General features: G+C 40.9%; 9 protein-coding genes across 14 annotated transcripts; 6 read left to right on the top strand and 3 right to left on the bottom strand.

Annotated features, from left to right (window-relative positions):
- The first annotated feature begins 354 nt into the window (after window positions 1-354).
- LOC139471712 (uncharacterized) lies at window positions 355-8,175 on the top strand. The gene is made up of 4 exons (XM_071254182.1): window positions 355-437; window positions 2,304-2,533; window positions 6,108-6,305; window positions 7,919-8,175. Exons 1-4 carry the CDS (start codon window positions 355-357, stop codon window positions 8,173-8,175), a joined length of 768 nt encoding a protein of 255 aa, XP_071110283.1.
- A 2,246-nt stretch (window positions 8,176-10,421) lies between these two features.
- On the top strand, window positions 10,422-20,800 carry LOC139471767 (dol-P-Man:Man(5)GlcNAc(2)-PP-Dol alpha-1,3-mannosyltransferase-like). Its single transcript, XM_071254255.1, has 9 exons — window positions 10,422-10,575; window positions 11,354-11,453; window positions 13,066-13,213; window positions 14,338-14,498; window positions 14,869-14,989; window positions 15,520-15,725; window positions 16,386-16,450; window positions 17,066-17,201; window positions 18,452-20,800. The coding sequence occupies exons 1-9, from the start codon at window positions 10,422-10,424 to the stop codon at window positions 18,591-18,593; spliced, it is 1,233 nt and encodes a 410-aa protein (XP_071110356.1). The 3' UTR covers window positions 18,594-20,800.
- Window positions 20,801-21,737: 937 nt separating this feature from the next.
- LOC139471630 (uncharacterized) lies at window positions 21,738-96,879 on the top strand. 6 transcript variants are annotated; one of them, XM_071254023.1, is made up of 27 exons: window positions 21,738-21,910; window positions 43,946-44,065; window positions 50,843-51,032; window positions 52,276-52,625; window positions 53,488-53,647; window positions 54,357-54,511; window positions 55,315-55,434; window positions 56,192-56,737; window positions 57,146-57,229; window positions 57,530-57,567; window positions 58,600-59,071; window positions 59,707-59,799; window positions 61,261-61,446; window positions 62,151-62,585; window positions 64,647-64,716; window positions 67,303-67,448; window positions 67,740-67,892; window positions 68,474-68,611; window positions 70,304-70,387; window positions 71,352-71,459; window positions 79,023-79,058; window positions 83,284-83,441; window positions 84,103-84,268; window positions 84,986-85,161; window positions 85,985-86,149; window positions 90,462-90,642; window positions 93,514-96,879. In XM_071254023.1, exons 1-27 carry the CDS (start codon window positions 21,881-21,883, stop codon window positions 93,763-93,765), a joined length of 4,812 nt encoding a protein of 1,603 aa, XP_071110124.1. In that variant the 5' UTR covers window positions 21,738-21,880; the 3' UTR covers window positions 93,766-96,879. The 6 variants fall into 6 exon arrangements, with proteins under 6 accessions (XP_071110124.1, XP_071110123.1, XP_071110127.1 ...); XM_071254022.1 differs by having other exon boundaries at window positions 57,146-57,259; window positions 93,514-96,878; XM_071254026.1 differs by having other exon boundaries at window positions 57,146-57,259; window positions 90,443-90,642; window positions 93,514-93,603.
- Window positions 96,880-101,930: 5,051 nt separating this feature from the next.
- LOC139471622 (inactive C-alpha-formylglycine-generating enzyme 2-like) lies at window positions 101,931-110,847 on the bottom strand. Its single transcript, XM_071254012.1, has 8 exons — window positions 110,684-110,847; window positions 108,877-109,042; window positions 107,313-107,469; window positions 106,910-107,060; window positions 106,239-106,300; window positions 104,824-104,908; window positions 103,367-103,529; window positions 101,931-103,107 (listed from the first exon to the last, which is right to left on the bottom strand). Exons 1-8 carry the CDS (start codon window positions 110,796-110,798, stop codon window positions 102,951-102,953), a joined length of 1,056 nt encoding a protein of 351 aa, XP_071110113.1. The 5' UTR covers window positions 110,799-110,847; the 3' UTR covers window positions 101,931-102,950.
- Window positions 110,848-112,862: 2,015 nt separating this feature from the next.
- On the top strand, window positions 112,863-115,817 carry LOC139471770 (PCNA-associated factor-like). The gene is made up of 4 exons (XM_071254259.1): window positions 112,863-112,987; window positions 113,403-113,480; window positions 114,313-114,487; window positions 115,318-115,817. Exons 1-4 carry the CDS (start codon window positions 112,942-112,944, stop codon window positions 115,337-115,339), a joined length of 321 nt encoding a protein of 106 aa, XP_071110360.1. The 5' UTR covers window positions 112,863-112,941; the 3' UTR covers window positions 115,340-115,817.
- Window positions 115,818-119,563: 3,746 nt separating this feature from the next.
- On the top strand, window positions 119,564-136,855 carry LOC139471579 (uncharacterized transporter slc-17.2-like). Its single transcript, XM_071253957.1, has 11 exons — window positions 119,564-119,594; window positions 123,156-123,448; window positions 125,221-125,460; window positions 126,405-126,492; window positions 131,552-131,647; window positions 132,157-132,287; window positions 133,150-133,299; window positions 134,277-134,403; window positions 135,269-135,419; window positions 136,425-136,515; window positions 136,625-136,855. The coding sequence occupies exons 1-11, from the start codon at window positions 119,564-119,566 to the stop codon at window positions 136,853-136,855; spliced, it is 1,629 nt and encodes a 542-aa protein (XP_071110058.1).
- A 36,686-nt stretch (window positions 136,856-173,541) lies between these two features.
- LOC139471865 (ependymin-related protein 1-like) lies at window positions 173,542-179,958 on the top strand. The gene is made up of 5 exons (XM_071254367.1): window positions 173,542-173,670; window positions 176,349-176,456; window positions 177,620-177,713; window positions 178,356-178,529; window positions 179,864-179,958. The coding sequence occupies exons 1-5, from the start codon at window positions 173,542-173,544 to the stop codon at window positions 179,956-179,958; spliced, it is 600 nt and encodes a 199-aa protein (XP_071110468.1).
- An 8,715-nt stretch (window positions 179,959-188,673) lies between these two features.
- On the bottom strand, window positions 188,674-196,018 carry LOC139471866 (ependymin-related protein 1-like). The gene is made up of 5 exons (XM_071254368.1): window positions 195,893-196,018; window positions 193,552-193,659; window positions 192,821-192,914; window positions 189,561-189,734; window positions 188,674-188,768 (listed from the first exon to the last, which is right to left on the bottom strand). Exons 1-5 carry the CDS (start codon window positions 196,016-196,018, stop codon window positions 188,674-188,676), a joined length of 597 nt encoding a protein of 198 aa, XP_071110469.1.
- Window positions 196,019-202,076: 6,058 nt separating this feature from the next.
- Window positions 202,077-209,463, bottom strand: LOC139471863 (ependymin-related protein 1-like). The gene is made up of 5 exons (XM_071254365.1): window positions 209,338-209,463; window positions 207,316-207,423; window positions 206,704-206,797; window positions 202,831-203,004; window positions 202,077-202,171 (listed from the first exon to the last, which is right to left on the bottom strand). Exons 1-5 carry the CDS (start codon window positions 209,461-209,463, stop codon window positions 202,077-202,079), a joined length of 597 nt encoding a protein of 198 aa, XP_071110466.1.
- Window positions 209,464-224,291: the final 14,828 nt, after the last annotated feature.

The following is a 224,291-nucleotide window of genomic DNA, read 5'->3' as shown; positions in this document are numbered from 1 at the left end:
AATGCAGAAAATCGATATTCCCTACAGCTAATTGTCGCTCTCCTGCTCGTCTTTTGAAGCATATTTGAAGAATTGTTTTTGGATGAGCAACCATCTCCCTTTGAACAACGCTTCTGTTCACCTTTGATATTCTACTATTCGAATACTTGAAGCCGGATATTGAATAGAGGGATATGTTCATCTGTTATGCACAGACAACACAGTACGACTCATTTCAACTTAATACATCTTGTCTTATACTGCTAAACGTACAGACAACCTACTTAACTTTCGATATCGACTTTAACTGTGAAGAAGTCCTTCAGTTCGGCAACTACACACGGTTCCACATTTCCTTGACATTCAGCAGACACCATGGTGAAGCATACAGCAGCGTTATGCAAGAACTTCGCACTGGCAGTTTCGGCTTTCGGCATTATCTCGCTTTTTGTGATGAGGTGAGTTGAGTAAATGCGATGTGTATATCACTATACGTTGTTGGGTTTGACGCCGCTCTGAACAGTATTACAGGTCGGTAAGGACCAGTTCAGAAGTTCGATGTCGGATAAAAAAAACTTAATTCATAACGTTTTATGACATAAGTTGAGTTTAGTGGCCTCTTTTGTCAAACATTCTTGTGTTTAGTCCAACTTTTTCAGAACGTTTATAGACTGGAGTTTGTTTTCTTGGTGTTGAAAATCATTTCTTGGGTTTACATAGATCTAAGCTGCAATTCTATATTCCCACACTATTACAACAAGGACTTACCACTTGTGCCTTCGACGCCAAAACCCTACCTCGTGGAAAGACCGAATTTATTAAATGACAACAGCATTTAAAATGAAATAGTTTTTGCTTAGTTTAGTTTCCATATTATGGAAGCGTATTAGTGACACAGTCTGAAAAGAATTATCACCTACTTAGATACTTCTTTAATTAAATGTTTGGGTGCGTGTTGGCTGTTGATTGTTTATTTTCAACGTTTCAAGTGTGAGTGAGTGAGTTGGGTTTAACGCTGCTTTAAACAGTATTCCAGTTATATCGCGGCGTGTCAGCTTAATGTGGGAGGAAAGCCCGAAGTGATGCAGGACATTTACCACTTCGGTGAAATCCACGAGCACGGGTATGGTGCTGACAAACGTAGAAACGTAATCGGGGTGAACCGGGATTCGAACCCACAATCATAGGTTTCTGGTGTGCCCAAGAGACGCAACTCTGCACAGTGAATCACGGCGCCTTGAACGACTAAGCCGTCCGTGCCCCACATTCAGCGCTAAAATAAACACACACTGCAGAATTGTACCTTCAGTGCTTTATAGGGTGATAATGAGTATTAGTTTGATATAGGTTTATAGTTTGAATGATTCTCACCCCTTCATATTCTTAAACCTAATTTCCGTAATGTTTGTTTGTTTGTTGTTTAACGCCGCACTCAGCAATATTCCAGCAAAATGACGGCGGTCTGTAAATAATCGAGTCTGCACCATACAATCCAGTGATTGACAAGATGAGCATCGATCCATGCAGTTGGGATCGATGACATGCATCAACCAAGTCAGCGAGCCTGACCACCCGATCCCGTTAGTCGCCTTTTACGACAAGCATAGTCGCCTTTTACGGTAAGCATGGGTTGCTGAAGGCCTATTCTATCCCGAATCTTCACGGGCCTTCCGTAATGGAGAAATCATGAGGATAAACATATTCCTCCGGCTTTAACCATATTATAATGTCGCTAAAATTTTGAATAGTGACCTAAAGGTGTTTATTTGTTTGTAGTTTGGAGAACATCTTGTGCTCTCCTCTCTTTATTACGGTTGTAAGAGAATATGGCGTGTGTCAATTTCTGGTAACTTCGACATATTGGAATGAAGATTTACTTTATGCAGTGTTTAGATAGTACCTCATTAAAGACATGTCATGGTAGAAAGTCAAACGAATCGGTCATTATTAATTAAGCCAGTGGTTATATATAACTGACCCGGAACTAGTGTCGATTACTCGAGACAATATAGATACCTTGATGAAAGCATCTTCTACGCAGATATGAGCAGTATCATCTCCGTAGATGAAAGTATCTATTATAATCCGGGTACCCCAGGCAATGTTCCAGGGTAAAATAAGCCATAAACCCCAATGATTTTGAAGAGACGACTAAAATGGGGGTCGAGTCGTCACCACGCATGATCTTGCTGATCGTATATGTTCCCATGGCGCGGATCGCTGGTTTTAATAACGAAGACTCGAGTATGTTTATGCTGCCGTGCTAATGCTGGAATATATCGACGTTTAGCATTCACTCAGATACAACCTGCTGTTTGTTTTAGATCACATGGCTACGACCTACTGCGGCCTGTCACCCCACCTCAAAACACGACCAGTTACGAGATCGCCACAGTCGTCGCCCTGTCATTGTTGAAGTGCAGCATGGCTTGCTTTAGACTGACAGAATGTCGCTCCTTCTTTTACGACGTCGCCGACGGCGGCTGTCAGCTCCACCGCACAGTTCAGGTGTCGTCAGCTAACAACATGAAGTGGACGGTGTTCTATGTTAGAGGTGAGTAGGAAGACATCCTGGGATACAAAAACGTTAACCGGGTTGTGCTGATAACTGGTCAAAGGTTCCTGGACATGTTCAATCGGGTCACCTTCTGGCCTTGTGTCAACATTCTGGGTAACCATCTTGCTGACGGCTGGCTAATGCGGAGTGCGTCAGGTTAGATGGACTGTATTCACCTAAAATTTACCTCATGTCAGTCATGCAACCACCGAACAGTCAACCTCACTTCAGCTCCAGACGTGGCATCTTTAGAACGAGCTACAAACCTATGAATGTGGCTTCGAATCCCGGTTCTCCCCGGTTATGTTTCTAAATTTGTCAGCTCCATACCCATGCTCGTTGGTTTCATCAAAAAGGTCAATGCCTGAAGCCAAAATCAGTCCGGGCTTTCCTCCCACATAATCTGACAGGCAGTAAAACTGTATTTTTTTTAAACAGCCTTAAATCCGACTTACACACTTACCGAGGAAGGTAAAAGTAACACTTATGAACAAGTACAAAAAATACAGCATGAGAAAATCATACGATATGCTTATAATATTTAGAGTATTAAATATGTTTCCAAAAAATGTTGACAAATCAGGTGAAATATGTGATTCGAACGCACGACCATAGGATCATGGCTGCACATAGGGAGACAAATGTGCACAGTTCTGTCTGTGCGTTTCTTTCTCTCCTTTACTCCCTGGTAACGAAAACAATATACACGGAAGTCATTATTTTGACGTGATGAGGTCGATTAATCTCTTTTTATATCCATCTCAAGAAAACAGAGTTAAGATATAAGTCAAATATTTCTATCTTACCAAACATAGCGACAAATCCTCAAGCGTGTACACTTGTCTACATGAATGTCAAGTTGTGATAACCAGGCTTTGATTCGGGCTCGGGGACATTGCGCGGTATCAACCATGGTCACTCGAACTTGTGCGTTAGCCATATTGACCTCAGATAAACTTACTTACTTACTTACTTACTTTGGAGATTTAACGTGCGCTTTCCGACTGATGCGTATTTCGCACACGGGCCCGGCCAGGCCATTTATTGTGTTTCCGAAAGGGGCGAGGGTGGTCTGTGCAACCCAAGAGGGGGCTTTAGGGGTTGCTTATATAGAATTTGGGAATTTTGAGATTTGGAATAGATGCCGATGGGGTTGGGGAGGAGAACTAAGGGAGCTGGGTATGGTGGATGATTGTTTGTTTATGTGATTTTGATTTGGTAGGTTATTATGGTTTTAGATGCGTTTTATTAGTTCCGTTTTTATTAAGAATACGCCTAAGGCCTTGAAGTTTTCTAGTTTATTTTGTGGGTTTAGTATTGCTTCTAGAGTGAGAGCCTTGTTTAGATTGAGGGTGGTTTGTAATGCGGTTCGATGTGTTAGGTAGTGTGTGCAGTGGATGAGTGCGTGTTCTGGGGTTTCTGGTTGTTTGCAGTGTGGGCAGTTACCTGTAGTGTGTTTTTTAATTTTTTTTAGGTGGTTATTTAGGTTGGTGTGTCCTGTTTGGAGTTTAGTGATTATTCTGTCGATTTTTTTTGATGGATGGAGAATTTTTGGTTTGGTTAGTGGTTTGCTGAGCACTCTTTTGATTTGGCTATTTGAGTTTAGATATAGGTTATGCCATTTTTTTGTGATTTTTTGTTTGTTTACACTTTTAATTTCTGATTTTGAGATGGGTAAGTTTAAGCTTATTTCTGGGATTTTGAGGGATAGTTTAGCTGCTTTATCGGCGTTTTCATTACCGTATATTCCTACGTGGGCGGGTATCCACAAGAAGGTTATTTGTTTGCCTGCTTTTGTTAGGTCGTTGGAGCTTTTAAGTATTTGATTTATTAATTTAGGTCGGTTTTTGGTATTTTTGTTTTGGAGGGCTTGTAGTCCACTTAGGGAGTCAGTAAGTATTAGGATTTTTTGGTTGTTTTTTGATTCTTGATTGTGGAGGGCTGAGGCCATGCCCATTAGTTCGGCCGTGAATATTGATTGGTTATTTGGGAGTCGGAAGGATTGTGTGGTTTTAGTTGGTTGTGTGGTATGGATTCCGAAACCCGTGTGTTTGGAGGTCGGATCTGAGGATCCGTCCGTGTAAATGTGACACCAATTTGGCCAATTTTTGTGTATGTATGCTAGTGTGGTAGTCTTAGCTATGTTTGGGTCGGTTTGTTTATTTATTTGGCTAGCTAGTGTTGTGTCTATTTTGGGTATTTTAAGTTTAGGGGTGAAGATATTTGATTGTTTGCAGTTTTGTTTAAGATTTTTAATTTGGTGTTCATTTAGGTAGTTTGTTATTCTTTGGGATATTGGGGTAAGTAAGGGGTGTTTACGAGCTAGGGCTTGGTTTTTAGGGCTGATGTTTTGGTTTATTAAGTTTTGGATGAGAGGGTTTGATTGGGACGCGGCCCAGAAATTTAAGCTTAGCTGTTCCCTGCGTAGACTTAGTGGCATTTCTCCTGTTAAGGCCTGAAGTGAGGTGTAGGAGGTGCCATGTTGGGTGCGTGTAATGAGTTTGAGAGCCTGATATTGTATTGAGTCAAGTTTTTTAGATAGAGAGTTGTTTAGGGTGTTGTATATGTTGTATATGGCGCAGCCGTAGTCTAGTTTTGATCTAATTAGGGATATGTAGAGAGAGAGGAGAGTATCTTTGGAGGCTCCCCAGTTAGAGCCAGTTAGGCATCTTAGGGTGTTTAGGTCTTTAGATAAATAAGTTGCACTCTTTTTATATACCATCAAATACAACGACTCTCCTCTAAACTCATCGGTATCATAACCCATATCAACTAAGTGAAACTAATTGTTTGTTCAATTAAGATACTGATCATCTCTTCTCCTGTGTTTAAACAGAGACCATATAATAATATCTATTGTATGGTCTCTGGTTTAAACATCCAAATGTATTATTTTTTACGAAACGACTCTAGTAAATCTCCTCTCCTCTGTTTGAACAGCACGGGCGCTAATCTAAACTACGGTAATCCGGTGTTTTTATAGCAATTACTCATTTCTCGCTTTCGTAGGACAAATACCCCAACTTGGGTTTTCGCTTTACTGATACTAGGGAAAATTGGAGTTTCGCTAGCCAGGCACGACACCCTTCACCCAGTATATGAGATATACACAGTAAGCCGACACGCCGTGATACAAGTGTAATACTATATTCAAAGCGGTGTTAACCCGACTCACTCCCCCATTGATAAACTTCCATAGACTAGTGACACTTCCTCGTACGAAAGTCTTCTATTTGCATCATCATAGACAGGCTTGATGTTCAGGTCAACGAGGCGACATAGGGTTTAACGTCGTTTTCAAGATTAGTGCACGTCAAAATGTGTTGTCCTTAAATACTTCTGAGGTTAGTTTTGCGGTCATGCGACAGACTTCTCATCCAATGGAATAGCCGTATGTCGTGTAAACTTCACGTTAAAATTTATTCTTAGTTAGATTTAACCCCAAGCAAGTTATGATTGCCGTACGAGGCATCTTAATGGATCGGGTGGTCAGTCTCGCGGTAATTTGGTTCCTGATTTGTGACGTCATCAACCTATAACATTATTTTGAAAGTAAGAATTCCCGTTTCAGTTACTCCCTACTGGTGTCCTAGGGACTTTATTCTCAGTCAAGGGATGTGCCTGAAGTATCATACAGGCGTGAAAACCTGGCTCGAGGCTAATGCCACCTGTACTCTCTACCCCGGATACTCTAGGCTGGTTGTCATGGATACGGAACGGAAGACCAACCTTGTCAAAGCGACTGGGATTGCGTCGAATCTTGTTTTCAGTACGTTGAACATTTAAAATATACATATACTGATCCATGCACGAATCTCCATGAAACATGAATAATTTGTCTCTCTTTTACAAGTCCTTTAAAAAAAAAAAAATGTCTTGGGAAAATGGAATATGTAGTGTTGATCTTCATTGTTGGTTTGTGAGTGACCGAGCGAGTTAATCGTGGTTTACGCTATATACTCTCAGCAATATTTCAGCCAGGCATCACAGAGGGAGAGCGCCAGAAATGGGCTTCACACATTGTGCCGAAGTGTGGAATCGAACTCGGGCATTCGGCGTGACGAACCAAAACTTTAACCACATGACTATCCCACCGCCTCCTTGTCGCGGTTTCATGACACGATATCTGCAACTTGCAGTTAGTGACCCTCTGTCCATGCTAGTCTGTGCACCTATACGGCGCAGTTAGTGAGTGTAGTCTTATGCCACTTTTAGCAATATTCCAGCAATGTCACGGCGGGGGACACCAGAAATGGGTTTCACACATTGTACCCATGTCGGGAATCGAACCCGGGTCTTCGGCGTGACAAGGGAACGCTTTAACCACTAGGCTACCCGACTGCCCCTAAACGGCGCAGAGTCCCATTTAATAGCTTGTTCTTTAGGCCTGGGCGTTTATGTATGGATGACGATCCGATTGACCGGTCAGCTTGTGAAGACTAGAACCTGACGGACCATGCAGTCAGACTTACCCGACAAGTCGGCTCGTGATGACGACGATTCGACGGACAAGTCAACTATGGCGACAACGTTGACCTGACGGAGGAGTCATCTTGTGATGGAGACCTGAGCTACGAGTCGGCTAGTTACGACGATGATCTGACTGAATTGTGAGCTAGTTACGACGATGATCTGACTGAATTGTGAGCTAGTTACGACGATGATCTGACTGAATTGTGAACTAGTTACGACGATGATCTGACTGAATTGTGAGCTAGTTACGACGATGATCTGACTGAATTGTGAGCTAGTTACGACGATGATCTGACTGAATTTTGAGCTAGTTACGACGATGATCTGACTGAATTTTGAGCTAGTTACGACGATGATTTGACTGAATTGTGAGCTTGTTATGGCGATGACTCGGTGGACTTGTCAGCTCGTGAAAACGGTGACCTGGCGGACTGTAGTCAGCTTGTTACGACGATGATCTGACTGAATAGTGAGCTTATTATGGCGATGACTCGATTGACTAGTCAACTCGTGAAAACGATGACCTGACTGAATAGTGAGTTGGTGACGACGATGACCTGATGGACTTATTAACTTATGACGATGATGACCTGACGGACTATTCAACTTTTGACGACGATGACCTGATGGACTGGTCAACTTATGACGATGATGACCTGATGCACTAGTCAACTTATGACGACGATGACCTGATGGACTAGTCAACTTATGACGACGTTGACCTGATGGACTAGTCATCTTATGACGATGATGACCTGACGGACCAGTCAGTTTTTGAAGACGATGACCCGATGGACTGTTACATTTATGGCGACGATGACACAGCTGGCACAACGCAGTAAAACAGAGCGACGGTTGTGACGTGACGGAAAAGTTTGAATCTTTTCTTATATGTTCTTCTCCTTTCAGCTAAAGGTCTATGGGTCGGGCTCTCTGACCACTCCTCATCACGAAGGGAGCTACTCTGGGTCGACCATCAACCATTTAATGCTGTCATCGAGTATAATGATCGAGTCCCAGACGACGAAAACCTTTGTGTTAGAATAGTTCGGGTTTTGGATTGGGCGTTGGTTGTGTCCGCCTGTAGAAGACGTATACATTACATTTGTGAAATTGTTCCAAGCAGCGAGAACATGGCTCTGGAACGACTTCTGCAGATTCTATAACAGAATATTCCTCGGACAATATGCGACTGAAATCAGCTCCGCATCAAATTGTAAAACAGTTTCGTCCTCGATATTTCAGTGTTTTGTTTCTCCACATTATGATTTATACCCTGGGCCCACGCACCATTTTCGTTCCGTGAGTGACGTCTCCGTGTCACCAACAACCAACTTTTACAAGAACACATAGTCCTGGTAAATGGGAAGATGTTTTTTCAGAAGCTTTGTGAAAATAAGAAATTTGGAACATGTTTAATGGCCAATAGATACACACAAAGTATAAATATGAAGTTGATCCAGTTCAAAATCATTCATAATATTTAAACAAACATCACGCCACCGAGCCAGAACATCCGATCCATTTGGACGCCTCTAACCACCAGAATAGGTTGCAGGAGAGCTTTTCTTACCTGGAATCCCTACACTATATTCAGCAGAGAGGATGTACAATACAGGTTAATTGTCCCCCCGCCACAGAAACCGTTTAATATTTCATTACGAAACTTTGCATGTGTATCAAAAACACATTGAGCTGGTGTCTTTTGATTTTTGTTGGTATTTCTGAATAAATTGTGTGTGTTTCCTTGGTAACAAGCCGGACTTAGACTCAAATGCGTGTAGCATCGTTTCCGGAGCATAACTCGGAAACCGTTTCATATTATATCATGAGTGAGTGAGTGAGTATGGTTTTACGCCCCTTTTAGCAATATTCCAGCAATATCATGGCGGGGGACACCAGAAATGGGCTTCACACATTGTACCCATATCGGGAATCGAACCCCGGTCTTCGGCGTGACGAGCGAACGCTTTAACCATTAGACTACCCGACCGCCCCATATATTACATCATGAAACATTGCATATGTATCAATCAGTGTATTGTATTGCAATGACACATGTACCAATGTAACTCTCTAGAAGAATGAAATCCTAATATGGTGCGTCTTCTGTGCTACCTTGAAAGCAGCGATTGAGGGGACTGTCCAGATGAGTGAGTGAGTTGGGTTTTACGTCGTCTTGAACAGTGTTCCAGTTATGTTACGGCGGCGTGTCAGCCCTGCTGTGGAAGGAAGCCCGATATATATTCCACTTTGGAGAAACCCACAACCACGGGTATGATGAAACCTAGAAACATAATTGGGGCGAATCGAGAATCGAACTCACGATCATCGAGTTCGCGCGAACCCAAGGGACGCAACTCTACCCGGAGAAATGCGGCGCCTGAGACGACTGGGCCACTCATGCCGCCTTGTCCAGGGAAGAAGGCGGGGAATTGTTCCACAGAGTTGCAGCAGTGAATGCTATGTGTCTGCCATTGTGGTTGTTGGTCAGACGAAATGAGTCCATTGATTGAAGTGAGCGAGTTGGAACATGTAGACTCAGATATTCTGACAATGTATCATCAAATATACAGTTGTGTGCCTGAAGTAGTATTTTTTTAGTCAATTCTGTGACTACATGAGCTAGTTAATACACATTCAGTGCCTTATAAGGCAGATTATTAACAAAGCATGTAGAAACATCAACATCAACCGCCTCACCCGGCAAGAGCACATTCAAAACAGCAACCACGAGCCTTGATCTACACAGAAACGTCGCCTTTACAGCAAATAAAGAAGTTGTTGTCCATAACTTGTGTCTTCCTTGTCATCCGCCGCCAACTTCTCTAAGTAATGCCTATCAAACATCATATAGTGAGTGAGTGAGTATGGTTTTACGCCGCTTTTAGCAATATTCCAGCAATATCACGGCGGGGGACACCAGAAATGGGCTTCACACAATGTACCCATGTCGGGAATCGAATCCCGGTCTTCGGCGTGACGAGGGAACGCTTTAACCACTAGGCTACCCGACCGCCCCTAAACATCATATAGAAGAGTGTGCGTGTGTATGCGCTAGTACGCCCTAATGCCGGTGTTATTGAGCTGCCCCATTCAGCAGTTTAACTTAAATACCCAACTCCGATACAATATGTTCTGACTCGGAGCCGACCAGTCCTCGTTTTATGCCGAGAGCCAGCCTGAGAAACATGTACCATCTTGTAACGTATTTTATAAGAATATAGATCTAACTCGGTCGCCTGGATGAAATTACTAAAAAAAATATGTATTATTTCTTTCTTCTCATAATTACTAATATTATATGTTGAGGAGAGCTGGAGCTCTGCAAGACCGAATTGCATCCGCGGAACCACGTGTTTTCGGAACACTAAACGAACAGATCACGCGAATGCGTTTACACGTGACAAAAATGGCAGCCTCCATGGCGAAGAGGGAAGGTAGTATGTTTTCAATCAGGCTTTTGAAGCGATTCCTCTTTGATCCGGATTCGTCGTGGATGATTATGATTCTCTTACTTCTGGCCGAGGTTGCTGTCAATGTTGTTGTCATCAACAAAATCAAATGTAAGTACAAACAATAGAACTGTCATTTAGAAGCCGTCAGTTCAGTTTTCGATCATCCATTGAGCATTTTGAGCGGCTGTTGTTTTTCGCCTCAATATTAAATCATTTGCAAATGAAGGACGCCGAACTGTAATTAAACGATTCAGTACTGGATTAACCAAAGCTTGATTGTATAATAAACGATACAAGACGTCTGTTTACGATGATACACACTCAAACAAGTTAAATAAACATGATCCAGGATACATTCAATCTTGTATTAGCTGTTTACTCCGATAACGATCTGTCGGAGGATAGGATAGGATATTTCCAAATGACGACATCCGATGAGCTCCGTCGTTCTTTTTGTCTGTTTGTTTAGGCTGAAGAAATTAATTAACATGCACCCTTTGTCGAAATCCTTATAGATCACAGTTAACCAAAAAGTGTTTATGCAAAAATGCGTAAAACAAATATTGCCTCCAGCCTCCAAGTTTATTTAGCTCTCCTTGCAGACGGTAGCCCAGTCTCTGGTCACGCTCAGTTGCGTTGCGTATCATCCGGGTACTCACGGGGAAAAAACAATAACAAAGGCAACAACCAGTCCGGGGAATTGCGTTAGATCAGTGCCCCTTTAAATTCAGTGAAAAGGCGAGCACTTGCATCATGCTATTGTTATAGGGAAGTGTTTTCATATAGCTCACATGATAGGCATGATTGACAGAAAAGTTAGGGACTCTTTTCAATTTCTTTTTTACAATATCATGCGCTATCATCACTCTTGATATTTATGTTCCAGACACAGAAATAGACTGGATTGCATATATGCAGGAAGTTGGCGGGGTACTGAACGGCACATACGACTACATGAAGCTGAAAGGGGACACTGGACCTCTTGTGTAACTACACTGCTTCTTCTATGTTTGTCCTGGGGACTCTTAGTGATGAGTTGGGGAATCCTAGGCTTGAAAATGGGGGTGCAGGGGGAACTACTTTACCAACAACAAACAACATGTGAAGTATTTGTGAGACCTTAATCTAATTGTAGAATGTTTGACGAAACCTATTGACTGAATGAAAATATAACATGGAGAGTAACATTTAATGTGCATGCTGCTTTACAGGACCAAGATTGATTGTCGTTCATGATATCTTTGCATCCCATGGGACTTGCTGTGCAAATTGTCTGTGTCCACTCTTAAACTTTATGAAATTATGGGACACAATATTTTGCTCCTGACAAAACCCTAGAATACATTATTATACTCCAGTATTATAACATTCATGTTTCACAAAATTTCTTAATCATGTTTAGAACCATGAAAGATATAATGCACGGTGCATTAAGGAAACATTTCCCAATCTTCCCGAGGCAAGAGAGTTAACTGACTATAAAAGTCCAGTTTCCACCCTTGCCTAACTAGGCTGGGATTATGGAGTTACATTTTGGCTGGTCTAACAGGTCTATGCATAGTCCAATCAAAATCGCGCACCGAAATCGAAATCCGGTTCGTAAACTGTCACGCAGAGTTCGGTGGATTGCAGGATTTGCAAAGCATGTGCATCGCCAACTCGTTGTCAACAGATATTTTACAAATCTTTTCATGTTTTTAATCAAGGTGCTCAAGTGATTTGATGTACTTCGCGAAGTAAGAACTGTTTTATATCAAAATAGATCTTGATGGTCGTCCAGATCGTCTTGACTGGGCGTCACCATTTTGTTTGAAGCAAATGCGTGTGATACGAGAGGTGGAATCTGATTGGTCCATATGGGAGAGGCATAGAATGGACATAACTCGTAATAGCCATTGCCGGTGCTACGAACGAACCCAGCAATTCCAGCCTAGTTCGGCAAGGGTCGAAACTGGACTTTTAAAGACAGTTTACTCTCCTGCCTCGGGAAGATGCATTTCCGCCGGAACCGTTTCAAATCTGCTTGACTAAAGTAAGTTTGACCTGCATTTATAGTGAAACCATTTTGGACTTGAAAAACCACCTTGTTGACAATTTCTTTTGGGGATGTATACATACATACAAATGGATTTTAATCTGTACCATGATTATATACAGATCATTCCACACGCTGGTTTTCCATATTTAAAGAAGTTTTACGGATCCACTGACCCTCAATTCATGATATGGAGAAAATGCATCCCTTTTAAAGCGTTTTCATTATTGCAAGGCCTAATAATCACACTTGCATGGAAACATAATCAATTGAATCTGTCCGTGAAAAGTGATACATGAATGTTTGTCAAAGATGGCAAGTACTATTAATCGCTTCATCTATACTCGCTCTTCCCATGCAAATACTATTACATTAATGACGCACTGTCACATTTAATGAAAGGAAAAATAGAGAATGCCTTCCCACTCTATATTTATACATTTTTAAAATCAATTTGTAGTGTCAAAGTTTGATATATGTTTTTACTTCAACAAAACATTTTGAAAGAGAAAAATCAATTAATGAAGGTCTGAATATTATTTTCATGAACTACGGCGTTGCAGGTACCCAGCAGGATTTGTGTACATCTACAGCTTCTTTTACTACGTGACAGAGAAGGGCACAGATCTCAAGACTGGACAGTACATCTTCGCAGCCTTATACCTGCTGACGCTGCTTGTCGTCTTTGATATTTACAGACACACCAGGAAGGTAGTTATACTGTGTCCTATTAATCACCCCTCTCCATTGAGCCGAAGGCTCGCATTGTAGTTTTTTTTATGATATTTACAATACAGAAACAATCAGCTAATACTCTCTATTGATTTACTTTCTAAAGGGGAAAGTAATTTTGGGCCAGCAAGAGATGGCATAACAAGGTCCATGATTCAATACATTGATTTCCAACTCTCGGCCGCTCATAAACTTACATAAAGTTACATTACTGTAAAACACATGAATGATATCAGAAACTGCTCATCAACAACAAAGTACATGATCTAGACGACAAGTTGTCAGACTTTCATTTTTATGGAAGCCTCAGTGGCTGGGTGGGTTAGATTGCTGACTTTGTGTGTGGGACACTGGGCGATTAGATACTTCACTCTGGCAGTGTGGGTTCGAATCCCGAATGGGACTTCCCAAAAAAGTACCAGAATCTGTACTTTACAAAGGAAGTGTTATTCCATTTATGACATTTGGTACATTTGACCACTTTCTGAATGGCATTGTGTGTTCATGCTCTTCAACCAGCTTAAGCAGATTCTCTAGTACTTCCTGGTTGGCGGGGGCACGGGTGGCCCAGTCGTCTAAGGCGCAGCGATTCGCTGTGCAGAGTTGCGTCCCTTGGGCACGCCAGAAACCTGTGATTGTGGGTTTGAATCCCGGTTCACCCCGATTATGTTTCTAGGTTTGTCAGCACCATACCCGTGCTTGTGGGTTTCACCGAAGTGGTAAATGTCTGAGACCTGCATCACTTCAGGCTTTCCTCCCACATTAAGCTGACACGCCGCGATGTAACTGGAATACTGTTAAAAGCGGCGTTAAACTTACTCACTCACTCACTCCTGGTTGGCTGTTAAAAGCATGACATGCAGTGCAGTGGCTGTTTCTGTCATACAGTATCCCTTCTTTGATCTCTGAAATTTTAAAACAAATACTTCAGGGTTGTTATTCACCTGAAAAAAAGAAAGAATAGCAATGTATGAAATAAAAGTACTGTATCGAGATACAAATCATATTGTATCCATAGTATCTTGATACGTATCTTATCGCGACCCCACTGTATCATTACACCTGTATAAGACACAGTATTGTTATTGATGTCTGTCTTTCAGGTCCCTCCGTACATGTATGTGTTCATGTGCTGCACATCATATAGGATACATTCCATCTTCATCCTGCGACTCTTCAATGATCCAGTTGCCATGTTGTTGTTGTACCTGTCCGTGGCCCTCTTCCTGCGAGACCACTGGATGGTTGGCTGCCTCTTCTACAGGTGAGGACCAGATACTTTCATCTACGCTACCGTTGATGCTAATGTTTTCCACAATATCCTTTGTGGTGTGATAGTTTTCAAATCCCAAATATCATATTACCAAGTTTGTTGAAGGACAAAATCACATATTAAACATGTTAATAATTCAAAGATTTATTTAAAATGTTTTGTCACTGTTTGAGTTTTAACAAGTAGAAGTAGAGTACTGTAGATGTAGCTGGAGAAATGTTTAATGTGACTTAGTAGTTTCAGTACAAAGTTTTACTGGCCAGTGGACCAAGGGCATACATCAAAATAGAATGGAGATATGTTACCATGGTTACACTGGATAGTTGAGGATGTTGTTCTGGTTCAAATCCCGTGTTTCCAGCCTGGGTGTGTCTGTGAAGATGAACCTGTTGCTGTTTGCGCCTGCGGTCTTCCTGCTGTTAATGATCCGACACGGCACGCTGGGCACAATTCTCCGCCTGGCTATATGTGCTGTCACTCAGGTATGTCAACACCTGGCTTGTATACAGTATTAGCAGCTGGTTTGTATACAGTATTAACAGCTGGTTTGTATAGAGTATTAACACCTGGTTTCTATACAGTATTAACAGCCGGTTTGTATACAGTATTAACACCTGGTTTGTATACACTCCACAGCTGGTTTGTATACAGTATTAACTGCTGGTTTGTATACAGTATTAACAGCTGGTTTGTATACAGTGTTAACAGCTGGTTTGTATACAGTGTTAACAGCTGGTTTGTATACAGTGTTAACAGCTGTTTTTTTAACACCGTTAACAACTGCTCTGCCTGTTATGTTAGCTGCTAGATTGTATACAACGTTAACTGGATTTCTTTGCCAAATCAACCATACAAATGCATGTGGAGATGTTTTTCACTGCATATTTAGAGCTTTATCGCCCTATTTTTGAAACAGCAAACCTGTCACCTGCGGATTGAGTGGCACCAAACAAACATGGTGGACAGGTGTCAGTAAAATGCATCTACACCAAGCTTTAAATATATCTTTCAGCTGTCGCTGGGCTTCCCATTTCTGATGGAGAACCCGGTGGGGTATATCAGCAGAGCGTTTGATCTGGGCAGGCAGTTTTTCTTCAAATGGACAGTAAACTGGAGGTTTCTCCCAGAAGAAATATTTCTTAACCGAAATTTTCATGTGGCGCTGTTAGCGGGACATGTGTTGCTGTTGGTGGTGTTCTTCATCATCAAGTGGAGAAAGTGAGTTTAATAATAACAGCAGATGCAGATGCCTTCCACAGGGTGATGTTAGTGCTATGTAACACTAATTTGTTAATTTTGACTTGTCCCGGTGATTGATTTGTGGAATGGAATGGGGTGGAGTAGGTCTGTGGTATCCATGATTGTTATTACTACTGGCTGAATGTGGGGCACCCTCAAAATCTCAAACCTACACTAACCGAAACGAGAGCCCTGGACGATATGGAGGTCCTGTTTGATTGGTCCGGTAAGATTGGTCCTGTAAAATCATGATCAGGAATGGTTTGTTGGCGTCATGGTTAAAGTGTTGGTTCATCATGCTGTCGTTCTGGGTTTGATTCTCCAATGTGTGAAACTCATTTCTGATGCTCCCAAAGCTGTCATGATATTCCAATTGCAGTTTTAGTCTCTCCTCTCACTCAGTCACTTTGAGAGTATGTGATTGATATCTGCAACTGAATATTTTAATAGTACCGGTACATAACATTTGAAAGAAATATCATTTTGTTTTAAGACTTATTATCCATTCTTTTTAGTTTGAGAAATAATACTGGTACAATAGATAATACTACTGAACCATGCTTTTTTAGGAGTTCCTTAAATATCAACAAATAAGTACATTCAGAAGTAATAATTGTTTTGTTTTGTTCTTTATTTCAGGCTATTCCCAAGTACATTATTTGGCTTCTTCATGAAAAATAGAACAAGGAATTTTTCTCCAGATCATATCCTTTTGTCCTGTTGATGTCCAGTCTTACATTGTGGGCGGCATGGGATTGAGTGAGAGAGTGAGTGAGTTGGGTTTAACGCCGCTTTTAACAGTATTTAAGTTATATCGCGGCGTGTTAGCTTAATGTGGGAGGAAAGCCCGAAGTAATGCAGGTCTCAGACGTTTACCACTTCGGTGAAACCCACGAGCATGGATATGGTGCTGACAAACCTAGAAACATAATCGGGGCGAACCGGGATTTAAACCCACAATTATAGGTTTCTGGCGTGCCCAAGGGATGCAACTCTGCACAGCAAATCGCGGCAGGGGTGGCACAGTGGTCAGTGAATTCGCTGTGCTGAGTTACACCCTTCAGGCATGCCAAAAACATATGATTGTGGGTTTGAATCCCGAATTTGGCCTGATTATGTTTCTAGGTTTGTCAGCACCACATGGGTGCTCATGGGTTTCATCTAAGTGTTAAAGACCTGCATCACGTCAGACTTTCTTCCAACATCAAGATCACATGTTCAGCGTGGCATTTAACCAAACTCACTGACATCATATGGTGGGAGATATGTTGGTAGTTTTCATATGAAGAATGTTTTGTTTCTGCCTTAACCGTCTCTACAGATTATATTGCCTCTTTTTACTGCCAACTTCATTGGAGTGAGTTTTAGTCGCTCTCTCCACTACCAGTTTTATGTGTGGTACTTCCACACTCTACACTACCTCCTGTGTTCCACGTCATTACCAGGGGTCTTACGGTAAGTCATGACCACTTCCACACTCTACACTACCTCCTGTGTTCCACGTCTTTACCAGGGGTCTTATGGTAAGTCACAACCACTTCCACACTCTACACTACCTCCTGTGTTCCACGTCATTACCAGGGGTCTTACGGTAAGTCACAACCACTTCCACACTCTACACTACCTCCTGTGTTCCACGTCATTACCAGGGGTCTTACGGTAAGTCACAACCACTTCCACACTCTACACTACCTCCTGTGTTCCACGTCATTACCAGGGGTCTTACGGTAAGTCACGACCACTTCCACACTCTACACTACCTCCTGTGTTCCACGTCATTACCAGGGGTCTTACGGTAAGTCACAACCACTTCCACACTCTACACTACCTCCTGTGTTCCACGTCATTACCAGGGGTCTTACGGTAAGTCATGACCACTTCCACACTCTACACTACCTCCTGTGTTCCACGTCATTACCAGGGGTCTTACGGTAAGTCACAACCACTTCCACACTCTACACTACCTCCTGTGTTCCACGTCATTACCAGGGGTCTTACGGTAAGTCATGACCACTTCCGCACTCTACACTACCTCCTGTGTTCCACGTCATTACCAGGGGTCTTATGGTAAGTCATGACCCCTTCCACACTCTACACTACCTCCTGTGTTCCACGTCATTACCAGGGGTCTTATGGTAAGTCATGACCACTTCCGCACTCTACACTACCTCCTGTGTTCCACGTCATTACCAGGGGTCTTACGGTAAGTCATGACCACTTCCGCACTCTACACTACCTCCTGTGTTCCACGTCATTACCAGGGGTCTTATGGTAAGTCATGACCCCTTCCACACTCTACACTACCTCCTGTGTTCCACGTCATTACCAGGGGTCTTACGGTAAGTCACAACCACTTCCGCACTCTACACTACCTCCTGTGTTCCACGTCATTACCAGGGGTCTTACGGTAAGTCACGACCACTTCCACACTCTACACTACCTCCTGTGTTCCACTTCATTACCGGGGGTCTTACGGTAAGTCATGACCAGTTCCACACTCTACACTGCTGCCTGTGTTCCATTTCCATTTGAACCGGCTCTGAAATATTTAGATAAGAAGTTTCCACCCAATGTGATGTATGTATATCGCGATACACATCTTATTGTGACCTATGTATCATGACCTTGCTGTGTCATTTCACCCCAAGCTATATCCACGACAGGATTTAACACTCACTCACTCTTTTTCTCACTTGTACCTGCAGGATTCTGGTGCTTGGTCTGATTGAGTTGTGTTGGAACACCTACCCATCCACAGCACTGAGCAGCGCCACCTTGCACTGCTGCCACGCCGTGGTCATCGGCGGACTTCTGTTAAACTTCCGCTCGGACAAGAAAACAGAATAAAGTGTTAACAGACTATTCATCTAAATAATACATCCAAAGATTTGAGGAGAGAGTTGATAGAATGGTGACATTAAAATGTTACATCAATGAGCAGTTGTCTTCCTTGTTGCTGATGGTGAAGGAAGTTTTGTCGACGTCAGATTGTGTGTCAGACACCCAGAGTGCCTTGTAACCCTTGTAACCTTATGTCTTGTTTGTGTTGTGTGTAGGGCAGTTGCTGCAGAAATATAATATTGCCATTGACACAGAATTTATGAGACCTCAGTGATGTTTGATAAGGTTATGCCTACTTTCATGTCAGTCTTTTGCATTGGATATTAACGATAAGCTGTATTGTTTTCATACCTCTCAACAATATGGATGCCAGTCCTAGGGACTCACAGCATCCATCCTCTATAACTCCAGGGCTCGCATTTCAGTAAACCTGAACTAACTCCTGGATCCATTCCCATGGGGCTCTCGATCTCAAATTACCCGTCTCTTGACGGCATGAAGAACCAGTTAGCAGAATTACAGTCTTTCAAGGTCTTATAAGCTAATTCAGAGTTTTGCATGTTTATGCAATGTACAAATCCCCTGTGTTTTTCTATAGGCTTCCAGATGTCCATGCTTGTGGTAAGAGTCAACTGAAGGAGGACAGGCCATACAATCTGTTGCTCTTTCCTTGTTATTACTGTAGTCATTGTTAATACTGCATGTTTATCATGATTTGGAGGGGGTAGAAGTGGCCCTGTTGTCCGAGGCGCTGGAATTACCTGTGAGCAATTGCATCCCTCAGGTGTGCCAGCAACCTTGGATCGTGGCCTGTAATCCTGGTTTGTCCTGATTATTTCTCCAGGTTCATCAGCACCATACCATGCATGGTTGTGGCTTTCACTTCCTGCACCACTTAGGCCTCACATCAATAAGACAAACTGTGAAGTAGAATACCGGTACTGGACTAAGCAGAGTTAAATCTAACTGACTGACTCATTCACTATGGTTGTTTGGTTGGTTAGATATGTGTTGTTTTGTTTGATGAATTCCAATGAGTCTTGAGAGTGTGTGGTGAGTGTGGTAGGATCTTTTGAACTGAAATGTTATTAAAACACAATGCCAATTACAAAACATTTTATGGATTTTGTTTTAGTCTTCTTTCATTTTCAAACGTGTGAGGATTCCGGGTAAGAATATATGTCCCCAGCAACATATGTTTGTTGTTAGGGAGCATCCATTTGATTTTTAAATGAATAGTTTGTTAAAAAATATTACATCTTCCCGAGGCAAGAGAGTTAACTGACTATAAAAGTCCAGTTTCGACCCTTGCCAAACTAGGCTGGAATTCCTGGGCTCGATCGTAGCGCCTCCAGTGCTTATTATGAGTTATGTCCCTTCTGAGCCTCTCCTATGGACCAATCCGATTCCCTCACTTGCATTTGTTTCAAACAAAATGGCAGCACCCAATCAAGACGATCTGATCGATAATAAAGATCTATACTGTGATAAAACGGGTCTTACATTGCGAAGTGCATCAAATCACGCGAGCACCTTGATTACAAACATGAAAAGGTTTGGAAAATATCTGTTGACGAGTTGGCAGTGCACATTCTTTGCAAATCTTGCAATCAACCGAAATCTGCACGACAGTTTACAAACCGGATTTCGATTTCCTTGCGCGATTGTGATTGGACTATGCATAGACTTGTTAGTCCAGCCAAAATGTAACTCCATAATACCAGCCCAAGGGTGGCAAGGGTGGAAATTGGACTTTTAAAGTCAGTTAACTCTTTTGTCTTGTGAAGATGAAATATGATTGTTTGATGGTACTCAGTAAATAAATAGTTTGTTGGATATAGCTGGGGGAAAAATAGATTGTTCTCCTAAACCTTTCCCACCCTCCCACACAAATCAAATGGATGCTTCCTAAGAGGTGACTAAATGGATCGATTGGTGATTCGGTTGATAGCAGGTCATCTATCACATTTGTGTGGGTCAATGCTCATGATGTCAGTCACTGGATTGTCTGGTCCAGACTCAGTTTTTACAGACCTGCCATATAGCTGAAATACAAAAAAATCGTTTAATTTTCAGATCACCTGACAGAAAGTAAAGTGTACTTATATTGTGTACAAGTGAGTTTTTGTTGTGTGCGTCACTTTATGGCTGAAGTATTGCTGATGTGACATTAAATTTTAACTCACTTATGTTGTGTGGTGTCTGTCTGTGGTTTTAGGACAAGTTAATACATCATTACATAAGTTTTCCTGTCTTTGTTATTTTTTTCTGTAATGGAAAATGGTTATTTTGTGAAAAGATTAACCATTGATCAATAACAGCCAAAGACGAACTACATATACAAAATAAATACAATATTTTGAACCACATTGAATAAATACAAATTTTTGTTTTCATTGCCTGTTATTTAAACATGCTTATGTTCAGTACACAACACCACCAGGACAGATCATCTCTCCACAGTGATTTGGCATAGTTTTATCCCCTTGACATTTCAGGATTTACTGCTTGTGGATAGAACACCTTGAAAGATCATCTCTCCACAGTGATCTGGCATAGTTGTATTCCTTTGATGCGCCAGGATGTGCTGTACGTGGGTTTGAATCCATCCAAGATACAATTGCATCAGAAAAATGAATCTTTAAAGATTTTTTACAGGACACCAATATACAGCTGGAATGTAGCTGGAGTCCCCAAACACAAATAGATCAAATACAATGTTATTGAAGGAAATTATGAAAATATTGTTTTCATTTCAGTGTACATTCTTCATGTTGAATGTTTATACCAATCGAAATACTGAACGATAAAACGTAAAAAACCCCGATTCAAACAAAACATTCACTTTCGAATTAATTCTCATTTGGACTTGAACCCAAACAGAATATTTGGCAAGTTTCCAACACGCACCTGCTAACGCCCAGAGTAGCCTCCCTTCTCATTTAATCTGAAAAGTTTTGCATATTGCTATAAAATGGTTAAATCGATCGAACCTCTCCTACACTTGAAAATATTACACACTATGCCATTTTTTAAAAAAAAGATCGCTATTTATCAGGATCAAAATAACTATCGAAGCGACATGGAAAGTTAATGGATGGAGAGGGCGCTGAGCTCTGTGACGTCATACAACAACAAGGGTTTGTTTGAAAATGGCTGCCTCCATGGCCTAAGGAACCCTCCTGCACTTACGTTTTCGATAAAAATGGCTCACAATCAGGAGGGATATTTTTCGTGATGGTTTTCTGTGATGAAATAACATGACTGGATGTAGAAGATAGTGCGCTATCGCCATGGCAGGTGTTGGGAACCAGAGAACATCGGTAAGTCGCCTTTCAATCAGGCGTGACTGTCAAATGCTTGTCTGATCATGACTTGAAAGTGAAGACCGACTGGACGCATTTCATTGTCATGATTCGTCTCGACGAAGCGTATCTATTTTGTGCCAATATGCTTCAACGAACAGCTTAAAAGCGTGTAGAAATTCTGATGGAAATGCTTATAAACGAAATTCTGGAGGAAAAATAGCCAATTATCAATGAACAGAGACCTCGTTTATCAAATCAATATTCTTGAACTCGATGTTTTGGATTTTTAGATAACGCACACAAAACTTGAAAAGAAAAGTGTGAACACATTTTTTTTTCAAAATAGTACAATGCAATAGTCATCATAGCCATACACAAAAGTAGGTGCCTAATGCTTAATGATGCTAATGGTTCAACATCATCATACAATATATAGGTCTATAGATTCTAATATGTCATTTTCATCTTGTATTTTACATGAATCACAATTCCATTGCTGTGAAGTCAACATCATGTACATTGTATATTTGATGTAACATTCATACCTGTGAATGTTATCTTGTATTGATTTGAATTTCTGTCTTTATACTCGACAGTCATAATTCTCTTCCAGCTTATATCTTGTATACTAGATATTGTGAAATAATAACAACATGACCAGCTGATAAAAAAACCCGCTAAAAGCATGAAAACAAAATAGTGTGTTGTCAGATGTATGTGATCTGAACACCAATTATTTATGGAGGGATTTATCTAGGATTTCAAATTACGTGCCCCCTGTCAGATTTATTTTGCTCAACCTTGGTGATTTTTCTCTTCTTTCTTTTTTAAAAAATTCAGTGGTATTTTTTTAACATTGTATTTGTTGCTAAATCTAAGCAATACGATCTCTTCCTTTTTCATGGTCATTTGTCTCAACAAGGCCAGAACATAGTTATGATGATATTATCATGAATTGGGAAGGTAGTTAATCATGTTATTCAAATTTGGGAATTATTATTTACATTTGCTGCAGGCTTGTCAAATATCATCTCAGGACAAGCATAGATAAATCCCTGTTGTAAAAACACATTTACCTGAATATGTAAGAACAAAAAAAACCCAAAGCATATATCAGTTGTTACACATAAATGTAAATGCACATGTGCCTCAAAACTGACAAACCAATTATTATTGAAAACTAATAAGACATAATCATGCACAATCAGATTCTTCTCATGTTTAACTTGTTCAGATGATTGTTTGGTTACCCTGTACACATGCATTTGACCATAAATTATGGAGTAGAAAGCTGCATACAATATGATCAAAATTTTATTTAAATGGATCAATAATTCCTATGATCTGAAAACAGTTTCTCATAACATACATACGCTGATTTCACATCAATGTTCCACTGATCAACAATTTTCATTTTGTTGAATAAGAAATTGCAAATTCAGGTCCTTTGATCATGTTGACATATAATTTCAGGATACACACAAAAAAGAGCAAATACATTTTTTTTTACCAACATCCAACACAAAATGTCCAGAGTGATTATGAAGGCACAAAAACATTTTTCCCTCCTCAAATTAAACATGGATATCTTGAGTGCCAATATGAGACGTTATAGTCATGCGATACATGAATTCATACATGATATTTAGTGATGTGCATGTTATAGAGTTAACAAGTTCATCATATCCCTTATAATGTCCCTGCGATGCAAATGTGTCAAAGATTATCATTACTATTTCAGAAATCAATATCTTAAACATGTTCAGGAGGGACCAAGATCCATTGTTCAGAGCCCATTTCTGGTTTTGTTCTGGACATTGCAATTAACATGGTTAGCAGTGATTAGTGCCATGCAAGAAACTGGCATGTTTTTATATTTAAGGTAATCATTAACTGCTTGATTTTCTACATTTTATAGTGTGTGTTAGTAGACATTTTGTTTTAATCAACTTGCTGGGATTGCCAATTTGAATGAGCTTTGTCCTCCTTTCTAAAAATAATAATATAAATAATAAGTGCATTTGTTAAGTGCTGTTTTCCATCCACTATGTGCATGATGTGGTTGCTCAAAGCACACTTAATTATTACCCGGTCAATGGATCAGTGTGCACTCAAGAATAATTCTCAGCTCCCTGTGGAATGTACAACCCAAGCTGCCTGTGAGGTGCTAGAAGGTAAACAGCCACATTGCTAACTCATCCTACCGGGTACCCATCCACTGATGTGTGAACAGAGGCAAACTACAAGTTATGCATAGACAGTTTTACCATATTCACTGTTGAACATGTTCAGTTCTAAACAGTGCTAAACAAACTTAATTTTTACTGTCCTGATTATAAGACAATGATGACATGTTGAAAGTTTTAGATTTGACATGGTATGACTGAAAAAATATTAATCATCATATCTATAAAATCATATTTCTTACACGTATAAAAGGACGGAGACTTTTCAAGTCACTCACAGAACTGACGAATAATTTTGATGTTGAATGTTAAATTTTGTATGCGTTCCTTGGCAGTGATTTTGACACAGAAAAACTGTAAAAAGATCAATGACTTGGACCCAAGAAATAAAATAAGTCAATGGCAAAAGTCAAAAAGTCAAATCAACAGAAATGGTGGACAAACCATGACAACAAATCAGTGCAATACTGTTTGTTTAAAATTGTTATTGGATGAATATATACCATCTGGCAAATAAAACATTGCTATAAGAAAAACGCTTGGCAAAGTCACTGCAGCCACTGACAAGTTTCCCTATGATACAGAAAGTATGATGCAAAGACATGCACTGCTCAGAATTTCAGTTACAAATTTTGATGGCTGTGCATTGTTTTATTAAATTGATACTGGATGTCCGATGGATCCTTACTGTTAACTGTTTAATTGAGAAATTATGAAAGGTGTGGAGCTTTGCTTAACATTTCTGTCGGTCAAAAGTCCAACTACCTGGGTGCTTAAATAAATCATGTGTCAAATTGGAATCTTATCGGTCTGTGACCAGTGACCGATGGCCATCTTAACTCAACTTGGGATGCAGTTTATTTGTGGTCGTACTTTTATGTTCCTGTAAAATGAGTTGAAGGTACTTAGGATTTTTAAACTACTTAGTTCAAACAGTATATGTCATCTATTCCAGTCTTAAAAGATCTAAACCGACTTTTTAATGTCTCACATTGCTCATATTAACATGATTAATGTGAACCTCTCCAGTGCACAACAATGATCCTAGTGTACACCTAGTGATAAATTACTCTTAATCCAATCAACAAAATGCTATCATTCAGAATCTTCTCTCCGAGGGGTCGGTTTGTGGAACTGACACTCTACAACTGTAACCTGACACTGTTCCCATGTCTCTTCTATTGTGTCTGTTCTAAGAGCTGACCATGCTAACATGGAAGCGGGTTGTTTATGCTTAAATGGTCTTAGGGATCGGTCTGTTATTGATATTATAATAAAAAAATGGATGTTCTCTTACCAGTTTAGTGTGATTCATTTATCATGTTTATGTTTGTATTTTATCAAAAGGTCAAGTATCAATGCAAAACTAACTCTACGTGATCACAGTCATGGGAACATGTAAAATGATATTAATATTAATTGTAAAACACTATTTTTTGTCTTTTTATGTACAAAATGTTTCAAGCCACTGTTAATTAACCAGTTATATATGTTTTATGTGGGCTGTTATTAAGTTATTTTGACCGTCATTGACAACAGAAATGCTTAACATATTAAGTGCTGCATTTTCATGTATCATACCAAAATGTTACAATCCAGATGTGTATAGAATTTGCAATGCAAAAAAAGTAAATTGTAACCATGGTAACAAGGTAGTTAAACTCACAGGACTCAGACTGGCCCTGATGATAGCGTCACTTTGCCCATCATGTTTTTTTTTCATATTTTGAGCTTTTACCTTCATGTAACCTTTTTTTCTTATAAGTGTTCTTGCATTTTCAACATTTCCTCTATTTCTTCTTCATGGATGCTTGACGACATCCATCTTAAAAAAAATGTCATTTTAGGTATGCAGAATAACATATAACATGTTTTTGAGCATATTGTGTTTTTTTATATAAATCTCTGACCTTTGAGCATGTTGACCTTCAAATGCCTAGTATCTCTGACTCTTGATGAGGCACCTGCCCCGATTATGTTTCTAGGTTTGTCAGCACCATACCCGTGCTAGTGGGTTTCATCGAAGTGGTAAACCTCTGAGACCTGCATCACTTTGGGCTTTCCTCCCACATGAAGCTGACACGCCGTGACAAAACTGGAATAGTGTTTAAAGCCGCATTAAACCCAACTCACTCACTCCTACACTTGATAGGATCAATCATCTCAGCTTTGTTGTCTTTTAAAATGCTCACAGAATTCCCACCCAGTTTTAGACATTATCTCTTGGTAACCCTGGTGAGGTTCAGAGCCTTGCATTGCTCCGTGCTGTGGTACGTGGCCAGTACCTGATGACCCTTCCCATTGTCAGGATAATAGGCTGTACATTTTTTATGAATCTCTCCACAAATTGTTTTTTTACAACACTCTTCTTAAGCTGGGAATGGTTTCTCTTTGAGCACTTCCCTTGCTTACTTCCATCAATAAACGTGGCGGTCGGGTAGCCTAGTGGTTAAAGCGTTCACTCGTCATGCCGAAGACCGGGTTCAATTCCCGACATGGGTACAATGTGTGAAGCCCATTTCTGGTGTCCCCCGCCGTGATATTGCTGGAATATTGCTCAAAGTGGTGTAAAACCATACTCACTCACTCACTGACTCCATCAATAAACATGTTTCACAATTTATCTGTTGATCAGTGTTCATGGTTTTGATAACAAATTTTTACCAGTTTCATGTCTTATCACATGATCACAATGTCTGCCTCATATAAAAGTATTGAAAGAGGGGAACCATAAAATAAATTGAGCGAACCATTGTTTAATCGTGTTAATTAAGCGTTCTGGATGTCAGGATACTTGGCTGATAAGTGATGAAGAACTTGGGACCAAATTGAGGTATCTCCATACCCCTTTTTTCTAACGTGTCTTGGGGGCAGTGGTAGCATTAAGGGCTGGGACAACACACCAACGATACGTTGTTCACGATCCGATACGTATCACAATATTTACCTGTGCTCTTATCAGTGGTGCGTAAGTCGTCCTTTTTATAGACAGGAATGCCAAATACCTGCCACACTAACGATTTACAGTTGGCAGTGTCAAGTATGGTGCATTTGATAGTATTACTACTCATTTTCAATAGTAATTTGTGTTTGGTGTAACATTTATGAAAGAATACATTTAAGCACAGACTTATATAGGTCCCTGATTTAAGGTAAGAATCAATAGGTTTTTCTTTATACATGTTGTATGCAATTGTGATCAATACTTGAATCGAAAAAAACAAAAAAAACATCATGATTCACTGATGCATCAGTGAATCGTCCTACTACAAGATAGCACAGTGGTTACAATGTTTGCTCTTCATGATGAGGACCTGGGACGGATGAGGCCCCACACATGTGATGTTTGAAGCCCATTTCTTGTGTTCTACCCACCCCACTGTGATATGACTGGAATATCCCTAAAACCATTACAAAACGCTAGTTGTAACAAATGCTGAAGTCTTCTCGTCCAAACCTACCTTTCATATAGACCTTTTCATGTTTTTCGCATTTGTTTTCAGTTTAGTTTTCTCCTTAACCAACATAACACATGGGCTGATAACTCTGGATCCAAAGACACGTACTAATGGGTTTGACAATAAGCATGAAAATTTTCTGAGGTTTTAGCATTGTTTAGATTATTTTATCAACAGTCTGAAATTTCTGTTACTTTGGACGGCACATTACACCATGTACACAGTAAATACTTTTTGATGAACTTTATTTCTCAACAGGTGGCAGAAATAAAAATGCCAATAACTGACAAGAATGTGAGTGTAAGACATGTGAGAGTGCACCATTGATTTTCTACACTGATTGGCCCATCCCTTGACAGTGCTTGAGGGTAATCAATGTTAATGTTATTGCCACTGGCATATCTTAGACATCATTGATCAGTGTAATATCTCCACTGAGTCATGCACCTGCACAGATTACGTTATCAGGAGAAGCATGACAATGGGAATTCCAGTGCATATCATCTCATGGTTACCCAGTAGAGCACACTCACTCTGATCAAGGGTGGTGTGATAGCCAAGGCCCCCAACATGGTGTTTCCTATCTGAACCCATTCAACAATGTTTAATAATCGAGTAGGTGGGTCATATTTTTTTTCTAAAATATTTTTCCACTTTGAAAAATAGTATTTTGCAGTATTTCAAAGCCCTGCTTTCAAATACGTATTTAATAAAATGGTTTATTATAGTGAGTGTGAGTGAGTGAGTTTTGATTTTACGCTGCTTTTAGCAATATTCCAGCAATATCACAGCGGGGCAAACGAGAAATGGGCTTCACACATTATACCCATGTGGGGAATCGAACTCGGGTCTTCGGCGTGACGAGCGAACGCTTTAACCACTAGGCTACCCGACCGCCCCTCTATTATAGTGAAGTTCAATCTGTGTTCGACCATAACTCTCAACATCATTTTCAGAAGATTCTTCGGACTCTCCTCCAACAGTTAGCTCAGAAACGTGATACAGCTGGAATACTGTTAAAAGCAGCATTAAACTCCACTAACTCACTCCTCATTGCAGTAAGCTGAACCTTGTCATTAGTGCCTTGTTTGAAACTGAGACCATTTCCCCGGGATGTGAGTAACGCAATAATGAACTGCTCCATATAAGGCCGTTTGGGTTAGCAGATCAGGTGGTGTTCGAAACATGTGAATATTGCTGGGACTGCTGTTTTCCCTGAGCCCTGGTGATTGACAAAGGGGGCTGCTTATAAAAAATGTCCACAGCGAGTTCAGTTTGCTGTAAGAGATCGAGAGGAAGTGAACAACCTTTGTTCAAACGCTGCCATCTGTAACATACCTAAAATACAGACTGTCATGTAAATTTTCAGTTTCTGTTCATGTGTTAGGGGTGCTTATAAACATGATAAAGATTACTTACAAACTGTCTGGAAGTTGGTCAAGGGCACTTGATATGGTAAATACAGTATTTCAAATAACTCAATGTGGGTCAGGAGAACAAATATTTCTGACAGACTTTGATAAGTCTCGGCACCGTAGGCCGTGTTTTGCCATGGTACTGCCTGATTGTTTTTAATCGACACTGCTTTAAAATTTACACCATTTGGAAATCCCTCCAAATTTGTTCATATACATTTTTTCTCTCCATATATAAGGTTCTGTGAAAAAGTAATAAAAGTCATTTTATTTATCATGTTTATCTGATGACACATGTCCTTATCAGACATACATAGAACAGTTTTCATGTGAAGGATAACAATGGCTAAGCATTTTATCTTTATCATGTTTGTTGGCTTAGCCTCACAGTAAAATATATTATTACACTGACCCACAACACCCCCCTAAGTCTGTGTCAGTGTTCATGTCCTCTACACTGCAGATGGTAATACCCATGGTATAAATATTCGTAATGCCTTCCCGATCTAGCAAGCTCATATTTTACCCTGTGCTGACAGTAGAAACCAATGTAGGTTGGGGGAATTGAATTGTTTTGACAACCAACTTGCTGTGGAATGTGTACCAGTGAATGATACTGCCTGATATTGTATGTCCAGTGAGCTGTTTGAATAACTTTTCCCAGAATAAGATTAACTTTCTATCAGTGGGTTCTACAGAACGGGGATCATAAGGGCTTGGCCTGCGAATAAATGGTTTTGTTATGACTTAGTGCTGGGCATGTTATCCCGGCTTTATGTTGGATATACAGAGTTCCAGGCATGTCTACAGTTATAGGCATTCTGATCACATTGGCATGTACATACTTGTTTACCAGATGTTTGGCTAACTAAGCAGTCGCTTTGGTCATCATGTTCATGATATTTGGGTTGACTGTTCGCTGGACAGAAATAAGAATGTTAAGATGTCAGGCTGAATAGTGATATATATTCATTAGGGGTGACTCTTGAGGCTATTTGCAAGATTGCAATTGTATTACGATAGTACAGCGTTAAAAATTGGCACTAGTCCTATAGTCCTTGCCAAACTGCCCAATGGTAAAAGTATCCTAAGGACCAGTAGAAATTTGCCCTTTTTATTGGTTTTGCTATATGTTATCATTATAAGGACAAGTGGACAAAAACTGTTAGTTTCTAACCCTGTAGTACCCCACACTATTATGCTTATAATAGCGGCAATGATCTCGATAGTTGTCAACAATTGCAATACTCTTGCGAAAATATTAAACCAACTTTTACAGTTTAAGGCTTGATAATTATATCATGTATTTTAATTAGTGTAATTGTAATGAATAAAAGATTTATTTCTTGATTTTTTCTCGACACAAATATTGGAACAACAACTTGAACATGTTGAACAACAACAAACAGTCATTTAGCTCTCCAGCTCACCAGAACAACAACAAACAGTCATTTAGCTCTCCAGCTCTCCAGAACAGCAACAAACAGTCATTTAGCTCTCCAGCTCACCAGAACAACAACAAACAGTCATTTAGCTCTCCAGCTCACCAGAACAACAACAAACAGTCATTTAGCTCTCCAGCTCACCAGAACAACAACAAACAGTCATTTAGCTCTCCAGCTCACCAGAACAACAACAAACAGTCATTTAGCTCTCCAGCTCACCAGAACAGCAACAAACAGTCATTTAGCTCTCCAGCTCACCAGAACAGCAACAAACAGTCATTTAGCTCTCCAGCTCTCCAGAACAACAACAAACAGTCATTTAGCTCTCCAGCTCACCAGAACAGCAACAAACAGTCATTTAGCTCTCCAGCTCACCAGAACAGCAACAAACAGTCATTTAGCTCTCCAGCTCACCAGAACAACAACAAACAGTCATTTAGCTCTCCAGCTCACCAGAACAACAACAAACAGTCATTTAGCTCTCCAGCTCAACATTGCTCCAGTTTCAAGGCTGAACACTCAGCTTTTGAAACAATCGATTGTCAGGTATACTATTGACAATATCGTACAATCAAAGGCAAACAATTGCGATACATGGAGAAATTGATATATTAAAATATTCATCATGTTCATGATGTTGTTTACATACTTGGAGAATACTTGACATTTTTGTGTCAAGTAGTACGTGTTGCCTCATTTCATATCAGTTCAGTTTCTAGGACATTGATTGATTTAACTTGGTACTGTTACAGAGGAATGTCTTGTCAGCAGTTGATGCAGTCATCATTGTCATGTTCTAATGCCATTTGTCCCCGTTAAATCACTGATGTATTTTAAAAAAATCACACTGGTAAAAAAAGGTATTAAATAATGAAAAAATGGCAAAATAATTCAACTTGCTTCAAGTTTTTAGAAATATCTACAACATTAATCATGTTCAATGCTCAAATTGACATTCATGTTTCACCAAATTGATCAGTCATATCTGATTCTTGTGCATTATCATGGTTAACATTTATACTAAGTTATCTTATAATAATTAGATCTACATCAAGTGCTTTTATGAGTTATCATGGTGTAATATTTATTCATCATTTCATATAATTATAGTTTAGCAAGTAATAATTATCATTAGGTAAAATGCATATATAAAATATCAGTAGCTTCAGTTATAGCTTTTTAGATGGTTGCTAGCCTAAGGTAATGGGAGCGCATCTTCTAGAGTTACGTCTACATAGTTTAATTGATTTGAAGCTTTTAGATAAATGCTAGCCTAAGGTATCAAGATTCCATCTCCCAGACAAAGGATATTTATTTAAGTATATCTGTCATCACCTACCGGGCTATATTAGAATAACATTACTTCAATTAAGACTCATTAAGGATTAGCCCCCATACAAGCTCATCTATAGTGCATTAAGGATTAGCCCCCATACAAGCTCGTCTATAGGGCATTAAGGATTAGCCCCCACACAAGCTCATCTATAGTGACACCCTAATCTCTTTCAAAGCATCCAGTAAATATGTCAACAAGATTAGTGCCAGTCCAACAGGATAAACAGGATTTAGTATTCCCCTCTGTCTAGCCATCCATTTAGCATAGGACACAACCAATCGTGTATCAACCAATCAAATTCCTTTCTATTGTTCAAACTTTCATTAAATACATACTGTAGCCAAGTTCTAGCAGAGAAGGGGTTTGACTCTCTTACCAAGCAGACCTCTCTCCCACAGCCCAGAGTGTGTACCGACTCTCTGTGGCACCCTCAGTTATTTCTAAGTATATTGTAAATTGTTAATTGTTCTTGTAAATAAAATTGTGATTAGTCTCCTGTGACTCTGGCTCTTTGCTGACTAATTCCCCAAGAAAACCAGCACGTCATTTGGAAGGTATTGTTCACCTAGAACAGTTCCATGATAATTTGGCGGAGAATCATCGTTTTCGGAACCACGGAGTCCAGGAACTAACTACAACCAACTACAAGAACCCATTGGAGGACATGTCCAACCGTGATCATCTGATGGAATAACAAGCAAGCTGCATCTACCTCTGACCTCAACACTGGATTAAAGACAACCAACTCCTCCAAAGACACCAACAAAGGAAGAAAAAGTCTTCAAATATTGTAAGTACTACATTGTTGATTACTTGTCTTCCTTTAATTTAGTACGGTACATACTAATAGGTGTCATGGCAAATATGGAGTCTGGTATGGAAAGTAACTTCGAGAGTGAAATTCCAACAGTGTCTTTAGTTACGCCCCTTGCCCAAAGTGTAATTCAGGCAAAATTTGGCACAAAAACAACAAATTGTTTAGTAGATACAGGGGCATCCATTTCTTGTATTTCGTCTGCTTTTCTGAGCACAGCTTTTGAAAACCTTACTCTTGGAAACTCACCCTTTCCACAGGTTAAAGGTGTTGGCGGCGAATTGCATAAAGTGTTAGGTTCAGTTGTGTTAGATTTTGTCATTGAGGATCAGGAATTTTCTCAAAGATTCTATGTTCTGCCTACACTACCAGAAGCAGTGATACTAGGCGAGAACTTCCTTGATGACAATGATGCAGTCTTAGATTATAGCTGTCATTCCTTGATACTTAACAACAGCACCTCAGATAGGCAATATATCAATTTCATAGCCAATTCAATGCAAGAGATTAGTGGATTAGCAAAAACAATAGATCAGATTTACATCCCCCCTCAGAGTGAAATTCATTTCAAGGTCAGACTGTCAGAGACCAAAGAGGATTCCCTCATCCTCATTGAACCCATTGCTTCCCTCACTGCTCATACTGAAGTAGCAGGTGGTAGAACTCTTTCCAAAGTGAAAAGCAAAACTGCTACATTTAGGCTTATGAATCCCTCCCAAGAAGAAAAAGTTCTTGACAAGGGAACAGTTGTAGGCAAATTTAATTACATTGACCAAGACTCTGTTTATGCAATCGACAGTGACCAACCATTCATCACGACCGTTAACACTGACAATGAGAAGAGAGACAATGACACCAGGGATTATGTTAAAATTGCACAAGAATTAGGATTTGATTTGACCAATACACAACTGACTCCAGACCAACGACACAGACTACTTAGATTCTTGGGACAAAATAGAGACATGTTTTCAACAAGTCTTGCAGATTTAGGAAAGACTGACATGCACCAACATATCATTGACACTGGCGACCACCCACCCGTTAAGAGTAGACCATATCGCCAATCTCCTCATCTCCAAAAAGTCACTGAAGAACTTATAGATGATTTTCTGAAGTATGATTTAATCGAGGAGTCTACTTCTATGTATTCAGCTCCCATTATCCTAGTCAAGAAACGCGATGGCTCATATAGATTTGTTTGTGACTACAGAAAGTTGAATTCTGTCACTTTACCAATGTCATGGCCTCTTCCTGTTTTTGATGATGTTGTTGATAACATCGCCAATGCACAAGCTAAGATCTTCTCTACTTTAGACCTTGCTAATGGCTTCTTCCAAGTGCCATTACATGAAGATTCAAAGCATAAAACTGCTTTCGTCACCCATCAAGGCCTTTATCAGTTCAAACGTTTACCCCAAGGTTTGACAAATTCTCCACTTTGTTTTCAACAGCTCATGAGCAAGGTGCTAAGAAAATTGCTTTTTAAGGTTGCGCTGATTTACATTGATGATTTGATAATTTACAGCAAAAACTTTGAAGAGCATCTCCAACATTTGGAGCAAGTATTTTACTATCTGAAACAGGCAAAATTGACACTAAAGCCATCCAAATGCAATTTTGCAACGGACAAAGTTTCTTTTCTGGGTCATGTTTTATCATGTGGAGGTGTTCAAGTTGATGACAAAAAGATTGAAGCAATTAGAACCTTTCCAGTGCCCAAATCACAAAAGCAGATCCGCTCCTTCTTAGGTCTCACGAACTTCTACAGGAAGTATGTGAAAAATTACGCTCACATAGCGCTTCCACTGAATGCCTTGCTAAAGAAGCATTCAGAGGCAGAAGTGGGAAAGAAACCAAAGTTCCAATGGTCACTTGAGTGTGATCAGGCATTCAACACCCTCAAACATGCTATGAGTAATACACCTGTTCTGGCGTATCCACATTTTGACAAAGAATTTCTTCTTGCAACTGATGCCAGTGATATGAGCATAGGTTTTGTTTTGAGTCAAAAAGACGAGAAAAATAATGAACATCCAATAGCTTTTGGTGGTAGAGCTCTTCATGGCAGCGAAAAGAACTGGAGCATTACAGAAAAGGAAGGCTTAGCTCTAGTTGAAGCCATTAGATCCTTTCGTCCATACCTTGCAAATTCCAAATTCACAGTCTACACTGATCATATAGCATTGAAATGGCTGAAATCCATCAAGGATGCCACAGGTAGGTTAGGGCGATGGTCTTTGGAACTTTCTACCTACACTTTTGACATTGTTCATCGCAGCGGCAAAGCCAATGGGAATGCCGATGCTCTCTCACGTAGGGAATATGAGGAAAATATTAACTGTAATGATCAGACAGAAGAAGATGCTGAGAAAACAGTCTTCTCAGTAACTTCAACTCAGCAAAGCAAATCAACTAGCAATACCACAATCTTGCCAAACACCCATTCATCCACACGGGTCACACAAACAACTCAGACTGAGGATATTTGCACACCTATTGTCAATCACTTAGAATCAGACACACAGACAACACATTGGTCAGTCACCTTTGAATATGAAGAGGATTATCAGTCAGTGCCAGTTAATGTTGTCGCAGCATTACATGCTACAAATGCTGATGTTACCCAAGACACATTGGTTGAAGTAAGTATAAAAGAACATCCAAATTTACGTCACCTACAAAGGATTTGTCCAGATTTCATCCAAATCTTTGACTACAAAGAGGATGATGTCCTTCCACAAAATGAAAAGGATCGTCAAAAGATTCTTATTGAAGCCAATACTTTTGAAATTGATGAAGGCATCCTATACAGATTTGTTCCACAAAGACAGAAAGGCCATGCAGACAAGTTCATTAAACAGCTGGCAGTCCCAAGAACCCTCAGAAATCAAGTCCTGCAATCCTATCATGACTCAGAGTTTGGCGGTTGCCACCATGGGAAAGAAAGGATGCACAACACCATGAGACCTAAGTACTACTGGCCCAAAATGTACAGCGATATTGCCACTTATGTCCAGACATGTGAGGTATGTCAACAGACCAAGAGGCACTACCATGGCAAGAAGGCACCACTTCGTCCACTACCTGTAGAAGAGGTCTTCACCCGATGGCACGTTGACATTCTCGGTCCCCTGCCAACAACACCAGATAAGTACAAGTACATTTTGGTCATCACAGATGCATCATCTAGATGGTGTGAAGCTTTTCCACTTCGGACCCAAGAAGCCAAAGAAGTAGCAGATGTTCTCGTTAGAGAAATATTTTGTCGGTATGGTGCACCAAGGACCTTAATTTCAGACAGAGGTCAGAACTTCATGTCCAAACTCATCAAAGCAATTTGTGAACTTTTGGCAATTAAATTTACCCATACCAGCCCATACCATCCTCAAACAAACAGCTGTGTAGAAAGGCTCAATTCATATATCAATCAGTCACTAAGAGCCTATTGTAACAAGTCTCAAAATGATTGGCCCCGTTTTATTCCTGGCATCATGATGGCCTATCGGATGGCTCCAAATTCATCAACTCAAAAATCCCCATATGTTATGCTTTTCGGCCGAGAAATGAGAGCTCCACAAGATGTAGCATTAATTCCAAAAGAAAATTTAGGCCACAATAACAAAAGTTATCTTTCAAATTTGCTTGAGGAGCTGGAAATCACTAGAACAATTGCAGCTGAAAACAATGCTCGGGCTAAGGAGGTGTATTCAGAACAATATAATAGAAAGGCTAAAGAACCAGAATTCGCCCCAGGTCAAAGAGTTTGGCTTTACTGTCAAAAAGTTGAAAAAGGCCTTTCCAACAAATTAACCAAAAAGTGGTATGGTAGCTATTATATCGTCCATACAGGTCCAAATTATACCTACAAACTACGTCGAAGTTCTGACGACAAAATACACAAACCACTGGTCCATGCCAACCGTCTGAAGCCATATTTTGATCCTGCTGATCGTCCACAGTATCCTCCAGAACCATACCTCAATGACAACAGTAACATAGATTCAGGAGTCATGGATGACAATGAGGAACCAGTCAGTGATTCACAGCCTGACAGCAACAATTCCCCATCAACAAGTTCAACTTACCAGGCTACTGATCAGTCACCTCCACAACAGAAAGGTAAGAAGGTCAATTCCAAAACAAAGGCAGGTACTTCCAGCAACAAGAGTCCGAAGCCAAAGACCCCAACAAAGAAGAAAAACCCTGCTTCAAGTACAACAGAAAAACCTACCAATCCCACGGCAACAATGAAGGAAAATCATGCCACACCAGGTCCTAGTGCTCCAACCAAGGTAAATGAAACGATAAACAAAGGGAAAAGAGGAGTGAATAGTAAGCATCACCAGCCCAAATCCAGAAAACAACCCGACGACAGCCAGGTTCAACCTCCAAGTCCAACATCAGGTAATCAAACCAAGGATATCCCTCAGGTTTTCAATCCAGAGGACATCCACTCAATTGTTAGTTCTAAGAGAGCAAATGGCAAAATCTACTACAGAGTGAAATGGAAGGATCAGGAAAGAGGAAACACATGGGAGTATGGCAGCAGCATTCCAGACTCCATTCGGAGAGAATTTCACCTCAAAAGAAGTATGTCAGGAAAACGTCGAAAACGTCCACTGAAGAATCATAAGTTTTTCGACCAAAAGGAATCAGCACAAGACAATAAATCAGTCAATGTTCTGTCAGGTAATTCAATGTCAGAGAATGTCCAGCAAGAGAAAACCAAACCATGCATAGAATTAGACGTCAAACCATATCCGCTTTTTCCAAAACACCAACGAAAAGTAGATAATGGAATAACGAAAGTTATGGGCATTGAAATTATTCAAGGAGATTGCTATGTCAAGACCTTACATATCAACAACAAAACTAATCATTACCTTACACACTATTTTGAAAATGTTCCTCCCCACCTCATACAGAGCTACCTTGATGATAGCTGGAAGGATCTTTCTGATTGGCCCGTTAATGTAGATAGTTGTCCATATGATCCAGCTCAACTACCAATCTATAAATCCAAAAGGGTTATTTTTCCACATGAAGACTTGGAAGACATCGACAGGTTTTACTACCGTGCTACAAACATACACTATAGACGCGATCAACCATTTCAGGATCAACTATGTATATATGTCTGTGAATGCCAGTTGAAAATATTCTTGTGCAAAATACAAAATCTCCTAAATAAACGGTGCAAATCACTAAACAGCTATTAGCTGTATCTTGTTATGTTTACTTGTGTCCAGTCTTTTCACTATGGGTCGCCAGTTGAGAACAAATGGCATCAGCCTGATCATCTGAGTTATTTGTATCACAACAAACTTTGAGCATTGACCTGATCAACCAATCTCAAAAGCGAAGTGAAACGAACCAAACCAAAGAAAACCTTATCGCGAATCAAAATGAAAACTAAAAGCGAATCAAACCGAATTGAAACGAACCATATCGGGAATCGAAATGAAGTGAACCAAACCAAACCATATCGTGAATCGAAACGAAACCGAACCTTATCGCGAATCGAAATGAAAACTAAAATTGAATCGAACCGAAATGAAACCGAACCGTATCGCGAATTGAAATGAAATGAACCAAACCAAAGCAACCTATACTGCGAATCGTACCGAAGCAAATCAAACTATATTGCAAACCGAATGAAACCGAACCGTATCGCATTGAACCGAATTGAACCAAACGGAAATCGAAGCGAAACGAAGCGAAGTGAAACAAACCAAATTGAAATAAACCCAACCTAACAACTGAGATGAACCAAAACAAAGAAAAAGCAAACCAACAAAACTAACAAATAATTCTAAAAAGGATATACAAAGGTTCTAACACCTTTTGTATACCTTATTAGAGTAATAAATCAATGCACTTGTTATATGCACATGCACATATATGTATAAAGCATCTAATGATAGTATCCGAAAATAGGATATTTTTTCCATGATACACTTTTTTCTGCCACCAATACATTCGTCCTGGTCATGACACCATTTAGTAATACTGATGTACTGATCTTTTACATCGTAATTATCAAATTTGTTTTATTTTCTAGTTATTACAGACAAACGGAGGAAGTATTTATATATGACATATTTTTTTTAACATGCTAACTCTCTTTTCTTTGTTTCCATGTAAAACCTCTAATGGACACAGCCAACTATCCTCAAACCCCAATCCAGGATGTGGAACTCAAGGCCTCATACATCACCGATAAAACCACAAGTACAGAGTGCCAAGACAAGCCAGCTCCACATCCTGATTCCCTGATGACAGCAGAAAGATCATTTACATCATGTTTCATTATACCAAAGAGACTCTATAATAATTATCATTCACTACTACCAGTTTAACTTTATACATTGTCCATCTAAGCCTTAATCATTTTTATTTTACACGTTTGGGGTCCAAACTTTTTCAGACGGAGGGGAAGTTATCATGGTTAACATTTATACTAAGTTATCTTATAATAATTAGATCTACATCAAGTGCTTTTATGAGTTATCATGGTGTAATATTTATTCATCATTTCATATAATTATAGTTTAGCAAGTAATAATTATCATTAGGTAAAATGCATATATAAAATATCAGTAGCTTCAGTTATAGCTTTTTAGATGGTTGCTAGCCTAAGGTAATGGGAGCGCATCTTCTAGAGTTACGTCTACATAGTTTAATTGATTTGAAGCTTTTAGATAAATGCTAGCCTAAGGTATCAAGATTCCATCTCCCAGACAAAGGATATTTATTTAAGTATATCTGTCATCACCTACCGGGCTATATTAGAATAACATTACTTCAATTAAGACTCATTAAGGATTAGCCCCCATACAAGCTCATCTATAGTGCATTAAGGATTAGCCCCCATACAAGCTCGTCTATAGGGCATTAAGGATTAGCCCCCACACAAGCTCATCTATAGTGACACCCTAATCTCTTTCAAAGCATCCAGTAAATATGTCAACAAGATTAGTGCCAGTCCAACAGGATAAACAGGATTTAGTATTCCCCTCTGTCTAGCCATCCATTTAGCATAGGACACAACCAATCGTGTATCAACCAATCAAATTCCTTTCTATTGTTCAAACTTTCATTAAATACATACTGTAGCCAAGTTCTAGCAGAGAAGGGGTTTGACTCTCTTACCAAGCAGACCTCTCTCCCACAGCCCAGAGTGTGTACCGACTCTCTGTGGCACCCTCAGTTATTTCTAAGTATATTGTAAATTGTTAATTGTTCTTGTAAATAAAATTGTGATTAGTCTCCTGTGACTCTGGCTCTTTGCTGACTAATTCCCCAAGAAAACCAGCACGTCATTTGGAAGGTATTGTTCACCTAGAACAGTTCCATGATAGCATAATAAATACAGAGATCAGTCCCTTGTCCCAACATTTTGTACACTGAAGAATTTGACAATGTCAAGGTGCCCAGATCATGTAGGTTGAAGGTAATGTCATCATTTTATTTACCCACTTCTCAAACATGTCAATAAACTTGATTAATCTGTGTTCCACATTAAAACCAAATAACGACCTGACCATGGTTACCATGGTTACTGTATAGCTAACAGCGTCATGGGTATATTGCAGGTGCTTGTTCCCCTGCACACGTGTTGAACCCACTGACACTGTTCCTCCATAGTCTGAGTAAATATATGTTCTGTGGTCCGTCCTGTGTCCGTGACATCTGACAGGCCATTAACGTCTTGCTTCTAATTTGCAGTCCTAGCAAGTTTGATTCAAGTCTTTCCAACACCTCCTTACTAGTCTGTTCAACACATTTAATTATGTTGGGCCTGGACACCTCATACAACATCTAGGCCTGGACACCTCATACAACATCTAGGCCTGGACACCTCATACAACATCTAGGCCTGGACACCTCATACAACATCTAGGCCTGGACACTGAATACAACATCTGGGCCTGGACACTGATTACAACATCTAGGCCTAGACACTGAATACAACATCTAGGCCTGGACACTGAATACAACACATTTGGGCCTGGACACTGAATACAACATCTAGGCCTGGACACTGAATACAACATCTAGGCCTGGACACTGAATACAACATCTAGGCCTGGACACCTCATACAACATCTAGGCCTGGACACTGAATACAACATCTAGGCCTTGTCACTGAACGCAACATCTAGGCCTGGACACTGAATACAACATCTAGGCCTGGACACCAAATACAACATCTAGGCCTGTACACCGAATACAACATCTAGGCCTGGACACCAAATACAACATCTAGGCCTTGGCACTGAATACAACATCTGGGCCTGTACACCAAATACAACATCTAGGCCTGGACACTAAATACAACATCTAGGCCTGGACACTGAATACAACATCTAGGCCTGGACACTGAATACAACATCTAGGCCTGGACACCAAATACAACATCTAGGCCTGTACACTGAATACAACATCTAGGCCTGGACACCAAATACAACATCTAGGCCTTGGCACTGAATACAACATCTGGGCCTGGACACTGAATACAACATCTAGGCCTGGACACTGAATACAACATCTGGGCCTGTACACCAAATACAACATCTGGGCCTGTACACCAAATACAACATCTGGGCCTGTACACCAAATACAACATCTGGGCCTGGACACTGAATACAACATCTGGGCCTGGACACCAAATACAACATCTGGGCCTTGGCACTGAATACAACATCTGGGCCTGGACACTGAATACAACATCTTGGCCTGGACACTGAATACAACATCTGGGCCTGTACACCAAATACAACATCTGGGCCTGTACACCAAATACAACATTTGGGCCTGGACACCAAATACAACATCTAGGCCTGGACACTGAATACAACATCTAGGCCTGGACACTGAATATACATCTAGGCCTGGACACTGAATACAACATCTAGGCCTGGACACCAAATACAACATCTAGGCCTTGGCACTGAATACAACATCTAGGCCTGGACACTGAATACAACATCTAGGCCTGGACACTGAATACAACATCTGGGCCTGGGACAAGTAGGGGGAACTGGGGACTGATTCTACAAAGAAGCCCCACAGAAAAAAATCACGGACCACAGGGGACCTATTCAATCTGGCCCCCACAGGGCTTCTGAGGATGTTAACTATTAAGCTGACACTTATCCCTCAGTCACCTGGACACTGTCTTCTGTATGCACAGGTGAGCATGTGGGTCCCTATGCTGTTTAGTGCATCCAGGCCTGTGATATCTTGTTTACAGTAATTACTGAACTATAAACAAGCCTCTCAGGGGGTACTCGCAGGGTGACAAAAGCCTAATGGAGGCAGCCACACAATGTGTGTTTGTGTGTGAAGGAGCCTAATATAATCTCCTGTGGTCATGTCAAGTATATATAATTAATAAATACTGCCAGAGATCAGTGGACATTAGTTGTCTTCTTTGTGGGAACTTTCTTTTAACTTTCACCATGTTCACAACTGTATTCATGACATGTTGATCGTCCTGATAATGCTCTGTAGGGTATAGTATTGAGATAATATCGGCAGTTGTAGTGGACATGGGTGTTAATTGCTTGTTTTGAGATCTAGTACAGAGCTATGACTAGAACATGAGTGGAAAGGGGACATTTCTGGACATTTGGGGTGCAAGAAGTGACGTGTGATGATGTTGAGACAAAGCACAAAAGATCTGTTTTCTTGAAAATTTGTATTTTGTGTTTACTTGGTTATCTTGACTGTGCTCTGTTGTTGTGGCACTTGAAATAATAAGGGTCAAACCTTCGTTATTTTGATTGTTTTTTGGGGTGGTCAGCTCCTAAAATTACAGCTCATATTAAATAGTAAATTACATTTATAATGAACACGCTTCTTTCCAACTGATGGATATAGTGATCCAGTTGTAACTTGAATTTCAAAAGCGGGGAGGGTTTATTTGGGATTCAATCCTCATGACCCCCTTTAATATGCTGTGAAGATCCGGGGTAGAATAGGTCTTCAGCAACCCATGCTTGCTGTAAGAGGCGACTATGCTTGTCGTAAAAGGCGACTAACGGAATTGGGTGGTCAGGCTCACTGACTTGGTTGATGCATGTCATCGATCCCAATTGCGTGGATCGATGCTCATATTAATAACTGGATTGTCTGGTCCAGACTCGATTATTTACAGACCGCTGTCATATAGCTGGAATATTGCTGAGTGCGGCGTAAAACAACAAACCAACCTACCAACCAAAGCTACAAATGTGGAAAAGAAACCACCTTTATGATAAAGCCAGATACCTTGGTGATTAAGACTCCGGTTCACAATCCATCCTTCAGTCTTCACCTGGTTCACAGGTCAATACATGGTTCACTTGTGTGCCTCAGCTGCTAAAACAGAACTGAAGATTAGTGATAAGACAATCCCTAGTTAGCATAGTTATTGAGGTCAGGAGAAGATTTGTGTCACTCCAATCTTCAAGCATGTTCCTGACTCACAAATCCCCCAAATCCACACAGGATGAAGTTATTCAGATCCCTCACAGCTGGTTAATCACAAATCTTGATCAGATTATGTTCAAATGGTGAGCCTTGTCAGCACATTGTCTCACCTGGCTCGGCCACTTGTGTGAATTGTTTATGATATATCAGCTGGGACTGGTAATATCCTCTATTAAAGTATTACAGATCAAGATTAGGATTGGTAAATTGAGCAATTGCTCAGGGTTGATAGTGTCAACTGGTGCCATTCCTGATCTTTATCAGAGCTTTATTAGTAAATTGTCAAAATAGGGTTGAAATGATTCACCAGGGTCAACCACTAGTCTGGGCCCCTTTCCACAACCTGATCTTGGCTCTATGATAGTTGTATGTCCATGTTAAAGAATAGAAGTTACAAACGTCTTGTAACGTCACTAAGATCAGGAGAATAGGAAACACAACTGAGAATCTGGAAGGAGAAATTGAATTTTCCTAAATCTGGTTGCATTACATAAAACACTCGTCTGCTGTGGACTAGCAAGTTAAATTTAACCATCTTTATCTCATCATTGAATAGTTCGGCGGTATTGTGAAACCCAGGAGCATGGGTAGTGTGTTGACAGACCAAGGATCGTAATCAGAAATTCAAACTCAAGTGAACGTGTGCTGGAGCTGATAAAGCGGTGGTCGGGTAGCCTTGTGGTTAAAGCGTTCGCTTGTCATGCCAAAGACCCGGGTTTGATTCCCGACATGGGTACAAAGTATGAAGCCCATTTCTGGTGTCCCTCACCGTGATATTGCTGGAATATTGCTAAAAGCGGCGTAAAATCACACTCACTCACTCACTGGAGCTGATAATCAAAGAATTAGAAATGTTTCGGTGATTTGGCTTATGTTACAAAAAGACATTTTCCATCATATTAATGTTTGTGTTGCAGGAGAGTCCGACAGACGTCCAGTCCCAGATTACTGACTTCTTGTCTAAAGACGGACTGAACCCACAATGTGCAGACACAGAGAAACTCTTGTATCTATGGCGACTCTACCAGAATTCACAGGTGAGGAATGGTTCTGTGTTCATGTCTTTGAGAGGCATTTAGAAGTGATACACATAAGGAAAAGAATATATGGATGTCAACTTCTATTTTATATCTAACATGTCTAAGGAACACAATGTTTCGGAGTGTACGCTTACTCCTTCATAGGTGGAGTATACGGTTTGTTTGTTGCTCTGCATGATGAGTTTTTTCATGTTTAAAGTATCATCCATCCATCCATCCATCCATCCATCCATCCACCCCACCCCACCCCACCCCACCCCACCCACCCATCCATCCATCCATCCATCCATCCACCCCACCCCACCCCACCCCACCCCACCCCACCCACCCATCCATCCATCCATCCATCCATCCATCCATCCATGCATGCATCCATCCATCCACTCCATCCACTCCATCTATCCATCCATCCACCCACTCCATCCACCCATCCATCCATCCATCCATCCATCCATCCACACACACACACAAACACATACACACATACAGAAACATTGTCCAAGTTTCACACGCCACCAATTATTATGTCCACACACCAACAGTTGTTATGAGCATCAGACTATAGAGCACAGTACAGTCCCCTTTAGTGGGAGACAATCCATCCATCCATCCATACATCCATACATCCATACATACATACATACATACATACATACATACATACATACATACATAATACATACATTGTCCCGGTTTCACACGCCACCAATTATAATGTCCACGCACCAACAGTTGTTATGAGCATCAGACTATAGAGCACAGTACAGTCCCCTTTAGTGGGAGACAAGCAGATTTGATCAGATCACATTGGATGTCAATCTATCAGTTAATGATTACCCTAATTACATACACACAGTCAAAGTTAGACACATGTCTCAAGCAGAACTATCACTGAGAAAGTCACCAGATCATAATACATAGACTATTTTTTGTTTATGGAGGTTATAATGTAAAAACTGATGTGCACACACTGTGTAAATCGGCAGTGTGCACATCGGTTTTACGTATGTAACTCCATGACCACTAGAATTTATTGAAGTCAAGTCTTACAAATAAAAGTATCAACAAAAATAACTTCACAGATTCATGTTTAATTATAAACATACAAAATACTAAAGAAGATACAAAATCAGTGACACCTGCTCACTCTGTCGTCAGCCAATAAGAAAACAATAATCTGCAAGAGGGCGTGGCCTTATTTTTTTTTCACTTGATCATGTTTATGGGAGCATAGATATAAAAATAATTGCTTGGGGACAAGGAATCACTTGAAGTTTGGAGCAGAGTCCCCCTTTAAGTGGTGTACCCTTCCCACACATAAACACTATGTTACATCAATGAGTATACACATAATCATGATAATCATCACAGAACCATCCTTGTCTTAACAAGATTTACCTGCTCCAAGCATCACTGTACACCTGTTTTACCTGTGCAGGTGCATGAACGACCTGTTCCTATGGCAACTGCATAATTGGACACTGGTGTACTATTTGAAATTAGGTCACTCCTCACCTGAGCGTACATATGTTTTGTTGTTCTATTTCCGTGCTATTCCCGGAACCCTTGTGTTGAAGTGCACTGTTGACGTTGATTAGACGGGTTGGGGGATCTGTATTGACAGTGATGGGGGCACCTGTCCTGCTTGTTGGATGCGGACAGACATGGCCGTCCTGTATTTTGACACCAGCGTCTCCCCAGGTGTATCAAGATAAATGCTGATATTATGGTAATGCATGTTTACACTAATAAAAGCTTATCATGTGACTGATATATGTCACCTGTTTATGGGCTGACCTGGATGGGTTGACATGTGCTTGAAGTGATTTAAATAATTTCTATATTTGTAGCTGGTTTTGAAATATTTTTTATTGAATGTCTCAAAACTGCTGATGTGCAGAAAATAAGTTTGTGATATTTTGCCGTTCTCTGTTTCTCAAGCACAACAAGGTTTAGATATCTTTGTTTAAACAGCAGGAAATAAGTTTTATGATGTCAAATCTATCTGGTCTCAAAATTGAATGTTTGGAATGTTCAAAAGTGAAAGTAAAAACATTTCATCATTTCTATAATCATGATAATTGTTTGACCCTTGTCATGATTTCTGGAGGTTCTTCCATGCAGAGTCAGTAAACGGACAGTGCTTTTGCTGAGGGTTGACTTCAACTGTATTGTGACCATTAACAACTTGGAAGTATTGCCCTGAAATGTTAATGAGAGGGACCAGTTCAAAGTGAAATGTGGCCAAATGACAATTTATACATGGTGTATATACATAAGTAGAAACTTATTTGGTGTCTTGCCACTTAAACTTGGGATTGGATGATGTCTTCCTCTCTAAACTGGTGTCTACCTCTGTAAACTGGGAACTGGATGGTCTCCACCTCTGTAAACTGGGGATTGGGTGGTGTCTACCTCTGTAAACTGGGGATGGGGTGGTGTCTACCTCTGTAAACTGGGGATCGGGCAGTGTCTACCTCTGTAAACTGGGGATCGGGCAGTGTCTACCTCTGTAAACTGGGGATTGGGTGGTGTCTACATCTGTAAACTGGGGATTGGACAGTGTCTACCTCTGTAAACTGGGGATCGGGTGGTGTCAACCTCTGTAAACTGGGGATCGGGTGGTGTCTACCTCTGTAAACTGGGGATCGGGTGGTGTCTACCTCTGTAAACTGGGGATCGGGTGGTGTCAACCTCTATAAACTGGGGTTTGGGCAGTGTCTACCTCTGTAAACTGGGGATCGGGCAGTGTCTGCCTCTGTAAACTGGGGATCGGGTGGTGTCTACATCTGTAAACTGGGGATTGGACAGTGTCTACCTCTGTAAACTGGGGATCGGGTGGTGTCAACCTCTGTAAACTGGGGATCGGGTGGTGTCTACCTCTGTAAACTGGGGATTGGGCAGTGTCTACCTCTGTAAACTGGGGATCGGGTGGTGTCTTCCTCTGTAAATTGGGGATTGGGCAGTGTCTACCTCTGTAAACTGGGGATTGGGCAGTGTCTACCTCTGTAAACTGGGGATTGGGCAGTGTCTACCTCTGTAAACTGGGGATTGGGCAGTGTCTGCCTCTGTAAACTGGGGATCGGGTGGTGTCTACCTCTATAAACTGGGGATCGGGTGGTGTCTACCTCTGTAAACTGGGGATCGGGTGGTGTCTACCTCTGTAAACTGTGGATTGGACAGTGTTTACCTCTGTAAACTGGGGATCGGGTGGTGTCTACCTCTGTAAACTGGGGATCGGGTGGTGTCTACCTCTGTAAACTGGGGATTGGGTGGTGTCTACCTCTGTAAACTGGGGATCGGGTGGTGTCTGCCTCTGTAAACTGGGGATTGGGCAGTGTCTACCTCTGTAAACTGGGGATTGGGCAGTGTCTGCCTCTGTAAACTGGGGATCGGGTGGTGTCTACCTCTATAAACTGGGGATCGGGCAGTGTCTGCCTCTGTAAACTGGGGATTGGGCAGTGTCTACCTCTGTAAACTGGGGATTGGGCAGTGTCTACCTCTGTAAACTGGGGAACTGTGTTGTTCAGATGTATGTGTTGTTCAGACAGATGTGTTGTTCAGAGGGATGTGTTGTTCAGAGGGATGTGTTGTTCAGAGGGATGTGTTGTTCAGAAGGATGTGTTGTTCAGACGGATGTGTTGTTCAGATGGATGTGTTGTGACTAATGACTGCTGTGTTGTTCAGAGGGATGTGTTGTTCAGAGGGATGTGTTGTTCAGAGGGATGTGTTGTTCAGAGGGATGTGTTGTTCAGACAGATGTGTTGTTCAGAGGGATGTGTTGTTCAGAGGGATGTGTTGTTCAGAGGGATGTGTTGTTCAGACAGATGTGTTGTTCAGAGGGATGTGTTGTTCAGATGGATGTGTTGTTCAGAGGGATGTGTTGTTCAGAGGGATGTGTTGTTCAGACAGATGTGTTGTTCAGAGGAATGTGTTGTTCAGACAGATGTGTTGTTCAGATAGATGTGTTGTTCAGAGGGATGTGTTGTTCAGACGGATGTGTTGTGACTAATGACTGCTGTGTTGTTCAGAGGGATGTGTTGTTCAGACGGATGTGTTGTTCAGAGGGGTGTGTTGTTCAGATGGATGTGTTGTGACTAATGACTGCTGTGTTGTTCAGAGGGATGTGTTGTTCAGACGGATGTGTTGTTCAGAGGGATGTGTTGTTCAGAGGGATGTGTTGTGACTAATGACTGCTGTGTTGTTCAGAGGGATGTGTTGTTCAGACAGATGTGTTGTTCAGACGGATGTGTTGTTCAGAGGGATGTGTTGTTCAGAGGGATGTGTTGTGACTAATGACTGCTGTGTTGTTCAGAGGGATGTGTTGTTCAGAGGGATGTGTTGTTCAGAGGGATGTGTTGTTCAGACAGATGTGCTGTTCAGACGGATGTGTTGTTCAGAGGGATGTGTTGTTCAGACGGATGTGTTGTTCAGAGGGATGTGTTGTTCAGAGGGATGTGTTGTTCAGACGGATGTGTTGTTCAGAGGGATGTGTTGTTCAGAGGGATGTGTTGTTCAGACAGATGTGTTGTTCAGAGGGATGTGTTGTTCAGATAGATGTGTTGTTCAGAGGGATGTGTTGTTCAGAGGGATGTGTTGTTCAGATAGATGTGTTGTTCAGACGGATGTGTTGTTCAGAGGGATGTGTTGTTCAGAGGGATGTGTTGTTCAGAGGGATGTGTTGTTCAGAGGGATGTGTTGTTCAGATAGATGTGTTGTTCAGACAGATGTGTTGTTCAGAGGGATGTGTTGTTCAGATAGATGTGTTGTTCAGACAGATGTGTTGTGACTAATGACTGCTGTGTTGTTCAGATGGATGTGTTGTTCAGATGGATGTGTTGTGACTAATGACTGCTGTGTTGTTCAGATGTATGTGTTGTTCAGATAGATGTGTTGTTCAGACAGATGTGTTGTTCAGAGGGATGTGTTGTGACTAATGACTGCTGTGTTGTTCAGATGGATGTGTTGTTCAGACGGATGTGTTGTGACTAATGACTGCTGTGTTGTTCAGATGTATGTGTTGTTCAGATAGATGTGTTGTTCAGACAGATGTGTTGTTCAGAGGGATGTGTTGTGACTAATGACTGCTGTGTTGTTCAGATGGATGTGTTGTTCAGACGGATGTGTTGTGACTAATGACTGCTGTGTTGTCAGATGTATGTGTTGTTCAGATAGATGTGTTGTTCAGACAGATGTGTTGTTCAGAGGGATGTGTTGTGACTAATGACTGCTGTGTTGTTCAGATGGATGTGTTGTTCAGACGGATGTGTTGTGACTAATGACTGCTGTGTTGTTCAGATGTATGTGTTGTTCAGATAGATGTGTTGTTCAGACGGATGTGTTGTTCAGAGGGATGTGTTGTTCAGACGGATGTGTTGTTCAGACAGATGTGTTGTTCAGAGGGATGTGTTGTTCAGATAGATGTGTTGTTCAGATGGATGTGTTGTTCAGATAGATGTGTTGTTCAGACGGATGTGTTGTTCAGAGGGATGTGTTGTTCAGAGGGATGTGTTGTGACTAATGACTGCTGTGTTGTTCAGATGTATGTGTTGTTCAGATAGATGTGTTGTTCAGACAGATGTGTTGTTCAGAGGGATGTGTTGTGACTAATGACTGCTGTGTTGTTCAGATGTATGTGTTGTTCAGATAGATGTGTTGTTCAGACAGATGTGTTGTTCAGAGGGATGTGTTGTTCAGAGGGATGTGTTGTGACTAATGACTGCTGTGTTGTTCAGATGGATGTGTTGTTCAGACGGATGTGTTGTGACTAATGACTGCTGTGTTGTTCAGAGGGATGTGTTGTTCAGATAGATGTGTTGTTCAGACAGATGTGTTGTTCAGAGGGATGTGTTGTTCAGAGGGATGTGTTGTTCAGACGGATGTGTTGTGACTAATGACTGCTGTGTTGTTCAGATGTATGTGTTGTTCAGATAGATGTGTTGTTCAGACAGATGTGTTGTTCAGAGGGATGTGTTGTGACTAATGACTGCTGTGTTGTTCAGAGGGATGTGTTGTTCAGACGGATGTGTTGTGACTAATGACTGCTGTGTTGTTCAGAGGGATGTGTTGTTCAGACAGATGTGTTGTTCAGACAGATGTGTTGTTCAGACAGATGTGTTGTTCAGAGGGATGTGTTGTTCAGACAGATGTGTTGTTCAGAGGGATGTGTTGTTCAGACAGATGTGTTGTTCAGAGGGATGTGTTGTTCAGACAGATGTGTTGTTCAGAGGGATGTGTTGTTCAGACAGATGTGTTGTTCAGATGGATGTGTTGTTCAGATAGATGTGTTGTTCAGATAGATGTGTTGTTCAGATGGATGTGTTGTTCAGACGGATGTGTTGTGACTAATGACTGCCGTGTTGTTCAGATAGATGTATTGTTCAGACGGATGTGTTGTTCAGACAGATGTGTTGTTCAGATGGATGTGTTGTTCAGATAGATGTGTTGTTCAGATAGATGTGTTGTTCAGATGGATGTGTTGTTCAGACGGATGTGTTGTGACTAATGACTGCCGTGTTGTTCAGATGGATGTATTGTTCAGATAGATGTGTTGTTCAGAGGGATGTGTTGTTCAGATGAATGTGTTGTTCAGATGAATGTGTTGTTCAGATGGATGTGTTGTGACTAATGACTGCTTTGTTGTTCAGATGGATGTGTTGTTCAGACGGATGTGTTGTGACTAATGACTGCCGTGTTGTTCAGATAGATGTGTTGTTCAGAGGGATGTGTTGTTCAGATGAATGTGTTGTGACTAATGACTGCTGTGTTGTTCAGACGGACCTGAAGCTGGCGCGGGAGTTGGAAGAGAAGCTGCGACAGTCCCAGTCGGAGGAGATGAAGGAGGTGGAGAACTATGTGGAACACATCCGCCACCTGTCAGACGAGAGAGAGGCTCTCATACAGGAACTGGAGGGCGAGAACGAGGCTCTCAAGTCGGAGGTCGAACAATTCAAGGCCAATGAGAGTGAGTTGGAATCTTCGAGTATTCATTTGGCATATTAGTTTTTGGCAGGTGTCATTCCCTTTTACCGATAAATGTGGAAAGTATGAGTGTAATAACTTTCCAATATTTGCACATGTGATTTTTAGTGAATGTCACTGCTGATTGACCAATATGACGTGACATTGCTTTAATGTTGAGAATATGATGTGATCCATTGTTGTTTACGCCACAACTTGATCACATTATACCATTTGAAAAAGAATTTAACTTCAGCTTAGTTTCTCTGAAGAGTCAACATTTCAAGAATGTCACAGAGTAATATACTGTTAGTCATGAAATTTTAATACATACATTGTTGACCGCTGGCCTAAAATGCGCCATGAAGTTATGTGTCTAGCCCTGCCTTTGAACTATAAAATCTAATCAGCAAATGGTAACAGCAAGACTTGGAATTCCATGATATGGTATGGTGTGATCGTAGTTTGAGAATGGATGATATGAAAATCAAAGCAGTTAATTCTTGTGAATACCATACCTATATTACATCATTGCCATTATCCTGTCTTTGGTTGTAATCACACTCCATTAAATCTTCAGATATTCAACTGAATCCTCTTCACTGTCAACTATACATGAGTAGTTGTCCCCGTAATAGCACAAAGCATGTGCAGTGAACCTGACATGACAATATATATGTCCAGATAAAAATGTCTCACTTTATTAACGCGAGCAAGGGACACCCTTTTTTCGAATAATTTCATGCTCGCATTATTCAAGTTCCTTTTGTGGACTGTCTGACATTTTATCTCGATATAATATTGACATTTATTATTAGTATCTGTCTGTCTTGAATCATCATCAGAATAACTTTTAGATGGATATTAATATTTAGCCTAATTCTTGTTAACCACCTCTGTGGTCTAGTGGACATAGTGAGAGCGAAAGGTCAGTGGTTTGATCCCTTGGAGCGTTAAACCAAAAGACTGAAAGATGGAACTTGTTGTTACCCTGCCTAGCAATCGACGTCAAGGTCATAAACAGGGACTGGTTGGCCTTGTTGCCTATGTACTGTGTCTGAGTGGGCTATCCATGTTAAACTTCAGCATGATATCTCAGTGGGCTACCTCTTTGATACCAGCATTTGTTCGGTCAAGTACAAGCAGCCACACACACACATGCATGCATTGCTGTAATAATAAGTGCAATAATCTTGAACGCTGCCTAAAACCCCATATCACCCCATCTCTAATTCTTGTTTCATCAGGTGATGAAATCCGTAAAGAAACGTCAGAGATGCTTTCACAGCAGGGTCTGGATGAGATTGCCAAGGCCACAAGTAGTGAACAGATTGCCTTTCTTCTGGTGGAACGCGCAAGGCTATTGGATGAGCTGGAGGCGGAGCAGAATAACAGCCAATCAGGTGACAAGGATTCAGAGGAGTTGAAGAAGATCCTGGAACGAGAACGTGACGACTTTGAAGAGGAGATGCAGCAACTACGACAGCAGGAGAACCGGGCGCGGAGTTCACTGAAGCACGAACACGAGGAGGAGATTGGAGCACTCATGGATGAGAACGCCAAGCTGGAGGACGACCTCAATTCTTCCAAACAAAAGGTAGGAAACGTATTTGCAGCAATATTGCTGAAAGATTAGTTTGTTACAATTTCAGTTTTTTAATTTTCTTGAGTATAGTGCACACCCATGTATAATGAGCACCCCCCTCTAGCGGATTCAGTATTTTGGAAAAAAGAATTTGAATGTCAATATTTGAGCTACATGACAGCGGTCTGTAAATAATCAAGTCTTGACTCATGAGCATCGACCTATACAGTTGGGATATGATGACATGTATCAACCAAGTCAGCAAGCCTGACAAACCGATCCTGGTAGTTGCCTCTTGAGTACAAGCATGGGATGCTGAAGACCAATTCTAACATGGCTCTTCACAGGAAGATTGAAACAAGTGATGATATCATTGGGATTTGAGTAATAATTGAGAGTAAGGTATTTAAGGTATCCAAAAGACAAACATGTTTTGTTTATGGATTTTCTGGCCCCAAAAGTCATTTTGTTTAGTCAGAAAAAAAAAATGAAAAAAAAAAATTCAAATGTTTTATTTAATTTCCTCAAAGTTTTTAGTGGCATTGAGGAAAAAAAAGGTACCTCCTTTCCACTGTAGACAGGGATCTGTCATCATATCGTCATGATTTGTCATAAATTGTTGTGTTTTAAAGTTTTAAGATAATTTTTCAATAGGTTTTAATTATAATATTTTAGATAATATATTTATATTAATAGCAACAGTAAGTGAAGTTTCTTTTAGACATTTTACTTACGTCTGGTCAGTGGAGTAAAAAAAACGACAGCTCTTAATGTTTTTGATAAAGCCTAGCCTAAGTAATAGAAGCAGGTGCACATACATTGTAGAAGTTCCCTTGTTGTACAGTCAAATATTCTGAAACTGTCTTTAAATCAGTTGAAGGAACTTGAAGCTGAGATAAACCGACTCACTGATGACCTTGAGAATGAGCACAACCTGCGTCAGAACGAACGAGAAGAACGGGATGAGGAGAGAAGGAAGGAGAAAGAGGATAGAGAGAAGGAAAGACAAAAGGACAAGGAATCCCTCATGGAAAGTAAGTTCAAAAGAGCCAATGGTTCTTTCCGCCTTTGAAGGTGACAGAGGTCTAAATTCTTTGGCCTTTTCGTAATAGTGGTCAAATGTTATTCTAAAAATGTACTGTGTAAGGGCAAGGCCTAGATTTTTGTGTGAGACTCAATGTTTTTTTCAGTCAGCTCTCAATGACTATTTTTCTCTAAATGGAGGAGCAAAACAATTGTTTCTGGACCCACAGGACATTTTATTTTTGGAACAACCATACAGGTCCCAATGCTGAGGGAAAAGTATTATGAAGAACAATTTTATTTGTTGAAAATGCCTCTGTAGGCTGAAATACATGATATGAAGCCACAGTAATGTGCTGCTAACAGTAGTCACTATATACATGTACTTCAGAGTTGCTGAAATTGCTGAAATTGCTGAAATCTTTGACAGGCTGGGAAAAGATTTCTCCTAATTTTGACCTTATTCAACATTCAACAATTTTGTTGAATGCTGAGAGTTGAATGCTGCTAAAAACCATTTTGACCTTATTCAACATTCAACAATTTTGTTGAATGCTGAGAGTTGAATGCTGCGAAAGGCCAATTGAAATGTGATGACCTGTAGCCCTGACTGGTTATTTAATACCATACAAAAAAAGAATATATGACAGTAACCATGATAACAGATTAAAGTTATTCCACGGGAGATTACAATTCACATTTGTTCTGTTTTTCTTCCAGGTCCGCGACCCCAAAGAGCCGGACTGACGCGCTCGGCCAGTGATGTGTCTCTCAGGAGGATCATAGAGGAGAAAACTAAAATAGAAGGAGAAATAATTCCCCTTCGCAGCAAGATCCGAAGCATGGAGACGGAGATTGGCAAGAAAGAGGATGAAGTAAGACCAAGATCAGATCTTTGCCCCGTTACACATCCATACAGTACTACCCTCTGTCACCTATTAGTGACATATTAGCTGTATGTGGGAGGAAAGCCTGAAGTGATGCAGGTCTCAGACATTTACCACTTTGGTAAAACCATGAGTCTGAGAAAATGCTGACAAACCGGGAGACATAACTACGGAGAACGGGGATTCGAACCCACAATTTCTGGAGTGCCCAAGGGATGCAACTCTGCACGCTTTAGAGGATCGAGTCACCCGTGATCGAGTCACCTATGAAGTGATGGAGTTCATTTCAGTACTTCTCAGAGCCTACGTCTGACTCAGAGAACTCTAAGCAAGCTTTGTCTGCCCAATCAAAATATAGGATGTATTGCTGTTGAGCCAACCAGATATCAGCTTTCTGAAACATTATGGTTTCATTGTCATGATTGCCATGGACAACACTTTATGATGTTTTTGCTGAGATTTTGTGAAGGGGAAAAGAATCCACAGTTATTAGAAATTGTTATGTTGTCTTTTGAAAGATAAGATTGTATAGCGCAGACATTATGATGTGGAAGCCTTGTCAAGCTAGTCTGAGCCAAGGCCAGGGTTTGATTCCCATGGGTACAACATCTGAGATCCATTTGTTGTGTCCATCTTCGTGGTATTGCTGGAATATTGCTGAAAGGGGCATACTCCCTCACACTTGTGATAAATGATAAAGTTAAAAGCTGTTAACAAGACCACGGAAGTAGCAGGCAATAAGATGTTGATGTAAAATGTCCAGTGTGGGTATAGATCTTCTCGTTGTTCAGTTGAAAAAGATGAAGAATGAAATGGAGAAGGGGCTGATGCAGCAGCAGCAACTCCAGCTTAAGAACAAGAACCTGCGAGCTGAGGCAGAGGAGCTGGAACAACAGCTGGATGAGGCAGAGGTAAGACAGGGAGGGTGAAGTAACAGCTGGATGAGGCAGAAGTAAGACAGGGAGGGTGATGTAACAGCTGGATGAAGCGGAGGTAAGACAGGGAGGGTGAAGTAACAGCTGGATGAGGCAGAATAAGATAGGGTGTGTAAAGTAACAGTTGGATGAGGTGGATGTAAGACAGGGAGGGTGAAGTAACAGCTGGATGAGGCGGATGTGAGACAGGGAGGGTGAAGTAACAGCTGGATGAAGCAGAGGTAAGACAAGGAGGGTGAAGTACCAGCTGGATGAGGCGGAGGTAAGATAGGGTGGGTGAAGTAACAACTGGATGAGGCAGATGTAAGACAGGGAGGGTGAAGAACCAGCTGGATGAGGCAGAGTAAGATAGGGTGGGTGAAGTAACAGCTGGATGAAGCAGAGGTAAGACGGGGAGGGTAAAGTAACAGTTGGTTGAGGCGGATGTAAGACAAGGAGGGTGAAGTAACAGCTGGATGAGGTGGAGGTAAGACAGGGAGGGTGAAGTAACAACTGGATGAGGCAGAGGTAAGACAGGGAGGTTGAAGTAACAGCTGGATGAGGCAGATGTAAGACAGGGAGGGTGAAGTAACAGCTGGATGAGGCAGAGGCATGATAAGGAGGGAGGGTGAAGTAACAGCTTTTCTGGGCTTGTTGATTCTACTTTTGAAATCAACAGATTCTCATGATTTCTTCATTTCCCATTACATTGTTTTCCCATGTTTTGTTTTGATGTCTTTCTGTTTATTCCCAGTCAAGTGTTGAGAAGTTGTCGACTACCAATGATGAACTGTCCACAAAGCTTTCCACTTTACAAGAGGAGGTGAAGGTGCTCAGGTCAGATTCTCAGAAGGCCTCCACACTCCAGGATGTTGTTGACATTCTGAAGAATGACAAACAGAACCTCACGGACAAGATGGCAACCTTAGAGAATGACCTTGCTGAAGCTCAGGCTGAAAGGGAGGAATTAACCAATCAAAATACATTGCTAACAAAGAAAGAAGATGAACTGACCAATCATATAGACTCTCTTAAACAGGCGATTGAATTAGCCAATGAGGAGAGAGAAAAGATGTGTAGGGACAAGGATGACCTTTTGGCCTCCCGGGAGGAACAGGCGGGTCAGTTGAGGTCACTTCATGGAGAGTTGGAAACACTCAAGGCTGATAAGACGTCTCTGAGTGAAAACACAGAGTCTATGAGTAAAGACAATAAGGAGCTAACCAATCAGATCGCTCAGCTTCAGGAGGAGATGCAGAAGAACCAGTTATCACACAGTCAAGAACTTGCCAAACTAGAGGTGCGTTGCTCTTGGTGTGATAGGTTTTTCTCCTTTTTAAAATGTATCATGAAATGGATTCAATTTAACATGTATAGAATGAGTTGAGGTGAAATGAGGTTTAACATTGTGTTCAAGATAATTGCATGCGTGCGTGCGTGTTTTATAATGCTAGCCTATTGAAACAAAATGCTGCAGTTAAACAGGGATACCCAAGAGTCCAAGGCGCGCAGTGAATAGTGGCGCCAAAGATGACTTGGCCACCTGTGCCCCTTCATGCAATAAATGCTTTTAATAAAACGTTTCTGACAACCTTTTCAGTGACAACATCTCATGGCAGCTTCTTGCCCTTTCAGTCACCTAATGTTCATGATCTACCATCTTTAAAATGCCACAAAAACTTCATTGCTACGTTTGAATATTTGTCAGATTATTTCATCTCACATGAGAGAACAGAACCAGAAGCTGACGGTTCAAATGTCCGACATCCAGGCAGAACTCAATGACACACGAGTCAGTGAGAACACCCTTCTACAAACACAGGTTGGTTGTTGTTGTCATGCGGGATTCAAAGTTCACACCAGTTTGATCTCAGGCGCCACTTTTGGGTTCACAAACCATAATATTTTCACCTGTGGCAAAATAATAAAATGTGTGCATTGAAGGACAATTTTTAGAAAATATTGAACCGATTTTCATAATTATAATCGAGGATTGATTGGAAGAAACTGATAATGAATTATCGATGACAAAATCTGAACGAATTTCCAACACTGGTCTTTGCTGATCTTTGTTTGTCTGTGTTTCTTTCAGAAGTCACTTATGACCTCAAATGATGACTTGGAAAAGAAGTAAGTGGACACTTCTTTCTGATATTTATACACTGGAATGAGTAACCATGGTAACCAGTTGGTTGTGCCACTGAGGGGACCTGAGCAGTCCCCAGTACGAAATACTTCTTGAACATTAATTGATACATGGGTGTATGTTCATGTGTGATCAGGTGGGTATTCGCAATGCTTCATGACACCCATAACAGTGAGTTCTGTACCTCGAGACCACCCGTACCTCGCAGCCACCTGTACCTCGCGGCCACCTGTACCTCGAGGCCACCTGTACCTCGAGGACACCTGTACCTCGTGGTCACCTGTACCTTGCGGCCACCTGTACCTCGCGGCCACCTGTACCTCGCGGCCACCTGTACCTCGAGGCCACCTGTACCTCGCGGCCACCCGTAGCTCGAGGCCACCTGTACCTCGTGGCCACCTGTACCTCCCGGACACCTGTACCTCGAGGACACCTGTACCTCGAGGACACCTGTACCTCGAGGACACCTGTACCTCATGGCCACCTGTACCTCGCGGCCACCTGTACCCCGCGGCCACCCGTACCTCGTGGCCACCCGTACCTCGCGGCCACCCGTACCTCGTGGCCACCCGTACCTCGCGGCCACCCGTACCTCGTGGCCCCCCGTACCTCGAGTCCACCTGTACCTCGCGGCCACCTGTACCTCGAGTCCACCTGTACCTCGCGGCCACCTGTACCTCGCGGCCACCTGTACCTCGCGGCCACCTGTACCTCGTGGCCACCTGTACCTCAAGGCCACCCGTACCTCAAGGCCACCCGTACCTCGAGGCCACCTGTACATCGTGGCCACCTGTACCTCGCGGCCACCTGTACCTCGTGGCCACCAAGCTCTCAGTGTGTCCCTTTGAGGAGCAGTGGAGTAGCCAAGTGATTGGCTGGTCATGCTGAAGGCCAGGTTTCAATTCCCGACATGGGTACATTGTGCGAATTTCACTGCTTGTGTCCCCTGCCATGATCTTGTACGATATGTTGCTTATCGTGGTGTAAAACAATATTCACTCTTTTCCCTGTTTCAGATATAAGCTTGAGATGGATGATATCACGACCAAGCTGCAGATGACGCTGTCAGAATTGACCAAGACACGAACCACCCTTGAACATGAACAGTTAGAGAAAACATCTCTCTCTGACAAATTGTCATTTTCCGAGACCCAGATCCATGAACTGATCCAGCTGAGGGCATCACTTGAACAGGAACGAAAATCAAAATCAGATTTAGAGTCGAAAATTCATGAAACTGAGATGAAGTTAGCGGAAAGGACAATGGTAGCGGATGGGTTCGAGGGTGAGCGTAAACAGAGGATGGAGTTAGAGAGGAAAGTGTTTGATTATGGCAATGTGGAGGATGACCTGACAACAGCCAGAGATAGACTGGATCAGGAGCGGCGGATGCGGAACGACCTTGAGGCCAAGGTCCTGGACTTGGAGCAGATTCTGGAAGACCTGCGGATGGACAATGAGAACCTGCAGCACACCATGGGCAACAAGGTGGGTACCCGGTAGTATTGTCATACCTGCAGCACACCATGGGCAACAAGGTGGGTACCCGGTAGTATTGTCTACCTGCAGCACACCATGGGCAACAAGGTGGGTACCCGGTAGTATGTTCATACCTGCAGCACACCATGGGCAACAAGGTGGGTACCCGGTAGTATTGTCTACCTGCAGCACACCATGGGCAACAAGGTGGGTACCCGGTAGTATTGTCTACCTGCAGCACACCATGGGCAACAAGGTGGGTACCTGGAAGTATGTTCATACCTGCAGCACACCATGGGCAACAAGGTGGGTACCCGGAAGTATGTTCATACCTGCAGCACACCATCTGGTATCTGAGATTGGAATATTGCCTCACTGATCATCAGTTATGGTGAAGTTGAATAACAAAACAATGAGTATCACCAAACCAGGATAATAGCCCATGGTACTATAATATATAATAATACTGTAATATTTTGAGGCCCTCTGGAAATGTCAAGTGTTATAGTTGTTGAATTTAAGTTTTGGACAGGATCAAATTCATCATAAATTATGCATGTGGTCTTGTGGTCCTTAATGGGCCATAATCATACCTTGTCCTTTAAAATCGTTACTAAAAAAACCATCTTTGTCACAAATCCTAGGTGAAGTCTCTGGAGGCCCGAGTCCGAGCGCTGCAGGACGACCTCTTCACAGCGCAGGACGAGCTGCAGATAGCACAGGAGAAGTATGAACAGGTAGGAGGCCAGAAACTCTGGTAGCCATGGAAACATACCAGCTTAATGATTCCACAACTGAAAAACAAAGAAGAAATAAATAATGCTAATGTTGCACAAGCAGAGGCTGACATATATTGAATAAATTTGTGTAACCAAAGGCAATTCAGCTGTGTTTGAATGTCAGATAATAATCCAAGTAAATAACGTGAAGCATGTCCATGATATGGCTTAAAAAAGGATGACTTGTTCAGCATGATTTACTGAATTACCGTATTTGATGTAATAAGCGCCCACAGCGATATTTGCTAATATTATGGCCTGTCAACAATCCTGATTAGCACCCCTTCCGATTGCTCAATGTGCACAAGACTTATTTATTCGTGTATAATATGCACTCGTGTGTTATATGCACCCTTATTTATGGGCTTAAATTCTGGAAAACATTCTACATAAACATTTCTGGCTGTCAGCATTAACCATGAAATTTATCATTCAACTAAGAAGAGCCCCCTATTTCTAATTTTGAGAGCACCCTGGGCGCTTGTCACGTTGAATACGGTAATGTGTCAGTGAGATATCAACTGACATCGAGTGGAGCATCAGTTGCTTGGGTTGTCCTCTTTCATGTTGTAATATCCCCCACATAGTGCAACCCCCAACAACTAAAAATTTGTTGCAAAACTGACAATTTGGACTGTTGTCCCGATCTACCAAGTCATTGCATTATTTCAGGATTTATCCCGACCTGCTCAGAGGCTGATAATTTAACCCTAAATCTGCAGCAAATGTCAGTCAAAATTTCCAAATTGTATTTAAAACCATTTCCCAATTCATGCTGTTATAATTAAGGTGCATGAAAGGTACATGACTTTAATTTCACTGAAAACATGACCAAAATAGATTACGAGGCTTAATGCTTTGTATAACATTATTGCATTGAATGGAATGGTGAAATTCAATGTTTAAATACCTCGGAATTTAAGAAAAAAATAACTATCCGATAAAAATCCGAATTTCGAACAAGATAACAATATTTCCCAATTTGCCTATCAAGGGCACCTAATTAACCCAAAACAGTGTGTAATGCACACAAGAAATTAGTCACAGTGCAGCAATTATCTTTTTTTATCCTGAAAAGTTTAATTCTGATAATTCTTCTCTCCTGTATTTAGGAATTTTGGGGGTATAAATCTGACATCGAGTGGAGCATCAGTTGCTTGGGTTGTCCTCTGTCATGTTGTAATATCCCCCACATAGTGCAACCCCCAACAACCCAGCAACCTATGCTGGTTGTAAGATGTGACCAATGGATTGGGTGGTCAGGCTCTGTGGCTTTGTTGATGCATTTCAGTGTAACCAGTGGGTAGTTGCTCATATCACTCACTGGATTGACTGGTCCAGACCTGCCTAAATACAGGTGCCTGACACAGCTGGAATACTGCTGAATGTGGAGTTAAACAACAAACAAACATGTTTCAGGCTGCAGCAGAGTTGGAGGCGTTGAAGGTGGAGTCAAGGATTCAGCAGGAGACCCTGTCCCAGCTGCAGATGATGCCACCGGCGCCGCCGCCAGTCCAGGTCAACACCAATGGTCATAACGTGCACAAGTCACAGGACATGATCGACGGGGACAACCGTACCAATGATAGTTCCAAAGATGTTTCTGTAAGTGTATGCAGTTTTTTATATGAAATAATGAGGCTGAAAAGAATAGCCACCACACCCAGACCAAATTCTTGAAGGGTGGAGAGTTATATGTGAGCTCCTGCATTCTAACTTTATAAAATGTTCATGCGAATTATACATGTCTTTTCAGGGTTCATTTTTAGTGGCCAAATGCCATCCTTTTGTTTCAAGTGCCGGGGTGCATGGGAGAGTCAAATAAGAACAACTGTTGATGTAAAGGAAGAGATAGGATGAAAGCCGTTTTGGCCCATTGAAAAATGAGCATTTCTGATTAAATGCAAAGTTTTTATACTTACCTGACGCAACACAGTGCTTTAGCTTTTGTTTTTGAGTTGAGGAAAACTTTAAATATTGGTGTGAGCCTTTGTTTCTTCTTAAACTTGCAAGTTTTGGACTTCTGACATGATCAAATACGTAAGTATGGCTATAATGAGTTGAACAAATCTATCTTGCTTCAACCGATTGAAGAAAATGATTATTCAAAAAGTGTTGAACCCAACTCGCTTGCTCGCTCACTCACTCACTCACTCACTCACTCACTCACACACTCACTCACTCACTCACTCACTCACTTTCTCTCTCACTCACTCACTCACTCACTCTCTCACTCTCACTCTCTCTCTCTCTCTCTCACTCCACTCACTCACTCACTCACTCACTCACTCACTCACTCTTCTTGACAGGAGCTTGAGACCAGCCTGGAGCTCTCCAATGCCAAGCTGCAGGAGACATTCGGTGCCCTGCAGACCTCCTCCAACAAGGTGAGTCAGCTGCAGCAGGATCTCCGGTCATCCAATCAGAAGCTGGAGCAGCTGGAGCGGGACTTCCAGCATGCTGAAAAGTCCCTCGAAAAGACTGAAACCCAACTTGCCGAGACAAAGAAAGAACTCGCTCAAGTGGTGAGTTCTCGCGACAAGGAAGAGTCTCGGATGCTGGAGTTGAGACAGGAGGTTGAGGCTGTGACTCGTGAACGAGATGGGTGTAAACGGGAGACAGAGCTTGTAAAGACAGCCAATCAGTATGGCTCGGAGGAGAGACAGAAGCATCTAGACAGGATCAAGACTGTGGAAGAAGTCTCGCGACAACTGGAGCTGGATAATAGAGAAATGGCCAAAAAGGTAGGACAGTTTGGGGGGCAAGATGGTCACTACAACATCAAGGCCCCATTCCTCAAAGCGATCTTAACACTACGATGATCGTGAGCCTATGTTAAAGTATGGGACTTACACTCACCTTAGCGCTAAGATCGCTTTGAAGAACGGGGCTCTGGTTTTTACTCCAATACGATATCTGTCTGTGTGAAGAGCTGACAGACTCTCCAAAGGTGGTCATGTCAGGTGGACTTTCTAATCACTTGATCATTGTCAAGTTTTGATTCTCAGTACAAACCATGGAAGTATTCACAGCAGCATATCTCATTTCTCATCTCAAAAACGAACATAAATGGTCAGTTATAAATGAAAAATAGTAATTGGAGTGCAAAGATATTGTTATGGATATTGTATACACCCTTTGCTTCTGTGTGCCAGGGGTTTGTATTAGAAGATCTTTTGTTATGATTATAATTTACAAATAGAGGTGGTACAGATAAACCAGAATGGTAGAAATCTGATGTCTGATTGACCCAAGAACCTATACATGCTTCAGTCAGAAAGGGCTGTCAGGGTTAGCTCAGGCTTTTTCAGTGTGACATCCCATGAAGAGTCTGTCAGATTTTCACAGAGAGGTATCATATTGGATAACAGATGTTTTTTTAAAGAGATTATAGGCAAGATTATCAGTGGATGTGGGCGGTGAGATACCCTAACGGTTACAACTTTGACTCGTCATGCTGAAGGTGCAGGTTGATTCCCCACAAGAGTCAAATTTGTGGATTCCCTCTGTGATACTGCTGGAATATTGTGAAAAAGGGCATAAACCCCAACTCACTCACTCACTCATCACTGTCTTTTATCTCACTCAGTATGCAGCATGAGGTTGCAGCATGCCTTCTCAGCGTGTTGAAAAACACCTTCAAGACAATATGTTGCTCTCTCTCTACTTCAGTTGAAACAAGAACAAGTCACTTGTCCTTGGATTTTTGTTTTAAATTGTATTTTTGTTTAGCCCATGAGTATCTGATGTTTTTCTTTTCTTAATTAGAGAATTTATTTGAAAGAAATTGTCAACCATTAGGGGGGGGGAAACGTTATATCTGTATCAAAATATTACCTATAAGATTTTGGTGGTCACAAAATACAAAAAATGATGTACTCTTGGCCTTCAAAGATTTTATAGGTTTTGAACCAAGGAATTCAAGTCAGCAGAATTTCAAGGTCTTGCAATTTATTCAATGTTTTTACCATGGATACAGCATGTTACATATCTTATATAGCATGGCAAGAACTTTAAGAATGATCATTGGGCCAGACCAATTTAACTGTGTATTTTATGGGTCCTCCTGTCCCAAGTTATTAGTTTAAGTAACAAATAGGCCACAGAGGTCTGTAATGGGAAACAAGAGTGTTTAGTAACCTTGTATCTCAAAATTTGTTGCAACACTGACAATTTGGACTGTTGTCCCGATCAACCATGTTATTGCATTATTTCAGGATTTATCCTGACCTGCTCAGAGGCTGATATTTAACCCTAAATCTGCAGCAAATGTCAGTCAAAATTTCCAAATTGTATTTAAAAACATGAAAGGTACATGACTTTTATTTCACTGAAAACATGACCAAAATAGATTACGAGGCTGAAATGCTTTGTATAACATTATTGCATTGGGTGCAATGGTGAAATTCAATGTTTAAATACCTCAGAATTTAAGAAAAAATAACTTTAATAAAAATCCAAATTTTGAACATGTAACAATATTTCCCAATTTGCCCATCAAGGGCACCCAATTAATCCAAAATAGTCAGTGTGTATTGTACACAAGAAATTAGTAACAATGCGGCAATTGTTTTCTTTTATCCTGAAAAGTTGAACTCTGTTTTCTTCTCTCCTGTATTTAGGAATTTTTGGGGTATAAATCTGTAAAACAGGAATTAAATTAGTCTGGCCTTACTCACATTTTAAATGAAATGTCACCCTGATTTGTGTTCACTCAACTATTTTGACATTTATATTACAAGAAGACTATGCATGTTGTATTGGTCACTGAGTTGTTCACTGCAAGCTGCCTGTGTTATGTTCAGTTGTCTGAGACCATGGCACAATGTGACACCTTGAAGGATGAGCTCCACACAGAGAGACAGAGAGGTACAGGTGTGTGGCGAGTTTATACTAACCATCTGATTGAACGCAACAAGCATTTTGTCAATCGGCTTTCATAGAATCATCAGTCATGATCAGAAAAAATAATCGAAATCTCATCTGAATTTCAAATCCCTCATCCATGGGAATCATCCATGTGATAACTGTTTTCTGTTTATGTCATAAAAAAATGACAGGAAATTAATTTCTGCTGGAATTCATTGTGATGTACATTCCTTATAAATCTTCTTGAAGTTAAAACAAGTTCGTAATTTGCATTTTACTGATGTTTCACATTTGTGAAATTTTGGCTTTACAGTCATCATGGTCATATGTATTACCTTAAAAATATACAATGTGGAACATAATTACACATGCTTTTTGGTTCAATGCAGATTTTGCACAATATTTGTTTATTGAATGAGTTGATTGTTTGTGCATGACCTTCACATTTACCTGTTTACTGTTTGGAATGTTTGTTCAAACACTGAATTTTGTACTGATCTGTGTGGCCAGAAACAACGTCTTCCTTTAACAAGAAAAACTGTTCTTCAATTGGTTTGTCAAAAGGCCAGGGGTGCATGGTTTCATTATCGATTGTCCAGTGTCTAGCTTTGTCTCTCCATCTTCCAACCAGTTGTAGAATTTATCTCAAACATGAATAGAATTTGACTGGATGGCATTCTTTGGCATTGTGCCATGAAACCTGAGTTCTGGTAATGAACTGGACCAGGGTCCCCTTGCTCAAATCAACCTCAGCACTGCCACTATTAGGAACCGATGATAGGCACAGGAAACGATGATAGGCACAGGAAACGATGATAGGCACAGGAACCGATGATAGGCACAGGAACCGATGATAGGCACAGGAACCGATGATAGGCACAGGAAACGATAATAGGCACAGGAAACGATAATAGGCACAGGAACCGATGATAGGCACAGGAACCGATGATAGGCACAGGAAACGATAATAGGCACAGGAACCGATGATAGGCACAGGAACCTGTGATAGGCACAGGAGTATAACTGTCCCAGCACTACAAGTGCTTTGTGCAAGTGGTCAATAGGTGTTTACCATCATCGAATGGAGATGTAATACCCTGGACAATCGAAGATGGGATGATTTGGAAGCTACCAAAATCTACGTGGGAGGTTAAAATAATCTGATAACACATAGGCACAATAGTGTGACTGTTTTGGTGATTTAACGACAAGGTTATTACTGAAACATCTTTTGTCACCAAATCAAACTTAGCAGTATTTCTGAAAAAAAAACTTAATCCAGAAGAAAGAGACTGCGTCAGTTCTTTGTGGCCACACACATCAGTAGATTGACTTATGTCTTGGAGTTAATTTATATGGAATGTTTAACTTTGCTACTTGTTTGGTGTTCGTTGTATTGGTTTGTGTTCCTGTATGTCAACTGTTCAGGTTTAATGGACCCTGGGGATTCCCAGTTAGAATATGTTATAAACACACTCTGCTCAATGTAAGAGGTGGCCAAATGGATCAGGTGGTCAGGCTTGGTGTCTTGGTTGATTACATGTCATGGTACCCCGATGGTGTGGATCGTTGCTCATAATATCGATCTCTGGATTGTCCAGGTTTGATTATTTACAGACTGCCTTCATAGAGCTGGAATATTGCTGAGTGTGGCATTAAACAACAAAATGATCAAATTAACGGAAGTTTATTGACTTAGCCTGGTAATGTAGAGGTGGAACGATTCACTGATACATTGAGGTATCGTAGGTTCATCAAATGCTACATGGTTAATATTTTGATACTGACTGTGGCTGAGTAGTCATTTCAGCACATTACTCTATTGTTTCCTGAATGTCCACCCTGAAAGATGGGTTATGACCATCAGTTGTGTCATTCTTACTGCAGCACGATCTGCCATGCATCAGGACTTCAATATTGTGAATCATCCCAGCTCTAATGCAACCATCCCATGGAAATCAAAGTACACACATAAGGTGGATTGGTAAAAGCATGGAAGGTGTAAATGTCTTCATTCCAGAGTGCAATCTTTAAATGAAGAAGTGTCCACAATGTGTTACCTGGTTGGTTGTGTATCATTGTACCCTACAAGCATTGATTGTTGTTCATGCTATCAACCACTGGTTTGTCTGACCCAGATGCAATTAGTTACAGGCTGCAGCTGGAACATTACAGACTATGGTGTTCAACACTGTTCTTTTCTCATAATTTCAAAATTAACATGATTAACGCATAAAAGATAAAAATGTGCATGTCTATGGTCATCACAAGATCACTGTTGAACCAATCATACTAAACAGGTAAGATATACTGCAGATAAAATGTCCTATCCTGATGAGGATGTGACATCACATGTCCGGGAGAAATATGGGGCCAGGATGGCCCAGTCGTCTAAGATACAGAGTTGTGTCCCTTGGGCATGTCAGAAACGTATGATCCTGATTACGAATCCATGTTTGCCGTGATTGTGTTTCGAACTTTGTCAGTATATTACACATACTTGTGGTTTTATGAAATTGCATTACTTAAGTCATGCTATAGCTGAAAGACTGTACAAGTTTGTGTTTAACCCAAGTCACTTCCTCCCTCCAGAGAAGCACAGCCAGAATGTGCGCTACATCCAGCAGCTGGAGGCGGACCTGGACGTGGCCCGCGAGCAGAACAGGCAGCTGCGGGAGGAGCTCCACACGCATCAGACAAGGGTGTTCAAGCTGGAGGCCAATGGGGTCGGACAGTCTGTGAGTGGGGAGGGAAGGCAGTACTCCTCAAATGTGGGAAGTGTCTCTCATGATGATGTTGATGATAATACAAATTATGGTATCAAAATTGCGATTCTGACTATGATTTGCTGATGGTGATGATGATAGTGTAATGAAACTGATACATTTTTATGAATATGACAGCGATAATTATTTCATGGTGACCTTGGTGAAAACGACTTGTCAGTGATGGAGATTGCAGTAATGGCAATGACAGTGATGACTGTAGTGATGAGGATGGGGATGACAATGATGTTGATGATGTTGCAGGCGAAGTATGAGAGCACCATCACACGTAGGGAGATGGAGTTGAAGGAGGTGAAGCTGTACCACAAGAAGGAGCTGGAGTCGTTGACGGAGAAGTTGGATGCTGCTGCCGCTGAGGCCAGGGACATGAGGAGCCAGCTAAGGGAACGAGAACAGGTTGGTCCCCACTATGTTGTGTATAGCTGGGGGAACAGGTTGGTCCCCACTTTGTTGTGTATAGCTGGGGGCACAGGTTATTCCCCACTTTGTTGCGTATATCTGGGAGAACAGGTTGGTCCCCACATTGTTGTGTGTTGCTGGGGGAACAGGTTGGTCCCCATTTTGTTGTGAATATCTTGGGGAACAGGTCGGTTCCCACTTTGTTGTGTATATCTTCGGGAACAGGTCGGTCCCCACTTTGTTGTGTATAGCTGGGGGAACAGGTTGGTCCCCACTTTGTTGTGTATATCTTGGGGAACAGGTTGGTCCCCAGTTTGCTTTGTACAGCTGTATACAGTTGTATTCTTTTTGTAACATTTATTCACAAGAAATTAACCTCAAATCAACCCTGGTCACATTGGCTAAAAATCTCTTTTTGCCTTCTGAATATTGACATATTGACCCAAACAATCTATAAAACAAAACTGATCCTGATCAGAAACTGCTCTTTTGTCATGAAATATGCATGATGCGTAAAATATAAAGTGTGTATAAGTTTGTCCCATGACATGTGTGAAATGGTGCCTCCTTCCCTGCAGGAACTCCTGAAGCAGCAGAGCGACACTTCCAGGAGCAGGTCCACCGTTGACCGCCTCGAGGCCCAACTCAACACCGAGGTCAAACTCAGGACGGAGTATGAGAACAGAAACCAGGCCCTTGACCAGGAGATGACCAAGGTAGGCTGTGCTTGTTGGGGCCGAGGTCTGGTCAGATGAAGGTGACCAAGGTAGGCTGTGCTTGTTAGGGCCGAGTTCTGGTCAGGTGAAGGTGACCAAGGTAGGCTGTGCTTGTTGGGGCCGAGGTCTGGTCAGGTGAAGGTGACCTAGGTAGGCTGTGCTTGTTGGGGCCGAGGTCTAGTCAGGTGAAGGTGACCAAGGTAGGCTGTGCTTGTTGGGGCCGAGGTCTGGTCAGGTGAAGGTGACCAAGGTAGGCTGTGCTTGTTGGGGCCGAGGTCTGGTCAGGTGAAAGTGACCAAGGTAGGCTGTGCTTGTTGGGGCTGAGGTCTGGTCAGGTGAAGGTGACCAAGGTAGGCTGTGCTTGTTGGGGCCGAGGTCTGGTCAGGTGAAGGTGACCAAGGTAGGCTGTGCTTGTTGGGGCCGAGGTCTAGTCAGGTGAAGGTGACCAAGGTAGGCTGTGCTTGTTTGGGGCCGAGGTCTGGTCAGGTGAAGGTGACCAAGGTAGGCTGTGCTTGTTTTGGCCGAGGTCTGGTCAGGTGAAGGTGACCAAGGTAGGCTGTGCTTGTTTTGGCCGAGGTCTGGTCAGGTGAAGGTGACCAAGGTAGGCTGTGCTTGTTGGGGCCGAGGTCTGGTCAGGTGAAGGTGACCAAGGTAGGCTGTGCTTGTTGGGGCCGAGGTCTGGTCAGGTGAAAGTGACCAAGGTAGGCTGTGCTTGTTGGGGCTGAGGTCTGGTCAGGTGAAGGTGACCAAGGTAGGCTGTGCTTGTTGGGGCTGAGGTCTGGTCAGGTGAAGGTGACCAAGGTAGGCTGTGCTTGTTGGGGCTGAGGTCTGGTCAGGTGAAGGTGACCAAGGTAGGCTGTGCTTGTTGGGGCCGAGGTCTGGTCAGGTGAAGGTGACCAAGGTAGGCTGTGCTTGTTGGGGCCGAGGTCTGGTCAGGTGAAGGTGACCAAGGTAGGCTGTGCTTGTTGGGGCCGAGGTCTGGTCAGGTGAAGGTGACCAAGGTAGGCTGTGCTTGTTGGGGCCGAGGTCTGGTCAGGTGAAAGTGACCAAGGTAGGCTGTGCTTGTTGGGGCTGAGGTCTGGTCAGAAGGTGAAGGTGACCAAGCTATGTCTGTTTCTCACTCTGGTTATTGTTTTCTGCTGCTGTGAAATTGTTTCAAATTGGCTGACAGCAGCATCAACTTACCAGGGCTGGGAGGAGTCCAGATTTACTACCGGGGCACCTGTCCCCCAATTACCCGACCTGCTGTAGGTCACAGAGTTGGGTGGAATATGTCCAATTTTGAATTGTTTTACCAGAGCCCTGGCAAAACCTATTTAGATTCATGTGTAAAGCGATCTGATCATACATTCACTGAAGTTGACTGAAGCTTCATCTTTACTCAAATAAGTCAGAAGGATTGGGTGCATAGTCAGAAAGAAATGCAAACATTAGCGACTTGTAGTGTAATCATGCAGTTTTATTGTTATTGTCATGAAATGATATATCATGTGACTAACAATGGGTCCGGGTAGTCCTCTGGGTACTGATCCTCTGGGCCCCACCCGATCGGAGGTATCCAATTTCCCGAAAGCCTGCACATACATTTTGGCTTTGATACTACATGATGGCAAGAAGTTGATTTTCAATGACCACCCAAGTCAGATGTGTGACCCTGACCCCTGCCCTGACATGTTTTCCATGTTTGTCAAGGTTTGGAGCCAGGTCCGGACGCTGATGGAGAAGAACGCCAACCTGGAGAACACAAAGAGGAGTCTGGAGGATGAACTGGATAGGGTGAGGAAGAGCTTAATGTGTTCTAGATGAAATTCAACAGATGTTAAAGCAGATGAAACAATGGTCCTCTGTGCATAAAATTCAAAATGGAAGCAAATATTCACTGCTGGATTCTTCTCTGATCAGAAATGCAATCTAATTTCTCCCATGATCTATAATAAGCGTAAGGCATCACCCCCTTTTGGTATGTGGGATTCAGGGTCTATTTTGAGGGTACTTGAGTTGCAGTGCAAAGTTTAATTTTTATATGTTTATTTTCATGTTTTAAACTTAGAATTTTTTAACTTAAACATTTATGCGACTTGAAACTGTACTTTATGGATTCTTTTCCAATTCGGAGTACAATTTCTATACCAATTGGAGCAGGGCAGTGCAAAGTTTAATTTCGATAAGTGGATTTTATGAGAAAATAATTGCTCTTTTAATGTTTTGAACTTAGGAATATGTTGGAGTCGAAGTCAGGGATACGAGTGAGCCCTACTAATTTTTTTGCCTTATTTAGATAATTCTTTAACTTCAAATTACATCATCTCCTTAATTCAGGGTGAGCGATGAGAGTGAAAAACAATATGGTATTCAGAATTTATGGAATGGAAGGGGTGGGGGTGGGGTTGGGGCACCCTCTTGAGTGTCCAGGATCTCTAAACCTTATGAGTGAGTGAGTATGCTTTTACGTCGCTTTTAGCAATATTCCAGCAATATCACGGCGGGGGACACCAGAAATGGGCTTCACACATTGTACCCATGTCAGGAATCTAACCCGGGTCTGCGGCATGACGAGCGAACGCTTTAACCACCAGGCTACCCGTCCGCCCCTCAAAACCTTATGAGAGTTCCAAGTACCGTGTAAGATGTGATCTAGCAGGAGCATTGCTTACTATGGCATTGTTAAAAGTGGTGTTAAACCCAACTCACTCACTCATTACTGTGGCATTAAACAACATTCACTCACTCCTTCTGACAGAGAAGTAGCAGCTCAAGGCAGGCGGAGAACGTGTACGCCCAGACCTCCGCCAGTCAGGAGGCCACCATGAAATCACTGTACAATAGGACGGAAGCTGCAGAACTGAAGGTAACCAATCAGATAGCTTGTTACATGCAGCTATGGCTTTTTGGCTCCAGTGGTAATAGCATTTGAGTGATGTGATCAATAACACTTGAATAATCAATATTATCAATAAAGTTTTTATATTTGTTAAATAAATTTTCCAAAATAGACTTTGCAACATTTTTTTTTTTTCTGTGAGATATTTGTTCTAGAGAGTCTTCTTGATGTGGCTGATATCCATATGTTGTTCTTTATTTTCTATTCATTGTTTATGAGTGTGTTCTTTTGCATGGCTCATTGTATACCTCTCCAGCTCTTAGATTTTGTGACAGAAATAGAAAATAATATTGGTCAATGGAACTGACAGAAGTTTATCTGAATTAAACCATCTTATTTTAATTGCATTTTTGAATCAGTTTTTCACTGTGTAGACATTTCTGATGTCCTTGGTGAAATAGAAAGAAGTATATTTGATGAACATTATTCCATATTCGTTTGAAATAACATTTATTGCCTACGCATGTGATGAAATCTAAGGCAGTCTAGCGGTTACAGTGTTTACTTGCTCATTCGTCATGGTAAAAACACCAGTTTGAATCCTCACACGGCCACCAGGTGGCTCTTGGTGTCCTGTGACTTCAAATTACTAAACTGGCTGAAAATGTCACTGATTCTCGATATATATGTTCTTTCGTTAGTCACAGATAATGGCATCATCGTCAGACAAACCAGTAAGAGTCGTAATTAACATTTACGTTACATTTTACATTTTAACATTTAAATCAAATCAATTATACCTTCTGTGATATGATCAGTCCACATGTACCAGGTTTATTTAGATTACAAAGCTGCTATAAAAAAGTGTGATCATACATTGTCTTTGTGATTAGTTTTTTTTAGTTTCCGGGCGTTATTGTCTCTTATCCCCATTGTAATCCCTTCCACATCCCTTTGCTGTGCAGACTTGCATCCCTTACAACCTGGAGAGTCGGTTTGAATCCCACATTTCACGCTGATTATTTTTCTGTCTCTGTCAGCCCTAGGGCCGGCCAAAAAGATTGATAATTGGAATTATCCTCAATGGGAAGAAATATAAAAGATTATTGATATGAAAATTGTGTCATCGATAATATCTTACATAAACTATTTTGATGAACTACAGTTTAGATTAACCGAAACCGACTTGTTATTGTCAATGTAGTCAATTGCTGAAGATGGAAAGTAACTGTTTTTGTTCTATATCAAATGTCCACAAAGTAATCCCTGCATAGATGTGCCACCACTCACCAGTCCAGCGAAATATGTTGATTTCTTTTGGACTCTTTTTTGTGTATTTGCTCAGAGTTACTTCCCCAATATTTATTGATTATTGATCGATATTTAGTAAACAATTATCTATCTCCATGATCTGTCTCGATAGCCAGCCCTTGTCAGCACTAATGTCCCTACCTCTGCTTGTGGATTTTACGTAAGTTGCAAACATTGAAGGCTATACTCCCACAAGCTGACACAACGTTATATATCTAACATGCTGTTCACAATGGCGTTGAACCCAAGTCACCTGAAATTGCTTTGACCGATGCTCATGATGTCAATCACTGGATTGTCTGGTCTAGACTCGAGGATTGACAGACCGCCATCATATAGCTAGAATATTGCTGAGTGAGATGTCAAACAACAACCAACCAACTCAGTATAATGAGATGGGACTTTTGTTCGAGTTGTTTATGGATTCCACAGGTCTACAAAATAAAAATTGAAAAGTACAATTTGAAAAGCGCCCTATTTGTTATGACTTCAAAAGTAAACATACATGTAGGCAACAACTAATTTATTCCTTGTGGAATCAGTCGTAGCTTTGTGGTGAATAAGCCTGGTACTGAGGAAGAACTGAAATGTTTCTTGTAGAATTATCTCAAACCTAATTCAAAATCATACTTTCCTCTCTAAACAGAGAGGCATGTTCTAACTGATATGACAATATTGACATAGAGTATGACATTTAAACATTGACTTAGCTGTTTATATACTAACTAGACATGTACATCAGATTAGCTGAAAACATAAATCCTATTTTGTGACAACTATGTCCTTTCATCTTTTGTTAACATTTATGTAAATGGTAGAATGTGACAAAGAAGACACAATTTATGGATAACAACTTCTTTAATACTGTAAAGGCGACGTTTCGGTATAGATCCTTATACCGTTGTCAAGCAAGACTGCATGAGGAACATTGTACAGAATATATATAGTAGGTGGAGGATTAACATTAGAGTATTAACATTAACAACAATTGCATATATGAGTACATACATGGTAGAATGTAGCTCTCTGTTAGCATGGGGGGCTGAGCAGGTAATCTCATTCATGTGAATCGTTTTTTCGTACAGAAATTGCTGGCGATCCTTAACCTGTTTTTTTATTTTGTCTGGTTTTACATTCACCTACCAGTTTTAAGTAAAGCTGTGATGTAATACTAGCGATTATACCGTCTTTTGATGATAGGTTTTCCAAATTAATTTTGATGTAAACTTCTTCCAGTGGCTGAAACATTGCCGATGTGGCTTTAAATTTCAACTTACTCACTTACTGTTGTAGGAAGGCTTGACATTGATTGGCCGATGAGAAATTTCAGTTGAAGCTACCTCCTGTGGAGGGGCTGTCAGATCTTCATGCAGAAATACTGTATCGGAGTGAAAGATCTGATTTTACTGAGATCGGCCAAGTGGTGAAGGGTGCCACATTCTTTTTTAGTTACTGTACAATTATAGTCCTTGGTCAGCAATATTCCACGGCTCTCCATTTTGGTAAACATCTATGGAGTCATTTTGACCTGTCCTCCAGCATTATGCTGGCATGTTGTGATTTTACTGAAGTACTGTAGTGTTCAACCACACCTCGACCACACCTCACTCACACCTCGACCACACCTCACTCACACCTCACTCACACCTCGACCACACCTCACTCACACCTCACTCACACCTCACTCACACCTCGACCACACCTCGACCACACCTCACTCACACCTCACTCACACCTCGACCACACCTCGACCACACCTCGACCACACCTCACTCACACCTCACTCACACCTCACTCACACCTCGACCACACCTCGACCACACCTCACTCACACCTCGACCACACCTCGACCACACCTCACTCACACCTCACTCACACCTCGACCACACCTCGACCACACCTCACTCACACCTCACTCACACCTCACTCACACCTCACTCACACCTCGACCACACCTCACTCACACCTCGACCACACCTCGACCACACCTCACTCACACCTCACTCACACCTCGACCACACCTCACTCACACCTCGACCACACCTCGACCACACCTCACTCACACCTCACTCACACCTCAGTCACACCTCGACCACACCTCGACCACACCTCACTCACACCTCACTCACACCTTGACCACACCTCGACCACACCTCGACCACACCTCACTCACACCTCACTCACACCTCACTCACACCTCGACCACACCTCACTCACACCTCACTCACACCTCAACCACACCTCACTCACACCTCGACCACACCTCGACCACACCTCACTCACACCTCGACCACACCTCGACCACACCTCACTCACACCTCGACCACACCTCACTCACACCTCACTCACACCTCACTCACACCTCAACCACACCTCACTCACACCTCACTCACACCTCACTCACACCTCGACCACACCTCACTCACACCTCACTCACACCTCACTCACACCTCACTCACACCTCGACCACACCTCGACCACACCTCACTCACACCTCGACCACACCTCACTCACACCTCAACCACACCTCGACCACACCTCGACCACACCTCGACCACACCTCACTCACACCTCGACCACACCTCGACCACACCTCACTCACACCTCACTCACACCTCAGTCACACCTCGACCACACCTCGACCACACCTCACTCACACCTCACTCACACCTTGACCACACCTCGACCACACCTCGACCACACCTCACTCACACCTCACTCACACCTCACTCACACCTCGACCACACCTCACTCACACCTCACTCACACCTCAACCACACCTCACTCACACCTCGACCACACCTCGACCACACCTCACTCACACCTCGACCACACCTCGACCACACCTCACTCACACCTCGACCACACCTCGACCACACCTCACTCACACCTCGACCACACCTCGACCACACCTCACTCACACCTCGACCACACCTCACTCACACCTCACTCACACCTCACTCACACCTCACTCACACCTCGACCACACCTCAACCACACCTCGACCACACCTCACTCACACCTCACTCACACCTCACTCACACCTCACTCACACCTCACTCACACCTCGACCACACCTCACTCACACCTCACTCACACCTCACTCACACCTCGACCACACCTCACTCACACCTCACTCACACCTCACTCACACCTCGACCACACCTCGACCACACCTCACTCACACCTCACTCACACCTCACTCACACCTCGACCACACCTCACTCACACCTCGACCACACCTCACTCACACCTCGACCACACCTCACTCACACCTCACTCACACCTCGACCACACCTCGACCACACCTCACTCACACCTCACTCACACCTCACTCACACCTCGACCACACCTCGACCACACCTCACTCACACCTCACTCACACCTCGACCACACCTCAACCACACCTCACTCACACCTCAACCACACCTCACTCACACCTCAACCACACCTCAACCACACCTCAACCACACCTCAACCACACCTCAACCACACCTCACTCACACCTCAACCACACCTCACTCACACCTCGACCACACCTCAACCACACCTCACTCACACCTCGACCACACCTCACTCACACCTCAACCACACCTCGACCACACCTCGACCACACCTCGACCACACCTCACTCACACCTCGACCACACCTCGACCACACCTCACTCACACCTCGACCACACCTCGACCACACCTCAATCACACATCGACCACACCTCGACCACGCCTCACTCACACCTCTCTCACACCTCGACCACACCTCACTCACACCTCGACCACACCTCACTCACACCTCACTCACACCTCGACCACACCTTACCACACCTCACTCACACCTCGACCGCACCTTACCACACCTCGACCACACCTCGACCACACCTCACTCACACCTCGACCACACCTCACTCACACCTCACTCACACCTCGACCACACCTCGACCACACCTCACTCACACCTCGACCACACCTCGACCACACCTCACTCACACCTCGAGCACACCTCACTCACACCTCGACCACACCTCGACCGCACCTTACCACACCTCACTCACACCTCGACCACACCTCGACCACACCTCACTCACACCTCGACCACACCTCGACCGCACCTTACCACACCTCGACCACACCTCACTCACACCTCGACCACACCTCGACCACACCTCACTCACACCTCGACCACACCTCGACCACACCTCACTCACACCTCAACCACACCTCGACCACACCTCACTCACACCTCGACCGCACCTTACCACACCTCGACCACACCTCGACCACACCTCACTCACACCTCACTCACACCTCGACCACACCTCACTCACACCTCACTCACACCTCACTCACACCTCACTCACACCTCGACCGCACCTTACCACACCTCGACCACACCTCGACCACACCTCACTCACACCTCGACCACACCTCACTCACACCTCACTCACACCTCACTCACACCTCGACCACACCTCACTCACACCTCACTCACACCTCACTCACACCTCACTCACACCTCGACCGTACCTCACTCACACCTCGACCACACCTCACCACACCTCACTCACACCTCGACCACACCTCGACCACACCTCGACCACACCTCACTCACACCTCACTCACACCTCGACCACACCTCGACCACACCTCACTCACACCTCGACCACACCTCGACCACACCTCGACCACACCTCACTCACACCTCGACCACACCTCGACCACACCTCACTCACACCTCGACCACACCTCACTCACACCTCGACCACACCTCACCACACCTCACTCACACCTCACTCACTTGACTCAAACACCTTCTGGCTAGTGAGTGAGTGAGTTTGGTTTTACTCCGCTTTTAGCAATATACGCTGAAGATCCGGGTTCGATTCCCGACATGGGTACAATGTGTGAAGCCTATTTCTGGTGTCCCCAGCCGTGATATCGCTGGAATATTGCTTAAAGCGGCGTAAAACCGAACTCACTCACTCACTCACTGTTTATGTTCATAAAAAAATAATGTCGCAAACCAAATGTGTTGATTGAGGACTTGTGCTTAGACAGATAGTTCTTAACACAGAAGATCAAGCAGATTTTAAGGATTAGCATGAGCATGTAAGTAATTGCAATTACATATCCTCCAGCACTGCGACACTTGTGAGAAAGCTGTGGTTAATCCCTAAATACTTTGTGTTAATCCTCCCTGCTCCCTACTGTACATACTGTACATACGACCTCCAAGGTGTGAGCTGTGATTGGACCTTTAATACTGTGAGCTCTAAACCCTCATTAATGTGGGCTTGTAACAATGTTGTAATCTTATCTAATAAGAATTGGAACTCAGGTTTGTCATTTACAGTCAGTTCTAGTCCTAGATGACTTGTAGACTAGTGTGGAGATACTGTACCTCTTGCACAGGCTATAACTATGTTAGAGGTACGTTACAATTCTCTCAAGTAATGTTATGTGCTGATAGCCTGGGAATTATTTTTTTCAAAAGTGTTGTTTGTATTAATTGGTTTGTGGATCAACCGAATCAAATGTAGAATGGAATAAACCTAACATCCTAATATTTTTTATCATCCACCAACTTTCCCAAATTGGAATAAAATCAAATTTTGAAAAACTTCTATCTTTAACTTTGTCTTTTTATGTTTCTGTTGATGCAGGGTTTAATTAGCTCCAGTGTAGAGATATAATGGAAGGGAGGTAGTTCTGTCTTGTCGTTCAAGAAACACTTCATGTGGCATATATGTTTTGTTAAAGTTCACGGACCATATTTTTTAAATATAACCTCTGATCTTGATAGCAAACTCTGGATACCAAATATTGAAAAAAATTCTAACTTGTTTTGAGATTTATGGGGACTTACGTAACTTTGTATTCTTCACAAAGTCAGGTTTTTCTATTTGAATAACCTATTTTACTCAAACGAGAAACATTTTACAACGCTATGGCAAGTGGTAAGGTTGTTCAATGATCATGGGGTCAACATGCCATCTACTTCATGTAAATATTACATGAACAAGCTGTAAATATACATGTTAGTACAGAGTTATGTTAATATGGAACTCATTTTACTTGTACTCATTCATATCATAAGAAAATATCCGGACATTGTCCTTCATTTTAATGTTCACTGTTTCCTTCTGTTATGTATTAGAATCTTTTGTTTTGTATTTGTATGTAGAAACACTTGCCTCCATTTCTTTGTTGAGATGTTAGTGCTTTTGAAAATTTCAATGATCAAAGGGCGGCAACTCATTTCCTCCTGAACTTTATATTAAAGGTTACAGAACTCTCTCTCCAACCTTTAATTACCAAAGTAAGTAACTGTAGTTATTTCCCTTCTTCCTTTGTCTTCTCAAGCTCAGCTGACGGCACTGATATATGCACAGTCTGTCCACCTAACAAGTGTAGTAGATGTCTGTAATGTGTACTGCAGCCATAGTCACTTTAAAGTATCCATGTTAGGGACTGGGCATTAATAATTGAGGTGTGAGGGCCAATTAGATTAAGGAGGAGGTATGTGTGTGTGTGTGTGTGCGTGTGCGTGAGTGCGTGAGTGCGTGCGTGCGTGCGGGCGGGCGGGCGTGCGGGCGTGCGGGCGTGCGTGTGTGTGTGCGGTGTGTGTGTGTGTGTGTGTGTGAGAGAGAGAGAGAGAGAGGGAGGTGAATAATGGCTAAGTGAAATAGGGGTGATCGGTGAAACTATTGTTCGGGATGATGAAAAAATAACAGTTCTTTATACATGTTATATAAAAATGATATATTTGTGTGTTGAGAGTGTGTGTGTATGTGGAGGGGGACAGAGGGGGTGAAAAAATGTTACAAGTATTTATTTATTTATTTTATTGGGGGGGGGAGGGGATGGTGGAGGCTGGTTGTGGTGGTTATGAGTTAATGAAAAAGTTTAATAAAAAGGTTGCATCAAATGTTGAGCAATTAACGATACAGTCTGAAGACCAATACCACAGGCCCTCCACCCCTGTAATGATGACCAGTCCCTTCATTAGCTTCAGTGTTTACATGTATAAACTGATGGAAACATGATAAGTAGATGCATGTTTTATAATTTTATTATAGAATATTTTAGATTCTACATTAGTGTGTGAAATAGATTATTCTTGAGTTCCATTTGTTTTGTTTTTTGTAGCAATTTAGATTTAGATTCATGTTTCTATGGGAATGGATAAATTATATTTTAGTTGTAGATTTCTTGTTGTATATCTTACTTGTTGTGGTTATTTGTTGCTGTCAATATTCTGCTATTTTGCCATTTTTGCTGCTCTATTAGCTTAGCTGCTGTTGAAATATAGACGTTTGTGATGGAAACAGCTTTGATTTGTGTTTTAAAGTGAGATAAAGACTGTATATCATGCATATCAAATCTTTAATGCTTTTATAAATACATCGAAACAAGGAACATAATTTCCAGTATTTGTTCTCTCAATCTGTCAAATAAAACAACTAATATATGCTGTGAAATATATATGATGCTTGTACATGTATTGTTTTTAAAATACACTCAGTCCGCCAGGTTGGTGACCATAATTTAAGCAGGGATAGAATGTTTCGCTGACCAGTTATATCTGTTTCCTTCCTATTACTATAGTTACCGGTAATCTGTCATGACATGTAGATTTCGTCCTTATTTTACGGGACACTGGTGGCCCAGTCGTCTGAAATGCCACAATTTACTGTGCTGAGTTGTGTGCTTTTAAGGCATGCCACAAACCAACGATCAGGTTTTTGAATCTCACATTTGCCCTGATTATGTGTATTGGTTTGTCAGCACCATGCCCATGCTCGTTGGTTTATGTCTGTGGTAAATGTCTGAGATATCACTTTGGATATTCCACCCACATCAAGCTGAAACGCCGATATATAACTGAAATACTCTTCATACAAGGGCTGTCAAATGGTAAGTTTACTTGACTGAAAGAAACTTTCAGCTTCACAGACAGTAATATTAGGTAGCCATTGGTCCCTCAGATGAAAGAAGTGAGTGAGTGAGTACGGTTTTACGCCGCTCTTAGTAATATTCCAGCAATATCACAGTGGGTGACACCAGAAATGGGCTCCACACATTGTACCCATGTGGGGACTCAAATCCGGGCCTTCGGCGTGACCAGCAAACGCTTTAACCACAAGGCTACCCCACCATCCCCAGATGAAAGGATCTGCTGGTTGTGGGTTCGACTCCAAGATTTGTCGTGATCGTTGGTCAGTCTGCTCCATGAAAGTAGTGTTGAAATCCACTCACTGTATCTTTGTCGGTTAAACTTGAGTAGGAATGTGTAAATACAGTGCAGTTTCATTGATGATGTGCTGTTACTTTTCAAATCTCAGAGGGTATTATTTTTTTATCAGAATGATCATCTTTTCTAACACCATGTCCACAACTGAGCTTATCTTTTCTTTCTATCAATTTTTAAATTACACAACTAATAATGTAGTTTGTATATATAATTGCATACAATGTTTTTTCCTTTTATTTGTTCATATATATCTTCACTGTTTAGGGGTGTCAGGTAGCCTAGTGGTTAAAACGTTCGCTTGTCACGCCGAAAGCCTGTGTTCGATTCCCGACATGGGCATAATGTGTGAGCAATGCTCCTGCTAGATCACATCTTACACGGTCTATATGCGAGTACTTGGAACTCTCATAAGGTTTTGAGGGGCGGACGGGTAGCCTGGTGGTTAAAGCGTTCGCTCGTCACGCCGCAGACCCGGGTTAGATTCCTGACATGGGTACAATGTGTGAAGTCCATTTCTGGTGTCCCCAGCCGTGATATTGCTGGAATATTGCTAAAAGTGGCGTAAAACCCTACTCACTCACTCACTCTTCTCTGTTTAGTCATTCATTTTGAGAAAAAAATGTCTATCCTGGGATGGCCGTAAATGGTCCTTTGGTCAAAGGCATGAGCTAGAACCTCTGTCCCTTAGCTGTCAACATCCACTATTTTGTGTGAAATATGAACTGTGGTCTGTTAGTGACATACCCATCAGGGGATGTGTGGTCTAATGTCTCAGGTGCAGCAACTTGTAGCAGACCAAGAATTGTGTGTCCCTTAGCAGTGCTAAGATATAACTGAAGTAGGACTAGTTTATAAACTTAACTTACTCACTGTCCCTGTTGTGGGCTGTTCCTCTGGGGGAACTGACCTGTTACTTCTGTGATCATCACATGTTAAAGAGGTAGTGATAACAAGCTTATGTTGAATGCTCCCAGTTAAGTTTGTGAAAAAATCTCTGCTGTGCACTGTAGCTCTAGTTCAACTCCTGTCTTCACGCCCTTCTGCCAGGCTTTACATCACTTATACTCCTCTCACTGCCTTTCCTTTAATCCTTTCTATTCTACTCTGTGTGCCCTCCATCCACCCATCTATCCAGATATTATCGACTTACCTTACCACCATCTTACCTAAGCTTGGACCCACCATTACACCCAGACATCCATCTATTCATCATCATCCTCCCAGCCACCCACCCCGGACACCATCCACCCAAATCTACTTCCCATCTAAGTTTCCTCCACCACCTCCCACGTGCCACTTTGTTCCGCTACTCTGAAAACTAAATTTGTCTCTTTGTCTACCAACACATCTTCCTCTGTCCTCACTCTGGTTCTAGAAGTAGATCTACCCTCTGTTTACTTCCAGAAGTATCTTCAACTCCATGTATCTATCAACACATCTTCCTCTGTCCTCACTCTGGTTCTAGAAGTCGATCTACCCTCTGTTTACTTCCAGAAGTATCTTCAACTCCATGTATCTATCAACACATCTTCCTCTGTCCTCACTCTGGTTCTAGAAGTCGATCTACCCTCTGTTTACTTCCAGAAGTATCTTCAACTCCATGTATCTATCAACACATCTTCCTCTGTCCTCACTCTGGTTCTAGAAGTCGATCTACCCTCTGTTTACTTCCAGAAGTATCTTCAACTCCATGTATCTATCAACACATCTTCCTCTGTCCTCACTCTGGTTCTAGAAGTAGATCTACCCTCTGTTTACTTCCAGAAGTATCTTCAACTCCCATGTATCTATCAACACATCTTCCTCTGTCCTCACTCTGGTTCTAGAAGTCGATCTACCCTCTGTTTACTTCCAGAAGTATCTTCAACTCCATGTATCTATCAACACATCTTCCTCTGTCCTCACTCTGGTTCTAGAAGTCGATCTACCCTCTGTTTACTTCCAGAAGTATCTTCAACTCCATGTATCTATCAACACATCTTCCTCTGTCCTCACTCTGGTTCTAGAAGTAGATGTACCCTCTGTTTACTTCCAGAAGTATCTTCAACTCCATGTATCTTTCAACACATCTTCTTCTGTCCTCACTCTGGTTCTAGAAGTCGATCTACCCTCTGTTTACTTCCAGAAGTATCTTCAACTCCATGTATCTATCAACACGTCTTCCTCTGTCCTCACTCTGGTTCTAGAAGTAGATGTACCCTCTGCTTTACTTACTGTAATCTATCCTCAACTCCTGTCTCCATGTAGCCACTGTAATGTGTCCCTGTCTAAGTGCGGCTCCACGTTGTAGGCGGAGAAGCTCCAGAGGGAGCTGCAGGATGTGTCGGTGAAGATGCACAGCACGGAACAGAACCTCCTCCAGGCGGAGTCCACCAAGCAGGACATGCAAGACAAGAGTGATCACATCGTCAGCCTCCGCAACCAGCTGGAAGGGGAAAAGCTACAGAGGTCGGTGGAGAATGTGAAATTCTAATTATTCTTGTATCAGAAAAGCTGACAGGTTGTGTTTGTGTAGAATCTTCCTGGAATGAAGATTATGGAAATCTAATAACTCTTGTTTAAACACAGCTGAGGATTCAGGAATAGATTAGAAGGGACAGATTACCTTTTTAGCAACCAAAATCAGACTGGCGAAAAATGTAATGCTGACATGTGGCAAATAACCTCAGAGGACCCAAGTGTCTATTCCTGGTCTGTTGCAGACATTTTAACAATAAATTTTATCAAAAATGGAAACAAAAGTAGAACAATTTCATCCAAAGAACATCATGAATAAAGTGGTCTTTTTTAATCAGCATTAGTCTGGACCAGTTAAAGCAGCCACACATACACACACACACACACACACACACATGTGCATTCATGTGCAATAATCTTGAATGCAACATTCAACCCCATTTCACCTCACCTCACAAGCACCTGCTGTAACTTGTGTGTAAGAATATAGGTCCCCAGCAATCTATGCTTGTCATAGGAGGCGACTAAATGGATTTGGTGTCAGGCTTGGTGACTTGTTTGGTCCAGATCTGATTATTTGCAGGTCATATGTAGCTGGAATATTGCTGAGCATGGCTTTGAACAACAAACCAGCACCTGTTGTTTCTTTCAGGACCCTGCTGGACCAGACAGTGGCGGAGCTGAAGCACCAGGTGGCAATCTTGAAACAGCGAGAGACGAAGCTGGTAGAGGAGAACAGATCTCTGCAGCACAGTATGATTGACCTTGAGTCTCAAGTGGAAGAGCTTCAGGACCGTAGTGACACAGCGTATGACATGGTAGGCTCCTTAATACAACTTGTAGCTATTATATAATAAGCAGTCAATTTCAGATGTATTTCACTGCAGAATTTCCAAAATTAGGGACTGGTCGTTATGACAGTTGGGACTGCCTCAGTGGTCTAGTGGGAGAGCATCCGCCCAGAGAGCCCAGAGAGCGGAAGGTCCGGGGTTTGATCCCCTGCTGCGTCATACAAGACATTAAGAGATGGTACTTGTTGTTACCCTGGCTGGTGGTCGGCATTAAGGGCCTTAAACAAGGACTGGTCGGCTTGGAGTCAGTATACTGTGTCTGAGTGGGGTGTTCATGTTAAACTGCAGCATGGTATCTCAGTGGGGCTAGCACTATAAAATTGAATGCGACTTTACACCCCACTTCACCTCCCCTCACCTATTACAGTTGGGGTTGGCTAAGAGTTTTTTGATGCAATAATTTACTGAAAATAATTAACCTCTGCTAATGCCTGTCATATTTTTGGATGACCCTCCACATGTTCAATTTTGTCTTGACCCCCGGGGATGCCAAAATGCAAAAGTACTTTATATTTTATACTTCAAATGTTCATGTTTTCATGACCCGCCCAAAATATGTGTATTATATTTTATGACCTACCTTGGACTGAGATCTTTGTGACCCTCCCCTGATTACCTCTGACCCACCTCCCCTTATTATAAATGATATGACCTTGTTCTGATAATCATGACCTTGAACAACAGCACCACCAAATGTCAGAGGTCGGCAAGAAGACACTGCTTGAACAAATAACCCGACTGCAAAAGGAAGTGAAGGAACTTCAGTATGAACTGCTCTCCACCAATGAGAAGCGAGGACATGCAGAGAAACGCTACGAAGATCGCAAGTTGAGAACAAAAGAGAAGTTGCTTAAAGCAAGGTAAATCTTGTCTGCTGACTTTCTAACACTGAAATTGGTCTTCAATTGTCAATGTCATCAAACTGGTAGATAGCTTGTTATGGAGTTGATAGGTAGGGCTGGTGGGGATTCCATGTTCGGGCAGATCTCCAAGCAGCACCTCAAGCTTGGCCTGAATGGCAAGTTGCATGGATGACCCAGGGGGATCTCGTGTTAGAATAGGCGCAGAGTTACTTCCCCTTCCTGGCAGGATGTGCTGGGACTGGGTTCTAATCCTTGATTTACGATGGTCCTTGGTCTGTTTGCTCCACACCAATGCTTTTGGACCCCCTTGTAATGATAGTATGGATGACCTGAGATGTAGGGATATCTATGCTTGTTGTGAGAGGGGTCTTAATGGATCGGTGGATGGACTGGCTGACTTCTGTGATTGCTTGTCATCATAACCCAACTGCCTGGATTGATGTTCATGATGTCAATCCCTGAATTTTCTGGTCCAGATTCAATCATTTACAGGTTACTGTCATACAGCTGGAATATTGCTGAGTGGGGCATTGGAAAACAAACAAACAAACAAACAATCTGACTTGATTCTGTATGTGTTATCATAGCCTGATGGTGTGGATCATAGATCATGCTTTGGGTCACAGGTTTGTCTGGTCCAAACTGTATTATTTACATGCGACAGTGATGTATCTGGAATCCTGCTGACAGTGGCATTATGCGACATTGAGAAGCTTACTTACTGGACAGGGAAGTTACTCTTGATTATCCATGGTGCAGGAGAGTGGGATCTGGAGTATGGAGGAATATGGGTCTGGCATGGAGTAACTTTATGTTTCAGAGAATTCTATTCCCACGAAAAAACACGAATGAATGATCAGATGACCCGAATGGACGAAGATCTACGACTAACACGAGCAACATTACGAAAAGAGCTGGAATGGAAGGAAAAGATGGACATCAATTATAAACAGCTGCTGCAGGAGAAGCGCGACCTCATCACGCAGTAAGTATTACGACCTGTTGACAGCCAGAAGTGCTCTTGTAGGATAACGTTAGGATGTTTTTGCTCCTTCTGTAACTGATAGAATCTCTATGGAGGTTAATATTGGTCCCTTTCTTAGCCTTGGTGCGACATAGTCAGCCATGTTTTCCATTCCCCCATCACCATAACATCATTGATATGTTAATCCTCATGCATTAGTTTTGTAAAGGTCTGCTGATACAGTTAGCATAATGTTTTTGTGAAAAATGCAGGTCAATGTGTTTAAAAATTAATAAAATCAGATCAATTTTTTTCTCGACCTTTGATATAACTGGAATACTGTTCAAAGTGGCACTAAACCCAACTCACTCACTCATCATAAGAGCTTACAGCTGCAATGATGTAAATGTCCGATGTTGTTCTGTGTCCAAGTTATGTACAAATCGAGCATTTTGCAACCTGCTTGTACTGTAGCCATGTTCTTTGACTTGTGTCTTGGGAATCTTTCTGAAAAGTGGACCTCTGTTTCTGCCATTTGAAAGTATTATCATTGTCAAACACTTTGTTGTATAAATGTATTTATGCCAAGTTATATTATTATTCAAACAGACTTCTCTCTTTGTCCCAGCTGTTAACAGTATATTGCCAAAATAACTGCATCGTCAAATCTTCACGGGATTGTGTTCACAAGGTTCCTCCAGATTATTTTTAACCAATGACACGACCTGGTTCCAGGGATCCTCACACCAGGGCTGGGACAAGTCCAAATTCATTACCTGGGTACCCACCCCTCTATTACCCAACCCGAACTGGGTACCTGCGGTAGGTTTCAAGAGATAGGCCCTGGGAAAACAATTCAATACACATGTAAAAAAAATCTGGTCATGCGCTGAAGTTGACTGAAGTTTTATCTTTATTCAAACATATACTCGTCAGAAGGAATGCGTACATAGTCAGTACCCTTCCGACCCGAGAACCCCAGTTATCCATCCCATCCCTACCTCAGACCCAATTACATCAAACACACGGTAATCATGACCGACATGTGCGATAGCCTGTCAGCCGCCTGCTCAGTGCACTGCCTCTATGTCTGGCAGTTGTACGGTTTGAACACAGTTCGTGCCCAGAGCAGCTCGCATTGATGTGGGGCGGTCAGGTAGCCTAGTGGTTAAAGCGTTCGCTCGTCACGCCGAAGACCCGGGTTCGATTCCCGACATGGGTACAATGCGTGAAGCCCATTTCTGGAGTCCCCCACCGTGATATTGCTGGAATATTGCTAAAAGCGGCATAAAGCCATACTCACTCACTCACTCACTCTCTCACTCACTAATGCAGCTCGCATTGATGTGGGGCAGTCAGGTAGCCTAGTGGTTAAAGCGTTCGCTCGTCACGCCAAAGACCCGGGTTCAATTCCCGACATGGGTACAATGTGTGAAGCCCATTTCTGGTGTCCCCCGTCGTGAAATTGCTGGAATATTGCTAAAAGCGGCGTAAAACCATACTCACTCACTCACTCAGTGTGGATAGGACAGTGTTCAGGTTGTGTATGTACTGGACATCAACCATTATAATCTGGCCTCCTTTCATAATTCGAATAGTTTACAAGAAATTGACACGGTCAATACAAGAATGCATAGTCACAATATGTGTTCAAAGGTGATGGAGGAACGTATTGTTATCAAACTCGGAAGTATTGATGATGTAGTTACTGTTGTGCAGAAAGAAAATTGCTTTTTCTCAGTGTTTTAAATTATTTTAATAGCGGCAATCCCAAGTCAGTTAGCATACAAGCTGGGAGGTAGTATATCAGTAGTCATTGTAGACGTATCGTCAAGCTGTAGCATATTTGTAGATGTTCATCACAGAGATCATCATTGTTTACTCTCTACACCATTTGTTCACCTGGTAACTCTTCTTTCTTGCCTACTCCGACTCAAATGCCATTTTGTTTAAGGTATGTGAAACTTTCTGATTTTTCTTCTGTTCTGGCTTTCTGCATGCTTTCACTGTGTTGTCATGTGTGTCTGTCCAGCACCTAGCACTGAGCTGAGAATTGTTTGTATTTGTTGTTATGCATAATTTACTATTTTGTGAGCCTGAAAACAAAATCACTTTGTTTTTGCAATAATTGTTATTTTCGTCATCATATCAGAAAATAATCCCTGGTTATTGTGAAAAGCTCTCCATTATTTACAAAATGTATTATGTTTGTGTTTTTTTAAGGAAATTATGGACTTTTCAAATAAGAATCAATAGATTCTTTCTGCATTTACAAACAAATTAAAGATTGGAAACAAATAAAAGCAATTAGATAAAACCTAAACACGAGTGTTGTATGCGCTGAGTGGTTTGTTGTGAATCTTCAACCGAGGCCGAGGTCACTCTTACAGTCGGCCCAGGTGTTTTATGTTTTTTGTAGAAGTGGTAGCAGTTGTTTGTAACTGATTGTTAATGCGAACTATTTATTTGAATTATTTAATCAACTTGTCTTGAAACCAAGCTCACACTGTAAAGTTTATCCCCTCAAGAATGAAACTAAGTTTCATTTTAAAACACATCCTCTTTTTGAAACCAGCCTCTTTTTGAAACTCAGCCTATTTGGGAAACACACCCTTTTTTGAAACCTTCCTCTTTCTGAGAACTAAGCCTGTATGAAACCAAGCCTCATTTTGAAGATTTTTAAATTTAAACTGCACATTGAGCACATTTTTATTCATTTGTTTTTTGAAAACTTTGTTGCTGATTCTACTCCAAATGTCCATGGTGACTTTACTTCTGCGATATATTTTGTACAACTCCACAGATATTTACATTGTACCAGTCAGTGTACGCTTTCTTACCTACACTCCCAACCCATTGTGGCCAAGTTGTCAAGGTGCTGCAGTGTTGCATCCTTTGGGCACGCGGGAGACTTATGATCATGGGTTCGAATCCCAGTTTGCCCCTATTCTGTGTCTAGGTTTAACAGCACCATACCCGTGCTCGTGGGTGACCTACATCACTTTAGGCTTTCTTCACACATTATTCCGACACTCCGTGATATAATTGGGAAACAAAACTCACTTATTGCATCAATGATGCATTTCCAACTTTTGATATATGTATTACATATGTACAGATATATATATCCCATAATCACTCCCATATACCAGACCCTTATACTGGCCGTTCTCACCCTATCTCTCTGTCCAGACCAGACACATCACAGGCTGAATACAGAACAAAACCCCATTCACGCAATCCTTCACTTTTTCTAACAGTAGATGTTTTCATCAAAACATAACAGCAGTTGATGATTTAGTTTCAAATTATTTTTGTGACGTGTTATGAGCCAGTATATTTGGTGTTGTTCATGACGGAGACTCTCTCCGCCAGTGTTATGTTGCCTTTAGATGGTGATGGGTGTATTGTAGAGTGCTTTGTTGTTCATAAGATATGTTTCATAGTTGTGAATAAGAAGCTCAACTTCACCTTAAATATTAGAAATATGCTGCACAAAAGAAGTTAAAGAACATCCATCTTGTTCGTATGACAACAGTTAACCTGTCATGGCTGGTGGGTGTTGCAATACAGCCGTCCAATTGTGGGTGCTCTTTAACTGTTTTGAGGAGTTTTTTTATAATAAAATCACACATACAGTGTTTGCTTACATTTTAAGGCCAGACCATTTTTATTCATTAAAGTCTCCATGTTTTTGACTAAAATATTAAGGTACTATGTGGTTAATTAAAAGTTATTGACGTCGTATCCGTACATGTTTGTAGTTCTATTTCCTTCCAAAAGATTTTCAATGAAAAATAAATGTTCAACATTCAAATTAATATGTCCCACATTCTGAAATTACTTCAATATCAATGAGCTCATTCGAAATACATTATTTTATTTGTAAAACAATACATATGACCTTATTGCTGTAATTTGAAAGATAGTTGCTCATATAATGTTACATCATTTTAGCGAAGTTATATTGTTTTGTTTCCTATTCATTAAATTTGGGGAAAATACTCTTCATATTTTAAATCATGGAAAGATCTTGATGTGTTTTCTAACAGACGTGATTCATTAGCAACCACACAGCCACACATTTTCTGCAAAGAGAAACAAATAACCTATGCATATGACTTTTTGAAGTTTGTTTCGTTTCAAGTCAATATTCATTACACAAGAATCTTAAAGATATTTACAAAATCTGTTTTAATTTTCTTTAAATAGTTTACAATCACATGCAGCAGAGTTATTGCCCTTCACTACAGATGTGAGAGTTACTTCCCTTTATGCATGTTATGAAGGACAGATCCTTACTGTCACATGCAGGTCACTTGACTATTTACAGGATGACGGAGGTGGAAGAGACAGTCCGCGATCGAACTCGCTCCCTCTCCATGTTACAAGTGCGTACCAAATTCTTAGAGGAGGAGACCTCAAGACTACAGGACCATGTCGACACTCTTTCTCAGCAGAAACACAGTTTAGATAGGCTTGTCAAAGATCTGCGCCTCGGCAAGGATCGAGATGTGAGTTCATATATATAATGGGAAATGTATAAAAGATATTTTAGTGAAAATATGTTAGAAAACAGTTAATATCACCAGGCATGTTGATGGTTATAAAATATATGTAGTTGATTTTACTTGAGTCAATGGCAAAGAGGATAGTTTTCTAGCTTTTGGCAGTCGCCGATGTAGCGAACATGTTTTGTTTGTGTTTGTATGTTAACGTTGACAGGCCGACCTCGGGCAGTTGTTTTATTTTTGATTCACTGATCCACTGACCAATAATGAGTAATGAAAGTCAAATTTAAAAACAATATTTATGTCTTCCCAACAGATGTGAATGTATTGTTTTACCCTAAGATATCAAAATTTGGTTTTGAAAACAAAAAATCGATAAACCAAGCTAAAAAATGTCCTTGGTAAAAAATACATCAAACTCAAACATTGAATGGTAAAAATGCAGTTGTGATTGTTAGCAATACCTCAGTAACTGAAACAAATATACATCTGAAATGTTACAACATCCTTTATACATGATTATGTACCTCAGATGGAAGGTTTGATGCAGGAATTCTTGTCTCAGAAGCATATCGCGAAGAACCCTGGACTAACTTGACATGTCTGTGTTTTAGGAATATGATGATATTGACTACACATATTATGGACGGATATTCCCCCGTTACCATGGTTACCATGGATACCTGAATTACTGAATAGTGAGAATGAGTGCAACAAAGTTAATTAACTGTTTCAAGTGTGTTCAAGTTCCACTAATCAAATGCATTTGTTTTGAATGAAGAAGCACGAAGGAGTGACAATGCACTGTTATGGCACGTTTTGCACCCAATTTTACACCATTGATATTTCGTTTGTGATTCGTTTTGATAAATTTGTTACTTTATTGTTAAAGTCATCAATTTCTATTGATTCGATTTTCATATATTTATATATCTATTTTTTGTTATATTATTTATCCAGTGATATCTGCATTTTATTATATTATTATATTATATTATATTCCAGGGTAGTCGGGTAGCCTAGTGGTTAAAGTGTTTGCTCGTCACGCCGAAGACCCGGGTTTGATTCCCGACATGGGTACAATGTGTGAAGCCCATTTCTGGTGTCCTCTGCCATGATATTGCTGGAATATTGCTGAAAGCGGCATAAAACAATTCAACTATTTATTTGATTTATTTACGGAGTAGAGTGAGTGTATCCATTATGGTTTGGCTTTGATAGATTGTTGAGGGTTTCTACTTGTTTCATGCATGCAGTAGTGCAGCTGTCAGGTTTGTAATTGTCCATCTCTTTATCCACCTCTCCGTCAATTTTAGGACATCATTTATTTATTTTTTCTTCACTGTTTACACCCTTGTTTAAGCAATATGGCAACCACCATTGTAAAACCATTTCGTCACAGTTTATGTGTTTATTACCTTAGATTAGGGGAGCACGAGAGGCCAAGTGGTTGAGGATGTTGTAACTTGCTGGGCAGAGTTACTGCCCTTTGCAGACAGGATCTGCTGGTAGTAGGTTCCAAGATTTCTCCTGTTTATGACCTTGGTCTGTTGGCTCCATACTCATGCTATGGTCAGTGTCTTCATCCATGGGGATTCCGCGTAAGAATATTGGTCCCCATTAAGCTTTTCATGTTATAAAGAGGTGACTCAATGGATCGTGTGGTCAGGCTCTGTCAATGCATCTATATTGCATGATGTCAATTACAGGGTTGTCTGGTCCGGTGCGGCGTTACGCAAGAAACAAAGAACAACACAATGGTCAATGACTTTACATTGGCTTCTCCTTTACATTGAGCTGGGATATAACTGAACTCCTGTTTAGGTGGTGGTTAGATTATGTTTTAAATTTATTTCCCTGAACTGATTGTCTGGTCAAGACTGGATTTACAGACCGCCATCATATTGCTGGAATATTGCAGTGCAGCCTAAATAAACAACAAACCAACAAAACCTATTAGGAATATGTGGTCATTATGTGATTGGATGTCATTGTACTCCAACTGAAATATTGTTGGCTATATGTGGCAACAACAACAACAACAAGAAGTACTGGGCTGTTAAATGTTTACACATCAGTAAAACAAAGTAAATTTAAACAAATCACAATCTCAAGGCAAGCAGAAATATTTCTGAATCATTATTGTGCTTATGGCCTCACCCTTATATCAATGGGGAAATTTGCACATGAACATGATGAAGTGCCTGCTATGTTTTGACCTCTTGGATAAGTGCACAATGTAATTATTTCACAAAATCTTCTGGGATTTCTTTCAACCATCTTTCCACAACAGTAGGATTCATATGTCCCACTTCCATCTTCCACAGTAACACGTCTCTTCTTTGTCTTCTTTGTTGTATGTATCTGTTACTGCTGTAATTTCTCAGTGTTGGTTTAAAAGGTGCTGTAACACGAGTGCCTGTTGGACCTTCAGGGCATTAACATATTCCCACACCGACAATGCTCACTTTCTGTACACTCCATGTCAAGCACATGCTGACAGCTACTTCTTTGAGCTGATCTTCCTATTGATACAGTTTAATACTTCATTCACAGATATCGAAATGGTTCAAGTGAAGAAACAAACACTCAAATTCATCATATAAAAATATGTACTGTTTCTGAGGTGAATTAAGATGCAGTCAGTTTGAAATTGTATTTAAAAAGTTGATAGTTTTATGCTAATAGTCAAGTGACAAGGAATTTTTCCAACAACGCAGATACTGTTAGGAAACTATGTATCTTAATTTGCAATGTATGTAAAATTTCTTGCAATTTGTTCTTATTTGTTTGAATGCATATCATGACTGCAATATCATACAGTGTAATTAACCTTGCATTGAACTAGATTTAATCTGAGTTATCTCCCCATAGGTTGCACGGGCTTACCCTACGGATGAGTATGCAGGGAGTTTCACAAGGGGAACAAGTGGAATCGGAAACAGCATAAACTCCAGTTGGGACCAGGACCACCTGTCGGATGCTATGTTGACGATGCGAAGATCTTCCTCACATATTAATGGCTATCTTAACAGAGCCTATCCTGATGGAGTGCTCAATCTGTACTCCAGGCAGGACAATGAAAGTGAAAAGTCATTTGAGGGTGAACAGGAGTATGAAGCGTAATACTGTGACCTTGAGATACAATGTCAATGTGGAGGTGAAGGTTCTGACCTTGATGAAACAATGTCAAGATGACGGTTGTGGCCTTGATTAAACAATGTCAAGGTGAAGATTGTGGCCTTGATAAAACAGTATCAAGGTGAAGATTGTGGCCTTGATAAAACAAAATGAAGGTGAAGGTTGTGACCTTGATAAAACAATGTCAAGGTGAAGGTTGTGACCTTGATTAAACAATGTCAAGGTGAAGGTTGTGACCTTTATTAAACAATGTCAAGATGAAGGTTGTGACCTTGATTAAACAATGTCAAGGTGAAGGTTGTAACCTTGATTAAACAATGTCAAGGTGAAGATTGTGATCTTTATTCAACAATATCCAGGTGATAGTTATGACCTTTTCAGTGTCATATACATTAGAATTTTGACCTGCAATGACTTAACGGTTACAATCGCACATGAACTATTTGGCACTGTGGGCTGAACATCTTCTGTTGATCTGCCTTTACCTCCAAGTCCAGAAGAATGACTGGAACCTACTGTAGGATACTTTGTAAATATGTCAGGTGTGTGATGGCCTTACCATGTGCTATACCATTTCTAACATGATCAGATTGTTGTGGTTTCATTTACTTCATAAACCATGTTGTGATGTTGTTCCTTATTAAACCACACCAATGTTTCACCATATTGAATACCAGTTCCTCTAGTATGTGAGAAACATTGTAAAAGGGTTAATTTTATGTGTTACTTACCTCATGATGAAGTTGCACTTATGGGATGAAATGGAAGACATATAGCAACAACGATGTTATTAGTCCCGCAAAAGCAGTACTTTATGACAAAAAATATATTTTTATATATCTACTTTGTTAAATGGTACGAAGTCAATTTCATGTTGTTTTTATTCAGTCAGTTATTGCCATATTCTAGTGTACTGAGGTGTCATTCATCATTCCTGTGATGTCACGTTTTTAAAACGACCAGTGTGTTTTATATCTTATTCTGTAAATCAGGTAAACAGTCTTGATATTTCTATTTCTCTGTTTGAATATCAAACATATCAAACAGTGGGCCCCCATATTTAACCATAGTTATTGGGTTGGAAAGTTTCTTAAATTCTTAATGCTACACAAATTGTATATAGTGATATACTTGTTATAACACCTTGCCATCTTTGATTTAACCGTGGAATGCATGTATGTGTGGCATGCTTGGCACTCCCTGTGAAGAGTTGTGTCCCTTAGGTGTGGCGTGAAATGCTTATAATCCCTGGCTTGTCAGCAACACACCTGTGGTCATGAGTTTTACCAAAGTCGAAAACGGTCTACGACCTGTGACACTGTTTGAAATGAAACTGACAGCCTGAAAATGGATGGTGTATGTTCGCATCTTGAAGGAATACAATTACAACCTTCAATGGTTTATGAAATCTTAACATTATCAATGTGTTTGTGTCAGTCCCACATAATACTGTGACAACTATTATTCTGTTTCCTGTACAGAGAAAACCGTCCAATACTGTTGTGTATATACCTGACTGATGTTTCAGACATGCAAGTGGATCAGCTTGTCTGTTCCATCTGTCATTAGACTTGGTCATGCCATGTTCGATCCAATAAGTGCCTTTGGGTGGCCCCGTTGTTGCAGCAATGACATGTCAGCTAAACACTGAGTTTGGTTCTCCACGTGTGTGATGCCCATTCGTGGTGTTGTCTTAGGGCTGCAATTAGGGGTGCCTTGATTCATTCTTCACAAGTTTACTCCAGAAGATTGGATTAATGAATATCCTACCCTTGTCCTTGTTTTAATTTTGAATGTGATACTTTGATGGCGTCCCTGCATGAAGTGTTGCTAATAAAACCATGAGATCATTCAAAATTGCCTTTAGACTTGAGAGGGATCCATGTCATGACATCATCATGATGGGCACTCACACAATCCAGTCAGATTTTACACTGTTACTTGTAGCTGATCTCAGGGCGTCTGGCCGCCATATTGACAGACGACATAGTGTTTATGTTACGGCTCCGTGCATCACTTACATCTAAAGTCAATGCTAATATACATTATGTGATGCCATTTTGCTGTAAGGAGCTTGAAATAGAGATAATATAGTAATTGGACAGGGATCAGCAAACTGTTTGTCGGCTATGGTAGGGTTCATGGAAATTTCAACGTCCTTGACCATTAAGATGTTTTTATCATCCTATTGAGGGGATTTTGATTCAGGTAAAATAATTGCAGAATGCAACAAGAGAATGCCCAGGTGCTTATTGGGACAAATTTGGCATCATGTTGTTACTTTATGTATCCTGAACAGTTTATTTATATTGTTTTGTTGTGCCTAGTTTCATGTCCTTTCCTATCAAGTCACTGTTATTTGGAGAAGAATGTTCCTGCTCTCATAATTGTCACATGTTCAGAAAATATTCTGGAAACTATCCGTCCATTTATACAATGTTAGATTTACACTTTTCTAGAATGTTTTCAAGAGATGTGACAGGATGTCCAATATTGAGAGCAGGTTGTAAATAAATGACACTGAGCAGCACCTTTGTATTTCGATGTGGGTGACATTTTACATACACCTCTGGTCAACAAGACCAGAAAACAAGCTTCTTTCTATTATATTAATTTCAGCTTATTGTTCCAAAATCACTTCATATCAGTTCCGTGATCACTAAGGTTTCAACAACTTATAAATTGGGGAAGAGGCAGGGAACCTCATAGTTTTGTTGGATGATTGTATTTATTGTGGAACAAATTAAGTTTTTTGAAAATATTCACAGCCCTGCCATTCCCAGAATATCAAATGTTCAGTACCTAACAACAAAGATAAACCAAAAATGTAAACAAGTTTGTTCATGTGTGATTGCATTTCGTTTAATACCTGACAAAGGCTGAAACGTAAGTTGTCTGACAAAAAGACAAGTGCATCCGTTACCTGTCTGGATTCGGCTGATGGTCTCTGAGAACAGCAGGTGCGCACCAAGCAACCATCTGAATTCGGCAGATGGTTTCTCAGAACAGCAGGTGCGCGCTAAGCACCCATCTGAATTCGGCAGATGGTTTCTGAGAACAGCAGGCGCGCGCTAAGCACCCATCTGAATTCGGCAGATGGTTTCTCAGAACAGCAGGTGCGCGCTAAGCACCCATCTGAATTCGGCAGATGGTTTCTCAGAACAGCAGGTGTGCACCAAGCAACCATCTGAATTCGGCAGATGGTTTCTCAGAACAGCAGGTGCACGCTAAGCACCCATCTGAATTCGGCAGATGGTTTCTCAGAACAGCAGGTGCGCACCAAGCAACCATCTGAATTCGGCAGATGGTTTCTCAGAACAGCAGGTGCACGCTAAGCACCCATCTGAATTCGGCAGATGGTTTCTCAGAACAGCAGGTGCACGCTAAGCACCCATCTTGATTTGGAAGATGGTGTCTGAGAAAAGTATGTGTAATTATATCTATCTGATTGGTGGAAATTAGAGACAGTTGATGACTGTCAGTGATATGTATATGGATGCCATTGGTACGGGAAGAGATGTCTCAGTTTCGCTCAGCTGTTATTAAAAACCCAATATTATACAGAGATAATTGAAATATGATCACATGTATTATTATTGTTGTTGATGCGGAGTTCTGTATGGTTTAATTTGTATGTTTATATAAATATATGACAGTGTTTGGATATTTTTTAATGCATTTATTCTGTTATTCCGTACTAAGAGGATCCAGTTGTTAGTCGGATAGTTGCAAGGAAAGTAGCATCTCAGACTGACCTAGCAATATTACTGTAGTTCTCAGTATTATACAGGCTTAAATATGATAGTTCTCAGGGGCTGACTCACCAGGATAACATGATTTCTGCTTTGGCCTGACCACGTTTCTCTTAGTTTTACAAATTCAAACATTCAAACTTGGTTGTCAGGTTTGAAAGAAGTTATTGAATCATGCATTTGACAGAAAAGCAAACGAGGAAATGGTAGAAGGAAACATAATTTTCTTCTCACAATGTTTTTCATCATTTAATTTTTCCTTTAACAAATTAAAAAGTATGGAAGGTTCATCCTTAGAATGAAGTAGGATTATCTGTTCTTGTGTCAAATTTGTAAATACTTTAATTGATTTTCCTGCTCTAATGGTCTTGTCTGTGAAGCAAGAATGATTTTTTAAATTTTAGTCATAACATGTTGTCTCAGATCTGTGATATGTGTGTTTGGTATTTTACTCGTATACTTACATTGGTTTTAACATATATTCCATCATTTCATTCCTGACTACGAGCACGGAGTCTCGCACAGACTCGTTGGTACAATCTGGTGTTGTTGATATGTCTTTGCCCTGGGTTTGATGAAATCTAATGTCAGTTTTGTCATAAATAGTGCAAATTCAGATATCATTTTTAGAATAGTGTGTTAATTATACACTGAACTGCTTTGAAGACACACTCATCTAATTAGGCTCTTTGTTTGATTGTCAGATCATAAAGGCCAGCGATGACAGTCAGTTTTTATGGTTTGTGACCTAGTTCACGCCCAAAGTGACATAATGCATTTGTGCTGTAATGATTCCCATGTTCTAGGTACAGTGTTTGTCATGTCATGTTGGCATGTAACACACAAAGGATACTTCTTTGTCCTTTTTATGTTAAAATATGTGTATCATTAAAAATCATGTTGATGAAATATCAGTAATAACAAAATATAATTTTGAAAATATCTATCTTTCCATGTGACATATTTGTTTTAACAGACTTGTTTTTTTGTGAAGGACACTTCCAAGAGTTACCTTCCCCTCTTATTGGCCTACTTCAAAATTCATTAATGTTCACGCTGTTTCATTTGCGACCTTCTACGTCCACCCTTGTTTAAAGTTTATAGATTTGTTTAAACAAATTATCCGGGAGCTTGTTTAAGTTAAAAATAAAATTAAAGATAAATTTGTGAAGCTCTATCTGTTTTATTTAAGAAACTGATATTAACTACTAATATCCATTCAGTGGCAGATGCTTTACTTGTGTCATTCATTACAGCCCTAATAAATATGTAAATATACTTCTCACCTTTTCATAGCGATATTCCTGGAATGCCATTTTCAAAGAGATGGATTACTTGTGTTATTTTTGTACCCGGTACATATAGTATCAGTATCGTAATGGAGAGTTGAGTAACATATTCATAATGTAAATCCAGGTATGATTAGAAACAGATAATTTTCCATGTATTTCATGAAGATGTCATGTTTTACAAGCCAGAAAAAACAGATTTGACCAGGGACTGGTGTGTTATGTACATTCCAAATTGTGTTTTGTGATTTGCCATATGTACCTTTTACAAAATCATCAATATTAAACATATATTTTGTAGAATATTTTAAGTCATTATTCCCGTTTTAATGCCATAGTGGGTTTTCTATTCAAGTCAAGAAACCATTCCATTTTATGTACATTCCGTCAGGAGATGCAGGAAGCGGGCAGATAAATGCGACTGCAGCAGAGGTTCCATTGACTCGACTCACTGATGTGATACCGGAATCTCTTTTAGAATAGTGGAAAAACTTGATTGGAAGTGAATGTATTCATTGATAAAGCTTCTCAGTTTTGCAAATGCATCATCAAAGACCTACATTTGTCATTATTGAATTTAACCATCAAGATTCACCAACCCTACACTGTGAGCAGTCGTTGTCCACTATATCAATTTAAAAAAAAGTATATTTCAAAGAAAAATCTCTTGTCAGTGTCCCCTATACATGATAATCCTGTTTGAAACTATTTCATAACTTAAGACAAAAATGTCAAATTATATTTTGTTGCAAGCTTATGCCTTTTATTATAATGAAAAGGAGACTGCTCCAGTCTACATCTCCAATTCAAATGAGTTTTTTGTGCATGTTTGTCACTCACCACACACGATGGACAACATAACGTTCATTAAGTTGTCTTATGTTTATTTTTAAATTTAGTAAGAGAGCTCAAGTTATGTACCTGGTCTTCCAATAAGGGGAACTCTGTGTCAGTGCCTGTTTATTACAGTGGAGGCGGGTGTCACATCAGTGTGTGGAGCTTGCCTTGGGTGGTATGCGGGTAACCAGATTAACGACATTAAACATTATTTAATATCTACTTCTTGTATGTGGTATTTGTTCGGTCAGGGTGAAATATGGAGCTGCCGTTCACAGGAAGAGTGTTTGCAGGTCCAGTATCTGACTGCTTGAGAATTAGCTTTTCAATCTTCCTTGGGTACCGGAATTCAGCAACTCTATTGTCGGAAGAGCCGACTAACAGGATCGGGTGGTACTGTTGGTTTGTTTGTTGTTTTACGCCGCACTCAGCAATTTTCCAGCTATAAGGCGGCGGTATGGAAATAATCCAGCCTGGACCAATTGGGATCGATGACATGCATCAACCAAGTCAGCGAGCCTGACCACCCGACCCCGTTAGTCGCCTCTTACGACAAGCATAGTCGCCTTTTACGGCAAGCATGGGTTGCTGAAGACCTATTGTAACCCGGATCTTCAAGGGTATAGTTGCAAGCTGAAGACCTATTCTACCCCGGGGCGGAAAGATCACTGGTTTTGCTAGAGACAAATAGTCTGGGACATTTCCAAATTTTGAGAGAAAACAGCTTGGGGGCCGAACCTTTTTTCTATTCTTTTTTTCTCTCTATTTTTAAGCAACATTTTTTTTTCAGGTTCACATTTCGCTGTGTCATTATTTCCTGCCCCACCCGTCTCCGTCTCGTCCGGGAGTGCAATCATATTATATCGATGGTTTCACGAAGCGTCGCATCTCCAGTTGTTTAACACACAACAGCCGTAGTGCTAAAACCGGACCTTTCATGTGTATTCTATATTTGTGCGAACAGGGTACCTAAATTGGCTGTGAAAAGACTCCTTTCTCGTGCGTGCCAGGATGCGCTGGTCGTGGGTTCGATCCGCACGGATTATACGGTCCCTTGGGCTCGTGAGTTTCATGCACCAATGTGAAAAATGTCCACGACCTGAGTCGCTTCGAGTAAGTGAGTGAGTGAGTTTGGTTTAACGCCGCTTTTAACAGTATTCCAGTCATATCACGGCGTGTCAGCTTAATGTGGGAGGAAAGCCCGAAGTGTTGCAGGTCTCGGACGTTTACCACTTCGGTGAAACCCACGAGCACGGGTATGGTGCTGACAAACCTGGAAACATAATCGGGGCGAACCGTGATTCGAACCGACAATCATAGGTTTCTGGCGTGCCCAAGGGACGCAACTCTGCACAGCGAATCGCGGCGCCTCAGACGACTGGGCCACCCGTGCCCCCGAGTCACTTCGAACTTTCTTCACACGATCAAACGCTCGGGGCTTCAGATACTTCTTTGAGTATTTACTCACAATACACACTGTTAATACACACACAATATACACAAATGTATCTTTACGCAAAGCGCTGTTATACTATTAGGCGTTTGAAAGTTTTTGTGCGTTTTTGTACGCAAGCAACTGAAAATGAATTGGATCTATGAATTGTTGATAGGTGTTTTCCTACCTGTCTCAGTTGTGTAGTTGAAAAGAAGTACTTAATACTGTTTCAGTCACAATACTCATGCAATCACACGCCAGCCATTTTGACCACTCGATCCCAATTTCAGTATTGCATTACCAGAGATGCATTGATTAGTGCGACTATTAGAATCACACTGATTGTGACCCTTGGTATATCTACCTGGGTTTGTTTCACAATGTATACTTCTCAAAATAATCTTAGGACACAGTTATATGAAAAAAATGGCTGGTTTTTAAAACTTCTTTTGAGTACCGGGGGAGTATAGTTGAAGGTCTACACCATGGGTGTGTCATCATAGGCTTAACGTCTCTCCTGCGTTGCTATGATAGAAACACTGTTACATTCGTGGATCTTGGATCACAGCCGCAGTGGAATCGCAGGACAGAAAATTTTGTTTGTTGTTTAACGCCGCTCTAAGCAATAATCCAACTATATGACGACGGTCTGTAAATAATCAAGTCTGGATCAGACAACCCAGTGATCATGAGCATCGATATCTGCAACTGTTATACAATTACATGCGTCAATCAAGTCAGCAAGCCTGACCACCCGATCCCATTAGTCACCTCATACAAGCCAGGATCTTCACGGGTCCCACAGGTTGAACTAAGACAACCAAAGGTTTTATATTTTATTGTCACAAACAAGATGTAAGTAGATATCCATTTAAGTACACATGCACTCTTTCTCGTTGACTACTGATAGTACAGCCATGCCAATCGACACGGAACATCTCCGTGCTTCTGATGCAACTTGTATTTCTTGTCCACGTTCACGATGGTTGAAATCTAACACATAAGTCAGCATTACTGAAAGTATGAATTACCATGATATTATTGCGGTTGTTGCTGAAAGACATTATATCCAGAAGGTGATTTGAAATGTTGAAAGGTATTTTCAAAGATTGGTTTTAGATATATTTTCCGGCACTTTCTAAACCTTAGAAACGTTAATACGATTATTATATGAACAAACTCAATGAAGAAATAACTAGTTATCTATGATTAGATATCATACGTCTAAATGGCAATCCTCTAAATGTCACAAAGGGTCCCAAATAATGTATACGGCTCCTGTGGAGACGCCAAGTATATATATAATACGAAAGTATTCCTTTGGTTCATATGTGTGCTGTTAACGCCTTGACTGCAATACCAAACGGTGTTCATGTCCACAATTACAAATAAAATCTGTTGGTATTTTCCAATCAAATCGTCGCCCTTTTGAAATTGACTGATGAAACATTATTACATAATAATGACCCCAAATTACTTTTTTCTCTCTTGCTTTCATAACATGAAAATTATATTTTCATCAAAGACGTTAATATGGTTGAAGCATATTGACTACTGCTGGTTATTATTGACATTGTAAATCGATAATAATACCTTAATACAGTTTTTGATCTACAAGGCTTTCTATTAAGGACCGGTCTAGAGGTGATGTTGTGTTAAGAAGCAGAATTCTAAATTCTAAAATCGTGACTGACACTGTTTTTTTCAACATTAATTATTTCTTAGTCTTAGAATTTAATCTATTCTGCCGAAACAAGTGACTTTAAGTGATTAATTAAGCGATGATGAACGCACAAAAATATGACAAAACACCACAAAATTCTTTCATTCTCACAACACAGGTTTCTGTGGTCGGTTCTATAACTCGTCTCTCCCAATAGCCTGTTTAAACTGCATGTTGTACTGTTCTTCTCGTTGTCTCCGGTAGGCGGCGAAGTCTGGGTCATACTTTGGCGCGTCTTTCACACACCGGAAGCCAACGTTGCTGGACGAGTAGTCAGGAGCTTGAGGCATTCTGGGAAAATGAAATATCGTCCAAATAAATTAGTTTCTTGTTTCTAGTTTGGGTAAAATAGTGATAAGCCTATAAATGTTAAATAATCCTTGTTTTTCGATTTCCTTCCACATGATTTTCGATCATCTTATGTTCTTGTCTCTTCGTTACCATTCGCATGTTTCCGTAACCTACAACAGTTACTAGGTTCTACCTTCGGCTTGTCCCGGAATGGGGTGAGTTTGTCACGAATGGTTCATGTACCATTGTGGCCCCTTACCTTTGGGATGATCTCACGACATAAGTGTAGTCCCCTTGAATTGTATCAATGAACGAGCCTCCCTTTAAGATGTGCTGCGTCTCCTGAAGGTCGTGGGGGATGAGGGGCTGGTAGTAGGGGCTGGCGGTCCACTCCCACACGTTCCCTATCATGTCATACATTCCTGAAACACAAACATACCAAACTGTCTTTACATTCTCCAACATACCTTTATAGTCTCCAACATACCAAACACGTCTTTACATTCTCCAACATACCAAACACGTCTTTACATTCTCCAACAAACCAAACATGTCTTTGCATTCTCCAACATACCAAACACGTCTTTACATTCTCCAACATACCAAACACGTCTTTACATTCTCCAACATACCAAACATGTCTTTGCATTTTCCATCACGCCAAACCCGTCTATACATTTTCCATCACACCAAACATGTCTTTACTACATTTTCCAACAAACCAAACATGTCTTTACATTTTCCAACAGACCAAATATGGCTTTACATTCTCAAACATATCAAACATGTCTTTACATTCTCCAACATAACACACGTTTTTACATTCTCCAACATACCAGACATGTCTTTACATTTTCCAACATACCAAACATGTCTTTACATTTTCCAACATACACATACCAAACACGTCTTTACATTTTCCAACATACCAAACACGTCTTTACATTTTACAACATACCAAACATGTCTTTACATTTTTCAACATACACATACCAAACATGTCTTTACATTTTCCATCACACCAAACATGTCTTTACATTTTCCAACAAACCAAACATGTCTTTACATTTTACAACATACCAAACATGTCTTTACATTTCACAAAATACCAAACATGTCTTTACATTTTCCATCACACTAAACACGCCTTTATATTTTCCAACATGCCAAACATGCCTTTAAATTTTCAAACATAACAAATACGCATTTATATTATCCAACAAACCAACCACTCCTTTAAAATACCCAAAGTGTACACAATGTGCCCTGTCTGAAAAGCGGGTCGGAAGTTTTACGCAAGTTTCGATGACAACGAAAAATGTCGTCCGTTTGCATACAGTGTTCCCTGACAGTGATGCAGGCCGACAGTTCATATACGATGTTCCCGGACCTGAAACCAGGCCGACAGTTCATATACGATGTTCCCGGGCCTGAAACCAGGCCGACAGTTCATATACGATGTTCCCGGACCTGAAACCAGGCCAACAGTTCATATACGATGTTCCCGGGCCTGAAACCAGGCCGACAGTTCATATATGATGTTCCCGGACCTGAAACCAGGCCGACAGTTCATTTACGATGTTCCTTCGCATCAAGCCAGGCAAACGGTTTGTAAACAATGTTTCCGTGGATAACGCGAGTACAAGTCTTTAAAAGTTTTAAGAGAGCTTCTAGCGATAGCTGGTTTCGCACACCTTCATAGATCTTCAATCTTACCCAGATCATTTTGGGCTCGGTATGCGTCCACGGGTGAGGTTCCTTCAAAGCCATCTGATTTTGTATTCCTCTTTGGGAACTTTCCCTGAAACGAAATCAAAGCTTTTTGAAGAGAAAACAGTATATATTTGAAAGATGTCTTGGCTGCGAGTTTTTCTTCTCTATGGGTCTCTCGCATTTAAACATAACAATATGACATGACGGTATGTCCTCGATTCTCCTGTGTATTATATCTTCATTCTATAAGGATAAATAAACTGCCGCGAAAAGAAGGTACACATTGGTAAATAGGATTTGACCAAAAACTTACAAACGTTATCAAAATGTCGCACAACTTTGACACCGGTATGAAAAACATAACCACAGAATAACAATATCTTGTTTGTTTCAATTTGGGTGTACTTTCCCCTGCTATGCAGTTTAAAATAGAATAGGAAGTTGTATACTGTGTTTGTTTGTTTGTTGTTTGACGCCGGACATTCCAGCTATATGACGGCGGTCTGTAAATAATCGAGTCTGGACCAGACAATCCAGTGATTGATAGCATGAGCATCGATCCACGCATTTGGGATACGATGACATGCATCAACCAAGTCAGCGAGTCTGACCACCCAATCCCATTAGTTGCCTCTTACGACAAGCATAGTCGCCCTTTACAGCAAGAATGGGTTGCTGAAGACCTATTCTACCCCGGATCTTCACGGGTCTTGTATACTGAGAATATTCTAGGATGCCATTTTCCAGGCTTAGTTGATTTGGTAGTCTCACAATCAATATGTTAGCCTGTCCCACTCGCTTCAAGGTACATTCCATCTTCCCGAGGAAAGTGAGTTAACTGACTATAAAAGTCTAGTTTTCACCCTTGCCGAGCTAGGCTGGTATTATGGAGTTACATTTTGGCTGGGCTAACGAGTCTATGCATAGTCCAATCAAAATTGCGCACCGAAATCGAAATCCGGTTCGTAAAGTGTCATGCAGATTTCGGTCGACTGCAGGATTTGCAAAGCATGTGCACCGCTAACTCGTTGTCAACAGATATTTTCTAAATCTTTTCATGCTTTTAATCAAGGTGCTCACGCGATTTGATGCACTTCGCGATGTAAGACTCGTTTTAACGCAATATACATCTTGATTATCGATCAGACCGTCTTGACTGGGCGCCACCGTTTTGTTTGAAGCAAATGCAAGTGATACGAGAGGTTGAATCTGATTGGTCAATAGGAGAGGCATAGAAAGGACATAACTCGTAATAGCCACTGGTGGCGCTACGATCGAGCCCAGGAATTCCAGTCTAGATCGGCAAGGGTGGAAACTGGACTTTTGAAGTCAGTTAACTCTCTTGCCTCGGGAAGATGGGCACATTCATATTCTTCTCACTTTCATCCGTTGACGTGTTTTCATGGTAACTGACCTACCTCCCAAATATTCCCTCTTTTTATCTCCCACAAGTCGCCCCAGGGATACTGGACCACGTGATCTAAAAAGTAAGTCAACATGTCTTTGATATAATCGCCAATCAAACATTTGTGGTCAATATTTGTGGACATATGTCCACTGTATTATTTCGTCATCATTTCCGTATTTTCGTGTAGCACTTTGCCAGGCCAATCGACAAACCCTACAGAAATGGGACAAGTGTTGCCCGGTCACCTAAGATGCAGAGTTGCGTCCCTTACTCGTGTCAGGTTCTGATTATCATGGTTTCGAATCCTAGATTCGATTTTTATGATAAATCCAATTCACTTACACAGCCAACAATAAAATGTTTGTTCATCAATTTCACATTTTTTTATATAAATGGTATATATTACTACTTGGACACATAATTGACACATAACTGAGGCAAAATTAGTTTGAATGGGAATGTATGGTCTACTCCCGTGTATGGGTGACTCCGTGGATGGGTTGGACAGGCTCGGTGCGTGGTTGATAGCCTGCCATCGTACCCATCGGTGCGGAACGTTTAATGATCTTAATATCAATCACTGGTTTGTTTGGTCCGAACTCAATTACTTCCAGGCTGCCGTCATATGGCTATAATATAGCCGAGTGCGGCGTTAAACAACAAACAAACTAACAAACTTACTGAGCTGCGATCCACGTGATGCCCTCTCCCACTCCGCCTCAGTGGGCAGTCTCTTCCCCCTCCACTTGCAGTACGTCTCGGCATCCTCGAAACTCACGTGCACCACGGGGTGTGTCCAGCGTTTGTCAATCACAGAGTCACGACCCTCGGGCTGGAATCAGTGAGAGCACCATCAACACACCTACATTACTCAAAAAAGAAGTTAAAGAACACCCGAGTTCATTTGCGTGTCACTGTTACAGTTGCCATGATTGATAATACAACAGGTTGGTTACAAATGTAAGTATCGCCCAGGTTTAATTTAAAACACGGTTAAAACATCCATACAAAATAAGATATATAGATATGTAAATACTACACACGAGAGACAACTCCAACCCCTAAAGGCCGGACCCAAACTCACGTGCTCCCAGTTGGCCTTCTTCACGGCAAGCCAGTTGTCTGCCCCTCTCACGGCCATGTGTTGCCTTGTATCCGCGGACACGTGTTTCTCAAACACCCAGCTCCATCCCTTCGTCTCGGCCTCCGTGCGGTACCGCCGCTTCTTCATTGAAAACTCCCTGGAAACAGCCATGTCACGAAGATACAGTGACAGATACTGTAAGGCATTGGAAAGATCACTTGTGTTTGTTTGCTTGTTTGTTGTTTAACGCCGCACTCAGCAATATTCCACCTATATGACGGCGGTCTGTAAATAATCGAATCTGGACCAGACAATCCAGTGATTGGCATCATGAGCATCGATCCATGCAATTGGGATCGATGACATGCATTAAACAAGTCAGCGAGCCTGACCACCCGACCCCGTTAGTCGCCTTTTACGACATGCATAGTCGCCTTTTACGGCAAGCATTGGTTGCTGAAGACTTATTCTACCCCGGGTCGGAAAGATCACTGGTTTTGCTGGAGACAAATCGTTTGGGACATTACCCAATTTTGAGAGAAAAAAGCTTCGCTGTGTCATTATTTCATGCCCCACCCACCCCTTTAATATTCGACCTGTCCCCAAGGCTTTTTTTAAGACAATAGTCAATGTCCTGGAAAATGAACCATCTGGAACACCTGTGAAAAGATGAACCGTAAAAAACCCTACTGGACAAGGAACCCATAGCCCCCCTCAGCCTTCACGAGGGCTGTTCAAGTGTATACGCTGAAGAATATCGACGACCTGTGTGTACCACCAGTTCCAAAACCATCTAAACTCCATCATATTATTTCGATTTCTGACATTCTCGGTTTGTCTTCCCATCACCACTATTTGATAGTGATTCACATATACGACTGAAAAAATGTTAAAGACATCCCGATATGGGGGTCAAGGCATGACAGGTTAACTATTGTGATATGAAGGAATAGGGTGGTTCTGATCTTTTTTAAGTTGCACACTTATGATATAGTCGGAATCGTAAAATGGACTCTGCTTTTCGCAAATATTTCTTATGATTAGGAAATGGATTTTATATTCATCATCTTATCCACGAACAGTTTTTTTTATTAACCCATTGGTGAGATAACATTGGTTAGCACTGAATTATCACGATGCAAACCGTGAATATTAAAGGAATGAAAAGCCAAATTGATATACAGATGGGGAAATATCAGTGAATACATATACAAGACGCCATAAGACTCTAAACAATGTATTACATCAACAAAAATATCACGCTTTGAAATGTTAGGATGTGGTGTGTTCACCGTACATTTCCGTTCAATACCCGGTTATATTTGGGTACGACGAGCCTATGAGGCGTTGTTTTACACTTTATTCCCTATTTCATTCTTTATAGATACCACAAAGTCGATTTTACATATAAATACGTGACTTTGTGATGTCTAAAAATGAATTTGGGGAGTTGAAAAAATCGGATTTTGTGATAATATTAATTCATCTTTTGACGTTAACTAGTGGTTACGGAAAGGGGCGAGTTGAAACGAATGGGTTGTCGTTGTGGCGCGAAAGATCGTACCAATAGTGAGCGTTGGTGACGGGGTACATATCCATATAGAAGCTCTTCGTGTGCCCCACTCGGAATGGGAACTCCCCCGTCTCAGATTTTGGGTCGTTGATTCCCATCCAGAAATCCGTGGCCTTGAACAGCTGCATTGGTGTCAGGTGGTTGTATGTCAGCATTACTGAAACACAGGGGAGACAACCGTGTCATGACTGTATGAGGTCTTACTCATAACCTTACACTTTAGTGTTCTTTCTTTGTTTTTTGTTTGATGTTTAACGCCGCACTCAGCAATATTCCAGCTATATGACGGAGACTTAAATAATTGAATCCAGATCAGACAAGCCATGAGTGATATATGTGTACAGCGAGACACGTTAATGAAAAGTTGATACCACATCGTCGAGCCTGACTATCCGATCCATTAAGTCTCTAACAAGCATGTGTTGCTGAGGGCCTATTCTTAACCGCTGAACTAAAAGAAAAGTCCATGGATGTGTAGTAAATCCTCCTGATAGCCAAGCCTAGAAATGTGGACAATCTCTCATGGGAACGGGTCGGTCTGAACAAGTTGAACAATTGTTCCCATGAGAGTGTGTATAGTTGTACCCGCTTTTAGCACAATTCTAGCAATATCACGACTGGGGACACCAGAAATAGGCTTGACACATTGTACCTATGTGGGGACTCGAACCCGGAACTTCGGCGTGACGAGCGAACGCTTTACCCACTAGGCTACCCCAACCATCTTATAAATTGTGATCGTACTACTGTGACTTTTCGTCTCTTCATTGCTGTTCTTAATTACATGTTGCCTTACAAAGCTATCTCTATCGGGGATCACGAGAGTGTACATGGGTGGTCGATTGCGCGTCAACGTAATCGACGGCGATAGCTGCTTATGCTTTCAGTGACTGGTTTGCTTGCATGGCCGCGACTCGGTTGTTTACAGCCCCCATGTTACTGGGATAATGCGTTAGATGCGGCATAAAACAACATTTACACCAGCTTGTCTATCATCTCGAGATTACCTCCCCTTACCGCCTGTTTGACTTCCAAATAATCAATACGCCTATGTCTGTAACCCTTTCAACTGAGAACATAAATATACGCACATAAGAGGATTTATTACCGGCTGTAATATAAAATACACGAATATTCCCTGAAAACGGGGTACAAATATACAGGACGGGTTATATGTTTTGTTTGTTGTGCAACACCGCACTCAGCAATATTCCAGCTATATGACGGCGGTCAGTTAATAATCGAGTCTGGACCAGACATTCCAGTGATTGACATCTTGAGCATCGATCCACGCAGGTGGGACACGATGACACGCATCTACCAAGTCAGCGATACTGGCCACCCGATCCCGCTGACAACAGTATCAAATCCACATAACTTCAATAGAGAATTCGATCTATTTCTAATGAATCGAGGGTTTTTTCTCTGTAGCTCATTTAATCCATTACGTGACGACACGGTACCTCAGAACGGTAAAGCGAATGTTTATAAATATTTTAATTATATTGTTTTCTTACTGAAAACACCATGACGATTGAACAAAACATATAACCTTACACGCAAAACATAAATGTATCAGATAAGTTTAAAAAAAAAAGAATTAAAAACAAACAACCAGTGGGATTAAATAATATTTGATCGAATAGAATTACTAAAACATACATGGTTCATATAGAGCGACGAATACAGAGACACTACGTTGTGGTATTTCATGAATAGAAAGGAATGGAGCTTTTGCCAATACGTGTAATAATCTTTCAGGGTAGTTATAATTATGGAGAATCATATTAATACTTACTGTGTTTAATGTTGACGTCGTGCGGATGAACATCCTCTCCATTTGTTCTAAAATACCCCAAAAATACCAAAATAACTGACAACCACTTCTTCCATATCCCCATCGTGGTAGCCATCTTTAAGCAACGTCATGGACAATTATCGACGCCTGTGCTGCACCACATGTGTGACCGCGACTTCGTCACAGCTGGCGCAAGCTCCGCGCCGACTGGGAAGGGTGCGCTTTTGTGTAAAACCAATTCAAAGCTTATACACAAACGTTAATGTCAATTGTCAATAGCATCAAGACCTTTCTCAATAACAGCGTTCGCTTGAATAGTTTTTGTAAAGGTATGCGAAGTCATTAAACGATCTCGTTTCTGTTTTCTTGTTCCCGTTCATGTGACTACTTTTTAGACTCGATTTAAGTTGAAATACACTCCACAGTGAATATCACAATTTTCCCGTGTTCTTTATGTACATTGTGTTCGCCGCGAGAACATGGTTTCTAGATTGAGGGCATGTCGCTCAAACGCAGCTGACAATTGCGCCCCGTGATCGATGAAGCAGAGCGAGACCGACAGTCAAACGTGGCAGTCGTGTGCCATGCATGCAGTTGATACACGAACGTAGAATTGTACCATGTTTATTATCATTTAAATTTATACAAATCTGAATTCATATTTAAAATAAGTAAATGTGCAACACTTTTATTTTACACAAATACCCAAGCTTTGTTTATTTGTTGTTTAACGTCGCACTCAAGCAATATTCTGGCTTTATCACGACGCCCAATCGATTATCGAGTTAGGGCCAGACGTACAGGTGATTGATATCACGAGCAACGTCCCATGCCGCCAAAGTATTCAAATCAACCAAGTCCCAGATCCTGACCACCTGATCCACTATGGTTGCCTCTGGTATATGTGACAAGCAATACACTTCCAACCCTCCATCCATATACATAAATGGGAAGACTTTAGAGGGAAGCAAGGTTGGTTGGTTTGTTGTTTTACGCCGCACTCAGCAATATTCCAGCTATATGAAGGCGGTCTGTAAATAACCGAGTCTGGACCAGACATTCCAGTGATTGGTATCATGAGCATCAATCCACGCAATTGGGATCGATGACATGCATCAACCAAGTCAGCGAGCCTGACCACCCGATCCCGTTAGTTGCCTCTTCCGACAAGCATAGTCGCCTTCTACGGCAGGCATGGGTTTCTGAAGACCTATTCTACCCTGGATCTTCACGGGTCGGGAAGCAAGGAATGTACAATATAGGTTATTGTGATATATACAATTGCTATTACCCAGAAGGAGTAATAATATTGTTCCTGTTTTAAAAATAAAAAATCGAAGATATTTTTAACTTCTCGGGAATAATGACTAAATTGAATACTGCCATTAAGTATTTCGGCATTTAAAAATATGTTCAAAACTGTAATGTTGTATTTGTGATATGTCGATATGAATGAAATCTATAATTTGCCGAAACTCAATCATGTTCCTGTTTATCGTAATTAATACAAACGCATAACTAAAGTAAAATGTACAGATGTCTAAGACCAAGTAGCATTTTAAGATGTATATTTTTTTAAAATAATCTTTAATCTGTTGATGTTTAGAATAATAATATGAGCATCCCTTAAAATTTGTTTATCGGTGTATTCATTGATAATAATGATAAGGATGATGTTGATGATAATATCACACTAAATAATAATCATAATTATATAATGGCTATGATGATGATGATGGTGGTGGTGATGATGATGACAACAAAACTAACAACAATCATAATCATCATAATCATAATCATGATACTACTACTACTACTACTACTACTAATAATAATAATAATATAATAATAATATATAAAAATTAATTGGCCAAATAGTTGTGATCAATCGTAAGCAAAGCTAAAATGGCAAAATGAATTCGTGAAAAAAAGGCGTTTTTATATGGAGTCGAACCATTTCCGAGCACTTCTGATTAATCAAAACTTACGTTTGATATCCACAACAGTTACTTCCCTTTGTTCGCGGAAACTGCCGATTTATTTTATTTTGTTCATCCTTAAAAGTAATTGATCTGTTGAGTAGAAACATGTTTTAAAACAAATTTGAGAGGCATTTGTTTCTATAAAATTAAGTATTTATATTATTCGAGTCTCCGGAATATTACGCGGGAGAGCCAGTGGAGCTGAAGCGCGCCAAATCTGTCGGCTGTGGAGAACGAGAAGCTGGTTGAGCGAGGCGAAGGAAATATCTGATTAAAATGGTGCGAACAAAAGCTGACGGAGGCTGTGCTGCTTCAAGGAAAGGTAAACATGTGTTTATTACATCACAAAATCAGTTGTGTTGCCTATTTTCTCAAGTGTTGTTGCTCAACAGGTAGACGCGATTTTCCCCGTATCTGCCTTGAGCAGCAAGGCCATGTTTATATCGCTTTGTGCTGCTGATTATTTGTACATGTTGTAAGGGGATTTTGTCGGAGATGTTTGGCAGTATCATGAAGGTAATATTAGTTTGACCGCCACTGAGGATGTTAATATATCTGTTTATCAGTTTGTGTATGACAGATAATTGAGGCAAATGTCAGTATTGACTGTGTAACAACAACTTCTTTCTTGTTTATGAAAACCGTCACGTATTACTATTCTTTAACTATTTTAGTTTGCGTCGGTGACAAAATGTGTTTCATCACCTTGTTCAGTGTGTATTTACTAATCCCCCCAGTTGTTGCTGCGCGAGCCCCAAGGAAGAGTCTCGGAAGCCCCGCCGCTGGCTGCAGTAGCGCCGGGTCCCCCAAATCAGGTACGTAAAACATTAAAAACAAATAATTTAAAATTTCCGCCTATAACCCATGCTTCACATTTTGCCAGAGGTTGGACCTTTTAATACTTATATTTATGAGTTTTTGGGAAAGACTCTCCTCCAAAACAACTTATCACTTGCATGAATTATTAATTCCCCCCCCCTCTACCAAACACACACACACACACACACACTAATTAAGCATTCTAAAAGTTTTTTGACTTAACCATGCTTATGTTTGTAATACTGAAAAAAAATTGGTCTTATTTTCTGTACAATATCAAAATGTGCATGTTACCTATCACGTCCAACTTAGGGAAAGCTGTAATTTGTCTCACCGCTAAACCACATTTTTTTGGAGGTCTGTTTCACATCAGGTGAAGCCTGCCCCACGGTCGCCTCATTTGACAGCAATTCTACCAAGGTGTGACCCATGGGTAGTATTTAGAAGTCCTGGTCCCATTCCACATAGCAAATTACGCGCTAAGATAATTGTAACACCCATATTTTTATAATAGGTGTGGGACCTGTGAATATCTGGACGAGAATAGGTCTTCAGCAACCAATGCTTACCGTATGGGGTGACTATGTTTGTCATGAGAGGCAAATAATGGGATGCATGTCATCGTATCCCAAATGCAGGGTCGATGCTCATGTCAATCACTGGATTGTCCTGTCCAGACTTGATTATTTACTGACCCCTGTCATATAGCTGGAATATTGCTGAATGAGACATTTAACAGCAAAAAAAATAAATCGATAGGCGTATAATTTAGAAAGTGTTGGCTAGGGTTTCAACAACATGCTCAGATCTCTAATTGTGTTCTTTCAGGTAAGACAAAGTATGCCGGTGGCAACCCTGTGTGTCAGCGGCCAATACCGGACTGGCAGAAAGGCATCGGTGGATTCTTGAACAAAGGCAAAGAGAATGTTGACAGTCAGTCCAGCTCGAGTAGTGGCAGCAACAGCGATGAGATTGAAGTGCTGGAGTCCGACTCAGGAGCTGGGTAAAACTACAATTATATCTCATTTTTAAGATGAAACCAATATGTAATGAAAATAAGCTAGATAAGAAATGTCACCGGTCAGGGTTAGAAACTAACAGTTTTTGTCCACTACTCCTTATAATTATAACAAATAGCAAAACCCTTAAAATGGGCAAATTTTCTACTAGTCCTTAGGATACCTTTACTATTGGGCAGTTTGGTAAGGACTATAGGACTAGTGCCAATTTCTAACGCTGCGGCAGTCCTTTCCTAATTTTACTAGCCTTGAATGCGCTGTACTGTGGGTTTGGGGAATTGGTTCAATATTCAAGGTTGGGTCATTGGTTTGGATAACTTTTCTATTATAGATCATGGATTTTATTAAAATCATTCTGCTCGTTATCCTTTTTGGATATATAATATTAATAAAAACACCAACTTTATCCTCATCTTGCTTTGCACCCAACATACTCATGTTTTTACTGGGACAATTGTAACAGTAACAGCATATGAAGAGTTTCCACCTCCGCAAACCTGATTGTCCCAGGTTCCTGGTATGTTTGAATCCCAGACTTTCTCTGAATGTGACCCTTGGTTTGTCGGCGCCATGCCTGTGCTCATTAAGAGTAAATGTGGCAAGGCTGGCAATTTTGCCTCTTGCCAATCTTGCATTACAATTTTATCAGTGGTAGAAACATTTTAGTCCACTTGTCCTTATAATGATAACATTTTCCAAACCCATAAAAATGGCAAATTTCTACTGGTCCTTATGATACCTTAACTATTGGGCAATTTGTCAAGGCCTACAGGACTAGTGCCAACTTCTAATGCTGTTTTGTGTTTTATTTCAGTGCTTCTGGAAGCTGCGAGTAGGACCTCTCTGATCTCACAACCAACTACAATACACCTCAACCAACAGCCCTGAAGAGTGGTGCACCAATCACCAGTGCCTCTCTCTGGGGCTGATCTCACGACGAATTGCAATACCCCACAACCAGCAGCCCTGAAGAGCGGTGCACTGTTCACTTGACCAGTGCCTGTTCGGGCCCTACTGCCACTGTACATAGACGAATGAATGTGTGAGAGAAGTATGCAAGAGTTGTGTCCCTTAGCTCTAAATGCCTTAAAGTTGGTTAGTTCCAGTTTGATTGTATTAGGATTCTGTTAGGTATAAGTTTGGTGGCTGTTCCCAGTTTGGTATTCCTTCGTGGACATTTTAGATCTCGGTCATTGCTCACATCGTTCTTGAAAAGGAAATGGGTACACAGTATGAAGTGCTTTTGGGGAACATCATCATCTGTAAATATCCACTTAAACCTATTTCATCATTGTATGCAAAGATGTTTGTCATATATTTTCATGTAGTATTTTATATTTAGCTACTGTGAAATAAATGTTTTAAAAGCATAATGGAAGATGTTGCAGTTGTTTCTCAGGTGAGGTTCGAAGTAAGCTGGGGGATAGTTGTGAGTTAGGTTTAACGCCGCTTTGAACAGTATTCCAGTTATTTCATGGCGTATGAGCTTTATGTGGGAGAAAGTGATGTAGGTTTTAGACGTTTACCACTTCGGTGAAACCCGCGAGCACGGGTATGGTGCTGACAAACCAAGAAACATAATCAGGGCGAACCAGGATTCGATCATTCGAACCCACAATCATAGGTTTCTGGTGTGCCCAAGGGACGCAACTGCACAGCGAATTGCGCCACCTTAGACTGCCCCCTTGAGGATAGAAAGTGAATATTACTAAATGGTGCACTAAACGTTAACTTATCAATACTGAGTTGATTGTAATATTTATATAGCACTCATGACGGATCAACTGTGATAAGAAAGAATCTGGTGTATTTTGACCTTTTGAGTAGTTTATTATGAATCCCTTCAATTTTCAAGTTTTTGATGCATTTTAGAGGACAAGAGCTACTATATATTTTTATAAACTGTTCCATTCAATAGGATCTTTGGAACTTCAATTTGTGATGCAAAGTTGTCAAAATTGAATTTGGCAGTCCAGGCATTTGAAGGTCTCGATGTGAACCTGCCTTGGTATTGCCTTGTGTGGAGGTCTCCGTGACATGGTTCAGGTTGATTACATGTCAGTGTATCACAATCAGTGGATTGGTGCTCATGGTGTCACATCACTGGTTTGTTTTGCCCAGACTCGTTATTTTGCGAGAATATTTCTGAGTACGCCGTCCAACAGCGATTAAGATGTTGTGTTCGTATCACGGCTGACGAAAGTAAAAGAAGCACACGTATAATAATCACCAAACCTGGATAGTTTTTAAGATGCTTTTTCCATCTTGTTTTAGGCATATTGTCTGGCGACACTTTATGTTGTAGCAAGAAGAAAGTGTATCTTGCTGGATGAAAAATAATTGCCTACTGTTAAAACAAAAGAAACCATGACAACACTAGAAGTATGTAGTATGCTCACAGGGGCTCTTTATTCTACTGAACACATTATTTTCACATTACTTGTTATATATGCCCCAGACAATAAGAAAGAAGACTTTTCACTTGGAAAAACTCAAACCCAACACCACAGTGGCTTGTGGTTCAGAAAACTTCAATCGTTCGGCTACTCGATAACCATTTTGTCATTCCTGTTTCAAATACACAGAGGATGTTCAGAAGAAGTCTTTGTTCTGTTTAATAGGGACCGCCTCAGTTGCCCCCGTAGTCTAATGGATATAGCGTCTGCTCAGTGGTTCGAACCCGGTCGCGTGGTACCGAAATGCTCTGAAAGATGGTACTTATTGTTACCCTGCCTGTCGACCAGCTTTAAGGGATTAAAACAAGGAATGGTCGGTTTGGCGTCAGTGGGGTATCCACGTCAACGACATGGAATCTGGGCGTGCTGCACTATAAAACCGGACTTGTCACACAAGCGCTAAATTAACGTGCATGCTCGTTGCTATATATACGTGTAATAATCTTGAACGTGACGTTTAACCTCCATTTCACCACACCTGTTCCTTTGTGTTTGCAGTGACTAGAGACAATATATTAATTGCATTTATTTAGATATTCAAGATGTTAACGGTTATATTTGTAAAGATGTTCTTTTATCGTTTTTTTCTGATAATAGTTATCTATCAAAGACATAGCGATCAGAAAATATTTACATTTATAAATTAAATGTTATCTCCATTCTTGGAATACAGAAAAAATCGTGCTGTTTTCAAAACAATAAATTAATCGGAAATACTGCATTTTGCGATGTCTCAGATGGCGAGCTGATAACTTGTTATCAAAGGAATAGAAAACTTTGTTGTTTTTTGGCAGTTTTAAAAATCAGTATTAAAACCAGGTAAAAAAGCTGAAGTATCTCCCCCAAATCATTCGACCTTGTTTAAACAGTGGATAGGAACGGTGATGTAGCCCTGTGGTTAATGTGTCACTAGTGACGTCGAAGACCCGGGTTCGATCCCCCGCCCGAGTACCCCGCTGGGATGTCATGACATTAACTACAGTCAAATGAAAGAAAATCGGGTGTTCTGTAACTATATCATGTATATAGTGTATATTATTTTTGATACATTGCTGCTAACTTGTTCCCATGGGCACCGCGTACTTTATGGAGGTATTCCAAATATATTTCACCGGATGGAATAGAAATAGTTCCTTAATAACAGTAATATTAAACATCATCAATGTCCGTCCAATCAGTTAACTTAAAAAGTTGAAAGTATTTAAACTGCGAAGAGAATCATAAATGTGACGTCGCTCCCCAAGCCACGACAGCGAATGGACCCCGGGACATCTATCGCAACATAATGGATCTATACCAGCACACTAGATAGTCGAGACTACAGTGGTTGAATAGGTCTTCAGCAACCCATGTCTGCCGTAAAAGGCGACTAACGAGATTCCCCAAATGGGTACTATGTGTGAAGCCAATTTCTGGAATATTGCCAAAAACGGCGTTACACCATAGTTACTCACCTCGCCACTTGCTATAGAATCACGAAATATCACGATGATATATTACCAAACACAGCTGCATGTGTGCTTATGCGTATTAAGTGAATGACAAAAAATATAAAGTGCGCTTTTCAAGAAATGTAAATTTTCTTAGTGATAAACATCATCATTGAGTTTCGATCGCGTGGTCACAATCTGGGTAAGAATCAAGTGACTGCGAGCGGTTGTATTTAGCAGTGACCGTCAATAGCGCATTGAATACAACATCTGCACGTGTTTTTCTTTCACTTCGTACTGGTAGTGTATGTTCCCTGTACACGCTTGCCTAATATGGTCGCTCACAGTCACCTGACTGCCCATCCTCAGAATGTAACCACGTGATCTAGTGGTAGAGCAAATGTCCGGAGAGCGGAAGCTCAGGGGTTCGATTCCCGGCCGCGTCATAAACAAAAGACGTAAAAGAGATGGTAATTGTTGTTACCCTGCCTGGCGCTCTGCCTTAAGGGGCTAAAACAGGGAAGTGTGGGCTCGTAGACAGTATACTGGAGTGGTATATTCATGTTAAACTGCGGCATGGTATCTCAGTGAGCTAGCACTATAAAATCGGCATTAGTCCGGACTAGTACAAACAGACACACACACACACACACACACACACACACACACACACGTGCATACGTCGTTATATAAGTGCAAACATCTTAAACACGACGTTAAACCCCATTTCACCTCCCCACCACCTTATTAATGAGACATTGTAACATGGAACAGGCACCCCTCTCCCCCCACATCACTTGTTCTATTCCACATAGAAATATAAACTTAATCAGGACGGTACCGTTAAACTTAAAATATACAAGTTTAAGTGAATCATTGAAGTTATGTCTCTTTGAAAATACACATGTCGACGTTAATTCCCAGTTATCGCCCATCCTCGATTATCCAGCCTATTATCATATCTCCATCCCATTATGAAAGCCGGATAATCGAGGCCGGTATAATCGCATGGTATATAAGGGGCTACACCGGAGACCATTATCCAGCCATGACCTTTATGAGAGTCTGCAGTGTGACAAATTAAAGTCTGTGTGATGACACATGGTTCTGGTTGCTTTCTGGGTCATGTTACATATGCAAGCGGTATTTGTTGGATCCTTCTGCTGTGGTCGACATGTCACCGCAGGAAGCAGCTACTTCTGAAAGTATGTATTTGGTGTGTTATCTATATTATATATGGGGTTGCCAACGCCCCATCCTCCAAGGCATCCAGTATACCACTTGATTTGTACTGGCACCTGATCTACTGTAGCTCAAACGACAAGGATTCAGTCAATCAATCAATCAATCAATCAGTTTATTCAGTTATAAGGCAGCAGGTCCACTTACAGATGTATACAATTTAGTTTCACATCAAGTGCTGCATGAAATAATATTTACCAGTAAGGAGTGAGTGAGTGAGTGAGTGAGTGAGTATGGTTTTACGCCGCTTTTAGCAATATTCCAGCAATATCACGGCGGGGGACACCAGAAATGGGCTTCACACATTGTACCCATGTCGGGAATCGAACCCGGGTCTTCGGCGTGAGGAGCGAACGCTTTAACCACTAGGCTACCCGACCGCCATATGTTACCGGGTTACCCTGCGAGTTTCTGAACATAATTGGCTACGTTCTCAAGACAGTTTACATCAGAGTTTAACATTCCAACTATGTATGTCTTTACGATTATTACCAGTAATAAAGTCTAAATATGGGAAATATTTTGAGCGATTATCTTCATAAATAGGGCAAACAAGAATTAAATGAATTTCATTTTCAACTGTCCTTAACTTACACAATAGACTAAACCGGAGTGTCTTATCCGATGCCATCCCTCCTTCCTGTTTCATGCATAATTCCCAGTTCTCCAATACGTAAAAGGGTAGGCATACGTAGTTTTTCTTTTGATAATACATTTAATAGATACGGTTCAAGTGATAATAATGTTTTAAATAATGAATACAGTTCTAATTTCGAGCATCCAGACACTTCAGAATACCATGTTTGTGCATGACAGTTGCTTAACCCTCAGTATAAACTCACAAATATTCAGGATCACCAGCACCTTGAAATTCCGACACATATTAAGAAGCTAAAACCAGTATCTTAAACATCTTGGGTAAGAATCAATATAAATACAAGATCGACCACATTCTCCGAGCACTGCATCACTTGTAGATTTGGAACAAATACCCAATACAGATTTACAAAACGTCGCTTGAAAACGTTCGAGAAACAACCATTTTTGAACATACCAAATCTTAGAACCATATAAAATAATAGGTTTAATCTGAGAGTCGAACATTTTAAACAACACTTTAAGAGCGATATTTCGAAGTTTATAACTGAGCTGTTTTATAGGAATTAAAGCTTTACTTGCTTTCAGTGTAATATGTGAATACTGTAATACTGTTAACTGTAATATGTAGAAACTTTGACAGGCAAATGGCCTAGTTTCCATTTCTCGTAGTTCCTTAACTTACCACCATAAAACTTACCAAACACATAAAAAATGAATGGCCAACCGTTGTCGATTGGAATCATGCACAGAAATCCGCACAGGCTGAACGTAATTATGGTTGCCACGGAATAGCCTGAAACAAATACAGGTACGAGTATTTACTAAAGGAAAGTAGTTGAAATAATGATAATAATGATAATAATAATGTTTGTTGTTTAACGCCGCACTCAGCAATATTCCAGCTATATGACGGCGGTCTGTAAATAATCGGAGTCGGGATCAGACAATCCAGTGATTGATATCATGAGCACCGATCTACGCAATTGGGATCGATAACATGCATCGACCAAGTCAGCGAGCCTGACCACCCGATCCCGTTAGTCGCCTTTTTACGACAAGCATAGTGACCTTTTACGGCAAGCATAGGTTGATGAAGACCCATTCTTACCCGGATCTTCACGGGGAAGCACCATTACGAAAAACTAAGATATGAGTTTTATCCGTGTTAACTTTTAGACCCAATTTGTTACAAGATTTATGTAATACATCAATCTTCTCCTGTAGTTCAAGAACTGAATCTGGAAAATACACGAGTCATCCAGTTCCAGTAATTCCTCATGTACAAATATCCCCCTACCACCACACTGTTGGATGCCCTCTTCCAACTGATTTATGAATAACGAAAACAAGAGGGCTCAATACGCACCCTTGTCGTACACCACTGAGACTGTTAAAATAATCTGAGATGTACTGTTTGAAATTTTAACACAAGCAAGAGTTTCAGAATATATGTCCTGTTTGATAGTAAATATTTTCCCATGAATTCCATTTGAATGCAGAACAAACCGAAGACGATCCCTATTTTACAGTCGAAAGCTTTCTGAAAGTCTATGAACATACAGTAAAATCTTCCTTGTGACTTAGACAAATATTTCTGCACTAATGATTGAAAAATTAGCATGTTATCCACTGTGGAATATCCTTTTCGGAAGCCAAACTGACATACTGGGAGCTTATCATATAACTTAACAAAATGCTTTAATCTGTTTTTCAAAACCTGGGTAATATATCCATCAAGGAAATGCCCCTACCATTATTAACAACATGGACATTACCTTTCTTATGGAGAGGGAAAGTAATACTTTTAGACCACTGATCTGGAAAACTACCACTGCGTAGAATATTGTTGAAAAGAACTAGAAGGTGTGAGAGTAAAACATCACTGCAATACTTTATCATCTCTGGTAAAATACCACCAGGACCAGCTGCTTTCCCACATTTGAGGGAATCTATGGCCTCTGAAACCTCTTCAGCCGTTATATCTTGATTTAGCAACCTATCAGCACCCTCACACATGACAATTCATGATTTTAACTGGATGCTCTGTAATAACAGCTTTGCAGAGCGCAACAAAATCCACATCAGTTACATTATCAGTAATATTCAAAACAGATTAAAGTAATCAATCAACTGAGAAACACCAATACTGGGGCCTCTTTGGTTGCCATGCGGCACCATGTGATCCAACTGTGCGCCGTATTAAAGGATTTCATGGCAGGTCCATGTGTAAAGCTCAAGTGGCAGTCATCGTAAACACTGACTAACGAGGATGGGTGGTTACAATGAGTGACTTTGAGCCAGTGTAGCTTAGGGCGTGCCTCACGCAGACCTCCACTAGTATGCCCGGCCGCGTCATACCAAAATATGTTAAAAGATGGTACGTGTAGCACATCGATATGAGGGTAACGTTGACCCAGTTTCCCTTTAGCGAGATATTAGCCCTTTTGGACATTGTGAATTATTGACGTGCAAGGAAACAGGAGTAAACATATTACCATTCCTGATTCTGAAGGTACAACTTGCAAATTACAATTTGTTTTCTGTTTGTTGTTCTTGGTTTGTTGCTTTGCGCCGCACTCCGCAATATTCCAGCAATATGACGGCGGTCTGTAAATAATCGAGTCTGGACCAGAAAATCCAGTGATTAATATCATGAGCATCGATCCACGCAATTGGGATCGATGACATGCATCAACCAAGTCAGCGAGGCTGACCACCCGATCCCGTTAGTCGACTTTTAGGACAAGCATGGGTTGCTGAAGACCTATTCTACCCCGGAATCCTCACGGGTCAATTGTTTTCTGTTCTGGATTGCACATGTGCGCGTTATGACAGGACAGGTACTTGCATCAATAGGAAGGTGTGCTACTAAAGTTTCTTGTGCCGTGTTGATCCTCTGGATCAAGGTTATCTTGTTTTCACAGATAGAGACTCAAGAATTACCACCAATGGATTCAAAGATGGCGGTACTCTACCGGACAACTATCCCACAGTGCTCCAAAAGTACACTTCCTCTCGATGGCGTCTTGCGTACTTGTTAGTCGTGTCGTGTATTCTCGCGCAAGCAGTGGAATATTGTATGAACTTTGCTGTCGTGTGTATGACACGAGGCATTACACTTGAGGTCGGATATGACCCCACTGACACGGACGAGCATCGTTCTAACTCTTCCATCATCCACAGTACCAGGTCGCCAAACACTACAAACATCACGAAGGTAAACTAAAAGGGTCTAACTAAACCATATAATGTAACTATCTGTCTTTTTTCTTTCTTTGGGTTTGTAAACATTTCTTAATTTCTTTGTGGGGAATGTCTCAAAACGTAAGGAATTAATTGTTTTAAAATTCTACATCGAAGTTTTGAATTACAGCTCCCTGACATGATTAACGAGTTTTGGAAACGGAGTTATGTCCTGCTGTAAAAGTTTCAAGATTAACAGTGTCCGGATTAACTAATCATGGGTATTGTTCAACGCCGCATTCAGCACAGTTCCAGCGAGATAACACTGTGGACAGTTGGGTCTCTTACTATTCGAATCCCAGATTTGCCCTGCTATATATGGTTAATGGTCTGTCAGCCCGTGCTCGACGGTTTCAACAAGGTGACACACGTCTATGATCTGCTTCACTTCCGGCTTTCCTTCCATACAATGCAAAGAAGCTGTGATAGGGTTGAAATACTGTTCAAAGTGGCGTGAATCACAACTAACTATATCATGAGGACAAGTGATCAAATGTCAGTCACACTCGCTGCCTAGAGCATCAGCAACTCGCTCACAACTAAGTTCACATATTTCAAGGCAAGTGTTTGAGGAGGCAAATCGTGTTGCAGTTTTCGTGGGATTACGATACATGCACACCATGGCAGGATTGTTAGTGCGGCGTGTTCCGAATGGGGAATATATTGGCAAAATACCTCTGAACAGCCTGAAGCTCTCTGCAGAGCCACAAGTCTAATTAAAATCAGATCTTAGTTCTCGCTATCGCTAAACAAAGATCTGAGGACATTTCATTACAGGTCACGTCAGACCGACCTTGGGCGTATTTTGACCGACCAATGGAAGGACTGACAAGAAGTCTACATTAGACAATAAGAAGGGAGCTTTCTCGTGCTTTACGGAACAAATTTCAAATTGCCGATTACGCTTTGAAACATATTTTGAGAAAAATTAAAAATTAAAATCGATTAAAAATTTGAAACCTGAACAAAAGAACATTCTGGAATGGTAAATATATGGTCTAGATTGTATGGATTTAGTCGTTAAACCCGTAACTATCGTTCGGAATACCCCGTGTTAAAGTTTTCGAGGTTGGACGATTAAATCACATTCCGACTGTCACTTTCATGATCTGGTAAGCGACGCTCTGACGTGACCTATAATGGGATGTCCTCAGATATTTGTTTAGCGGTAGCGAGAACTAAGATCTGATTTTAATGAGATTGCAGATCAACACGTCTAAATCAAAACACAGAGGTACGGTTACTGCAGCTACAGGCATGGGCGACCGCCTCCGTGGTCTAGTGGTAGAGCGTCCGCCCGGAGAGCGGAAGGTCCGGGGTTAGATCCCCGACCGCGTCATACCAAAAAGACGTTAAAAGATTGCACTTGTTGTTACCCTGTCTGGCGCTCGGCATTAAGGGGCTAAAACAAGGACTGGTCGGCTCGGAGTCAGTATACTGTGTCTGAGTGGGGTATTCATGTTAAATTGCGACATGGTATCTCAGTGAGCTAGCACTATAAATCGGCATCAGTCCGGACTAGTACATGCAGCCACACAAACACACGCACGTACAGGCACGTCGCTATATAAGTGCAATAATCTTGGACACGACGTTAAACCCCATTTCACCTCACCTCACCTACAGGCATGGGCAACTGGTGACCCATCTCACACACAGTACCTAGATCTAACTGCAGGATTCATGTCCTTTCTGTCCTATCTTATTTAAATATTACATTTCAGTGCGAGTCCTCTATTTTTGCAGGTTATCAAGGGAGAGTTTGATTACAGCAGCGAGATACAAGGACTTCTTATTTCATCTCCCTTCTATACCAGCATCATATCATCGTGTGTCGGCAGCATAGCGTCACGAAGGTTTGGTGCAAAAATAGTTATCTTCCTTGGTGTTCTTACATTCGGCACGATGACAGTCCTGATACCCCTCGCTGCAAGAACTCAGTTATATCTAGCGGTCATATGTCGGCTATGCGTGGGATTTTGTAACGTAAGTATAGTAAATTTGCTTAACTATACACATTAAATTATTTCGTGACCAATTGTGCCATTCCGGGATAAACTGGATGACGGTTACGGAAAGGGGCGAGTTGGAACGAATGATTGTGGGGTAGTTGAACGTCAAACATTCTGAAATAAATCGATTGTCGTTATTGATTATTTTATTAATCTGAATATTAAAGCACACAAAAACGTTGTTGGAAGATCAAAAATCAATCGTAAACGTTTGACGTAAACGACTATGAAATACTTCATTGCGTGAAATAAGAACTTTTGCATTTCGTAGAAGTCGAGAAATTAGTCCTAGTCCACTGGCGTTGCACACTGCATGCTAATTTAGAACGTTGTTAGTCAAATCTGTGTTCCGGTAATTAGGGACCGATTTTTTAATATTCTAAGGCTGAGATTTAAGAAAAACAAACCTGGTATGTATTCTTTGTCCTCGGGTTTAAAATAAACTAATTGTTTTTTTCAAAAAGGTTGGTCCCTGACACGAATACCCCAACATGTCTGACTGACGCTCCTAAACATGTCCCGCCAATATAGACACCAAATCATGAACGTGACGATGGCGTCGTGTGACGTTTTTGGTATTCAAATGCATAGCAAACGTGCTTGCCCTTGAGAATGGTTGGTTATTATGAGAAAAAACAACCCAAATCTTTGTTAGGCATGTTACTGTTCGCAGTTAACTTTGTAAAACGGGGTTGACAAACCTAGAAACATAGTCAGCGAATCAGATGTTCCTGGCACGCCAAAAAGGCGCAACTCTGCACAGAGGCGCCTTAGATGGTTGGGCCACCTGTGACCCGTCCCCCGGCTGCCACAAACCTACCCCCCTACCCCACCCTAAGCCAGGCGAAGTCACTTTTAGGGTGCTTTAATCTGGATCTTTTCTATATTATGGTTCATGTCTAATTATATTTGTAACAGGGCCTTCTAATACCGGCATCCTTTGATCTATGGCTCCAATGGTCACCATCACATGAAACACAGCAGATAGTGGCTTTCTGTTTTGCTGGTAAATATAGCTTTTGATTCCAACTGATGTCCAATCAGCGGCCAGCAATCCATCGTTTTTCCGAAGCTACACTGCCCAAAGAGACGATTTGCTGCCATTCGTCAACGCTCGACCCTTCGCGTTGTCCCGGAAACATTCGTTACCATTCGTGGCATTCCGGGACAAGTCAAATGGCAACTGAAGCGGGCATTACCAAAAAAATATGAAATTGTGAGACTACTCTCTACAAAAATATTTTCTTCACAACACTGAATAATTAAATTTTCGTTGTGTTCATTGTTATTCCTGCATTCCGATAAGCTGATTTGATCAAGTGTTATTGCATTCCTTTCCCAATGAATGTAAAAAACTTAAGCCGCGCCCACCGAGGAATGTCGGGGAATCCCAATATTATGGTCGAGCAATCCCCAATCTGCTCACGTGTGTCGTCATACAAGGGGCATTTAGCGAAATTCATGCATATTCAATGTCCAAACTACCCTTTGAGGTCGAAAGCCGAGAAGGAATGAAAGATCAAACGTGCAGGCTTGCTCGCCTGGGTTCCACAAATTTCATGTCTTCGGGTTTCATTTCTAATTCGCATGTTTAGAACTGTGTCTTCCAGTTCTCGGGAAAGTATTGTTTGAGTCTGGCGTTTACTAACTATTAGTCATTGAAACAGACGTCTTCTTCCTGACCTATTTGTTTCGGTTCGTGACAGCCCGACAGTTACAGTTCTTCTCACTTCTTACCTTGATGGACAGGTTCAATGAACTTTGTTTAAATCCTTACTCTCCGATGATTGGCTCCTGACTTTGTGGGCGTGTCAAGTTATGTGCATAAATTAAACAATCACCTGATTCATGTCACGCCACAGCATGTATTCCTACACCTGGAATGGTTTTGGGTTAAACTATTGTAGATAACACATCTTTATGTTGTCAAATTTAATTATAAGGATTGACTGTGGATTTTCTTGGTTCATTGATGAATGAATCGAAAAACCGATATGCAAACTTTTGTAAGAATCCGCTATCCTTAATTCCTTTTTACAACAATAGTACAATTAGATTTAGTTTTTCACTGGCATTTTTAGTTACCTGTCAGCAAAACAAATTAAAAATGGTTTCTTTGACAACAGATCCTCCGATATCGTCAAATGAGTATTCTTTTTATTCATGTTTTCGCACATAACCTCGATCAATCGTCTTTTTATGTAACGTTCGACTTCTTTACGAGTATGAAATGCATACGTTGATTTATATGATGAGTTAAATTTATGACGTTTGTTTGTTTGTTGTTAACGCCACACTGTAAGACGGTGGTCCTAAAATATTAAAATCTGGACCAGACAATTCAGTGATTAACATGAGCATCGATCTATGCAATTGCGAAACGATGACAGGCATCTAACGAGTCAGCAAGTCTGGCCACACAATCCAATTAGTTTCCTCTTTTGACAAGCATGGGTTGCTGAAGACCCATTTTACCCCGGATATTAACCAGTAGTTTAGGTGGTAAAACATTTCAAACGGACTTCAAGATGTCCCTGTGGGTGTTTCGGGTTAGGACAGGTTCCAAGGAACCTCATCTTCCCGAGGCAAGGGCATTAACGGACTATAAAAGTCCAGTTTTCACCCTTGCCGAACTAGACTGAAAGTTCTGGGCTCCGTCGTAGCGCCAACAGTGGCTTTTACGAGTTATGTCCCTTCTATGCCCCTCTTATTGACCAAATAGATTCCACCTCTCATATCACTTGCATTTGCTCCAAACAAAATGGCCGCGCCCAGTCAAGACGATCTGATCGAGATATATATTGTAATAAAACGAGTCTTACCTCGCGAAGTGCATCAAATCACGTGAGCACCTTGATATATTGATATCATGAAAAGTTTTGGAAAATATGTGTCATCGCCCAGTTGACGGTACACATCTTTTGCAAATTTTGCAGTCGACCGAAATCTGCACGTTGAAATCCAATTTGTTTACGAACCGGATGTCGATTTCGTTTCGCGATTTTGATTGGACTATGCATAGACTTGCATAAATTGCAGCTTAGTTCGGCAAGGGAGGAAACTTTTACAGTCAGTTAACTTTCTTGCCCCAGGAAGTTGCAGAAACCTGTGATATCAAGGCGACTAAATGGACCAAGTGATGAAATGCATCATACTCGGTTGATTGCGTGTCACACTACTTCGACGTTGTGGTAAGTTGCTCATAATTTCAACCACTGGATTGTCTGATCCAGACACGACTATTTACAGTCCGCCTTGATATAAGTTCGGCGTTAAAGAACAAGTAAACAAGCACTGACTATATACATAGAAGCAATACTGAATAGATGTACATGTTTCAGCCAATGTCTATGATCAGGCAATCTGTATATTGACTGAAATTCAGTCATTTTCATTGATATTTTCAGTCAATATACACATTGCCTGAAAAAATAAACTGGATTTTAGACAGATTGACTGAAATGAATAAGACTCCTTACTTACTTACTTACTTTGGAGATTTAACGTGCGCTTTCCGACTGATGCGTGTTTCGCACACGGGCCCGGCCAGGCCATTTAATGTGTTTCCGAAAGGGGCGAAAGTGGTGTCCTTAATGTATTCTACTTATATTTATTTGAGTCTATTTTGAACTTTCGAAGATCAAAGTTACTTCTGTAAGTAAGAGAATGTTTTCATAGATGTAGCCAAGTTGACATTGCAATGGTATGGTATTACTGTCCACATTATTGTAAGGGTCACTGTCACTTATTCTTTTGACATGTAACTATTGTATTTATCTGGCTTCGAATCAGGTTCTTTGCTTTGACGAGACTGTTTTAGATCACTGCCATGTGTTATTTGACTAATTAACTGTTTGGCTTCTAATCTGTTTTACTCTTTTATTTATTAAGAAAACAAAGATAATAACTGATGTTTTGACATTTGTTAACAACAGATTATTTCCAGTATATTGTTTTAACTACATACTGATCCAAATGAAAAATATAATTATGGAGTCTAATTCATTTCAGTCGATCTGTCTAAATTCCAGTGTCATTATTCAGGCATTGTGTAAACTGACAGAACATTTTAGGCAATATGTCCATAGCCTGAGTGAGTCAATATTTTCAGTCAGTAAACATATTAAATATGATTGATTAAATACATTGACTGTAACATATATACTAATATACGTTGATTGCGAAGATGAGTGATGTGGGTGTTGACAGCTTCAGTCTTGGTCTTCGATGCCACTCCACACTAAAACACATGTTACATGTGGTGTCTTATAAGGCAAGTGACTTTTTACGAAAGATGCCTTTGTTGATCCAGCAGTGAATAGGTACCTGGTCGGATGAGATGGTAATGTGACTCTTAACCTCATAGGCAGCTTGTGTTCTATTATTCCCAGGGAGCTGAGAATGAAATCGAGTGTACATTGAGACATTGCCTGGGGTAATGATTTAATTCACTTTGTGAATAGAAACTTACGCATAATAAACTGACAACCAATTATTATTATTATTATTATTATTATTATTATTATTAAAATACAAAATGCAGCAAAGAGGGTTTGGGTGATCCTGGCACAGTCAGGCTGGTAAGGCTCATCATCAGCTCAGGGCCCTTGCCCAGACAGCGAATGGAACTTCTCCCAGGAAGCGCTGCCTAGTCAAACCCACCCAGAACTTTTGGGAGAATGTGAAGACTTCCCAACACTGCAGCCTTCTGCATTACCCATATTACCCTTGCCCCCTCTACACGCAGCCCAATGTCAGTCAACAGATTGGGAGGTACCAAACCTAAGGCACCGAGAACAATGGGGAGTCGGACAACTTGGTACTTGGGATGCAAGCGTGACATTTCGAAAGCGAGGTCCGCATATTTGCCATGTTTCTCCTCAATCTTGTCAATCACATTAGTATCAAAGGAGGAAATTGAAGGATATAAATGATTTCATTGGATTTATCAAAAAGGACAAGATCGGGTTTGTTGGCCTAGATATGTCTGAGGCAGTAAATGGGCCTATTCCAAAGAATTTTGTATTTATCATTTTCCATGACGCCCTCTACATATTCCGGGTCGTACCATGGGTGGACCTCTGTGTCAAACCACAAGCATGGTGAAGGCGGCAATAAAATAATCGAGCTACACCAACATGTCGTTAAAGATACCGTGTTTGTGCCAAAGCTGGACATCCACTCACAATGTGTTGGATAGTCTCATTAAATTCATTACATAATCTACATTTCATGTTTACATTTTGATGCAAAATCACACATTGACGGAGTGGAAAGTGACTGGTCCCGAGTAGCAAACAGAAAGCCTTCTGTTTCCACTCTTCAGGCCAGACGACTTCATCCAAGCAAAGGACTCTGCAGGATTGCTGATCCTCTCAATATACTGCACATAAACTCGATGCAGTGGTCGTTCAGATAGCCTCTCCTTTAAAAACTGAGTCTGGGCCGACTTGATATGGCACTTCGCTTGGTTGACACTCATTTCTGTACCGCAGAAACAGCAGTACAGAAACGTCAACAAAATCAACACGGACATTGATATTATGTCCCACATCCTTGGCTCGTTTTAGAAAACTGTGGAATGCCTTGTTTTCATCATGAGTCTTGACATGCTTCACAAGAGGATCATCAGACAAATAAATGTGTGCACTAAACAATTCTGTCACGAAGAGCCCCAACGTTAATCAAACCACGTCCTCCCATAATGATTGGTAAATATAAACGATTGAGGGAAGAGGTGGGATCTATTGTCTGACACGATTCTTCGTGTGAGGGTGTCAATACCATGGATTTCTTGCTTCGTCAAATCAACAATTATATTGACCCGTGAAGACCGGGATCGATGATTTAGGATGGTTAATGCATGTCATCGCATCCCAACTTCGTGGATGCTCATGATGTCAATCACTGGATTGTCTGGTCCAGACTCGATTATTTACAGACCGCCGTCATATAGTTGTAATATTTCTAAGTACGGCGTTAAACAACAAACATTATTATTATCATTATTATCATTATTTCAACTACTTTCCTTCAGTAAATACTCGTACCTGTATTTGTTTCAGGCTATTCCGTGGCAACCATAATTACGTTCAGCCTGTGCGGATTTCTGTGCATGATTCCAATCGACAACGGTTGGCCATTCATTTTTTATGTGTTTGGTAAGTTTTTTTGTTTCCCTGTCGTGCAGAAATGTATCTATTTATGGCTTACAGTCGGTAATAAGGCTAGGCATATCACCATGAATATTAAGTATTAAATAGGAAAGCTTTAAAAAAGTTTTTATAAAAATCTAATATAATAACTATATACTTTGCATCTGGCACCTTCACCATTGAGGCACTAATAATATTCAGTAAACGCTTGTAAACATTCCCGGCGCGGTCGGGTAGCCCAGGGGTTAAAGCGTTCGCTCGTTACCCCGAAGACCGGGGTTCGATTCCCGACATGGGTACGAAGTGTAAAGTCCATTTTTGGTGTCCCCCGCCCTGATATTGCTGGAATATTGCTCAAAACCATACTCGCTCGCTCGCGCTGTAAACATTCCCTCTGCTATGATGAATGTTCTGGATTACTGCAGCCCGTGTGTTCTGGCTGGACTATTGCTAAGGCGGCACCAAACAACATTCACCTAGTCAGCGCTAAGTTGAAGCGTTTTTGTTGTTTTAAGGGGGTTGTTCTGTTCTCTGGTCTCCGGCATGGATGTACATTGCGACCAACACGCCGGAGACATGCGCTGGGATATCACGCGAAGAAATGGCCTATATCAAAACACGCAGAACCGGTTCGGACAACCACAAGGTTAGGTTTAATATAATGTTATCACATTATTGTATTCAATAAAGTTAAGCTTAATTACTCCGGTCTGGGGCCGAATGTGAAACTTTACAAACCATTATGTGTCTGGATGGTTAAACAACTTTTAGAATACACAATGCCATTTTTTAGAAAGTGGTCAAATGTAACAGATGCTATACTTGGGATAACACTTTCTTAGTAAAGTACAGATTCTCGTACTTTTTTTGGTAGAGTCCCGTGTGCTGACGATTAGGTGCCTCAGTCTGGCAAGTGTGGGTTCGAATCCCGGACGGGACTCTACCCCCCAAAAAGTACGAGAATCTGTACTTTACTAAGAAAGTGTTATCCCAAATATAGCATATGTTAACTTTTAGAAGTTTCAAATCATATCAACATTCATCTGATTATAAGTGTAGAGTAGAGCCTCATAAAAGTGTGCATTTTCCACTTATTTCAGTGTAGCAACACTACTTTAGCTGCACCTAAAGGGAACACACGTAGCACCGTTCTTTGGTTGGCGTAGAAAGCGGTGCTCACAGGTGTCTCAACTGCACACAAGGACCGCTAAATCAGCGAGCGTCATTTTCCCTCGCTCGCTGTGCTACAATTTCAACCAAACCTTTACACTAACGTCTTGTTTCTGAAATGAATATATCTGACAGAAAAAAGTTTTTAAACTATCTTACTAAAAATAAAATGAAAGGAGCTCAGAGACTCCATCATTCCTGATACTGCAGTAATCTAGACTTGCCAAACTTTATAGAATAGCTTTGGCTGTGTTGGATATATTTGTATCAGGGTCTGTATGACAGACAATCAAAACCTCGGAGGCGTGCTTTATGCTATAAGTCACTCACTGTTTCAGGACAGAGAGGTCCCATGGTTGGCTATAGCTCGGAGTAAAGCTTTCTGGGCCTACATCACCATCATGTCAAGTCACAATTTGAACAGTACTATCTTATTCAGTTATCTCCCTTTGTATATGGATACAGTACTGCATTTTGATTTTGATGAGGTAAGTGGTGGACGTTTCCAGGTTGGTGGAATGTGGAGTGGTTGATTGCGCCATGACGGTTGATTGATGAGTTCTGAGCCCGACATGGAAGGAGTTACGTGGTAGCTACACGCACTTGTCAGCTGAGCAAATTGTCCCTCTGTGACAAGACAGTAAAATTAGGAGGGGTCTGGGACATTTTGAAAATGGAACGAGAAGTCATCAAGTCCTCTTGTCCAACATTCCTTGTGTGACGCTCAGAACGTATGAGTCAGTCCTCGTTTTTCTTTACGGTTTGATGCCCATTTCCATACAAGGTCTTATCCTTGAAATTGGGCCGTGAGTGAAACTGGGACATTGTCTGTGTGTAATTTAGTTCTCATAAACTGCGAGAATACGTGAATAATAAGATTTGAGTTGATAGACACGGTCATGTTTGAAATACCAATGTGTCCGGTTATATTCCGCCTTCAACAACTGGTTAAGGCCATGTTCATATAGTTTCTCGTCACCTAATTACAAACAATGGGTTCGAATCCCGGTTCGCCCCGATTATGTTTCTTGGTTTGTCAGCACCATACCCGTGCTCGTGGGTTTCACCGAAGTGGTAAACGTATAAAACCTGCATCACTTCGGGCTTTCCTCCCACATTAAGCTGACACGCCGCGATATGACTGGAATAATGGTAAAAGCGGCGTTAAACCCATCTCACTCACTCACAAACGAAATTATCGAATTTATTTCGTCATTCAACCATTCCATCCTAAAGTGAACGGTATCCTTGATCACCAGAATGGGTTTCATCTTAAATAATACCTTTAGAAAGGATAAAAAAGTCTCAAAATGCGGAGCCAGAACCGAAATTAGAATGCAAAAAAATATAACCCCGATGCAGCCGACCGGTCTGTGATGAGAAACACATGTTTCTATTGTGGCTTAATATTAATGGCTACAATGTAAGAGGCTTATCATCAGTCAGCCACGTGTATTTCCCACAGAACGGTCTCCTATCCTCGCTGCCTTCTGTAACTCGCCTGCTGGGAACCCTGATCTGGAGCCACATCAGCGTCCGGCTGCAGCGCGTGACGTCACTGTCCATCACACGGAAGTCCATTCAGACAGCAGGTGTGGTAGAACACATATGAATGTTGTTTTACGTCTTAGTCATTGTAAGTCATACCACGGCATGCTTTACAATAGGAAATTCGTGTAATCAGTCACCAGAGAACGGTTGGTATCCATTATGCTAATCCATCGCGCTCCTAAATACCCTGGCCTGGGACAATGTTTGCGAAATGTTCTAACGAGACCTGTAAATTTGATTTTAATGAGATTGATTAACCCCCTGCAAGGGTGGCCCAAACGTCTAATGCGTCGCAATTCGCTGTGCAGAGTTGCGTTCCTTTGGCGTGCCAGAAACCTATGATCGTGGCTTTGGATCCTGATTCGCCCCGATTGTTTTCCTAGGTTTATCAGCACCATATCCGTGCTCGTGGGTTTCACCAAAGTGGGAAACGTCTGAGACCTGCATCACCTCAGGCTTTCCGCCCACATTAAGCTGACACGCCGTGATATAACTGGAATATAATAAGCGGCGTTAAACCCAACTCATTCACTCACTCTGACGTGACCTGTAATGGGATGTCCTCAGATTTTCGTGTAGCGAGCACTAAGATATGGTTTTATTGATATTAGTTATCTCCCCGCAAGCAGTCATATTTACGTAAAGATCCAGGTAAGGATAGGTCTTGAGCAATCCTTGCTTGCCGTAAGAGGCGACTAACGGGACATGGTTGTCAGGCTCACTGACTTGGTTGATGTATGTCATCGTTTCCCAGTTCAGTAGATCGATGCTCATGAAGTCAATCACTGCATTGTCTGGTCCAGACTCGATTATTTACAGATCACCATCATAAAGCTGGGATTTTGCTGAGAGCAGAGTTAACCATCAAACAACAAACACACATATTTACAACTCTGTGTTGTGTAGGGTTCCTGGTGGCGGCCGTGCTCACCGCTGGTCTGTGTAACCTGAGGGAAGGACAGGAGTACATCGCCGTCACGCTGTTCGCTGGTGTCACGATGTTCCACAGTGCCACTGTAGTTGCTGGCATCGTCAACCCTGTAGACCTTGCTCCACAGTGAGTGAGATTGGGAGTTAGTTTGTTGATTACACTTTTGCAATCTTTCACGTGCTTGAAACCTCTATGTGACGGGTGGTGAAATGTCGTGCATGCACGTGTGTGTGTGTGTGTGTGTGTGTGTGTGTGTGTGTGTGTGTGTGTGTGTGTGGTGTTGTTGTTGTTGCTTATACCAATCAGGCCATTTGTCGGTTTTACCGTGCTTGCCCAAAGACGCAATTTCACATGCATACCAGTGCTTGATTCATCCCTTATTGACGAGCGCAAGGAAGTGTAACAACAAGTACCATATTCAAACGTCTTTTGGTCGGACGGATCAGAAGATCCAACCACCCACCATCCGCTCTCCGGGCAGACGCGCTATCCACCGCACCACAGAGGCAGTCGAACCCTTAACGCGAAAAGGCATTAACTGTTCCACAAATTTCAAGGGGCGGTCGGGAAGCCTAGTGGTTAAAGCGTTCGCTCCTCACGCCGAAGACCCGGGTTCGATTCCCGACATGAGTACAATGTGTATGAAACCCATTTCTGGTGTCCCCCGCCGTGATATTGCTGGAATATTGCTAAAAGCGGCGTAAAACCATACTCACTCACTCACAAATTTAAAAATGGCAACATATGAAGGGGGTGGGATGCACAGGTTTCTTCGTTGTGAAATTCAGCGTGCAGAGTTGCATTTCCTAACCGTTGCCACGTTCACTGGTAGTAGGTTCGAATATCAGATGAAATTGCCCCTTGGTCTTTCGGTAAAACATCCCTGCTCATGTATCTTAATAACGGGGCAAACTTCTAAAACCTGCATCACTTCTGTCTGCAATATTGAGTTGATGCGTGTGACTTGTATAACTGAAGAGCTGTGAAAAAACAAATGAACACAGCGGTTTAAGCGTCAGGCAAACAAGAATTAAAAAAATAAAATAAGGGAAGCATTATTGAAATAAAAATAAAATCTTGTGTGTAAAACAACTAAAAATTAAATGTAATAACCGATTTTATTGTTTTCAGGTATGCATCATACATCTCTTCAGCCGGCATGACCTCAGCCTTCATAGCAATGGCCGTCGGTCCCACGGTCGTGTCTTACATGATTCAAGAGGTAGCTATAATTGTATTCTTGATTTTATTTCATTACATTACATGGTATTCTATTATTATTATTATTATTATTATTATTATTATTATTATTATTATTATTATTATTTCAGAGAACACGAGAACAATGGGCGACAGTCTTCTACTCCAGCGCAGCTGTCTATGTCATTTCAGCGTTTTTATTTGTGATTTTTGGTAGTGGAGAAATTCAACCATGGGCCGAGAATTCGGACAAAATTACAGATCTTGAAATTCCCGAATCCAGAACAGAAAGTGAAGTTAATGCTGCATACGTGGGTGATATGGAAGGGTCGGGTGCGGTATGGGGGAATCCAGACAAGTGAATTGTCTTTACCTCTGCACTGTGAGCGGGCTTAATGGGGGAGAAAAGCCAGATGTCAGGTTCGGCCACAGGCCTTCCCACTTTTGAGAAACCCGCGAACACACGAAGCAGGGTGGCAGACCAAACACCAGAATCGGGCAGAACCCGGGACTCGGGCCCACGGTCGGCAGATCCTGGGTAGCACGTGCTGTAGTGCCTTATGAACTCAATTTTAATCGCACTTTGTGCGCTAAAGATGTTTGCTGATGAAGTTGTTTATTTACATAAAAAAATGAAATAATTGATTTTTAAAAATAAATGTGTTTTATTCGTTTTTCAAAAATAAAGTTTTTATTAATTTCAGAGGGTACATTGTCATCGTATTATAAGAGGCATCACACTACATGTACATGATGTGATATGACAGTAGGTTCACCTTTGATACATTCTAATAATTGTAAGAGATATCGATTAAGTAAGCTAGCTCCATTTTTTAGCGAAAGGAATTATTGTTCCGTTTCTTTCGCAAGGAACAATTCGACATAATAAATCAGTATATTTCAGTATATCAGTATATTTCTATATGATTTAAAACATTGTTTTATTCCTTTAATATGTGTTACGTAAATGTTTTTTTTTGCTAATATGAATAAGTAATTTAATAAGAAGTTTGTACCTCCAAAATAGATATCTTGTTTTGTAATAGTAAGTGAGTGAGTGAGGTTTTACGCCGCTTTTAGCAATATTCCAGCAATATCACGGCGGGGGACACCAGAAATGGGCTTCACACATTGTACCCATGTCGGGAATCGAACCCGGGTCTTCGGCGTGACGAGCGAACGCTTTAACCACTAGGCTACCCGACCGCCCCTTTGTTTTGTAATAATAACATGACCGAAAATAACATTTACGAAAGCATTAAATTCGTCCCAGAATTCTTTGACATAAGTACATTCTATATGAACGTGAGCAATGCTTGAATTGCAAAATGAACAATCAAGTTCATTGTTAACAATTCCTTTTTAGTGTGTATAATTTTGTGTAGGAATTTGAATTTGAATTCTAATAGTTTTGTATCTATTGTATATTTTCTATATTGTAAAAATACATATTTCCAATTAATTTGATTGTTAAATTCTTGTTCCCACTTCTCACAAAATTCTGGAGAGTTAGATGATGACATGCTGTTATCATAAAATATCCTAGAACCTTTGCTTGTCTTAAGTAAATCAAGCCATAGAGAAGAAATGTTTAATTGCATTGTGTTTAGATTATTTGCATCATGCACATGATTTTTCCATAGCTTAGGGATGTTTAAAACGAACGGTTATAGTCTAATAAATTACCTTTTATGCTTTACATTATTTTCCGCTCAGGGAATGGAATACAGCCCGTTGAGTCACATAAATCCTTCACATGGCAAATACCCCTTGCATACCAATTCTAATAATCAAATCCGGAAATATACATTTATGATTGTACCGCAATGGTTGCATTAAAATTTCATCAACATCGTTTACGTTTACTTCGTGCGTTTTCATATATTTGTTCAAAGCGTCTAATGTGCCTTTCCAAAATGGGTTTGTGATATTGAAGATTTTTTTAATATTAAGACCCAAACGGAAAATGTCTTGCAAGGGAAAGCCCGAAAGAGGGGAGCTGTTTGGTTTGGAAATATATCGTTTGATACACCATAACTTAATTGAGTAAATACACATTGTAATATCAACCATTCTGAGGCCACCATCTTCATATTTTCGATCTAGGTTTTCTCTTTTTATTTTGTCTTTTTTTCCATTCCATATGAAGTTGAAAAAGATGCTGTTTTAATTCTTTTAAAAATTCTTTAGGGGGATTTGATATAGCAGTTAATATATGAACTATAGTTGACAAAGCCAAGGTTTTTATTACTGTTATTTTCCCTATTAATGTCAAGTTGCCCTTCCGCCAGTTTGAAAGAATCCTTTTTATTGTTTCCAGTCTTTTTCTAGCGTTGATAACCCAAAGGTTTTTTTTTCAAATCAACGTTTAGTCTAATTCCAAGTACATCGAAATCTGAATTTTGACAGTCCAATCAGGACATAATGTGAGTGACCTCCCTGCCATTGAGCCCTACCATACAGCTTTAGTTCTGTCTGTATTTATTTGTAAGCCACACATTCTATAGAACTTACTTAGTTTATTTATTGCCCCATTTAGAGACGTTCCTGAGCCATCTAAAAATACTTCGGTGTCAGCGGCATACTGACCTATTACATGTTCTCCAAGGACTATACCTTTTATATTTGTATTTTTTCTTATCATTATACCGAGTATTTCTGCGACGAAAAGAACCAAATATGGGGGAATCGGATCACCGTTTTGTATGATACAAGAAGTAGAGTTTGAGATCAGGTTATTTACCCATGTCCTCATATAAGTTCCGAAACCATATGGATCCATCACCTTCATAATGAATCGTTTAGAAACGGCCAAAGGCTTTTTTTCAAAATCAATTAATATCATAAAGACCTTTCTTCTTTAATGTTTTTGTTTCGAAGATGATGTCATATAAGAATTTAATGCTTTTCGCTTATACACCTTCCCGGGGTTAAATCCTGTCTGGTTTTCGTTGATTAGGAGATCCAGTGTCTGTTTTATCCAATTTGGTACACAAGTGCTAATAATCTTATTTACAAGAGAAATGGGCCTCCATTTATTAAAGAAACGTCTATCTTTATTTGGTTTTGAAATGCATGTTATAACTCCTCTATTCATTGTTAAACTCAAAGAGTTGTTTTTGAAAGTGTCCTTGATATAGCGATAAATCCAAATGTCTTTCCAAAAATATTTAAAATAGGAAAACCATTAAGTCCCGGGCTCTTATTATTTTTCAATGGCTTAATAGCAGCAATTGTCTCGTTAATTTTTATTTCTTCGTATATGTCTTCTGAAAGATTGTTATTTAAGGTTGGAGGGGTTATGTCTTTTAATCAATCTAAACCTTAAACGTCAATATCGTCTATCCACTTATGTAATTTTTCGTAAAGGTTTTCTGTTCGTTTATTATAAAAGAACCATGTGTGATATCCTCACCTTTATCAGTAACAATGGTATTGATTAGTTTGTTCGTAAAGTTCCTGTTTTCTAAGTTGCAAAAGTAATTAGTTGGTTCCTCTCCTTCGTTATACCACTGTATTCTATTACGGATTTGAATTCCGTTCATTTCTTCTTCTTGAGCTCTGATTTCCGTTCTGACAGTTTGGATAACAACATTTTGCTAACGTTTTGAAAGTCGTTTCTTACTCATGTTTCTTATACCAATATATCATTTTCTATTTCTTTATATTTTTTCTCTTTTACTTTTTTTCAAGTGTGTTGAGTATGAGATAGTCTTTCCTCTTACATCAAAAGTGTCTCTAAGAATAGCGAATCAGTAACTGTAAGACCTAAAGTTTCGTCAGGGATATTTTCAATACCTTCAATATTTAGGATCTGCGTATTGATCTCAAATATCTATTACCATTTCAATATATTCATCTTTTCGTAGTAATGATGTATTAAACTTCCAATATCCTCTCCCTTTTCTGTATTTTGCTGATTAAATATAGACAATGTAATGGCGGAGTGATCAGTTTTGTAACCGGGTAAGATTGAAGAATATACCGTGACATTGAAAAGATCTTCAGACACCAGAAAAAACATTTAGTCTAGCTTGTTGACGAGGGTTGTTTTTCCCCCAAGTAAATGTATTGTTGTTTGGATGTAGTTCTCTCCATGCATCTATAAGGTTTAATGATTCAATTCTTTCTAGGAGTAATTTTCTTGCATTAGGATTGTTGATTTTTTTTTTTATAGTTTTGTAAGTTCTGTAAGGACAAAGTTCCAATCTCCACATATTACTGAGGAGTCATAACCCATATCATCAATTTTTTCAAATAATGTTTTGTATAATGAAGGGTGATCGGAGTTTGGACCATACACTGTGGTGAGCGTAATCTTTATACCATCAACTGTAATGTCTAAAATAATATAATTACCATTAACGTCAACTCAAGTCTTGTGTATTTTTCAAAATTGTTGTTGAAGAGGATTGCTACACCTCGTGCATCTGACTTGTACGGTGCAATAACACTATCAAGTCCCCATTCAGTTTTCATGGGATTTTCATTATCTTTGGAAATATGAACATCTTGCAAACAAATGATAGAAAATTTTTTTCTATTTAAATTCATGACTTCTTTTCGTTTGGTCTTCTCTGCTTGGCCTCTACAATTAGCTGAGACTATATGTATTTTATCATTTACTCCCATGTATTATTAATTTAATCCATCTTCCTCTGGCAATAAAGTTATTATCAACCGGAATGTGGTTTTGTTTTGCATAACCATAGAAGGTTAAAAATAAAATAAAAACAAAGAAGTATCCCTTGTTGCCATGAGCTGTGGCTTTTGAGATGGATTAGCAGGATAGTCACACTAAATACATTTATCAATATACACCTACATATATCAACATGGACATACAGGCACATATACATATACCCCGAAATGTATATACATACAATAACATACGTAAACACGGCGGCATGTGCAGGTAGCACATGTATGTAGTATTCAATATGCAAATACGGTGTAAAGCAATCAGGCTATAGTTCAACTGTTCCACGATTTTACTTACATATTGTGCCGGTGAATAAGTAGTTCCAAATGTCCTGACGAATTTTCACTGACAAATTACAGCCACACCAAAAAATGTCTTGTCCTAACCACAAAACTGCGATAAATCAATGTCATTTTTATTGAAAGCACTTACCGTGTGCGTATGTTTGTCAGCAGAGCGCGCTCTCCCTTGTGTTTAACAGTAAAACCTCGTTTAGACGGGCCCCGTTGGTGATTGTTTGCGGGAAACTCTCTCCTTTAAGACTGTACTGTTGGCTGATGTGTGTCGTTATTTTGCTCTTGTCACGGTCCAGTGACCCCTCCGCTCCCCGGCTTTATTTCCGGCACCTCTCGGCAAAGTCCGGCGGTCGTCGTTGTACAGTGTCAGTACATTCTGTGTTGGAGAATTTGACTATTTCATTCTCTTGTGATTAAATGGCACACTCTTATTTGTTCGCTACCTTTTTTTTGTATTGTAAATGTTTTTGTAACTATGATTTTCAAACATAAGGGGAGTTTATATGTACACTCAGATATTTCTCATGTATTTATGATCCTTTTTGCCTCCTCAATAATTGTACATAGCTTGTTGTCTATCCTTAATGGTACCGTTTGGTAGCTTCTGTTCAGTATTTTGATACTTACATCTATAGTGTGGATATAGTAGATAGTTTTTTATTCATAACACATCCGTCATGTACTGGTTCGAATAAACACAATGATAATATATTAAATGAAAACAGTACCCACATTTTGAATGTAAGATACCAAGATTTAGTACTCGATTTCTTCTAATGTTTTTTTATAAAGAAAATTAAACGGTGGCCAGACATATACAATACATTGATAAACTATTATCTAAAAGTTTTGAACAAGTCTTGTATTATTTTTCAACGGCCTGGAGGGATCGAGTAAATATGAATAGTTTTAAACTATTTCCATTTATTTTCTGATTGTGACAAACCAAAAAACAAATCTTAAGTTTTTACAGTATAAACGGATGACGTCAAGTGCTTTTGAATCAACATTGTCACGGTATTGCAAGCCAGGGTTCCAGTATCAAGGATGTTGGCTTGTTGCGGGTTATATACCTAAACGAGACAAGTGGGGGTGTTTACGTCCCGTCACGAGCTCCACAGGGAACATACGTACAATTTCCACAATCGTGTTAAAGGACTTTAAGAACAGCTTAATAACAGAGTATAACTCGGTCCCAAACAGCAGGTTCCGTATTCTCCAGAAAGACCTTCCAGTTGAAGATGTCAGCAGACGTGTCCATTGTAAGCACATTATCAACTTGTGTTGCTAGTTTTCTAGGAGAATGCACCCAGTTAACCTTACCTTGGAGATGATTTAGGTTTATTTCAAATATGTCCATTATTAATTGTATTTTTATTTTACTTGGAGAAACACTTGTCCTGACCGAGTTCTCCTGTACAAGGCATTACTGAAAGCATCCTTGCACCCCCTGACTATGAAGACGGATCTCCGGAACACGGCACCCCCAAACTACATGACTCTATCCCGCACCCACAAAGCACTACCGCATCCACACAATGCCCTCCCCCCAACCCTCGCCACCCGCTCCCGTTCCACAGCACCACCCATCAACCCAAAACCACACGACTCAACCCCGCACCTCCCAAAGCACTACCCTACACACATGGCACCATCTCACCCCTACCCTACACACATGGCACCACATCACCCCTACCCTACACACATGGCACCACCTCACCCCTACCCTACACACATGGCACAACCTCACCCCTACCCTACACACATGGCACCACATCACCCCTACCCTACACACATGGCACCACATCACCCCTACCCTACACACATGGCACCATCTCACCCCTACCCTACACACATGGCACCACATCACCCCTACCCTACACACATGGCACCACATCACCCCTACCCTACACACATGGCACCATCTCACCCTACCCTACACACATGGCACAACATCACCCCTACCCTACACACATGGCACCACATCACCCCTACCCTACACACATGGCACCACCTCACCCCTACCCTACACACATGGCACCATCTCACCCCTACCCTACACACATGGCACCACATCACCCCTACCCTACACACATGGCACCACATCACCCCTACCCTACACACATGGCACCACCTCACCCCTACCCTACACACATGGCACCACCTCACCCCTACCCTACACACATGGCACCACATCACCCCTACCCTACACACATGGCACCACATCACCCCTACCCTACACACATGGCACCACCTCACCCCTACCCTACACACATGGCACCATCTCACCCCTACCCTACACACATGGCACAACATCACCCCTACCCTACACACATGGCACCACCTCACCCCTACACTACACACATGGCACCACATGGAACACCATTAAGTGGAGACAGTCCCCGTGTATGCTGCCTCCATAGATTCTGCTCATGGTCAGTAATTCACGTCAATATGTTCAGACAAGTTGTGTTATAGTTACGTCTGACCAAGTAAATTACTTTGGTGTTGACAAATTATACCCCAAATGATGTGTGATTAGCGAGGATATGAAACAACTGCTTTATTGTTGTAACGACATTTCAGGACTACATCTTGTCGCCCTTTGCGATCCATATATTGTGTAAACCAGTCACTCTCACCCTCTCTAGCATCCAATACACTCACACCCATTTCACCTTCACCCTCTCTTGCATTCTGTACAGTCACACCCATATCACTCTCACCCTCTCTTGCATCCAATACAGTCAAACCCATTTCACTCTCACCCTCTCTAGCATCCAATACAGTCATACCCATTTCACTCTCACCCTCTCCAGCATCCAATACAGTCACACCCATTTCACTCTCATCCTCTCTTGCATTCTGTACAGTCACAACTATTTCACTCTCACCCTCTCTAGCATCCAATACAGTCACACCCATTTCACTCTCACTCTCTCTTGCATTCTGTACAGTCACAACTATTTCACTCTCACCCTCTCTAGCATCCAATACAGTCACACCCATTTCACTCTCACTCTCTCTTGCATTCTGTACAGTCACAACTATTTCACTCTCACCCTCTTTAGCATCCAATACAGTCACACCCATTTCACTCTCACCCTCTCTTGCATTCTGTACAGTCACACCCATATCACTCTCACCCTCTCTTGCATCCAATACAGTCACACCAATTTCACTCTCACCCTCTCTAGCATCCTATACAGTCACACCCATTTCACTCTCACCCTCTCTAGCCTCCAATACAGTCATACCCATTTCACTCTCACCCTCTCTAGCATCCAATACAGTCACACCAATTTCACTCTCACCCTCTCTAGCATCCTATACAGTCACACCAATTTCACTCTCACCCTCTCTTGCATCCAATACAGTCAAACCCATTTCACTCTCACCCTCTCTAGCATCCAATACAGTCATACCCATTTCACTCTCACCCTCTCTAGCATCCTATACAGTCACACCAATTTCACTCTCACCCTCTCTAGCCTCCAATACAGTCACACCCATTTCACTCCCACCCTCTCTTGCATTCAGTACAGTCACAACTATTTCACTCTCACCCTCTCTAGCACCCAATACAGTCACACCCATTTCACTCTAACCCTCTCTAGCATCCAATACAGTCACACCCATTTCACTCCCACCCTCTCTTGCATTCAGTACAGTCACAACTATTTCACACTCATCCTCTCTAGCATCCAATACAGTCACACCCATTTCACTCTAACCCTCTCTAGCATCCAATACAGTCACACCCATTTCACTCTCACCCTCTCTTGCATTCTGTACAGTCACAACTATTTCACTCTCACCCTCTCTAGCACCCAATACAGTCACACCCATTTCACACTCACCCTCTCTAGCACCCAATACAGTCACACCCATTTCACTCTCACCCTCTCTTGCATTATGTACAGTCACAACTATTTCACTCTCACCCTCTCTTGCATTCTGTACAGTCACACCTATTTCACTCTCACCCTCTCCAGCATTCTGTACAGTCACAACTATTTCACTCTCACCCATCTTGCATTCTGTACAGTCACACCTATTTTACTCTCACCCTCTCTAGCATCCAATACAGTCACACCTATTTTACACTGATCCCCATCTTAGCCCTAGCAACCAATAGTCATACCCTTTTCGGGGTCACTTGCAGAGTTGCGTCACTAGGGCACAGCAGAAACCTATGATTGGGTTCGAATCCCGGTTCGCCCCGATTATTTGTTTTGGTTTGTCAGCACCATATACTTTTGCTTTTGGGTTTCACCAAAGTGGAAAACATCTGAGACCTGCAACACTTTCCTCCCACATTATACTGACACGCCGTGATATAACTGGAATACTGTTACAAGCGGCGTTAAACTCGCTCGCTTATACCCTTTTCAGCATTCAAACCCACTCGCTTATACTTTCAGCTTTAGATCAAAGGGTTCCTTTATACTCAATGGTCCAATTATAATTACAGAATTATTCTTTAAATTTAACCTGATTCCTTACTCTATTTCATGGACAATATGTAAGCCAAGGCTATTTCTTCACCCTTCGTCGGGTGACAAGAACTATAGTCCTAAAACGTCATCATGTTCTTCCAACTTAACTACAAAGACGAGACTTGCTATGGTTGGCGGATGATCATGCAGCTAGCTCAGTGAGTTCTATGTTTACGCTGTCGTGGGTATTTGACTTCCTCATATTTTAGTGGAAAGAGCGTCTGCCAGGAATGTCGGCGGTTCGATCCCCGGCCGCGTCAAATTAAAAGATGGTACTTGTTTTACAACAGTGGTTATACGGAGTCTGAGTGGGGAATATACGAAAGGAAACTACGTCTCTCAGTGGGCGAGAACTATAAAAGCGGCCTAAGTCCGGACTTGTACAAGCAGACACAAGAGGCACGCGCACACGTGCATGCACGTCGTTATATAAGTTCAATAATCTTGAACGCAACGTTAAATTCCGTTTCATCTCACCATATCTGTCAAACCACACTTTCAACAATTTTAAAATACAGTAGCGTTTTGTCTTTTCTCGTCAAATAACATTGAGTTGTCTGACAGAAGTGGTTGGTTGGTTTGTTGTTTGACGCCGCACTCGGCAATATTCTAGCTATATAACGGCGGTCTGTAAATAATCGATCCCGTCCGATCCCGTTAGTCGCCTTAACGATTTCGATAGAAAGATAGAGGTTACAACATCTAAATTTCAACAAAGATGCCACTGATAAAATAATAATAACTCTTTAATTAAGGTTATAGAGATAAAAAAAAATTAAACAAATATATATATGAAGTTATATATGATACCTTTAGGTGACTGGTTATTAACAGAGAACCATTGTGGTTGCTTAATACCTGCAAGTTTTGACTTAACAAGAGCCTAAAGTAAGGTAATGCATGCTTTTACAAAGTTGTCTTTCCCGGGTAGAATGAGATCTGTTTCACGGAACTTAGTTTCACCCAATTGTGACCATTTATGATTAAAATTCCGATATGATGGCAACAATTAATGCTGGCAGGTCGTGGTGATTCCGGTTTTGAATTGGCCCCCAACGATCCATATGCGGGTCGATAGAGGCGATTTAATGGATCGGATGGTCAGGCTCTCTGACTTGGTGGACAGCGACGACGTGGCCCAGTGCTGATTATATCAATCACTGGATTGTCTTGTCCAGACTCGATTATTCACGTGAAGATTCCGGGGTAGAATAGGTCTTCAGCAACCCATGCTTGTCGTAAAAGGCGACTTACGGGATCGGGTGGTCAGGCTCGCTGACTTGGTTGATGCATGTCATTGATCCCAATTGCGTGGATCGATGCTCATTATATTAATAACTTGATTGTCTGGTCCAGACTCGATTATTTACAGACCGCTGTCATCGAGCTAGAATATTGCTGAGTGCCTCGTTAAAAAAACATAATTGTTGAAACATACAGTATTATATCTAGAAGGCCGTAGTTAACTTGACAGGGCGGCAAATGTTTGTACAAGTATGACTTGTCCCCAACTTATATTTTCATGAGTCAAATAAAACCGTTTTTCTATTGGGGCACCTTGGCACCTGACGTTTCAAGTCGTCACACAGTAGTGTATATGTTGTTGAGCCACAATACATCGAACACTCTTTGAGCTCTCGTGACGAGTTCTCGGGAACGAGTAAGTAATCAGTTGCAAGTACGTCTAAGTGCTAGATGTCAGTGTCGAGTACCATTTAAGGGAAGGCTACTCTAATCAAAACGTTTCCTGTATTGCCTTGCCTACCCATCTGCGACAGACGTGTCTTGTTTTGTTTGTTTGTTTGATGTTTAACGCCGCACTCAGCAACATTCCAGCTATATGACGGCGGTTTGTAAATAATTGAATCTGGACCAGACAATCCAGTGATAAATATCATGAGCATCGATTTACGCAATTGGGATTCGATGACATGCATCAACCAAGTCAGCGTGCCTGACCACCCGATCCCGTTAGTCGCCTTTTACGACAAGCATAATCGCCTCTTACAGCAAGCATGGGTTGCTGAAGACCTATTCTACCCCGGATCTTTTCGGGTTTGTGTGTAGACCGATGACGTGTTATTACAAATGTTTTTATGGTGAGTGAGTGAGTTTTGGTTTTACGCCTCATTTAGCAATATTCCAGCAATATCTTGGCGGGGAACACCAGAAATGGGCTTCACACATTGTACCCATGTCGGGAATCGAACCCGGGTCTTAGGCGTGACGAGCGAACGCTTTAACCTCTGGGCTACCCGACCGCCCTTAAGAGTGAGAAATGGTGAGAAATAAAACAAGGTCATGCTGACACTGAAGCCGTATTTGTGTTGTCTCCCTGTTGTAACTTAAGGTTTATTTGTAAAATACGATCAGATAATCTGATCACGACAATCGATCGATAATATTCGATCGCTCCATCTATGTATTGCTTCTGTATTTTCACCAGCTTCACCTATTCTGACAAACACATTTAACACAGGGAACTCAAATCACCTAAGTACTTGTACTTCGCTTTATGGGTACTTCTACGATTACTGGGAGGGGCCATCACTGTATAAATTCATTAATAGCCCCACTCATCTGATTGAGTGAGAAAGGTTTTTCGCCGCTTTTTGCAATATTCCATCAATATCTCGGCGGGGGACACCAGAAAAGGGCTTCGTACATTGTACCCATGTGAGGAATCGAGCCCAGCCTTCGGCGTGGCGAGCGAACGCTTTAACCACTAGCCTACACCACTACCCCTACTCATCACATGATACAAAAACTGGACAAAGTAAACAAAATTTTGACAAAGTAAACAATGTAGACACCCTTTTATAGCCTTCACCTATGTCATGGTATGATGTGCACAAGCTTGGACTCTCGGTACGATGTAGTTTATAATGATATATTTATGTATAATTATTAGGCATAATTAATAATAATAATAATACCGGGACATTAGATACACATGTTGTGGCATAATAAACTTGCAGCGTAATTGCACAGGAATATGTTCCCGAGACGACTGACACTCTCCCAAATACAACCCTCGGTTTTCACGTGCTGCACGCGCGCGCGCGCGCTTTGTTTTGCACTCACGCGCCAATCAAACGCAGACGACAACCTAGAGCTTCGCATGAGTGGACGTGAGAACAAACTGTTATTTAAATTTCATAGGGGATGTTTTCTTGTGGATTGAAGATACAGTGTTTGAACTTTTACCAGGAGATATTTCCATTTGGACGGATATAATTTTGTGCGACTGCATCATCGTGGACTAAGAATGATTATTAATGATGGGTTATTGGAACTTTTTTTTGTGAAACTGTGAGCAAATGTGCTTATCTGTCTGTGGAAAACGTTTCAGCAGATTTGTTACAACACGTCGAGAGGGAATCAAAACGATAGAAGTTATCGCTGAACAGCAGGTGCCCCATTCGCACCGATTTACAACTCCCCATTCCATCTGAGTCAACAAACTCAACTTTCAAACTGCCATTTAAATTTCATTGGAGAAGTTGTTTCTTGTGGATTGAAGATAGTGTTTGAACTTTCACCAGGAGATATTTCCATTTGGATTGGATATAATTTTGTGCTACTACGTCATCGTGGACTATGACATGATGGAGACTGACTGGGTAATTGGCATCGGCGGAGAAAGGTAGGAAGTCACATTATTTTATAGTTTTTTACTAAATGCCATTTGATATGATGGGCTACCGTCTTTGTGTTGGTTAGAGCAGGAGGACCTGGTGTTTAATCTTTGAAATGATTAGTGAGAATTCTCTAACCTATTTATAGTCCTTTTGCTGTAAAATCGTCTATAAAACATTCAATAAGGTGTCTTTTTGCCCAAGCCATGTTAAAAAAGTCTAAACTTTTATTATGACTAAGAGATATTAGCTGAAAGAATAAAACGAAATTGACTGTCACTGACAAGTTTTTTCGTGTTAATTCTGAAATATTCCGTGCATAAAGTTTCCTGTACTAAAAGTATTTTTTTGGTGAAACTATGAGCAAATGTGCTGTTATGTGTCAATGAGTAGATCTGCGACAACGCGAAGTGGCAGAAGTTATCCTTATACAGCAGGTGCCCCATTCGCACCGATTAACTTATACAAATTGCATTTTATCACTTTGTTGTCTGCCATCTTGGCCAATATTCCCCAAATTCGATCTACAAATGCTTGTCTGTAACACTGGTGTGGATTTTGCGTTTATGAAGTTTGGAAAAATAGCTAAATTAGGTTTTAGAATTGGAGTTCGGGGAGGAAATGACTACAACTTTGCATCATGTGAGATTTTTGTTTTCCTGTGAATTAGACACGTGACACCACTTGTGTGTCCTTTTTAATGTTGTATCTGTGCAAGGCGCTTATGTGGTGGTTTTTATAATATTTTCCCGGATAAGTATTTTTCTTCAAATAAAAACGAGCAAAAGTAAACAGATGCGATCACGTGCGCGCTATAAGTGGGTTTTGGCAATAATTTGTCCTCCGCGATCGCTGAACTCCAGCCAGTTCTCAATGAAAGTTAATGCACTCGCTGATCTGCTGTTTATGAAAAGACAGATACAGAGCACATTTTGCTCAATACTTTAAATGTCAGTGATGATTACAACACGTGAAGATCGGGGTTAGAATAGGTCTTCAGCAACCCATGCTTGCCGTAAAAGGCGACTATGCTTGTCGTAAAAGGCGACTAACGGGATCGGGTGGTCAGGCTCGCTGACTTGTTTGATGCATGTCCTCGTATCCCAATTGCGTAGATAGATGCTCATGATATCAATCACTGAATTGTCTGGTCCAGAATCGATTATTTGCAGACCGCCGTCATAGAGCTGGAATGCTGTTCAGTGCGGCGTTAAACAACAAAAGATAATTAAAATTTCACTCATACTCATACTTACAGGTCACCGACTTGTTATCGCCATTTTTGTTGTTATTTCTGACATTCCGTGTACAAAGTTGACTGAACCGAGAACTCATTTTTACGTGAAACTATGTGCAAATGCGTTTTTTGTCTGTCCGTGAAACAAGATTAATTTGATTTCTGTTATAACGCTACAATAGGGAATCAAAACAGTGGTCAACTTACAGTACAGCACGTGCCATCACGTGGGGATTTGGGGACAGGGAGTTGGCGAAAACTGGTCGCAAGCCAGAATACGAAGCTTCTTGAGACTTGGTCGTTGCTCTGTGGCTGAAATAATGCCGATGCGACGTTATAAGGTTTGAACCCGATTGTAATCGTTCGGATTATTATTATTAGGGCTCCATATAAATATACCCATCATCATCAACACACGCGCGCGCTTTAAAAATGCACTCTCAGCTGTACAGTTCAGCATTGTTTTTTTTCATTCTGTACAGCTTCCCATTTGATGATATACGCCAAAACGAAACAAAACTTATATCTGCATACACTTGTTGCGTTTTTCAGGTGCTGTGGCTTCTTGGCTCTCTAATCAAACGGTTGGACAGACAATACCAGTGCACTCATCACTGCAGAGGCGTCGCCATAAAGCCACGTAAATTTCATTGGAGAAGATGTTTTATTGTGGATTGAAGATACGGTGTTTGAACTTTCACCAGGAGATAGTTTCATTTGGATTGGACATAATTGTGATGGACACATTTTGTGCGATTGCATAATTGAGGACTGATTGATGGCGACAGACCGGACGATTGACATCGGCGGAGAAAGGTAGGAAATTACGTTATTGTTAGTGAATTACAAGATTGCATTTCATACGACGGTCTAGCTTCTATATTACACCGTAACAAGTCTCGCTATGAACAATACAAGCTTGGGATCAATAGTTCCTTTGGATCCACCCAACCGATTATGCTCCTCATAAAAAAGGTGGAATGGAACTAAAGGAAGTATTGCCAACATTTTGCGGTCTTAAAAAACACATAGGACTCAGGGCTTAGAACTACAAATTAGTGCTTAAAACTTGGCCAACTGTCCAGCAGCAACAGTCTGACGGTTGTTGTTTTTGTTCAGTTGTCGGTCAAATTTCATGTCATGTTATCCGATTTTCTTTATAAACTTGCTGCAAGTCATCCCTGGACCATCTCTGGACTATCCCTGGACTATCCCTGGACCATCTCTGGATCTTGGCTGTGGCCGTCATGCACAACACACATATATGATTCTTTTCTACCTGGTTATAAAAAAAACCGTTTCAGAAAGGAGGGACCGGTGGGGTAGCCTTGTGGTTAAATGGTTTCCTTATCACGCCGAAGGCCCGGGTTCGATTCCCCATATGGGTACAATGTATGAAGCCCATTTCCGGTGTCCCCGCCCTGATTTTGCTGGAATATTGCAAAAGGCGGCGAAATTCCTAACTCACTCACTCTTAGAATATAGCAAGCACTTAAATTATTCTTCAAAAACATTTGAAAACAGAACTTTGGTTATTTAAAGAGACACCTTAGAAAATAGCAATCACTGATGTAATCCATGAAACCTTAGACTTTAAAAGTATCTGTCATGACTCGTTAAACTATTCGCCAGTTTGAACCTGTCGACAGTACAGTGTCAGACGCTAATATTAATGTGGCACAGTCCAGTGCCTCGCGACCTGCTGAACTATACGGTCATATTAATGTGGTACAGTACAGTGCCTCACGACTTGTACTATTAGAAAATATTCATATGGTACAGTACAGTGCCTCACGACTTGTACTTTTAGATAATAGTCACGTGGTACAGTACAGTGCCTCACGACTTGGTACTATTCGTTAATATTCATGTGGTACAGTACGGTGTCTCGCGACTTGTACTGTTAGGTAATATTCATGTGGTACAGTACAGTGCCTCGCGACTTGTACTATTAGGTAATATTCATGTGGCACAGTACAGTGCCTCGCGACTTGTACTATTAGGTAATATTCATGTGGTACAGTACAGTGCCTCGCGACTTGTACTATTAGGTAATATTCATGTGGCACAGTACAGTGCCTCGCGACTTGTACTATTAGGTAATATTCATGTGGTACAGTACAGTGCCTCGCGACTTGTACTATTAGGTAATATTCATGTGGTACAGTACAGTGCCTCGCGACTTGTACTATTAGGTAATATTCATGTGGTACAGTACAGTGCCTCACGACTTGTACTATTAGGTAATATTCATGTGGTACAGTACGGTGCCTCGCGACTTGTACTATTAGGTTATATTAATGTGGTACAGTACAGTGCCTCGCCACTTGTACTATAAGGTAATATTAATGTGGTACAGTAGAGTGCCTCGCCACTTGTACTATTAGGTAATATTCATGTGGTACAGTGCAGTGCCTCGCGACTTGTACTATAAGGTAATATTGATGTGGCACAGTACAGTGCCTCGCCACTTGTACTATAAGGTAACATTCATGTGGTACAGTACAGTGCCTCGCGACTTGTACTATTAGGTAACATTCATGTGGTACAGTGCAGTGCCTCGCCACTTGTACTATTAGGTAATATTAATGTGGTACAGTACAGTGCCTCGCGACTTGTACTATAAGGTAATATTAATGTGGCACAGTACAGTGCCTCGCCACTTGTACTATTAGGTAATATTCATGTGGTACAGTGCAGTGCCTCGCCACTTGTACTATTAGGTAATATTAATGTGGTACAGTACAGTGCCTCGCGACTTGTACTATTAGGTAATATTCATGTGGTACAGTACCTCACGACTTATTAAACTACTCACCAATAATTACTTGACAGGTGATGTAGGTTCAGTTCAGTACAGCTAGGTTATTCTTCAAAACACCTTAGAATATAGCAAGCACTTAGGTTATTCTTGAAATACCCTTAGAATATAGCAAGCACTTAGGTCAGTCTTCATAACACCTTAGTATATAGCAAGCACTTAGGTCAGTCATCAAAACACCTTAGTATATAGCAAGCACTTAGGTTATTCTTCAAATCACCTTGGTTTATAGCAAGCGCTTAGTTTCGATACATCTTCACCAGAGCATCAACGCTGAAGATAAAGGTAAGTCACATATTAACTTAAAATCTCACTGATGTATTCTTCATTGCAGTTCATATTAGTCCAGTAGCAAATTACTTCAAAACTCATTAAACCGAGAAAAGCTCTCGATAACCCGACTCGGACCTTTTCACGTGCGCGTCAATTTATCCTCTCCGTTTTGTGATCAATTTAAGGCCCCAAAGCGGAAGAAATTTGCACTGGCGTCCGCCCCTGTCACACAGGTAAGCTACATTTTTGCGTACATTTATGAAAAATATGAATAATGTTGCAAATATTAAACTCTGAATAAAGATCAAGTAATATCCGTAATGTTGCTTTATATACGCATTGAATGTGCATGCTGCTTAAATGAACGTTATGACCAACCCTCTTGAACTTTGGTTGTTTCTCCTTTCTGCAGACATTGCCTGCACGTAATCGTACAATGGAGATTAACCTATGAATAGTGGCCAAGCAGTTCATTGAGTGAAGAAAGTCATTTCTGCTTTGAAAGGATCTCAAGTGAGTTTTAATACCTCTTCTCAGATTGAAGGTAACCTAAATCCAGTTTAACAGTTCATACACATAGGAAGTGTAAAGTTCTCTGGCCCCCCCTTCCCAACCCTACCGCTCTAAAAATAAATAATAATAAAGAAATATAAAAAGTAAATGAAATTTTAATTTACTGTTCATTTTCAACAACTAAAGTACAATATGTTAATTACAGCTTTAATTTATTGCAGGCCATGTGTGGGAGAAAGGCAAGGCAAGTGGTAAGGCTTCATGTTTCCTTTGTTATGCTTGGGGTATTGAATCCAGTGTTTGGTTCAAAGGGTTGCCTCAGGGAAATTAAACAGCGTAAAAGTGACAAAACCATTTCCATAATCATAACCCTTTATTGTAGTCATTTCAACTCAACCCGACATGGGTACAATATGTGAAGCCCATTTCTGGTGTTCCCCGCCGGGATATTGCTGGAATATTGCTAAAAGCGGCATAAAACCAAACTCACACACACATTTCAACTCAATAGGCAGTAGCAAATGTAATATTGTAATTTAAACAACCTTAACCTAAACCGACTGACAAGAACTGCGAGTACCCTTTTCACGCGAGTACCCTTTTCACGCGAGTAGCTATATCATGCGGTTCACGCGAGTACCTTTTTCAAGCGGTTCACACGAGTACCTTTTTCACGCGGTTCACACGAGTACCTTTTTCATGCGGTTCACACGAGTACCTTTTTCACGCGGTTCACACAAGTACCTTTTTCACGCGGTTCACACGAGTACCTTTTTCACGCGGTTTAAGCGAGTACGTTTTTCCGCGGTTCACGCGAGTACGTTTTTCCGCGGTTCACGCGAGTACCTTTTTCACGCAGTTCACGCGAGTACGTTTTTCCGCGGTTCACGCGAGTACCTTTTTCACGCGGTTCACGCGAGTACCTTTTTCACCTGGTTCACGCGAGTACCTTTTCCACGCGAGTACATTTTCACGCGGTTTATGCGAGTACGTTTTTCCGCGGTTCACGCAAGTACCTTTTTCACGCGGTTCACGCGAGTACCTTTTTCACGCGAGTACATTTTCACGCGGTTCACACGAGTACCTTTTCACGCGGTTTACGCGAGTACGTTTTCAAGCGGTTCACGCCAGTACCTTTTTCACGCGGTTTACGTGAGTACCTTTTTCATGCGGTTTAAGCGAGTACCTTTTTCACGCGGTTTACGCGAGTACCTTTTTCACGCGGTTTACGCGAGTACCTTTTTCACGCGGTTTACGCGAGTACCTTTTTCACGCGGTTTACGCGAGTACCTTTCTCACGCGGTTTATGCGAGTACGTTTTTTCGCGGTTTATGCGAGTACGTTTTTCTGCGGTTCACGCGAGTACGTTTTTCCGCGGTTCACGCGAGTACCTTTTTCACGCGAGTACATTTTCACGCGGTTCACACCAGTACCTTTTCACGCTGTTAACGCGAGTACCTTTTTCGCGCGAGTATATTTTCACGCGGTTCACGCGAGTACCTGTTTCACGCGGTTCACACCAGTACCTTTTCACGCTGTTAACGCGAGTACCTTTTTCGCGCGAGTATATTTTCACATGGTTCACGCGAGTACCTTTTTCACGCGAGTTCTGATGAATCCATAGGGTGATCATTTTAAACGCGTCCAAGAAGATTTTTGCTCTGGTGTCAACCCTTGTCATCTCGGTAAGCCACAGTTTTGCCTGAAGTTTATCCAAAAATATCAATTATGTAGCAAACAGATTCAAAATGGTTTGAATAAATGCAATGACAAATATTTAACTCGGAATAAAGATCAATTGATATCAGTAATATAGCTGTTGAAAACGCAATTAATGTGTAACTTCTGAAAAAGAGAAATCTTCTATATTGATTGTTTCTTCTTTCCACAGACATCACTTTTACAAAAGCATGCACTTGTGAATGGTAGCCAGTCACTTCCATGAGGGAATACAATCAATTCAGCCTTGTAAGTATCACAAATGTGAGTTTCAATACCATATTTATCTTATCACTTGTACTTTACACTTCTTAACATAACTAAATTTGTAATTTACTTTTCATTGCTTACATACGAGGATAAGTACACTTTAGTATGTATGGTATGAATTCATTGCAGGACCTTCGGTGTGTTGATTGGGAGAACGGCAATGCCATAGGTAAGGTCACACCAACTGATCTGAAATTCACAAGCAATGGGTTTAATGAAAGTAGTTATAAAGGGGCTATTAATTCCAAAATGGGTGCAGTGCAGTACAGTGCCTCAGGACTTGCTGCAGTGCTTGCTCATATTAGTGTGGTACAGTACAGTGCCTCACGACTTGCTGAACTATTCGCCAATAACATGGTACAGTACGGTGCCTCACGACTTGCTGCAGTGTTTGCTGAAATTTATGTGGTACAGTACAGTGCCTCACGACTTGCTGCAGTGTTTGCTTATATTAATGTGGTACAGTACAGTGCCTCACGACTTGCTGCAGTGTTTGCTCATATTAATGTGGTACAGTACAGTGCCTCAATACTTGCTGTAGTGTTTGCTCACATTAACGTGGTTCAGTACAGTGCCTCACAACTTGCTACAGTGTTTGCTCATTAGTGTGGTTCAGTACAGTGTCTCATGACTGGCTGCAGTGTTTGCTGATATTAATTGGGGTACAATACAGTGCCTCACGACTTGCTGAACTATTCGCACACAATAGCGTGGTACAGTATAGTGCCTCGCGGCTTGCTGCAGTGTTTGCTCATTAGTGTGGTTCAGTACAATGCCTCACGACTTGCCGCAGTGCTTGCTCATATTAACGTGGTACAGTACAGTGCCTCACGACTTGCTGCAGTGTTTGCTCATATTAATTGGGGTACAATACAGTGCCTCGCGACTTGCTGCAGTATTTGCGCATAATAATGGGGATGTAGTACAGTGCCTCACGACTTGCTGCAGTGTTTGCTCACATTAATGTGGTACAGTACAGTGCCTCACGACTTGCTGCAGTATTTGCGCATAATAATGGGGATTCAGTACAGTGCCTCACGACTTGCTGCAGTGTTTGCTCATATTAATTGGGGTACAGTACAGTGCCTCACGACTTGCTGCAGTTTTTGCTGAAATTCATGTGGTACACTACAGTGCCTAATGACTTGCTGCAGTGCACGCTCATATTAATTGGGGTACAGTACAGTGCCTCACGACTTGCTGCAGTGTTTGCTGATATTAATTGGGGTACAATACAGTGCCTCACGACTTGCTGAACTATTCGCACATAATAGCGCGGTACAGTATAGTGCCTTGCGGCTTGCTGCAGTGTTTGCTCATTAGTGTGGTTCAGTACAATGCCTCACGACTTGTTGCAGCGCTTGCTCATATTAACGTGGTACAGTACAGTGCCTCACGACTTGCTGCAGTATTTGCGCATAATAATGGGGATGCAGTACAGTGCCTCACGACTTGCTGCAGTGTTCGCTCACATTTACATTGTTCAGTGCAGTGCCTCAGGACTTGCTGCAGTGTTTGCTCATATAAATGGGGGTACAGTACAGTGCCTCGTGACTTGCTGCAGTGTTTGCTGAAGTTTATGTGGTACAGTAGAGTGCCTCACAACTTGCTGCAGTGTTTCCTCAAATTAACGTGGTTCAGTACAGTGCCTCACGACTTGCTGCAGTGTTTGCGCATAATAATGGGGGTACAGTACAGTGCCTCACGACTTGCTGCAGTGCATGCTCATATTAATTGGGGTACAGTGCCTCGCAACTTGCTGCAGTGTTTGCTGAAATTTATATGGTACAGTACAGTGCCTCAGGACTTGCTGCAGTGCATCCTCATATTAATGTGGTACAGTACAGTGCCTCATGACTTGCTGCAGTATTTGCGCATAATAATGGGGATACAGTACAGTGCCTCACGACTTGCTGCAGTGTTTGCTCAATTTAATGTGGTACAGTACAGTGCCTCAGGACTTGCTGCAGTATTTGCGCATAATAATGGGGATGCAGTACAGTGCCTCACGACTTGCTGCAGTGTTCGCTCACATTTACATGGTTCAGTGCAGTGCCTCAGGACTTGCTGCAGTGTTTGCTCAATTTAATGTGGTACAGTACAGTCCCTCACGACTTGCTGCAGTATTTGCGCATAATAATGGGGATGCAGTACAGTGCCTCACGACTTGCTGCAGTATTTGCGCATAATAATGGGGTTTCAGTACAGTGCCTCAGGACTTGCTGCAGTGTTTGCTCATATTAATTGGGGTACAGTACAGTGCCTCGCGACTTGCTGCAGTTTTTGCTGAAAATCATGTGGTACACTACAGTGCCTAATGACTTGCTGCAGTGCACGCTCATATTAATTGGGGTACAGTACAGTGCCTCAGGACTTGCTGCAGTGTTTGCTGATATTAATTGGGGTACAATAAAGTGCCTCACGACTTGCTGCAGTGTTTGCTCATTAGTGTGGTTCAGTACAGTGTCTTACGACTTGCTGCAGTGTTTGCTGATGTTAATTGGGGTACAATACAGTGCCTCACGACTTGCTGAACTATTCGCACATAATAGCGTGGTACAGTATAGTGCCTCGCGGCTTGCTGCAGTGTTTGCTCATTAGTGTGGTTCAGTACAATGCCTCACGACTTGCTGCAGTGCTTGCTCATATTAACGTGGTACAGTACAGTGCCTCACGACTTGCTGCAGTATTTGCTGAAATTCATGTGGTACACTACAGTGCCTAATGACTTGCTGCAGTGCACGCTCATATTAATTGGGGTACAGTACAGTGCCTCAGGACTTGCTGCAGTGTTTGCTCATATTAATTTGGGTACAGTACAGTGCCTCACGACTTGCTGCAGTGTTTCCTCAAATAAATGGGGGTACAGTACAGTGCCTCACGACTTGCTGCAGTGTTTGCTCATATTAACGTGGTAGAGTACAGTGCCTCGCGACTTGTGCTATTCACTCATTTTAAAGTGGAACAGTACAGTGCCTCACGACTTGCTGAACTATTCGCACATAATAGCGTGGTACAGTATAGTGCCTCGCGACTTGCTACAGTGTTTGCTCATATTAACGTGTTACAGTACAGTGCCTCACGACTTGCTGCAGTATTTGCGCATAATAATGGGGATACAGTACAGTGCCTCACGACTTGCTGCAGTGTTTGCTCAATTTTATGTGGTACAGTACAGTGCCACGCGACTTGCTGCAGTGTTTGCTCATATTAATTGGGGTACAATACAGTGCCTCGCGACTTGCTGCAGTATTTGCGCATAATAATGGGGATGCAGTACAGTGCCTCACGACTTGCTGCAGTGTTTCCTCATATTAATGGGGGTACAGTACAGTGCCTCACGACTTGCTGCAGTATTTGCGCATAATAATGGGGATACAGTACAGTGCCTCACGACTTGCTGCAGTGTTTGCTCAATTTAATGTGGTACAGTACAGTGCCTCGCGACTTGTTGCAGTGTTTGCTCATATTAATTGGGTTACAATACAGTGCCTCGCGACTTGCTGCAGTGTTTGCGCATAATAATGGGGATGGATTACAGTGCCTCAGAACTTGCTGCAGTGTTCGCTCAATTTAATGTGGTACAGTACAGTGCCTCACGACTTGCTGCAGTATTTGCGCATAATAATGGGGATGCAGTACAGTGCCTCACGACTTGCTGCAGTGTTTGCTCATATTAATTGGGGTACAGTACAGTGCCTCGCGACTTGCTGCAGTTTTTGCTGAAAATCATGTGGTACACTACAGTGCCTAATGACTTGCTGCAGTGCACGCTCATATTAATTGGGGTACAGTACAGTGCCTCAGGACTTGCTGCAGTGTTTGCTGATATTAATTGGGGTACAATAAAGTGCCTCACGACTTGCTGCAGTGTTTGCTCATTAGTGTGGTTCAGTACAGTGTCTTACGACTTGCTGCAGTGTTTGCTGATGTTAATTGGGGTACAATACAGTGCCTCACGACTTGCTGAACTATTCGCACATAATAGCGTGGTACAGTATAGTGCCTCGCGGCTTGCTGCAGTGTTTGCTCATTAGTGTGGTTCAGTACAATGCCTCACGACTTGCTGCAGTGCTTGCTCATATTAACGTGGTACAGTACAGTGCCTCACGACTTGCTGCAGTATTTGCTGAAATTCATGTGGTACACTACAGTGCCTAATGACTTGCTGCAGTGCACGCTCATATTAATTGGGGTACAGTACAGTGCCTCAGGACTTGCTGCAGTGTTTGCTCATATTAATTTGGGTACAGTACAGTGCCTCACGACTTGCTGCAGTGTTTCCTCAAATAAATGGGGGTACAGTACAGTGCCTCACGACTTGCTGCAGTGTTTGCTCATATTAACGTGGTAGAGTACAGTGCCTCGCGACTTGTGCTATTCACTCATTTTAAAGTGGAACAGTACAGTGCCTCACGACTTGCTGAACTATTCGCACATAATAGCGTGGTACAGTATAGTGCCTCGCGACTTGCTACAGTGTTTGCTCATATTAACGTGTTACAGTACAGTGCCTCACGACTTGCTGCAGTATTTGCGCATAATAATGGGGATACAGTACAGTGCCTCACGACTTGCTGCAGTGTTTGCTCAATTTTATGTGGTACAGTACAGTGCCACGCGACTTGCTGCAGTGTTTGCTCATATTAATTGGGGTACAATACAGTGCCTCGCGACTTGCTGCAGTATTTGCGCATAATAATGGGGATGCAGTACAGTGCCTCACGACTTGCTGCAGTGTTTCCTCATATTAATGGGGGTACAGTACAGTGCCTCACGACTTGCTGCAGTATTTGCGCATAATAATGGGGATACAGTACAGTGCCTCACGACTTGCTGCAGTGTTTGCTCAATTTAATGTGGTACAGTACAGTGCCTCGCGACTTGTTGCAGTGTTTGCTCATATTAATTGGGTTACAATACAGTGCCTCGCGACTTGCTGCAGTGTTTGCGCATAATAATGGGGATGGATTACAGTGCCTCAGAACTTGCTGCAGTGTTCGCTCAATTTAATGTGGTACAGTACAGTGCCTCACGACTTGCTGCAGTATTTGCGCATAATAATGGGGATGCAGTACAGTGCCTCACGACTTGCTGCACTGTTCGCTCACATTTACATGGTTCAGTGCAGTGCCTCAGGACTTGCTGCAGTGTTTGCTCAATTTAATGTGGTACAGTAGAGTGCCTCACGACTTGCTGCAGTATTTGCGCATAATAATGGGGATGCAGTACAGTGCCTCGCGACTTGCTGCAGTGTTTGCTCAATTTAATGTGGTACAGTACAGTGCCTCACGACTTGCTGCAGTATTTGCGCATAATAATGGGGATGCAGTACAGTGCCTCACGACTTGCTGCAGTGTTCGCTCACATTTACATGGTTCAGTGCAGTGCCTCAGGACTTGCTCAATTTAATGTGGTACAGTACAGTGCCTCACGACTTGCTGCAGTATTTGTGCATAATAATGGGGATGCAGTACAGTGCCTCACGACTTGCTGCAGTGTTCGCTCACATTTACATTGTTCAGTGCAGTGCCTCAGGACTTGCTGCAGTGTTTGCTCATATAAATGGGGGTACAGTACAGTGCCTCACGACTTGCTGCAGTGTTTGCTGAAGTTTATGTGGTACAGTACTGTGCCTCAGGACTTGCTGGAGTGTTTGCTCATATTAATTGGGGTACAGTACAGTGCCTCAGGACTTGCTGCAGTGTTTGCTCATATTAATTGGGGTACAGTACAGTGCCTCACGACTTGCTGCAGTGTTTCCTCAAATAAATGGGGGTACAGTACAGTGCCTCACGACTTGCTGCAGTGTTTCCTCAAATAAATGGGGGTACAGTACAGTGCCTCACGACTTGCTGCAGTGTTTGCTCATATTAACGTTGTAGAGTACAGTGCCTCGCGACTTGTGCTATTCACTCATTTTAAAGTGGAACAGTACAGTGCCTCACGACTTGCTGAACTATTCGCACATAATAGCGTGGTACAGTATAGTGCCTCGCGACTTGCTACAGTGTTTGCTCATATTAACGTGGTACAGTACAGTGCCTCACGACTTGCTGCAGTGTTTTCTGAATTTAATGTGGTACAGTACAGTGCCTCACGACTTGCTGCTGCAGTATTTGCGCATAATAATGGGGATGCAGTACAGTGCCTCAGGACTTGCTGCAGTGTTTGCTCAATTTAATGTGGTACAGTACAGTGCCTCACGACTTGCTGCAGTATTTGCGCATAATAATGGGGATGCAGTACAGTGCCTCACGACTTGCTGCAGTGTTCGCTCACATTTACATTGTTCAGTGCAGTGCCTCAGGACTTGCTGCAGTGTTTGCTCATATAAATGGGGGTACAGTACAGTGCCTAACGACTTGCTGCAGTGTTCGCTCACATTAACATGGTTCAGTGCAGTGCTTCAGGATTTGCTGCAGTTTTTGCTGAAATTCATGTGGTACACTACAGTGCCTAATGACTTGCTGCAGTGCACGCTCATATTAATTGGGGTACAGTACAGTGCCTCAGGACTTGCTGCAGTGTTTGCTCATATTAATTGGGGTACAGTACAGTGCCTCACGACTTGCTGTAGTGTTCACTCACATTAACATGGTTCAGTGCAGTGCTTCAGGACTTGCTGCAGTATTTGCGCATAATAATGGGGATACAGTACAGTGCCTTACAACTTGCTGGAGTGTTTGCTCATATTAATTGGGGTACAGTACAGTGCCTCGCAACTTGCTGCAGTGTTTTTCTGATATTAATTGGGGTACAGTGTCTCGCAACTTGCTGCAGTGTTTGCTGAAATTTATATGGTACAGTACAGTGCCTCACGACTTGCTGCAGTGCATCCTCATATTAATGTGGTACAGTACAGTGCCTCACGACTTGCTGCAGTGTTTTGCAGATATTAATTGGGGTACAGTACAGTGCCTCACGACTTGCTGCAGTGTTTCCTTATTAGTGTGGTTCAGTACAGTGCCTCACAACTTGCTGTGTTAGCTCAAATTAACGTGGTACAGTACAGTGCCTCACAACTTGTGCTATTCACTCATATTAAAGTGGTACAGTACAATGCCTCACGACTTGCTGCAGTGTTTGCGCATATTAATGGAGGGACAGTACAGTGCCTCACGACTTGCTGCAGTGCATGCTCATATCAATTGGGGTACAGTACAGTGCCTCGCAACTTGTTGCAGTGTTTTGCTGATATTAATTGGGGTACAGTACAGTGCCTCACAACTTGCTGCAGTGTTTGCTCATATTAACGTGGTACAGTACAGTGCCTCACGACTTGCTGAACTATTCGCACAGAATAGCGTGGTACAGTACAGTGCCTCGCGACTTGCTACCGTGTTTGCTCATATTAACGTGGTTTAGTACAGTGCCTCACGACTTGCTGAACTATTTGCACAGAATAGCGTGGTACAGTACAGTGCCTCACAACTTGCTGCAGTGTTTGCTCATATTAACGTGGTACAGTACAGTGCCTTACGACTTGCTGAATTATTCGCACAGAATAGCGTGGTACAGTATAGTGCCTCACGACTTGCTGCAGTATTTGCGCATAATAATGGGGATACAGTACAGTGCCTCACGACTTGCTGCAGTGTTCTCTCACATTTACATGGTTCAGTGCAGTGCCTCAGGACTTGATGCAGTGTTTGCGCAAATTAATGGGAGGACAGTACAGTGCCTCATGACTTGCTGCAGTGTTTCCTCAAATTAAAGTGGTTCAGTACAGTGCCTCACGACTTGCTGCAGTATTTGCACATAATAATGGGGATACAGTACAGTGCCTCAGGACTTGCTGCAGTGTTTGCTGACGTTAACGTGGTGCAGTACAGTGCCTCATGACTTGCTGCAGTGCATGCTCATATTAATGTGGTACAGTACAGTGCCTCTCGACTTGCTGCAGTGTTTGCTCACATCAACGTGGCTCAGTACAGTGCCTCACGACTTGCTGCAGTGTTTGCTAACATTTACTTGTTCAGTGCAGTGCCTCACGACTTGATGCAGTGTTTGCTCAATTTAATGTGATACAGTACAGTGCCACACGACTTGCTGCAGTGTTTGCTCATATTAATTGGGGTACAGTACAGTGCCTTGCGACTTGCTGCAGTGTTTGCTGAAATTTATGTGGTACAGTACAGTGCCTAATGACTTGCTGCAGTGTTTGCTGAAATTTATGTGGTACAATACAGTGCCTCACGACTTGCTGCAGTGTTTGCTCATTAGTGTGGTTCAGTACAGTGCCTCACAAGTTGCTGCAGTGTTTCCTCAAATTAATGGGGGTACAGTACAGTGCCTCACGACTTGCTGCAGTGTTTGCTGACATTAACGTGGTTCAGTGCAGTGCCTCATGACTTGCTGCAGTGTTTGCTGACATTAACGTGGTTCAGTACAGTGCCTCACGACTTGCTGCAGTGCATGCTCATATCAATTGGGGTACAGTACAGTGCCTCGCAACTTGCAGTGTTTGCTGAAATTTATGTGGTACAGTACAGTGATTCAGGACTTGCTTCAGTGTTTGCTGAAATTTATGTGGTACAGTACAGTGCCTTACGACTTGCTGCAGTGTTTTGCAGATATTAATTGGGGTACAGTACAGTGCCTCACGGCTTGCTGCAGTGTTTGGTCATTAGTGTGGTACAGAACAGTGCCTCACGACTTGCTGAACTATTCGCTCATATAAATGTGGTACAGTACAGTGCTTTACGACTTGCTCAACTATTTGCGAATAATAACGTGGTACAGTACAGTGCCTCGCGACTTCTATTCGTTCATACAAATGTGGCACAGTACCTCACGACTTGCTGAACTTTTTGCTCATATTAACGTGGTGCAGCACCACTTGCTGCATTGTTTACTCGTATTAATGTGATACAGTACAGTGCTTCACGACTTGCTGAAGAAGACGTTGATATTAATGTGGTACAGTACAGTGCCTAACGACTTGCTGAACATTGTATCCCAACTGCGTAGACCGATGCTCATGATGTCAATCCTGTCTTGTATGATTTATCAAAGTCCAAGGCTGTAAGGTATGGCACCAACGGAAGCGTCGCTGTCGATGGATCTGTTGCAAAACAGGGACGATAACTGGTCTTCGGGGTCGGATTCCAGCCTCGCGAAGATGGCCCCTGACAGTGTGGTCCGATATCCTCCTAAAACCAGAGAAGTCTCTAGCAGTCTCCGTAGCTGTAGACGTATGTGGAACAGTCGAATGCAGCGATCCTGTGCAGGGGTGGTAACTCTTGATCGGCCAGTTCTCGGACGGTCTGCAGTGGAAATGAACTCTGTGTATCGGGCACAAAGGCGATAAATGCTGCTGTGGTGGACGTTGAAGTGGCGTGCAACAGAAAACTGCGATTCCCCTCTTTGGATATGTGCTATTGCGATGTTCCGATCCGATCGACAGCTAAGTCTCGATCTTTTCGAACTTGAAATATGTTGACAATTGAATGACAAATTATTGGCTAATGCTTGCCTTTTGGGAGCCTACACCACGAGTTACGAATGCCATAACTTGCACGTTCATTTTGCTTTACTGTTTTCCTCAATGACATTTTTTAACAAGTGTGAAAACAATGCCGTTGAAGACATTGCAAATCGACAATGGCTGCGTTTTGACGTACCGTTTGTTGAATATCAGGCGACCAACATTTTCCTATGACATATATCCAATTTATATACCGGATTTTTGTTAAGTCAGGTTTAATGAACTTCATACCACATGTGCGTTTCTTTTCTTGAAAAGAGTGTATGTTGTACTATAAAGTGCCTCACGACTTGTTGATCTATTAGCCAGGCACCTATAATATGTGCATTTGTATTATATTAGCGTTAACAGGATACTAAAATTAGTACATTTCTTTTGGGAGCAATGGGTGGAGTGATCATCTGAAGAGAGACAATTCATCTGTGCGTCTGTTGCGTCCCTTGGGTTCAGCCCAGGTTTGACCGCACCATATCCGTGCTCGTGGACGGGCAGCACTTTGGACAAGGCTGACACGCCACAATATAACTGGAATACTGTTCAAAACCGGCGTTGCTCACTCACCCATTTGTTGTATGGTGCTGAAATATCGGGTCTTGAATATTTTGTTGGGAAATATGTAACAGGTCCAAATTTTGCATTCACTGTTGAAGACATTTAGTTTGAATAATACGTTCGATTATATTCAAATGTGTAGTGGACCCGTGAAGATCCGGGGTAAAAAAGGTCTTCGGCAAACCATATTTGCCGTAAAAGGTGACTATGCTTGTCGTAAAAGGCGACTAAAGGCATCGGGTGGTCAGGCTCGCTGACTTAGTTGATCCATGTCATCGTATCCCAATTGCGTGGATCGTTGCTCATGAAATTAACCACTGGATTGTCTGGTCCAGACTCGATTATTTATAGACCGCCGTCATATAGCTGGAATATTGCTGAGTGGTATATTTCAACTCTTAAAGACACCCTTGAAACATAAAATGACCAATTCTAAATTGTGATAATTTGTGGTTGCCAATAAGGTCGAATTACATATTAATTCGGAATGTACTGCTCACGAACAAGATATATGGGTGAAAAGATACATATTGTAACCTGAACACTTTCAAAGAGCTGTATCAGATTTAGCAATTTTGCGGCGTCTCCTGGTGTCAATATTAAGCCATAACCATCGAACACGAGCACGAGTAAGAGCAAAGTGGGTAGGAAATATACACAAGGTCAAATCTTTTAAAATGTCTGTTTCAAATCGTGTCTTAAAAAGTAAGACAATATTAAAATATAAGCATACGCGTCGCAGTAATATATATGCATATACTACTCAACTCAAATAGGGATAGTCAGTATTGAGGTTAGGGATTGTTATTGTTACTGATGTTATCAAACTCTATTTCACGAAAGACATGGGTATATAATTCCGTAAGTTCTGAGTTTCGCCAGAGTATCTCGATATCCTTTGAAAATATGAGAGTATATACCCGATCACATCTGTCGCAGTCAATGTTTTCAAACATTCCTGATATAGACAAGATGAATATTGGCTTTTTTAAATGAAATCCAAAGAATTGGCATGTATTATTTTAGTTGAATTTTCCTATACTCATTTGATCGTTTAGACAAATGTATACGAAAACATCCGTTATGGCACGGATATTGTATTGCAGTGCGTATATAATGCTTCAAGACTTCCAAACCCTGCCTTTGATATTTGAAATAATTAATTTTGTTCAAACCACGTATTTTTTTTCTGAAACGGGGCTGATACGAAGGTGATTGTATTGGGGTGGCATTCAGGCATTGGAGCATGCTCGCACGCACAAACTAACCCCAGCTAACATTAATGCATGACAAGACCAAACTAATATAAAAAATATTCACCCTCGAATCAGCTCCTTTTGGTTGTTTTGCTGTGATGAACCAACAGCCATCGCGCATTACAAAAAAACAACAACTTTGAGGCCTTTAACCTAAGTCTGGGAGAGTTTGGAAGTCATATTGGAATTTAAATTCAAGCAAAGTTAAGGAAAGTGAAACAATCGATCACAAATGTATGTTCGAGTGTTTTATTCCGAAGAGCGATTGTAAGATGACATCAAACTGTATGTACCAGTAGATGGTTGCAGTCTTCGTCGATTTATTCATGTTCAGCCAACCAACACGTGCATATATTTCAGAATCCGCATGACACGAGTATAGGTCATATTTGCTTCAGCAATTTTATATGTTGATAAGAAATCATGTTAATAACCACATATAAAGGTTAAAGTATAAGATGATTATTAAATGTGCATTCATTGAGACTATTCGGAAAATATGATTGAACAGGAAGTAAAAATATGAAATTCGACCGATATTTTGATAACCTTTCTAATCAAACTGATTCATTTTATAACGTCCTGTCTTGTAGTTTGAGGGACTATGGGCCTGTTAACGTTTATGAAGGGGCTTGATGTATAAACATAAAGGAAGCTGTAATAAATTACAAGCATTGTACTGATTACCAGAACCATACACAATGAATAAATAAATGCAGTAAAACGTGTCCCGCATATTTCTGGGCAACTGAAAGCATTCAGATGTGCTCCCCCGGTGAGCATCCGGGGTAGATAAGAGTGTGTCCTCAGCACCCCATTGCAGCACCCCATTGCAGGCGACCGAAATGTGCAGCCTGTTTCCGTGGACTACGACCCCGAGTCTGGTAGTTGAGCTCCAACACACCACTTCAACCCTAACTTTGCCTGGCCGGCAGTTTTGGTATTTGAAAATAAATTTATCCTAAATGCCTTACATATGCATATAAATAATATAAATCAATCTAAAAACTTGCTTAGAACCCTATTTCCAGAAGGCGGTGGCTCTGGCCGATATCTGGTTATCTGACATCCGAATTCTGTTCATCTCCAGTTTATTGTCCTGGGCCGAACCAGCCTGAACCTTAATTTGGTAGATAGTTATAGCTTTACGCGTCAAATTTGCTGGAGTATACCACCCCTTTATTCTCGGTCTTTGTGGTTCGATGGGTGGGGAAAAGGGGTGCACAATCTTTTACCTTTCGACATGGCTTCCCAAAACGTTTCTTGGTTATAGAAGCTTCAGACAAAGAACCAATCAAACTGAATCCATTTACATTATCTAAAGTATCATTGGCAGCTGCGGAGAGGTAACAAATGTCACAAAGCTCTTTCTATCTCTCCTTGTAGAATGTACACAGAATGTGCAACGAGTTTGTTGTCTCACTGCACAAGACATTAAACTCGTGCAAAGACATTATCGCGACACAGCTCGCTGCCTGTCTGGCATGACCAAAGACGAACCAGAACCAAAACCAGAAAACGAGGAGAGAAAATTATTGAAATAAGAACAGGTCATACACACATGTCAAAGGCCACATCTCCTTTAGAGGTCCCAACAGCGGTCCCAAACTCCTATGGTCCTGTGTACATGGAGGTATATCGAATGCTTGACTGTGTATTTGTTTCTTTGTTTAACGCCGCACTTGGCAACATTCCAGCTATATGACGGCGGACTGTAAATAGTCTGGGCCAGACAATCCAGTGATTGACATCACGAGCATCGATCCACGCAGTTTGGATACGATGACATGCATCAAACAAGTCAGACTCGATCATTTACAGACCGCCGTCATATAGCTGGAATATTGCCGAGTGCGGCTTAAAAAAACAAACCGAACCAACCATCCAAACCTTAGGGGTTTAATGGAGCTGAAGTATTTAATGATAGGTTAATCTACACGAAGTCACAGTTGAGGGTTCCGGAAATAATCTTCCCACGTCCCCAGTCCCGTGAAGATCTGGGGTAGAATAGGTCGTCGAGTACCATTCTTGCTGTAAAAGGGCGACTATGCTTGTCGTAAGAGGCGACTAACGGGATCGGGTGGTCAGGATTGCTGACATGGTTCATGCATGTCACTGATCCCAATTGTGTGGATCAATGCTCATGATATTAATCACTGGATTGTCTGGTTCAGACTCGATTATTTACAGACCGCCGTCATATAGCTGGAATATTGTTGAGTGCGGCGTTAAACAACAAACAAACCAACCAACCCACGTGCCCCTGCTCGTCGCGATCGCCAGAGACGATCCACACAGTTGCAAAGTATATATTTGATCACAAATTTACCTCAACATTGCCAGCATCATTCATGTTTATATCACTGTCTTTCTTATGGTGCTGAAAACATATCACATGGATGCAGTGTGACATAACGCCGTTTTCCCTTTTATTATAAATAGTTATGTAGAGGGGAATGTCCGAGTAACGCGCTATTCCTTAAAAATATTTGGCCTCGGCCCCAACGGGGCCTCTGCTCCATTATTTTTAAGGAATGGAGCGTTACGAGGATATTCCCCTACTTAAAACTCATCGCTACTTTTACACTTTGACAAAATACTCTGTAGTTGAAAATATTTGAAAAAATAAAATGCTGCTTCAAGATAATGTACAGTTGACGAGCAACTCTCAATTCCTGAAAAATAATGGAGCGTTCAAACAATAGAATGACATCACAGATGTGTTTTAATGCTATCCCCTGTCATGGGGCACATTAGAATTTTGTTTGTTCATATAGTGGAGAATATATAGATAAAGAAGAGATAGTCACTTGGATCGCTTTGTCATCAGAAAAATGGAATAACTGTGAAATGTGTAGACACAGGACCAGTTTTCGAACTTAACAAGTGTCTCTCGGATAAGCATGCAAGCATTTACGTAACTTTATTAGTTTCGGGGCCAATTTTTGAACTCGCCTTGACAAGTGTTTCTTTACATATGCATGAAAACCTTCAGCTGGCTTTGTTCACCGTTGCCGCACTGTGATGACGTAGCGGTACCAAAAGCGTACACATTGTATCAAAAGTGTTATAACCAAATTGTATAACAAGCAACTCGAGTTGATTTGAACAGTGTCTAAAGTCAACAAATCGAAAAGATATATGCACTGCCTAGCAATTGATAAAAGGGCTGGTATTGTCAGTTTCCTACTTTCCCACATAATCGTAGACTAATGGAACCTGGATTTTTCCGTGATTTATGTTTGCCCATTAAAAATCCCAGTTGTCAGTGTTTTTGACGTCAAAAAAAAAAGTGACGGAAGTGGTCGTGATAAGGTCATCAGCAGACTGTGTCAAAGATTATGTTACAATACTAATGGCAGAAGAAATCCCTGTTATGTCCATGTAGTTTTCAGTGTCCGTGCTCTTTCATTAGTGATAACAACTTCGGTGTAATTGACATCGGGCATTTTCACAGGACAACATGTGTAACATCGCTAAACAGCCCCAGCAATACTCAAATTGACATCGCTCATTGTCAGACATCATATTTATTAAAAATAAACAAGATTATACTAACGTACTATCACCTAAGAGTAAGTACACGTAGATTCAATCAAAATCGTTGAAACGTTTTCGAAGCATTGCTTCGTTGTACAATCGCACTGAACGCTTATTATACTTTGGCTGGTATTGTGTGTAGTTATTGGTTTAAATCCTACTTATAAAAAAAGCTTGACACGAGATGTAATTGGACAGTTTTAATACTTGAATTTGAAAGTTCAGGAAGCGTAGAGTGGGCTGTATTTAAAACGGATATAAAACGGATATAACCAAAAAATCTTTTGCCCAGGCCATTTGCTGTATACGCGCTTAAAACGAACTACGGCTATAACGAACAAAAGATGGCGGCCCCTTTATAACGAACTCGAACTGTAGTTAACTGTACGAGGAAATGATAACTTGCACAGTTGAAAGAAGGCAATATCATTTTCACGGTACGTACAATTAAAAGTGCTGTCTAGATTAAGTGCAAGAGAAAATTACAAAAATATGACTTACTTCGATTAAAGGAGTGTTCAATGTATATACAGTTCATGTTCTCAAAACAAGTTTGAACTTGGCCGCCCTTTGCTCAAAATATGCTTGTGTGGCCAGTCCATGAAATACAACCTTTTCTTTCCTATTGTGTTATAAATACATTCAAGGCAAAGGTGAAAGTTTATTTCCAGCACAGTTTCCAATTTCATCCGACTCTACGAAAAGAAATGTTTGACAAAGATAACTATTGTAGGTCTATGAGAATCATGCAAATATTTATCATAAAAGGAAAAATATATTCTTGGTATTGAACTTCGAAAATATAACTAGCAAAAGCTTTAATATAAATGGTTTTCGGTTATAATGTCTTTCCTTTGTTTCTTTTGGCCTAGCTAAACTACAGCTTCGATTGAACATATAAAATTTAAATTGTGAAAAAAGAACCACAGGAATGCATTCATTTTGCTGTTAGATACGATAGGCATAGTCGCCTTTTATGGCAAGCATGGGTTGCTGAAGACCTATTCTACCCCGGATCTTCACGGGTCTTAATTGAAGTAGGCAGAAGTTATACGCGTGTTCATTATCATAGTCGATGTAAAGGTTATTGATGCAGACTTCTTCGTATGGAAAGTTCCAGGTATCCAAGGGCGTGCTGTGATGTGTTGCGGATTTTTGATGATATTAGTAAAATAATTTGGATCTCTCACATTCGTAAGTTATAATTTGTAAGTTGTTTATCATATATCTGGATCACTCAGGGCTGTGGTAATATTAAAGCTTTTTTGAGCACGTTTTCACGGAGATATAGAGTTGCAGAATTGGCATGACAAGATATCGAATTCCTCTTTTTAAATTTGTATTGTGGTTTCAAAACTAATGGGTGTTGAAAAGTATATAAAAGAATCATTTCCTTCTGGGGATTTATTAAGAGTACATTGTACATTTCGTTGTGCATCACATAAGTTGAAAGTGTAGTATCAAATGATGATCCCAAATGTTTCTGTGTACAAACTGTAATAGATGTTCTGTTGATGAGGAGTTTCATTTCCTCTTGGAATATCCTTATTTTCAGTCTTTATCTCTAAATGGAAACCTACCCAGATAGGCATTGATATATATATTTAGAAACAACGCACTGTGTACATGCATTTGTGTATTTGCGGCACTGTGGGGCATTTGGCCTCAAATGCACATCATGGCGGGGGTTAAAAACGACAAAACAGAAATTCAACAACTATCGTAAAAAGGACCCCGCTTTACCAGCATCTCTGTGACTACCCTTCCGTAATAACAAAGTGCCAGTTTGGCTTTGCATTTTGCATTCGAGTGCGGATTTACGTTAAAATACCGTAATATCTGTCTCTTATTCAAGCTCTTTATCTTTTGTATATGAAACCTTTCTCCGATTGTCAATTCGCTTGAGGTTATTTGAAGGTAAGGAAATGGTATCAAGGACGTCTTTCGACGAGTTTCATATTTTGAACCCTCTCCACCTTAAGTCCAATTACACAGATTATTATTCATATATGCTTTGATTGCAAAACGGTCCTTGTTCGGCAAATGTAAATTGCTTGTTTATTACAACTTATATAAATTGGTAATTTACATGACGAATTAACATGTCACCTGAGCTATAATTCTGCATCACGTGATGCTCCTCTGGGTGGATAAAAGCGAAACAGCTTCGAATTCCGTTCGTACATCAGGGCGAGCTTGACAGAGGACTTGGCGCATACATCTCCAACGATTCCCCACCAAAATGATCCTGCAAGCAGCCTTACTCCTCGCTGGTCTTTCTGCGACAGCCAGTGGCAACACCTGTTGTCCTCCAGTGAGATTCAGTGCGGTGCAATCTGTCACCATTGTCAACTCCACGTATGCTAAGGATGTAAGTACAACGTTTCTCATTATATGTAATCACTCTCCCATTTCCACAACTTCAAGGGAATGCTTTCGATTTGTCCCGGAATGACAAGATTTATCACGAATGCCTTGGCTGTAATAAAACCGCGATATAAACTAACGAACCCTGTTATATGAATACATTTTATTATTATTTGTAAAATTAAATCAGATTCCTCAATCATAATTTAAAATTTTCGTTATCATTCGAGTCATTCCGGAACAAGCCGATTGCCATTCCTGCTTGAAGAAAGTGACACAAAACTATTTTCAGGGATATTTCTAACAAATTGCTCATGTATCGCTACGTGTATTTACCTTACCTGAACAGAAAACATCTAGTAAGTGTATGAGAGTTATAACATTTCTTATGTTATTGAGGGGCGGTCGGGTAGCCAAGTGGTTAAAGCGTTCGCTCGTCACGCAGAAGACCCGGATTCGATTCCCGACATGGGTACAATGTGTGAAGCCCATTTCTCGTGTCCCCCGCCGTGATATTGCTGGAATATTGCTAAATGCGGCGTAAAACCAGACTCACTCACTCACTCCTCTTATGTTATTGTTTTCTCATATCACTCGGCTCACTCAGTTTGCAACAGATACAATGAAGAAGCAAATTAGCTGTCTGTTGCATGTGCCAGGTACCCAGCAGGTAGTCATTTTATTTGACTCCACTGTGACTCCACACGGCCTAGGCCACTCCCCACAGGCAAGGCATGTCCCGATAGGTGCCTACCGTGAGTTGCAGCTTCAGGCAAATAAGATTTCATAAATAACATCCATATAATTAAGGTAGGCTTTGCTTGACCTTCATTCACAGAGGAGTGACGAAAGGGTGTTTCTAAAGTAGAAGTGATATGAACTACTCAAAAGGTCTGTAGTACACATCCCATTTGCAATTAAGAAACACGTCATAGAATAACCTACTGTTAATGTGTCATGCAATGACAGGTTAACTATAGTAATATGGAAGGTGGGCACGGGTGGCCCTGTCGTCTAAGGCGCCGCGATTCGCTGTGCAAAGTTGCGTCCCCTGGACACGTCAGATACCTATGATTGTGGTTCACTCCGGTTATGTTTCTAGGTTTGTCAGCACCATACCCTTGCTCGTGGGTTTCACCGAAGACGTAAACGTCTGAGACCTGCATCACCTCTGGCTTGCCTCCCACATTAAGCTGACATGCCGTGATATAACTGGAATACTGTTAAAAGCAGCGTCAAACTCACTCACTCACTAGTAATATGAAAGAATTATGAGTCAACTTCTTTCGAGTGGTATATTCTTTTAGTCACGGCTTCAAAACATGCAACTGTTTTACTGGGAAGGAGGAGCCAAACAATTTAGGCAAACCTGAGGGCAAAGTATGTAGTTCCAGTTTTATCAGAAACATTTTGATTTTTAAATATCCCCCGGAATATCAAATGGTCGGTATCACAGAGCGAGACCCAATGTTTCCAGTTATAAATAAAAGCACGCGATGGCCACGAATATTTCCCACATATATCGTATATATTCCAGACGCTATAGAAAACACATCGGACCTTACAGGTAAAATTGTATAATTGTCATACTGTATAATACTGTATTTTGGGTACGACATGTAAAATCAATAATCATTCCTGAGAGATTCTTTGACCGAAGTACTTGAAGTCATTCGCGCATTCTGACTGGTTTGTCGTATTTTCGCAGAAAGAGGCGAGTCGTGACGAATGTTGTCTAATATCAAGTTAAGTTTCGGTTTCAGATACGTATTTCATTATACATTACACAAGAAGACAGCTAGGGTCATGTGACTTTCTGTTTTAAAGACTCATGATAACTTCATTTAGCTAGCTGGCATCTTTCCGAGGCAAGAGCGTCTACTAGCCTCTTTATCAAAGTCTTGTTTCCACCTTTGCCACATCAAGCCCACTTTCCTGTGCTAAATACGTCACGATATGGCTGAAATACTGCCGATGTGAAGTTAAATCTTAACTCACTCACTCACTCCTGTGCTAAATATGATTGGACTATCGCATATATCAATAGTCTTATCAGAGAACGTTTCACCAAATCAACATCCTGCCTGAAAGTGATTTACCCCTGCCTGTCTTTGTTGACACGAAAATGTCTTTTTCATCTTTAAAATACCTCAACCATTGCCTAAGTTTTTGTGTCTAGGTTGAATTCACGAATGTTTTCGTTATCTGATCGACAAGGTCGTCGCCTGTTGTAGTCGCCATCTTTGTGAAGCTATACGAGATAAGAACAGCGATCTGATCGGATATCGGGTTTTCCTTACAAGGGGCACAACTCGGGATTTGGCAAGGGCAGAAGCCAGGCTTTGATATGCCCGGACACGTTGGCCTCGGGAAGATAGAGGCAGGGGACTGGTTTGAAATTGTGTTGAATAAGGCATTTTTTACGAAACCAGAAGTAACTTTTAGATATCTTGGCATGCATTATCTCAGCTTGAGGTACAGAAGTGTGTACATGTATCTTGTCCGAGGTTGTAGGATCAGAATAGCAACTACTGTATATTATAGTTTTTGGACCTAGGTTTTGCAACTATCTTCACATATTTGCCTCGCTTAAATTGCGATTTAGGAAATATTGCCTTTATTCAGATCTTCCTAAATTGACAGTGCAAAATGACTCCTAGTGGTATTATTGTATATTTTCAGGCTTTGTATTCATTCACCTACGACGGTATCAACCAAAGATACGTCATCAGCGGTGACCTCAGCGACGGATTCGTCACGACCACCAAAGCAATCTACGATTACCCGAAGGTAAGCGAGACCTCCATTAAACGTTTCGACAACGAGAAGGTAAGCGAGACCTCCAGAGAGCATTACCACTACAAGAAGGTAAGCGAGACCTCCAGAGAGCATTACCACTACAAGAAGGTAAGCGATACCTCCAGAGAGATACAATAATCACTGGAAGCATTCATAAACCAACGACCAAGTATGATTAGGCCAGATCCGCACAAAATTAGAATGGGCAAAACTCAGTTATCAAATGTATTGGAATTATTCCTCTATCAGGTCATGTTTGGACAACACCATATTAATAAGTGAGGTTACACTTCCATGTTCGTATGATAAATATTGTCAACTCCTAGATATATGCGTCTAAGATCTCATGTGGCAATAATTATCAACATGGGTATATGACACAAAAACTTTTGAACAGTCGGGCCTCAAAGTTAAATTTTTTACCAAGTAGCCATATGGCCACAAGTATTTTTTACCAGGTAGCCAGTGGTACAATCAAGAAGTCAAGCGAATATTGTAGGGAGCCAGAAGCATTTGAAATTATCTTTTATCAAATAACTATTATATGTGCAAGTCATAGTACAAGTCTTTGAATTGTATATTAGTGGAAACTGTACTTGAGTTTTTTTATTTGTGACTCGAACAATGATGCAATTTATATTACTAGTTTAAGAAGGTATATCCTTGCTTATCCAATAAACTATCAACTAAAATCAAATAATAATTACATTAATATTTATGTATTTCGTTTCATTGTTGACTTTAGGAGGAATTATTTGTTTATGTTTGTGTCTTCGTATGTGTAGCAATAGAATGTAGTCGCCACAAGATATGTTTCAAGGTAGTCATTTGGCCACCTCTGAATCTTAGACAGTAGACACATTGAAATTTTGGTCGCATAGGCGACCGTTTTAGTCGCAACTTTGAGGCCTGGAACATCAGCAAGCCTTTGACCTAAGTGTTTCTGTTGGAGATGTTGATCAAGAAAGTAAAATCTATGGTTAAATCGTTTATTGGCCATAGGATGTGCTCTTGAACAAGTCTGCCAACATTCATGCAAGTGTTTCCAAGTTTTGAGTACTTTAAAACTTGAAGATCGGCCCTTGCCCACTTTGTCCTACGCCTTGCATTTTCACAAAATTCGTAGAAAGGTAATAATGATTGTTTGTTTACAGAGAACTGGTTACCATATTGATACAGCGGCACGTACGTGTTCAGCATTCCGCCTTCAGGGACAGTTCCAGGATCAGGAGAGTGTTTGCGTTCCAAGTAAGTCATTTCAAAATATATCGCACGGGTGCTAGCGTGATACCATGCTGCAATTAAACATGGATACCCGACTCACACACTATACTGAATCCGAACCGATCCGTCTTTGTTTTATCCCCTAAATATCGAGCACCAAGATTAACAGCAAGTATCACCTTTTAACGTCCATTGGTATGACGCAGCTGAACTGAACTTTATTTCACTCAAGGCTACAAGACAGCAATTTGTAGCCTTTGACAAGGATTGACACTATAAATCAGCATCAGTCCGGACTAGTGCACGCACGCACACACGTGTACTATGTACTCGTAAGTGGAATAATCGCGTTAAACCCTATGTCACCCCCTGTCGGGGCGGTCGGGTTCGATTCCCTGCATGGGTACAATGTGTGAAGCTTATTTCTGGTGTCCCCCACCGAGATATTGCTGGAATATTGCTTAAAGCAGCGTAAAATCATACTCACCCATACAACATGTTCAGTACTTTTGCTTGTCAAGTCCACTTTGTAAGGGAGCCCCTCTCTCACTGCCACATGTGTTGGTCTGTTGTTAGATGTCAGTCCGTTGCTTGTGTTTAAATTCACATTCCCCACCCGTAACATGAAACGGTCTGCTCCTATCTTAATACTATGTGTCACCACAGGCGGTGCCGTCTCCTTGGGCCCTTTCTTCTACGGCTACGATGTTGGCAGGCTGTCTTCAAGGGCATACTCTTACAATAGCACCTCAGTCAACGGGGAACATCAGAAAGTCGTGTCTACCGTCACACGGAAAGGCTGTGTACCAATCGTCATCACCACGACCACGACCGGCCCAGGTTTGTATTTGTGAATAAGAGAATGAGTGAGTGAGTGAGTGGCATCAATGAGTGAGTATTAACACGGCTCTCTCAGCGTATCAGTAATAACGTCGAGTATCAGTCAAATGATTAAAAGTGAGTGAGATGGTTAAAGCCAGCTTGAGTGAGCATGTCTGACAGAACCCTATGTCAGCTAAATGTGGAAAGCATGAGTGATTGTGTTTTTTCTCTGCTTTGAATATCTATATCAGGGCACGTCAGTTCAATGCTTAAAAGGTGAGTGTGTTGGTTTCAATGCCGCCGTGAACTGTATTTCGGTTATAGCACATCATCACAGCTTATTACGGACAGAATGAGTGAGTTAAAAATCCGCGTTGAACCAATGCCATTAAAATAAGATCTTTTTCTCCCATACATTTCCTTTCTGCGTGAAGGTGAGTATTCTAATCAGCCAATCGGGGTCGAGGCTTTTAGTCCTTGCTGTCAGTGAACGAAGCATTCAAACCAACAAATCTTATTTCTCCATCTCGAGAACGAAGTTAAATGACCATGTCCGAATGAAGATAATAATGGCCGCATTATTTGATCCTTGTAGATATTTAATACACCCTTGCGTTTCTGAGGGGTTACTGTGGGTTTTCGTTTGTTAAACACGAAATTTTTTAATCAAGATGGTAAAGCGAAACCGAATCGATTTAGAAAGATGACATCTGATTGGCCCATCTTTCATTTACAGCGATTGTCGGGGGCACGGGTGGCCCAGTCGTCTAAGGCGCCGCGATTCGCTGTGCAGAGTTGCGTCCCTTTGGCACGCCCGAAACCTATGATTGTGGGTTCGAATCCCGGTTCGTCCCGATTATGTTTCTATGTTTGACTGCACCATACCCGTGCTCGTGGGTTTCACCGAAGTGGTAAACGTTTGAGACCTGCATCACTTCGGGCTTTCCTCCAACATTAAGCTGACACGCCGCGATATAACTGGAATACTGTTAAAAGTGGCGTTAAACCCAACTCGCTCACTCACTCACTGCAGCGATTGTCAGATCTTCACGCAGAGAGATATTGTATCGCAGTAAATTTGTGTATAACACTTATTCCACGGCTCGTAAGATTCATGTCGAAGGGAAATTATAAGTCCTTCTGATTCTACATTTGAAAGAAGCAAAGTAAAAAAACCGGAAAGAACGTAGAAGTAGATAAAATCACCAAGATTTATAAACAAAGACATCTGATGGCGTGAGATCCACCTCTGGTTTGCCTAGCCCAGTCAATTATTTACAGACCGTTGTGAAATAGCTCATATATTGTTAACAGCAAATATAATGACTGTGAAATATACACTAACATTCCAGAAGGAAACGGTCTTAAAGTTCTCGGGTACAACGACGTGGTTCCGGGCATCAGCGACTTCTCTGTGTTCGACGTTCCGTCGTACTGCTATGCGTGAAACCGTACGTACTACTCACTCAGTAAAAAAATGTTTCACTCAATTACTTAACACTGAACCATATACTAACTTTCCACTCAATGGCACAGCAGTGTGTTGCTTTACTTTCTTCCGTATATAACATTATGATTCTACTACATGTAATGACACATTTATTGGAATTTCCTTTTGGCTTAGATATGACGAGTTACGTCCGGGGTCTTAAGACATTAAAGTATTTATTTTTGATTATCATAAATGTGATACAATTGCAATTTTTACCTTTAAACAATCTTTTTCTATTTCAGAACATCTGAAGAGATAAATTGGGATCTGTTTTTCTCGTCACTTTCAGAATATATCATCTTGCAAGATGTACATCATATGAATAATAAAAATGCCTTCAGCAAAATTGTCTTACACTTTATTTATGTTTATCCTCTGTGCGACAAATTCAATAAACCTTGGCACATTCCAGATTCCGGATTAGAACTAGAAGACAGATATTTTGCCTAATTCACGGCGTATGTTGTTGGTTGGCCAATTGATTATCGGTGAATCAATGATTTCAATGGCTTCCACTGGATGACAGTAAAAATCCATACATTGCTTAATATCTGACAAATTGGTTTCGAACACCATCCACGCACTGACTGTCAGTTACACACGGCCTCATGTCACAACTTGACTTACTTGCTAATAATGTAGTTGGGATGTTTCGACAACAGACTCCACCGAGAACAACCAAGAAATTATGGATCAAAGGTGCTTTATGTCTATCGCTGTTTTCAGTAGTGAAGGGGCCGAAGACCCAGGTTCGATTCCCGACATCGGAACAATGTGTGAAGCCCATATCTGGTGTCCTCCCGCCGTGATATTGCTGGAATATTGATAAAAGCGGCGTAAAATCACACTCACTCACTTCAGTAGTGAGATCAACGTACGATGACATGCAATCAGTCAAGTGACTAAACTTGGGACATATTCTAATAAAAGCGGCAATAACCATTTCCATAAACATAAGAGTTCGTTTTATACTCTTTCTCAAATTTGGTTATGCTCACTCTCTTGGAAACCATGAGAGACACACAAAACAGACATGTCTGTCTCCAGCCTAAAACCTGTCCCTGAAAATAAATACAACAACCAATATAATTGGACTAATAACCGAGTCAGAGAGCCTGACCTTGTCGCACCAGTGCGTCATGTGGGCACATACGTCTAGATCTGCTCATCACACTGTCAGCACTCTAAGAACCCAGTTCCATCTCGCAACAACACAAAACATCAGGCTCTTTCCTGAAATGGAACAAATTGTTTCCGTTCCTAAATACATTGTCAGGTTCGTCAAGCGGACAGGGCGCCTGCCCCGAGAGCGGAAGGTCAGGGGTTCGATCCTCGGCCGCCTTATACCAAAAGACGTTAAGAGATGATACTTGTTGTATCGAAACTGGAAATTGTTTCAACTACAACTACAAACAAGTTATTTATTGATTTAGAACCATGAGCCTAAATTTCTTGTAAACAAACAACCTTGCAACAATGTTATTATTGTGACAGGCAATTCTTTTTCAACAGTATGAAGCAAAATTATTTTATTTAAGAAATTATGTCGACAATTATATTTTTCGATAAAATTCCAGCTCCCACATTCCCCGTCCAATACTGGTCTTAAGTGTTAAATATCACACAACTTCCGCAAACACACATTTGGAATAATCGCTGGACAAGTAAGATGAGTAAAGAGCTGAATAAACACCCTTATAGTGATGATGCCATTGACAGTGAATGCAAAAACTGGAATCACTGCAATAACAATCATTAACAAACCATCAACAAATAAATCACATAAGGGTGTCATTGTCACGTCATGTCTTCAAGGTGATGCATTGGTGCCGAGCCACCCACACCCTTGGGTAGCCTCCGTGAATATCCGGGTTAGAACTGGTCTTCAACCTATTCTTGTCGTAAGGATCACGCACAGGATCCGGTTGTCTGCCTCGCTGCCTCTTAATTGAGTAGGTCGCTCCATCACTGTATAGTATTGCCCGGAATCGCTTATTTACAGACCACCGTCATCAATGAACAACCAGAAGAGAGACACCACAAACACAGTGTTACATTATGAGTCTTCTGAGTATGGCGCAGCTTTCATGCCACATATGTACAATGCCAGCTCTTTGTCTCAAGTTATCGCACTTGATCTTCCCTGTTAGTAAACCGTGCTCTTGCAACACGCCACAGGATACAGCATGACTTTGCATTTTCCGCATTTACTTTTGGGCACAAACAAGCACGGATAGTCTTTTGAAAAAGGGTCTCATTTTGAGGTCAAGAGTTAATATACAAGTGTTGTGTAAATTCAGATAACAAGTGACCGATATGTATTTGGCCGCCGTGGCACACTTGAAAATTGGATTTGACCAAAACATTACAAACGTTATCAAAACGTTACTGGGCTGAGACAATCGCCGAAACACTGACAAATGAGGGCTCACAATACAGCCACGATACCCGTATAAAAAAACAAACATCGAATAACCATTTCTTGTTTGTTTCATTGCAAGCCGCCATCTTACATGAGTGTATACTTTCGTGGGTTCAGCAGTTTATTTGTGAAAACTACATCACAAATTGAGTTAAATGTTTTTGTTACAGCGGAGTGATTTACTTACCTGTAAATCAGGAGGCGTGTATAAAATCTCCATTGCTTATCATGTATCGGGTGGGTAGGGGATACGCCCCCCTGCACCCTCCCCTCTTGTAACATTAAAATGGGAGGTAAACAGTACCAGTCATTTACCTGTTTGTGAAATACATAAGCACGTGCAGATCTGGAAAAAAACTTGACACACTGCTGGTAGTCGAGGTGGAAGATTGAAGAGTGGGTGAGGTAAATGGGGTTTAACGTCGCGTCCAAGATTATATAGCGACGTGCATGTATGTGTGTGTGTGCGCGCGTGCGTTTGTACCTGCGTGCGCGCTAGTCAGGACTGATGCCAATAACAACAACAAAGGATAACAACAAGTAACATCTTTTGGAATGACGCGGCTGGGGATCGAACCCCGGACCTTCCGCTGCCCGGGCAGGCGCCCTGTCCCCGAGACGAATGTATTTAGGATCTGAAAACAATTTGTTCCATTTCAGGAAAGAACCTGATATTTGTGTTGTTGCGAGATGGAACTGGTTCTTACAGTGCTGACGGTGTTGTATACAGTACTGCCGCACTGGTACGAAAAGGTTAGGCTCGCTGACTTTGTTCGAGCATGTCATCGATTCCGATTGCGTGGATCGATGCTCATGATGTCAATCTCTGGGTTATGTGGTCCAGACTCGATTATTTACAGACCGCCGTCATACAGCTGGAATTTTGCTGAGCGCGGCGTTAAATAACAAACAAACAAACAACCCTCAGACTAGGTAACTGTTTCGTCTAGAGATGTTTGCTTGATTAAAGTCAAAGCGTTGAAGTTATGTTTTCGCAAGGAATTGCTTTGGGGAATGCTAATATTAGGAGGCTTTGAGGAAATATCAATATCTCAAATATAACTCTTGTTTTATTTTCTCAGCTTTCTTCAATGTTCCCAGTGGTATATTCCCTTTATCCAAAATATTGAATTGTGAAATATAAATAGAAATATATATATTTTTTGTTTTATTTCAACCCCTAGAAATAGGTAAATAATAAACTACTAATTCATTGTCGCTGTCGATATGTATATTCCCTTCCGGTCCTTTTTTACCCAATACTCAATTGTTAATCAGATGTATAATGTTTGATTGTTGAAATTCCTGGTGGAAAGTGTGCAGGTGGAAGGAAAAGGTAACAGATCATGAAGTTTGATTTTCAGGATTTGTTTTTTTTTTTAAATTTTCGTTACTCCACTACCAGACTATGCTGCATCATTTCAAGAGGAAGTGTTCATGTTATTTTGAGGGGCTGATGGTATGGTTTGAAAAAACGTTTTTGCAGCTTAATGTAGAACAAGATAATTTATGTTTGTAGTTTTATATCTTAATAATATTGTGACAATTTTGTCAAAGAGGTATCAGGGAATTCTCAGGTCAGGTCTCAATTCCCAAAGACAAAAAAACCCCTATAATATGACTACTTTTTGCGTCAGTGGGCAAATTTCAAGATACTTGTAATGGCCGTGCCCATACCAACGGCAGCGACCCGTGAAGATTCCGGGGTAGAATAGGTCTTCAGCAACCCATGCTTGCCATAAAAGGTGACTATGATTGTCGTAAAAGGCGACTAACAGGATCGGGTGGTCAGGCTCGCAGACTTGGTTGATGCATGTCATCAATCCCAATTGCGTGGATCGATGCTAATGATATTAATCACTGGATTGTCTGGTCCAGACTCGATTATTTACAGACCGCCGTCATATAGCTGGAATATTGTTGACGGCGGCGTTAAACAACAAACAAACCAACCAACCAACCAACCAACCCGACGGCAGCGATGTTACCGAGATTGTAACGAAGGTGTCACTCGCTGGTAAGGAGCTTTGATTCCAGGGTAGTGTGGACCAGACAATGTAGGAGTCAGCATAGCATATTTAGAATTGTTAAACAGCTAATGTGAAGTGATCTTCATGTTAATAGTGTGATTAAGGCCATAAGAATCCTTACATCACACCATGATTCATTTCTGTCACAAGGCTTGGAGAATCTTATTACATTCATAGGCTTTTCCGCCTATGGTTTGATTCCCCACAGGTATATGATATATAATGATAATCTCTTGTGTCTTGTACTTTCGTTTTTCTGCTTGTGAGGATCGTATGAGAGTAACAGATCAGAGTCACAGGAAAACCTGTCAACACAATAGTTGCACGAAAATGTCTATCCGTTTGTTGGGAGACCATGACGAAGACATGGACTTCTGAACAGCTGGAACACTTATATTCTTACAGCCACAATGTTGACATCCGAATTACCAGAACAATGTTACACAAACAGCTGCGCATATTAGTCCAATTATATTTTCAGGGACATGTTTTAGGCTGGAGTCAGATATGTGCCTCTCATGTTTTGGGCAAATAATTTGCGATTTACTATAGACTAAAACTTTAAAAACGACTTTATGCTTTTATGAAGTTCAGATTAATAACAAATAATTTTTTTCAGCCGGTCAGATTACACAGACATACACATATATATTTTAAGGCCAGATTCTTTTTCAAACTTCGGCTCCAAAATACTGAATTGTGAAATAAGTTTTTTGTGTTTTTGTTTTATTTCAACCACTAGTAATAAGTAAGGGGCGGTCGGATAGCCAAGTGGTTAAAGCGTTCGCTCGTCACGCTAAAGACCCAGGTTCGATGCCCGACATGGGTACAATGTGTGAAGCCCCTTTCTGGTGGTCAGTTATTTAAAATTCTTTATTCTATTTCTAACAAGTTTATCTCAATAACTCTCTATTTTGTTTCAATATGTTTTCTGACATATTTTTGAGATAATAAAAGACATTGGAAATTCGAATTTTCAATTTTACTTTTCAATCTACTGACCTGAATTTTAGGGAAAAATCCCACAACACCCACATACCACACCCAATGAAAATAAGGTATTACAATGATATTACGCTATTGTTTTGAAAACTGCTACTTAATGTTGACAATTCCATGACATTATCAACCTTCTGAAACCTTTTCAAGTTATTAGGAGTTATTATTATTACATCAAAGCCTCAATCTGATGTAACAAAGGTCATGCATGTTGCCTGGTAACCATTGTCAATTCATATTGTCTCTTTGCTCTGTGATATTCTTGTTCTGACCCGAGTCTGCAGATATATCTCTTAACACTGATAATGCACATATGTCTTGTAAACACCAGTGGTGCAGATATATCATGGAAACATCAGATTCATCCTTGATTATTTTTGGTATCAAAGCTTTATCATGTTACACTGGAACATCCATGATGGAGTTATTAAGGGTATCTGACTTCTGATGGGGCGCTGCTGTATTAAGTGTATCTGACTTCTGATGGGTCGCTCCTGTCTGTTAAAAGACTGATATCAGTTTGTAATGATGCCTTGTAAGCCATAACACAGTGGGGGTTACAGACAAGCAAATGATTCTAAAGCCTAAAACTGGGAAGATATGATCTATTGATCCATGGTTCATTGTGCAGATTAGTGTCCTTCATACATTAACTTGTTGTTACCCTGCCTCGTGCTCAGCATTGGAGGGATAAAACACACACACGCAGTCTGGGAGCCTCATCCGACCCTTTCTCAAGAGTCGTTTGATCAGTGTTACAACATTCAACCCTCCAGTAAAGCTGTAGACATGTGGAAGAAGTCTTCAAATTTGAGACATTAGTGACGAAAAGGATCTTTAATCAAATTGCCTACTTTGACTTGTTCGGGATGTTCCTGTTCAGGTGAATAATTAACTTGCTTTTGCATGAGTTTGTGATGGGTGCAACTTGTGGGGCAAATATACTCAAATTTCCGTGAACACCTGGTATCATCTCATTTTGATAGTGATCCATAAAAACATGCTTATGAGAATCGTAAAACGGACTCTTATGATTATGGAAATGGTTATTGCCGCTTTTATTAGAATATGTCCCAAGTTTAGTGACTTGGCTGGTTGCATGTCATTGTACGTTGATCTCACTACTCAAAGCAGCGATAAACATCAAGCAAACGATCACCTTGGGTCCATAATTTCTTGGTTGATGTCTGTTGTTGCCGTAAGATGACACTCTCATCCCAACTGCATTATTAGCCCAGTGGTCTCGGTTGTCGCTGGTTGCTTGCCATTGGTTCAAATCTCACTTGTCATAAAATGTTTGGGAAGTGAGCAGTAACCTGAAGTTGGTTTCGTGGACCGGTGTTACTTTGCGTCTTTTCTCATTATGACGTCCTGACATGCATGAAATGCAGCCAACAGCAAGGTCTTATGATCCTCAGACCAAAACAGTCAATCATATTATTGGTATCTGCGTTGTGTATAGTCCTTGGAGTATATTTGTGAACATAAAGACAGTGATGTTTCTTCCTGGGTATGTTGTAAACGTGATGATGTTATTTTGTTGTACTTTACATGCAAGATGTGTGCTATTTTGAGATTAAATATTACAACATTTCAGAATCTGTATGTTCTTAAAACAAATATTGTCCCGGTGACCAAATCATTTGGCAGAGAGTCTTTGTATGGTCTCCCTCGTTTTGCCATCGTAAGAACTTCACGGGTTTGTAAATACTACGTCCCCGCATCACCTGTCAATTCTGCCAATGTGAGGTGTAGTGGTGGGGCATGTCTGTTTTAGGTCAAGTTGTGACATGAGGCCGTGTGTAACTCACAGTCAGTGCGTGGATGGTGTTTGTTATGTGTTTGGGTGTATGCTGTTATATGCTTGTTAGTATATCAGATGCATTTAGACTTGAATTGAAACAAGAAGGCTTGGGTTGCGTAATTTTGCTTGAATAGCACACCTGGGGAGCTGGCTGCCTGAGTGGGTTAAGGAATTATGTCACAAGTGAAGCTTGTAGCTAATCAGCATTATAGTATAAGGTTGTGGTGATTCAAACATAGTTAGTTTTTCTGTTTCTTGGGTGTTGGTCAGACCTGTATTTTAACCTCCTCATTTTTAATGTTAATGTTCAGAACACTGTGTGAGAGATTGTATCCCATGTCGGGGATGAAAATGTCTTGTGAAACTGAACTAGAAATCATGCTGATATCTGCAAATGTGTGCCTTGGAAAACTTGCATTGTGAGCTTATGTGGAACGATGGATATATGTGTTTTCGTGGACAAAGAGTAGAGTGAACAATCAAACATGGAAATCAGGGTGACTATATAAGTATACAATTTGCTGTAGCCCTTTGATGGTGATATTATTGTACATGGTAGCCCAAACCTAATTCTCCCATAGTAAAATTAGCTGTATTGGTAATCTATCATGCATTGTTAATAAATATCTGTCGTAATTGTTGTGCGATATTAAGCAATGTATGGATGTTTACTGTCATCCAGTGGCAAGGGGCGGTCGGGTAGCCTAGTGGTTAAAGCGTTTGCTCGTCACGCCTAAGACCCGGGTTCGATTCCCGACAGGTGTACAATGTGTGGAGCCCATTTCTGGGGTCCCCCGCCGTGTTATTGCTGGAATATTGCTAAAAGCGGCGTAAAACCATACTCACTCACTCTAGTTCTAATACGGAATCTGGAATGTGCCAAGGTTTATCGAATTTGTAGCACAGACGATAAACATGAATAAAGTGTAAGACAATTTTTCTGAACGCATTTTTATTATTCATATGATGTACATCTTGCAAGATGATACATTCTGAAAGTGACTTGAGAAAAACAGATCCCAATGTATCTCTTCAGATGTTCTGAAATAGAAAAAATATACACGTTTGTGGAGATGCGGGGGAACTGTATGTTTACCAAATGTGTTTTCAAGTTAAAAATGCCCATTTTATCACATTTGTGATGATATTAAAAATGAATACTCTAATGTCTTAAGACCCCGGACGTAACTCGTCATCTTTAAGCAAAAATAATTAATTTTCCCATAAGTGTGTGTCATTACATGTAGGAGAATCATAATGTTATATACTGATGGAAGAGAGTAAAGAAACACACAGCAATATTACCCGATAATGATCACTGCTTTGTCATTGAGTGGAAAGTTAGTATATGATGGTCAGTGCTGTGTCATTGAGTGAAATAATATTATTTTATTTAGTGAGTTGTACGTACGGTATCACATAGAGCAGTATGACGGAATGTCGAACACAGTGAAGTCTCTGATGCCCGGAACCACGTCGTTGTACCCGAGAACCGTAAGAGCGTTTCCTCCTGGACAGTTAGTGTATATGTCACAGTCAGTATATTTACTTTGAAGTTATTCTACGCAACAGTCAGCAATATATGAGCTATATCACTGCGGCCTGTAAATAATTGACTCTGGGCAAGGCAAGGCAAACCAGAGGTTGATCTCATGCCATCAGATGTTTTTTTATGAATCTTGGTGATTTTATCCACATCTAAGTTCTTTCGAGTGTGAGAAATATGTTCTGTTTTATAATGTTCAAAGTAAATCCCACAGAGTTAACTAATTTAAAAAAACAAATCAAACACCATGCTAACACCGAGCTATTGAATAAGTGTTCAAAGTCCGTCTAATTATACTCAAATATTTACTGCCATACGATATCTCTCTCTGCGTGAAGATCTGACAATCGCTGTAAATGAAAGCTGCGTGGGTTCTCGAGCCAATCAGATGTCATCTTTCTAAAACGATTGGGTTTCGCTTCAACATCTCGATTAAATTTTCAATTTTAACAAAAGAAACCCGCTCAGAGTGTGTGAAAACCCCTGGCATCGATGGAAAAGCCGCTCAGAAACACCAGGGTGTATTAAATATCCACAACGATCAAATGGTGTGGCCTTTATTATCTTTAATCGGACATGGTCGTTTAACTTCGTTGTCGAGATGTTGTTTAGATGCAGAAATACTCACTCAAGCTGGCGTTAACCATCTCACTCACTTATAATCATTTCCCTGACACTCGGCGTAATTGCTGATACGCTGACAAAGCGGTGTTGATGCCCACTCACTCACTCATTCTCTTATTCACAAATACAAACCTGGGCCGATCGTGGTCGTGGTGATGACGATTGGTACACAGTCTTTCCGTGAGACGGTAGCCACGACTTTCTGAAATTCCCCGTTGACGGTGGTGCTATTGTAAGTGTATCCCGTTGAAGGCAGCCTGCCAACATCGTAGCCGTAAAAGAAAGGGCCCAAGGTGACGGCGTCGCCTATGATGACACACAGTATTAAGATATGAGCAGATCATTTCATGTTTTGTCTTGCAACACAAAATAAATATTTCTTATTTTATCGTGTTTATATTTTTTACAGTCAAAATGTGCAAAATTTTCACTTAGGAAATTCATTAAAAGCCTGAATATTCAGTCATTTTACAAATTGACTGGAAAATATGTCCATCTGTTTTATTATGATAACGAATTCCAAACATTTATTATGTTTGATATCATCACCAAGAGACTGAAAATGTTACGATGAAAAGTATATTCTATATTGTTCTAATCCTACATAATAATCTATTGTGATGTGTATGGGCCCTTTTGATCGTTTTAATCAGTTTTAGTCAATCTGTTAAAGAAATGGACAGATCTTTCAGTCAAAATGACTGAAATATTTACACATTTTATAAATTGGCTGAGAGAATCACATTTTACAAATTGACTGTAATATATACACGCTTATAAAGGAAGAGACTTGTGAAAACAACGTCTATCGCGCATCGAAGAATTTCCCAACCAGGACCAGGAATGAATCTGTCCAATGCTGCAGCAAATGAAGGAAAACAAAATGCAAATATCATGATTACAACCTACCAAATTTAAGTAGGAAGTATGTCAGATAGATATGATTGACGTTGATTATTATTTATTAAACATCTTATGTATTGTAAATAAGTACGCTGGTTACAATAGGTCTTCAGCAACTCATGCTTGCCGCAAGAGGCGACTATGCCTGTGGTAAGAGGCGACTAAAAGGATTGGGTGGTCAGGCTCGCTGACTTGGTTGATGCATGTCATCGTATCCCAATTGCGTGGATCGATGCTCATGATATCCATCACGGGGTTGTCTGGTCCAGACTCGATTATTTACAGACCGGCGTCACATAGCTGGAATATTGCTGACTGTGCGTTAAACAACAAACAAACAAACATTTTTTACATTGTCTGTAATTACTTATACGTCCGCCTTGTTGGATAAAGAACAAAACCTTTACGGCCTCTTAAATATCTTTTACCCTGTTACTTGTACTCATTTTTGGTTGTTTTTATTTTGCTGTGAGTTCTTTTGATTTGTACGCCAGTTGATATTCTCACGATCTTACCAAACTGAGAAAGACATGTTTTACTGACTGCACTGTATTTTTATGATAACAGCTCCCGGACGTTTCCGGACGTCTGATGAAACCTCCCGGACGTTTCCGGACGCCCCCGAATATTCTCACGATTTTACCAAACTGAGAAAGACATGTTTTATTGACTGCACTGTATTTTTAAACTCCCGGAGGTCTGATAATAGCTCCCGGGCTATTCCGGACGTCTGATGAAACCTCCCGGACGTTTCCGGACGCCCCCGAATATTCTCACGATCTTACCAAACTGAGAAAGACATATTTTATTGACTGCACTGTATTTTTAAACTCCCGGACGTCTGATGATAGCTCCCGGGCGTTTCCAGACGTCTGATGAAACCTCCCGGACGTTTCCGGACGTCTGATGAAACCTCCCGGACGTTTCCGGACGCCCCCGAATATTCTCACGATCTTACCAAACTGAGAAAGACATGTTTTATTGACTGCTCTGTATTTTTAAACTCCCGGACGTCTGATGAAACCTCCCGGGCGTTTCCGGACGTCTGATGAAACCCTCCGGACGTTTCCGGACGCCCCCGGACGTTTAATAGCAGGACCCAACCAATCAGTGTTCAAAAATGAGTAAAACAATTATTGCCCCAAAGTTTATTCAGTTGTCCTTGCAGACGGTAGCCCAGTCTCTTGTCTCGCTCAGTTGCGTTGCGTATCATCCGGGTACTCACGAAGAAAAAAAACAATAACAAAGGCAACCACCAGTCCCGGGGAATTGCTTTAGATCAGTGTCCCTTTAATGATGTCTACAAACTTACAAACTTGTAGATGTTGGAGCGGTTAGGACCAAACTTTTTCAGCTTAGAGTGCCATTCCCCCAGTGTTAGTGGTCCTGGAACCCATGGTGTCAAACAGGTTCTGCACAATACGTCCATCAGATTCTATCTACTGTTCAGCAACATTGTCACTGAATTAGCATGATCAAGGATCACAAAGGTGAACGAGGGGAAAGGCAGACGCAGACGAAAGAGTGTGGATTTACTCTTACGTTATTATTGTCTGGAGTTCACATTTTGGGGCATTTCAGTCACTAACTGAACAGAGTTCACCTACACATGTCCACTCCAGTCAGACAGACTATGACACGCGTGTGTGTGTGTGTGTCTGTGTGCGCGCACGCGTGTGTATGCGTGTGTGTTGCTGTTTGTACTTGTCCGGACTGATGCCAATATATACTGTCAATCTTATTACATACCAATATCGTTTACATGTATGGTTACGACACGTCTTGAAGAAGAGTTCATCCAACAATGGCTCTCTGATATGAAGGCATCCTCAAAATCTAGATTCTATAAACTTATCAAATACGAAATAAAAACAGAATTTTACCTGGATAATTTGCCGAAAATATACCACATGCCACTATTACATTTAAGAGGCTGTAAATTGAAATGTATCGCTGGACAAAAATACCACTAGTTGAAAGGACATGTCCATTCTGAACATACAATGACATTGCTAATAATGTCATTATATCTTAATTTGTGAAAAGTTTGTTACCTGTCGCTCAAAATATACTTAGTATCTTTTCTTATTTAACAAGAAATCCTCCCATGTTTAAACTGGTGAAATCGTTTGAATGTAAGATAAACCTACCATGAAGAAATTATCAATTTTCTGTGAATGTATTATAAATACTTAAAAGTGACTATCGTACATAATGGCGCCATGTATGTGTATATATTGATCTCTGTTAGCCCTCAACATGCTATGTCTTGTAGCCTTGAGTGAAATAAAGTTCAGTTCAGCCGCGTCATACCAATGGACGTTAAAAGGTGGTACTTGCTGTTGTTAATCTTGGTGCTCGATATTAAGGGGATAAAACAAAGACAGATCGGTTCGGAGTCAGTATAGTGTGTCTGAGTCGGGTATCCATGTTATATTGCGGCATGGGATCGTGCTAGCACCCTTGAGATATATTTTGAAATGACTTACTTGGAACGCAAACACTCTCCTGATCCTTGAACTTTCCTTGAAGGCGGAATGTTGAACACGTACGTGCCTCTGTATCTATAGAGAAACCAGTTTTCTGCAAACAAACAATCAGTATTATCTTTCTACGAATTTTGTGAAAATGCAAGGCAAAGGACAAAGTGGGCAAGGGCCCAACTTCAAATTTTAAAGTACTCAAAACTTGGAAATACTTGTATGAAAGTTGGCAGACTTGTTCATGAGCAAATCCTATATCCAATAATACTTTGTTAACCCTACATTTTACTTTCTTGATCAACATCTCCAACAGAAACACTTAGGTCAAAGGCTTGCTGATGTTCACACTTAGAAAGGACGCACACTGAAACAAGTCTTTGTGCCCCAAACCAATGCTGATCTAAGACGCATGTGTGACAATATTTAACATGGAAGTGTAACCTCACCTATTAATATGGTGTTGTAATACGTCCAAACATGAACTGATAGAAAAACAATTCCAATACATTTGATAACTGAGTTTTGCCCACTTCCATTTTGTGTAGATGTGGCCTTATCATACGTGGTCTTTTGTACTTTTATGAATGCTTCCAGTGATATCGTGAAGGCACTGTATGATATATATTTAACACTGTAACGGTGAAGCATGAATAAATGTTTCAAATCATAAAATGGAACGTAATTGAGGCACTAAAACACTTCTAGGCGTGGTATAGCTCTCTGGAGGTCTCGCTTACCTTCGAGTAATCGTAGATTACTTTGGTGGTCGTGAGGAATCCGTCGCTGAGGTCACCGCTGATGACGTATCTTTGGTTGATACCGTCGTAGGTGAAGGAATACAAAGCCTGAAAATAGACAATAATACCACTGATAGTTATTTTGCACTGTCAATTTAGGGAGATCTGACTACAGGCAATATTTCCTAAATCTCTATTTAAGCGAGGCAAATATGTGAAAATAGTTGCAAAATCTAGAAGGTCCTAACCTATAATATACAGTCGTTACCATTCTGGTCCTACAACCTCGAACAAGATACATGTACCTCAAGCTGAGATAATGTATGCCAAGATATCTAAAAGTTACTTCTGGTTTCGTAAAAAATGCCTTATTCAACACAATTTCAAACCAGTCCCCTGCTTCTATCTTCCCGAGGCCAGCGTGTTCGGGCATAACAAAGCCTTGCTTCTAACCTTGCCACATCACGAGTTGTGCCCCTTCTAAGGAAAACGCGATCTTCAGTCAGATCGCTGTTCTTATCTCGTATAGCTTCGCAAAGATAGCGACTACGATAGGCGACGACCTTGTCGATCAGATAACGAAAACATTCGCGATGTCAAACCAGACACAAAAACTTGAGGATTTAAAAGATGAAAAGGACATTTTCAACAAAGACAGGCAGCAGTAAATCACTTTCATACAAAGGTGTACCATTCGTGGATGTTGATTTTGTGAAACCTTCTCTGATTAGACCATTGATACATGCGATAGTCCAATCAAATTTAGCACAGGAAAGTGGGCTTGGTGTGGCAAAGGTGGAAACAAGACTTGATAAAGAGGCTAGTGGACGCTCTTGCCTCGGGAAGATGCCAGCTAGCTAAATGAATTTATTACAAACCTTTAAAACAGAAAAGTCCCATGACCCTAGAGATCTCCCCGAGATAGCAATAATCACTTCTGGTGTAATGTATAATTACATACGTATTTGAAACCGAAAGCAAACTTCATAATAGTTACCATTCGTCACAACACGCCCCTTTCCGTAACCTGTAAGAAAACTCGTTCCCCTATTGATGAAAGTTATTTCCGAAAATACGACAAACCAGTCAGAATGTGCGAATTCCCTCAGGAATAATTTTTGATTTTACACATGTCTTGTATTTAAATATATACCCAAGATACAAGTAAAACTGTTCAATCATACTGTATGATAATGTTAGTTCCGATGTGTTTTCAATAGCATCTGGGATATATATGATAAATGTTTGAAATATACGTGAATCATGACGCAACGAGTTGACATTTCTCTTCGCTCTGTCTGTTTGCGCTGACGACCCTCACGTGCTTTTATTTATAATTGAAAACACTGGGTCTCGCTCTGTGATACTGGCCATTTGATATTCGGGGGCTATTTAAAAATCAAAATCAAATGTTTCTAAAAAAACTGGAACTACATACTTTGCCCTCAGGTTTGCCTAAATGGTTCTGCTCCTCCTTCGCAGTAAAACAGTTGCATGTTTTGAAGCCGTGACTAAAAGAATATACCACTCGAAAGAAGTTGACTCATTGCATGACACATTAACTACAGGTTATTCTATGACGTGTTTCTTAATTGGAGATGTGATGTGTACCACAGACCTTTTGAGTAGTTCATATCACTTCTAATTTAGAAACACCCTTTCCTCACTCCTCTGTGAATGAAGGTCAAGCAATGCTTATGGATGTTATTTATGAAATCTTATTGCCTGAAGCTGCAACTCACGGTAGGCACCTACCGGGACATGCCTTGCCTGTGAGGGAGTGACCCAGACTGCGCTGACAGTGGAGTCAAATAAAAAGGCTCTCTACCAGTACAGTTGGGCTAATTTTAAGAAAAGCGCATGGGACAGACATAGCTCACTTTGCTTCTTCACTGTTTTTGTTGCAAACTGAATGAGCAGAGTGAGAAGAGAAAGCAATAACAAAAGAAATGTATATAACTCTCATACACTTACTAGATGTTGCCTGTTCAGGTAAGGTAAATACAGGTACCGGTACTTGAGCAGTATGATGGAAATATCCCTGAATATAGTCTTGTGTAAATTTCTTCAAGCAGGAAAGGGCTTGTTCCGGAATGACTCAAATGATCACGAAATCCTCTAATCAAGTGGTCAATTTAAAATTATGATTGAGGAACCTGATTTAATTTTAAAAATAATAATACAAGGTATTCATGTAACAGGGCCGTATCGTTATATCGCTGGCTTATTACAGCCAAGGCATTCGTGATAAGTCTTGTCATTCCGGGACAAACCGAAAGCATTCCCTTGAAGTTACGGAAAGGGGAGAGTGATTACACATGATGAGAGGCGTTGTACTTACATCCTTAGCAAACGTGGAGTTGACAATGGTGACAAATTGCACCGCACTGAATCTCACTGGAGGACAACAGGTGGCACTGGCTGTCGCAGACAGACCAGCGAGGAGTAAGGCTGCTTGCAGGATCATTTTGGTGGGGAATCGTTGGAGATGTATGCGCCAAGTCCTCTATCACACTCGCCCTGATGTACGAACGGAATTCGAAGCTGTTTCGCTTTTATCCACCCAGAGGAGCATCACGTGATACAGAATTGCAGCTCAGATGACATGTTAATTCGTCAAGTAAATTCCAAGTTTATGTAAGTTGTAGTTAGCAAGTAATTTATATACAATGCCAAACAAGGACCGTTTGTCACTATGAATAAGTAACTGTGAACTTGTACTTCAGCTGAAGAGGGTTCAAAATAGGGAACTCGTCGAAAGATGCCCTTGATACCATTTCCTTACCTTCACATAACCCCATACGAATTTACGAAATGCAGAAAGGTTTAATATACAAACGTTAAAGAGCTTGAATAAGATAGAGAGAGAAAGAGGGAGAGAGAGAGAGAGAGAGAGAGTGTGTGTGTGTGTGTGTGTGTGTGTGTGTGTACGGTAATTAATTAATTAATTTTAATTTAAATCCGCACACGAATGGCCTTGCATTTTGCAATCATAATGCAAACATAACCTTTTTATTACAAAAGGGTATGCTGGTAAAGCAGTGTCCTTTTCACGATAGTTGTTAAAGAGCCTGATCCGATTTAAAGTCATTTTGTACCAATGCCGCTATTGTTTTGAAATCTGCTACTTAGTGTTGACAATTCCATGACATTATCAACCTTCTGAAACCTTTTAAAGGTATAAGGAGTTATCATTATTACATCAAAGGCTCAATCTGATGTAACAAAGGTCATGCATGTTGCCTGGTAACAATTGTCAATTCATATTGTCTCTGGGGCGGTCGGGTAGCCTAGTGATATTGCTGGAATATTGCTAAAAGTGGCGTAAAACCAAACTCACTCACTCACTCACTCTCTTTTCTCTGTGATATTGTTGTTCTGACCCGAGAGTGCAGATATATACTGAACCAAATTAAAAACTTCACAATCCTACGATTTTAATATTTTAACCAGTTATCATTGTGGGCCCTTATTGTGTATTTAAACAGCAATGGCCACGTATTGTCTTCAGATAACACCCGTTTTTGTGCAGGTGAATCGATCAAAATCATGTGCACAGCACTATAGTGGCAAAAGTGGTTTTTCACGTGCGACTGGTGACGTGGCAATAATACTGCACGTGTTTTCAGCCATACTTGTTAGCAGTCATAAACCAAAAAAGAAAAACACAAGAAAACAAAAGTCTTTTCGGCCATTTGTCATGCCACGCCTTTCAAATGTGCAACGTGTACGTGCCATCGGCAGGTTGCAGACGGGAACGTCCGTAGCTGAAATCGCAAGGACGATGGGTTGTAGTCGACGGACTGTTTATAATTCACAGACGTGTCTACAGCATGCAGAGGATCGTCAGATTGTCTTCCAACTCCGTAACCGATTTTTGACGGCTACATCAACCAGAAATAAAATGTTTAGGGGTAGACTAAGTGCGAAAGCTGTTCGAAACCGTCTGAGAACTGCTCACCTTCAAGCACGACGGCCATACTGCGGGCCGATTCTGACTCAATTACACAGACGTCAACGTCAATTGTGGGCACAGCGACACTTACGATGGACTCAGAGGAATTGGAATCAAGTCGTCTTCAGTGATGAATCCCGATTTAATCTTCGATTTGCTGATGGTAGGGCGAGGGTTTGAAGGCGCCTTCATGAACGTTACGCCCAGTGTTGTGATCAGGAAGTTGACAGATTTCGGGAAGTGACAGAGGCGGAAGTGTCATGGTGTGGGGTGCTTTCTGTGGCAATGCACGTTCCAGGCTTCTTGTCATCCGTGGCAACTTCAACGCTGCTGCTTACCGCGACCAGGTACAGGCACCAGAACTTCTGCCTTTTATGGCAGCACATGGACCCAGTTTGATCTTCCAACACGACAATGCCAGACCCCACACAGCAATTTTGACAAGGAATTGCCTTCAGAATGCGGGAGTCAACGTCATGGACTGGCCGTCAAGGTCTCCCGACCTCAATCCCATCGAACACGTCTGGGATGCTCTTAGCAGAAGTCTGCGCACTCTCCAGAACCAACCACAGAATTTGCAAGATCTTGGCACCATTTTGCAACAACAATGGCGTCGTCTTCCCAATCATGTGTTCACAAGCATCACAAGGTCCATGCGGAGGCGTTGTGTGGCAGCTGTCAACGCGCATGGTGGCCATACACGCTACTGAACTTGTGTGCCATCAGATTCTCGTTCTTGGGACTTATGATTTTAACTGTTGATGTTATTACCGAATACCGTAGGTGCTTGGAACAAATTACGGTTACCACCGTTAATTAAAATCCTTCTTTGGACATTAATGATTAAGAATTACCTCCTCTTATACATTTGTCCGTTGTATATCATATATGGGATTACTTTTAAAAATGTGAAGTTTATAAATTGACTTAAATTTGTATATCTCTTAACACTGATAATGCACATATGTCTTGTAAACATCATTTGTGCAGATATATCACGGAAACATCAGATTCATCCTTGCTTATTTTTGGTATCAAAGCTTTATCATGTTACACTGGAACATCCATGATGGAGTTATTAAGGGTATCTGACTTCTGATGGGGCGCTGTTGTATTGAGGGCATCTGACTTCTGATGGGTCGCTCCTGTCTGTTAAAAGACTGATATCAGTTTGTAATGATGCCTTGTAAGCCATAACACAGTGGGGAATACAGACAAGCAAATGATTCTAAAGCCTAAAACTGGGAAGATATGATCTATTGATCCATGGTTCATTGTGCAGATTAGTGCCCTTCATACATTAACTTGTTGTTACCCTGCCTCGTGCTCAGCATTGGAGGGATAAAACACACACACGCAGTCTGGGAGCCTCATCCGACCCTTTCTCAAGAGTCGTTTGATCAGGGTTACAACATTCAACCCTCCAGTAAAGCTGTAGACATGTGGAAGAAGTCTTCAAATTTGAGACATTAGTGACGAAAAGGATCTTTAATCAAATTGCCTACTTTGACTTGTTCGGGATGTTCCTGTTCAGGTGAATAATTAACTTGCCTTTGCATGTGTTTGTGATGGGTGCAACTTGTGGGGCAAATATACTCACATTTCCATGAACACCTGGTATCATCTCATTTTGATAGTGATCCATAAAAACATGCTTATGAGAATCGTAAAACGGACTCTTATGATTATGGAAATGGTTATTGCCGCTTTTATTAGAATATGTCCCAAGTTTAGTGACTTGGCTGGTTGCATGTCATTGTACGTTGATCTCACTACTCAAAGCAGCGATAAACATCAAGCAAACGATCACCTTGGGTCCATAATTTCTTGGTTGATGTCTGTTGTTGCCGTAAGATGACACTCTCATCCCAACTGCATTATTAGCCCAGTGGTCTCGGTTGTCGCTGGTTGCTTGCCATTGGTTCAAATCTCACTTGTCATAAAATGTTTGGGAAGTGAGCAGTAACCTGAAGTTGGTTTCGTGGACCGGTGTTACTTTGCGTCTTTTCTCATTATGACGTCCTGACATGCATGAAATGCAGCCAACAGCAAGGTCTTATGATCCTAAGACCAAAACAGTCAATCATGTTATTGGTATCTGCGTTGTGTATAGTCCTTGGAGTATATTTGTGAACATAAAGACAGTGATGTTGCTTCCTGGGTATGTTGTAAACGTGATGATGTTATTTTGTTGTACTTTACATGCAAGATGTGTGCTATTTTGAGATTAAATATTACAACATTTCAGAATCTGTATGTTCTTAAAACAAATATTGTCCCGGTGACCAAATCATTTGGCAGAGAGTCTTTGTATGGTCTCCCTCGTTTTGCCATCGTAAGAACTTCACGGGTTTGTAAACACTACGTCCCCGCATCACCTGTCAATTCTGCCAATGTGCGGTGTAGTGGTGGGGCATGTCTGTTTTAGGTCAAGTTGTGACATGAGGCCGTGTGTAACTCACAGTCAGTGCGTGGATGCTGTTTGTTATGTGTATGGGTGTATGCTGTTATATGTTTGTTAGAATATCAGATGCATTTAGACTTGAATTGAAACAAAAAGGCTGGCGTAATTTTGCTTGAATAGCACACCTGGGGAGCTGGCTGCCTGAGTGGTTTAAGGAATTATGTCACAAGTGAAGCTTGTAGCTAATCAGGATTATAGTATAAGGTTTTGGTGATTCAAACATAGTTAGTTTTTCTGCTTCTTGGGTATTGGTCAGACCTGTATTTTAACCTCCTCATTTTTAATGTTAATGTTCAGAACACTGTGTGAGAGATTGTATCCCATGTCGGGGATGAAAATGTCTTGTGAAACTGAACTAGAAATCATGCTGATATCTGCAAATGTGTGCCTTAGAAAACTTGCATTGTGAGCTTATGTGGAACTATGGATATATGTGTTTTCGTGGACAAAGATCATAGAGTGGAGTGAACAATCAAACATGGAAATCAGGGTGACTATATAAGTATACAATTTGCTGTAGCCCTTTGATGGTGATATTATTGTACATGGTAGCCGGAGCCTAATTCTCCCGTAGAAAACGTAGCTGTATTGGTAATCTATCATGCATTGTTAATAAATATCTGTCGTAATTGTTGTGCGATCCTTTAATTGAGTGAATGGATTTGGAGTGTATCCCTTCGTTCTTCTTCTATTAGTAACATGTTCGAAACCCCGTTGTCAGATATTAAGCAATGTATGGATGTTTACTGTCATCCAGTGGCAAGGGGCGGTCGGGTAGCCTTGTGGTTAAAGCGTTCGCTCGTCACGCCGAAGACCCGGGTTCGATTCCCGACATGGGTACAATGTGTGAAGCCCATTTCTGGTGTCCCCCCGCCGTGATATTGCTGGCATATTGGTAAAAGCGGCGTAAAACCATTCTTACTCAGTCACTCACCAAGTGGCAGCCATTGAAATCATTGCCTGTCGATTCGGTTGGGTAGACCGGAGCACAGTCAAATGACGCAGCTGATATTTTCCTGTTTAGAAATTCCATTCAACTATATTTCTCTGCGTGTGTGCATGACCCTCTTTCTCGGAAAGTTAGAAAAAGACCTGAAAATTGGGTATGTTAGTAACTGCGACAAACGGATTTTCCTTAGTTACAGAAAAGTTAGTGTTCAGATATGAAATGAAAATCATTCGTCAACACTGGCATCTTTCCGTAACCTACCTGAAGGCAAGTTGGAGAATGACATGGAATAATATGTGACAGGAGTTGTCAGCCTTTGCATTGTACCAAAACCCGGAAGAATTAGTTTTTCGTTTCACCGATAATCAATTGGCCAACCAACAACATACGCCGTGAATTAGGCAAAATATCTGTCTTCTAGTTCTAATCGGGGCGTTCGGGTAGCCTTGTGGTTAAAGCGTTTGCTCGTCACGCCGAAGACCCGGGTTCGATTCCCGACAGGTGTACAATGTGTGGAGACCATTTCTGGGGTCCCCCGCCGTGTTATTGCTGGAATATTGCTAAAAGCGGCGTAAAACCATACTCACTCACTCTAGGTCTAATCCGGAATCTGGAATGTGCCAAGGTTTATCGAATTTGTAGCACAGACGATAAACTTATATAAAGTGTAAGACAATTTTTCTGAACGCATTTTTATTATTCATATGATGTACATCTTGCAAGATGATACATTCTGAAAGTGACTTGAGAAAAACAGATCCCAATGTATCTCTTCAGATGTTCTGAAATAGAAAAAATATACACGTTTGTGGAGATGCGGGGGAACTGTATGTTTACCAAATGTGTTTTCAAGTTAAAAATGCCCATTGTATCACATTTGTGATGATAATAAAAAATGAATACTCTAATATCTTAAGACCCCGGACGTAACTCGTCATCTATTAGCAAAAATAATTAATTTCCCCATAAGTGTGTGTCATTACATGTAGGAGAATCATAATGTTATATACTGATGGAAGAGAGTAAAGAAACACACAGCAATATTACCCGATAATGATCACTGCTTTGTCATTGAGTGAAAAGTTAGTATATGATGGTCAGTGCTGTGTGATTGAGTTAAATAATATTATTTTATTTAGTGAGTTGTACGTACGGTATCACTTAGAGCAGTATGACGGAATGTCGAACACAGTGAAGTCTCTGATGCCCGGAACCACGTCGTTGTACCCGAGAACCGTAAGAGCGTTTCCTCCTGGACAGTTAGTGTATATGTCACAGTCAGTATATTTACTTTGAAGTTATTCTACGCAACAGTCAGCAATATATGAGCTATATCACTGCGGCCTGTAAATAATTGACTCTGGGCAAGACAAGGCAAACCAGAGGTTGATCTCACGCCATCAGATGTTTTTTTATGAATCTTTGTGATTTTATCCACATCTAAGTTCTTTCGAGTGTGGGAAATATGTTCTGTTTTATAATGTTCAAAGTAAATCCCACAGAGTTAACTAATTTTAAAAAAAAATCAAACACCATGCTAACACCGAGCTATTGAATAAGTGTTCAAAGTCAGTCTAATTATACTCAAATATTTACTGCCATACGATATCTCTCTCTACAGTTCACGGCGGCATTGAACCCAACACACTCACATTTTAACCATTGAACTGACATGCCGTGATATGAATGTTCAAAGAAGAGAAAAAGCCGACTCATTCACTCATGCTTTCCACACTCAGCTGACAGGGCGTTCTGTCAGAGAAATACTCACTCAAGCTGGCGTTAACCATCTCACTCACTTATAATCATTTCCCTGACACTCGGCGTAATTGCTGATACGCTGACAAAGCGGTGTTGATGCCCACTCACTCACTCACTCACTCACTCATTCTCTTATTCACAAATACAAACCTGGGCCGGTCGTGGTCGTGGTGATGACGATTGGTACACAGTCTTTCCGTGAGACGGTAGCCACGACTTTCTGAAATTCCCCGTTGACGGTGGTGCTATTGTAAGTGTATCCCGTTGAAGGCAGCCTGCCAACATCGTAGCCGTAAAAGAAAGGGCCCAAGGTGACGGCGTCGCCTATGATGACACACAGTATTAAGATATGAGCAGATCATTTCATGTTTTGTCTTGCAACACAAAATAAATATTTCTCCTGAGCATTGCTTATTTTTATCGTGTTTTTATTTTTTTACAGTCAAAATGTGCAAAATTTTCACTTAGGAAATTCTTTAAAAGCCTGAATATTCAGTCATTTTACAAATTGACTGGAAAATATGTCCATCTGTTTTATTATGATAACGAATTCCAAACATTTATTATGTTTGATATCATCACCAAGAGACTGAAAATGTTACGATGAAAAGTATATTCTATATTGTTTGGCTTCTAATCCTACATAATAATCTATTGTGATGTTTATGGGCCCTTTTGATCGTCTTAATCAGTTTTAGTCAATCTGTTAAAGAAATGGACAGATCTTTCAGTCAAAATGACTGAAATATTTACACATTTTATAAATTGGCTGAGAGAATCACATTTTACAAATTGACTGTAATATATACACGCTTATAAAGGAAGGAATTTCCCAACCAGGACCAGGAATGAATCTGTCCAATGCTACAGCAAATGAAGGAAAACAAAATGCAAATATCATGATTACAACCTACCAAATTTAAGTAGGAAGTATGTCAGATAGATATGATTGACGTTGATTATTATTTATTAAACATCTTATGTATTGTAAATAAGTACGCGGGTTAGAATAGGTCTTCAGCAACTCATGCTTGCCGCAAGAGGCGGCTATGCTTGTGGTAAGAGGCGACTAACAGGATCGGGTGGTCAGGCTCGCTGACTTGGTTCATGCATGTCATCGTATCCCAATTGCGTGGATCAATGCTCATGATATCAATCACGGGGTTGTCTGGTCCAGACTCGTTTATTTACAGACCGGCGTCATATAGCTGGAATATTGCTGACTGTGCGTTAAACAACAAACAAACAAACATTTTTTACATTGTCTGTAATTACTTATACGTCCGCCTTGTTGGATAAAGAACAAAACCTTTACGGCCTCTTAAATATCTTTTACCCTGTTACTTGTACTCATTTTTGGTTGTTTTTATTTTGCTGTGAGTTCTTTTTATTTGTACGCCAGTTGATTTTCTAACGATCTTACCAAACTGAGAAAGACATGTTTTATTGACTGCACTGTATTTTTAAACTCCCGGACGTATGATAATAGCTCCCGGGCGTTTCCGGACGTCTGATGAAACCTCACGGACGTTTCCGGACGTCTGATGAAACCTCCCGGACGTTTCCGGACGCCCCCGAATATTCTCACGATCTTACCAAACAGAGAAAGACATGTTTTATTGACTGCACTGTATTTTTAAACTCCCGGACGTCTGATTATAGCTATCGGGCGTTTCCGGACGTCTGATGAAACCTCCCGGACGTTTCCGGACGCCCCCGAATATTCTCACAATCTTACCAAACTGAGAAAGACATGTTTTATTGACTGCACTGTATTTTTAAACTCCCGGACGTCGGATGAAACCTCCCGGGCGTTTCCGGACGTCTGATGAAACCCTCCGGACGTTTCCGGACGCCCCCGGACGTTTAATAGCAGGACCCAACCAATCAGTGTTCAAAAATGAGTAAAACAATTATTGCCCCCAAGTTTATTCAGTTGTCCTTGCAGACGGTAGCCCAGTCTCTTGTCACGCTCAGTTGCGTTGCGTATCATCCGGATACTCACGAAGAAAAAAACAATAACAAAGGCAACCACCAGTCCCAGGGAATTGCTTTAGATCAGTGTCCCTTTAATGATGTCTACAAACTTACAGACTTGTAGATGTTGGAGCGGTTAGGACCAAACTTTTTCAGCTTAGAGTGCCAGTGCCCCAGTGTTAGTGGTCCTGGAACCCATGGTGTCAAACAGGATCTGCACAATACGTCCATCAGATTCTATCTACTGTTCAGCAACATTGTCACTGAATTAGCATGATCAAGGATCACGAAGGTGAACGAGGGGAAAGGTAGACGCAGACGAAAGAGTGTGGATTTACTCTTACGTTATTATTGTCTGGAGTTCACATTTTGGGGCATTTCAGTCACTAATTGAACAGAGTTCACCTACACATGTCCACTCTAGTCAGACAGAGTATGACACACACACACACCCACACACCCCCACCCACCCCCCCCATAATTTGTCAGCCAGTTGCATCTAATTTTCGTTAGGCCGTGATATTTTCCACCGCGAAAAGAAATTATAAATTTACCGGAATGTAATTTAATATTATTTACGATTTTTCTTTATGCTTCGAAAATTCAGTATTGTGGATCTAGCTCAAGATACACTCACTGCTAAATAATATAACGGCTCGCAGTCACATCCTTGCCCGGATCGTAACAACGTGATCAAAACTCAATGACGATGTTTATCGCGAGCAAAATGGATATTTCTTGAAAAGCGCACTTTGCAAGTTTGGTCATTGCTGTAAGTAATGGTTCTTGTCGACGGAAGGGCTAGCTTTCAATTCAGTATTAGCACACATTCATCTGTCGCCGTTAATTCATAACCGCAATATTTTGTGATTCCCTTTCAAGTGGCGAGGACTGCAGGTATAAAACAAATGCTAGACAAGTTTAACTCTAAAATAATAAAGACCATCTCCAATCCAAAATGAAAAAAAAAGCTTCTGCGTGTTTTAAGTACATGTATACCAAATTTAAACAGATGCAATGGGCTGACATCTCACAACAGACCAACATATCTAAACATGTTTGAAACACTTGTGACAGTGAGAAAGGGGCTCCCTTACAAAGTGGACTTGATTAGCAAAAGTACTGAACTTGTTGTAGGGCGGAAGGTGATGTGACATGGGGTTTCACGTCGCGTCCCAGATTATTGCTCGCGCGCGTGTATGTGTGTGTGTGTGTGTGTGTGCGTGCGCGTGTGTGTGTGCGTGTGTGTTGCTGTTTGTACTTGTCCGGACTGATGCCAATATATACTGTCAATCTTATTGCATACCAATATCGTTTACATGTATGGTTACGACACGTCTTGAAGAACAGTTCATCCAACAATGGCTCTCTGATATGTAGGCATCCTCAAAATCTAGATTCTATAAACTTATCAAATACGAAATAAAACAGAACTTTACCTGGATAATTTACCGAAAATATACCACATGCCACTATTACATTTAAGAGGCTATAAATTGAAATGGATCGCCGGACAAAAATACCACTAGTTGAAAGGACATGTCCATTCTGAACATACAATGACATTGCTAATAAGTGTCATTATATCTGAATTTGTGAAAAGTTTGTTACCTGTCGCCCAAAATATACTTAGTATCTTTTCTTATTTAACAAGAAATCCTCCCTTGTTTAAACTGGTGAAATCGTTTGAATGTAAGATAAACTTACCATGAAGAAATTATCAATTTTCTGTGAATGTATTATAAATACTTCGAAGTGACTATCGTACATAATGGCGCCATTTATGTGTATATATTGATCTCTGTTAGCCCTCAACATGCTATGTCTTGTAGCCTTGAGTGAAATAAAGTTCAGTTCAGCCGCGTCATACCAATGGACGTTAAAAGGTGGTACTTGCTGTTGTTAATCTTGGTGCTCGATATTAAGGGGATAAAACAAAGACAGATCGGTTCGGAGTCAGTATAGTGTGTCTGAGTCGGGTATCAATGTTAAATTGCGGCATGGAATCGTGCTAGCACCCTTGAGATATATTTTGAAATGACTTACTTGGAACGCAAACACTCTCCTGATCCTTGAACTTTCCCTGAAGGCGGAATGTTGAACACGTACGTGCCGCTGTATCTATAGAGAAACCAGTTTTCTGCAAACAAACAATCAGTATTACCTTTCTACGAATTTTGTGAAAATGCAAGGCAAAGGACAAAGTGGGCAAGGGCCCAACTTCAAACTTCAGAAACACTTAGGTCAAAGGCTTGCTGATGTTCAAAAGTTAGAAAGGACGCACACTGAAACAAGTCTTTGTGCCCCAAACCAATGCTGATCTAAGACGCATGTGTGACAATATTTAACATGGAAGTGTAACCTCACCTATTAATATGGTGTTGTAATACGTCCAAACATGAACTGATAGAAAAACAATTCCAATACATTTGATAACTGAGTTTTGCCCATTTCCATTTTGTGTAGATGTGGCCTTATCATACGTGGTCTTTTGTACTTTTATGAATGCTTCCAGTGATATCGTGAAGGCACTGTATGATATATATTTATCACTGTAATGGTGAAGCATGAATAAATGTTTCAAATCATAAAATGGAACATAATTGAGGCACTAAAACACTTCTAGGCGTGGTATAGCTCTCTGGAGGTCGCGCTTACCTTCGAGTAATCGTAGATTACTTTGGTGGTCGTGAGGAATCCGTCGCTGAGGTCACCGCTGATGACATATCTTTCGTTGATACCGTCGTAGGTGAAGGAATACAAAGCCTGAAAATAGACAATAATACCGCTGGGAGTTATTTTGCACTGTCAATTTAGGAAGATCTGACTACAGGCAATATTTCCTAAATCTCTATTTAAGCGAGGCAAATATGTGAAAATAGTTGCAAAATCTAGAAGGTCCAAACACTATAATATACAGTCGTTACCATTCTGGTCCTACAACCTCGAACAAGATACATGTACCTCAAGCTGAGATAATGTATGCCAAGATATCTAAAAGTTACTTCTGGTTTCGTAAAAAATGCCTTATTCAACACAATTTCAAACCAGTCCCCTGCCTCTATCTTCCCGAGGCCAACGTGTCCGGGCATAACAAAGCCTTGCTTCTAACCTTGCCACATCACGAGTTGTGCCCGTTCTAAGGAAAACGCGATCTTTAGTCAGATCGCTGTTCTTATCTCGTATAGCTTCGCAAAGATGTATGATATATATTTATCACTGTAACGGTGAAGCATGACTAAATGTTTCAAATCATAAAATGAAACAAAATTGAGGCACTAAAACACTTCTAGGCGTGGTATAACTCTCTGGGGGTTGCGCTTACCTTCGAGTAATCGTAGATTACTTTGGTGGTCGTGACGAATCCGTCGCTGAGGTCACCATGTGCGAATTCCCTCAGGAATTATTTTTGATTTTACACATGTCTTGTATTTAAATATATACCCAAGATACAAGTAAAACTGTTCAATCATACTGTATGATAATGTAAGTTCCGATGTGTTTTCAATAGCATCTGGGATATATATGATAAATGTTTGAAATATACGTGAATCATGACGCAACGAGTTGACATTTCTCTTCGCTCTGTCTGTTTGCGCTGACGACCCTCACGTGCTTTTATTTATGATTGAAAACACTGTGTCTCGCTCTGTGATACTGACGATTTGATATTCGGGGGATATTTAAAAATCAAAATCAAATGTTTCTGATAAAACTGGAACTACATACTTTGCCCTCAGGTTTGCCTAAATGGTTCTGCTCCTCCTTCGCAGTAAAACAGTTGCATGTTTTGAAGCCGTGACTAAAGGAATATACCACTCGAAAGAAGATGACTCATAATTCTTTCATATTACTATAGTTAATCTGTCATTGCATGACACATTAACTACAGGTTATTCTATGACGTGTTTCTTAATTGGAGATGTGATGTGTACCACAGACCTTTTGAGTAGTTCATATCACTTCTAATTTAGAAACACCCTTTCCTCACTCCTCTTTGAATGAAGGTCAAGCAAAGCCTACCTTAATTATATGGATATTATTATTTATGAAATCTTATTTGCCGTAAGCTGCAACTCACGGTAGGCACCTACCGGGAAATGCCTTGCCTGTGAGGGAGTGGCCCAGACTGCGCTGACAGTGGAGTCAAATAAAAAGGCTCTCTACCAGTACCGTTGGGCTAATTTTAAGAAAAGCACATGGGACAGACATAGCTCACTTTGCTTCTTGACTGTTTTTCTTGCAAATTGAGTGAGCCGAGTGAGAAGAGAAAGCAATAACAAAATAAATGTATATAACTCTCATACACTTACTAGATGTTGCCTGTTCAGGTAAGGTAAATACAGGTACCGGTACAGTATGATGGAAATATCCCTGAATATAGTCTTGTGTAAATTTCTTCAAGCATGAATGGCAATAGGCTTGTTCCGGAATGATTCAAATGATCACGAAATCCTCTTATCAAGAGGTCAATTCAAAATTATGATTGAGGAACCTGATTTAATTTTAAAAATAATAATAAAATGTATTCATATGACAGGGTCGTAACGTTGTATCGCTGGCTTATTACAGCCAAGGCATTCGTGATAACTCTTGTCATTCCGGGACAAACCGAAAGCATTCCCTTGAAGTTACGGAAAGGGGAGAGTGATTACACATGATGAGAGGCGTTGTACTTACATCCTTAGCAAACGTGGAGTTGACAATGGTGACAGATTGCACCGCACTGAATCTCACTGGAGGACAACAGGTGGCACTGGCTGTCGCAGACAGACCAGCGAGGAGTAAGGCTGCTTGCAGGATCATTTTGGTGGGGAATCGTTGGAGATGTATGCGCCAAGTCCTCTATCACACTCGCCCTGATGTACGAACGGAATTCGAAGCTGTTTCGCTTTTATCCACCCAGAGGAGCATCACGTGATACAGAATTACAGCTCAGATGACATGTTAATTCGTCAAGTAAATTCCAAGTTTATGTAAGTTGTAGTTAGCAAGTAATTTATATACAATGCCAGACAAGGGCCGTTTTGCACCCTATGAATAAGTATCTGTGAACTTGTAATTTAGCTGAAGAGGGTTCAAAATAGGGAACTCGTCGAAAGATGCCCTTGATACCATTTCCTTACCTTCAAATAACCCCATACGAATTTACGAAATGCAGAAAGGTTTAATATACAAACGTTAAAGAGCTTGAATAAGAGAGAGAGAGAGAGAGAGAGAGAGAGAGTGAGTGAGAGAGAGAGAGAGAGAGAGAGAGAGAGAGAGAGAGTGTGTGTACGATATTTTAACTCACTCCATCAGAGCAAGATCGTCTGCAAGTAGAAGTAACCGAACTTCATCTTCATTTCAAACCCCTCATGCCACTCTGCTTAAGCTCACACACCAACTCATTTATTAAGAGAAAAACTATCGTGCAACCCGGGCGAACACCTGAAGATGTGCTGAATACTAATGTCCTTCTGTCACAAGATTTAAAAAAAGCCTTTACCTTTGAATACATATCCCTCAATATATTGAATAACTTTCCCCCCAATTCCTCAATGATGCAAAACGTATAAAAGCTTCTGTCTATTTACCAAATTGAACGCTTTGCGAAAATCAATAAATGCCACATAAAACAATGTTTAGGTTTTGTTAAATACGTTTGACACAGTGACTGAAAGGTAAATATTTTATCCACTTTCGAATAACTACTCTTGAAACCTGTTTGAGACTCATGAATATTAAAATGTACCTCCAACCAAATTCTGACCTCTAAAATAGCTGGGAAGGCCTCACCCAAGATATTTAAAAGCGAAATGCTTCGGTAGTTATAAGCATCAAATGATTCTCCTTTCTCAAACAGATTAACTATCATACCCATATTCCAACTGTCAGGGAAAACACCACTGTCGAGGGCTGCATTGGGTAAGAAAATGGTACCAAATTTAATGTGTTTTTTTTTTAAAAAAAAGAAGGTTTTTTTACAGCCCAAACCTGCTTTTTAATTCTCCAACGAAGAAAAAATATTTTATATGGCTAGTTACGGGTAGTATATTTTCATACCCCTTTTTACACCAAAATATTTATGCTGTTCATACTGTTATATATTTTAAGTCTCTCGTAACCCTTAACGGGTGGCTCACTTTTATGTCCTTTTATATGTATCTATGTATTTTTTATTATTTTCGTGAGGTGAGACTCAAATACACAACCTGTCTGCCTGTCTGTAACAGGGAGATGATCGGATTCACTTCTGGTGTCGACAACTAAATCCAATACAGATTCAAACAAACTGGAAGATACAATGACTTAATCGATTAAGCTTGTTCCGTTACGAATAATACATGTAAAGGCTCCAGTTAAATCTCCACATTTACGGCCATTGACAATGTGAATTCTCTACACAAGTCCAACAGACACAGGCCAATTCGATTTGTTTCACAGTCCTGCGTTGCACGAGGTTCGCGAAACGTGTCGGTTTCATAATGACACCCAGCTGAAGTAGGTCAACATCCGACTCATCAACAACAATAAAATCCTCGTTGTATCCAGTGCGTGCATTGAAATCACCTCACAACTAAATTTCAATGTCAGTTCCATGTTCACTTTTGATTGCAGCTGCTCAATACCGTTATTTTCCTGGATGCTGTACAACGGCGAATTTTCGGGCAGGATGTATAAAAATCCTAGTATAATAGTTCTGTTTATCGAAGATTAAACACGAAAAAATACATAGTTCACCCACTCGTCATAAATCCTTCTGAAACATTTAGAATTACAATGAACAATCCCCCCCCCCCCCCCCCCCCCCTTACCAGAATAACCCCCAACCGCCGTTCTAGAGAAGCAAAACTTGTAAAACTAGGAAAAAGAGCATTATCTAGTGAGTTGTCATTGTGCATGGTTTCAAATTGTCCTTTGACACCAAAACCATGTAAGTGCACTACTGCCTAGAAGTTCATTCCCCTTTCGCGCATGAGCACTACGTTACGCAACCCGTGTTCATCCCGTTCGTCACTCGTGTGACACACTCATTAGAGGGGGAACAAACTTTTGACCAAAGGAGGACCCATGTAAAGCTGAACTTGGTGGTGGTAACAAGGAGAGACATGTTTGATATCCTGACGAAAAATGCGAATACACATGTTATTTTTTGTACCTCCTGATGTCTCATTTTTAGATGTGTGATTTTGTAGGAAAATATGAGTACTGGTGTGGCTTCTACGTGATGTTTTGCGATGGTTTCAAGAGAATACACGATCCTAGTAAATGTTATTGCCATTCAAATGTTTTTTTCCTGATTTGACATTAAATGTCTGTAGTACGACTTTCATCGATTATGTTTATGAGGTTTGGCGGGGCATTGACTTTATTGGACCCTAATTACTTAATGATGGTTGGGTAACTTTGTCTCAGCTCCTTAGCCGTGACGCTGGAAATGAGAGTAGATTATATCATGGAAGATACACTTGCGGGAGGGTTCTACTAATTACCGTACCACGGGAAGAGACCCGTATATGTGAGCGTGGAGTTGTGTATAAGATGGCCGTTGCATAATGGCCGGCAGGAGAGGTAAACATTGAGCTAAAGCACCTTTGTTTTCACGGGCTTGTTGAATAGTTTCCCAGCGCTACTGTCAATATATCTTCTACTTGATCCTTGATACATCATTTTGGCATTAACAATATATTATTTTCAACGTACATTATTAGTTTTCGAGTCATTTGTTTTTGAATATTTGTCAAATGTGTTTAACTAACAAGCAATAATGGTAATATATGGTTGAGATGCAAATATAAAACGTAAATACAATAGTAAATATAAATATTCAAATCGCATAAAAATACAATTATAACAAGATACATATGTAATTCTTAAACCTGTGTTCCACATTCAGAGTCAGGCGGAAAACTGATTAAATAAAGGGAAGAAGCTTGCACTTCCACATATGTAGATACATCGACTGAATATGACTATAAATGTAAATGTTAACATACTGTCCCTATCTACACGAACTGTTAAAAAATGTGCATAAGGTCACGGAGACGAAGGCTATAGATGTCATACCTTATAAGATTTTTTAAGATGATAAAGTACATTATTTGATAAATTCTGTTATTGATATCTAAAAATCGAGTTGCGGTATCAATAAACATTTCATGGCATAATAAAATCATATTTCTGATATAAATTCATTCTTTGGTACCCATAAATGAATTTTTGATTATAAAATATGGAATAAAGAGTAAAAAGGCGCCCTATATATTGGTCTGTGGATTGTATTGAGTAACGCGATTGCATCACGGTTATAGTGTTAATTGCTAGACTTTTGTCCTACGCCATCATTTCTTTCATCTTTTCAAAAACTGTATACAAAATGGCAACTTATAATTAACCAATGAAATTACACTGGCCTTACCTGGGTTTATTCATCTCTCTGTCATTATTATCGTTAACTTGTGTCTAGTTTTAAGTGTATATACTTATCCTGTACATGGTGCTGATTAAGGAATGACACGTCATCGTAACATCTAATATATACATGTAGCACAACGGTACTTTGATTCTGTAGCACAAAAAACATCACCCCGAATTACTGTATATCTGTTAACCCGTTGTTTTCCATTCAAACAAATTCATCAGGTCTGACAGTTACCGGTTATAAAGAGTTGATACATACTGACTTCCTACCTATTCAGTATGATTACATGGCTGTGTGTGTGGACGAAATACAAGACAAATTTATGTGTATAATTTGTTCGAAGAATGTATCCGTGAATATCCACACAAAGGAACAATATCCCAAACGTCTGCAGCTGTACAAAGAAACGTATTCGATGTCACGTGTCTCTGTAAGAATCAAATATTTTAAAATATATATATCGTTTCGGGATATTATAACCCGTGTTCTTTTCTTAACTGATCACTTAGATTGTTTCAGGTGTTTCACATAGGTGTCAAGTCTCAAAGGTCGGCTGAGAAAGCCCTCGTGACAACTATTTTCATAACGTCCACGGTTCCTATAAAAATCCATTTAGTTAGATAAAATGAGCAGTTAATCAACGTATTATCGGTTCACCCTTTGAACAAAGTATGTTGTTTTTACATCGGCACTTCACGCCATGATATGAGTGTATTCCCTTTGTTTTAGTAAACCTAGACATGTAAACACTCACTTTTGATATGTCCACCGTGAAAGATAACAGCGATTAATCAATCAGTGTATTTTCTGTTGATCCTTTGATGACTACAAACGATCCACTGATTTACAAAGAAGTAAACCAACTGATCTTTCATCTCTTGCTTGGCTGCCACGTGCATATTACATAACACACATTTCATCTCACTTCAAACCTGGATTTAGATTGAATAATTACCCCAGACGCAATAAATGCCTAATGGGAAGCTTCCTCAGGCATTTGGAGTGGTGCTACCACTAATTATACCTGTAATATATTCATGAACCGAGAATCAAATGAGTGACGACAAATACACAAGTGTAGGGTTATACCAGAAAACGTGGATCACAACAAGGGAGTAGTAATCGTATTATCGACGCAATCCGAAATCCGAAAATGCTTTCACCGCATTGATACTTTTTTTGAAACTATAACAATCAGAGGTATTTCCAAATGACGACAACCGATGAGCTCCGCTGTTCTTTTTGTCTGTTTGTTAAAGCTGAAGAAATTAATTAACAGGCGCCCTTTGTAGAAATCTTTATAGATCACGGTTAACCAATCAGTGTTCAAAAATTGGTAAAGCAAATGTTGCCTCCAAGTTTATTTTGCTGTCCTTGTCTCCTGTCCAACTCAGTTGAGTTGCGTATCATCCGGGTACTCACGGGGGAAATTGCTTTCCCCGGTTAACTGCTTTAGATCAGTGTCCCTTTAAGTCGACGTAAAAGCTATGATTGATGATAATATATGAATGTTATTGTAACAAGCGCAGCGTGTGGAGATACGCTGGACACAGTAGCATGTTTTGAAACGACTTTTGAAACGGTAAAATTAGATACATTTAAACGTTAGTAGCATATAAACACTTGAATTGAAAGGTCTTCAAAAAGATATATTTCTTATAATAGAGGGTCCACAAGGGTATTCAGAAAAGAACCGTAACTTGTTACTGGACATTTTCCCACACCCAACTTTTTCTTGTTGTTTGTTGTGTGTAAAAGTTTACGAGAGGATGTTTGGTGGGGGATTTGACGTATCTTTTCAGAGGGCGTTATTCTGACATTACCAACTATTTATTGGAGGATACTGGAAATGAATATAGACTGTCATGTTGTCTGACTGTAGCTAGGATTTGTTATCTTAACAATCACTGGGTGTGACCATGTGGACAGTTTCACATTAGGGGTTGTGATTTTTACAATTTCCCAAATGATCCTGATCCTGCTGAGTATCGGAGCTTGCCAAAGGTAACATTTTATTATTATGTGAGGTGAGGTGAAATTGGGTTTAACGTCGCGTCCAAATTTTTGCACTTAAATAGCGGCGTGTGTGTGTGTGTGTGTGTGTGTGTGTGTGTGTGTGTGTGTGTGTGTGTGTGTCTGCTTGTACAAGTCCGGACTAATGCCGATTTATAGTGCTAGCTCACTGAGATACCATTCCGTAACATGAGTACCCCACTCAGATACAGTATACTGACTCAGAGCCGACCAGTCCTTGTTTGAGCTCCTTTATGCTGAGCGTCAGACAGGGTAACAACAAGTACCATCTTTTAACGTCTTTTGGTATGACGCGGCCGGGGATCGAACCCTGGACCTTCCGCTCTCCGGAGGCGGTCCCATTTTATCATTAGAGGAAACTGATAGTGAATACTTAGAACCATGTATACAGGATATATTCAGGATTTTTGGCCCTTTCTTCCCCTGTGTGTAATTCTGATGGAAAGAAGTCACTCATGCATTCTATGTTAAAGAAGATCAGACTTGGTTAGAATCCGTGTTTATCTGTTACAACTTCCAACTGGTGACATTTCAGTAAACTTGAGAAGTGTTTGTGAATTGTGATATTCATGTTATTATAACCTGTCAAATTGTACATAAATTTGTGTTTAAATCATAAATATTCAAAGGGACTGTTCCCTACACCCGTCCATATCTTGATTAATAAACATTATTTATTGTACGGATTATATAAAGATTTATCTAAGTATATGTTTGACATTTTGCGTGCATGAAAGATGGGATTAAGGGAGAAAGGAAATATAAGTTGCCAATAACAAATGGAGGAAAAAACTGGAAATGGCTGAACCTGTAGAAAGCATCAAATCCGTGACAGATGTGACAGATCTCACAGGGTGGCATTCAACAGGCCTATTACCTTGTGATCACGTTAGCGTTTTTCTTAACAGTTTAGAAAAAAAAGATAAGAAATTTGAAGTAAACTACATTGGAAAATGAGAGAAGAAATTAATAGTCAATGTTTTTAACATAAAAAACTCTGTTAAGTAAACAACAGTTGTTATTTTAGTACTTTCAAGAGGAATCTCAGACCTTCTCTTACTCTGTTATGATATATTATGTCAAAGAGAAAACAAAAAAACATCAACATGCAACAAAGAATTTTTATTGGACTTGTTAATTTGAATATTGTTGATATGCATGTGTTCAGATTAATGAAAACATATACTATATCAACCATAATATGCTTCCGTGTGTGAATGCGTGTAATACTTGCATATTGGCTCCCCAGTTCTCACAATACTTTATATGAAAGCAACATTTTGTGTTTAATTAACCTAATCTCTTATGTCAGAGACCGATTTCAAACCGCATGTCTTGGTGTTACACAGCCAGTGTCCCAACTCTAGTGTGTCTACTATAATGTTTCGCCCTCGCGATCTAACGTTATAACATTTCAGGGATTAGACATCCTCTCATACACAACAGATGCGTTCTGGACATGTTAAGCTAAGAACATACAACAGTTTGAAGGAAGGTTAGGAAACGGAGTATTATGTTCGAACCCCTATGCCGAGGAGATTCAGGTCGGCTTTAGCCAAGTTCAGGAGTGGGGTGGCGACCTCAAAGTAGAGACTTGACGCTACACAAACAGATGAAAGAATATGTCCATTTTGTGCTGATGGTATAGAAGACGAAGAGCACGTATTAATAAGCTGTCCTAACTATGAAACCAAAAGAGAAGGACTGTTAAAATTTTTTTGCGATGTTGAAAACGATTTTAAGAATTTTGATGATCCGAGAAAAGCAAGTTTTATAAGTCTTCCCAAGATGTGATATATTTAAGTGCCAAAATATGCTGTAACATTTTATCTAAAAGATATGATTGCCTTTATTTTTAATTCATGGTTTTACTTTTATATGCGTTTTAGTTTATGTACCTTTTGTTTATATCTTAATATGCTCTTTTTATGAAAAGTCTCATAAGTTGAAATGACCCCTGATACTTTATGACAGTTTATGGAGTAAAAATCAATGCTGATTAGTCAAAGGAAATTAGGCCTTATTCTGTAAAATTACAATTGGCTCGGATAGAACCGCTGGGCTAACCACGCGGTTCAAGATAATCGAGCACTGTTCGACTTTTTTTTAACCGAGCGTTCCTAACCGCGCCTATGAAAATACTACATCATAAATTAACTGTTTCGATTTGCGCGGTTTTACCAACCAGCTAGCCCCCAGCGGTTTGCAGTTGGTGAAACCGCGCCAAACCGCGTACAATAGAAACTAAGTCGCCGAACTTTTAAGCATAGTTTTTGTATATAGCATGTCAACCGCCTCCCTAAACGTGCCCCAAACCGCGTGGAAAACCGCACGGCAAACCGCACACATGGAAACTCAGCCTAAAGGGCGGCGGCTTTTACATAAGCCAGTAAAGCTTGTTTGTCAATCCCCATTCACATATTTATGTTTAAAAAGCTGTTGCAACAAAATACATTGTAGAGCTTGGTTTGTTTGAATTAAAATCAGAACAAAGGAATCTGTAATTAAAATGTGTAAGGTGTAATAAGCTTTTACATAAAAGAGCAAAATACATTGGGGAGAGTAAATACATAATTCTATATAATTTTCTTGAATGGAGCACATTTGAAAAAAAAGTTAATCCAAGCATATGCGACATTACCGTGTTTAAAGAATTTATATCAGTCATATATATTTCTTTCTTTGATCACCCGTATGTAACCCAGGTAAAGCATGCATATCGGGGAACATTGTAATGTTGGTACAGTTTATCGTGTCTTCGTGCTTTATAATTAGCTTTACACATTGGCTTTTCATATTCCTCAAGGTTTTAATGTTTATTTGTACTTTTTTATTCATTTTTTTTCTCTCCTTTATTTTTTGTGGGTTATATATTTATCTAAATATACATTAAGTTACTTGTATGTGTGGGGGTGTTTTATAGAAACCTGGTTGCACCATGATATTCTAGCCTCTGATATTACACTGATACCATTTTCAAATTGTAGCCTGTATTAAGGAATATATTTTAGATCTTAAATCAGAGTATAACGGACAGACTGAGCTGGAGGCGCGCGTGGATATGTTGACAGTTTTTACGTAGTTAGTGTTAAAACCGAATGTTGCGAGGATTACTGAATTCTGAATTCAGTTACAACAGCAACCGTACATGTATTTGTTACATTAAGTCATTTCATTCAAATTCGTTTGGTACAGTTACCAAATAAAATATGCTGAAATATCGTCATTATGACCCTATTTCATAATCTATTTTTTTAAAGTAACCATCCTTACATTGAAGATATCTATTTAAAGAATGTAGTACTTAAAGACATTGCAACAAACCGAATAATCAGTGGGGAGACTTTATAATGAAGAGGGAGGGGGGGGGGGGGGAGATTTTATTTCAGAACAGATTCTCCGGGGGGAGGCCATTTAGTGTATTAGCCGAAAGGTGCGTAAATAATTTGCAATCCAATTTTGGGCTTTTATTGATTGCTAAAATAGTATTCTTCAAATTTGGAGATTTGGACTGTATGTCAGGGGGTGGAGAGCCTCAGGGAGGTGTGGTTTGAGTTTAGGGGTTTTGTTTTGGTTAGCTTATTTGGAGGTGTTTTTTTTATATATTTTTTAAATGCGATTGATTAGATCTGTTTGGATTAAGTATTTGCCTAGGGCTTTAAAGTTGGATGTGTTGTTTTGAGGGTTTAATATTGTCCCTAAGGTTAATTCGAGTTTTGGGTTCAGTGAGTTTTGGAGTGTTTTTCTGTGTGTTTTGTAGTGTGGGCAGTGACTGAGCACTGAGGGAATATGTAAGAATGAGGATGTTTGGATGGTTTTTTAGTTGTTGATTGTGTGGAGCTGTGGCCATACCCATGAGTTCGGCGGTGAAGATTGAATGATTATTGGGGAGTCAAAAAGATTTGGTTTATTTTAATGGTTGGGAGATCTGAACGCCGGAACCTGTGTGATTTGAAGCAGGATCAGAGGATCTGTCTGTGTAGATGTGGCACCAATTTGGCCATGTTTCGTGGATATATGCCAGTGAGTTGTTTTTAGAGATGTTTGGGTCCGTTTGTTTGTTTAGAGTGAGTGAGTGAGTTTAGTTTTACGCCGCTTTTAGCAATATTCCAGCAATATCACTGCGGGGGACACCAGAAATGGGCTTCACACATTGTACCCATGTCGGGAATCGAACCCGGGTCTTCGGCGTGACGAGCGAACGCTTTAACCACTAGGCTACCCGACCGCCCCTGTTTGTTTAGAGTGGAGGCGAGTGAGATGTCTATTTTGGGCGTTTGGAGTTTTGGCGTGTAAGTATCAGAGGGTTTGGTATTTTGTCTTATGTTCTTTAATTTGTGTTCATTTAGGTAGTTTATTCTTTGAGAAATTAGGATAAGAAGTGGTTTTTTTCGAGCCTTTGCTTGGTTTTTAGAGTTTTTGTTAATTTTGAGGATATTATGGATGAGAGGGTTAGCTCGGGAGGCCGCCCAGAAATTTAAGGATAGTTGTTCCCTACATAGTTCTAGAGGGATTTCCCCTGTTAGTGCTTGTAGTGTTGTGCTACAAGTGCCTTTTTGGGTGCGGGTAATTATTCTTAGTGCTTGATATTGTATAGAGTTTAGTTTTTTGGTTAGGGATTTGTTTAGGGTGTTGTAAATGGCGCTGCCGTAGTCTGTCTTAGAACGAATTAGAGCTATGTATAGGCTGTTTTTGAGGCTCCCCAGTTGGAGCCTGTTTGGCACCTTAGCGTATTTAGGTCTTTATTGCATTTATTTATTAGGCGTTTTATATGAGCATCCCAGGTGAGATGATCATCGAATAGCTAGGAATTTAGTTTGTTTCCGGAATTCGATTGGGTTGTTGTTTAGTTGTAGTTTTGGAGAAGCGGGTTGCATATTTCTGTGTTTGAAGACAATACCTGTTGTTTTATCGGGATTTAGTGAGAAGCCCCACTTGTCTGCCCATAGTTGGATTTTGTTTAGTGATTTTTGGAGTAGGTTTTGTGCGGCTGATCACTTGCACTGGCCGAATAGTTATTGTATCCTGTATCGTACCTGTGATGTTTTCATTAGACCCATGGCCACGCCCCTAACTTGTCTTGTCATCGCGCTACTGTCTGAACACTATCCCTTCTGTTGGAATTCTGTTTTCTATTTTTTCCTATTTCTGTAAATATTATTGTCCCAATAACCAACTTGTCATAAGATACGTACGCCCCCCACCCTCCTCCCTCCCCTTGACCATGGTATAAGCACACTTCTCACATACCCTCTGTGTGTAGCCATTAACAACACACAACCCCTCTTTATCTTTTAGTTTCTCTTTTGCAGCTTCCAGCACAGTGAGTTTGTCCTTATAGAAACAGAACTTGACGATTATTGGTTTTATCCTATTTCTCGATTTAAGGCTGTGGGCACGTTCGATCTGAACGGACTGTGAGTTGGCGAGCTCCACAGTGTTCTCAAGGAAATCACGCACAACAGTTTCTGTATCATTCCCACATTTTGACGCTGAACCATCAATCCCATGTATGACAAGGTTGTTCCGAAGATTTTGAGCTTCTTGGTTGTCCCCACATAACTCCAGTCCCCGAGAAACTTCGTTAGAGTTATAATATGATTTAGAACATCATTTCGTTTTTGTTGATATCCTGGTAAAATTGTCAATTTTAAAAAATCGAGTTTATTCCAGTATTGTCTTTGATCCATTTTGCAAGGTTGTTCCAGACATGTTTGACAATTTCACACTCAAAGAACATGTGCATTTCTCGTGTACAAAAATTGCAAAGAAATAATTATTCATATCCCATTTTTACAGTATCTCGTTTGTTGGTATATTTCTATGAATAATACTGTATTGGAAGACCTAGTTCCCATCTTTGAATGTATCTTGGGGAAATCATATTGTTGGATACCTTATTTAATACATCATATTTAAAAATATTCTACAACTCCCCCCACTCAACCATCACCAAGCTTTCAAGGAAATATGGGGGTAATTAGATGCTAGGGATATATTCTTACGCTTGAGATATTGTTTTATTGCTTGGATATTCCAGAAAATGTGTTTTATGGTCGTATATCTGTTTTTGGTCTAAAACATCTAGAAAATTTCCACTCTCGTCTGTCCAATCATTATAATATTAATACCTTTTCCCGAGTAATGTTAAGAATATACTGGACTGTTCCCTATTCTTATATTCATATTTTGCCATGACGGTTGTGATAATATACTGGACAACAAAAGTTCCTGTGACATTGAAAAAGATTTAATGCAAAGTTATGTTTCTTACCAAATCTGAAACAATTTCAGATAAAAGACATGCCAAAATTTCAATTGACAAATCCAAAGCGTCTGTGTCCACCTCTGGTTGCGATGCAAGCAACAAATCTTCGTCCATGGACCAGGCGTCGCACAAAGTCCTGTGGGATATCTGTCCATATCTGCTGGAGCATGTTTCGAAGTTTCTGGAGTGTCTGTGGAACACATGGTTGACGTCGAAGGCGCCGATCAATTTCATCCCACATGTGCTCGATTGGTGAGAGATTAGGGGAGCGAGCCGGCCAGGGGATGACGTTCACGTTGTTTTGTTGAAGAGAATCCTGAACAAGTCGAGCAATATGAGGCCGGACGTTGTCATGTTGAAAGGTAATGCCTGGGCCATTACGACGCAAAAACGGTAGAACAACAGGGACGATGATCTCGTCGCGTTAGCTCTGTCCATCGAGATTTCCCTCTACCACTATCAAAGGGGTCCTCGGTCTTGCTGTAATCCAAACCCATACCATAACGCCGCCGCCCCCGAACCGTTCTTCTTCCATGACACAATGATTGACGTAACGTTCACCTCGACGTCGGTACACTCGAATCCGTCTATCGCTGTGGCTGAGGTGAAAACGAGACTCGTCAGTGAATAGAACTTGCCACCACTGCATGGCAGTCCAGCAGCAGAGGCTGTACGCACCGATGCAGACGTGCTTGACGGTGGTTTCCTGTCAAAATGGGACGTCTGGCGGGTCTTCTGGCGACAATCCCGGCACATCTGAGGCCGCAACGTACGGTTTGTGAAGATACTCGTCGAAGGCCAGGGATGCTTCTTGCAGTTCCTGTTGCTGGCTGGAATTGATTTCGTAGGTGCGTTGTTCGAATCCATTTGTTTTGTCGATTATTGGTTACGCGTGACTTGCCACTCCGAGGATGGTCTCTGACTGCATTCGTCTGTTGCCAACGTTGCCATAAACACCAAATGGTGTTTCTGTGGACGTTGAATTGTCTTGCAACATCACGTTGACTCGATTCTGCTTCAAGCATACCAATGGCTCGCAGACGCTCATTCTCGGACAGGCGTGGCATTTCATAATGTTGAACAATTGCGTAATTTTGTTGTTTTTCTGAGTGGTTGTTGTCAGCACATTGCTAAACAATTAATATGGAATCCCGTTAACACAAATGTTTTTATACCCATTCTTGGGTAGTGAAATGCATGGGTCTTGCATAAAAGTCAGCTTTTGCATGGAATGAATGCTTTTCTGTAGCAGTTGCGTGACTTGATTCCATACATGTACTACAATATTGAAAACCAAACTTTACTTGTTTAGAAATACACTAAAATATTGGAGTCACAGGACCTTCTGTTGTTGAGTATATATCTCTTTCCTCTTTGACAGAATTTCCTGTTTTTCTTCTTCTTAGCTTCCCCAAGCATACAGACCATCCTTCCAGAATACATAGGTCCTATCATTAATAACCTTTTGCGAAATATACAATTGGCATTTTTGCAGAAAATCAATTTGTTGGAGTTATATTAATATTCAACCCGTGTCTTCGGCGCGACGAGCGAACGCATTAGCCACTGGGCTACCCGACCGCCCATGAAGCTTTGTGAGCCTACCCACAACACTTGCGTTTTGCGCGTTAATTTTTAGGCCTGAAAAAGACGCATATGTTTGAAGAGTTCAGTTCCATCTGATATGAGAGATGTAAAATGCGAAATGGGAAATTATATATTGTATCTCATCAATACTTATTCCGTTTATATTTTCATCAGTGCGTAGCATTATTGACTCACTTTATGCGCACAACAAGAATATATAAGGAGATAAAGTGTCACCTTGTTACTTTGAAACAAATTTGAAGCAAAACCATTTACTTAAACACAAAATTTAACTGAAGGTCCAAAGTTAAAAAAATCGAAGATTCTTGGATGAAATCTCAATCTACTGAATCGAACGCCTTTTCAAAGTTTATAAGTAATAACAATCCTCGGATTTCCATGCATATCCATAATGGCATAAATTAATCTAGTACATTCTCCAACATATCGTTTTGACAGAAAACCTTTTTGATCCTCGTCATTTGTTGTTCGCGGGACTTTTTTTTAATTCAATTTGCTATTGTTGCTGATGATATCTTGTAGGAGACATATGATTGTGAAATCGGTTTCCTATTTTGTAAGTGCTGCTTTGGTTTGTCTTATTTTTTATTTGCGGAGGGGGGATTGCATGCAATTGGCCCCTCTTTTGAAACCTAGGTTCAGTGATCGTATCAGATATTTATGCAGATCTAGCCAGAAAAAATGTAGAAGTCTACAGTAAGTCCGTCAGGTCCCGGACTTTTTTCAGCTTTCATATTTTTCTAAGATTTTAAAACTTCCTCATTTTGTAACTGACCTTCAAGGCCTAATTGTTGTGGTGTGCCTAGTTTTGGAAATATTAAGGTCTTTAAACATACCATCTAGGTTTTCGTTTCTACATGTCTGTTTAGTGTACAACTGTTGGTAATATCTCTGAGTTTCGTTGATGGTATCGTTTGTTTCATTCTAGCTTATTCAGATAGTTTCTTTCTAAGGATAAGAAGTATTTACTTGTTTTTTCGCCAATTTCTCTCCATTCTGCCCGAGATCGCAAGATTTTCCACCTGTTTTTTATATTAGATATTTCTTCCAGTTCAGTGTTTGCCTCTTTAATTTTCGTTGATATTTCAGTTTTAATTTCTATATCATTTAAGGTTTTCTTTCTGTTCTCGCTTTCGTTTCCTTTCAGAGGAGCATTTTATAGTTTGACCTCTTATCATTAACATAAGTGTTTCGAAAGAAGGTTGGTAATCTATATTAAATCTGTCATTGCCTTGTTCATCGACACCTGTTTTATATTGTATAGTTTTAGGCCACTTTTTGCAATATTCCAGCAATATCACGGCGGGGGACACCAGAATT

The sequence above is a fragment of the Haliotis cracherodii genome, unplaced genomic scaffold (genome assembly GCF_022045235.1).
Source record: "Haliotis cracherodii isolate W230 unplaced genomic scaffold, xgHalCrac1.p SCAF_23, whole genome shotgun sequence".
In the NCBI taxonomy this organism is placed as follows: domain Eukaryota; kingdom Metazoa; phylum Mollusca; class Gastropoda; order Lepetellida; family Haliotidae; genus Haliotis; species Haliotis cracherodii.
Note: the sequence above shows the minus strand (reverse complement) of the source record. Positions and strands in the feature narration are given on the sequence as shown.

Bases quoted from the DNA above. Each gene is read 5' to 3' on its own strand.
- LOC139471622 (XM_071254012.1), bottom strand. From the start codon at position 110,798: ATGGCTACCACGATGGGGATATGGAAGAAGTGGTTGTCAGTTATTTTG. The intron at 107,470-108,876 runs GTACGATCTTTC...GGCTGTTTCCAG, and splicing joins GTCACCAACGCTCACTATTG to GGAGTTTTCAATGAAGAAGC. The intron at 103,108-103,366 runs GTAAGGGGCCAC...TCATTTTCCCAG, and splicing joins GTCGTGAGATCATCCCAAAG to AATGCCTCAAGCTCCTGACT.
- LOC139471865 (XM_071254367.1), top strand. From the start codon at position 173,542: ATGATCCTGCAAGCAGCCTTACTCCTCGCTGGTCTTTCTGCGACAGCC. The intron at 176,457-177,619 runs GTAAGCGAGACC...GTTTGTTTACAG, and splicing joins CAATCTACGATTACCCGAAG to AGAACTGGTTACCATATTGA. The intron at 178,530-179,863 runs GTTTGTATTTGT...CTAACATTCCAG, and splicing joins CACGACCACGACCGGCCCAG to AAGGAAACGGTCTTAAAGTT.
- LOC139471579 (XM_071253957.1), top strand. From the start codon at position 119,564: ATGTCACCGCAGGAAGCAGCTACTTCTGAAA. The intron at 119,595-123,155 runs GTATGTATTTGG...TTGTTTTCACAG, and splicing joins GGAAGCAGCTACTTCTGAAA to ATAGAGACTCAAGAATTACC. The intron at 134,404-135,268 runs GTGTGGTAGAAC...TGTGTTGTGTAG, and splicing joins GAAGTCCATTCAGACAGCAG to GGTTCCTGGTGGCGGCCGTG.
- LOC139471770 (XM_071254259.1), top strand. From the start codon at position 112,942: ATGGTGCGAACAAAAGCTGACGGAGGCTGTGCTGCTTCAAGGAAAG. The intron at 113,481-114,312 runs GTACGTAAAACA...GTGTTCTTTCAG, and splicing joins CGCCGGGTCCCCCAAATCAG to GTAAGACAAAGTATGCCGGT. The intron at 114,488-115,317 runs GTAAAACTACAA...GTTTTATTTCAG, and splicing joins GAGTCCGACTCAGGAGCTGG to TGCTTCTGGAAGCTGCGAGT.
- LOC139471767 (XM_071254255.1), top strand. From the start codon at position 10,422: ATGGCAGCCTCCATGGCGAAGAGGGAAGGTAGTATGTTTTCAATCAGG. The intron at 15,726-16,385 runs GTGAGTTTAATA...TCTTTATTTCAG, and splicing joins TTCATCATCAAGTGGAGAAA to GCTATTCCCAAGTACATTAT. The intron at 17,202-18,451 runs GTAAGTCATGAC...TTGTACCTGCAG, and splicing joins TCATTACCAGGGGTCTTACG to GATTCTGGTGCTTGGTCTGA.
- LOC139471630 (XM_071254022.1), top strand. From the start codon at position 21,881: ATGGCAGGTGTTGGGAACCAGAGAACATCG. The intron at 85,162-85,984 runs GTAAATCTTGTC...TTTATGTTTCAG, and splicing joins GAGAAGTTGCTTAAAGCAAG to AGAATTCTATTCCCACGAAA. The intron at 90,643-93,513 runs GTGAGTTCATAT...ATCTCCCCATAG, and splicing joins GCCTCGGCAAGGATCGAGAT to GTTGCACGGGCTTACCCTAC.
- LOC139471863 (XM_071254365.1), bottom strand. From the start codon at position 209,463: ATGATCCTGCAAGCAGCCTTACTCCTCGCTGGTCTGTCTGCGACAGCC. The intron at 207,424-209,337 runs GTAAGTACAACG...GTCTATTTTCAG, and splicing joins ACTCCACGTTTGCTAAGGAT to GCTTTGTATTCCTTCACCTA. The intron at 206,798-207,315 runs GTAAGCGCGACC...GTTTGTTTGCAG, and splicing joins TAATCTACGATTACTCGAAG to AAAACTGGTTTCTCTATAGA.
- LOC139471866 (XM_071254368.1), bottom strand. From the start codon at position 196,018: ATGATCCTGCAAGCAGCCTTACTCCTCGCTGGTCTGTCTGCGACAGCC. The intron at 193,660-195,892 runs GTAAGTACAACG...GTCTATTTTCAG, and splicing joins ACTCCACGTTTGCTAAGGAT to GCTTTGTATTCCTTCACCTA. The intron at 188,769-189,560 runs GTTTGTATTTGT...CTAACTGTCCAG, and splicing joins CACGACCACGATCGGCCCAG to GAGGAAACGCTCTTACGGTT.
- LOC139471712 (XM_071254182.1), top strand. From the start codon at position 355: ATGGTGAAGCATACAGCAGCGTTATGCAAGAACTTCGCACTGGCAGTT. The intron at 438-2,303 runs GTGAGTTGAGTA...TGTTTGTTTTAG, and splicing joins ATCTCGCTTTTTGTGATGAG to ATCACATGGCTACGACCTAC. The intron at 2,534-6,107 runs GTGAGTAGGAAG...TTCCCGTTTCAG, and splicing joins GACGGTGTTCTATGTTAGAG to TTACTCCCTACTGGTGTCCT.